Source organism: Nesoenas mayeri, assembly GCF_963082525.1.
Source record: "Nesoenas mayeri genome assembly, chromosome: 1".
In the NCBI taxonomy this organism is placed as follows: Eukaryota; Metazoa; Chordata; class Aves; order Columbiformes; family Columbidae; genus Nesoenas; species Nesoenas mayeri.
In genome coordinates, this window is record NC_137541.1 from 88,266,138 (window position 1) to 88,506,740 (window position 240,603).

The following is a 240,603-nucleotide window of genomic DNA, read 5'->3' on the forward strand; positions in this document are numbered from 1 at the left end:
TCACATGTTGCATAGTCTCCGTGACTGTCAGACGATATTTGCACTGACATAAAAAAACTCAAAAATATACAATGCCGTGAAACAAGTAACCTTTTCAGAATAAAGAGGGAATAATAAAACACTGAGCAGGAAAAATCTTTTCACTTCAGAATGCCTCATCTCTTTTTGCCTTGGGAATAAAAAATCCCTTTACAGTGAGACTCACAGCAGCTCTCTCCAGACAGGCTACAGGGTGCTTATTTGTAACATTAATGTTTGTATAAGGCAGTCTGTTCAGTCAAAGATTTTTTTTTTTGAAAGGCAGCATACACAATCCTTTTTTCACTCACTAAAATCTGTAATTGTTCCCTAAAGTGATGTGTTTCTGTAATTAAGAAGTTTGAGACAAACATTTACAGGCAAATCTGACTGATTTCTTTTTCATGAATTGGGCTAATCCAGGAAAGAATTGTTTTAAGAGACATCCTGATTGTTAAAGAACAATCATTTGAAAGCAATATAACCTGAGAGACCCTCTTTATTGACTTATGGTCTCATTTAGTTCAAAATGAACCACTAAGATCAGCCAGGAAAGTGCATGCACGCACACACACAAAGGAGAATAATTCTGTATAAATGAATCATTTCTAGTAAACCTGGAGAATAAATGCAGATGTCATGTCAGTCTGCAAATGAACTTTTGGTGAATCATTAGATGGTACTAATTTGTTGAAGTCAGAAGTCAATGAAGAGAGTGAAGTCATGAGAGAATTGTGCTCCAATGATTAGGTCACTGATTATCTCATTTTAATGTCTGTGAATCAAAGCTATCAGGTTGTCCCAACATTCATGCAGGACTCTTTACGGAGTATTCAATAGTAAGTGTCAAGGATGCCGCTGGCTTTGAGATCTGTTCTTTGCTTTTACTTGTCACTCGTAATTTCCTACATATTTTTTCGAAACAGTGATAGGAATATAAAGATGAGAGGGGGCTGTTGAACAAGCCAGGAAAAAAAAAATATTGAGCTTCTAATAGACAACAATTACCCTAGCTACGCTTCCATCTTAAAATATCATGTATACAGAGAACAAACGTGCTGATGATGTGGTAAGCCATTTGGCCCAACAGTGGAAATTACATTCAAGTACAAAATATTGAATCACTTGGATGTGGTTTTCATACTGAATTTTTTTTTTTTTTTCCTGCAATTGGCACTGAAGAAAACTACTTTAAAAAAGCCTATCTTTGCCAGTTTTTGTAAACAGCCATAGCAGTTCACCCTCTGAAGGTGAGGAGGGCACTTTGGGATGGGAAGGAGAAGAAGGCATGCACCAGTACGGAGCTACCAATTGCAAGGATGGCCTTCATCCAACTCCATTATGTCAGCCCAGGAGTCCTGATGTTAAGGATTAGTTCTGCTTTGTATGATCTCCTGAGTTTCTAATATCACATCTGACAAAAATCACAAGATGTTACTAGGTTTCTGAACTCTGGTATTGATCTACACAAAAGTTTCTGGTACATGTCAGTTGAGACAGAGTCCCACGCAGAAACCAGTTGTGAACATGAGATATTACCACTTACAGTGAAATATCTACACATCTCAGGAACTGGATGGCTCAGGATTTCCTATAGTTGTTGGAAAACTGCTTACTACAGTGTATTTCAACCTGCAGTTATTCTACAGGAAAAGGTATTACATGCCACAGTCTATGACAATAAGCTATCCATTGCAACACCTCTAAAGTAAGAGAGAGTGCAGGGTTTTATTTCTTTTCAATGACCCCCTGTATTGTCTTTAGCTAGTTCACTTCTCTCTCTTGAAATAATATTCACAGATTTTGTACAAAGTATGCTATTTTATTATGGCAAAAAATTCTTTCAAGCCTGTCAGGTTGTCATATGATAGTACAGCTGTCCCACCTGATCAACAGCTGTTACTTCATGCAAACCAACAGGACAGTGTTAAACCTCTTACAAACTTTCCTGTAAGTGCATGCTACCTATATGTGAAAAAATTACCAAGGCTAGGAGGGGTTGATATGTTATTTGCTTGATTTATAGATTAAAGGAGGAATGTCCAGAATTGCATATTGGCCACTGTTATGTTATTAAATATTTTTTCTGGGCCATTTTGAGCTAATCTTCTGTCATACTGCCAGGAAAACAACAGTGCTACACTGCTATACTGCTCAGGGTTAGGATAACTGATGACATCAGATGGATTTGTAGCAGACTTGAGTTTGAAACTTCGTGGTGCATGAGAGTGATTCTTAGAGAAATTAGCAGTCCTCTCAGATCAATGCAAAAGGCACAAACTAAAAAAATTCTTAGGTCAGCTGATCTGGCAAGGTAGCCTAAAAAATGGCAGGGCAGCTTGACAGGGTAATGGGAGGATGTCCTGTTGGCACCCAGTACTTGCCATTCACATATTTGACTACAAAGTATTTCTTGTGTGGTGTATTCCAGTGGATGTGGTTATCTTCGCCACCACAGGTGAACAGCATTGTCAGCTGGCCAGTACCAAAGGCTGTGTGTGTCCATGAACTCCTGCTTTCCCAAAAGGCCACTTTTTCCATTATTTCCTCAAAGAACCACCAGCAGTCAGTCTTCTGCTCTGTCATGTAGCAAGTGTTGGCAGAGAGTGTTGCAATGAATTACAAACTTAAAATTGCACATGTTGGGAAACAGCTAATTACTTAAAATTGTAAGTGGTCGATCCGACATTGGGAGAATACTGTCTATTGATGGAAAAAAATTTCACTGCTGGTTATGCTACACAGAATAAATAAAAGAGAAATTTCTACAAGCACAAGGGAGGAAGAAAAAAACACTTATCAGAAGTGTCAAAAGTTGTCAATCCTTGCCTAAAACTTGAGGCAAGCTCCTGGTTTTGCTATTACAGTGCTTCATTGATCTTTGTCTACTCACACCTGCTTTGTCCTTTCCAACAATATTCAACTGCCTGACCTGGTAGACTATGAAATCTTTTGTCTATCTCTTACCACCTATAAGAAGTGAGGCTGAAGTTGCATTGACAACATAACCTTGATCCAGTCCTTATGTACCCTTTATTCTGTGCACTGAATAGAGCAAGTAACCTAAAAAAAAAAAAAAAAAAAAAGTAGAATAACAATTAAGTTAACAGAACTGACATCACAACGCACTTCCAAAAAAGGTTGAGTTAAGCTTTGGTGGGCAACCTGAATCCGAGGATTTCTTAACTTTTGAATGTATAACTCCTTAGGCTTTTTATTCCTTTAATATTTTAATGCAATTGGGCATACAGAGGCATAACAAGTATGAACTTCTGTAAAAAAGGAAGCCATATGGCCACTTCTGCCAGCATTAACTAGCTGCGGAAGGGAAGACGTACTCCTTGCCTGCTGCTCCAACCATGGCCAGCATGCTCAGTGGGTAGCCCACTAGAGTGACACATCTACTGAACCTCTGCCCTTCTCAGCCCAGCCTGGACAGAGTCTGCATATAGCTGTCTGAAAAGCTACTTGCTGTCCCAGTAAGAAAACTGTCTACTACACCTCTTGCATTCATTTTCAGGATTATTTTTCAGACAGCCCCATTCAAGTCTAAGTATTTCACTGTACTTACAAGAGAGGCAAGCATAGGCCAGCCTGCCCACCACACATGTGTAAATGCCAGCTAGTACTTGTACTCAGAGCACAAGGCTACAGCCTGTAAGCATCCATCACATCCTGACTCACACCCGGGGCTATAAAATGCACCTTGAAAAAAATAGTAGTTCTGTGCTTTTTGAAGGATAGGCTTTAGTTTAGAGAGACAGACAGAACCCTAGGGGTGCATTCTGGGCATTTCCTGCTGGACTACACAGCTGTAAAGATCAGTCACATTATAAGCCTAACCAACTTGACAGAATCCCTTTAACTAAATCTGCAAATGAAGGCAACCCCTGACAGGAAGGAAGAAAGGGCCACTGTGGCTTAATTAACTGCTAATGAAGAGTCTGGGCTTTTCCCATACTAGTAGAGGACAACTTAAAGTAATACAACCAGCTGGGGATCACTCTTGGAAAAACAGAAAGCTTGCAGCACCCTTCACATAAATGATACTTCTCTGCCTTTTAGTGTTTTTGTGGTGCCCAGCATGCCTCCAAAATATGAGATGTAAGGCACAATTTCAGCCAACCATTGCCAATTACCTTCTTATCGTACCCTGCCTCTCACTGCCCCCATATCAATGTAATAGCCATGCTTACAGAGTATTCTGACCTATAAATTTTAATCTTCTGTAAAACACGTGGCTAAGTGCAGAATTCACCTTAAGTCTATCCTCTGAATCTCTTTTAACATTGTCTTGAGTGATAGCCTCAATTAATTCAGTGAGATAATTCCTGGATACCAAGCAATGGTTAGATCATAGAATCATAGAATCATTTTGGTCGGAAGAGACCCTCAGGATCATTGAGTCCAACCATAACCTAACTCCAGCACTAAACCATGTCCCTAAGAACCTTGTCTAAATGCCTTTTAAACACCTCCAGGGTTGTTGACTTCACCACTTCCTTGGGCAGCCTGTTCCAATGCCTGACAAGCCCTTTTGTGAAGAGGTTTTTCCTAATATCCAATCTAAACCTCCCCTGGTGTAACTTGAGGCTGTTTCCTCTCACCCTATCACTTGTTTCTCGAGAGAAGAGAACAACACCCTCCATGCTACAACCTCCTTTCAGGAAGCTGTAGAGGGCAATAATGTCTCCCCTCAGCCTCCTTTGCCCAGGCTAAACAGCTCAAGCTCCCTCAACCATTCATCATCAGACTTGTGCTCCAGGACCCTCACCAGCTCCGTCGTGCTCCTCTGCACTCTCTCCAGAACCTAAATGTCCTACTTATGATGAGGGGTCCAAAACTGAACACAGTATTCAAGGTGGGGCCTCACCAGTGCTGACTACAGTAGCACAATCACTTCTCTAGTCCTGCTGGTCACACTATTTCTGATATAAGCCAGGATGCTGTTGGCTTTTTTGGACACTCTGGGCACACAGCTGGCTCATATTCAGCTGGCTGTTGATCAACACCCCCAGATCCTTTTCCACCAAGCAGCTTTCCAGTCACTCTTCCCCAAGCCTGCCTGGGGTTGTTGTGACCCACATGCAGGATCTGGCACTTGGCCTTGTTAAACCTCATACAATTGGCCTCAGCCCAGTGATCCAGCCTGTCCAGATCCCTCTGTATGGTCTTCCTACCCACCAGCAGATCAACACTCCCACCCAATTTGGTGTCATCTGCAAACTTACTAAGGGTGCACACAATCACCTCATCCAGATCATTGATAGAGAGATTAAACAGAACCGGCCCCAATACTGAACCCTGGGGAATACCACTCATGACCAGCTGCCAACTGGATTTGACTCCATTCACTACAACTCTTTGGCCCCAGCCATCCAGCCAGTTCCTTACCCAGTGAAGAGTACACCCCATCAGGCCATGAGCTGCCAGCTTCTCCAGGAGAATGCTGTGGGATATGGTGTCAAAGACTTCACTGAAATGTAAACATACAACATCCACAGCCTTTCCCTCAACAATCAGGTAGGTCACCTTGTTGTAGAAGAAGATCAGGTTGATCAAACAGGACCTGCCTTTCATAAACCCACACTGACTGGGCTTGATCGCATGGTTCTCTTGTATGTGCCGTCTGATGTTACTCAGGATGATCTGCTCCATGACCTTCGCCAGCACTGAGGATATGTTGTCAGGTTCTCAATTGCAAAACTTCTATCTGACAATCTCAGGTACTGACCTGCTGAGAGACTGAAGGATCAGTTTTCTGTCTTTCCACAAAAGTCAAGTAATTTGTGGTCACCAACATTCACTGATGTACTGTGACAAACGAGAGGAGGAAGAAGGCAAAAAACCAAGGGGTGACATTAGCTTCCACACTATTGACAAAGGTTCATTACAGGGATCTGAAACATGAACATATCCATGGATATTCAGTCATTGCAGTAATTTTCCCATGAACTAGTTCTTCATTAATATCCTCCAAATCTTGCACTCCTGTCTTTCCAGAAAAATGCTTCCCCCTCCACCCCCCCCCCCCAAAAAAAAGTTAAAAAATGAAAATGAATTTTGAATTATCACTTTTTCTGTTCTAACTTTGTGGTAATTTTCATCCAGAAGATCCAAATTGCCTGTGCTAAGGAAAACAATTACATGCAGATTTCATTTTCATGGAGAGTGGGAGATATAATGGACGACTGGGGAATATATGCACCAGTATGGAAAAGGAACAGAGGGTGGCTGTTTTGTCCAGAGCACTATTGTTATTGAGTGAACTTGTTATTATAGAAACGTACATATACCTGTTTCGCACTAATGCCTACCCTGAGTAAATAGGATCTTGGCTTTTAAGGATTTCTCTTAAAAGACTTTTCACATACAGAACAGAAGGGAATTCATCCTAAGTACCTAAAAAATATTGTGAATAATAATAATCTTTCACTGCAGTTCACACATTTGGCCTTCATGGGCATACATTTCTGTACCAGCATAAACTGTTTTGGCTAGGGGCTTGACTTTATTTTTACCTTTGAATTATTGCCTCAGCTGTGGATGCAGCCACACTTTATGCTTATCCTGGTTCACATTATCTTCCTCTGGTAAAGAACTAAGCTACACCAGTAGAAATAGATGAGGATTCACTCGCCACAGGTGACTGTGTTGTCCTCGGCAGCACCATGTGCAGTCTGCACTCTCCTGGATCACACTGTGCATTAATGCCCATGAAGCTGCACAGCTGCCTTTGCCACCTCCCCTGCCCAACTGTTAGCACCCTTTTGTGAGCCTAATAGCATACACACAAGTGAGGGTCTTGACAAAACTTTAACTAAATGAACAGAACAACTATGTCTAAGTAAGACGGTTGCATAACCAGACCATCGCTTACAAAGGGTATTTTGGATACAAGCAGAAATTGGCTTCCCCAGCATGAAACAATACAACGATTTCATACCATGATCGCAGAATCATAGAATGTCCTGACTTGGAAAGGACCCACAAGGATCATCGTATCCAATTCCTGTCCCTGCATGGGACAACCCCAAAATTCTCACCATGTGTCTGAGGGCATCGTCCAATCAGTTCTTGAATACTGTCAGGCTTGGGGCTGTGACTGCCTCCATTAGGTTCCTTAGATAACCTTTAGCAAAACAATGTTCCCTTGCAGGCTCCTCTGCCCTACCGCTCTCTCTGCCCTTGCTCAGAGATTTTACAGGTAGTTTCTTCCCCTGGCTTGTTCTCTTTGGCTTCACTATTCAGCTGGGGCTCCACACACAAATGCACCTGCCTTGGCATGGGCATTTGCCAACACATTTTTAAAGTTTTGTTCAAATAGGTTTGTACAGGCCTGGGAGAAACAATACAACTTCCTATCACCTATGACCAAACTCCCCAAGAAATTCAGTTCTTGAAGCAGGAGGTGTTTTACATCTGACTTTGATAAATCAGATATGGGCTAATTATTTCCTGTAATTTGGGTTCATGCATATATGGCCCTCAGAACTTACAGACCTTAAGATCAAATTCCAAGTACTGTTCATTTTGGGAACTGGTTGAAGTGTAGAGATGGCTGGTAGCTCACTTCCTAGGCTGATTCAAACTCCATTTTAAGATGAATTCATGGGAACATAAACGTAAATTCACAGAACAGAAATCAGAAAGCAATTAGGCCATTTTGACCAATCTCCTACACAGAACTTTGGACAGTTTCGGGGTATGACCTTGCTACTCTTCTGCAGAGGCTAGAGATTTTGGTTTAACTGAGTCATATTAGCCAAGAAAAGGACTGTTACAGGAGATTATTTATTTGGAAACAAAGGGACCAAAAGGTTTTCTGATATCACAGTAGCATGACATTTGAGTAAAACTGAGATGAGACAATGAGCACAAGCCTTTTCTCCATCTGTAACAGAGTAAGAGACAGAAAATGCTCCAGGATTGGTCAACAAGGTCATTTTCCATAGTTCAGCATTTTCAGCATCATGTAGCACCAGAAGCTGTGCACAGCTCACAACCAGCTACTGACTGCAACATCTACCATCTCTCTTGGACATGAGACAAAATCTGAATATGGAGCAATCTCAGTCCTGCAGACATAAGAAGTAGGGAGTTAGCACTCCTTGATGGCACATCTCAGATAACAGAAAAGAAATATCAAACCTACTAAAATCTCATCTGGTAATCGGGCTGAATAAAACATAAAATCCAGATTCTTGGCCACAAGGCGATCTCTACTCCATGCTGTTTCAGGATTTCTGCAAGTCTTAAAGAGCTATTTAAGTCAAATAAAAATAACTTTTCATAAATAAATAGTTTACTGACCAAAATTGCCAAGGTTGCATCTCCTCAAACCTCAAGGGAAGAATTGGCTGTACTGAATCAGCTACACTGAGAAAGGTTCCTCTCTTCATGCCTTCAACACCTACAAATCTTCCAGGGCCTGCTGGGCTGCCCACAAACTGACAGCATTTCTGCAACTCAAATAAATTGGCCGAGAGTCAATTTTACAAAAGGAAAGTGCAGGATTTCTTTCTGGCTTATAGGGGAGAAAGCTGGGGGAGGGGTTTGGGGAAAGAGGGGGTAGCAGGTACAAAGTAGAAGCAGTGTAGCAGTGGAATGATACTTTGTACTTGCAAAAAGGTGTCCTACCTTGCCCTCGATGCCCAGAATTAGCTGAGCTTTGGCCATGTGAGAAAAATACAAGTCTAACAAGAAAAAGACTTTTTTTGGTCTTTTTTTTTGGCGTTAAACACCTTGTTAATTTTCCAGCGATTAACAGCCGTTTAGCACATGGAGAGTGCGGTGGGCAACTTATGTAGACGAATAAATTAAGGGTAAGAATGCACACTAAGGTGAAAATCAAAGCTGTCTGTTTTATTGGAAAGGCATCTGCAAATGAGAAGGGAGGAAATTGGTATCTCATTAAAAATGGGGAAGGGAGAAACAGCAAGAGAGAGAGGAAACTGAAATCTCGTTAAAATAACTGGAGAGTCTGTTCTAATTATACATTTCCAATTGCTAACAAGAGGCTATTTGTTAGAGGCTCACAGTGCTTTTCCTCTAACCAAAACAAACAGTATTAATGGCATTATTCTGTCTCCTTGGTGCAGTAGCAGTGACAGAATCTTTTTTCAAAATAAACACTTCAGGGCTGGAGATCAGCAAAGTTAACGCAAGCAAAAAAAAAAGGTCAGTTGCTTTTTCTCTTAATGACTAGTTGGAGTGTTGTGGCCTGACCTCTACCCCACCGCATGTAAAGTGGCAGGTGGGGCTTAAAAAGAGGCAGCTCAGCTTAGTAATGAACTAGTCCACAGGGCAGCAGAGGAACCCTTGCCCTGAACAACAAAGTTAACAGCTCCCTTCAGCCTCACCAGGTGCCTGTGCACTGCACTGCAAAACAGGGAGACTCATTACTCACTTCTAAACTCAAAAATAAGGCATCATGTCTAGCAAACAAAATACCTTCCCCTATTATTTCAGGATCTCAATAGAAATGGGACAGAAATACGAAGTTGTACCACACTGCAGAAGGAAGCCTTAGGACCTTCTTTGACTACTGAACAAACTGCAATGTAGCTTGGTTACCGTGCTCCATAATTTGTCCCTCAAATAGCCACAGCCATGTTTGGAAAACCCATTGCAGTTCAGAAGAGGGCTCACAGCTGAAAGGGACCCCATAGTCTTCAGCCTTATCCCTAGCTCCAGCATGCCAGTGATGGTGTCACAAGCTCCAGCCACTAGTTGGACATCTTTAACTGAGACTCAGACTAGTCCCAGCTAAATGCTTACTTAGTAAAAACAGCAGCCTGCTCCAAATAAAAGTAGGAAACACATATTGTACACAGCCTGGAACAAGGAGGCTAAAACACACTAGAAATGGCGAGCTAGTTGTCATAACCTGCCTTTGTCCAGGACCCTTCTAACAGAACCTGAAATCTAACCCAAACCATGAGTTCCCTTTCCTCCTTTGCAACCCAAGAATTATCCAACATGTCATAACGGACATATTTTAGACAAAAAAAATGGTAGAAGGTGCCACCTGAAATAGTGCAAGATTCTCAATCTAGGAGTTATTCACCTGGCCGTTTGTCATCTGCCTCCAGCTGAGGAACATTCAATGAACTCTCTGGTGTACTATCCTGTCCAAACCTCTTCTCCAGGCTATCCAACCTGGTTTGCTAAGCAGCATATCTAGACAAAGCGTCATCCTATAAAGATGCAAAGTTTGGCAATAGGATACAGGAGGTTGCTGGTAGGCAACAACACAGTGTACTGGTCTCCAGACAGTATCTCTGATCGCACGTGTGAATCTAATGAAAGCTGGATACAGCTACACTTTCATTGCCATTCCCTTCCTATACCTTACAAAAACACACTTAGGTGTAGTAGATGATGAATAGAGCTGCAGAGAAAGTCCACCTGTGAGAGTAATCCCAGGTAGAAGTAAAGGTGGAGGATACTAAGTGGACAGAAGAGAATGATTGCTGGGAGAAAACCATAAGGAATTCTCAGCATGAGCAAGGGGATGTTCAGACCTCTGCTCAGTATTTGATCTTCCTCTCCCAAAGAACTTGTGGTCCTTCACATAGGATAGACAAGCTGCTTGTGTCCCAGAGGTGTCTTCAGATCCTCCAGCCCAGCTATCCTGAAGGAGCTAAGAGCCAAACCTTCTAAGAGGGCAAGAGGTGGAATGGTTGTGAGCACTTCCAGGTGTTTTGATCTGAAAGAATGCAGCTGTCAGGTGTTGTGCTGTTTTGATTCCAACTTTGGTTTTCATGTGTAAGACAGCATCAACAGAGACTCAAAATGTGTACTTATTCACTGTCCCATAAGCCAACTGGTAGCAAAGCCAAGTTGTGAATAGATGGACCAGTGGCACAGTCCTGATGTTCTCTGCCTGGAAGAAGCTGCCAGGCTTCTCATGCTGGCTATGCCTGGTGCCACAAACCGCCATGATGCTTGTGCTGATCCAGCTTGATCCAGCTTATTCTAGAGGGTACTGCAGCATGTGTCTGCTCCCAAAAGTATACTCCACCTCTGCTCTGCAGGAGCTCAGGGCCAAAGTACGAAGGGCATACGGCTCTGTGTGGTCAGCAGACAGCTGCAGGTCATAAGTAAAATTCCTTAAATCATAGGCTGGTACTTTAAGCAATGATGACTGACGTCTCCTTGAGACAACAGGGTTCTGGCCTGGCCATGTCTGTCCTAGGTTCCATAAGAATGGATATAATGAACTGAGCTGTTGTAACTGGTATCAGTGGCTATGGGTCTCCAAAATAATTCAAAATAAGTTATACACTTCTTATTACTAATATGATAATGAGAACAACATGGAGGCAGTGTGCAGGGGTGTGAATGTCGTCCACTACTCCTACTGTGATGCTGTGAAATCTTTTTTGGGTAAACGGTCCCATTCAGCAGGTCCTGACCAAGAGCAGTATGGCTGAAGGTCAGCTTCCACCACTTGGCCAGAAGACATGTTTTGTTCTTTTGCACAGAGGAAAAAGCAAACCAAACCAAACCAAAACAACCCACACACCAGAAAACTTCAAAATAACAAAAAAAAAAAAAAAGGAAAACGTAAATGTAGACAAAATCTATTAAGATAAGTCTAGGTGGCACATTGCATGCAACTCACAGGCATTAGAAACAGCAATAGGCAACACTTCACTGAAATCATTATTGTGCTGTAAAAAGCAAGAAATACTAGCTTGGTAGTATCGTGCCTGCTAACTTAATTAAACTGTCCTTCAAGATAGTTTTGAACATGGATTCTCATCTATCTCTTCCAGACTGTGCATTTCACCAGGTAAGCATGTCTTTGGGTCCTACTGCCTTGTCTTAAGGGAAAGAAAACTTACGTGGCAGACTGTGAGATATTCAGACATTATGAGTGCATGAACAGAACCAGGCTCAAGTGAACATCACTTTAAGCTAGCAATCATTTCTGACTTATAAGGAGAAAAATGAATGCAAATCTTGGCTATTTAGTTACTTGGTTTGATAATGTTACTAAAATTGACGTACAAAATAGACATGTCATATTTTACCAGGAGGAGCCAGCAGCAAGCCTGATTCAGTTTATGATCTCTTCATTATAAAAGAAAATCCTCAAATACCTTCCTCACTACTTATTGTTTTTACAAACTACAGCCAAGCTGACATTAAGCTGTATGTAAATCTAACAGAGAAGACTGGCTCTAATTCATGTCTCTATGAATTATCCAGTAGACTTCTGCTATTGTATAAATAATTACAATGATAAGGACAGAAAAGGCCTTAAGTTAATTCACTGTGTTCAGGGAAATTCTGTGCATCTGTTGGGGAAACCATGGGGAGGAGAAGGAATGCAGCGGTCAAAGTGGATGAGACTGCCCATGCAAATGAAGTGTGGGCCTGAATCAGACAACCCTCTTTCCACTTTCCTTTATTCCCTTCTCCACTTTTTTCTTTTTTTTCACAGCCGATTTCTCTGATAATCCTGCATGCTGGTATTACCAGCAGCACACAAGTGTGTCTAAAACCTTGACGACAGTAATTAATGTATTCCATCAGCACCCATGTCTCACAGCCAGCTGTTTTGTTGTGAAATCTGCCAAGCCCTGGAGGTAGAAAACTGTGCCCCCTCCTTTCACTCCATACGATGTCTGGTGTAACTTTCACTTAATGATTAGTGGCTTTATTCAATCCATCAGCACAGGGCAGGGGTTACACTACTCTCAGGGGCATCCAGCAAAACCTGATCTGATAGAAAGCACTCTGCTGAAGGAGAAGTGCCTATCAGAAGAATAGCTGCAGGTGGAGAAATGGGAGAGAAAAGAGGGGAGGCCTTTTAGGGAGAGAAATACCAGTTCTGTTCTGCTTAGTTATCAGAGCACACAGTAGGATGCCTGGGGAAGAAAGATCTTGGCTGTCAAAGTAGGCAGATAAGACAGGAGCTATGCTTGATTATTGCAGTGACCACCAGACTGTGCATCTGGGCTTCTGTCGTATTCTATTCCAAGCAGACTCTGAGAAACCTGTGTTGTACTGTCAAGACCCTGTTATAGGGGCTTTCCTTTTGTGGGAAGCTCCATTGTCAATAGAACTTAAAAGGGAAATGGAGCATTTTATATACTATACATACTTTCCAACCTGTAAGTAGAAAAGGAACTTCTATATAAAGAAAACCATTGTTTATCCAAGATTGAGAGGAGCTAGAAACTGAAAACCACTTTAAGAAATCCTCTTTAAAAATAACTTTTGCCATGCCTAATGAGGTTATGAGTCATTAAGGTTACTGTTGTCCTTCTCTGGTTCATAGCAAGAATGTCCCTACAAATGAATTTTCCATTAATGTTGTCTCTGTAACGCATAGAAAACTCAGACGAAGAGATGGGACTTGAACTTTGCCCTCGAAACAGGTAGTATCTTTCTCAAATACGTAGTATCAAGGCAGTAGTATCAAAGCATTCTCCCCCAGGAACATTAAATTCTAAACATGGCAGATGTGAATGTTTCATAGGCTCCCTGTTTTCTCTGGACCCATTCCCCAGCCAAACTTACATGGAGGCTCTCAATCAGTCTTTGTTGACTGCCTTAGAAATCCTTCAAATGCACCAACTATTCCCTTTCCAAGCTGCGCTGCAAGCAGTTGTCATTCCTGGTTCCTGCACTCCAGGTCCCTTATTTGCACTAGCCCTCTCTAGCTTAACTCAAATTTAACTTACATCTTTTGCCTTCTCTTAGCATGGCAAGTCTACGATGTGCTTTATTTAGACTTTCACGTCTCTGCTCTTAATTCTCTCTCATTCGTGAATCAGGAAGGCTTCTGTGTTACCAACACTGATTACTGGGTGGACAAAGGAGGTGTGCGTCCCTTCATCACAGCTGCCTGTTGCTGCATATACACCTTCACCATCTGAAGCAGTTGCTGCTCAGCCTCCCAACCCAGGCCAGTGCTACCCTGGCAAATGTTGCTGACAGCAAGTGCTTTCTACCCTTATGAGACTAGGCATTTTTCTATGCTGTTGTCTTCTCAGAAATATCTGGGACTGTTCACATGTAGGAGCTTTGTTTCTTATATGTGAGGGTTGTTTTTTATTTATTTATTTATTTTCAGGACTCCTCTCTTTTAGCCAGACTTTGGGTCTTCTCATTCTCTATAAAGTAACAATAGCCAAGCTTAATTACTTTCATAAAGCCATGGAGGAAAAAAAAAGGAAAGCAATAACTCGATAATTTCTAGCAGAAAACTCAGCTTGACACTTCACTCTAAAAGTCAAGGATGCTACCATGTATGTATGTGTGGATGTGTAATTTTCCCATAGACTTTACAAAGTCTGGCAGACCTAAGTCACAAGGCCTGGACCACTTTGACCAGAGAGTGTGCAATCCCACATGACCCACCACTCTTTTGCAGAAAAAACAGAAATCGGCCCTTACTCGTCATTAGTGTGGGTGACAAATACCTTCAGTAAATAGGTGCAGTATTTAAATATAGGTAAAGACTCCCTCCTGTGGAGCTTGTGGACTCTGCAAAACCTTAACAGGTTTTAAAACTGCTGGGCAGGGGAAGTTGTTAGCACTAAACACTTAGAGTTTCTCAGGTATCACCACATGTGTGCAGACCCTGCTCCAGCACAGCCAGCCCGGCTCAGTGCCCATCTCACACCAAAGCCTCCCTCAGGCTCCAGAATCCAGGCACTGCTCCACTCCTCTCCCCTGGTGCTGAGGCTGACAGGTGTCCCCTCAGGTGGAGTCTGTTCCGACCCCACGGTAGGGGCCACCAAGAGCGGGCCCATGGGCCTGGCCAGCATGTGGAAGCTACCATGACTGCTCGCCCTCTGCTTTACCCCATGCTGCAGAGATTCCTGGGGCTCGGGGAGCTGTCACCACTGGACCATCCCCACCCACGAAGCCTTGAAAGCCTGTGCAGTGGCCCCAGGCCTGGACTTTGCCTACTGGGGCTGCCTCTGCTCCTCCTGCCTCAGCCACACTGCTGCCCCTGCCCTGCTGCCATGTTGCCCTGGCAGTCTGAGGGCTGGTGCAGGGCAAAAGGCCACTGTGGTGGCAGCTGGAGGAGAGGGGGACACCATCTTCTTGCTGCTCCTGCCTGGCTCTTTCCCTTTCCAAGGGAAGTTTGCAGTCCCTGAAGCCTGAAAAACCCTTCTAAGGCCACCTGTCTCACTGCCACCAACCCTCCTGCTGCCTCTGCAAAGGGACTGTTGCTGCCACCATGGTGGAAAGCCCAGAGGGAGACCAGGCACAGGGCATCCTGGAGGGACCTTGGGTGAATCTGCTCATGTTTCTTCAAGGCAATGGACAAGGCTACCAGCAAGCAGAGGCCCAAACACATCACCCATTGCTGAGCAGATTTTGCCATCAGTTTCTCTCTCATCTCAGCCCTGATCAGTGTTTGAGAAGAAACATGGGATGACCACAAAGAGCTGAATGTTGGTTGAGGAAAGAAGCCCTTGTAGAAGCCACAGCTCAAAGCAAGGCAGAATGCTATGGTGAGAAGCCCCCAGTGGTGCTCTGTGCAGCAAGGGATGTGTTTTAAGGGAGTTCAAGACCAGTAGCAAGTGCATTTCAGCAGCCCAAAGGAGACAGTCTCCTTAACTACTTCCTGAGCCAAGGGTGGCTATTTAGGCTATCCAGAGGCAAAGGAGGCCTTTGTGCATTTTATTTCTCCCAGAAGATTTGCAGTCAGCTCTACCATACACCTGCCACCCTGCCAAAAATAATGTAAACAAGGTACTTCTGTTTAGTCTGCAGCCAAGAAAATCTCTGTATATTTTGAAAAAATCTAGCCCTGATGATCAGTGTTTTTTGAACACACTTTTTTTTTTCCTTTGCTTGTGTTGCATTTAATGACTTGTAGATGGTGTGTTCTCCTGTATTTATGCACTTATACAGGTCCAGGGTCAAACTCCGAAGCATGGCTTGAAGAGCTACAACACTAACTTTAGAGGCATCCAAGTTTGAAAGCAGAATGTGCTGGATACACTAACAACCTTGCAGCAATGCTGGTGCCTCATGTAGAAGCTCTGTGTAGCTCTGGGAAAAAGGAAGGATGCTTTCACTGCTTCCTTCAGCTGTTTTCTTTATATAGACAGTTATATGCTGCTGGGGAAGTGCACCCAGTTGGTGGTGGTTTAAAACATTATAATTGCTTTTGCTGCAGAGAATTATTTTAGTATTATTTAGGATTAATTTCACATTTCAAAATCCCTTTTTAATTTTTTTTTTTTTAGTATTTCTTGGGCAAAAAGCATCTAAACACATCATAAAATGGGAACTTTTTTCACTTGCATAACTAAGAAACATACGATGGGATTGTGGGCAAACTTTCTAAAAAATTTTACCTCCGGAGCTGAGATGATGCACTGAAATGGGAGATTATAATAAAAGTCCAAACATAACCTTAATGATAGGTTTTGCTGTTTTGAAAGCTATAATATAGAGTAACTACTTGTACCAATCCAGGATATGGAGGACTTCTTTTGTTTCTGACACTCACGAAAGCTTCCTTTGAGCGAGGAAAACATCTTTGGGTTCCTTAACTGAATCACCACAAGAAAAGAAAAAAAAAAAGGAATAAAATTACAAGACAGAAAGACTTATCGATCCCATCTAGTTCAACAAGCTCCCAAAGCAGCAAGAGAACTCTGCCAAACCCCTAATGCCACAAGGTTCACCCATTCCCTGGCTTGATCTTGTGTTTTTCTTTCCACACTGGGATAGAAAATTTCACTTAGCCCCTTCTGGATCTGCACATCTTGTCATATATCATCTGCTCTTTCTGCACTGGGAACACCTATGGTGATAGAATAACAAGAGCAATGAAGAAGACTCAAAGAAAAGGAAGAGAGAAAAGAATCACTATGTGGAAAAGCCAGAAGATAGGAAAAGCTGAGGAGATACACAAACTAAGAAGAAAAATACAGGGAATGAAGAAGGGGGAAGGAAGGTGATGAGAGAAGTGGAGGTGGCCCTCAGAAACAAAAGGAGATTATGAAGAGATATTTTAATTTCCATCCATTAGAAGCAGAGAAAACCATAGAATTGCACTCCTCATTTCATTGTGTACTCAGTGGAATTCTCCCATCTGGTTTGACATACCAGCTGAATCTACAATCCACTCTGTAGCCTCTACAAACATGTCAATCATAATGACCTGCTGTGAAAGCTGTGAGAAGGCACTCTTTTGTGTTATCCTCACATGCATGTTAGACCCATACAGAATCCCTGCTGTATCTTATTTTCAGTCAGGGGATGTTGGAAAGCTCCTGCAGATGTTATTTTTGCCATGCAAGTAAAGGAATATTGTGATGTGACTAAACCATGAAAGATGAGGAAAAGCCATGAAATGGGGTCTGGTGTGTGAGCTAGCAGAAGGGGATCAGTCACACATGTGAGGCTCTGACACAGGACAAGCTCAGCACTCTTTTACGTGACTCATTCTGGAACCATGGAGACAACCAGCTTTGCAAATATTGCTTGAGAGTTGATGATGAAATTGCTACAGTCAAGCCCTTCAAGAAACTCCTGAAGCATCAGTGATGGCCAAAGAAAACTTCCCCATTATACCACAAAGCAATTTAAACAGGTTTCACCATCCAGCTGCAGAAGTTTTCTCAGGGTTCTGATCTTTCTTTTGTGAGTCTCAGATGTTCTTGGACCCACAAAATCGGTTTGGTGACTCAATAACAGGTCTAAATCCCTCACCTCTGAGGAGTACCTTCATTGTATTGCAATGTTTAGATTTAGCTAAATTCTGAGGAAGCTGCCAGGCAGATGCAGCCTGTTGGGTCTGCCATTGCCAAACTGGGCTTTATCCAGATACTCATAGTTATGTATGCCAGTTCTAGAACTATCCCTAATTTGTGTAAGTAGTACTCACAATAAATAAATTATAATTGTTCTGGTTTGCATGTCACTGTTCAAATGATATATATCTGGACTCCCTGTTGGTACTGCAGATACCATGAAACTTTAATCTATACAAAAGTAATTTGAAGCATTTGCCATGTAAAATGTCTTTTTTTTTTTTTTTTTTTTGTAATTTATTTAAGCAAATAATGCAATTAATTCTAACCCCATGCCATAAATTGACCTCAAGTGAGAAATTCTGATTCTGGCATTTCTGTGAAGATGACTGAGTCAGTATTTTCAAACTTCTGGTACACAGTGGCACAAGTGAAATCAGAATTATTTTGTGCACATGCTGAGAGGAAGGATTGTAGTAGGCTATCCATCATCTTGTGGAGCAATGATGATCCATAGACAGAGGGGCAGGGTGGAGACTTACAATTAAGTATAAAACAAATGCATAATAAAGAGGCATTTTTTGCCTGCAAAAGCAGACAAAGTCAGACAAAGTCGGAAGCTTCGTTTTCTTGCAAGTCCTTCATGCTGACTCAGAAAAAGCCTAGGTGCCCAGTAGCCTTACTTCCACCTCCTAGTGCTGAACATCAAATGCTTCCTTTGAAGCCTTTTCATTACTATCGTACTCCTGGTATGAGGTCTTCTGCAAAAACGAGGTGGCATATAGTTCCATTTAGGGCTCTTCTGTGAAGAAAGGCTCATTGTTTCAGAATAACCAGAACCTTGCCACAAGATACTTTAGGAAAAGTTGCTACTATTTCCTTCTGACAGGTAGTCACAACTGAAATAAATGTGTCTGGGTGGAAAACTGATACAGCAGTGAACACTTGTGTATGATCCGTGATAGAGTCCTTGGATGTTTCTCTGATTAATTCATTTCAGCTTTAACCAAGTTGCTTTACTGGCTCTGCTGAAGCTAGTTAAGTTTTCAATTGGCCTGCAATTGGATCTTAATCATTCACCTCAAAGGTATGGGGAGGTGATCTGAGCCAACCTGATGACTCACTGTCATGCTAAGCAGGTCACACTTGTCCAAAAGGGTTGCGTAAGGGGAGGGGGAGGGTTTACCAAGATGAAGCTAAACTGATCTGTGCTGACCTCAGTCAAGCCTCTGTCCAGCAGTAAATCAGATCCTGTGAGACAAGTAATCCAAATAGAAATCTGATGTGCAAGTGTCTTTGTGAGCTGAAGACTGTTCCTTTCTTTAGACAGCAGACTGGTAAAATGATGCCTCACGTAAACTGAGGTGGAAACAGTTTTAGCAAGGCCTACTGTATCAAGCATATTTTCTGTTCATAGTGAGAACACTGAAAGTGCCACAGGAGTTGGGTTTACTGTCACGTTTTGATACAAGGAATGTCAGATCTCTCACACTTGTTCTGAGGAAAGCCAAAGCCTGTGTTTTAGAAGAAATAAAGAAGAAATTAGGAAAGTTGATGGGGGTTTAGTTTGTGCTTTCTGTATTTACATTGGGCTCTTGAACATTGGGTAAATGGGTTTTCAAAATATGAATAAATAAGTAGTCTCTTGACCTCTCCTCCTAGGGGATGTTTCCTTACAGTACCTCCTCCAGGAGCCCTCCTTGCTACCCTGCTTCACAAAATTACACTCTCCATTCCCTATCAGATAACCAAGGTGAAGTTTTAAATAGGGGAAGCGTGGGACCAGCTACATAGCCTCATATGGGAGAGCTGCTCTCCCTTTCCTCTTTTCCTGTCATATGATCACATGCACAGCCACCACATACCAAAAATGCCAGCATCCCACACCATGTGTGGGGCGCACATGCGGTCGCATAATGGGGAATAACATTCAGCCATGTGATCAGCTCACTCCTTGTCACTTGATGGAAGGAAGGGCTGTGAGGACTTCAGAAAATGAGACAGCAAAGAAGAAAATAACAGAAATATTAATTCACCCTGGAACACACTCCCTCTCCAGCCACCTCCAGAAACACTTTCAAGTGACATTTCCTCTTACTGCAGGGCAGCTGGAAGTCTGTCCTAGCAGAGCATGCCTCGGTCATGTCTTTGTCATCGCATGGCTGAACAATTGCCATGTCATAAACTTTAGGAAGAATCCTTTAGCTCGTAAGAAATTCCAACTACGTTCAGAGGGAAACAGGCTGTGATTTCATCCATACAGATTTGTGAGACATGACATCCAATTCCCTTGTGCTCTGTGTATGCACTGTAAAGGTGTACAAAATCGGAATCAGGATATAGGAAATTAGGATTGATATCATCTTTACAATCTGCTTCTCCACAGGATATAGGAAATTAGGATTGATATCGTCTTTACAATCTGCTTCTCCACATACCTGTCACGCTTTTTGATGTAGTCCTCTTTAATATTATCACATAGCAGTATGCTCTTCTAACTTCTAAAAATAAACAAAATTGGCAATAAATATGTTTCTCCCTGTGAAGCAACCTTTTCCCTTCCAGCAGCGGCTTCTTTCACTCCTGTCTCCACTGTTCTGGAATACTTCGTTCACCTGTGCATTCTCTGAGACATTTCTGGTGCTGTCTGTGGCATGCCTCCTTGGATTCCCATCCCTTCTGTGCAAGAAAAGATTATTTTTCATCTACATTTTTTGAGGTAGTTACAGGCCCTGTGTGAACAAGGTACATGAGGCTACATAAGCAATGTGGTATAGCAGATGATAACAATGCACGTCAATAAATATCCACTCCTGAAATGCCTTATCCAGCCTCAGATCATGTGATGGCCTCCAGATTAAAATAACTAGAGCACAGATGGGAAAGTTTATATATTTGACAATTCTCTCAGAATGAATCTTACATAACGAGATATGAGGACCAAGAGAGAAGCCCAAGCACATACGACTTCCAGGTAACAAGTCTTTGCATCAGATAAGACCCTTCCTCTCCCTCCAGCCTCCATCATCTTATCTGGAAGAGGACTATTTTGTGTTCTTTGTAGAACATTTAGCACAGAGACATCTTTGTCCTATCACAGAGACCTCTGAGGTAATAAGTACAATGATGATAGTGACATACTCTGAATGAAATCTGTTGTGCCAATCCCATTGTTTTACATGTCCCTGAACAAGCAATGGGAGAAGCCACTGCTTTAGCAAACGGTGATGCAAGGACAATCATTCCTTTGGGGCCACGTTATCTATAACTTTTGCCACTTCAGTTCAGTAAATTTTTGAATTGCCTTTCCCGATTAGACCATTACTTCTTTGATAAGTGTCTGTCCTGTCAATCAAGTTCCCTGTATTACCTTCTTCTTCATGTCATGTCCCTTCTGACCAAAAAATGATTGTCATGGGTTCAGGTTGGCCACTGCAATCCAGCCACTGGGCTGTACTCAGAGCTGTGATAGAGGGGCATCAGCCAAGCAGCTCCTCAGATGGCATGGGCTATAAAGGGGACAATTCAGTGTAACATGGGTTGATGTTTCACAGAATGAACCGTATTAATTCAACAAACCAACCTCGTCAATGTGAGGGCGTGCATCAAGGTTTTTGCTTGGTGAAGACATCAAATAAATAAGTAAATATTCACCATTTCTGAATCACTTTTTTTGTGTGTGTGATAGGAGGAGTTTTGGTGTTTATATTCTTGTGTTTTGATTTGGGAACAAAAACAAATGTTGAAATATTGGGAACTCCCAGAATGTCATGCAATGTAGATCACTGGTATCTCATACAGAGCCCAGTTACAGTTCCTTTTGATGAGAACTGGTGGCTTGTAACCAACTGATGATCTTTGCTGAATTTTTCTGAAATGAAAGAACAAGCATTATGTCTGTTCCTCGTACCCATCACAATCTGGCTTTGAAGCTTTGGGGCTGGAAAAAACACTCCAAAACTGCAGCAACTAGGCATAGAGGTGCTCCCCCTTCTGCTAAAAAAGGTGGCATCTCCAGAAGAAGACAGAGGCAGAAATGCCAGAGAAAAGCAGTGCCTTCGGCCATCTCAGCAGAGATCTGGTGTACTTCATCAAATGAATCCCTTGTGCTTGCTGTGCTGCTGGACTTGCATTCCAGGAGAGACAGCTGATCCCCTCAGGTGAAGGTTATTGCCAAGACATTTCTGCGGTTGGCCTTTCACTTTACAACACAGATGCCTTAGCCCTCTACTCACCTGGCAGTGTGCGCTTTTTTGTTCCCTGACATCTGGCAGAACTCTGTGATATGACTTTGTGTAATACACGTGTGATTGAACAATAAAAGAAGAATTTGGGTTTGTGTTTATGTGGACATCCCAGTACTTAGCTTTTAATTTCTACACAAACGTTCAGGCTCAGCTGAGGTATGGTGCTTCCAATAGAAAAATAAAATATAACTCAAAAAGTCTAATAGATTCACTGACAAGAAGGGCATCTTGATAATTATAAGTTATCCTGACTCAATGAAGTGTTAATGATAATGAAAATTATAATGATAATTATGTGCATATAAAATGAACTGAATGGAGTTTTTATCAGTGCTGAATCACTTTTCTATGTGGCACCTTGTGAACCGTATTTCTTTTCCTTAGCTGATCATTCTTCTCGATAAGTTTTACTGTGATTTTTTACTAAGAAAGTGGAAAAATCTTGATTTGAAGAATACTCACATCTCAGCTGATCAATCAAGACTACCAAAATAAAAAATGAGATTATATGTTCCAAGAAGTTGCATCATTTGATTCCATTACATTTTTAAATAATCATCTTTTTTAAAGTATTCATGAAAATAAATTTTGGGGAGGAAAAAAAAAGAAAAGAAAACTAAACTAAATTAAAATGGGCTACTTTTAACCCCTAAGTCATTTACTATTAACATTTTCCAACTGGAGATCAGACTTATGAGAGCTAATGTAGAGTCTATTGAGGTATATTCAAGGACAGTAAAACAGAACCACGAAATAAGAATTCTGTCCTACTGGGACACTTAACCACAAACTGATTGAGTCCAAAATGAGCTGATCTTAGAGCTGGGAATGAAACTTCAGGCTTCTGGCTTGAAATCTGACATTTGAACACTATTAAATTAAGGAATACAAATAATGAAGCAAGAAATAGCACTGTTCCTGTGCCAGGCATCCCCAGATGCTACTTGCACTTAGCAAAAAAAAAGGAGACATTCAATTATATGATGATTTTCTGCATTAGAAATTTCAGCCCTAGATAGCATCAGCATCTGAAGACAGCAGCTGTGCAAGCAGCAGAAAAATTCATTCTCTGCCTCGATGTCTGATCAGAGTGAATTCTTGAAACACTGTCTTTTGTGAACTGCATAAGAAGCTGAGATTCCTGAAGAAACAATTATGTGTCCAGCACTTGACAGCCTATGTTCCAGAACATGCGTCCTGGGAACAAAGCAAAGTACATGTAGGTACTGAGATGCAGAGATCCCTGTTGTGGGTGCTTCTCACCAAGCTGGAATGGTAACTGGCATAGTCCAGGTGTCTCCATTTCACATGGACATGCCACCAGCACCTGAACAAAGCAAGTGCCTGAAAAAAAGGGTGTCAATATTCTGAAGAACCCCATAAATGTAAGAAGTCAGCACATGACTGTAGACCTTACTTAATAGCATGAGTATTTAAACCTCTGTTTTTTCTGCAATAAAACTGTTATTATCTGAACTTTCCATCTTGGTTCCAAATATCTGGATTTTATCAAATTCACCTATTTTTAAGAAATTACAAAGTAACAAAATCCCTTTAGAAGGAGACAAGGAATAAAATCCTTCAGGAAAGTAACAGTTCCCTTTAAAAACCTGGAATGAGGCTCTGAGCTGCAGTGCCAGATTGCAACAATGGCAAAGGAAAAAGTCATCAAGGAAAATGCTGACTTCATATCACACCTGATGGTAACAAACCCAGCTGCAATTTTAAGCAGGGGAACAGTACTTCTCCCTCATCACTTTAAAGTCTGCTCTGTTAAAATTTCCTGCTAAATTTGACAGTTTAAAGGGGCAGTTAATGGAATTGTTCCTTGTACCTCATGTTATGCTTTAGCTCTGGAACGAAAATTTGCCAGTTTTGCTGAAGTCATGCCAGGAGCATGGCAATGCGTGCTATGTGCGATCGTCCATTCGGGACAGAAGCGAGATGGTCACTTGCACAGACCTTTTATAGCCATCAGATGATCGAATGACCTGCTGTGGTTCTAATCAGGGCTCAGCCCTCTGAGAACTGCCAAAAGGAAAAGGCCAAAGGAGAGAGAGAATTCAAAGCTCACATCATAACTGCAATCAAGCGAGGCCATAGTTACGGGCAAACCACAGAAATGAGCAGGGTAAAAGAATTATCCAACTATCACAGGCACATTAACGCTGGTCACATTCCAAAGCACTCATTACAGCACTCCAGTGTGGCTCTCTGTACAGCTGGTCAAATAATGCTCATCAAATAAACGATTTGACAAATTTCGCAGAGTTTCAAAAATAAATTATCCAAAAAAGTGTGCTTTCTTAATTATTCCCACAGCTGTAGTCCTGTGAGTCTAGAAATATGTTCAAACTTGCCTCTTTCCCTCAGCTTGCTCACTCTGTACATTTTCTTAATTCATGCTCCCCAGTCGCATTTTCTGAGCAACTCTGTTAAAATAAGTCTCTGGGTGCACATTGCAGCCTTCCTAAGCAACTCAAAATAGCAACGCAGCATACCTTGTCCAGTTCTCCTGTGCACTCCTAAGTTTTAATAATAAATCAGTATGTCAGAACACATGACAAAGCCCAGAACCATGAGGGTTTCTCACAGACAAGTCAAGCATCCAGTTATACTTTATTGTTGCTCCACTGAAGTTAAAGGCACTATGTTGATTTACACTGGGTAAGGATCTGCTCCATCATCACAATGACTCAGGTCAATGCACATTTGAAAAATTGTCTGCTTAGTTGCCTGCCCAAGTTTGCTCCTCTGTTGTCTAGTACACTGGAGATTGTAAACACATACAATTCTCCAAATTTAGAATTTACCCCGATGACCCTGTTTGAAAAAAAAAAAAAGAGAAAATCACAGAGCATATATTTATTGAATTGTTTTTTCTGCCTTTTATTTGTGGAGCCATCAAAACGGCTATTTGTACATATCGGTGTATACCGAGAGCTTCACCTGAATAACTATAAAATAACAGGTCAGAAAACTTCTCCTAGTTATTCTGAGTAACTTTAAATGATAACCATGTTGTACAGCCAAGACTGTGCAGTCATGCCTGACTGCTAGACCTGACTGATTTAGTTCTCCACAGCTCTTGCCTCAAGCCCCTTCAAATGAGAAACATGTTGGTCAAAGTAAGTAATTTTTTTCACCACAGTTAGGAACAGCAATACAATGAAAGGAAGATGGTTTATTCCTTATAAACAAGCAAAATTTCATTTCCTAGTCCTGCTGGACCAAATCCTTCAATACCACTAAGAAGAAGTAGTCAATGTAGAAACCATTAAAAACTATGTAGAGACATTTACTAAATTGTTTTATTTTGATTGCATATTCAAAGCCCTTTTGAAAGAGGTCCCAGATAGCTGGCAGATGAGCTTCTGCTCTTGCTTCTAACCAAAGCTTCCTTCTCTTCAACAGTGAAATTGTCGGTCGATAGAGGGAGGCTTCTGACCACAGGAAGCAGGACCCTGGCCAGGACTGGGGCCGGGCTGCTGAGTTTTGCTGTCTGGTGAAATAAAAGTGAATGTTCAGTCTTACCACTTTAAAAATTAAATGCAAAACCCACCTGTTCAGAAAGGCTTGGGTTGTTTTTTTGTTGTTGTTGTTTTGGTTTGGTTTTTTTTAATAATACTGTTTATGATGCATTCAACCAGAAAATCAAGCCAAACTTGGTGTTTTGTCATAGCAAAAGAAGAGGATAAATGTTTTTTATCACTTATTCACTACAATCATGATAATAAAGGATGTACAAGCATCAGGGTTATTAGCAAAGTTATACTGGAACATCATATTTAGATTCAGAAGGAACCTACCACCCCACTGCTGTCCACTAAAAATGTGTATTCTGCACATGCAAAACACACAGAAATACAAGTCCCTCAACACTTCTTGACTGTTTTTTTTTTTTCAAAATTGATGAAGTGACTGTGGCTAGGGGAGGACAATGAAGAGATGTGCACTATTTCTTTAAATCTGGAGCAGGCGAAGGTCATTTGCAATAGTAAGCCTAGAGAGTAGCTTTGGAGATAGATTTATTTTCCTTAATCTAATAAAGTTGAGGGGCAGGAGGAGGGTGATTGTACTGATCCGTATCATTCTGGTAGTTCAAGCCCCTCACAAATCCTCTATCAAAATGGGTGTTAAGCAATGTTTCAGTCTCAGTGGGAAATTAAGTTCTGGATTGTTCTTACAATTCAGACAGGAAGAGTGATGTGTGCTGATGGAGGTTGTGTTGGTGATTTTAGGCACACAGCCAGTATATATTTGTTAGGATCTGGACAAAGATGTGCCATTTCACTCCATAAAAACTCCTGGGCAGTAGAAGCAATTCAGTAAAGTCACTGGAAAATTAAGTCTAAGGAAAAAAGTGTTCATAAACTGGTCGAAATGAAAATGCGTATCTAAAATGGAATCACGATGTTAAAAGCAGAAGTATAAAACAAAATAAAAAATAGCCTTTTGACCTGTCTGATTATGTATGCATTTCAAGAGTTCTTAAAACACAAAATCTTATGCATTTTACCTTTCTTTCGCTTTCCTCAGTTGTGTATTTTTCACCTTTTAATTTCTTGTTACATGGAAGTGGATTCCAAAAGCACTTTTATTAACCAAGTAGGAGCTTTCAATTCTAACAGAATATTCAGTCTTCAAAATATAGCAGAAGGAGGGTAAAGGAAAAGGATCTAGAGGTGAGAGATGCCAGAAGTCAGCAGACTATTTTTTTCCAGATGCAGAACTACCGTGTATTTTGACTTCTATAGGCCAGTCTTCAAACACAAAGGACATGCTTGCATCAAACAGGATTGCAACTGGGACTGTTAGACTTGTGGATCCAAAGGCTGCAGCCCTTTTGGGGGCCTCTTGCATCTTGTTGTTCATGTAGATGAATCAGTTGGATGTGGGGTCTTGACTCAGGTGTAGCTATCATGCAGTCTCAGGAGTCTTCCTAGAAGCCAAGGGATGAGGAAGCTGGGCCTCATGTGGGGCCTTGACGCAATGTGCAGCAGTGTTTCTGGGGCTTCCCAGCTAAGTGGTAAGGCACTGCAGGTACAACAGTGTCTGCCACGGCTTTATGGGTGAGAAGGGCCATGAAAAGCTTTCCTTCCCTGAGCCACCTACGCAAGTCTTAAGGAAGGCTCAGAGAACAGCGTTGTAGAGACACTTATCTTGGGCAATGAAGGAGTCAACAGGAAAAGAAGGCAGAAAAAAAAACATGTCAAAAGTAAACAAAGTAGTAGGTGTGAGCACAGATGCTAGACAGACTGTTAGGGAAGAAGATCCCAATGAGATCCTAAAAGGGCTAGGAGACAACTGAGGAAGAAATGGAAACATACAGAAAGAAACCTAGAGACAGAACTATAAGAAGGCAGTGCTTCACAGAAAATGTGCTGTCAGAGCAGCTGAGTAGGTGAGTAAAGCAATTGGGCCAGTGCTGAAAGGAATGAAAGCAAAAAGAAATCTACACAAAGATCAAAACATCACTGACACCACCAGTTAAGTCATTCAACATGAGGATTGGGCACCATAAGGTGAGGGAGAAAGAGGTGGACAGACAGAGAAACTGGAAAAGGAACAATAAGGTAGTCTGCCAGCAACAATCAGCTGGTATCTTTAGTGCAGTAGTTGAGTCAGTCTTGTCATCAGGAAAAGACTTGGTCTCAATGACACGGAGCAGGACCAAAGACAGATCACAAGGTCTGAATGAGAGTTTTAACTATCAAACAGGGATTTGAGAGAAAGCAAATGAACGGAAGAGGTAAGAGGCATAAAGCTGGACAGACTACGTTGAGGAGAAGGAGACAGTGTAGGGAGAGCCTGGTATTTAGAACCTGCATATTTCTTCCTTGAAACAATGAGGCAATTTATTTTGGAGAGCTTTATATTTTGTGGCTGTAGATGATCTGTCTCATGGAAGCTACATTTGAGCCATCGGTGTCAGGTGGCACAGGAAGGGTTAAGTCCCACCAAGTGGCTGTACAGCTGGTGAAATGCATCTGTCAACAGAACTATTACTGTCATCCCCAGATCAGCACGATGTCCTTGACCCTGGAGGCCAACTGCGAAGCATTAGCTGTTACACAGACAGAGCCGTCAGGCTCCTGTGGGAACGGGAAAGTTACGAGACCAATTGGATCAGCCCAAGAAGTGAAACCGTCCCTCCTTATCCAGTAGTGGCTTAGAGGTGCAGGTGAAGTGTGGTGTGATGGAGTTATTACAGCACCTTTTTGCTTTGGAAACCTAGATTCAAACATTCTCAATGAAACAGGCAAGGAGAGGGACTTTGGTCCTCGTGCTTCATAGTCCCCATTCATGTGCATCACAAAACTGTTCTGTAGTTTGCTAGGTGCAAAGCCTGCTGTAGACATGGAACAATCTCAAGGCTGGAAGGGGTGGGAAGCAGATTTGGAGAGGGGGACCCCAGGGGTGGCATAGCTGGAGGAAAATAAGCAGTGTGGGACAGAGGTTGTAGGACTGCAGCAGTGAAGAGCTACAGGACTGCTTGTGCTTCTAACCATAAGAAGATGAACATAAGCATTAAAAAGTCCTCCTTTCTGAAGTAACTGGTGGCATTCCCATTAACTTCAGCAATGTTTTTTTATCGTTTTGTTTACAGTGCAGTCAAAGTAACAACTCTGTTATTACAGAGGTAGATGGCTGTAAATGTCACATTTCTCTGAAGGGATGTGAAGTCTTAAAGTTAAGATTTCATTAGTGAGCAATTTCATTAAACATCCTCTGATGATATATATAGACATATAATTCAGTGTTATTCAATTGCCAGGCCTGGCAATTGCATCCCAGCTGATCTGAGATATTATCTAAATTGCAGTTTTAAAGAGGTGATTGACAGTAGAATGGCAGCATTTCCCTCAATACTAGAATATGGCAGCGTGGAAGGAAAATAAGAGAGGTATGGAGAGACAGAGGAAGCAGAAAAGGTGAAAGGGAAGGGAAAAATAATCAGGTTCTCCATTTTTTTTTTAATAAACTGTAAATTGTTAATCTGGCAGCACATTGTTCAGCTTGTAGAAGTGCGTCCCCTCTTGCTCCTCTAATTTTCTGCCCCCCTCAAAGTATTTATTTTTTTCCTTTTGAGGCAACCTGCATTAGCAAGACATTTTTGCATTGCTTAAATAGGAGACAACCTCCCACAGCGTGCCATGCAGGGAGAGGGCTCTACTCTTTTGTTTATCTCCGAGTTCTGTAAATCCTGCAGCGCTCATGAAGTGAGCTCAGTACTCGCAGCAGGTGGAAGCTCCCAGCCCCGCAGCAGCTGTGCACAGCCTTGATCTTCAGGTTTTCACACACAGTCCTCAAACTCCCCTGCCCGAGCCTGGTTTCCCCCTTTTTTTTTCTCCTTTTTTTTTTTTTTTTTTTTTTTAATGTGGAAAGCAGTAACCCTCTGGCCCGGCTAGCCCCCAGCTATCAGATTCCACCAGAGGAATTCTGTGCATGAAACTTCACAGGGCAAACAGGTCTCCCGCCCTCTCTAAATGTCTCCCCCTTCCCCCCTCCCCTTCTGTAGCTGGGAATCCACCCTTATCCACAGCAGCGGGGATGATATTTTTGAATTGTGTTTATTTGTTGGCACCCTGGTGTGAAAGCGCTTCCCATCAACTGCATATTAATCTTGTCAGCAGTTTGTGAGCATTTTCCTCCCACTCCGACCTAACTAATTTATGACTTTTGGGTCTCTTGCTCCCTTCCATCCCCACCTCTCACTGTAATTAAAGAGAAATTAATCTTTCTGATTTTTGTTAAAGTGACTCCAACCATGTCAAAATGGCAAGAAAGGGACTACTTTAGCCCTAGGAAGAGTGAACTTAGGGAAGTTGTGAACTGCCTTTTAGAAAAACATAGGTGGTGATACAGGTATCTCACTGTTACATGTTCACAGGATCTTTGAAAGCCCTGGGTCATTTGTCCTTCTACTTTTTCCATTGATCCACAGCCATTGGTTGGAATCTCTGCTGGGTTTTCCTTACCCTGAAATTCACAGGTCACTGCAAGTACCCCCGACTCTATTCTCCACTATCCTGAAATCTTTGAGACCATTAGTTACATTAATTTATACAGTCTTTTATTCACCATATCCATCAATGCATTAATACTTCTTCTACTTGATTACCAAAAATGACTGGGCATTTTTTGTAATATGAGACTCATGGTCCCTATTTCTTGGGTACGTAGCCCAGTTATTTTTATTTAAGGGTGTTTTGGGAAACTGATTTGAATTTTGTTGCACTGAGCAGTCTTCTTTGGGAAAAGGCACTATTAAAAGCTCCCTGGCTGATGTGGGCAAGTGCAAATGGCGTGATGGTGTTAATGCATGGGGACACTGATTAGCTGGAATTATAGAGGAGGTAACTGAGAATGCCCACCACACAGAGAGTGCACGTCCCCACCACCATCTCCATCAGAGATGAAGGAGGTCCCGCCACCCCCTGGCAGGATGGAACTAGCAGAAACTCTGTTCCTTTCTATACTCATATGATGATTTCTTCTGATGAGCTGCTCCAGCCTTTCAGTTGCTTGGGCGCGGTTTAACCCGAGCTAGCAATGTAATCACAATAGCCACTTGCTCACTCCCCGTCCCCCACTCTCAGGAAGGGGAGAGAATCAGAAGGGAAGGGAGAAGCTTGGATTGAGATAAACACAGTTTAATAGAATAACAAAATACTAATACGCTACTAGTAAATATATATTAAAAATAGAAACAGAGTATAAAAGAAAAGGGACTCAATGCAATTCCTCGCAAACTCCATCCACACTGAGCAGCCAGGCCCAGGAAACAGCACCTGGTCCTGAACAGCCAACCCCAGAGAGAGGAAAAAAAAAAATAAAAAAGGCAGAAAGACCCAGAGGCCTCTGCAAAATAGCAGGATGGCTAAAGGCCAAACTAAAGAAACTCCTGAACAGAACTCCCCTAAAGAGGTGTCTGTCCCGGCTCCAAAAAAATAGAAGAACTTAGCTGGAAGATCCCAACTCCTTAAATATGAAGCATTATTCTAATGGGATGGAATATTCTTATTGATCAGTCTGGATGCCAGTCAAGCTCTGCCCCATCTATGCCCCCCTTACTAGCCACCTCACACCTGTGGGCAGAGCTCAGAACATCCTTGGCTCTCAGACCAGAGCAATTAAAAACATTAACTCTGTCCCAGGGTGTTATCTTCTTGTTCTCAAACTAAGTCCAAACAATGACTGTGCCAGATACAAAAAATGAAGGTTTCTAACTGCATGAAGGAAAATTAACTAGTATTCAGTCAAACAAGCACAGAGCTAGTGAAGATTCATATGTCCACACCAGTGTGGACCCAGATAGGTCCTGGACCCACTACCAGAACACTCAGCTATATCTAGGGTGGATACTGCCAGCTTGAAAGAATCTCTACCTGATTAAAAGTGGAGCTGCTTGCTTATATAGCACCTTAGGCTACATTTACCATTTTATTTTCCCAGGAACTTGGGTAAACAGCACAACCAAAAGCAGAGCTTCAGGCAATACCTTCTAGTTCCTCTATGGTAAAAGCCCCAGTTATCTGGAAAACTCAGCACATGCAGTTTCAGCCTTTCAGTTCTACAAAACAGATGGGCATAATTCACAGAAGCCTCTGAACTATGCCCATCTGTGAGCTAACTAAATGTCTTCTGTAGCTGTTTGGCAGTCACACAATGGTAGTAACTCTCAGCCTTTACCACCTACATCAGGGTGTGACTTTCGCAGGGTCCTATCCACTGCACCATTACAATTCATATTTTCATTACTCCAGAAACAGATCACTGTGATGTGCAAGGGAGGGGGCTACAACTGAAAAAAGATCTGCAGAGATGGGAGTGTGAAGTGAGGACTTGCCTTCTCAAGGAGCATCTTCCTATGACCATGTATCCCCAGGACCCTGGGATTTGTACCACATGCCTGTTAGACTTCACCTTTTTCCCTTCGACCCAAACCAGCCAGGACTAACCTCCATAAAGCATCCCCTCCTTCCTGAATCCTCTCCCCACTGAAGCTAGGGAAGATACTTCGACAAATCCAGACCCAGAATCACCAGATCTTATTTTATCTTTCCTCCATCACAGTGTCCAAAATTTCCTGGATCTGTCAGCCTTTTTGGTACACCATATAAACTTTGTATGATTAGTGTTTCAGGAAAAGGGTCAGTTATCAGATAGAAAGGATAAAAGGATCTGTTATCTAGGTGAAGTGGACAGAGGTTCAGATATATAGTGTTGGGCTGTCTGACTAAGAATACTTTGTGATACTGGCTGACAGATGTTTTGTAAGAATTTGATATTGCTACGTACTTTATCACTGCTGTATTTGCATTTCTATTGTTTTTACCAAGTATTTCACAGTATGCTAACAGACATCATCCCAAACTGAGAGGCCAATGGCTTGGATGAAAAAATAGCAACTTTCTTCTTGGAGACTGAAAGTAAACTCAGATTTTTGTGTTTGTAGGCCAGGTTTTTCTACCACACAGTGGAGCTGTCTGCTTCAGGCAAACTCTGCCTTCCTTGGAGTATCAAGAGAAAGATAATGTTAAGCACTGAAAAGTGCAGCAAGGTAAGTAATCTTCTATCAGTTGAAGACTAGAAAAGCAACAGGCAGAGGACACATGACCCTAGATGCTTTAAATTAAGCTAATTCCATAACTCAGCCCCTTACTACATGGCTTTCATTTGCTTCCTGACTGAATACTCATCTCTTCTCTCTGCTAACAGAACTACATCCTTCCCTTCTGAGCTCTGATAGTGTCCCTGCTACCAAATTTACACCAGTTGCAAGCACACCACTTTGTTATTTATGTCAGCATCATCCTGGCTGGTCTTTGTGTATTACAGGGCTGCAGCTACTTGTCTTGCTTAGGTTAATGAATCCTGCATAAAAGATTTTGGCAAAGTCAAAAAAAGTGTAAAATTGATGACATAATCGTGGGAGAGTCGACAGGAATATTAAGGAGGATTATGACACTATCAACAAATCAGGTTTTAAGTATTGTTCCACTGGGCAAGGAATGTTTTCAATTAATTTGTAATTAAATAAGGGAAGCAATTTAGCAAACCATGAGAGATATTCCAGCAAATGGTTTATCTCATCAGTCTGAACCTCACATTCCTCCAGAACAGGATCATTGTTTAGATCTTGGGCATGTTATATGATACGACCTATAGGAGTAATTTAATAAAACATCAATATTTTCCTTCTATTAACCCTCAGTGTCAGGCTGAATGGAGAGAGCTGCCTCTGCCTCCCTTCACAGCCCCCATTAGATCTGCACCCTCTCTCACTGGTTGGACAGGTGTTATCACTAAGCAGCCTGGGGCTTTCAAACATAGACAAACCAGACACATTCTCCAGCAAATTCACAGGACAGCAGTTATATATGGAGGAATGGAGAGACATATAGGGAGAGCAGAGAACTATAACGGTGAAATGCATTCTGCTTTCACAGTGAAAAACATAGTGTCAGTGTGTTTGATGACACCAAACTGGGAGGAGTAGCTGACATGCCAGAAGGCTGTGCTGCCATCCAGTGAGACCTGGACAGGCTGGAGAGTTGGGTGGGGAAAAATTCAATTAAATATAACATGGGCAAGTGTAGAGTATTGCAGCTGGCTAGGAACAACCCCAGGTTCCAGTATAAGTTGGGAAATGACCTATTAGAGAGCAGTGTAAGGGAAAGGGACCTGGGGGTTCTGGAGGGCAACAGGATGATCATGAGTCAGCACTGTGCCCTTGTGGCCAAGAAGGCCAATGGCATCCTGGGGTGTATTAGAAGGGAGGTGGTTAGTAGGTTGAGAGAGGTTCTCCTCCCCCTCTACTCTGCCCTGGTGAGACCATATCTGGAATATTGTGTCCAGTTCTGGGCCCTTCAGTTCAAGAAGGACAGGGAACTGCTAGAGAGAGTCCAGCGCAGGGCAACAAAGATGATGAAGGGAGTGGAGCATCTCCCATATGAGGAAAGGCTGAGGGATCTGGGGCTCTTTAGCTTAGAGGAGACTGAGGGGTGACCTCATTACTGTTTATAAATATGTAAAGGGTGAGTGTCACGAGGATGGAGCCAGGCTCTTCTTGGCGACGACCAATAGTAGGACAAGGGGCAATGGGTACGAACTGGAACACAGGAGGTTCCATTTAAATATGAGAAGAAACTTCTTCACAGTGAGTGTGCCAGAGCACCGGAACAGGCTGCCCAGGGAGGTTGTGGAGTCTCCTTCTCTGTAGACATTCAGAACCCACCTGGACACATTCCTGTGTAACCTCATCTGGGTGTTCCTGCTCCAGCAGGGGGATTGGACTGGATGATCTTTCGAGGTCCCTTCCAATCCCTAACGTTCTGTGGTTCTGTGATTCTGTGAACGGAAGAGATTTCCAACTAGGATGATGGGATTTGCTCATATTTTCTCAAAATATTGTATATAAAACCCTTTCTTCAATCAGATCCAGAAGTATATGGTAGTTTAAGAGGATCTGAGAAGAGATGAGCAATTCCAGATGGGGTTCTATGCAAGAATATATTCAAGGCAAGCAGAGCAGGGATTTCTTGATTGCTTAAAAGGCTTAGTGCAACAGCTGGGCACATTTTGCATGTGTCCAAAAATAAGAATACAAATGAATGCTGATGCCCAGACATCTGGCCTTACAGCTATTGTTCTTGGCTTTTTAAATTTTTTTCACAGCCAGAGTTATTCCATGGAGCATATTGAGAGGAGAAGAGAATTATGACATGAGGGAAAAGGAGGTGCAAAAAGAATATAAGGAGATAGAGTAGGAGATGAAACAGGTACAGAACTGAAGAATAAAAATGTTGGGGACAAGGAATTAGAGAAGGGACTGAATGAAGTAGGAGGAGACAAGACAAGCAGAGAGGTGAAGAGAGTACCATAGCAACCATATATTGTTTAAAACTTACTACAATCACTGATAAAGAAAGACATAGGCACCTTTGACACAGGTTTCTTTCTTTTCAAGTCTCCACTCACTTCGGCTTTTTCTCTTCCTCTCTGTTCCTAGCCTGCCCAGGTCATTGTCATATTCATGATAAGACACTTTTTTGGCAAAATCAACTTAAAAAAAAGAAAAATAAAATTATGGACTTTTTTTTTTTTTCTTGTATTGAACACGTTTGTTTATTTAAAAGCTGTAGTGGTACTAACGTTCAAAACAAATATGTGGTCCTACCAGAAGCAATGGCTTTTGAGTCAGGAGTGTTCTTTCTCTCCTTGTGAAAACTATCAAAGCTTGGCTAAACTGGAAAGGCCTCATTTTGACATGCACAAGTCAGAGCTGTACAGTGAAGTCACCAAGGATTTTGTGCATGCTCTGCATGCATAAGAAGTTGTGTAATAGATGCTGCTCCTAGAGTAAATAGTGGTAGGACAGATCTCATTAGGATTGCAGTGATCTGCAGCTGGCACTCAGAAAACATGGTGGAGGGGACCCACCAAATGGAAGCAGACGTGCAGGGGAGAAGTAAGGATATGGAGCAGGAAACTGACTGGAGCATAGAAATTGCAAACAGGAGGGTTTGGATTGATGCTCAGGGCAGGGATCTGAGGAAAAGGGAAGAGTACATCCAGAAGAAAAGAGGAGGAGGAATCTGAGGAAGAAAGATTCAGCATTGGAAGAAGGCTGGAGGCACAAGCTATATTGGAAACCTATCAGATGAAGAAGTGTAGCGGGAGAGATCAGTTCTGGTAGTGGTGTGCAGGTGAAGGAGTTTGTCTAGTTAAACACAGAGGCTGGAGAGGGAGTAGAGAGTGTGGAAGGCAGTAAAAAGTATGAACACCAAGGGTGAATGAAGATTCTGAGAAGCTGGAATGGTACAGAGCAACAGAGACTGCAAGAAACGCATGTAGTGAGAAATCAGTGTAAACTCAGAGCAGCAGAGAAACAGATTGATTGGGGAACTAGCCAATGCTGGTGACACAAATCAGAGATGGGAATCAGGGACAAGCTGGGCAAAGAAATTGGGGCAGGTATGTGGAGAAGGGACTGAACAACAATGTGTGTGTAATGATGGATAAAAGACAGAACTGCAACAAGGACCAGGGCACAGAGATGGGGCGCAAAGATCATAGCTTGTTTGGAGCTGGCAGAGGGGATCCCCTTTGATCATAGTCCCCAACAGAACAGAGTCTACATCTCACCACTCCTATGGAGTCTCTTGAAAAGCCAATAGTATGTGGTAGTACAAACTATATGACCTCATCTCTTTCTAATGCTCATTCACCTACCAAATAGCAAATCTCTGCTGTTACCAGTTATTCCAGTTAGCTCAAGTGACAGGGGCTGCTGAAAGTGATCTTACATTATCAGTTGTGGAGTTAAGGATGTCAGTGTGATCCTACATAAGTGTTTTATATTTCCTCAAGTTCACCTTTCCTCTTGGAGGCCTAGGAACATAAACTCAGAAAAATATTTAAAGAGAATACTATTAAACTGTTAAGGTCACAGACTTCTAAGTTGTTTAAAATAAGGTCAGCATTGTAAGGCATGCATCATGTCCAAAGTATGAGGTTATGCTACTGTAAGTATTTAACTCTGTTTTTCTTACAATTTCTCCTGTGATGTTGTATTAGTTTCTGGTTTTTATCTTAAAGTGAACTCAGTGTCCAGTTGGACTTTTAGTATCCTGAGACACAGTGTTCAGCACATCTGGAAATGGTTCCAATAATTGTCTGAGCCCTTCTCCAGCTACACGTCCTGCAGAGAAAATGCCTATGACCAGAAACATCTCAAACAGCTTTTGAGGGTTCTCTCTTTCTCTAGAAACTACTCCTTTTCCACTCCACAGCTGCGGTTCACCCTGTCCCTCTCAAGCTCCTAGAGGTAGGTCCCTTTAAGCTATATAGTGGCCAGGAGACTTGAAGGTTAAATACTGCTTGAAAAATTGGATCATATTTTCCAATTCCCACTTAGTAAAGGCTCCTTATCTGAGTATGTCTCAACCAAGCCCACCTTCTCTGCCTATACACGAAAAAAAACACATGCTGTTACATCCAATTTGCTTCAGAAACATAGGAAGATATTGCTTTCCTTTTGGAGAGACCAGGCAGGACTGGATTACAGAGCAACATGAAACTTTGGCCACATAAGAACTGCCTTGGTTGCAGTGCTGGTGTTTCATATTTATAGGCTGCCACAGACTTGGCTTGTTTATCTTTGTTTTGGTTGCACCAAAACCTATACATGAAACAGAAACCCCAGAGAAGGCTTTCTGAGCTTAACCACTGATGAGCTTTTGCCCAGCTGTACAAACTCTGTCTTTCCCTCAGCTAATTATGGAAGGACCAGAGGCTTGATCCTCAGTCATATATGAATCTTCTACCCTGCAGAAGGGGAAAAAACAGTCCTTAAAAACAGCTAAACAGGGCCAGAGGTTATGTTGTAGGAAACAACAATGCCTGTAGCCCAAATTGTGGATTTAGCAGGATCTGGCTGGCATCATTTGCTTCCATTACAGATGATAAAGCCAGAAGAAGCCATTGTGATCATCTGCTCCAGCTTCCTGCATAACACAAGGTACAGAACTTTCAAAATCAGCTTATATTTGAGCATCTCCTACAGGAGGAAGAAACATCCAATCTTTCCTGGAAGCTTTCCAGACAAGGGTGTTCATCACAACGCTTGCTAAATGACCCCAACCATTAGCTGCATTCCATGTTAAATACGTGGGGCCTTATTTCTAGTTTGAACCAGCCTGTCTTCAGCTTCACGGACTGCATATCATCAGGCATATGCTGTTCATATGCTGAACAGAAGAGGTCCAGTCCTCAATCTGCCTCACCTGTTGTTCTTGAATGATAGGATGACTCCATTGAGTGGAGTCATCTCAGCAGTATAGCTCCATGAAAGACCATGAACTTGAATGCTAGTCATAAACAATGGCCTGTCTCCTTACCAAGGTTTACAGAGCATAGCTGAGAGAGCCCATTTCATTTAAAGCCCACGGGGACTCCTAGTGGGAAAGACACAATGACTTTCAAAACACTGAAAATTGTTTATAATCAAAGTCACAACTTATAAATAGCTCTTGCTCATTGTCATGTGGCCTGCTTAATTAAGTAGCACAGAGCGTGTGCGGTCACTCACCTCAGATAGAAAAATCTGTATTGGGCCTTCATCCTAATGCGAATTTCCTGAACTGACAGATGGGGATTGAGTGTCTGTTTATGCCAAGAGGAGTTTGCTAACATATTTCCTCTAATTACTAATTATACCAGTGAAAGGGGCTTTACGGATGGAGTCCTGGAAATGTGAAACTCGATCATCAGAGATTTGCAGGAAAGATGTAAGATTGATAGGTGACATCAAACAGCTGACAAGGAGGCCAGAGTAACCAGACGGACAGCAGCTGCTCCAAGGGGCGTCAGGGGTGAGGGGGGCAGCTGTTCAGGGGGAGGATGGGGGTCTGTGGGGGAGCAGCATGAAGGGGGTTGAGCCATTTTAACATTTCACGCCCCCCTTCAGTCATTTCAGATATGAATGGGCCTAATCTCCCCAGGCTCAAGGCTGCGTGCGAGAGGGCATCTACCAACAGGTGGTAAGGCAAAGCAGCAGGGATGAAGGCAGCTGCGGCTGCAGAGAGGGCTATGGCAGAGGGCTCTACAGGGTGCTGCAAACACCAAACTGAAGAAGAGGAACTGGAGGGTGTACATCAGCTCCTTTGTGCCTCAGGTTTCTCAGATTCAAGCCTAAACATCAGTGTGTCCGTTCCCTGAGGACCCAAGAAACCTCTCTTCCCATGCAGCTAGGAGTGAGGCCAAGGTCACTGAGAAGAGATCCCTGCAAGGGACGTTCCTTCTCTGAAAGAGGCAGGAGTTGCATATTTTTGTCAAGCTACATCAGTTCCTGTTTAAAAGTCCAAAACCAAATCATCCTGGTGGTCTCCGAGTCAATGGTGGGATCAGCAGTTGCCTGTTTCTCTAGAAGATGTTTGTCTCAGGCTGGGCTGTGTTACCCCTTCTCTGTTAATATCTGACAGGCTGGAGACTGGTGCTGCATTGCAGTGGGCATACAGCCTCACTCTCCAGTGAGCCTGCCATGGTATACTTCACATGGCCTCCAAATCACTGGTTTCCTTGGCATTCCTAGGAACCACAGAGATCAGCTGCCAGAACTTCCCCTACACGCTCCCCTGTTTACACTGCAGTTCTCCTCTCAATTACAAGCCGCTTCGCCAAGTGTGAATGTCCAGACAGAGACTCCCATGCTGACAGGAGGCCTTCTTCTGCTAGAGGAGTTAAACCACCATCTTGAATGACATTCCGTGAGTGAACATAAGAACCCTGGTGCTGGCACAATTACTTTTGTTCCCAGCATTATTACGTGCTGGCTGGTGCCACCCTGAAAAGAATTCATTATCAGGCCATAAGCCCACATCACTATGCCAGCAAACCACAGCCCATATCCTGCCCAAACCCACTGTCATAGAAAGCGAGCAGAGTGGCCACTGGAAATATGTACATTGGGAGTTTGCTGGGGAGGTGAAAGAAAACAGGGTTCCACTGTCCCGGAGCAATAGGCGTCTGCTTGATTTGTATAATGTTATTTAGACCTTTATTCTTGAAGAGGGCCAAGCAAATGGTGTTTGGTTTTGCATTCCACAAATGTGAAAGAAGCATGCAGATAAATAGTGAGCCATTCTTACGAAAATTGCTTTTTGCTGGGTGTAAGAGAGAACACAGTAGCTGTGGCATAGGGATGTGAAGATTTCTGATAACAGGAACTTTTTCACTGGTACAGTGAACTGAATTTCAAACTGGTATAGTAAATAGTGCACGTGTGTATTAATACATACATAACCTCTACTGCCACCTAGCCAATAACTGAGATAGATGCCAGAAGCTCCATCTCGGGTAACAAACCTGTCTTTCACAAGATTTGGCGGAATGTTGTAATAATTACGAGTGTTCTCAAGCGCTCTAGGTTGTGAGTGTAAGTTTGAAAGAACCAAACGATCACATGGAAAATACTGAAGTTTCGTGGTTCAGCATGTACAGTCTCATTCAACTGTTTGTGGTCCAGGTGGGTTGCCTTCATCTGAAATGCATTTGGAAGGATAGCAAAGAAGATAACTCTGCAACACATATATTCTCTTCCATGAAGGAGCCTTATTGTATCTGAGAAAGGCTGTGGTCTCCAACACTGATTTTTGCATTTCTATGCTTGTACTTTTGTTCTCATAGATACAAAGTACTGAGCATTTATTAGCTTGGAGGATAACAGTCTTGCTCTTTCACTGTGTGAAAAAAACTGCTATCAAGAATCTAGCCTGAGTTTCACAGCTCCAGCTCTAGAAATGCATACAGAACCACACTGAAAAGATGGATATTTAACATTACAAATATCTTTCTTCAAATTATGTTTTAAACATACTACTTAGCAGAAGTATTCCATGTTCTTCAGGAAAAAAAAAAAAAAAAGAAAAAAAGGCCTCACAGGATTTTTAAAGCACACATCATCAAATCCTTATAAATATATCATAAATCAGCTGAGAAAGACCTCCCCAGCTTGATCTTTATCAGACTGATAAGCTGTTCTTTTAAAAAGTCTAATGCAAATGGTTTCCAAGGTTTCCTGTCTAGGTCAACAGCCTTTCAAAACTTGATTAAAACATTCTATTTCCCCACTGACTTGAGGAAATAAATGGATGAAGGTTAATTGTTAATTGTGTTTCCCCCTTTCAACAATACTTTAAATTCAAATATGTAAGTGAAGTTCTAGAACCCAGCATGAGAGGATGGGAAAACAAACGGGTTAAGGCAGATCAAGGTATCTCAGCACACATAGCACAGTCCCTAATGGTAATATTACCATGCCCACCAGTATCATGCTCCACCAGCAGTGTATTTGCATGGACAGAAATGGGCTTATTTTCTCCCAGCTTCAAACGCCTGCTTTTCAGTGCTTTCCCACACTTCCAGCTGCATAGACCACTTGTTTGTGTGTAGCAGCAGCCATGCAGTGTGCCTCAGGGTTGTCGTTTTGGGCTTTGTCCTTCCCTTGTTCTCTCCATGCCTTCACATCGCCTCCATAGATAAAATCAGGAACAGGAATTCAGCCATTCTTTTGGAAAAACCACACTGTTCCTGGCTAGTTGATGGAATAATCGAAGATGGCATAAATGCATCCTTGAGGAATGCCTCTCAAAGGCCAAGCTGCATCATCAAGAGTCCTTCCTCACGAACATTCAGGCAAAGAATTTGGTTTATAGCACTCTGAAGCTTTCCATCATTTTGCCATATTTCTGAAAAGCAAAAAGAACAGTGCTTTCTACAGGGAACTTCACTGTGCTTGACAGTAAAGGTCTCGGAGTCTCTGGTTTGAACAGCACCCTAGTATGTATAGTAGATCAATGGACTAATGCTTCCTTAAAATCTATAATATTAGAACCAATGGAAGGGAAGTGCTGCCAAACGTATCTATTCTGTGTTGCTAATCCACTCATTCTGGGCAGAAAAAAAGTGTAAGCCAGCTCAGTCTGCCCTGTATCACCCTGTTAGACAGCCTCTAATTGGATGTGAGTATACCTCCAGTGATCCAGGATGTGTGGCCAAAGGTGTGTGAGCCAGACACATAAGCTCAGATCATTCAAGGTACCTGGGGAGCAAACTGTCTACAGGTCTGGGCCTCAGCCTGTTGTTCAAAGCATTTAGAATTACTCCAACTCTGATGGCAAGCTCTGAATGAGGTAAGTGTTGAGCTTTAGTAGTCAATATTTTCCTTGCTTCAGAACTGAATAGCTTTTCCCATAGCTAGCTTACTGCCGCTAAATAACAGCGATGTATTTGCACCAGCTTGGAATCCCAAGTACTAAGCTCTAAAAAGGCACATAAGGTGCTGATGGAACCTTTTGTGCAAAAGCTAAGTTATGATTTCTGAAATAAAATTCCATCACCTCTGAAATGAAAACTACCCTAAGAGTGATTCGGTTTCAGAGCAGTCTTTTATTACACCTAAACTCTCACACTTCTTGGTGGCATAGGTCTGTCTTTCTAGTGTTGTCTAAACATCATTAGATCAGAAGACGGCCTTTCCATTTCAGTTAATTAATTTTCTGTCCTGGAAAGCAATAGCTGATGTTGCAAAATCCATTCCCCCGAAAAAAGAGCTCAAATAAATCTTGCAAATGTCATACTTCTGTATAAGAGGAAACCAGACACATTGCATTTCATTGATCCACACTGGTAGTAATGGCATTCAAGGTTTACTGACAGGAGTTTGCAGTAAAAATATCTAATTCATCAGTGCTTTCTTTAATTTGTTATTGCTTAGTCATCACAGGATTTTGTGGGATGACGAAAAAAAGCTAAGATATTTCCAGGCAAATGGAATTTGTTCACCAAAAAAAAGCTTTCTGTTGGTATTTAACATACACTTTAAAGAAAGCTAAGAAATTCTACTTTTCTTTCATTTTGCTCACAGTCTTATTTTGTCATACATGATGAGAGAAAGTCACAATGACTTCATGATATTTGTGTACTCAGAATACATCTGCATAGAAGAGAATTAGGGTTTAGACACCACAAATGGTATATTGGCCCTAACTGCTAAGATCACCTGCTTACGTCAAATCTCTCCACATCATTCTCAAGTGCTAACTAGTACCTCTCTTAAAAACCACTAGATACAAAATAAGTATTACAGATGGTATGATCTGAAAACACTGACACAGGCAAGTCAATATATTGGGAGCATGGCCAGTTTTTAGCTAATGAGTGTACCTTTTCCATGGATGGCCTGCAGCATCTTGCAGCCTTGCCACAGTAAGTGTTTTGCTTCATCTGAAGTAATGACATGGAGAGAGATGGAAAAAGGCCTGTTTTTTTCATTCTGACTAATGTTAATGTGAAATAAGGAATCTGGCTGATGAGAACTAGTGCTAATACAGTTTGTTAACCAAGAAAAGTGCTAATTAGAAATCCTTTTAAAGTTGACCAGTGTAATGACATAACATAAATGTTGCATTTTATTTGCTTAAAGCTTACTGAACCCATATGAATGGGTGGTCATAGCAGAACCATAGAATAGTTCAGGTTGGAAAAGACCTTTAAAATCATAGAGTCTGACCATTAACCCTAGCACTGCCAAGCCCATTTCTAAACCATGTCCATAAGAAACTCATCCATGCATCTTTTAAACACCTCCAGGGGTGGTGACTCAATCACTTCCCCAGAACTGTATTGTATTGTTGATAAGGTGTTACCAATTGTTCTTTGCAACTGTTATTTATTATACAACACCTGTCAGAACTGGAGCTTTTACATTAAAGCAGGTGTTGGCATCTGATAGGGGTGAAATATTTTTTATCTTTCTAAAATTATGTTAATTGCTTTTTATAAATATAATTTGTTTTCTGATAATTTTAAATTAAATCTGCTTGCCTTCTAATGGCTAATTTAAGAAAGCCTGACAGAGCCTCATTTTTGCTGTCACTAGCAGAAACAAAGACAGTACGAATTCTTTCAACTTTCCATATTGCTATGACTCACTAAAATCTTGCACAGAGGATACGTATGCAGACTTTAGGGGGCAGGAAACTGCCTTTTTTGTGGTCATTTTGCATAACTGTGCAGAGTCCATCCAAAGAAGTTGAAGAATAATTCCACAAAGGTAAGCTACATTTCATAACAATTTCCATCTCTTGCTTATCTCAGTAGGAGGGTGCAAGATCAGGCCCTGGCAGGCAGAGACTGCTCACAATCCACTCACCCCCATCACCTGGTTTTCACTGTGCTTTTCTTCATAATAGCTGACCCTATAGCACTTGCAGAGGCACTGTATAAGGTCATGCCTAGATCCCAGTGACAAATTATCATCATCAAATTATTTGAGGTTCTATAGGATGACTGGCCAAATTACAGGTTGTGAACTCAACCCATTAACTACTGTAGTATCCAGCCTTCCCATATTCTTTTATTTCATATGTCATCTGGGAAATGGTTGTGTTGAGGTGCCCACTGAAGTGGGGAGAGGAGGCACTCCAGCACAGCTGATGAGGGAGAGGACCACATCTGCATAAATACTTTCCTTGGAGCTCCATGCCAAGAGCTTGCTGGCTGCAGAGCTTGGCAGGTGGATCACAGATCACATGGGACCAGCTGCATCTAGAAGCAGCAACTGGCAGGAGAGAGCTGCTGGTCCTTCAAATGTGAGAGATCTGCTCCTGTCACTGCTGGGAGGTGCTGACTTTGGGGCTTTATGGTGCCACAGTCTGCTGGCACAGGCAGGGTTATGTGTTGGCCAGTGGGAAGTGTTTCAGGGGATTGGGATCCAGCTTGAATTTTGGAGATGCAGAATGAGAAAAGCTTGTGAGGTAGGAATGGTGCATGTGGGAAAGGAAGAATATAAGATGATGTTCTGATCTGAGGTAAGGAGACTATCAGTTAGACCTCAGATTTATGGAAGGGTAAAGGATTTAGTGGATGATAAAGTATGGCATAGCAGTGTTTTGGGATACAATTCTAGGTCTGGGAAGTTTAATTGCCACTGTTCTATAAAGCAGCTTTTAGGCACAAATATGAACGAGAGAAACAGGTGCTGAAACAGGGAAGGAAATAGCCATTACTCCATGTACTTCTTTCCAAAACCTACTAATTGAACTAGATCTACTGAGGAGTCTACATGCTCAGCAAAATAGATTAGAAAGAAAGGAGAGAGTATTAAAGTTGAAGCAACAGTTTCAAAATAGCATGTATTGTTGCAATTTAGTTATTCTGCAATTAGACATTACCTTCAGAAAATACAGTTAAAAGACTTCCAAGTATGAGTTCACATAATTAGGATACCAAGGCCAAAGAATCATGGTTCTAGCCATTTAATTACTCCAATTTCAGTTCAGATTGCATGTATTTTTATGAACAATCTCTTCTCCTTTAAATAATAAACAAATCCACCATGTCTTTCCACCACTTATTTTCAATATTTTCGGTGCAAACTCTGGCATACATCTCAAATCTGTTTGCCCTCCATGGTGTTAATGTTTGTTTTTTAACGGATTAGAAGTATTTTTATTTTTGCATCAGTAACAGTATAATGATTCAAATTCCACTTATTTAGACTTTGCTTTGTTTGGCTGTTGAGAAAGGTTAGCAACTAGTGCTCAGCACTACTGTGTAAGACTCTCTTCCTTGACGGTGGTAGGAGTGAGGAGTGCTGCAGAAGGAGGGGTCCATGCAGGACCCTCTAACCTTAGGGAAACTCTTTTGCCACAGGAAAGCAGGTGATGATACAGGATTTGAAAGTGCAGGAGAATGGGGTGGGTGTGGAGAGTTTGGCTTTCTGCAAGGGTGGAAAGATGTTTTCTTTGGATTTATTCCTTGAGGGAGAATAAAGCCTTGTGATCCGTTTTGGAAAGAGGCAGGAATAAAGCCCAAGATATCTGAAATTTGACTTTTTTCTGACTGGCAGCACTGAACTGCTTCCAAAATTCAGTTACTTAGAGAAAGTAGAACTACAATACCAAATGCAGAGGGAGTCTTTCTTTAAAGAGACTGTTACAGAGCATCCAGCTGGAATTTGGAAGTCATTTTACTGACAGTTGATAATGGATTTCATTTTGAGCTGTGCCAGGAATCCTCATACCATTGGCTAGAGAGAGGAAAAAGCATTCTTCTTGCACATGTATGCACGTGGGAGAGAGCAGACTATGGAAGCACATTTTCTGAAATTAAATGTAGAGCCTTGTAAGTTTGTGGGGTTTTTTTGTTTGGTGGGTTTTGGTTTTGTTAGGTGGTGGTGCTGTTTTGTTTGGTTTTGATGTTTTGTTGTTGTTCTCATATTTTGGTTTTTGGTATTTTTTCCCCCCAGCAAAACAAAGTTAGTGGAGTCTCTAAAATGTAAACTTTTTTGTATGTATAAGGGAAGTTCGATTTGTTCTGAATACTATGCTTGTGATAAACAATAGAGGCTACATACGTTCGTAGCTCAGCTTGATGTGAAATATTAGAGAGAAGAAAGAACCATGACTGGACAGGCCAACACTAAATGTTAGAGCCAGAGGGAGAAGGGAATATGTACAACTTATTTTGATTTAGGCCACTTTATTAGATGGACAGGCTTAAGCAGGTTAGGTCTATCGATTTGTGCATATAGAGGCCAAGCATCAGAAGGCAGACCTTGCCATGTGGTGGATGGACTTGACTGAATTATATTGTCTTCAAAATTTAGCCTTTCTCTCTAACCATCCCTGCATGTTTTCACAGTTCAGCAAGCATCTAGCAACCCTTGCCTTATTAAGAAGACCTGTTAAAATCTGAGGAGGAGAGCTTATTTTATTTTGTTGTTTCATTATGATTAGAACTCACTCAAATTAAAAAATTATTGATCTTTGGTGCTAGAAAAAGTATTAGCGCACCATGCCACATTCAGAAGGGGAATGCATTAATATATTTCCATTCAGCTTAATCTTTGTCCCTTTAAGGGCACATGTTCTTATAATTTATTGATGTAGAAACAAGCTTTCTAAATCCTAAAGCCAGGACAGATATTTGGTCTGCATCCACAAGGCCAATGCAGTCCATATGGGAGCTTTATGCAAATCATATAAACAAATTTAGAGACTGAGAAATAAATTATAAGGAATCATTTGGTGGCCAGAGCAGCAACTGTAGGGAAAGACCTCCTACAACCAGCTTGGTATGTGGAAGTTCAGAAAGGCTGTGGAAACAGAAGCCATAGCTGCCAAATCTGTGTAACTTGTGAGCCGGTTGTGTCCTGGGGGGTTGCAAACATCAAGAAAAAGCTGTTCCCAGCCCAGATGCTGCAGTGCTATGAAACTAAAAAAGAAAGCAAAATTAGTTTTATGTTCTTCCCCTTCTTCCTTTTTGAGGGAAGAAGTATTGAATGGTGCACTAATAATAATAATAATTTTAAAAAGGTTCGTAGTTGGTTTTTTTTTTTTTCTCTTCTTTTAATACTTCTTCTTTTAGAATTATAAGGAATATGAAAACCTGTTTTCCTTAGCAGTGTTGAAGGCCATGTTTGCTGTTCTAGACAACCTTCCGGAAGGTTTTCTAAAATGGAAACAGCTTTCTGAAGCCATAATTCAGGAAGCCTCCCCATTTAAGAAACATTTAAATCTTATGAAAGCAATATAAAGCAATTAAGTGTGTTCTTAAGGACTCAAGCAAAGAGGACTCGTTGCTCATTTCTCAAATGAATGCGAGAAGTTGATGGTTCTTACTGAAAAGATATTTTTTCCAAATATTTGTCAAGCATTTAAAATAAGCACTTAAAAATAAAATAGCAAGCACGATTAAATTAATTGCTCTTTCAGTCAACCAGGCTTTAATTATTCCAAAACCTTTACTATTTCTCTAGTCAACTGTAGTGTTTCAGGAAATATCAGTTAGAGAAGACATGACTTTTACAACTAGTAATGCCTTTCCACTCCCCACACTCTACTGGAGAACAAGAAAGTGCAAATATTCTTCAAGTCGCCCTAAAATAAAAGGCAAGCAAAGTTTCTTCTTCCTGGGGGAGGTAAAGAGTATACCTAATTTTTAAATATTCCTTTTATATTATTATTCTGTGTGCACAGGAACATGTTACTGTGTCTAGCTACTCTGCAGTGTTAAGCATGCATCCAAAGGCAAGCTACCTTCCATTGACAGAGTTTTATGCAGAATTGCAAGTGTATTGCAAATTCACAGCTTTGGTTACTTCACTCTCGTTTGCTCATTTATTCACATGTTATATTTTCTAATAAGCCAGAAAATAAATGAATTTTAGGCGGCCACTCTCCCTGAAAAATCTCACCATAAGTATTCTTGTCATACACAAATTCATCACAGATATTCCCACTAACTCTTGCACTAAGAGTAGACCAAGTTTCACTATATGGAAATTTCAGGCTTACACCTGTGAATAGTGAATACTTTTTTTTTTTTTTTTTTTTTTTTTTTTTTTTTTTTCTCTGAGCAGAGGGTAGCCAAACTGCGTATTGTCTCACTGGGGCCCTAACTTGCCTATTTCTCTCATCTGGGGCTTATCAGTCCAGTTGAATCACACTCAGCTTTGCCAATACAAATTTTAAAATTGCAGCAACTTCATCTTTTAGTTATCAGAAGGAAGCTGAAGCTTTTCATATGGCTCAGAAACAACTGGGCGTTTTGCAGCACAGACCATTTGGAGGAAACAAAGACAGTAGTTTCACAAAATTTTTGATTTGTCTTTTTTGTCTGTTGAAGAATTTAACCAAGAGGGTTTCAGTGATCTGCTTTACAGCTTCGTCTACAAGCATCTTTGGCAGCACAATCAAATGGACAGGGACAAGCAGCCAAACAGGAGACATCTTTAACTGATTTCACTACTGGAGAACCTATTTTAGGACTATACACTAGGGCCTTTTGTAATATGGAATAAATATAATTACTTTCTCTCCTTTGTTCAGGAGTGTGGTGAAAGTAATTTTAAATTAGATGGTACAAGCTCCAATGATCAGCTGTCCTATTTGGGCTTGACTCACTACTTGCTACAGCATCCAACAACAAGTTATCTAGATGCATAACTAAGACAGAAAGTAGCAAAACAAAACAATTTCCTGAAAATAATGCTTATGCATCCAGGCAAACATACGACAGTTATCAACAGGCCAGTTCATGGTTCTTACAGCTATTGTTCATGTTTTCAGAGCTGTTTGTAGGCTGACATCAGTCTTGCTGGTTTTCAACCTTCCCTACGACCCTGAGCATACAGATTCAGGCGTGGGCATAACTAAGCAGCTGTCATTTCCCACAGACATCATAGTAGTGCATATTTCCAGCCATACCATCAGAATCTGGGTACACAACCCTTTCCCATTGGTCCTCCTGAAGCTTACCTCCAACCCTGAAAACTGAGCTATGAAAAATCAGAAGGGTGGTTCACAGAAATGGATACCTGGCAATATCATCTGTGCATTTTGCTCCATATCTCTGTCCTGTTTTGCTGTATCAAACTGCCCTGTTCCTCCTTCCCATACTCTCTCAGTGCTCCTCAGCAGGGACAAGCTTCATATCCAAGGCTTTAATGAAGAACAAGGGTATGGTGGGAATGTCACACTGCCTGTTTCTGAGAACAATGGAAGTCTGATTTTTTATTTTTTTTTCTGGACAACAAAAGAAAACCTCAAAAAGAGAAAAATGGACACCAGCCAAGAAACAGGGTGGGGGAAAATGTTTATGGATGTTGGCAAACCTACTGTGCAGCTTTCCCATGTTAAAAACTACATCACTGTCTGCAAAGCCAGGGAAGGTACACTTCTGCAAACTAAGATGATACTAGACTTCCCCATTATGTCCCCTATGAACCTAAATTCCTATTTCTCCACCAAAAAACAGGTAATTAAAGGTGTTTTATTCAGCACAAACACTAGGTTACTGTCATCCCAGAATGAAGTTCTGACTAAAGCAATAGTGCGCTGCACAGCAGGGCTTTAAGACTCCAACAAAATTAAAATAAAGATTTGGAGACTCTGAGCAACCCTGGTCGGTGTAAGGGGGTGGGGGAAGGGCAGCATGTGGTTTGGGATATTTTCACCAAACGTTAAATCACACAGAATATTTCACTCGTCTCCAGTGTGAGATCACTACATGACTCCTCTGTAATGAATTCTTTATCTTGGCAGCTCTCCTGCTTTCTCCCAACTGTGCCTCCCTCTCCTCTCCTCGTCCCAGCGCTGTAACATATGGTAGTATTTGGAGAGCGATGTCGGCCGGGGGGCCGGCCGGGCTGCCCGCACCTGTGCTCCTCCCCGCCTGGCTGCTCCGCAGGCGGCCGCGCTCCGGTCACGCTCCAGCCCCACGGCCTGAGCTCCTTCCTCGCCGGGCACGCCGAGCGCTGCCGGCGGGCTGGCTTCGGGCAGCCCTTGGGATGCGACGTTTCACTTAGTGGCCCCTCGGGGCGCGAGATTGAACTCGGGCGGCTACGTGACCGTGCACGGCCCGAACACTTCCCACGCAGCTCCAAGGGCAGCGCGCTGGGTGGAGGCGGCCGCAGGTGGTGGCCCGCCCAGGTGGCAAACGACGATGCAAAGCGACCGAAAGTTCCGGCCCACCCACCGGCCGCCCCGCTAGCGCCCTGCGGCAGCGGCTTGGAGAGAAAGCCCAGGGGGGACACGCACAGACGGCCACACCGAGCACAAACGCTCCCTCGGGCGGGCACACACCCCCGGGGCGGCGGGACCCTCGCCCGCGGCACGTACGGCACGGACCGCCCGGCGGCTTGGCGCGGTGAGGGCGCGGCCGGAAGGCGTCGCCCCGCGGGAGCCGGTCGCCATGGCGACGCGTGGAGCCTGCCCGTCGCCCGCACCGCCATGGGCCCGAAGCGGCCCAAGACCGGCGGGGCCGCCGCCCCGGCGGGGGGCCCGGTCAGCAACTGGGAGCCCGCGCTGGTGTCCGCCCACCTCGAGGAGGTGAAGGCAGCCGAGGGGCAGGGCAGGGGGCGCAGCGGGGCGGGCGGGCCTTGAGACTTGTAGGTTGGGGGGACCAGGCCCGAGGCGGCCTTCGCGGCTCCTGTGGCCTGGCTATGGCAGTGTCGCTACCCCTAAGGTCACCCCGGGCGGGGGACGTTAATCGTCCCGACGAGTGGCGGAGCTGTCCCCCACCTTTGGCCGCCGCCACTGAGCACCGACCCAGCGGGTTTCTTGCTTTTCCTCCTTGGTGCTTTTCTTTCTGGAGCTTTGGGTGCCAAGTTTCAGCTCGGGCTGAACTTTTTATAAACTGCTGAACAACGAGGTTTGATGGAGGTGCTGACACAGCATTAACTGTAGCGTTGAAAATGTGAGGCTGTAATTTTTCTGCTTGAGTGTGTGCAGCTAAAAAGCACTTTTTTTTTTTTCTTTTACGGTGTGTGAGGATCTAAAGGTATATTTAGGTTTCCAGGTTCTGTGTAAGCAATGTAATTCTAATAAATCTTGACTTGCAAGAGAGAATTTGCTTTCAAAATAGGGCAGTAGTTTAGCAAACAATAATATTTACCTAATATGTGTTTATCTAACACTGCTTCTGCAAGTGAGACAAATTACTTCCGTGGCTTCCTTGTTTGGTGGCTTCCTGTTGTGCCCTATTAAAAAACCGAGGGTGTTTGTTGCTGCTGTGATTTTGGTGTTTTTTTAACATGCCAGCAGCTCTAGAAAGTATGAGGACTTTTGAATTCAGGAGGAGACCTTTACACTGGCTTATCGGTTTTCCAGAAAACGCCACACATGTCCAAAAACTCGTAAATACTTATTTGCTTTTACTTTAATTTGGTGGGAACCATACAGTACAACTTTGGCCAAATAAATTTGCTTTTTGAAGTAAGCTGCTCAGCTAAGGTGGTTGTTACCCATTTTTTCTCTGGAATGTAGATTTTCAGCAGCGTTCAAAGGCACTTCAGCCCATCTTTGCTTGTGAATCTCACCCCTACTCTAGGTGAACCTTTCTGAAGCACGAGAAGGGGGTGAAGGTTCAATCTTCATCACCTACTCAGTTTTTGACCTTTTTTCCCATGCTTACTAGCAAGGTGCCAATTAGTGATTTATTTTCTTTTATGGTGGTGTTTATTGTGGTTGTGGATATTGTCCAGTGAATTCACTGAACAAAGTGCTTTGTTTACTCTGCTGCTTCTACATGTAATTTATTACATCTCTTAAATACAAACCATTACACTGATGTATTTTAACAGGCAGAAAGTAAAATGCTTAAAATTTAGGAAATGCCAGAATTAGGATTATTCAGGACCACCCATTGAGGCAGATGGAAAGAAATGTTGAATATGTTCACTAAACGGGTCAAGGATTCAGTAGGAAAAAATATGCAGTCATCTAATTAAAGATTAATGTAATGTATGTTCCCACAGGGCTAAATTGAGACACCTTGGTTCCTTAATTCTAGTGTTGTCCAAGCATTTTCATTTTCAGTTAAGCTAATTCCACTTTGTCTGTCTTGCTGATAGCAGACACAGCCTTGGGAACATGGGAAAAACTGTCTCCCTGCTGCAGTCAGCTTGAACTCAGGCTTCCGTGATGATGGGCAGCCACTGAAATTTCTTATTGCAGGAAAATTCTTATTCAGCTCTTAGAGGCAGGAGCATACTCGGTGCAAAACTGTCAAATACCAGCAAATCTCTTCTGAGCATGTGTGAATCAAGATTTGTCAAGTATGGCCAAATGTGGGTATACTTAATGTAAATAAACGTGCTCTGTAAAAGCACATCTTTGACACAAGTATGGCTGCGCTGCCAAATTTTAGTTCCTTCCTCTCGAACACAGAGGGAATTGCATATCTTAATTACTTAATCACATAGAACTTTTTATTAATGGATAAAAATTATTTTTAAAAATCAAACCTCATTCTGCAAATAGTTTAACCACAGTCTCCTTTTTCCGTCTCCGCTCCAGTAATCTTATAACATAGAGGATTTAAACTTGAATATATAAAGGTCAGGAACTGAAAGCAGTCTGTAAAAGGGAGTGTTGAGCAACTTTAAGTGTCAACAGACACACTGCACAAAATTATTTTTTACTCCTCAGTATTGTATATGTTATACCATATGAATCTGAAGTTATTTTTGAAATGACAGGAACTTTTATCAATTAAATAAATTTATCTCCTGGTAATTCATCCATAAAGACTTTTACTTGTATCAATTTGGAGAATATTCTTTTCCTTTATTGGAGCCAAAAGGAATTTACTAGAACTGGCTTTAAATTGTACCAGATAGGCTGAGCAATGAAATTTCACATTTTAATGTGTTTATGACTTAAAGTATTTTATTAGCCTGATCTGTAAAAAGGAGCCATTTTACCAGTGGTGTTAACATTTTATGGGTGGGTATGCTAACTAAAATATGATTTAAATGGTATTTACTAACCAAATAATTGCTTTTACTAAATACACTGTGAAAACTGGCAAACAGACAGCTGAAAAACATGTACAGGGCAAATATGGATTTTACAGAGCTTCACATTATAGTTGATATACATCTTCTTTGTTTCTAATGTGCTACGCAGAAGAACATGAAGCTGCAAGTTGTTTTTGCCTTCAGAGGTTTATCAAGATATTTTGATTGGGTTCACTGCAGAATTAAATTACAAAATAAAAATTAAGATTCTTAGTTTTAAAATTTGCATGTTTTAAGTAGTTAAATGGAAATATTTGTTGAGCAAAGGCTGAATTCTGGGCAAATATAGCCCTTGACAATTGAAATAATCGTTATCCATTATATATTTTTATTAGCTAGTATAAGTAAAGATAGCAACTGGAAGCTACATTCTGCTCTGACTTTGAATCCGATGGTTTCTTTCATTTTTATTGGCATTTAAGGCCTGAACATTGAACTGAAATGAAACACTGTAAAACCCTTAAAACTGTTCTGAATACGATGACTCCACTTCTGATTACTATTCATTCTGCTTCCCCTTCAGAGAGGAATTAACATTTAATTGAGTTTTGATACTCTGTAACCTGCCCAGATTATACAGCAAAAGATCAGGCTCTTAAAACCAGAATCCATTAGTAATATGAGTATGTGTCAATCAGCAGATAATGAAAGTGAACTTGATGATTTCTGAACAGTGGTGCCCTGCACAGTCACAACATTAGGGCTACAAAATTGCTGATGAGCAACCTTTCCCAGGAATGGAAAACAAGCTCCCCCATTGTTGAAAGCAAAGAGTGCTAGAGGTAATATCGCTCTACATGTTCATAAATCAGTGATAGATCTCATTATTTCTGAGGCATTACTTAAAAATCAGGTAATTAAAGAACTCTTGCTGTTTGATGCTCAAGTGTTTGGAGTTCAAGTTTTCAACTGTTTCTTTTCAGCCGCTACAGTTAAATTTGAAATTGTACTGTAATGAAATGAGCTGGTTATGGCCTGAAGATGAAATACACACACACACCAACAAACAAAAATATCCACAAAACCAAATGAACACACAAAAACACCCACACACTAAATACCACAAGAATAAGTGATGGTGCAAAATGACAGACACTTAGATTGCCTGGAAAAGAGGGGAGGGGGGAAATGAAGATGGCTGCTTGATGTCTTTTCTGATCAAAGAGGTCTAGAAACTGATGCTGCACAAATAAAAAATGCATCTGATATGTTAAAATGTCTTCTCAAGAACAGCTGCCCTTTTGTGTCTAGGTAATGAAGCAGAAAAAACAAGATACATTTAAAAAGGAAACAAAATTTTATTACCTATATCTGCTTCTTTTCTTTTTCAATGTGAATTGAAGATAGAGATTTTTTTTTTTTAAATATACATATGCTATTCCAATACTACTGTGACAAATAAGATAAGTAGGCCATGTGTATTGGCTTTTAACAGTTGGGAAAAAAGATCATATTTACAGGAAGACACAATGGAGGCTTCAGAACAAAATAAGGAAATTACGACACTTCTGTGTTTTGTGAAAAGGATTTAGGAAATCTGCTAGCTGCTGACATGGAGCTTTCGGAGTTCGGTGGATCTTGCTAGGACTCTTCACTTGAGGGATATACAAGCTTCCCACATAGATGTTTATTTTTAACATTGAGAGAGACTTCAGTGCTTTTCAACTCTGGACATGGCCAAGAGTTCTAAAACAGGGTGGGGGGCGACAGTGTCACTTGTGACAATGATTATCACTGGATGTTTTCCTGTGAGAGTGGTCTGGCCTGCCCTTAGCTGGAGTTTGTTTCAGATTATTTAAGGAGTATTCAGTTACCAATGCCACATATTCAGCCTCATTTTTTTTTTCATTCATGTTTGAATCAGCATTGTTGATTCTGTGGGCTGTCTACTCCCTGCATGTTGGTCGTCTTTGTTCACAGTATGTAGTGCTTCCATTATACTCTCAATGGCAGCCTTCCTTAGACTGTTTCCACACTTTCCCAGTAGTTATTTTTATAGTTTTCTCTACCCTGTTCTTTAAGCTGGGAACCTCATTTGAGGTAGCCTTAGGGTCACTAATCTATCCTCTTTCAGATCCCTTCTCAGGTCTCACATCTACAATAACATTTGAAAGAATTAAACTAAGTAGAGGAGCAGTTGTATATTGAGGGAGAAAATATTTTTAAAGTAATTGTATACATTTTACTACTTTTACTTCTCATTTTTATGTTGTGATTTTAGGTGGTGAGCTGTAGAACCAAGGTCTGTTTCTTCTCTATCCTTTCAGTGCCTGGAACATTAAGGATACTGTTACAGTATTGATAAATATAAGGGAAATATTGCAAAAATAATATATTTTTAAAGTCAGAAAAGAACATTGTGATTTAAACACCTTAAACTATGTACTAATGCCTCACATTCACTGTCCTTAATGACTTCGGTTGCAGGTCTCAATGTTCAGCCTTTCTGAGAAATTATCTTTGAGGACTTCAAAATTAATCAGTTTAGAAACAAATGACATGCTATTAGTGACTCTGGGAATTCTGGATAATTATTGCCTGTTAAAGTTTGTCTAGCTATTTCTGGTATTTATCTATCTCCAATCCCTAGGTATTACACCTTTTTTACAAAAGGAATGATGTTTCTTCATTTTGCAGTTAGAGAGGTGTGGGCTATCTCTAACACTGCTTAAACTTTTACGCAAAAGACCTTTTATTGAGCTGCATATACTTCTGTAGAAGTAAGTTAGGTGGGGTTACAATTTTCATCATCAGTTATGTTGTAGAAGCTTATTCCACATATTTTGTTTTTAATATATTAGCCGATGATGTGCCACACTGATATCAAGGGCATACCTTTTGCTGAGGGCATACCTTTTTCTGAGAATGCTTATATCTGAATAAAGCCTAACAGTTTTTTTTTAAAATTCACTTTTCACAAGCAGGCTTTAACCTGATGTTTTGCTTTGGTGCTTTGTTACAGGCTGCTATGAAGGTGGGCATCACAGTGGAAGTCAGAAAAATTTGTTCTCCATTGCTTATAGTGACTTTCCAAGGAATGCATAAGTGTCACGAAGGAGAGTCTCATTGCTCAGACATAACTCTGAAAGCGCCTGGGAACTATTAGAGGGGCTAGAGAAGAAGGATTTGGAGAAAGCATCTGAGGATGGTGAAATCTGCAAGTGGGATCAGATAATGAAACTAGGGACTAGCTGGATAAGGAGACTGAGTATGAGAGCTAGGGGAGCCAGTAATGAATGCAAGAAGCATCAGGAGAACTGGTGGAACTCAGATGAGGAACAGAGAATGGAAATAGAAGAAGTGAGCTAGGGACGTTTGTGACCAAGGAATGGAAGGATTGAGAAGAGACGGGACTATAAGGAAGATGGGTTTCACAGAACGTGTTGTTGCAGGTTGATGTTAATCAGTGCCAAGCAGGTGTGATTTGTGGGCACCGAGATACCAGCATGTTTTAAGGAGGTACTAAAAAAGGCATAAGGTGCAGTTTTGAGAACTCTCTGCTGGAGATTTCTTTGCATATCTGAAGAACTGCAGGAAGCACTGGAACAGGCTGCCCAGGGAAGTGGTGGAATCACTATTCCTGGAGGTGTTTAAAATACACATAGATGAGGGTCTTAGGGACATGGTTTAGTACTAGGTTTTGGTTATGGTTGGACTCAATGATCGGAACTGTCTCTTCCAACCAAAATGATTCTATGATTCTAAGTTGTGAGAGCAGGCTCTATATTGCTGCTGGACCATGCTTCCTCTAGCATCTAGAGTAGAACCTAACATTCTTGGATCTTGTTCTCTTGTGCTGTCAGCATCTGTGCGTGAGACTTACTGAGCCTTGCTCCCCTCTTTTGGTGCTCCTCACTGAAGAGGACAGCATAGTGATACCAATTGCTCCTTTAGCTCATGTTGCGGAATGGTCATTCTAAAGGCTCCAGCTCTGCTGACAAGCTCTGGAAACACCAGGATACTGCCACGAGGGCATTTCATCATCCGTTCAGAAAGCCTGGAAAATTATGCATTTGCACACAAGTATGGACATCTAAGTGTTCTCTGTTTAAAGAATGGTAACATTTTTGTGTCCTACTGTTAGCAGCTATGAAATAGCTAGTTTAACTTGAACTCATATTAACTGTAACTCCTGTGCATGTTTTGATGATAATGTTGTAATAATTAGCTCTTTCACCGTGTTGTATGCTGGTGGCTATCTTGGCGCCTTTAAACAGGAAGAGGTTTCATCCTCCATCCTCCCTGGCAACTAGAAAGGGAAAAAGAAATTCAGTGTACTATTTTCTGTATTTGCAGTCCCCACACAAGCCATTGCTGCCACCTCTTTTGCACTGAGTAGTGCCTGCTGCCCGAGGTAAGCTGGACATTCTCCTCGCCTAAATTCCATTATGTCTGTGTGCTCTTAGACCATCAGTGATATTCTTGCACTCTCCTGCATTTTGTAATTTTAAAAACTTAAGGTTTATTTTGTGCTGCTATAAAACATCAAGGAAGTTTATGATGTGTGGAACTGTAGTGGCCCTTTTGGATTAGGTGTCTGCTCTGTAGCTACTGGCAGTTACAGGAAACCATGCTTAGTGACCTAGGTGATCTTTCCATCTTTTTTGTTTCTCTGAAGATTCCATGGTTAAAAAAAATGAGGCATGTATGTCTAATCACCTATTCATGTGATGTTGCGCTTTGTTACCTTAAGACTATGACAAACAATTTCTCTCCATGCAAGCATTTACTAGTTTGAAACTTATGTCAAGTGTTGCTTTCTCCCATCCTGAGGTAATCAGTTGCTCAAATTACAAACATTTAGGGTAGGCTTTTTTTCATGCTAAGAGAAGCAACAAATGAAGAAGGGTACAGCAAATCTGGAAAAAAAGTCTTCTCCTTTTACCATTTACATCTAACTTTTTTTTTTTTTTTAATGGTTCTTTTCCTTACTTTGCCATCAACTCAGGTTTTGTTCCTCTTTTCCACAAGGACTTTGTACATAATATATATGTATGAAAACATTTCTGTCAAAATCATCAAGTTACCACCCTCTCTTAAATTTGTCTTTAAATTCTTTCCCTGGTATAATGCCCACTGGACTGGTATGTGACTGGTCAGCCTCATCCTGATAAGCATGACAGTGCCTGGGGACTACCTTGATTTTACTGAAACTCTTTCCATATTTACCTTTATGCAGCTTTATTGATATCCTTGCAGTTTACACATACAGATGTGCAACAACAACAAATAAATGGTGATTCCTGAAGAGTATATAGCACAACTATTTGAAGTGCTTACGGTTCAGGCACCACTGATGCCAATAAAGAATACTCTGGAGTGAGATGTTCTGGAAATAGCCACTCACTTCATGAAAGGGATTCCAGTAGGTTAAAGCAGAAGAAAAGGAAGAGTAACCAGTAAAAATTGCTTAAATGATGTAATTTTGAAGCTTTTGTGGATGTATATCACTAAATAATGTGTTACGATCTTCTCTTTTTCTCCATTTCTATAATGGTGAAATCAGATTTTTTTTTTTCGTAGAAATGTGTATTTTATTGCAAATTTTTGAAAATTGCTAGTGTTTTTCTTTTGTCAATATTGTAGTGAAATATAACTTGCCATTGATAAATAATTTTTCTTGGTTCAGAATACTTAGTGAAACAGTGTATACACAGAATCACGGTATACAAAAATATGCTCTCATAAAACATCATACAAAGAATTTCACAGTTTTCAGAAAATAGTATCTGGGCATTATCTAATTCCCGGGATGAGTGAGCTGAAATTTGTTTATTTTTTTGTACAGCAAATAACGACAATAATATATATATTAAATGACAGTAATACAGATATTCAAAATTCACTTCTTGTTTGCTTACTGAGCTGTCAAATCTGCAAGTGACATTTAAAAGTTATTTTAATTTTTTTGTGATGCTAATGCAGCGTTTCCCAACGAGGCGGTTTTTAGAGGTTGTTAGTAGGCATTTGTGTTTTCCATAGCGTAATGCTGCCACCTGATGGCAGAAGGAATTGGCACAAGGTAGTATGTGCTTTTTTGGGTTGTATACAGTTTATTTCAGTGTGATTAACACAGTGATGTTGAATGTACTTTAAAGGGATTAACCATCTCTAGAGGTTTACTCCTTGAAACCACAGATGAGCGCTTTTGTTTGCTTGTGTTTTAATACCTTAAATATTTTATTTTGGAAAGTAGGATGACTGGAAGCCTAGCATCGCTTTTGTTGTTGGAACCAAAATTGAGGATGAAATCCACACCAAGGCCCTGTCCCTTGCTGTGCAGGTGCCACAGCGGAAACTCTTCAGTGTGATAACACGTGAAGACATTTTCAGACAGGTACTCTAAGAAAGGAACTTTTAATAACAAGCCAAACTGTAGATGTCACTTCTAGATACTAACTTAATTGATCTGTGGTAACTATAAGTTTCATATTCAATTGAATTACTTTGTGGAAGTTTTAAAAGTTATACTGATTCATAGGAGTTAAAAATGGAAAAACAAAAGCTTACTGTATAAACTGTTCTGCTCCCTGTAAATAGTGAGGTTTTGTTACAGACTGATCTTCAAGTGCCTTCCCTAAGATACAGGGGTACCATAAGATGATTCCTCACTGTTTTGGAGTGTGAGTATAGTGTTTGCAAAAGGGAATAATGAGTAAAATAATTGGTGTAAACTTAAAATCTTCTCATGATAGAATGTATTATTTCCTTGCAGATTAGAGAATCTGGGAATCAAAAAGGAAAAAAGGTTAAGGATACGCCTATGTACTATGAGGTAGGTTAAAGGATGTATTGCACAGTCAGTGCTCTTTTACACTGAAGTAAATACAGCTGTGTAATTGCGTTATGAATATCTGAGTAAATGCAAATCTGTTGGAGGTAGCTGATAAAAACACTCAACAATCTAGATACTTAAACTGCTTCTTTTTCCCCAATACCAACACTATTCTGTTAGACTGCTAAGTAAGTGAGGATCAAGATGTCTTTTTAGGGGTATGAGCTTTATTATATTAAGAATGTGTTATGTGGTCATATTTTGATGGTGGTGTCAGAAATTACAGAAAAAAAGATAGACTCTGCTCTCACAGATGCTCCCAGTAATTTAAAGACTTACACTTTCATTTATGGGAATGCAGTCCTGTAAATGAAACACCATCTCTGTGTGCCAGTATCCATTATAACCTCAGTTTGATGTTAAATTCTAACCTGGTTCCTTTAGTGGGACATGTCAATGAGGTTAGGAATCATGCTTAGTACAAAGAGGACTTCCTTCTCCCTACCTCGTTAATGTTTTACTTACAGCCTGTGAGAGGTTATAAAATCCTGTGATTAATTAGAAGATTGTTTAAAATTTTCTCAGGTAGAGTTTTATGAGCCTACAGACCTGGAGCATAAAGAATTTTGGATTCCTCTAAAAAGATCTTGTTTGCATTTTAGTTCCGCAATGACTAATAAACTTTTTATGTGTCTCAGGTTTTGGTGGGCTTTATAACAGGTCTTTTTAGTTAAAGTCTGTTTTTCAGTAATGCCAGACTACTATCTGAACAAGTCCCTTTGGAATTATTTACCACTGACATGACTGTGAATTTTATGCAATTAACCCTCTTTGTTTAGTCCTAGCCTCCCAGGCAAACTTGCCCTTGTATTACCTGGGATGTAAAACCTCCTTCAGTCCTACTGACAGAGGATTTTGAAGTCTGGCTCTAAGCAGAAGCTTTGTATGATACCTGTATTTAATTACTACGAGCAATTTTCCTTGTGAAGTGGATACTTATTAAATTCCAGCTGTCAGTGCTGTGTCTCATTAGCTACTTACTTCACTCCTCAAAGACATTTTTTTCCTCCTCTCCTTTAACAGAGAATAGAAAATGCCTGTTCTGACCTTTTGGTTGGACTCAGTTTCCGTTCTAGCTGTAGCAAATTGGAAGATTGATAATGTTGCCACAAGCATTAGGATCCTGCCTCTCTGGGCAGAATTTGCTCCTGAGTGTTCTCTTCAAGTCCATGTGCCGTTTGTACATTCAAAGCTTTCAATGCAGTGAGGATAAACAAGTACAAGATTAGCACAGAACACAGGGTTGCAAAATGTCCTTCTGATGGGAGCGTTTCTGTCTTCACTCCATACAGTTGTCTTCTCTGTGGTAGGATTCAATACACTAGCATTTCCACAAGCACATATTCATTTCAAAGGAGGCTGTAAATGAGATTCCTGAAGCTTAATGGCCTTTGAATATATGAAATGTACATGTGTGTTAATTTGGGACTGATGACATGCATAGTAATGTGGTTATTAATGATGTTAGTAGGAACATTATTACCTATGTCATTGGTCTTGCATATTGAGTCTATTGAAATGCAGGGTTTTTAATACATTTCAGTGCAGCAGTCTGCAGAGCCTGCTTTAAGTCAAGAAACTGTAACAAACTGCTCTTGGTGTATTGAAAGCTAATTAGATATCATATTAAAATAATTATTTTTGTCTATTCTAAATTAATTCCCTTCAGTGTTTCTATCATCTTACTGTGTTGTGTTTTCTATTACTCTTATTGTAAAAAGTGAAGCAGTCCAGGGCAGAGTTTATGAATATGTAAATAAAAGATTTCCAAATGTAGGAGAATTAGGTGTCTAACACCTTCTCTGTTTCTTAAGTGACTTGATGGGAATAGGAATCCTGATGTGTAGTTTTGTGCTGATTTCAGTATTTAATTATACTAGGCTCTCTCTCTTATAAAGAGATATGGAAAGGAAAATGGTATGTTTCCTGTAAAATATCAACAGATTTCATAATGAATCAGGTTAATTTATCTTTTACAGTTTTTCCAACAGACAAAACCTAAAACTACAGTACGTTTGAATAAAATATATGCATTTTATAAGCAAGGTATCTGTCATTTGTCGTTTATGTATCTGTTTGTTTTTCATTAGCTTTTTATTAAGGTCAGTAAGATCACGTGTAATTAAGGTGCTTTACCACTACTAAATATGACAGTGTTTTAGTTTCCAAACTTTGAATTTTGAAAATCTATTCAAGCCTATATTTTCCATAGTAGATTTGTTCCTGAAGCAGATTTTTTTTTCCTTGAAAATTCTAGTGAGACTAAGTTCAGGGGCTCTGTGGATGGAAGTTTACAGTAGTAGTTGTTTTAGTAGCAGTTTTACACTTTTGTTGGACTCACTGGGACAGGGTCGGGAAAGTTGATGTTGTTACCTGGGAAATTTTGAGAAGAAATCTTGTCCCATGCTCATAAGGGAACAAGCTAAGGCTGGGGAGTAGTACCATGGTGAGAAGAGATTCTGAAAAGAAGATGAAACCTTATGTGACCCCTTCATGTGAGACAAATGGAAGTAGATAGATGGTGTTGCTGAATATGGACAGTTGAATTAGGGATGTGGCCACAAAAGAGACATGGGAGAGAGATGTGGAACAATTTTGTGATTATCTCAGATAAGCTGAGACATTTGGGATAAAGGGTTGTGCAAGGATGGAAAAGGCACAAGTGGCAGAGACAAGAGCAGTTTTGTTTGGATGTAGATCCCAGAACGCTGCCTTCAGAATGTGTTCCTGTGCTTGTGCCAGCAAAACTCAAGTCTTGTAGCAGCAGCAGTATCCTTCCCCACACTGCTCTGGCTCATTTCCACAACAAGCCATCCTGTGTAACCAAAAAGGCGTAATTGCAGTTTAAAATATTAATCTTTTTTTCACTGGCTGTTAAGAATTAACATAATAATTCTGGTTTCTCACAGCATGGCACCTATTTATAGTTATTAAACTTAAAAATATTATCAATTCACAGAATCACAGAATGTTAGGGATTGGAAGGGACCTCGAAATATCATCTAGTCCAATCCCCCTGCCGGAGCAGGAACAGCTAGATGAGGTTACACAGGGAGGTGTCCAGGCAGCTCTTGAATGCCTCCAGAGAAGGAGACTCCACAACGCCCTTGGGCAGCCTGTTCCAGTGCTCTGGCACCCTCACTGAGAAGAAGTTTAATTCAAGTGCCAAATCCAAATTGTGGCCCATTCTCATCCTGGAATTCTGTGAGATGGGAGCAGAATAAACCAGCTGTAAATAAGTATTTCCCAGCTGTTAATCATTGGATAGATAACCACTGGTGTCTCCTGCATTTTGGGGGTGAAATGCAGAATGAACAGTGTGCACTGCCCTCCAGAAATACTTGCTAGACTTATGATTTCTAGAGGACAGGTATAGGTCAAAACATATTAGAAAAGCTCCTAAAAATAAACAACCTAAGGAGTAAATTCATCTCCTGCTAGGCTCAGTATAGTACACTGTGGAAGAGTGGAAGCATTCTTTAAGTAGAAAAGATGGGAACAACCCAGGGGAGGAGGCCATTACACAAATAGAGGGAAGTCTGTGATAGCAGCAAATTCCATAATTTGCAGGGGGTGAGGGGAGGCATTCATATTGAAAAGGAAAAGGCAAGTGGACTTTCTGGGTTTTGGACCTCAAATGTAGTGAAAGTGTTTGTAGTTGAAAGGAAACTTTCCTGCAAGTGATTTTATTTTCTTTCAAATATGGGAAACCAATGCCACCTAGAAAGAATAAAATATTACCCAGAGTAAAGACATACCACCATGTCTTTGCATCAGCCTTTGCTATTGTCAGAGCATTCAAAGCCACTGCATGATCAGTAGTAGCATGTGTAGTCCTTTGAGTTATCAGATTATATGCCTTCCATTTGGAATGCATTTATTCCATGAGATTGAACTGTTACCATGAACTAATCAGTCCTAGAAATGGTAGTGGTTTGTAATCAATTTCTAAAGTCTCTCTAGTTCAGCATCCCTTTCCAGTGACCCCTCTAAGGACAATATGTCAAGTTAAGAAGTACCAGGATTTCTAAATACTGAAACTGGAGCAAAAATCTTGAGCTACTGCAGGAAACAAGCTCTGTATTCTAATTTTCTGTTTCTTAAAAACTGAAAGGTCAGGTTCTACTATTAACAGGAGACAACTGAGCAAGTTAATCTTTTCTTTCCATTTCAGAATAGTGAATTCTAGGATTCTAAAGGCAATGCTCTTTGCATGTATTAATATTATTATTTTACCACTGTTAGTTGTAATTATTTGGCCTGAGGCCATTCATAAAACTAAAAATCATTGACGAAGTATTTTCTAAGACAGAAACTTGGTACCTTTTGAAATTCATCTATCTATTTATAACTTCCTTTAGAACACTGGTGTGACGTTGGTTTTGCTTACTAGATTACAAGGTTTCCTGCATATATGCAAGCTTGGTATAACATTTCCTGCTTTTTCCATGCAGGTTTTGTTGAAATCTCTGTGTGACTAGAGTGAACAGCAAATATGTCCGTAACGTCATCCTTAAATTGGTAAAGGGACCCTCTGGAGTAGCCAGAGGAAATCCTATTTTCTATTTTGTTGCCTTCAAAAATTTCACATGACTATAAGTGGTTAATTAAGGACAATAGAGCAGGGGTATCAAACTTGTTTCCACCGGGGCCACATCTGCTTTGCAGTTGTCTTCAATGGACTGTATAAATGTAGGAGAAGTTACATTAATACAGTCCTAAAATTACATTCGTCCCTTTGAAGGCAACCGCAAGGCTGATGTGGCCCCTGGTGAAAACTAATTTGACACCCCTGCAATAGAGTGTAAGAATGTAAGACACAAGGCCATTGGGACTTCCTGGCCCATAAGTTCTGAGGCTTCTTAGGAAACTCTGGCAAGATGTAGCTAGATGCATTCTGCCAGCACAAGGGTTGATGGGACAACTTTGCTTCTTAAATCTTTTTGTTCCACCTCTGATTGGCTTCTCTTCCTAGCCAGATGCAACGTTAGAGAAGCATGACCAAATACTTTAGATCTATAATGCTCATTGGGTGGACCCAGTTGGCTGGAATTACTGGAGAAAATTTACTTCTCGGAGCCATAAAATATTCTACTACTACACAATGGAAAGACTTGCTGGGCAGATTCATACCACTGTACTGCAAACATTTCAAGATTGAATCAGAACAATATCTCTCTTCTTCCAAGCACAAAACACAGCAGACTGGCCTACCCTCTCTCCTAAAAAGGTCTGGGTTCTATAGGAGTTCTTCAGAAATCACTTAAATGCTATTTCAACTATCTCCCCTGTAATCAGAGTGTTAAAAGCAAACAGGAATTTGAAAGGTCACATGAGAAAACTTTCTCTATGCATAAAACTCCTCCTTCCTGAAATAGCAATGCTAATGTCTGATCTTTGGCATCACTGCATAATTATATTGTATTTTGTCTTCCCTTAAAGCATCCTGTTCTGGTAGCAGTTAGGTAGTGAGGAGGCCATAGGAGGTACGTCACAGATGGTGAGAGCTCTTGTATAAGCTCTGTAATAAAGACAAGGGGAAAGGTTACCCTAATTATTATGTAATGTATTTTCTTATCTTTACTTAAATTAGCTTGTTCACCTGTTTGTATTTCCCTTAAAACATTATTTAATTACTTGTAACATTAAGGCACATACCCTGTACACGTCTTAGAAAGTTCTCATTCTGCATTGCTGGGATTAAGCCAGCTAAGGTATGCCCTCAGGTTGCACGTTTTCTGTAGAGAGGTTTAAAGAACAGGCCTTCCTACAACATGTATTTCTAACTAGGCTTCTGCTAACCAGATCAAGCTGTGTTGTGATTTGGCAAAGACCAGACTCACTCATATGATTGACAACATATTTTTCTAGGGCACAAACAGCCATTGCTGCTGCTTTGAGAAATGTTCCCACAATAGAAAGGCAGATATTTAGTAGAGGAACAGCACACATATTTGCGTAGTATTGCTCAATACTGAAAGTGTCCTATTCTTATTTTAGTAGGTTTGCTTGAAAGGGACTCTGAGTGGCAGAAGGAATCATCAAATCTACTTTATTTTTAAAAATTCTCTGCGATGCGTGTTGTTAGAGTCTTCGTTGATTAATGAAGGTGATTTATTGGCTTAGCTTAACAGTCTGTCTTGTGGATACGTAAGCTCTATATGGAACTCTGTTCAAATATGCAATTGATTGACCGATTTACATGAGTCCTTAAGCTCAGTTTGAATTGTGAATCATTAATGCCCCAATGAACAATAATGATTAAGCAGTTGATCTTTTGACATCATAGTTGGGAGGAGGTTCTGAGAGGAAAAATGAAATTAAGTTAGTAGTCTGATAGTGGAGACTAAATTGCCTTTCAACACACTGCAGGTGTTATCTGAAAGAAGTTGTTTCAGTCAACTCTACTTTTCGGCTATTCTTTGAGAACAATCCATCATAGTATGTTTTAGTCAATGAAATTACATCAGCAGATTCAGAAGTATTTAGTTGTATGTGTAAAGAAGTCTTCTTTGGACAAATAAATTTATCAGTATGACACATGCAGCTTTCGTTCCATAGTCTGTCTTGAAAGCTTCTTATGAGGGATTCATTATGCTGATGGCAGATTGTAATAAGTGAAGATCACTTTTTTTTTCCACTGCTTTTATTAGCTTGCTTAGGAACATACATTTGAACAGTGAATAATAACTTGTTTGGTATGTGTAGTTCATATAGCCTCTTGATTGATGTCTCTCCTGCCTAAAATTGGCTTGTACTGTATCAGCTATTAAGGGATTTGAATTACTACGAAGTTCTAGGAACCATTATGTTTCTTTTATGAAGTTCTGTATGAGTCTGATGTATATGTGATGCATTTCTTACAGTTCCAAGAACAGGGGAAAAGACAGAGCTTTAGAAAGCTCATCCTGAATACGAGAGAAATAACATAGGAAACAGGCTGACCACTGTTCATAGCAAGTGATGCTACTGCTTCCAAGTATCAATGAAGTTGTGGAAATTGATGATGCAATTTGTCACTTTGAAAGATCTTTTTATTATGATTAGCAGCAGCAGTCGTTCTGTATATTGAAAAGGAGTCATTTCAAAGAAAGATACCATAAAGACTATGGCTTTAAATGTTTCCCTAACTTTTAAGACCCACCTCCTATCTCAGTGACACTGGTGTCTGCCAGTAGTATAGCATCACCTACAAGCGCTCGTGCCGTGTTTGAATGGCTTGAAATACATGCCCTTTGCACCAGGCAGTTAAATCTCTGCATGGTTCATACTGCCACCATATGAGATCAAATACTGCATCACTGAGGCCTTCCTGCACTTCACAAATGTGACCCCTGCTGTGTGAGGAATGCTGTTTCCTCTTCCTTTAAAGGCAAAGAGGCCCTACCTAACTGAGTTTGTCCATCCAAGTTTCCACAGTTTCTCACATAAGAAAGAGGTCATCATTGGTGGGATGTAGTACAGCCAATCTGAAATGAATCCACCTCATAGTATCCCAAAAAATTCTTTCTGTACTCCTACCAAGTCTTTGTCTTCAGCTTTTTCTTTTATTGAGGCTCTGTGGATTCTTAAATGTTTATGCCAGTTGCCCGCATAATTTACAGGGTCACAAATGAAGTGCATATGCATATGTGTAATAAATTTAATTTCTTTTATCTACTGTGCATGGGTTGATCTATGTTATGTCTTTAAAGTGGCAGTGATGAAGGATTGTTTTTTATTTGCTTATGCATAAAGCAGATTTTACATTGCTGTGTGAAAAACTATTTACTTTCTTTGTATTGTCAAATGTAGTGTGCTCATTTTATCTTTCTCTTACTTGTCTGACCTCTCTCCACAGTCATGGAATGTACTCCCGTTAAATAGAGTTTGGTTTATACTTAGCTAACACCTCACATAAGAAAAGTTGTCCTTCCCACCCACTCAGAGCTGTCCAGCTCACTGTAGACCTTGGACAAGTCTCTTCATTTCTGCATTCTCAATCTACAAAATATTTATAAACATGATGCATTTCTTTTGACTGGTAAAATGCTTTGAACTTCTCAGGAAGAATGGGTTGTAAAAGAGTCTTAAGTGTTCCATCCCTCTGCCATGAACAATAAATCAGCAGCTGCCATTGAGCTGGGTTACTATATATACACTTTTCAAGAATCCTTCCAGAATTCCTGTTTCCTGTCTATTGTATTTCAAGAAATGTGCAGTTCATCTAGATTAGGCAACTGGGAAGCATCCCTTTCCATAGGCTGTTAACACTACTTCTAAAATAAATAAATAAATCTATATGAGAATTTTTCTCTCTAAGGGAGATTACTAAAATATTTCTACCAGAGTCTCTTTCTTTCAGAGCACAAATTTTCTGTAGCTGTCTCTGCGTGACTCTTTTTTGTTGGAAAATCTAGTAGTTTCTAGTGTGCCTACAGTCCATGAGATTTTTTAAGTCTGTTCTTAACATATCCTTGATTTTTCTGCCATGACTCTGAAGTCAATGGGAGTCTGTCTAGAAGCCTTCTATGATTGACTTGTTGAGATAGTGACCAATAGGTAGTCTTACTCCCAATACGAAAGATGTAAAGCAGATCTGATCTTAACCATTATGTATTTTCATATGTGTATGTTAAGGTGATCATTAGGTTTATTAGTGTTGGAGGGGCAGGATTGTTTAGGGAGGGTTTATAAATGCAAATATTTTGATTGTTTTATCTCCCTGTTACGCGATTCAGAAAAATCCAATTTTAGGAGATATCTTTTTCTGTACTTTGCTCTCATTTGTATGAAACAATAATTTGGCATATAATAGTCTGGATTTCGTTTTGGTTTTGTTTTATTCAGAGAAGCATTTTTAGTGGCTATGTTTGCTTACCTAGGTTTCACTTGAGAAGTAAAATTTTCTAAGCTGGGCAAGAAACTCTGAAAGCTCAGTGCTAATGGTGGTGTTTGCGTTAGACAAGACACAGTTCAGTGAGATGCAGTGTGCACCTTCATTGTCTGAATGTTAGCAAGCAAAATTGACACCATATGTGCCCAACTATAATTGCTCCAAGAGGGGAAAAGAGAAACATGTCAGAACATTTGAGTAACACCTAATTCAACCCATGGTTATAAATAAAGCTGATGGTTGCTTAAAAACAAAAGTAGGAAAATATTATGGTTATATTATTCCTCAGCAGTGCTTCCTACATAGGTGAACTTTATTACAGAGACAACACAAGTGAAAAGAAACATATAACAACTTTTTATGGTATTTTTATGTTATTTTATTTTTTTCGCAGTAAATAAAGTGGTTATGAGGCTCCAAGGAAAACGGCCCAGATGTTAGTAAGTTGTATGAAATTTAGTGGAAACAAGCTGTAAAAAACATAGTCATAAAACAGCCTGTCAATGCCACACATCTGGACAATGCAGCTGTATGTTCCCGCTGCTGTCATCACCCTAAGAAAACTCAATAGCCTTATTTCACCCCAATTAGGCTGCATACCAACAGAATCAGAATTACACAGGGAGGGGGTGTATTTTCACTAAGACAAACCCTGTCAAATTCCTTTCAAGAAGTTTTTATCTTTTGTTCAGGGCTAGTGCCTCAGACACTAGTCACTTTGTAGACAGTACTCCAAACTATTCCCCTTGATTTGCTATCTGTTAAATGTTTTTTAACTTATTGCTTTATAAAAAGTAATTGCTTAATGTTGCTTCTTTGTTTAAAACCTAAAAAAATGACATTTTACTTTAAGAACTATGTGTCTGTTAACCCTTACATATATCATAGAAATTTTCTCCATTCTGATTTTATCTCATACCATAGCAAATGTAACTTCATTTGAGGTCTTACGAACCAAAGAATAGCTATGCATCTTACTGATACGTTGTTTTTCAGAAAGTGTGGCCATTTTGATCCTCATGTTGTATAATGTGAGCTAGCACTTTGTCATTTCAGAATGCAAAATATGTGCCAAATGCAATATTTAAACTACACAAGTAACAGTTACTTTGGGTTTGTTTTTTTTCTCTGCAGGTGATAGAAGTAGCCAAAGCCATTCTGGATAGGGGTGAAGAAATTCCTGTAACACTAACTGGAAAGCTGTTGAAATTTCAACTGCTTTGTCTCAAACAGAAGGACCTTCAGAGAAGAGAAGCTGAAAAGAAGGTACCAGAGAATGCCTCATGGAGGATGCTTAATTAATTTTATGAAAGCACCTCCATTCTAGTGCTGTTTGCACTAGTGCTTTCTCATACTTAACTTCCTAGATCTGTAATTGGAGAGAAATGTGAATAGAAGTTTATCTTTTGAAGTTAATTAGATTTTGGAGAAGAGGCACCTACTCAAATGCAGTTGACACAGGGAAAGGGAAAAAAAATAAAATAAAAAGAAACATGCAAGAAGTCTTTGCTAGATTAATAAGTAGTAGTGATTTAGCTGAGTCTCATGACCAATCAAAAATAGAGATAGAATCTGGCTTCAGCTGAATATATCTCTGCTGAAGTAAGGACAGGAAAGGTTATTACTTGAAAGGTATCAAAGATAGATGCAGAGCAGCACTATGAAGAAGTTATTATCATGAATCACCTCTCTGGAGGAAATTTGGAGAAGTTATCTGTTCCATCCTCCAGCCTTAGGGCAGGATAAAATACACGTAAACTATTCCTGGCAGATGTTTGTTGAACCAGTTCTTAAAACATTCTACTGCTGTGCTTTCACTTTTCTACAGCAATCAGTATTACTGCTCTACTATTTCTGCAATTTGGAAAATGTTTCTAACCTTATCAAGTCTGTTTTCATTTAAACCCATTACTGCTTCACTTTTCACTGTGTATGGGCACAGTTCTTACCTTCCCTGTTACTCATTTAACTAAAAAAATACAGATATATGTCATGGCTACTAGGTTTTGATTGTCTTTTCCTCTCCTCTGAACTCTCTCCAAATAGTTCACATCTTCAAGTCTGCTTCTCAGAACTGCTTTCTAGCATCTGTAATTAAAACAAAATAAGTTGTCAGTGGTACATTTCAACAGCTTACTGAACAGTTGGCCTTTACTATAGTCCTTTACTAGCGATCATTCGTGCAGCTGAAGACCGCTATCAGAAGGTTTCATAATTGCAGCAATAATTTACCTTGTTAATTGATCAAAAACTATAATGCAAAATGCGACAACATGGAGAGCTAAGCAGTCTATGCATGTAAAAGATGCAAGAATAAAATTATTTCATGGATTTTGTGTAGTTGAAAAGTCTGTAAATTTCTTTATCCATAATTTTATTTGTGGGAATAATTGGTGGATGAAGTATAGCACACAAGTACAAGAACATTAATGCTAAATGATAAATTAAAGTTGTGTCCTGTTCCCAGAGAAGTCAATTGCAAAACTGATTAGCAAATTATAATGTAAGCCACAGTAATATATGAAGAATCTGAGGAAAAAAAAAGTGTTTTTAATCTCATGAGAAATTGAGAGGCTGAAGCTATAAAACATTTTTTTAATCCTGAATGGAGAAAAAAATGGCTTTTCTCTTAGGTATCAGCCAGTTCTGATAAATAAACTGTAAAAAGAAAAAAAAAGCTTATAGATTACACACTTCAATGTTAAAATGGAGCCTTTAGCTTTGATTTAGTGAGATTCTTCTTGTAACTGTAATTTTATTTCCCTGGATAATCTGATTATAGTCGATATTGAAGGCTGAAGAATCTCTGGAACTTAGAATTTCTTTTCTGTTTTAGCCAAGCAATCTGGACAAAGTTGTCACCTCCTCTCGATTATATCTATATCAAAGTATGACAGACATGAGAGCAGCAGTTGTAGGACAGAGTCAGGAATTGTGGAGCACTCTCGGCTATGAGTATGCTCTGCAGTGCAGAAACTGGGTTTTAATTTAGAATTCTAACTCTAAGTTGTCTGCCATAAAGTTTTTAATCCTTTCTAACTAGCTTGTACAGTACAAGTTGCATTGCCAACAACTCGGGGGTTGAAACCAGGACTTTACTAGCAGATCAGTTCTCAGAAAGCCAACATAACTGTCTGTTGTGTTTTAGTTTAGTTAATATGAAGGACTGGCAGGAGGAAAGCATAAAGTGAATAAGCAAAAATAAACCATTATGAAATTTCTGTATTTCATCAGAAGCAGAAGCTTGTCATAAGTTGTCAGGTGTATGCATTTAAATTAATATGCAGAAGAGAGTGTCTCTTAATTAGAAAACTGTTTCAGGTGGTAAGGTTCTGTAATATGAAGTTTAAAATAACAAAATTGCAGAATGTAAAGCTAATGGAAGATTAGAAACTCCACAAAAAGCTGCATCTTGTAGGGAAGGAGAAATACGATGTTGAGAGGAAAAAGAGTCCTAGAAAGGAGAGACTTTTACTTTCTGAGCTATTAAGGTCATCTAGTGTTCTTTGTTGGAATCTTGGCAAGTTCTCAAATGTCTCTGATTATTTGAGACTTAATTAAATAAAATTATGCAGATGCAATAGATAAAGCTAATTGTGAGCTTTGTAGCCTGATGATTGTATCGTCTGTTTTGGTGTGTTCATCAGCTTAGAATTCAAAGTAGTAGTATCAAAATATTTGGTTTGAAATGTCTGAAGTGGCATAAACTTGAAAAAAAATAATAAAAGGATCCACATCTCCCATTTCACAGCACAGATAGGTTGAAGAATCTCTTGAAGGCATTTCTAAATTTTACAGAAAGCAAAAAGCAGGGAAAGATTTTCTGCTTTAGTTTGAACTTGAACTATACACAGCTTCTGCAGCTGGACAGTCTGCTTTTCCAGTTGGATCTAGGGAAAGCAACTGTGTAGACTCAACTACCCTATCTCATTTGCATGGAGAGCTCTTCTCATTGCATTAGTAGCTTTCTAAGTGACACCAGCAGGATGATAACAGTAAGTTAATAATGGTTTATTGTCTTTAATTTAACTTTACAATCCTTAAGTGTCATTCTTGCATAGTTAGTGCATAGCACTGCTGCTGGGTAGAAATAAGGTGAAGGCTTTCTTGCTCTTACAGCACCTCACTTTACCTTAAGATCTTACGTATTATTTTAATTTTAGACTGGCGCTGAGCTTTCTGGATTTATAGTGTGAGGCTTTGGGATACTTACAAAATCTTTTTTCATTCTTTACTCTTAAATTACTGAGCAGAACTCAATGTAGGTGGTTTTGTTTGAAAATAAAGAGAATGGCTGAGTAATATCCTGTGTGAAATGAGCACAGGACTCTTGGTTCTATTTTATACCAGGCAGGTATTTACATCAAAGAAAAATGGTGCTGGTACCATTTTACACCATACTCAAGAGTGATAACACAGATAATAAAGACTTAAGAAAAATAGAGGTTTTGTCTTATTTCTCTTCAGTCCAGGGAAGGTTTCTGGCTGATGCAAGTGCGATAGTAGCATTGACTAAAGCACAATGATTCTTTACTTGTCTTTCTACCAGTATGCATTTCATTAGTTTTGTAGGTAAAATGTCTGCTTACCTCTCACAGTTCCTTTTCAATGTGAAGTCTTAACACTATGATTTAGTAGTAATATAATAAGCTGAATGGTGTGTTTCAGAAGGATAAAGCAGAGTATTCAAGACAACTTTACCACATCAACATTATAGTGGCTGAGAGGGAAAAGTACTCACATAAAAAAATTGAACTACTAAAATTTTACAGCAGTCTGCCCTTTGCTCTGTACAAAGGCTACAATGAGAACTTAGTTTATTCGTCTCATCAGGCAGAAGAAGAGAGACAAAAGGGAAAAGATGGAGGAAAAGAGAAACTTGGCAAGAAGGGTTCTAGTGCCAAGACATCTGAGAAAGAAAAGAAAGGAAAAAAGACAGAAATGGGCTCTCTGATGCCAGTCACTGATAAAAAGGACACCCAACTGAAGCGACGGGGAGAAGTGAAAGAGGAAGCCAAATATATTGGTATGTAAAAAATGCAGATATACTACTGATACACTTGCTAGAAATCTTGCAACTTAGCTTCTGAGTACTTTGTTTTCTTTTATTTTGAAAAGTTAAGATCTATTTGGCAGTATTAAAGCCTTACCACTTTGCATTTGAAGAGGGCACTGTGTTCTGCTCAGTATTAGGATAGATTGTGCAGCCCAAGAAATAAAATACAGATGAGGTATATGTAGCATGTTGACATCAAAATGTTTTAGCATGTGTGAGATTAAAAGGAAGTGGCTAAACAAATCCTACAGAAAGCCTTTCTTTCAGAAAAATTTTGGAATAACTAAGTACATTTGTGTCAGAATCCAAAGGTGGCTTTCTCCTTGTATCATAAACTATAACAGACCTGTCTACCCTTGTCTGGGGATAAAGCCAGTTTCTGTACAAAGGGAATATGATTTCACTTACTGTAAAAACATGTGGATAGAACTGAGACTTGAAGAAATCTACTCCAGAAACAAGCTATGTGAGGTAAAGAATAATATGCTAACTAGTGCTGAGAAAATCTTTATTCTTACATTACAAAAAATATTGGAGAATATGCGTAGCTCTCTTCTTTAGATCACAGTTGTATTTCATTTGGACCATAATATATTTGAGCTACATCAGCATAAACAGGATCACTCCCACTGGAGAAGCACTTGCTGATTTTTTGGATGCATTATGTGTACCAGCTATTACCTAGTTGAACTGCTGCAGGCTTTCATCACTCTTTCATCAGACCTTCATCTGCATCACATCTGAGATCAATGACACTATTCAAACATCTAAAAAGTGGTCCAGTGTTTAGAGCAAGTCTCAATCTCTCGAGGCTGACAAAATTATGCAAGAATAGAACAGTAGCTATCTGCAGATAGCTCCTCCTGTTCGAAGATAAGGTTTGGCTATAACATTCTTGTGATGATTTTAAGGTTTTTCAGGGCCTGAAGGCAGAAGTGTTCGAAAAAACATTCATGCCTTTAAGAATCCAACTTGAAGTGATGTAGAGAACTCATGTCATCTTACTAAAATTGGTACTGAATGTACAGTACAGAGTGGCTTTGGATGGGTATTAATGTGCTTCCATTAGGCCACATAGAAAAAATTTTACCAGCTCCAACATTTCTGCTCCCTTCTGCCTTGAGTAATGGGCAGAAACATCATGTACCTGTGTAAGATATCCATACTTTGCTGCCTTATTAGTCACAGTTAATGAGAAGACAAAGTAAGGAAAATACAAATTGCCTCCAAAAACTCAACAGCCGTGAAAAGTATCTTTGTTTAGTATGCTTAGTGGCCTTATATGATGAACTAGTAGCACTGCTGTTAAACTATGATTTTGTTGACTGGGACTTGTCTCATTAGTCCCAAGGATATTTACAAAATGATGATATTTGTAGATTTCCTCACGTGAGAAGTTGTTGAGGTATTTTGCGCTTGGTCGCTTGTGTTGTATTTAATTTGTACTGAGCTGAAGCCATTTTGAACAATTCACCACATTCATTGTGCATCCGCACAGGTGGGATTAATAATAAGCAAATTGATTCTGAATCATTAAAAAAAAATTGTATTCATTGGATTGATTTCCATTCTGAAGACAGTAAGGAACTACCTAACAATGGAAAAGATAATCTGACCTTGCTGCTTCATGAATGATAGACTAATTTGGTTGGAAAAGATCATTAAGATCATCAAGTCCAACCGTTAACTTAGGACTGCCAAATCCACCTCTAAACCATGTCCTTGAGAACCTCATTCTACCCATCTTTTAAACACCTCCAGGGATGGTGACTCAACCACTTCCCAGGGCATCCTGTTCTAATGCCTGACAACCCTTTCCATGAAGAAATTTTTCCTAATATCAAATTTAAACCTCCCCTGGTACAACTTGAGGCCATTTCCTCTCATGCTATCTCTTGCTACTTGAGAAAAGAGACTGACACCCACCTCACTACAACCTCCTTTCAGGTAATTGTGGAGAGCGATAAGGTCTCCCCTCACGCTCATTTTCTCCAGGCTGAACAGCCCCAGTTCCCTCAGCCACTCCTCATGAGACTTGTGCTCAGGCCCCTTAACCAGCTACATTCTCCTTTTCTAAACTTGCTCCAGCACCTCAATGTCTTTCTTGTATTGAGGGGCCCCAAAACTGGACACAGGTTTCAAGGTGTGACCTCTCCAGCACCGAGTACAGGGGGATGATCACTTCCCTAGTCCTGCTGGCCCCACTGTTTCTGATACAAGCCAGGATGCTGTTGGCCTTCTTGGCCACCTGGGCACACTACTGGCTCATGTTCAGCCACTGTTGATCAACAGCTCCAGGTCCCGGCAGAAGCCTGGCAGCTTTCCAGCCACTCTTCCCCAAACTGGTAACATTGCATGGGGTGTCATGACCCAAGTGCAGGACCTGGCATTTGGTCTTGTTGAACCAACCTCATACAGTTGCCCTCAGCCCATCAATCCTGCCTGAACTGGTATTACCGGCGTTAATTATGAGGGTTTTGACAAGGAGTCCATCTAGGAAACGTGAACCTGTTGAGCAGGGAACAGCCAGCAGTGAGTCAGCTCATACCTGCAGCTAATCCTTCAGAATTATTACAGCTAATGTAATCTCTTGTAATTTACTCTGTATGTGCTCCCTGGCCTGCTTTATGCAGGATGAAATAGGATAGCTTAAACTACCATTAAAGCATGTGAGTGTGCCTTGACATTACACTCCTACTTGAAGAGAAGGAATTACAGAAATGCTGCTACAGTTAGCATTCTGCTTTTAATCAGCTTCTCCAGTTTTTCTTCTGATGCTTCTCTAAACAATTATTACTTCTGACTTCTATTCTTCCTGCTGAGTTCTAGGTGGTTTGCTACAGAAGACTTCAGTCTAGTGCACATAATATTTTTAAACTTATGTCATTATCCCAGTGCGGCTATAAAAGAACTGTTTCTGTGACCTTAATTTGCAGTATCCCTATAGCGTCAAGAAAAAAAATGAATTTTGTTTAGCTGTTGAATGTCTGTGCTCTAAACTGTTTTTGTTGTGTTTTGGACAGATGATGAACCAGATGATGGTGCCCATCATTATTTTATAATTTTGGATTTCCACAACCCTCAGCTGTTGCTTGTGATGTTTCAGCTTGGGATTAACATTTCAAGCATAATTAGAATTTCCTCTGAGAATTATGAGCCCTTGCAGACATACTTGGAAGGAATAAAACTTGAAAAAGAATCTTTACTTTCACCTGAAGGTAATCTGGTCATATCAACAAAATCTGTGTAGAAGGGAGACTATTTTATATTCAAGCAAAGACTGCTCCTCCTGTGTTTTTCTCCTTCTCCGTGCCTTGTGTTTGCACATAGTACCTGTTAGCAGCTGTGTTTGTCAGTGCAAATGGTATTGCCATTGGTTGGTCACAAAACCAAATGGTTTGCCAGTGCAAAAGCTTGCCTGATCTGGAGAGTAGAAAGGAATTGACTATGCAGGCAGTGGTTGCTGCCACAGTTTTCTGCAGCAGCCACCAAAGAACATTTTATCAAATGCATACTTCTATGAATCATTGGCCAGGAAAGTGTGTTGCTAAGCAAACTTGTCTCATTTGGTATTTTCAAGGGAAGTGCACAGCTGACTACTTTGGGACTGTGGCCCCAGCCAGAGAAGAATATGCCACAGAATAACACCCTGTGATTGTACTCAGCTGTCCTCAGGCTGTAACACCTATATTGAACTGGCATCCTAGTGAACAGCAAGCCAGATATGAGTATCGATGAAGGGTAACCATACTGAGCTGTAGTAACATAGCCAGTAAATCAAGGGAAGTGGTTGTTCCCTGTTACTTAGCTCTCATGAGAACAACAGTTCTGGGCTCTAGAGTACAAAAAAGATATTAATAAACCTGGTTGAGTCCAGCAGACAGACACCCTATTAGGAATGGCTGAAGGAGTGGCTTGCTTGATCTGGAGAAGAGAAGGCTTACAGGGCACCTAATAATATCCTTGTAACACCTCTGAGAAGGTTACCAAGAACACAGAGCAAGACTCTTCATTGAGGTACATGGAAGAAGAAAAAGCACTTGTGACCATGAATGGCCTTTGGAAATCCCAGGCCCCAGAAGACATGGGGAGAGGCTGGAGGATGGAAGACATATCCTTGGTGGAAGAAGATCAGGTCAGGGAATACAAGCAAACTTGACATATGTAAGTCCATGCAACCTGGAGGGATGCACTCATGCATATCGAGGGAGCTGGCTGTGATGTTGCTGCAAGCCCACTCTTAATAATTTTTGAACCATCGTGGCAATTGGTAAAGAGGATTGGAGTAAAGTAAGTGCCACTTCTATCTTCAGAAATGGTGGGAAGGAGGACTCAGGGAGCTCAGGGCTGCTCAGACTCACCTCGATCCCTGGGATGATGGAACAGCTAATTCTGGAAGCAATTTCCAAGCACATGAGGAGCAAGAAGTTGATCAGTCAGCATAGATTCACCGAGGGGAAGTCATTCTTAGCCAGCTTGATAACCTTCTATGATAAAATTACTGTCTTGGTAGATGAGACAAGAGCAGTTAATATTGTCTGCCTTGACTTCAGTTAGACCTTTGGTACTGTCTCCTCACAAAGAAGCTATTGAAATATGGGCTGGATAACTAAACACTGAGATGGATTGAATGGCTGGATGGCCTGGCCTAGAGGGTAGTGATCAGTGGTATGAGTCCTGCTCAACATCTTCATTAATGATCAGGATAGTGGGTCAGAGTATACCCTCAGCAAGTATTCTGATGATACAAAACCAGGAGGACTGGTTGAAACACCAGAGGGTCATGCTACTGTTCAGAAGGATCTTGACAGGCTGGAGAAATGGGCAGGCAGGAACCTCAGAAAATTGGACAAGGGCAGAGGCAAAGTGGTGCACCTGGAGAGAAATAACCCCATGCATGAGTTCATGGTGGGGGCTGACTGGCTGGAAAGTAGCTTGGCAGAAAAAGACCTAGGAAGGATGGCATCAAGTTGAACATGAGCCAGCAATGTGCCTTTGTAGCAAGCAAGGCTAATGGTATTCTGGGCTGTGTCAGGTCAAGGGAGTTGATCCTTCCTTTCTGCTCAGTACTGGTGAGGCCACACCTGGAGTTCTGTGTCCAGTTCTGGACTCCCCAGTACAGGAGAGATATGGAGCTACTGGAGAGAGTCGCATCGTACAACAACAATGATTTTTAAGGAACTGGAGCATCTCTTCTATGAAGAGAAGCTGAGACAGGTGGGAATGTTTACCCTGGAGAAGAAAAAGCCCAGAGGGGTCTTATCAATTGGTATAAATGCCTGAAGGTAGAATGCAAAGAAGAGGAAGCTGGCCTCTTTTCAGGGGTGTTCAGCGACAGACCAAGAGGTGATGGTAGAAACTGAAACACAGGATTTTCTGAGTTGGTAGCTATAGTTGTTCCTACATGTGGTTTTTGACTAATAATTGTGGTTCCAGTTACAAATACGCATATTGACTTTCTGCAATGTTCTCTGTGGTATCGGAAAATCCCTTGTGATAAATTCCGACACTGCTGAGATGGCACAAGCAACCCAGTAAATTGGAGGATTGATGTCCTGGGTGTGTTGGGTAGGAGAGAGAGTTATGAGAGTTGGTTATGTTGGAGTGCTAAAGGACATGAGATAGCATAGTGTGACTCACTGTGATTCTGACCACTGATTAATATAAAGTATTTACCTATGAGTGTTGTGAAGGATGAACTATGTTAGTGTGCTATTCCTTCCTTCCCATTTCTGTTGACCAAATGAGATCGCAGAATCACAGAATGGGTGGGGTTGGAAGGGACCTCTGGAGATCATCTAGTCCAATGCCTACTCATTTACAGGTTAGATTGCATGGGCACTAGGGAATCTGTCCCTAAAGGTGCCAAGGTGAGCAATATGAGTTATGTAGGTTTAGCTTTTAAGATGTAGGCAATCACAGCACCAACTGATGGACTCAAAGAAGTCATGTCATGTCCGAATTTGTTTGATGAGCAATCTTACATCTGGGAGAAGAATGAGAGGAAAACATATTTTCCATCTTCTTATAGTTTTGTTAGAACTTGTAAAATTTAAAGGTAATGTCTTACTATAAAATAGTTGAAAGTGCAGAAAGCATGGGCTTGTTTATTTTCATTTTATTACACCACCAGCTCAGGGTATGGGGGCATCAGCAGGTTTCCTCGTATATTTCCGAACTTATAGTTAATTTTATTATATTTTCTTTGTCTTGTATGTATAATAACAAGAAGCTTTTAGTCAACTTAGACAGTTAATAAGTAAAATTTGTAAGGAAACTTGTTAAAGGGGGAAAATATGAATATAGATGATAGTATATTGTGTAGGTAGTATTGTAGGTAGTAATGCAAGGTTTTACTTACTAAGAATTACTTACTAAGAATGGGTAGGTTGCATAGTAAGAAAACAGCTTGGCTAAACCATGCATTCTCTGGGGGCCTTAGATATAAGGAAACATTTAAGAATTAGAAATAGGTCAGGTCACTAGAAATGAGAATATGTGTTTATTATGAACCTATTGGCACAGGATCAGAAATGTCAAGATACAAAATGGGATGCAGGAGAACAACCAAAAAATATGTTTGTCTGCTGCTCAGCAGAGAGGGAGAACTGTCAGGAGGTGATCCTGAGAAGGCTGGCAGTGGTTAATGTTTGAAGGAGGCTTTTGGTACTTCTTGCTGGCATGTGTGTTATGAGGAGTTAATCTATTTTAATCACAAATACCTTTGCAGACAGGTGATAGTTATAACTAACCACAATTAATGCTGCTAGCAGAAAGATTCAGCTTCAAATTGTGGAGGAATAGATAAAATAATTGAGTGCTACTGAGCTAAGGTAGAGAACTTTTCTGATCAGCTAATTCAGATTAATTTAAACTGTGTTCTGTTTAAAGATCTGCCTGCCATTCTCATTTATATTTGAGAATTCTTATAAAGTGAGACAGTGGAAAAAGAGCTGTGAGGAAGAGGGAAAGGAACTCAAATAGCCATGGCACTGTAATCTGGTTAATTTCTGTTTCTGGAAAAATACTGGAACAAAAATGAGGGGATGAGTAACAGTTAGTGTATGCTGTTCAAGACAAATCATGTCAGACAAATTTAACTTCCTTACAAAATGAAGTACAGGCTTTCTGCACAGAGGAGTAGTCTGTGTTGTATATTTGAGTTTTAATAAGGCTGTTTCATTTATATGAAAATAAATATATACTAGGTGCAGTTCCATTCAAAAATCTTGGCCTCTGTAGAGTAAGTAGGTTTACTATCAAATAGAAGCATGCATAGAGTGGACTCAAGGGAATTTGTGCCGGGTCTGGTATTATTTGGTATTGTCATAGGTATTGGAATAGGGGGTGTGATTCAAATGCAAAATATTTTTGACAGAATGGAGAATAATAATCTGGAAAAAAAGACTATTCTGTTTAATGTGGACAGTATAGTATGCTTATACAAGAAGAATTAAATGTACAAATAAAGGCTAGGAAACATATGACTAGATGACAGGTTTGAAAGATAAGCTGTCCTCCTGACTTGACAAATGAGCATAAGTCAGCAATACCACTAAGCCACTAAAAAACAAATACCATTTCCAGATTATAAATGAGAATATGTCTAAAAAACACCTGAAGTAATCTTATCACACAAACTGACAGTGAGGTAAGACCTTGTAAGAAACGTGTGCCAATAAAAAAAAATCCAAATAATGGAAAAGCTCTCTTCCCACACTCCTCAAGCTCTCTTCCCATGCTTCTTGAGTAGAAAATGAACTGCAAGACAGGGACTGGGGGAGCAAAGTCCCTCTGACTGTGAGGATCTGATCTGTGACTACTTACGGAACCGGAACATACATAAGTCCATGAGACCTGACGAGATGGATCCCAGAGTCCTGAGGGAACTGGCTGATGTACTTGCCAAGCCACTCTCCATGATATATGAGAAGTCATGGCAGTCAGGTGAAGTCCCTGGTGACTGGAAAAAGGGAAACATCGCACCTATTTTTAAAAAGGGTAGAAAGGAGGACGCTGGGAACTACTGGCCTATCAGCCTCACATCTGTGCCGAGGTAAATCATGGAACAGATCCTCCTAAAGCTATGCTAAGGCACATGGAGGAGGGTGAGGTGATTTGGGACAGCCAGCAAGGCTTCACCAAGGGCAAGTCCTGCCTGACCAACCTAGTGGCTTTCTATGGTGGAGTAACTACATCAGCGGACAAAGGAAAGGCTATGGATGTCATCTGGACTTCTGTAAAGCCTTTGACATGGTCCCCCACAACATCCTTCTCTCTGAATTGGAGAGATATGGATCCCATGAGCGAACTCTGGTCACACCCAGAGAGTGGTGATCAATGGCACAATGTCTGGATGGACACCAGTGACAAGTGGTGTCCTTAAGGGGTCATTACTGGGACTTGGTGCTGTTTAATATCTTCATCAATGACACAGACATTGGGATCGAGTGCACCTTCAGCAAGTTCACAGACGACACCAAGCTGAGTGGTGCAGTTGACACACCTGAGGGACAGGATGTCATCTAGAGGGACCTGGACAAGCTCAAGAAGTAGACTCCATGAGGTTCAACAGGGCCAAGTGCAAGGTCCTGCACCTGGGTCATGGCAACCCTCAGTATCAATACAGGCTGGGAGATGAAGGGATTGACAGCAGCCTTGCAGAGAAGAAGTTGAGGGTACTGGTGCATGAAGAACTGGACATGAGCTGGCAGCTTGCAGCCCAGAAGGCAAATAATATCTTGGGCTGCATCAAAATGAGCATGGCCAACAGGTCAAGGGAGGAATTCTGCTCTTCTGCTCTGCTCTGGTGAGACCCCACCTGGAGTCTTGCATCCAGCTCTGGAGCCCTCAGCACAGGAAAGACAGGGTGCAGAGGAGGGCCACCAAGATGATCAGAGGGATGGAAACAGGCTGAGAGAGCTGGAGTTGTTTGGCCTGGAGAAGAGAAGGTGGTGGGGAGACCTTATTGCAGCCTTTTAGTACTTAAAAGGAGCCTATAAGAAGGATGGGAACATACTATTTAGAAGGGTGTGTTGTGAAAGGACAATGAGTAATGATTTTAAACTAAAGGAGAGGAGATTCAGGGTAGACATGGGGAAGAAATGTTTTATAATGAGGGTGCTGAAACACTGGCACGTTGCCCAGAGAGGTGGTAGATGCCCCATCCCTGGAGACATTCCAGACCAGGCTGGATGGGTCTCTGAGCAACCTGATCTAGTTGAAGATGTCCCTGCTCATTGCAGGGCATTGGACTAGATGACCTTTGATGGTCAGAGAGAACTTTTGTTTTCCTCTGTAGCTAGAGCACCTTTGAAAAATGATCGTTACTATGCAGTAAAAATGGAAACCATATGACTTCTAGGCTTGCTGTTCATAGTAATACTGTGCCTTAATCTCCTTTTACCCTAATTTCCACACCAATGCAATTGTGATAATTATGCTTGATTACCCTATACCTTAAAGAACAGGTTCACTGAGGTGCATGCTGGCAGCTTTGGAAAAGTGCAACCTGGGTTTTTTACATTTCCTAGTTTTCAAATGTTCACTGCTGTTGTTTAGTTTGGTGGAGTGAGGTAAGGGTGTGGGATTGTATATGTATATATGTGTTTTGTTTTGTTTTTTGTTTTTGTTTTTGTTTTTGGGGGTTTTTTGTGTGTGTGTGTTTGTTTTGTTTTTTTTTCTGGAAGAACTACCATGTTTTACTGAGGATTTATCTTCCTGGAGTCTCTTAATCCCAGTGTTGGGTGTCAGATTTTTGCTGAGACTCTGAGGATGGGAATATTTAGCAGTACTTACCCAAGACTAGTATATGATTTGTGCTTTGTGTAAAAGGGAGACATTGTTCCATGATTTATCTAATACTTATACATTTTAGATGCAGAAGCAGAGAAAAGAAAGGAAGATGAAGCCAACAAAGACCTGGAAACATTTTGGAAATATCTGGAGCCAGTTCTGAATAGTGGAAAGCATGGATCAAGACTCTTTGATGTTGCCAGACTTCATCACCTAGTTAAGGAGAGTGCCTTTCCCCCTGACTGGTCTGACAGTAACATGCTGGTCAGTAGATTCTGCTTTCGCAATGCATGGCATGCTTTGGGGTTTGTAGCATTTAAGACCAGTTTAGAAATGACAGGATTTGTAGCTTAGTCTTCTATGAAACAGAAGCAGAGTAGTTAGTAGATCTGTAAACCTGAGCAAAAAGTTATTTCCTATGTATCCAAAAGTTTATTCAGCATGTATTCACAAGGATGGAGCCAGGCTCTTCTCATTGGCAAACAATGATAGGACAAGGGGTAATGGGATCAAGCTGGAACACAAGAGGTTCCACTTAAATTTGAGAAGAAACTTCTTCTCAGTAAGGGTGACAGAGCACTGGAACAGGCTGCCCAGGGGGGTTGCGGAGTCTCCTTCTCTGGAGACATTCAAGACCCACCTGGACATGTTCCTGTGCGACCTCACCTAGGCGTTCCTCCTCCAGCAGGGGGATTGGACTAGATGATCTTTTGAGGTCCCTTCCAATCCCAAACATACTGTGATACTGTGATACTGTGAATAAAAGTACTTGACTTGGAGTTTCTTAATATTGTATGCCACAGCAGCAGAGTTTTAAAACAGTTTGAAGTATTAAATTTAGTCAGGATCTTTAAATAGACCCAATTTGGATCTCATGAGAGAGTCAGATGTCTGTATGAAATGACACAAAAATTATATTTTTGTCCTCTTGACAGCAGGTCTACTTGATGTGTCTCAGAACAGTCACATGAGAAAAAAATAAAATGAATGCAAGAATGCTTTTTGAAAAAAGTTGTCATTTTAGCATACCCAGTACCACTTGTTTTTGTCCAACCCAAAACATGGCTCTGGCTTATTACTTATTATAGCTTGGTGAGTCAGGACTATTACCAGGCACTGTAAGAGAAAGTGAACCATTAAAATTTTTTTCCAAACTAGGTTCTCAAGTATAGTGAGGTAAAAGGGTCCAGTATTTTTCAATCCACAATGGCAGCAGTAAATATATAAACTGCTAAAGCAAAAGAAAGCAACATGCCATAATTTAACCTACTGTATTTGTGGTCTATGTTATTAAGCTTAAAGGATAGACTGCATCCTCCTAACACTTATTTATAGTATGCTATATCCTGTAAATAACAATCTGGTGAGCTAGGAAGCACCCTTGTGTGCTAGTTTGACTGAAGATGAGTTAATTTCCTTCATGCAATTAGAAACCTTTCTTTGTCATAGCTAGCACGCTCATTATTTGGACTTAGAGAACAAGAGGGTAACGCCTCGGGACAGAGTTAATGTTTTTCATTGCTCTGGCGTGAGAGCCAAGGACGTTTTGTGAGCTCTGTCCACAGGTGTGAGACATCAAGAAAGGGGGGCAGAGCTTGACTGACATAAAGACTGATCAATAAGAGTATTCCATCCCATTAGTATCATGCTTCATATTTAAGGAGAGTCAGGATCTTCCGGGCTGTCGCGCATTCCCTTTTCTTCATGGTTGGGTTTTTGGGGGTTTTTTTTGTTTGTTTTTGGAGCCAGGGGAGTTCTGTTCGGGACTTTCATTAGTTCAGCCTTTTGCCATCCTGCCATTTTGCAGAGGCCTCTGGGCCTTTCTGCCTTTTTCCTCTCTTCAAGATCAGCTGTTGGGACCAGGTGGTATTTCCTGGGACTGGCTGCTCAGTGTGGATGGAGTTTGTGAGGAATTGCGTTGAGTATCTTTTATTTTATATTCTCCAAGTCCTAGCTTGCTGCATCTCTGAAGTCTAAAATATACAGAAGGAAAACTCTTGTGACAAATCGTTAGACATAAATATAAAAATGACAGAGTATTACCTACAGCAAGTTGTCTCCACTTTCAGATTTCAGATCTTTATAAAGGAAAATACTTTCAAAAATATTTTACTTTTTTAAGAGTCACTAATGGTTAGACAAGCATCTGTCTTGTCCTGAGAAGAGGAGAGAGCAAGCAAACTGAATCACAAAATTGTAATTATGCTAAATTTTTCATGTGTCCCATTGCGTACTGGCAGGTTTTGTTACTTCTAACTTTGTAAAAAAATTTTTTTTAAAGATTGCCTATTCAAAACACTCCAATATTTTAAGTAAAATTTTCATGAGCTCTAGTGATCTCTTTTAAGTAATGTATGAATGGAATGTCTGGGAAAACAAAGGTGCAAGACTATTAACTCTGAAAATTCTGTTTTCACAAATAGAAATTCTCTCCCAAATATCTCCTCTAGTCTTTAAATATTATGAAACCTGCAATAAGTATTCCATAACTTATCAGTGGTTTGGAGTGCTTGTTTTGAAGTGCCATGAAAAGGGCCAGAGTTTAAGAAAGCAGATGCTTAATACTTCTTAAGGGTCAGTTAATATATTTAGTACTTAATGAGAGTTATGTTTTTTCACCATGTTTTATTTTAGGAAACTTCAAATTGATGCATCCAGTGTTGATAGCCACCTTAGAGGCAAACTTCTTAAAACAAGAGACTTCCTCTACTTTCACAAAAGTGAAAAAATCACTCATAAATGTGCCGTTGATAGAAATTGTCTAAAAATTACAATAATTTCATCTTTTCCACAATGTCTAGGCTGGACAGGGGAAGAATATGTCCATTAAAACCACTGAAACTTGAATGTGGCATGAGGTCTCAGATAGGATTTTGGTATTGTACAAAAACATTTCACATTTAAAACAGCAGTTGCTATTATTCTTTTTATTCCGTCCAAACTTCAGTGAAAACCACAGTACATCACTTCAAGAACCTTGACTCTTTCCTTGTCAGACTTGTATGACTAGAGCTGTCTCTCTTTGGACATTCGGGCAGTATGCTGACCTTTCTTTGCTTGCACAGCTATGGAATTCAGAGTTCTTCAGGCTTGCTTTGCTTTAAAAGGGCAACAGAAAGGAAGAAAATAATACAAGATGACATTGATTACTTGGTTGGTTTTTTATTTTTTATCCTTCAAGGGCAGGAGAATGGCTGACCTTGCAAATATGTTGCATGTTCATCACCAGTAGAAATATGCACATATTATATGAAACAATTATTTTAAGTTACCTCTCCTATACCTTCCCATCAAAAAATATAACCTAAATTCCAGTTACAAGAGAGAAGACCTTGAACATTTACTGTTAAGACAAGTTAGACTTTCTAGCACCTAAAGCAGTTAGGCAATACTTAGCCATACTCTGTGGTGTGGCAGTGTTTAGGCAGATAAAAGGAGGCCTTGTGGTCTTCGAATAGAAAACATTTTAAATTAGTGGAGAAAAAATTCCATGGAAGGTTTTTAACAGTTGTAGATCTTCTGGTTAGAGAGATAGTGACTGATGTGGCTAAGTTACATGACACATCTGTATGCAAACTTCATCCTTTGTATCTGCTTTTCTGTCATAGCTTGCATTTGGCACCACGCTGTTTGAAAATGTTGCTTGTTTAATGTATGACTGTCTGGACTGGAGAAGACAGCATTGTAACTACTTGGAAAACACAAAGTTTATTAATGTGGCTGCATTATCAGAAAGCGAATCAACACAACCACCTGTAACTGAGGCAAGGCTCCTTCTCTTCTTACACAGAGTAACTAGTTATAGCCTAGAATTGCCTGTCTTTAATTCTGCACTCAAAAATTCACCTTGGACTATCACTCCATCTGTAATCTGTGAATAAAATGGGATTTTTGTCTTCAGCATTTAAAAACTCAAAAATCGGAAAAATAGCTGAACATTGGGGAAAACAGTAAAAAGAAAATTTGAAGGATCATATAGGCATAAATTACCACAGGTTTAAAAATTATTTAAATACCTCCTGATTACACCTTTTTATGTCTGAAGTATCAACATGCCTGCACAGACCTACAATGTCTTGTTGCAGATCTGCGAACTATCAAAAAAATATTATTAGTTCTGTGCAAGATCAGTTCCTTTATTTTGTTAATGGCAGACAAAAACTCAAGTGGGCAGAAGAAAGTGGCTTATTAAGACATGTACTAGTAGCAGGGAAAAAATGGGCTTACTCCATCTGTAGCAGTACTACTGAATGGTCATTTAAAGCGTTCATAAAACTACATTCTTACTATCTTGTTTCATTCAAAGTTAGGTGGGATTTCCCTACCTTAATACCAGCCATTTAAAAGTTTAGCATCTAGTCTAGGGTAAGTAACCAAAGCTAAATTAAATTAATTTCTCCTACCTATTTGTGCAATCCTAATTTTTTCTCCTGTTTCTGAGTTTTTAGCTTTATTTTTGTTCCTTTAGGTACAATCAGCATCACAAATTACACTTCCAATGAAAAAAGGGCAAGCAGATGATTTTCTGCCAACAGTAATTTTGTCACAGGGTATGTCAAAAGGATTAAAGCACTCATATGTAGCTGTCCGCTCTGTCGTACCATTCATTCACCTGACAACACAAATCCTTGAAATTATTTGCACAGTAAGCTGAAGATGTGATTTGGTGTTGTGAGAGTAGTTTCTTGGTGAATGCATTGTGAAAGTCTCTGGAAACTGTGGTGGTGATAATGAAGTTCTTTAGAAAACCACTTTTTCTATCTCTTCCTAGTTACAGCCAGATTTAAGAGCTCTACAGTAGTGGGCTTTGTTAGTCTTTTTTAAGAAAAAGTGTCTGAAGGTTGAACTGGTTGGTAATGTAAATTGGCATTTCTGAAGCAATTTATCTTAATGTTTTATCTCTTATTACAACAGAGGAAGAAGCTTCATTTGTGGCTGCGTCCGTGGACATGAGGTATTACAATGACTTGCTGAGTCAGATTCCTGAGGAATACTTTTCTGTACCCTTAATGCTGCACTGCATGTTGGAACAGGTGAGAATATTCTCTGTAAAATTCCTGTGTCTAATTCAGCTTAGAACTGGTTTAAGAATTGTATAGACAGTGTTACTCCAAAATTATTTTTTCAAGACTATAGATCCGATATCATTAAATGAGGAAAAGGGTGTAATTTCTTAGCTAAGTCAATAACAACTTTTCATGTTCTGTAACAATATACTGAACTTTTACTGTTGTACTCAGTACGAAGGTCTTTGGGCAAGCCTAACATAAAAGTGGTGTGTATCAATGCTAGTGCTAGATAGATCTGACTCTGTTGAGTTCAGGCACAAGCTATGAGTTAGCAGAGACACACAGCATGATCTGGAAATCCTCCTTCTTTTAGAAATAAAATTTCAACACAATCTTTTTTTGGTGTTGTTTACTTTTTGTAATTTAGTCTGAAAATAGGCTAAGGCGAAAATACTGAACAACTGATATACAGTTGGTTTTTAATTATCTGTTTTCATTAACAATTCTTAACATTTCAAGTTGGAAATATTTTTCTTCTCATCCTTCCAAAAGAGAATAATGCAAGAAAACATTTAATTCTGTTTTCCATAGTCTCTGTTTTAGGTGAGAACTAACATGGAAAATCGCATTTTTGCTACTTGTAAAAAAAAAAAAAAAAAAATGTTTTCGTTCCTGACAAAATTTGTGGAAGCTTACAGCAGGACCTTCATGGTAGTTTTGATGAAGTTAAGCAGCAGTCATACTGTAATGAAAGATAACATATATCTTGTCTGACAGGTTATTGCAAGTGAAGAAGACCTTACACCACCTAGTCTGGTGGTACCAGAGGCTAGGGCAGATGGACTACATCATATCATTGCAGAACATATAGCTTCCCTCCTTCCTTCTCTTTCACTTTCTAAGAATGAAAAAAAGGTTTGTGTTGTCTTTTATTAATTTCCTAAAATGACAAATGAGTCTGATTATTGGGGTTTAATACATCTTTCTTTTTTAACAGAATCTGTATGACTACTTTTCTCATATATACAATGAAAAAAAGGCTGTCACCCCCAAGTACCCTCTCTTATTTAACTACCATGATACCCTGGCTCAGCGGTTGCACCTGCTGCAGGTATAGTGCTACCTATCATATATAAACAGTTCTAAAGCCCACAGGCGGTGAATACTCAATGCACTAGAAAGAATGGAGTGGTGTTTTTACAAAGCAGTACAGGCTAGATTTTTACTACTGAGATAGACACACTAAAATGTGTTTAGTCTGCTTAACGAGTGATTAGTTGCTGCTACTGACAGAGGACACATCACAAACATGGAGCGTTATACTGATTTCAGTGATCTGTTTGCATTATTAATATGAATGTTTAGCTTTTGGCATAGATGTGAGATATTACAAAATTCTGATGATTTACTGTAGGCACTGATGGAACTGTGGAAAATGAATTGCTAACTTGGTAACAGTGATTTAGCACATAGGCTACATTAAGTACTAAGATGTAGAGAAGTATAAGAAAAGAGACAGAGGTTGTTAGTGAACACAAGAAGTGTATTCAGGTTGGCTAAATAGTTGGAGCATAGTGTATAAACAAGACATTGCCGAATTCTAACAAAGACAGAAAGGTTCAGAGACTGTAAGGTTTGGGATTACTGCAAAGTAACAGTTCACAGATTTTCTGAACCAAAAAACTACTGTGACTTTCTCAATTTTCTCCAAAGCCAAGGTGTAGTTTTACCATTAACCTTGGAAAATACTCTCGTGGTAATTCAAGTGATAATACAATTCTAGATTTCACAGCTAAAGTGTATCTGCCTGGCTTCATGAATTCCAAATTGCCTGTGGAATACTTTGATGACCATTGATTAAAACAGTATGCAGAAACAGATTGAGCTTGACACATTGGAGGTATTCAAGCAGAAGGCATGACTGAGCAGTCGTCGAGAGAAATGATTATAGCAGGCATGTGCTTGATGTATAAGATATACTTGCTGAAGAGGAAATTCAGGATATGGCACAATGTTTGAGGAGTGGATAGGGGAAAATATTTGGAAGATACAGTCCAAGGCAAATGTACTGTATGTGCATAATACTGAAAAGAGCAAAGCTGAAAGACACCAGCAAATCTCAAAAGATAAATCCTTAAATATATAGAGATGCTGCTGTCACAGACAGATCGATGAGTATTCAGACTTCATTACTATGAGGACTAGCACAGACCAGCTGAAAGATACATGGAAGGTACCTCCTGCCCATCTGAATAGATCAGTACATATTTCTGTGTTCCAGAATTTTTGAATCTAGCTAGTACAGGCAAATATTTTCTAACAAGTAGCTATTATTATGCCATCAGTTATTCTCTTATGTATCTCATTTTTTTCTGCCTAAAATGTCTGACACCATGATCCAAAAACACACTGTGAGCACATGCTCAAGTTTATGTCCAACTGACTTAAGCGCATGCTTATGTCTTTTGCTACAAAAAGTCGTCTTTATTCAAACATGATTTTTAGAAATCCACAGATGTGAAAGTTTACTTTAACTGGTACTTCGTTTTTATTTCCAGGTCCCAGAGAACTTAAATCCAGAAAAGATTGAACATGAAATGATGGATAAACTGCCTCTTAAAGAACTTATTCATTTCACCCTTCCTTCAGCTGAAAACAACACTAAACGCTTGGCCAGAGCTCATGAGCTCAGGCATTATTGTACCAGTGGTAAAGTGATTTTCTTTTTCATTGATATAACTCCCATTGTTTAGTTTTAGTTGATGATCCTATTAAATAGCAGCATCTTTGAGACAAGTTTTTCAGTTGCCCCTTTTCACATTCTTGCTTACATCTTAGCCTGCTATACAAGTTAGGGTTATCTTTAGACCTCAGTTTCATGGTTAATAAAAAAGGCTATATAAATGTTAAATATTGCATGACTAAGATCTGAAATATGTTAGAACTCATTTATTTATTTATTTTCACAAATATGCAAACACATACTAAATCTGAGGGGAAAAAAAATAGTTGTACAAATTGCTGTTTTGATCCTAGGACACAGAATGCATTTTGGAAGACACTGACGTAAACTGTATGTTTATTTACCAACACCCTTTTTGTGGAGGAGCACATGTATCTTAGGTAGAAGATTTCTATTGGACAATAAATGGCTTTCAGAATGTATTCTGTGTAAGCTGTTGGTGTTAATAATGAAATAGCTTCTATAATAGTCTCTTTATCAAACCAAGAATGCATTCACTTCTTGGAGTGTGCATAACACCATGATGTACACTGTGAAACAATTGCAAATATTACATAAATACCCTGAGGTAGTTTCAAAAGTTTACTCTAGACTACTAAGAAATTTAAACATCCAAATCCCTTTGTTTGGTTAGATCTGTACCATCATATAAAGCACAGGATTTGAAGGTACTTTCCCATCTATTCAGTACTGACATCCCTGGTGTTGGATTAATTTACACTTGCTGCATTGCTCCTGGCTGTTGGTATATTCATTTTGGAAACTAAGCTGCTAAGGTATTCTGTATTGCTGTAGCATTCCAGGTGATGGATATCAAATTTTATGGCCTTCACTGGACTATACTATACTGCCCAAATCTCCCAACTGTTGACTTAGCTATTGATGTCTTCACTGTCAATAAAATGATTGATTTGAACAAGAGATGAAATATCCAACATTTTCAAGATATGTGACCTGCTTGGCTGTTTAACTACTTTAAAGAGAAAGCATTTCAAACTGAACATACTCTTTATGTGATTTGTTCACTTAACTACCTGTCTTGAAATTCTGGCCTTCTTGTGGTTATCATTGTTACATGGACACCAATGCATACAACCATAAACAGGATTTAGCATTTGCACCTTGCCTACTTCTGTGTAAATCATTTGTTAAAATTTGTCTTAAGAGAAAAAAACATTTGATACTTGGTTTAAGAAGCTACAGATAATAACACTTATGGTAACAGAAGCCTTTTCATGAACTGAAAATAAGTAGTTGTTAACTGGTTTCGTAAAGTCTACTCAGTATTTTAAAATCAACATCATTTATAGAAAGTTAATGAACCAGGAGGTATGCAGATGTAGGAAGCACTTCATTTAAGATGGATGAATAGCTAGGCATATCATTTTGCAATTTGGAAGCATTCAACTTCAAATGCAATGTAAAATGTAGTTCACATAATTTGACCCAATACTATTAAGGAAATTGTTGTTGGCTCTTGCAGACTTGCCAAGAATAATACATTTACATAGTCTTCTATTTATCTTCTGCTGAGCTGTAAGGACATTTTCAGTTAATTATTGTAATTCTTTTATAGAACTTCTGAGTTGGGCTGAAATAGAAAGAGCCTTCAGAGTGTTTACTTTTGAAAGCCTGAGGCTGACTGGGCTCAGTGACTCTGGTTTCCTGGAGAGCTCTGGAACAACAGTTGGAGGTGATCCTGAAGTGTCTTATATCCCTTGGCATGATCTAGCCAAGTTTGCAGGACAGCTGAGACAACTCCTCCTTATGGAAAAGAAGCTTGGTGGGAGATCTCCAAGAGGCTCTGGTAAAAACCTTTCTGTTTACATTACTCATGGAGAATTTGAAACCACTATTTATTTTACCATATCATTTGCTATTGCAGGGCTGTACTTTTTCTTCCTTTTACAAATCACCAAATTTTCAAGTATTCTATAGCCTGTACATTGAGTATCTTTGTAGGAATACAAGATAAAGACAAAAGCACTCTCTTTTGTGTGACGTTAACAGTTTATTTAACCAACTCTTTAAAATGGTATCTGTACAAAAGTATGTACTAGAAAAGTGGTTTATTGTCTATGATATCCAATATATTTTATAGACATAAAATACTGAAGACATGCTTAACTACTTTTCTGAATACAGGCTTTTGTGAGTTATGATGGCAGCTGAGTCTTTACAAAGTCAGTAGCAACCATAGAGTGAAGTCAAAAGTGATACATGAGATTAATTAAATTACTACTAGTGAATGAGTATTAGGAAATGCAAAGAATATGTAACTTAGACGTGAGGATTTTAGAAGGTGGTACAAAAAGTTGAAAATTACAAAAAGATGTGCTATACATTGTAATTTCACATGCATGCATTCATACCTTTTCCTTTCTTCTAGGCTTCCCTCTTCTTTCACATACAGGTTAATCCAGTGTAGAGTTTTGATATTCAAAATTCTGGGCCAAATTCAGAAGTAACAGGGAAAGAGGAACATATCTATTAGGTATTGAAGAAAGTGAGACCAGCAAAACCAAATCAGAATAAGGCTAACGTGGTAGAACTGGTGTCCTAAGATAGAAGTTTAAACACTCAGTTTTCATAGTCACATGAGACACTCCCTGTATTTGGCCAGAAATATGTGAAAACTCTCAAGTTAAAATAATAAAGAATGTCTGAGCTATATTTCAACTCCATCAACTTCTCTTCATCTCCAGTCTGTGCAATTAGGATATCTGTGTGGCATTTGAGCCATTATAACTATCTTATTCATATTAGACTGGGAACATTTTAGAGACCAGAAACAGAGATCACAGAATCACAGAATGTTCGGGATTGGAAGGGACCTCGAAAGATCATCTTGTCCAGTCCCCCCAATGGAGTAGGAACACCTCAATGAGGTTACACAGGAATGTGTCCAGGTGGGTTTTGAATGTCTCCAGAGACGGAGACTCCACAACCTCCCTGGGCAGCCTGTTCCAGTGCTCTGGCACCCTCACTGAGAAGAAGTTTCTTCTCATATTTAAGTGGAACTTCCTGTGTTCCAGTTTGTACCCATTTCCCCTTGTCCTGTCATTGGTTGTCACTGAGAAGAGCCTGGCTCCATCATCATGACACTCACCCTTTACATATTTATAAACAGTAATGAGGTCACCCCTCAGTCTCCTCCAAGCTAAAGAGACCCAGCTCCCTCAGCCTTTCCTCATAAGGGAGATGCTCCACTCCCTTCATCATCTTTGTGGCTCTGCGCTGGACTCTCTCCAGCAGTTCTCTGTCCTTCTTGAACTGAGGGACCCAGAACTGGACACAATATTCCAGATATGGTCTCACCAGGGCAGAGTAGAGGGGGAGGAGAACCACTCTCGACCTACTAACCACCCCACTTCTAATATATCCTAGGATGCCATTGGCCTTCTTGGCCACAAGGGCACAGTGCTGGCTCGTGGTCATCCTGCTGTCCACCAGGGCCCCCGAGTCCCTTTCCCCTACACTGCTTTCTAACAGGTTGTTCCCCAAATTATACTGGAACCTGGGGTTAATCCTGCCCAGATACAAGACTCTACACTTGCCCTTGTTATATTTCATTGAATTTTTCCCCACCCAACTCTCCAGCCTGTCCAGGTCTCACTGGATGGCAGCACAGCCTTCTGGCGTGTCAGCCACTCCTCCCAGTTTTGTGTCATCATCAAACTTGCTGACAGTGCATGCTATTCCCTCATCCAAGTCGTTAATGAATACATAGAATAGTATTGGTCCCAGTACTGACCCTTGAGGCACTCCACTAGATACAGACCTCCAACTAGACTCTGCCCCATTGACTACAACTCTCTGGCTTCTTTCTTCAGCCAATTCACAGTCCACCTCACTACCTGATTGTCCAGACCACACTTCCTTAGTTTAGCTGCGAGGATGCTGTGGGAGACTGTGTCAAATACTTTACTAAAATCAAGGTAGACCACATCCATTGCTTTTCCATCATCTATCCACCTGGTTATGTCCTCATAAAAGGCTATGAGGTTGGTTAAGCATGACTTGGTGAAGCCATGTTGACTGCCCCTAATGACACTCTTATCCTTGATATGTCTTGAGATGGCACCAAGGATAAGTTGTTCCATCACCTTTCCAGGGATGGAGGTGAGGCTGACCAGTCTGTAGTTACCCAGGTCCTCCTTCTTGCCCTTTTTGAAGACTGGAGTGACATTTGCTTTCCTCCAGTCCTCAGGCACCTCTCCCGTTTCCCACGACTTAGCAAAGGAGATGCAGAGTGGTCCAGCAATGACTTCAGCCAGCTCCCTCAGCACCCACGGATACACCCCATTTGGACCCATGGATTTATGGATATCCAGATTGCTTAATTGCTCCCTAACCCAGTCCTCATCAACCAAGGCAGACTCCTCCACTGTCCTGACTTCCTCTGGGGCCTCAGGGCTACAGGGTTCCTCAGGACAGCCTCTGGCAATATAGACAAAGAAGGCATTCAGTAACTCTGCCTTCTCTGTATCTTCTGTCACCAGGGCACCCACCTCATTCATCAATGGGCCTACATTGCCTCCAGTGTTAGTTTTATCTGCCATGGATTTGAAGAAGCTCTTTCTGTTGTCCTTGACGCCTCTCACCAGGTTTAATTCTAACGAGGCCTTAGCTTTCCTAGTTGCCTCCCTACATCCTCTGACAACAGCCTTATGTTCTTCCCAAGTGGCCAGCCCCTCCTTCCATGATCTGTAAACTCTCCTCTTCTGCTTGAGCATACCCAGCAGTTCCCTGTTTAACCATGCAGGTCTCCTGGCTCCCTTCCTTGACCTCCTGCATGTCGGGATGCTCTATCTTGAGCTTGGAAGAAGCAGTCCTTGAATGCTAACCAACTGTATTGGGCACCTTTACCTTCAAGTACCCTTGCCCGCAGGATTTCCCCTAGCAATTGCTTGAAAAGGCCACAGTTTGCCCTACTGAACTCCAAGGGTTTCGATTCTGCTTGGTATTCTGTTCCTGCCACATGAGATCCTGAACTCCACCATCTCATGGTCACTGCAGCCAAGGCAGCCCTCAACCTTTACTGCTTCAACCAGAACCTCCTTGTCAGTGAGGATGAGATCCAATAGCACTCCTCTTCTAGTTGGCTCACCCACCATTTGCATCAGGAAGTTACCATCGATGCACTGGAGGAACCTCCTGCACTGTGGCTGGCTGGCTGAGTAGTCCTTCCAGCAAACATCAGGCTAGTTAAAATCCCCCACAACAACCAGGGCCTGTAATTGTGAGGCTGCTCTCAGCTGCCTGTAGAAGGTCTTGTCATCTTCCTCATCTTGATCTGGTGGCCTGTAATAGACACTCACAACAGTATAACCCCTGTCAGCCTTCCCCTTAATTCTCACCCACAGACTCTCAACTCACTCCTCATCCGATGGAGAAGACCTCTTGCAGACAATGCAGAGTGAATTTTCTAAAAGTTCTAAATTTTCTCCTGCAGATTCTAACATAATGAGAAGTGCTGGGCCTGATTAAAGGAACAGTATTGGCCAAGAAGCAACATTAAAAACAAGTGATTATTTTTCTAGGATGCAAAAGTAGAAATTATGTCAGTTTAAGTGGCTATACCTTTAGGTTCATGATGCTGCCCATACTTTTCTAATATAGATGTCTAGGCAACCAGCTTAGATGGGATCCTTTCCTTAGAAGATTGGAGCAGACAAAAATGAATCCTGCTTATCAGCCTCTCTTCTGAATTTCGAGAAACTTTTTGGCTGTTACTTTATTTTACTTATATATACTCACAATACTAAATATTTCAGTTACAAACGCAGCTGCCAGCATTTCAACACTTCTATAGCACAAAAGCAAATACCAGGAAGAGGAAACATTTGCGTTCAGATTTCTTTAATCTTCTAAGGGCAGACAGTAAATACATCTAATTTCCTAGAGAAGCAGAGCCTAAAGATACATGTCTGGAAGCTGAGCTGGTTATAAGCCACTAATGAACCAATACTTTCTGGTGCATTTTCTCCCAGGAAGAATATTTTTCTTATGTGTGTGAATTTTGATCATATGTTAGTGGTGTCTGCCGTAACTTGGGGCATGAAGAATGTTATTAAAAGGAAATTATCTTAAAAAATTATGAGAATATAGAAGTCGCCATGTGATCCTGCTCATATCAGGTGCCTGTTGTAAGAATGGAATGACTGGTCAGATCCTCAGCAGAAATAATATTCTGTCAGGAGCTTGTGGAACTCTATAAATCCAATGAATTTACAGATTAAAAATCGAATTTTTCAGAAAGAAGTGCAAATATCAAAACAATTGATTTTGCCTTCTTTTTTTTATGTCATCTGTGCAAAGGAATGCTTGTTTTTGTTTCTCAGACAATATGTAGGGAAGTGATCCTTTGTGTATGAATCTGGAGGATACTTCTTAGAGTATTTTTAATGGTTTTGACCATGCAAGGCATAGGACAGATAAAGAGGATTATTTGAGTGTGTCTTATGAAGTGTTCTTTTTTTTTTTTTATGTAACTGTCTGGCACTTGTTGTCCCTGGATTTTGAAGTGCTTTTTTAGGAAAGAAGTGTAGCAGAGCTGATCATGTATTTCTAGGACCAGTGTCATAAAAGGAAACTTCAACTTGATGCCAATCTCATCAGGGAGGCTAAGGAACTTGTATCACTCCAGCCTTTAGTGTTTAGGTCTGGAATTTCTGGAATACTTCTTAAAATTCTCCTTTTGATTTCCAGGACATACAGAACTGAGTGACAAAGGTGGAAGAGGTGGTCTGGCTGATCCTATTTTGAATAAAGGATTGGATCTTCTTACTTCTGATATGGCAAGTGCAAGGAATGTAATGAACTGTGCTCTGTGGCCTGAGACAAGAAAAGATACTGTTCAGCGCAAGGACATGTTACTGGGGATTCCTTTGCAATGCTGCATGCAAATGTTAATTTTGTGATGTTTGGCAAATAATGCCGTAACTTTTAAGCACTACAAAATCACTTTCTTTGAATTCTAAGGTGATGGGTCCTAGTGAAGCTTCTAATGATAATTCTGTGCTGGTTTCACTGAATACCGGTGGCCAAATACTAGCATGAGAGTTTGAGAGAAATTGCCAAACTGTCACACTAATAAACTGTGTAGTTTGGCATCTTCAGAAACACCTGCCTGCCATACACCCCCGGATAAATATAGCAATTTTAAAATTACTTCACAGGACATATTTAAATATTCATAATTGCTTGCAGAACTCAAAAACACATAACCTAATAATAAAAATATTTAGATTGTGTTTGCCATAAAAAAGCCAAGACTAAAACCCTTTGGGAGTAATTTTGTTTTTTATTAAATAGTGCCATACGGGTCTACACATGTGCAGCATTAGGCAATTAACTGTGATGCAACATGGGATGCTGTTTATTAAGTCAACAAGATTACAGTTAATTTAATACAATTGACACTGAAATGTTGATATTCATTATTTTGTTTTGGTGTATTTTGAGGTGAGTCTGGAAAATTATGGCCTAGGACCAAGCTTAGAAGAAATAAAAAAAACACAGAGGCGTTGTTTGACAGACTGGAGTTTCACTGAGCATTTTCAACCCCATGTTCTTCTTCAGGTATCTGTGAAATGACAGTCTTATACAGAATGCTGTACAAAGAATTAGCAGTAGAGTACAGGGTATTCCCTTGCTAGATGATTGATTGAGTTTTATCCCTTTCCCATTTTTACCAAAACCCATTGTTCTTTAGTTGCTTTTCAATTTCTTGTGTGAAATTTGGGTTGCAATTGTTTTTTATTTCCTGGTTTGGCCAAACTGCAGTTGTCCTTTTTGGCAGTGAGTCCTTTAGCTAAACATGTGATGGAGACAACATGATCTTACCCCTAGGAGTGATCCTCCCTGGCAGTTATGGGACTTGTTAGTGTAGTGTGTGTGAAAGTACACTTTGCAAATACCTATGCAGTGTCTGTTTTATGGACAAATAGAATATTTTGTTGTAATGCATTTCACCCTTTCAGGGCTACAAGCTTCATTTATAGAAATCTTGCAAGCTAAGGACTAAAATTCATCTTTCAGAAAGACAGAACAACAAATGTGAAAGATAAATTCAAGTGTAGATGTCATAAGTTGGTAGGCATTCTCTTGAGAGGAGTGGAGCATTAGTTCCTGTGCTACCTTGAGCTTCATGTGATGCAATTCTCATTTGATCCTGACACATGCTATACATGAGTGAATTAAAGGCTGCTCAGACTTTTTCAGCACCACTTTAGCATCACGACTTTAAGGTCTAATCATACATTTCAGTACATGGGGAATTCCTTCTTATGCAACATAAATAGCTAATGCTAACTGAACTGTCAATAATTAGTGAATCTAGTCAAAAGATACTAATGGAAAATAACTGGAATAGAAAATATCATTTTATTGCAACAGAAAATAACATTTTGTAAGAATATTTCCTTATAGTATATGCCACATCAGAACATAATTTTTACACCAGCTGGTATTCAGGTTTTAATGTTTAAAGAGAATATTTGTTTATATGGAATTATTTCAGTTTTATTTCAGTTGCATAGTTCAGTAAAAATAATAGTTTAAAAGGCTTTCTTCTAGCTGTAAGTATAAAATAAAAATCAGCCTGCAGACAATGTAAACATTTTAAATGATGGGACAGTACAGAACAGAGTGGAATAATTTAGAATAGTGTATATCTCAGAGATGTGTAGGTCATATTTTAGCAAATTGAATACCAAGTAAACTTAACTCAGCTAGGAAAAAGTAGATTTGTTTTCTTTTTAACTGCTGTATGATAGTTCTGCTTTTATTATTTATTTCTTTAAATACTTTATTATTTAAATTTGTATAAGTATGTATTTAATATTTAAATTTATTTGTATATTATTTAGCCAAACTGCCTCTTCTCAAGATGAGTAGGGGTGGAGTTTCAATTTCCACCTACCTGGACACTTCAGACTGCTAGAATCCAAATACTTTGCATACATCTTGTAGGAGAGTGAAGATCTGAAGCACATTTTGCTAAAAGCTGTACTGTGAAGCATCTGTACATATGCTACTCTCTGCGAGAGGACATACCTTTATTTCTTCCCTTTTCAGGTTCTTCATACTGCATCCCAAGAATATAGATGTATTGATTCCTTTTATAATACCCAAGATAACTCTTTGCTAATTGTTTTTCACAATCCTATGAATCAGTATCATTTGTGCCAAGAGACCTGGGATATTGCATTGCATTCTAATGTGGGATTCAGGTAATTGATTTCATCTTTCATGTCTCATTCACAGTTGTTTTTGATTAAAGCTTGCATGGCTATGCTTGGGGCAAAGCTTTGAAATAAAAAGATTCCATGATGTAACACATTTATGAGAAAACAAGTCACACACATTTAAAACGGTGCTGTGTCAAGAGAACAGTGTTGAGACAAAGCTTTTCCAAGTGAGGCACATGCAGTAACTGTGACTCTTTATCACTACTTATAAAAATATAGATAATGCACACATACGTACAAATTCATATTAGGGATATCCACATCAAGAAAATTGTGTTGAGGACACTTCAGATAAGGTTAAAAAGAAAATTCTGTCTAAGAATATAATTATCAGGTTTTTCAACTATGTATGCATAAATTGGGTGTGTCACTGATAAATTTTTTTGAGAAAATCTAGAAGCTCTTTATAAATATTAGAATTTTTTTTTTCACAGAGTACCATATTCTTCGTAATTCCTTGTCACTATCTGCTTACCAGTTAGAGGTATGCAGCTGGTTGATGTGTCCACTATTAGAGGTTTTTTCAGTGGACCTATTCTTTTTGGTATATATTTTTGCACTGAAACAGAGATACAAATGATGATGTTTATCCAACTGCTATTCCAAATAATTGACTGGATATAGAATATGTGCCCATGTACTGATATGTAAAGAAGCTACAATGCCATGGAGAAACAGCAGAGCTGTATTGTACCATGTCACTCTGGTGCTCTGTGGATTAATTAGATTTGATTTACCAAATAGAATTTCAAGCAAATTATCCAATGGACAACCCACCCCCGATCCAATTTGTCCACAGGCATCCCTTTCTAAGTGCAGTGCCTCATTTAACAGAATATGGGACTCTTTTAATAGTAGCTTCTGTTGGTAACTATATATTTGAACAGGTTTGAATGCTAAATAGGCAAAGTGTGCCTTCCTGAAGACATACTTTGTATTGTATTTCATATCTTTGTCCTCAGTCAGGGAACTCTGTGTGAGTCCATCTCGGCTTTCCAGGCACTTGACTGGAATTATTTGCCATGAAAAAAGGCTGTTGTGGTTAGCAGTGACTGGGACCAGAGCCAGAACAGACCAGAAGGAACACAAAGTTTCTAGGAGAAAATTCTGGCTGTTTTGTGGTTGTTGGACAAATCCACTGAATGTCTGGTCAATCAGGTTTTTTGCGTGTATATAACAGCTGAAATCTTCCCCAAAAGACAGTAAAAGATGGTATGCTCAAGTAAACCTGGGTCTTGCATTCAGATAGACCAAGGCAGAGGGTCAGTGGTCTAAAAGTCAGTTACATGAAAGTCTATTGGAGCCCAGAGCTCTTTACTTTGCCAACTATTCTTACTCTTCTTTGGGCACCGGATATTAAGGGCTTGATTGAGGTTGCTAAATGTAAACACCTGATGCCAGTTTAGCTGCGTAGTGTATCTGAGATGTCTGCACAGGGCTAACGTGAGACCCATAGGAGACCCATACTCTTTTGGAACAGACACTGGAGACCAGATCACATACCGTAGTACATCTAACATGTCACTGAGTGGTTACATACACTGAGTAACACTTCATCTCAATGGCATATTGTGTTGTCTGTAGGAGCAGCTAGTGAGGAACCAGACCTCCTCAGAAAGCATTTCTCCTTGAAACAACAGCTCTTCATGTATGGAGTCCTAGAACAATTTGGCTGGTCACCTTGAAAGGGCATGGATAGCTGCAAATCAAATGTTGCTAATTTTTCATCCAAATAATCACAGCATCACAGTATGTTTGGGATTGGAAGGGACCTCAAAAGATCATCTAGTCCAATCCCCCTGCTGGAGCAGGAATGCCTAGGTGAGGTCGCACAGGAACATGTCCAGGTGGGTCTTGAATGTCTCCAGAGTAGGAGACTCCACAACCTCCCTGGGCAGCCTGTTCCAGTGCTCTGTCACCCTTACTGAGAAGAAGTTTTTTCTCAAATTTAAGTGGAACCTCTTGTGTTCCAGCTTGATCCCATTACCCCTTGTCCTATAATTGTTTGCCACCGAGAAGAGCCTGGCTCCATCCTCATGGCACTCACCTTTTATATATTTATAAACATTAATAAGGTCACCCCTCAATCTCCTCCAAGCTAAAGAGACCCAGCTCCCTCAGCCTTTCCTCATAAGGGAGATGCTCCACTCCCTTAATCATCTTCGTTGCCCTACGCTGGACCCTCTCCAGCAGTTCCCTGTCCTTCTGGAACTGAGGGGCCCAGAACTGGACACAATATTCCAGATGTGGTCTCACCAGGGCGGAGTAGAGGGGAAGGAGAACCTCTCTCGATCTACTAACCACCCCCCTTGTAATACACCCCAGGATGCCATTGGCGTTCCTGGCCACAAGGGCACAGTGCTGGCTCATGGTCATCCTGATGTCCACCAGGACCCCCAGGTCCCTTTTCCCTACACTGCTCTCTAATATGTAATTTCCCAACCTATACTGGAACCTGGGGTTGTTCCTGCCCAGATGCAGGACTCTACATTTTCCCTTGTTAAATTTCATTAGGTTATTCCCCGCCCAACTCTCCAGCCTGTCCAGGTCCCACTGGATGGCAGCACAGCCTTCTGGCGTGTCAGCCACTCCTCCCAGCTTAGTGTCATCAGCAAACTTACTGATAGTACACTCTATTCCCTCGTCTAAATTGTTAATGAATATATTGAATAATACTGGCCCCAGTACTGACCCCTGAGGCACTCCACTAGATACTGGCCTCCAACTAGCCTCCGCACCATTGACTACCACTCTCTGGCTTTTCTCCTTAAGCTAATTTGCGTATTCTCTGGTAGGTGCATTACCATTCCCTTGAGAATGGAATAGCTATATGCTTCCTCTGTTTAACTCTTTCATATACACTGAAAACAAAGCTTAGACATTAAATGTAGCTTCTGCTTGGGGCATGCCATCTTTGTTCAGGGCCACTTCACTGGATTCTGTTTCAAAGCAGCAAGGAGTTCCTAAAGAAACTGGAATGAAAGCTAACAAGAAGGTTTGGCTTTGCTCTTGTTTCACAGAAAGATGTCACTGCTACGTAAGCTACTTATATCTTTGAAGAGCTATGGGACTCTTATTTGTTTCTGTTGTATGGCATCTATACCTGTCTTTTTTCTGTAAAATAATCAGCACCTTTTTTGATCCTGTTCAACCTTTTTGCTAAAGATAATTTTGATTTCCAGACAAAGTATCATAAATATTTGCTAGTGTATGTTTCCAAGCAACATAACACTTCTATGGAAGACAGTCTTTAAATACCTTGAGTGCTTGAAGCTGTTGCCTGCATAAGCTTTCAGATCCTGCTGAGTTGCCAGAAACAGGCACAAACCCTACTTATTAATTAAGCAGTAGTATTACTAGTTTTTACCTTTGTATGAAATAACTGGCTCCTGGTGAGTTTAGTAACAATTTCTTGATCTTCCCTTTATTAAAATTACTATCATTCTAATTTTTTTTGTATTTAAGAGCCATACTTTCACCACAGGAGAGTTACAAATACACAACAGACACTGTACTTGTCTGTCTCTCTGTTAGGAGTTCTCTACCTGTGTTTTACTGCTTCCTGCTTTATTGTAACATCTTACAGACCACAGACCCACTTTGTAGGGTTTTTCTATGTTGCTATCTGGAATATACTTCTGATACCTCTTTATCAGTTGGTTCCAGTGGGTCCTGTTACAGCAAATTCTTGTGCAAAGGGGAAATTAACTTTCTTACGTTGCAGCAGTTTTTACTATTGGAAGTCCCAGTTACCATTCCTTCTTCTCTATGGATATCAGGTCCCATAGTTCATGTAGAATATCAAAAAAATCAGGAACTGTGCTGTTCAAAGGGTAGCAGCAGGAAGCTGTGTGTGAAATCCAATGGATGCTACTGGCTAAGGGGATCCAAAGGTATGGGCACATGTGCCTGCAGTAATACATGTGTATAAAACATTTTAACTCTGGTTAGGGTAAGTGGCCATTGTGTCAGGAAGCTACATGAATTCAGACATTATCAAAACTATTCTTTTATGCAAAGTTAATCTTAATGACATTTGTTTACTGTTTCATAGTAAACACATTATACAAGTTACTGGAAAAGAATAATCCTTTCTGAGAAATGATTCTGAGTCAGACATTGGCAGTAGTGACATCAGAATGCATATTAATAGAAAGTGTATTTTTGACTTTGAATGACTGTTTCATTGCCCTAAAATATGTTCCACACAAATAATCTCTTTTTTATTTATAACATATATTCATCTTCAAGCTATTCCAGTACTGGCAAATCTAGGTTCCAACCTAGTTTTGCCTTTTGTTTTCAACACCTTTGTTTTTATAGCTTGTATACTTTTCTTCAGATACAAGCAAAGTCACCTTGTCCCTACTGAGTATATGATCAACAGGTTCTCCATGCAACTACCTATACTAGCTGCAAATTCCGCATCAGTTTGTCATTTGGGGCTTACTTCAGCTGTTAATTGTGAATATTCTTAATTTATATCACGCTACAGTGCACCGATTCTCTAATCTGGATTTGGATGACAATTTCCAAGCATCTTTCTTGTCACACTGATAAAGAAGAGCTAGAAATAAAATAGAATAACACTTCCTAAGTTGCTGAACAAACAAATGAAGTGTACTCTAAAAGACAATATAAATCAAGAGCAACTAATAAAATAAGTTATCCTTGTGGTAAAAGGAGGACAATTAGTCTCAGCCTTCTTAAACTGAATGTCTCTATGTTTTCTGACTTTCTGGATTTTCTTTGAGGGCAGGCATTCCTTGGAATACAAGTTTCTAATATCTGTGCAGAAAGGAGGACTAAAATCCCAAGCGTAAGATATCTTCAGCAAATACCAGCCAGGCAAAAGTACTAGCTCCTCTAAAAACTAAGCTAAACTCTGTCAAATGCAAACCTTCTCTCAAAGGTTATAGAATAATATTTGTATAAGAAACTGAGAAGCCAAGTGATCTTGTTTGAGCTGAAATTATATTAGTGAAAACTGTATTATGGTAAATAGAGGAATGTTATGCTTTTTAGGAACTATCTTGAGCTGGTGGCCAACTCAATTGAAGACTGGGTGAAAGAGGAAGAAGTCAAATACCAAGAAGAGAAGATGGCTAAGGAAACAGAGTCTCTTAAACTGGAAAAGGCCATGGCAGAAGGACCTTCTGAATTGTCTGCATCAGCTGGCAAAAAAAATGGCTCCCCTAAGAAAGCCAGAAGTGTGTTACCTTTTTGTTTTAATCTTGAAAATTCATTTTCCATGTTGAGTTCTGAGACCCAAAGTTGTTCAGAGCAGAATTGCATGTATTTTTTTGTAGGATAACCTTATATTGTGATCTGTATAGACATAAAATTAATTAAATATACATATTTAAATATTCTGCATCATCCTCTGTTCTGAAAACTGAGACCTTTAGTGACAATTTACATTTACAATAGCTGTGTTTATTTAATGGAATTACTTTAAGGATTACATACAAATATTAATCTCTTTTTAGATTATTACATATACAAAAAGATGACCAGTAGTTAAAGCTGGCAACATAGTTCAAAGCAATTCCTTTTTAAATGGGAAGGATAAAAGCTGGAAGTCAGAAGCTGTGGGCTAGAAGCTAAGACTGGAAACTGGAGTTGACTAGACTGCAGAGCAAACTTTAATTACAAGCAACATTTTGGATAATGAAAATTGTAGTTGAACAGTTCATACAGTAGCTGTTAAGCAGGCAGCAAAATCTAAAAATCCCTTTTGACAAAAGAGAACTTTCATCCAAAATGTCTATTTGTGTATTTAAATGTTATGAACAGTGTTTTGTTGATATTTAGCCTTTGCTTTGTTCACCTTCTTTGACAATGCACTTTGAAACCTTATAATACTAGCAATTGGAATTCACAAAAATAGGAATGTTATTCCTCACTAAACCCAACTAACACATCTGATTATAGTATGGAAATGGAAATTATAGTTATGACTTATAAATCATAGTTTGTACCTATATAGCTGTCACAGGAGACAGATTGAGTCTTGCCCATCTGATGCCTCATGGCAGATATGATTCATAGAGAAGTTCACTTACTGAAAGAAGATAAACACTTCTGTCTGGGACATGCAGATGGACAACAGTGTTTTTAGGTTATTTCAATTTCACTGGCACTGCTGTAACCCATAGTGCAATTTTTACTTTTCAATACAAAGTAATTTAACTACAAGTTTCTGATAGTGTACTTTAATTTATCTTTTCTAGCAAGTAAATATCGGGTATCCAAGCATGATATAAAGCCAAAGAGATGATACCCTTTTCATGAATCATAGATGCTATAAAGCCATAATAGTAAACAGGGGATATGGTGTTTCTTTAGTGAAGGTTTGAAGGTGCAGACAGCATTTATACACCTTTTGGACTTGAAAGGCTGTAATATCTGTGATTCTGGTATTTAGCTTGTTCTGGCATTTGTTGAGCTGGTTAAAGCACTGTATCTTAATTCAGCTACAGTGTTAGTAGCAAAAATAATAAATACTGCTTATTGTTTGTTCAGCATTGCTCAGATGTATAAAAACGAACAAACAAACCTGGTTCAGGAGAAAATCCTTCAATAGCAAGAAGCAGAGAGTCAGTCTTTCAATGTGTTGATATATTGTTTAGCATATTTGGTCCCCAGTTATGACTATCAAGTAATAATATTTGTCAGATAAGTTTCTTCTAACCTGAACAGTCTTTGTATTTTATCTCTAAAAATATTTAACATTTTCTTTATTCTACTTTTATACTTTTACTATTTACAAATATATTTTTATTTACTTGCACTTATTTTATTTTTATTTTTCCATTTTTGAGTATTATTACATTTTCTTCTATTCATAAGTTCATTTATCCCCCTTTCATTTCTCAAAGGCAAGATATCAGGACTTGAGAGTGTAATAGAGAATATTGCAGAATCTCAGTCCAACAATGAAAGAAGTCCTTTTATCAGAGAAGATTCTCTAAAGGTGAGGCAAAACTATATATGTTTCTGAAATGGACTAAATAACACTGCTTTACCAGGAAGGTAAGCCTTTATTCTTACACTGACTTGACTCAATTCTCTTGGTTTTTCTGCTCTTGGCTATTTTTTTGTATACTTTATTTCTTGTTTAATTTATTCCTTATTGAAACAGTTATGTTATTTTCTTAAGGAAAGACTGTTTAGAGTTAGACTAGACATTCTAAAGACAAATCATAATTGCAGTATTAGATAATGAGATTTATGGTTAATATCCTAATTCTCATTGAAGTTTTCTGGTTATAAAGCTATGAAAACATAAGATCTAGATTCATGGTAGTAGTTGTTTACCCAGCTCTTACTTTCACTATCTACATCTCTTTGAAATTAAGGAATGCAAATATGGTACCTCAGAGTTCCCTTATGACAGAGAATCCTGTTTATAGAACTAGAGCATGGTTGTGCACTACAGATGAATGGACTTGCCTAGGTTCATACAGTAGGTTTCTGGCTGAGGTAGGAGTTAAGCACACGTAAGACATAAGTCTTAGCATTGGCACTATCTGTTACACTGATACCTCATTCCTCGTTCTGTAAAAGAATATAATCATTTTACCTCATGGTTGCATTTTTGGAATAAACTAATACCAGTGATGCATTCTGATTTGGTGATAAACATTGTGGAAAAGTGCACAACAAAATATTTCTTTCATGACTAAATGCATAACATACAATTAATCATCTGATACATCTCCTGTGGTCAAGAATAATTGATCCTGTGGACTGAATGAGTCAGTAATTTTATGCAAAATATAGTGTGTAATATTGTAAAACTGTAGACGTTTGAAAAACATGAGTGACTTAAAGTAACTTAGAACATTGGTTCCTTTGAGTTTGTTTACTTGTACTGTTTTCAGCATGCACATATGAAATATCTTGTAATACAAAGAGAACAACAGTCATTTGAATTCCTACATTTAATGCAGGCTTGGAAGAAGGAACAGGACCGACTACTAGAGGAAGAACAACTTAAGAGCGAAACAAAAGGCAAAAAAGAAAAATCAGGAGGTACAAAGAAAGGACAGGAAATAGTACATGAAGAAAGTAAAGGTTCCAATGAGAAATCTCCCAAAGAGAAGTTTAAAGATGAGCCAGAAAAAGCCCCTGGACTTAAGGAGGACCCCAGCATCCCAGAAGCACATTCTGAGAAAGTTTATAAGGTAAGGAGTCATATTATTGCACCACTTTTGGAAAGTGCTAACTATCTGTATATTGAGTCAGGATTACAGCAAAGCTATTTTCTATTGCGAAATTGTAGTTTGGAGCAAAATAAGCATAACTAGGTCTTGTTTACCTCCATTGTTTTAACAGCAGATCCCCTCCTAAAAGTTTTGAGAAGCAGCTTAATCAACTTTGGTGGTTTTTAGTGTATATGACATGAACACAAAGATAAATTGATCATGGGTTTGTGCCCACGGAAAACATATTTATGGGATGAATTTTGTCTAAAAATGTGATTTTCATGGGAGAGAATAGAAAAGGGAGACATAAATTCCTGTATTTGGGGACTACTAGGCCTAGTTGAAGTTCTGGCTGTCCTCATTGGAAATCAAGTAAAAGGAGTTCACTGTTTCTTCCATTTCCTATTTCAAAATTCATGTTCTTGGAGTGCTCTAATACAAGGTATTCTGCCTGTTATACTAACAGAGGGATATTTCTAACGAAGAGAACTCTTCACTAGTTGTGTCCGAAGAGTTTTTAGGCAGTTTGCACTGCTTTATATTTTCAGAGTCTAAGCCTTGCTTCCAAAAGTTGTGTAGGTCAATATATTTTAGTCTAAACTTGCAATAGTACAGACTTCAAACTCAAAGAAATGTAACATTTCAGTCTGAACTTATTTGAGTACACTCACATAGTTATTGCCAGTTTGTGGCTCCTTGGCAGGCACAGCAATCTAAGAATCAGATTTAGGGTGTCTGAATTCCAAAATCTACAGGGCGGGAACGTGAATCTTCGTCTGCCCTTTATCCAATTGCATGACACTTTACTTTTTCTCTTTGTACTTGGCCAGTATTTTTATTTTCTTCCCATTGTATGTTAAGCCAACAGTCTACTTGCTATTCTTCAAGTTCCATGGTGGCTCCATGGCACTGGAGGACCAAATTCTGCACTCATGTGTAACAAGTTACTTCAGTTAGTAACTGAGAAAATATTTGGATAGGAGGATAATATTCTGTGTGTTTGCTAAAGTTGTTATTACATTAGTTAAATATGTAAGCAGAAATGTTGACTAGAACAGTAGGATCCTGAGTATTTGTCCTTCAGTTGCCTCTTTTGTGGCTTCTGCCTTTATGATTTATGCATAATCTAAAACTTGTTTTTCCAGTTTCTTGGCTACAATACAGGGGAGGATCTCATTCACGTATCAGGAACCAATCAATATCTTTTCCCATCTGATGGAGGACAGATTCAAGTAGAGAAGATAGATTTTGTAAAAGGTGATTCTTGAATTCTTTGTGCTTTTCTTTGACTCAGTTACTAACTGATGGCGTAGTTTCTAAATCCATAAATGTTTTTCTTGTCTCAGTAGTAGAAATCTAGTTAAAGACATTGTGAGAGTAAACATAATGTGAGAGTATGTAATTCCATGTTAGCCTCTATCATGACTAATGTTTACACTTTCCTGTAGTGTGTTAACAATTGGTAGATAAATAAAGTGCCAGACAATTTAAAATAGATAAATCAGTTCACATTTATCTGTTCAATGGCAACCAATGCATGATATTCCAAGAATGCATGTTCCAATGATTTGTCCAGTCAAATGCAATATATCTAAGCAACAGGTTATTCTGCAGCCTCTCAGATCTAATTGTCAGGAAGTTTTTGACTAATTAGTCTAAACTCGGCTAACCTTAATTTTGTCTTTTTGGTCTACTACTAAGCAATTCAGTCCACTTCTGAGCAATTTGCTTTTTTGCATGCTTTATAGTTGCAGATGCAGGGTTTCCTTCGGTGTGGGGCAGTTCTGAAGCCTGGTAGGAGCAATAATAGTATTCCATTGCTTTGCAGGTCCAACTTTTGTAAAGGTGAAAGTGATAAAAGACAACCACAATTTCTTCATTCATATCACAGACCCCAAGAAAAACTTAAAAGAAATCGAAGTGCAAGAAGTTAATGAAGAACAGCAAATTAGATCAGGTTAGTGGATTGACATCACAGATATAAAGAATTAACAGTTTGACATATTTAGTAATGGAATGCAGAACTTATCAACTAACAGAAAATAAATCCCTACTAATGGCAGAGGGTAAATAAGATCAATTTTCTGTAAACAGAGTAAAAATCCAGCTGGTCAACTTAAGTACCATGTAGAGAGATCTTACCAAGATGTAGAAGCACAGTACATGTCAACAGGTGCAAACCAGTCTCTTTTCCAAAGCAAGGAAATCAATGAAAAGAATCCCCATTCGCTAAGAGTAGCATGTTCTTATTTAGTGGAGGACTCCTTCAGATCTTAATGTGGCCTGGGAAAACCTAAGAAGGTACAAACTGGTCCATTGGGACCAGAATAAATGTCTGCCCTTGAAAGGGAGGATTTCCCCCTTTCAACTAGACCTCCTTTTGTGGATTAGATGACCATAGCATTAGTGCCTCCTCAGGACCTTTGCTGTGGAAACAGATTTTTATGCAGTTCAGCAGCTTCTACTGCTGGCTGACATGTTGCTAACACTCAGAAAGCATTTCATCCAAATCTTTTCTGAACTCAGGTGAGAGTATTTCCAAGAACAAAGCCAGTCCGTAATAATTTATGTATATGTTTGCCAAAAGCACTATATGTGCTTTTGGCACATATAGTTGGACACTATATTGTATATATATTTGCCAAAAGCTCTAACTGAACTGAAGAGTGTTGGAAAAGTGTAACTTTGGTAGGTGTGTTAGCTCTATTAATCTTCATCAGTGTCAGAAAGCATTCTGCTTGTGGTCCTCTCCATGGCTTCAGCTGCCACCAGTGATGTAATTGTAGGTTGTCTGAGTGGATAATGTCATCCCTGTCACAGGTGAGTTGTTTCTTGTCTGCCCTTCTGAAAGTAGTCCTGTATCATTCTGGGGACTGCCAAATGGTACTTTCCGTCACCAGTCTGGTAGGATCTGAGGCAAGCTGTATTCACTTGACACGAGTGAGAGGCTTTCCTCCTGTGTAAACAGGAATAGCTGCCTTTCTAGGCAGAAGAATCGATCCACATTGATACTTGGCAGTGGCTAGGTAGGTTTTTAATGCAGTCAAAATGGCGCAACAGCATCCTTTAGGCAGTAGTCACAAATGAACATTGCAATAACAGACAGTAAATGGGAGCAGACGAGCAGACAAGGTCTCAAAATGTGTGCCTTGATGAAAGAACTGGGAGACAGCTAGGTGTTGGGTGTCTGCCTTAACCTTCTTTTGTAGTCTTCTCTGCTACTCTTCACAGTTTTAAAGAACTGTTCCTCATATTGGAAATCCCAAGAATTTCTTCTTACCAGCAGACAGTTTCTTTAAGGCAGCAGGAGTCGAACTAGAGGCAAAGTAGGATCCAGTGTCACTGTCTTCAGGCTGTTACCTTGCATAGTTCATGTGGTTTTCAAGAATGACTTACTCATCACGTAGCATCTTGTCCTGCAGCTCTAAGTGAGCTTGTCTCCTGATCCACTTTCACAAATGCCAGACATATCTTTGGATCTAATTTCTCAACTTTTTCTCCTTTATTTTAGTTTCTTTTCAAGGTACAGTCCCTGTGACAATACCTCGAGAGACAGTGACTTTTATTACTGCATAGGACACGTGATACAAATGAGCAGTTTAGCATTCTTGTCAGCCAGGTAGGGAAAGAGAACTAGGTTCTTTTGCTGTTCAAATTCACAGACTTTTCACTGGTTGTTACGATTAAACCTATTTTTACACACCTAGGTAATAAGGATACAATTTGTAGACGAAAAACCACAGCTATATTACACAAAACTGACTGTTATTTTCAATACCCTAGGAGCAGAATAAAATTTTCCCCATCCTATATTAATCTATTTTACAGTTTGGGCATCAACACTGAGGTGCTGCTGTTCACACCAGTCATTGGTTTTCAGCTCAGGTGGTTCTGCATGTGTTGCTATCTTTAAAATTAATTCTCATCTTTTTTAAAGGAAAATTGAAAAATCAAAAGAAAGCTGTGAGCAAGTTTGGATCTTTTTCAGCCACCTTAGAAAATGGAATCCAGCTGTCCCTAAGCTATTATGGACCTACAGGGAAGACAGCAGGTAAAGTAAGCAAATAGAAGAGGATATTTGAGAACCATAGGGGTAATTATTTTCTTTTTTTTTTTTTTCTTTTTTTATACACTCCCTAACACAATAATTTGTTGCATGCAATTCTCCCTTTCTCAGCAGCTGTTACTACATGTTGGGGAACTTTCAGCTAGGCTCGAGATGAGATTACATTGCCAAGGATATTCTATAATTCAAATTTCTAAATGGAGGGAGATCTCCATGCTTTTCTACTTACTGCGAAAACAGAGCAGTGCAGGGAGAAACTTGCAAGTAGTGTTATTAAGTATCCTGGCAAAATCAGCTGATTAATTTGAGCCAAAGAAAATGTGATTTGCTGAGGAGTCTTCTTGGTTTTCCAAGAAATAATATTTTTGTAAACTTATGTAGGTGATTATGGAACTTTCATTTTACGTTAGGAGTTGGACTGTAGGTTACAGTTGTGCAGACATAACGAGGGATTTCTCTCAGCCTTCCAATAAACACATTCAGCAACTGGAAGCAATTGCTTCACAAAACCACAGTGAAAATAGCATCTGCTTTTATGAAGAACTTTTTGTTTCCATTATGTTTGAAAGGTCATCAAAACCATCATACAGATAAAAGTGAAACCCTCCTCTGATCAGAAAATACTCCCAGCATTTTTCAGCTCTTAAAATATAAAAACATTTAATTGAATGCTTCTTTGTGTGGAGTGTGAGAAACCATTCAACCCTGTACTCAGTTTCAATTGTTCAAATACATTTTACAAATGAATTACTAAAACAATACCTTTAAAACTTGGGCCAAGAGACCATTCACAATGTAGTGGACTGTGTAAACTTTATTTGGGTATAAAAGGGAGATATGTCAGCTGTGATGCTCAGGTTTTTTTACATGTACCATAAGCATCCTATTCTACATTAGAATAATCCTTGCCATGTTATGCTTTAGTGCAGCACTGTTGACTGGCATTCTTTGCAGTTTTTCTACAATCACTCGCTTATGGCTAATTCCCCTTGTGGGTGTTTATTCTGTCTTGGACTATTCTCATATTTTCTTAGACTATTCTCATATGCCATCCATCCCTTATGTAGAATGGTATCACAGAATCACAGAAAGCTAGGGATTGGAAGGCACCTCGAAAGATCATCTAGTCCCATTTCCCCGCTGGAGTAGGAACAGCCAGATGAGGTCATGTCGTGTAATCCACAGTATCTCTCCACTAATTGGTTAAATTCGGTGCAAATTATTTATTTCCCCTGCATTGCTGAAATAATTTTCTGGAACCTCTCTAATTCTCTTTTTTTCGTATTGTTTTTCTCATTTTATCTCTTCCCCCTTACTTTTAGGGAAGCTAAGATGACTAAAGGCCTCAGGCTGTTGCCAGCTTTATGCATCTTCTTTATTTCTTCATTCAATGTTAGTATGTGTTTAAGTTTTGAGTTATTATTTGTTTTCTCTAGCGTGACTAAAATCTAATTTCAGACCACCTTATAACCAGACTTAGAAGTACACTTCTCATTGCTTTGTGAATCTGGCACTGCTTGAGCAAGCACCTGCAGGGCTTTTGCCTCTGGATGTTATAGAAGCTTTGCACTTGCTCTTTGTGCCTTGTTTAAATCATGAGAGTACAATTCCAAGTCCTAGAGATCTGTATGTGTGTGCAGGAGGAAAGAAACCTTCCTTAATCTGACAGTCCCCTGGAATTTTGCATCTCTCTCAGGACTTCTAAAGAGTCTTTCCCTCAGTCTCAACAATCCAGTCTTTTTTTGTTACCCCCAGACATTGTGTTTTCATTTTTCAGGGAAACCTGAAAAGCCATTGCACGGGGTTGGACTAGATGGCCTTTGATAGTCCTTTCCAACACAAACTATTCTATGATTCTAAAGAGGCAGGTGAAATTTGCTTAGGGGTCAAGAGCCTGTAACAGCGTCTATTCCTAAATTCAGCACACAGAAAGTACTGTCATCTGAAACTGAGCATGCTCCACCTCACACAGTGGGTGGCTGGGAAGGATAGCTCCCCTCACTGTGTACAAGAACTTGCTTATACCCAGTTTGCGGTGTTCACATGGCTATTTATACTCATCTGATAAGATCGATTACATTCACTAATGATTTTATTGGACAGTTGCCTCAGACTCCTTCATTTTTGGCTATCCTACTTGTTTGTGGAGCACTAGCTCTGTCAAAGTTTATTATTAAGCTGTTTCTTCCCACCTTCCACCTGGAGATGGGTACTACTACTTGTTTGTTCCATGGTCGTGCTGTCTAATAAACGTGTATCAGAATGGACCCCATGGAGGATTTTAAGCTCTCCTATTCTATATAATTAGCTGAGAATATCTCTAGCATATTACAAATAGAACAGATTTGTTTGTCTTTCCTCAGATTGCCAATAAGCTACAAAAGCCACACAGCATAAATTTTAGTACATCAAAGCAGAGTCACCTAGCAAAGCATCAGATTCTCATGCATCAGGCATGTATCAGCTAATGAAAATGGGGATTTCAAAAATCTTTGTGGAGATCTAAATTTTCCTTTCAGGCTAAAGGTCATGGATGTATTCAGTCGCTTAAATTGTCTGGAGGGGAAGCAAGGTGCTATTTCATGAGTTGTAGGTTTGGGACTTAGGCTGCCTTCAAGCAAGAAATTATTTTTAAAATCTTTCAAAAAAGTGTGAACGTTGTAGCTGGCTGGGTTGTTCTGCTTAAAGAAAAGTTCATTGAAACAAAAATGTTTTCTAGAAAATCTTAGTTTGTATTAATTTGAGTTTCAAGAAACTGTTTTGGAAGGCAACATGACTACTTCCTGTCAGCATGCTTAGCAGGCTGCCCCTAATGCTTGGCCTTTCAGAATTGGGAGAGTCTTAGCAAGTCTAGATCATCAGAATCTTTTTGAATCATTACAGCAAAATGAGCTATGCAGTGCAAAACTGCTGGAGTCCCTCTGTGCTGGATCAGCCCATGATAAAGCATAACAATAGTGATCATTTCCTTGATACTAGATTCAAAATGTCTGCACCTATCTAAGTATTCTGGAGGTAAAAGATAATTTTTAAAAATGTATTTTCTATTTTTGAGAGGCAAGTGACAACCTATGGGAAACAATAGTTTCAAGATGGTTTTTAGGCTGATGAGTAGTCAGTCTATGGAAAGATTTTCTAAACAATATTCAGTCCTTCTATCCAAAGTAATGAACTCCCACACTGAGGTTATTTCAAAGGTAAAATTTAGCGTACCAAGTCTTGTTAAAAAATGAAATGTGGCCATCCACATTTATGAAACTTAGTTGTATTAAAAATATTACTTTTGCCTTCCTTAGATGATGAAACAGATCCCGTCTTAGCAAGAATCCTGGACGTCCCTTCTGTTCATGTTCCAACCGTAGTTTCTCCTGTTACATCAGCTTCGGGAAAAAAAGATAAGCCCATCAAACAAAAATCAGGAAGAGCTCTGCCATCTGCAAAAGCAAGCCATAGCAAAATAGGTCCTTCACCACCTGATGACCCAGTAAAGCAAGAAGAAAAGGTGAGAGAATAGACATTATCCAATGACACAAAAAAGAAACAAACAAAGAATTCCTATACGTAAAATCTTTGAGCTGTGCCTTAACAAATTCCTAACAATTTATGGTGCTTCTAAGGATATGCTTTACTCTTCCGGTTGTCCTCAGAAGTACATATTGGCAGGTGTTAATGAAGCTACTACACTTTGTGACTCCATGGTGTAGATCAGCATGCCTTCCATGATCCACATTTGTCAATTTTGGCTTTACGATTACATCTGTTACATTATTAATGTCTCAGTGACTAGAATGGCTCTAGAAATTGATTTTTACTTTAAGCAAGTAGGAAAACTTCTCTGTGCTTTCCAAAACCTGTATTGTAAATTCTAACCAACCAATAAATTAGTGGAGACCATTTTGCAAATGCTTGCTCTGCAGTTTGCATTTATTATACCAATGACACATTTCCACAAATGCATGCTGAGGACCACGTGCATCAGAAATACACAGCATTTAATCTTGAATATCCTCCACAGAGCTATATGAGAAGCCTTTTGACATTAAAACACATAAGTGGGGGAGGCCATATCAGTTCGGAAATGGATCACAGTGCCCCTCTGCAAAATGACTAACCTAGATTATTTCAGGTCATAGCTAATTATTGGCAGAATATTTTAGGCAACAACAGGAGGCTGATTTGGTCCAATGATCTCACAGATCAGCCAGAGTATGAGTCACATGAAGAGTTCTCAAAGACACGTGGCAGGATGGTGGAAGAGGATACAGGATTTTTCTTTTTGAGATTATTCAATCTATTTTCTTGTCTGACACTGTTTTCTGCAAACAACAGTGCCCAGAAATGGACACAAAATGCAAAACAATCTATGAGAAGGACAGAAATGAACATTAATTCTATTAAGAACCAATTTAGTTAACACTTCCAGATTAGGAAAGGGCAGTCTTCTGAAGTAGGCATAATCAGAACACAAAACTATGAAGTCCATAAACAGTTTTCATTTAACAATAATGCTCTAAAACATACTGAGATAGCTTTTTAATGATAGTTATGATGTAAAGCTATCCATTTTAACTTGATCAAGTTATACAAAACAGTAGCATATCTAGATAATGTGCTTGTTAAATGTGGTTCTTAATATCTTTCCAGACTAACTGCAAAAATATTCAAAGCATATAGTAGTGTGTTTTAATTTCACCTCTACTTGGTTCCATCTTTAATCAAGTATGGCTGAAATAATACAGAAATAGGATGTCCCAGTTCTCACCCTGAGCCACACTTAAATCCAATCTACTGCATATAATACTTTCCATGACTTTTCATGTTCTTCCATTAATCCAGTCATTCCTCCCTCTTATGTTCTGCTTATTCCATAGGCTGATGGGTGCTATGTAAAGTACATGAGTGGCACCAGATCTACTATCTTTTCCTGCACTGTTTTTTCTTTTGCACTGCTCTTCAGAATTTCTTCATGGAAAATTAACACTAGTTCATCCAATTATGGTGGCTTCCAACTCCAGAGTCGTTTCATGAAACTCTGCTTCAGTTCTTGTTACCATTTTCTAGGGTACTGCCCTGAAAAGCTTCATCACCTTCTGTTGTTTCTTTTTCAGAACTATATCTTGGGAAACTGGTCCTTTGTTGGATCTGGTTACTTTTGTCCACGTCTCTCAAAATCACTCTTGCTCTGCCCTTACCAGAGGAATATGGGTTATCTTGTCGGCTCCCTTGGCAAGGGAGGTTGAATGGACATTTTAATTCTGTTTGCAGAGCTGGCCTGAACTGTTCAGAGGTAGAATGGGCAATATGGAAATGAAGGTTTAAATGCAGTGCAGATTAATCAGAAACTGGAGATAGCTTGCATTACAAAGCAAAAGAGAGGAGAGGGCAATACAAAAGACAAGAATGAACACATATTGAGGGCTGCACAAGTAGCCTTGGAAGACTCTCTAAACATGATGTACCTATGCTGCTTCTGTGGTACTAAGCGGATAAAGTCGTGCTGTGGGTCTTGTTTCAACATGGATTCTGTCCATATGCAGAAAAAGTCCTACTGACCTCAGTTCAAGATGTTTAGCTGGGTACTTAAAGAGCATGGGAAACAGTGTAGGGAGTTGCCTAACAGCATTCAGCATAACATACAGCAATTGTGTGGTACAGATTAACCCTATTCAAACAAATACCCCTACCATTAAAATTCTGTCAGGAGGACATCTAAGTTCCTCTTCTTCTTCCAAAAGGCTTTTTACTATTTGGTTTAGAATGCCTTTGAATAGAGAGTATCCATATTAGTGTATACAACATCCAGCTGTCTGAGTATGCCAGTATTCTGGAGAACAGGATTGGAATACGAAGCAAACTTGACAAATTCACAGGGTCGTCATCTGGAAAATAGGACACAATTCAGTAAGAATAAGTGCTAGGTTCTACAATTACATCTAAGTAATCAACATATACCTACAAGAATGCGTAACAGTTCTGTCAGAAACTGTTCTACAGAGGAAGGTCTGAGAGTTGCAATGGATCACAAGAGATGCATAAGTCAACAATGCCATCTTGCTGTGAGAAGGGCAAAGACCACATTGAGGTGAATAAATATGTAAAGTTATTTTCCATTCAGGGCTAGTAGAACCCAATTTGAAGTATTGTGTCCAGTTACGGGTACTGCACCGCAAAAAGAGGGTTACACTCTTTTGACTTCCAGACATTCCTTCCTGTCCCCTTCTTAAATCAGTGCTGTATTTGTAGCAGACTGGAAGTACTGCTTTATTTATCTTTTGTGCTCTTTTATTTTAAAATAACTGATGTGCAGCTTCAAGAATTATTTCATGCTGTTCTGCCTCACATTATCCATTTAATGTCATCTCATCCTGACACTGTGCACAAGATAAAATAATGACTCAGCAAAATGAATAAAGTTAGGAAGGGTTGTTCTTCAAGGATTAATAAATAGGAATGAAAGAAGGTAGCATGATCAAAGAAAATAAGCCAACATTTCCACTTCAGAATCCATAAACTCTCAAAATGTTAAAAATGAGTGGTAGAAAGCACTTTTTTTAAAATGTTTTATTTACAACTGAAATCTGTGATCTAATTTTTTCTTCATTCTTTTAAAATGTGGAATAAAACTAATTCCTATTTCATTCTGTAGATGGAAACAGAAGAATCAGCTTCCCAAATACAAGTGATGTCAGATGCTCTTGCTTTCCCAAGTTTGAACGTCTCCTGTCCCAACGGACTGGTATTAACTTTCCTTGGTGCAAGTTTTGGAGGTTAGTTTTCTGAGGCACTGCAAATTAAGGAATTTTAAAAGAAGTTAAAACTAAAGAAGAAAACAATTTCTGCCTTGATGGGTTTAGATGTGACAATATGAATTTTTTAATGTCTCAGATTGCTAAGTCTGCCATAATGTCTATTTAATAGTATTTGCAACATAAATAATCTGTTTAAATTCAAATGTAAAATCTAGAACTGCAAGCTGTTGGACATTACACATTGGGGCAGGGAAGCAGCAACCCTAAAAAGCACTTGGGAGTCATGTTGGATAATCAGTTGAAGGTGCGTGTATATTAGAATACGAAAGAAGAATGAGCAAATTCAGTTCATAAATGCATATATTTCAAGGAATCTTGAATAATAACAGGAAGATGGTTACATTACCTATATTTGTATCTCCTTTGGAATTGTATGTACTGTTCTTAAGTGTACAAGACACATTCATATTTTGAAAGATTCAGGGAAGAGTGACAAGAATGATTAAAGCATTGGAAGGTGTATCTTACAGTGAGCTTATGTCACCAGAGATTTAATAACCAAAGAAAAGGTCAAAGGAGTCACTGGTGCCAGTATGGGAGTACAAATGAAACAGAATTTTGGTGAGAGCTTGTAAACACAGTATGCAAAGGTATTACAAATTTCAGGGGCTTCAAACTGAAAAGTAGTGCTTTATATTAAATCTAAGCTATACTCATCTTTTAAGGGTAAGAATAATTAACAAAACTAACCCAGGTTGTAATGGACTCTTTGCTACTGGATATTTTACAGCCAGGTTTTGTTACTTTTCTAGAAGATACTGTCAGTTTTAAACAAGAATTTATTCACAGAAGTCCTTTGGTTTATGCCATTTGGTACACATAGAGAAGATGGTCATAGTAAACCTTATTGTTGAGTTTTCTTTTGAACACCGATAGGGTATATAGATACTTGTATGTCTCTGTGCCTGACAATTATTCCATTTCCCACTGTTTTTGAAAACCAGCACAAAGTTCATCTTTATATACTCTAAACTGTAGTATATCTTGGGGTTTTGTAGTCATACCACTAGGTTTTGAACCAGACAAATGTGAATTTTGCTGTTGCCATCTGGTCAATTTTAAAAACAGCCACTCACAGATGTCATTTAATGCCTATGTACAATACATCTGTCCAGCCCGGGAGCTGTTGAGTATGTGAAAACAGATCAACACAATTGCAGAAGTGCTCATATCCAGGAATAAGCCACATTAATCAGACACAGAAAGTACATGCTAGCAGTAATTCCAACACATCTTATGCCTGAGCTGTTGCATAAAAAACAGCAGAATCATTTGTCTTCCTGGCAACTGATGAGACAAATACCTCTTAGAAACCAGCGAAGTGGTAAGTCCAATGTATATGAATTAATAACAGTTAAGAAATTTATATTAAATAGTATTAACAAATGTAGTATGGTAAACAAGGATCCAGCACAAATTTATAATCGTGTGAGATCTGAATGTATTGCTTTTTGGGGGGAAGAAGCCACATCGATCTGAATTGATCTTTTTTCATCTCAGACATCTCTTTCCTTTTCATATTAAAATCATAGGATCATTGAACAGCCTAGGTTGGAAGGAAGATCATCTGGTCCAGCCCTTTGTGAAAAAGGGATTATCTAGCACTGTGTCCAATCACATATTGAAAACCTTCAGCAATGGTGTCTCTACCATGCCCTTGGAGAGATTGTTCCAGTGAATGATTGTTTTCACTGTAAAAAATTTCTTTCTTATATCAAGATGAAACCTCTCCTGGTGCACCTTATACCCATTGCCCTTTGTCTTCTCCATGTGGCTCCTTGTGAACACAGAACCTCTGTCCTCTTTGTGAGTGCCCTTTAAGTGCTGTAGTACTGTGATGAGGTCCCTCCTGAGCCTTTTGCAGGAAGAAAAGACCCAACTCCTACAGCCTTTCCTCATAGGACAGGTTCTCCAGCCCTTTGATCATCTCTGTGGCCCTCCTTTGGACCTTCTCCAATCTGTCTGCATCTTTACTGAACTGTGGAGACCAGAACTGGATACAGTACTCCAAGTGCAGCCTGACAAGTGCTGGGTAGAGTGGCAAGATTACATCTCTGCTAGTGGTGCCCCTGTGGATGCATCCAGCTTGGCAGATTTTGCCAGTTTAGGGTAAATATTCTGTGATTGATCTGATATGAAGTAAAGAAGATGCAGAGAGTTTTCAAACATAAATAGTTGGGTGAGGAGTGTAAGTTGAAAAGCTGAATAGTTGGAGTGAACAGAGCTATTACAAACACATATTCTCTTGACTCAACTACCATAATTATTATCTCACTGAACACACTGCTATAATTTAATCTAAATCCCTTATTTGTTCACATCGACAAAATATGTAACTTTAGTTTTTATACAAACTCAAACTTTGTGAAACTCAGTAACTTTTTTCACCTTTATGGGCAGTTAGGAAATTCCTCTCACCTAGTGCCAGTTTTCCAAAAGTTCAGAATCTGTAATAAATCAGTCTTCAATTTTTCTTATTTTCCTTTGGAAAGACAGACACCTCCGCAGAAGGATGCAGAGTTTCTGAGTAGATGACTGCTCTGAAAAACAGCCTTGTCCCTTACTCTATGGATTACAGAGGAAGCCAAGTCTTACCTAAACTTTCACACCTTCTGTAGACACCAAGTTGCTGGATGTTTAGCACTGTTTGAATGTGTACTACACAGTATTAAGTAATTCAGAATTTGTTTTCAGATTTGAAAGGTGAAGCCACTACAGCAGAAGCTGAGGAAGAGGTGGTAAAGAAAAATGAGGTCAAAGCAAATGAAGCCAAAGAAGAAGAGATTGAGAACAGTGAGGCCAAAGCAAATGAAGCAAAGGAAGAAGACTTTATGGAAAATAGAGAGAGCGAACATGAGGTTACAGAAGGTGAAATAAAGCTTGAAGACACTAAAAGAAAACAGATCAAGCAGCCTACTCTAGAAATTCTGGTTAGGCAAAGTTATCCTCAAAAGGTAAAGAACTCTCATCTATATTTACCTGTGGCAAGGCAAGCAGAACAAGAGGTGTCAAGAGTCATCACCAGTCAAGGAACTGTCATAAAGTATATGATGGATGGATCTACCCAGGTATGTTTAGTAAAATTCATTGAAATAAATCTCTGTTCAAACCTTGAACTTGTGTTTGTCAACTGAGATAGAGAAGTGTCCAGTTCGTAGTTGAAGGAGTTAAGTAACCGCTGAGTTATGCAGCCATGTCAAAACTAAAATGCTCTTGGCTTTTTTCAGAATTGGAACTAAAGGCTCATAGGGAGCTTTAATGATGAAAATTTTAGGTATGTGAAGATTTTAGGCAACTAGGAGGTTAAGAAATAGCTGAATATGGTTTTAAGAACTACATTTCTAGACTTAAACATCTGAAGTTGATTAGTTGGGCTTTGGGTGTTTTTGACAACACAAAAGTATCAATATCTTTTTTTCAGTCATCTGAACAATCATATAGGATCCAGAAAAGAGCTGAACTATTATTCTTCAGTCCTGCAGACACCTTTAGGTATTCTAAATTTTCATCAAAAAGACTTTCTAAGTACCTTCTTTGTTTACATGTATTTAGGTTGCCTGGAATTCTGGTACCTTTAAGGTGCCATAAGCTAGATACCATCTTTGCAGATATTGTAATAAATCTACAAGCAACTGTCTTTCTTATAGTATAAGACTCTATGTGTAGTTAGCAAACAGAAGAAAAGATGAGTCATAAGTTTTTACTCAGAAACTGTCAACATTCCTTATTTCCTCAAGTTTTTTTTTTTCCTAAGTAGACCACAACTCCCAGTACATATTCTTTACATTCATGCATTACCTTAGATCTTAAACCATTTCGCCACAATTTCTGAGAAACATATCCATTTCAGAAGTATGCAAAGAAGCTAGCTGCTATATGTCTATGTATTCTCAACATACTGTCTCCTGACAGAAGAGTGTAAGTCTTATGTGCCTAGCATGGTTGTACCATAGTCTTTATGTAAGCAGATTATGAGTACATCCTTCTTTACATTAACTTAATGTTTGTGATGCATCAAGAATGCACTGCATACAGATAAGCATTTGAAAAAGAAGGGTGAATTACCTTACAGTGACTGTAACTCTTGAGATGTTTTTCTATGTTGTCCGTTTGTTTTCCACATTGTCTTCTCCCTAGAACACCTGTACTGTATTTGTAAATTAATTCAGGGACAGTTAGTCCCTGACACACAGGGAACATGCATATCAAGAGTTGAGTGTAATGGATAATAGATCTCAGAAACCATCTATAATAAGATGAATAACCCTTACTTCTTTTTGTTAGTTATCTTGATGGCTAAAAAAAGTAACAGCAGTCCAAGAATACAGATCAATACAGTGATGCAGATTTATTACCACTGCTACAAAAAAAAAAAAAAAAAGTCATCAGCCTTTGACCACTTAAATAGCCAAAGAATAATCTTGAATCTTTACTTTTATAATGCCTATTTGTTATTAATAGAGTTGCCATTAATTATATAGGTGAACTGCAGCAATCAGCAGCCCTTTCTTTTTGAGGTAGCTTCTTTATTTCTCATAATCATTCTGAGAGTTTGTACTTCTTCCCCCTCCATCACCCAAAATATTCTAGTGATCATTGCATTTGCAACATTCTTTTGAGACTTTCTATTGGTGTTTCAAGTTATTTAACCTCTAGTATGTGCTTGATTTCTGTAGATTCTGTTTGCTGATGGCACAGTAAGTAGGAGTCCTGATTCTGGCCCTGTCCTACCACCATGTACAATTCCAGATAATGTGCAACCATTACCAGAACCGGAGCCTGTACCTGAGACCAGCACTAAGAAAGGTAACATCTCCAGTGTTATGGACAGATTTAAAATTAGCTGGGCTAATGGTACTTAATAACGAGCATTTTTCTTTAGTCTGAAAATTCTACCAGTGTGAAAATGGAATTTTATTTGTATTCAGCTGTTGCACACTGCTTATTTGTTACCTTCATAGCAAATAATTTCTCTCCTAATCCAGCTTTCTTTTTCTTATACGTGCAAGGATTATAATAAGTAAAAGGCTGTGTAAAAACTATAATACATCAGTAGCAGGGTGATTCAACACAGTTTTTTAAAAGAAATCCTTGTAACTACACTAGTGTCAAATGCTTACTTATGTGTTACAGAGTTTTAGTCATGGTATTGAGAAATGCTTCTCTCAAAGAGGACTTGCCGTATTTTTCTTTCTTGTATGTATTCCAAGGCATCTACTATTGGTCATTATAATTTTTTTTTTATGGGCTTGTGGTCCATGCCACTATAACCATTCTTACCTTATTTTGTTTGACTCAGAAAGAACCAAATAAAAGTTTACCTCTTAGCTCAGGGTGTAGTCCAAGATCACTGTCAGTGCTACTTTGTGCAAAGAATAATTATCGCCTGTCATAATAGTAATTTATAATTTATTGGAAGTATGTGAATAAAAATTGCTACCAAAGAGAAAAGTTTATCAAAAAGAGACTTTCTGACTCATCAAGTCCAGTCCTTGTTCTTAGGGTATTCCTTAGAATAACTAGAAGGATGTTTGAGAACTTCTCTGAAAAACCCTCTTCTTGTTTTCAGTCTCAGTACCTATGGCCTGTGTATATCCTTAATTCCTTGTCCTTTATTTGTGATCACTTTTTTTCCCTTACTTTTCTTCTCCACTGCTTAGTCTTGACAAACTTATAGTGAAGAGTTGTTTTCTTTTTCTTTTTCTTTTTTTTTTCTTTTCTCATGTGTATATGCTGTAGGCCTTTCGATTCCTCTCTGGACCATGCATACACTTAGTCTAAGTTCCTTTTTTTGAATATAGGAAACCAGAGTTCTCTATCACATTCTTAAAAGATCTCTCCATTAACTTGCACAGTAGAATCTCCATCCCTTTTCTTCTGATGCATCATAGGATTGTGTTTGCCTTTTTTGTCATCATATTTTCATGCTGATAACTTGTAGTCATTCTGTATGGATACCTCCAGGTCTTTCTTTTATTCTATGGCTGCAAACTTGTATGAAGTACAGGTTATTTTTATTTCTTTTCACATTAAATTTCATTCCAATAAGCTGTATCAAATTCCTATTACTTTAATCTCCAAGTTCAGGGGACAGTTTTGGATGTTTTTTTCTTCTGTAATCCATTCAGATTTTCTTTTATATTGATGGTACCTTCCGAAGCCATGTTATAATCGGATGTCATTAGCATGCTGTTTACTTTTTTTTTTTTTTTAATGAACACATTAAATAAGATTAGTTCAAGGGCACACCTTTGAGTAACAGCATTTGTAGTTTCCCTCCAGCCTGATAAATCTTCTTTCAATTCTGTCAAAAACAATACTCACAGAAACTCCTCACTTTATTGATTTTGTCTTTTGCCTTAGAGAATACGAAGTCTGATAGAGAATTTTTTGTTTCTGTAGGAAAAGTCAGTAATAGAAACAGTATATCACACCAAAACAAGGACGAGTTGTTAGAAAACACTGTTGAGGATCTGGATGGTTTTGAGCAACCTAAGGAGAACCAGGTGGGAACCTGGATAACAACAACTCCATCAGGCATTCGAGTGGGCACTAAGGGAGCAAAGCAAATGGATCTGGAGCCACTCTTAATCTATCATGCAACTGACCCAGCTGATGGAACGGTATTAATATTTTTGTGTTATTATAGCACTGTGTAATATGCTAAGTGAGAGGGCTGCCATCATATAGATTGTAGGATTTGTTCTTTCAATACATATCCTACAGGTTGTATTATTACACTTTTACTAATAAAAAAGCTTTAGATTTTGAAGAAAATGCAAGTCCTCGGTCTCTGAAGTAGATAAAGTTGCAGTTGTCTAGCTTCATTGGAGTTTTGGTATGTAATGCCTAGTTTTACTGTTGTTGCTCTTAAAAGTGTCAGAGAGCTAATATAAATGAGCATTCCTTCATTTTTTCAGGTTATGACTGTACGAGATGATGAAGTGATAATTGTTGAGAAGCTGGATGGCAGCAGAGTATGTGATCATGCTGATGGTACTAGGATCACGACTTTTTATCAAAACCATGAAGAGCTTTTTATACGAGAAGATAGTGAAGAAACAGGTAAAATCAAAAGGAGAGCACTTATCCTGGCTGTGTCTTACGAAGCACATAATTGTCAAAATATACTAAAGATAGGTCATACCAATAGCCTAGATAACAAATCCACTAGAGCAGTATAGGCTTAGTTTGTCTGCTTTATCTTTCTTTCATCAGTATTCGGTGCAAAAATTACATTGTAGCAAACAAGCAAATTCCCTTCTTTCCATGTATATACTTACATGACCCATCTTCACCATGAGACCATAGTGTCCAAGTTCTAGTATTCATTGCCTGCTCTCCACCTATCTTGGTAAAACAAGAAAGCTGATTTGAGTCTTAACTGAACAGGTGTATAAGGACCAGGGCATCCTCATATTCTCCAGAGAAGCCATGGACTCACCAGCCTTGTAGGTATTCAAAATTTGAATGTGGAAAGTGCCACACCTAGTAGAAGTGAAACTACATTCACCTGAAACAAGTGGGGCTAATGGTCATCTGTGTTTCCTCTGGCTGGTAGTATATTCTGTATACTTAGTTCAGTTGCTGAATAAGATCTGTAATTAACACAAAGTGTATATTTACTGCGTGAGTGTCAGTTGTTGTGTTCAAACACAGTAGAAAGTTCTCGTTGTGGATGACCTCCCTGTGGAATTTTAAAAATCAAAACAACGGCCTTGAACTGGGGTGTCTATTCCGTGAGAAGGCAATGGCCAGATTAACATACCAGTTTCATTTGTGTTCCCCAAATTCTGCTGCTGAAAAGGAATATCTTCCCATCTTGGGACTTGTATCACAGGTATCAAAAATTTCTATGGTCCCGGTCGTATGTTACAAATATATAGATCATTACAGTTAGTACTATCCTTCATAAGTTAGAGAGTACTCTCCTGACCACACCAGCCAGAGATGGTTATAGACATTTTTTGCTCTTGAATTTTCATATATTCAGTGCACACTCCAAAAATTTGAAGTTTGTGTATTGTTTACCTAACATAAAATTATGTGATAAAGGAGGGTATGAAGCCTGAAGGTCTTTTACTGAGAAGTCAAAGGTCCAGCTTTATGAGAGTAAAAGCAAATTCTAAGATTTTTCTGTGGTTCATGTGCTCCTGTCTAGTTGTTCTGTATTAACTCTTAGATGAACCCTCAGAAGCCATCACAAGGAAGGTGAAATGTATTCAAGTAGAGAATCCAGAGTTTGCTACTGTTATAACAAATTGCGAGGACGGTACCTGTTGTACCATCTTTGGAGATGGGACATCTATTATAGCAAAGCCACAGGGAACATATCAGGTGGGAATTATTTTTCGTTTTGACAGTGAAATGTATCTTTGTGCTCCGAGTTCCCTGCCATCAGTGTCTTCACCTTGGCTATTTTAACTCTGTTCTCTATAGCCTTCACAAATCCTATGATTCCATCTCTTTTATACTCTGCCAATATTCAGATATTATTGGTCCTAGTCAACTGGAAGCTGACAAATGTCCCAGTTTGCAAGAATGGTAAGAAGGAAGACCCTGGTAATTATAGGACTGTCAGTCTCTCTTCAGTGCCTGGTAAAATTGTAGAGAAGATTATTCTAGGAGTTACTGAGAAGTATTTGAGAGATAATAGAGTCATTGATCATCCCCAGCATAGGTTCATAAGGGGAAAGTCCTGCTTAACTAACTTAATTTCCTTTTATGACAATGTCACCCCTCTTAGTTGACCAAGGGAAGACAGTAGATGTGGAGATTTTTTTCTTTTAGCAAAGCTTTTGAGACTGTCTCAAAAGTATTCTTCTGGACGTAATGCACACAGCTAGACAAGTCTGTAATACCTCGGAGGAGCAACTGCCTGACAGGTCAGGCTCAAAGAGTTACTATATGTGGTGCTACATTAGACTGGCAGCCAGTCACCAGTGGAGTTGTCCAGGGCTCAATTTTAGATCCAGCGCTCTTTAATGATTTACAAATTATCTGGACACAGGAATTTAATGTAGATTATGTAAATTTGACAATAATACTAAACTAGGAGGAGCTGTGGACTCCCTCAAGGGTAGAGGGGCCTTACAGAGAGGTCTGGATAGACTAGAGAGCTGGGCAGTCACCAACTGTCTGAAGTTTAACAAGAGCAAGTGCCACATTTTCCAACTGGGATGCGGTAATCCTGGTTATACATACAAATTGGGGGGATGAAAGGCTGGAGAGCAGCCCTGCAGAAAGACATCTGAGGGGCTGGGTTAAGGGCAGGCTGAACATGAGCCAACAGAGTGCCCTGACAGCCAAGAAGGCCACCCATGTCCTGGGGTGCATCAAGCACAGCATTGCCAGCCAGGCGAGGGAGGTGATGGTGCACTGCTTTGCACTGGTGTGGCCTCACCTGGAGCACTGTGTGCAGTTTTGGTCCCCTCAGTGTAAGAAGGACATGAAACTTTTAGAGTATGTACAGAAGAATGTGACCAAGAAGATGAAAAGTCTTGAGGGAAAGACTTAGGAGGAGCAGCTGAGGTGACTTGGTTTGTTCAGCTTGGAGAAGAGAAGACTGGCTGGGGACCACATCACAGCCTATAACTTCCTGAAGTGGGGCAGCAGGGGGGAAGTGCTGATCTGCTCTCCATCATGACCAGCAACAGGACATGAGGAAATTGAATGAAGCTGTGTCGGGGGAAGTTCACATTAAGAAAAGGTTCTTCACTGAGAAGGTGGTTAGTGTCTAGAACAGGCTCCCCAGGGAAGTGGTCATGGCACCAAACTTGTCAGAGTTCAAGGAGCACCTTAGTGGTGTGACTTAGTTTTACATAGTCCTTTGGGGAGCAGGGAGTTGAACTCACTGATCCTTATGTATCCCTTCCAACTTGAGATATTCTGTCAGACTTCCTCACAAATGTGTAGTTTATTTAAATTGTAAGCTTAAATTTCCTGAAGTTAAAGAAAGTATTACAGAGACCAACATCAGCCTGACTCCTGGAACTCATCTTCCTTTTTACTCTCCCTCTAGTCCCTCAAAACTGGATGATTCAGTAGTAAAGGTCTGAGAGCTCTCCTCCTGATTTGCATCTGTTCTTCATTTTCATGCTACCTCTAAACTGAAGATTACACCTTCAGATCTGAACCTCTTCCCTTCTTACTGTGATAGGTTTTACCCATGAAGACAGGCTCTCTTTTCATTGATGAAGATTGCTCAGTGGTTTATACCCATGAAGCTTATAATTTCATCAGCAAGAAAGAAGAGAAACAAGGAGGGAGATACATTATGAAACACACTTCCAGCACCATTTGTGAGATGATGGATCCTGAAGGAAATCTTTTCAAGGTAAAATACATGGAAGGAAACCAGTTTCTGCATTTTAAGTAATTTTATCTTAAAAACATATCTCAGAAACAGCTTGCAGCCTTATAGTACTTACTCTTAAAGCAGCCTAGCTAGCCAGAAGAAACAGCTCCTGAATCAGGTCTCTGCAATGTTCTTGAGGAAGGGTTTCCCTTTTTTGGTATTTCCCCCTTTTTAGAGAGATTGAAATAAAGCACATGGTCTACAATTTATCTCACCTGTAAAGTTACCTTAACTAGAGTGACTTGTCTTATAGCAAAAAATCACCTCTGCAAATGAGGATTAAAAATGAGAGAGGATATTGGCTTTTCAGAAGGTCCATAGAAACACTCTAATCTACTTAGTAAGGCAAATATTGTTGTAAAAGGAATGATTCAGTCTTTAAAGTCATACTGATTGTGCTGTGATCCTTTCGCACCAAAGAGGAGTTTCTGAGCTAGTTTAGTACTTAGTTTTGAGTTATGGAAACATCATCTAAGTGTCTGTGACCTACATACTGTTTTCTAATTAAAGGTTCTAATTAAAGATTCTAAATGTGACATCCTTAGAGTATCCTTTCTATTGTTGCAATTGTAGTCATTACCATTTTTCTAGATTCCTGTGAAACAGCACTGAGGTTCCCCTGGACATGTGCATTATGATACAGCTTTTAACTTGGCTGAAGAAATAATGCTTGTGCATGTCTGTGCTATCTGTCATTCTCTCCCTAACAAATTTTGAGCTAATCAACCTGAGGGACAGAAATTTCAAAGATATCAAGTTTCTAAAAAATCAAGGCAATTCAACGCAGTACAGAAGTTGCTTGGCATTGGTGTGAGCACATCCTGCTTTTTCTCAATTGATATTTGGGTAACAAAGGAAGGAGCTTGAGGCTGTGGAGCAGTATTGTAGGAGCAGTGATCTCAGAGGATATGTATTGTAGTAAGGCAGTTGAGATTAATGGAGTATGAGAGGACACAGAATGAAGAATAACTGTAGGGAAAACATGTTTCATTGGTTTTACCATTAATGTCATATGGTTTATTTACAGCATCTCACACAATTTTACTCTCAGGACCTCATTTTCATTGCATAAGTGCTTATGTGATAGAGCAGGTATCCATGTGAATACAAGTACCAGCAACAACTCATGGATTTAAACTTCTTGTTGTGAGGAATCCAACTTTTAGGTCCTGTCGGCTGTTACAATTCACTTTTGTCCAGTTCCTCAAGTCCAATTCTCACCTGCATGGTTGATAGGGATGGCAGCCAGGTGCAACTGTAATAGGATTGTTTTTACCTCTGTCCTAATCACACCAGAGACTACAGGGAAAAGGGCATGGACTGGGTGTGTCAGATTCAGTTCATGGACCATCCTTTGAATCACTCTGGTTTAAACTATCTTCCAAAGGCAACTGACTGCACTAAGAATTACAGGCATTATTATTCCTTGTTAACTTATTATTCATTGTTAGTTACCTTGTGTGTATATGTTAATGGCATGTTAGTTAATAATCACATAGTATTTTCAAGAAGGAAAACACCGTAGATATTCCCTCAGTGTTATCATAAGATTATCTGAGATCATATTTTTAAAGGGAATGGATGCTTGAAAAGGGCCCCCTCTAGAAATATATACTTATATATAGCTATAGGCAGATAGATATAAGTATATGATCTGCATCTATATCATCTATATCTCTTCATATATCAACATGTATATAGATGTGTGTATATATTTATTCACATTTATCTATATATTTATATATATACACCTGTACATATGTATATACACACCTGTACATATGTATATGCACATTTCTATTTGTATATACACCTATATAGGAGCACACATGTATATACTCTGTGATTATTATCTAACATATTAGCATATAGACATACGTATATTTTTGTGTGTATCTATTTCTCTGTGTGTCAGTGTATATACTTAGGTACATATATACCTCACAGAGGTACATCAATGGCTGTTTGCTTATACAGTTACCTGGCTTGAAGACCAAGTGAGTATTTTTGTATGAAGTTGCCTGTTGATGCCTGCAGATATATATGTTGAAGGTGGAATGTAAGCATGGGTGGCCCTGTTTGATAACTAACAGTCCTTGAGCTTTTATTAAATATCAGCATGTGATATTAGTATTTATGATATGGCATGTCTTCCTGTAAATGTTTGGTTTGCTTTTTTCACTGTCTTTTCAGTTTTCATCTTAGTTACTTCTTCCTGTGAATTTCAGGTTATTCAACATGAAATATGTTTTTTCTGTCCCTTCCACTGGGCTAGGTCATATTACCGTTCAGCCGCAAGTTACTGTTTTAAAAGCATCGTTTAACTGAAGTAATTTTATATCATTTCTATTATAGGTCATGGCTGATGGCAGCACAAATGTGTGTGTTCCTGGCATTGACACTGATGACAAGGAGCACAGCAATTCAGCATCAGTATTCCCAGAAATTAACAAACCTGTCACTTATGAAGAGCATGCGCCCAGGTAAACTGCACTGGGTTCATAGGTTTACACTTTCTTCACTACACTGTGTTTATACAGAGTTTGTAGATTTGTCCTTTCTTCATTCAGTACTCCATATTTGAACCTTAATGTCATCATGTTGGAGTTCCCTTTTCTTGATACAGTCCAATGTGTGTGCTGGCCCTGTAGGTTCTTCATCGTCTATGCAGATGGTTCTGGATCCGAGCTCCTGCGGAGCAGGGACATAGACAAGTATCTGGCTGAAGCCTGTAGTGATCCTGCTACTGCTGTCTTGCAGGATCCTGTACAAGAATGTCCAGGTAGGAAACTTTTCTCTTCGGACAAACAAATATTTGCAAAGGTGGAGTCAGTTTCAAAAGTCTTACTTGGACAGGAAATTTGAAAATGTTTTCCCCATGTAGACAAGTGCCCACACTTCTGGCAGTGAAGCATGGGGAAGAAGGAGCTTGTGGAAGAACTCAGGGAAGCAGAGAATTAACTGAATGACACTCTGAAAGGATAAGCGAAAAAACAACTTTATCCACTCTCAGACATGCAAACGAGCAATTACAAAATGCATAGATTCTCTGTGTATTTACTATGAAAAAACATGGAATGTATCGCAGTCTTCATTAATCATATAGCAGTATTTATCAATGAAGAATGTTGACCCTTAGCCTGGCTGTTGGAAAGGATAAATATAATTTATAAGGAAGCTGGAAAAATATTACTAAAATAGGGGATGCCAATAGTACATGGCACCAAACACCTTCTAGTAGCAGTGCAGGAAGTCACATCTTGAAATGTTTGGTTATCATTCTGAAGTTAGCTGGACATACTATGTTCCTATAAAATACTCTGCATAACAAATAAATACTAAGAAAATAAATGTGTATTTTAAAAGATGAGAACATATGGTTCCCCTGAATATGGGGAGAAGATAAGGGTAGTTTGCTTTACATACCCAGTGAAAATCTCAGTCAAGAAAACCTCACAAGCAGTAGTGATTTGTAATAGCAGCACGTCTGCTTTTCCAGACTTCATACTCCACCTTTCTCAATACTAGCTCTATTTGCCCTGACAAAAAGGGCTCACAATTTTGTATGATTGGAACAAAGTAGCTCAGTAGCAATATCAATTTTGAAAACCACCTATGTGGTAAATAATAGTAGATTACATAGATTTGGGGGTTGGGTTGGAAAAAAAAAATCAATAACATTAAAATTAATCAGAACATTTAAAATATATAATGGATGGATTCCATTAGACATGATTTATTGATCAGATTGTGAAGTATAAAATAGAATGAAGAAGTATGCTTGTTCTGAATATGATGTACCTCTTCTGAGATTAGCGTTCAGTAAAGATGGGTCAGTGGTCTGCTCTTCCTTGTTTGCGATACTCCAGACACTGTAAAACTGAGCTGTTACCCACGACTCAAAACAAGTAGCATAAGCAGTCTGTTGTTAAACATGGTCTGAGTAATCAGAACTTGTCCAACTATTCTATAGCCACGCCAGTGGTCCAATATTATCTGTAGCCACAAGTATCGCATTTTCACATGGAGTTTTACTACTTGATAATAAGGGGTTTTTATTCCTAGGTAAGTATATTTTTCTGGAGGTTTGAGACACTTGTCCATTATTTTTGGATTTGAACTGATTCTTCACAAAATGTGTCGTTGAACCAGGTGTTTTAAGTATTACTATCCTCCGCCCTTTGGCTGAAACCTCCCCCTGGGTAATGAACAAAGAACCAGAGAGTATTGTTCCTCCAAATCTTCAATCAAGGACCCGGGACACACTTTCTTCTCTTGAGGTATAATTGTTTCAAAACTGTCTTTTGCTGCTTAAGCAATAGTTGTTTGTCACAGGGGGGAAATGGAGCTCTAAGCAATGTGACATTGTTAAGTCTGGTTTAGTAAGCAGTCTAAGCCAGGGACAGACTGCATCAGGAAAATATGGTCACCTTGGGTTGCTTCTGTTCTCAGTAAGGTGATGCCAGATGAATTTTGCCAGATGAATTTTTAGAATGGATAAATTGTGCCCAAGAAACTACTGACTTTATTGTCTAGATCTATGATGCTATAAGGAGAGCCTGTGCTTTTCAGCTGAGATACATGTTGCTGATATCTGCATTTAGTCAGCAATATGAGTAACTTCTTGCTCTTTTTGCTTCTTCTTGTCTGTGTTCAGAGGATAATCACAGATCCCTCAGTCAGAACATGTAGTTGGAGGGGTCTCTGCATTGGACCCAGTGAGCCGACAAACTTGCCAGTGCCTGTGAGAAAATGTCCTAATAAACTGCAAATACGTCAGTTATTCCAGTATAAGCCACTCAGTGACGAACTAAGAGAAAAGCTGCAGCATTCCCTTAAGGTAGTACAATCACATTTATTCATTCTTCCAGTAAGCAACAGAGAACGGACAGATTAGGTGACATGAATCTGCAGTATATGGCTGAGACAAAAATTCTGCTACTTTTGAAAAACAATCAGTATTTCATATGTAGACAGGTGCTCTAAGAATAGTGTATTTCTGAAGCAGCTCACCTGTTTCTTGTGGAACCTACTTTTCTGTGCAAATATGTGGGATCCAGTCCAGTACACATCACATATAGTACACTAACAGTTTCCCTTCTGTCAATATTGATATCTGTTACTTTGCTTTTACTTTGCTTAGGGTTTATTTTCCTTCACAAAGCCTTAAAAACTTAAATCTGTGAAACTGTACAAGAATTGCTAACCCACCGTAGTTCTGCAGTTAACTTGGTCATCAGGTCACTGAGATTTACTCTAGTTTTGGTTTTGTATTTGTTTACATTAATCAGTACAGGACATTTTGACGTTCAAGTCTGAGTTCTGTCACTCTATCCATGTCTAGCAAATACTCATGTAGCCTTCTGACAAAGTGTGTGTCTGTCCCGCATGAGTGATTGGTTCATAACAAGGTGCAAGCTCGTACCTCATGTGCAGGTATTCTGAGATGGAATCTGAAAGTTCTGCAGTTGATCCTTGTCAGCAGCTTCGTAGTTCTCAGTTTTGGTATAAAACATTGATTTATTTAATTCGCATTGTGAGGACGCTCTTGGAAGATATTTTAGAGTTAAAAATTCATAATTACTTGCCAGTTAGAGAATGCCAAAATACATGTGTTCTATAATTTATTCATTTAACATATTTCAATGATGGCATTGCAGACTGAATTTGAAAGTTAACAGCATGAGAAATTTGAGAAGGCAGTAGCATGTTGTAGCCACTTGGATTTTTTGTTTCCTCACATTACATTTCAAAGAAGGCATGCTAGTAATAGAAAAACATGGACAGCTGTTCAGCCCTGGCATGTTTGGGTCATGCCAGTCTACCAGAATTAAATGTTACCCTTTTACAGTCTATGAATTTATAAAAAATATTCTTTAATTTACATACTGAGCTTTCAAAGGCAATGCTATAAAAATAATATTCCACACCAAAATCCCAAGGTAAGTCTTTCCATTGACCAAATTTGTTGTTCGCTTTTAGAGAAAGAACACCATTTGTTACATTGGGAAAGAAGAATTGCAATTATTGGCACTGGGAAAACATTTGGAATAATTGTGTTAATATGCAATGGAAACATCCTCATTGCTCATATATCAATATTTAATTAATGGATTTTTCCAGAAAGAGATATCTTAAATCTTTAGCCAAATACTCACTTTGTCAGAACTGAATTAAAATCTAGAGAAAAAGGTATTCTTCCTTTCTCCATCTCCTTTATGATTTAAGAGGTATAAAGGAATGAAAAAGAACTCAAACTGGAAACAGATTGCTTCTGCAAACCTTGTCTATTCATAAAGCTCAATAATGCATGTAGCTTTCTAGCAGAGTGGTGTGTTAGGACAACATTCTGTAAGGACCCTTTTTTCCATCCAACTGATCTTCTAAAGCATAAGGAAGTCTGGGAAAATAAAAGTGTTCTTTTCTGTAGCACTTAGTGGGATTCTGGCAAAGTAAGCATATTTCTAAAAACAGCTTCAGATTTTTTTCTGAACCTAATTTTTCCATTATGATGTTGTAAATTTCCCTTTCCCCGATAGGATATCGAACAGGAGGGAGGTACAAATCACAAACAGTGTTTGTTAGAACACCTTTTATTAGTTAAGCTGATCTTAATAATATAATTGATTATTATTACTGTCAGCTGTTTACTCAACACATTCCTTTATTCACCCACATTGTTTACTCAAACACTTGCACACTCGCTTGTTCTTGCCTGGCTGGTGCAACAATTGTGAGACCAAACCTACCTGCCTGCTCAGAAGCAGGGGTTAACACAGATGCACCAGGGGCATCTAGATAGCTGCTGCATGTGGTTCGTGTCACACAGCTCATTGTGGATGCTAACGTGTGTTCATGGCCCAGCAGAGATTCAGCAGACTCTTGATGTCCTTAGTGTATTAGTTCTTGCAGATTCAATTGGGTTGGGCTACGTGATCTCCAGAGGTCCCTTCCATCCCTAACCGTTCTATGATTCTGTGAATAGTCTTGCTGGTCTTCAGAGATGGTTATTCCTTGGTGAGCTTTCACCTGCTAGCTTCTCAGCATGTACTCCTCTCTTTGACCTGTTGGGCTTTTCAAAAACTCTTTCTCCATGCAGACCTTTAGATATCTGTGTAACCCATTCACAAAAATTCATAGAAGAGGCCTTTATGACACTGAGAAGCAGTGTATGTCCATTACTTCTACAAGGTCTTTTCTGTATACGTGTGCACCTTAAGTCTATGTCTGCAAAGAAAACACCTGCCTCTTGTTCTTTTTCATTGTTCCACCAGGAATATATAGACCACTTTTTAAAGCAGGAAAATGAACTGGAAGAGATAAATGTAAAAGAACCAAGAACAGAAGAAGAAAAGGAGAATGCTGCAAGTCTCCTTGAACTGGTTACAGTAAGAAAAATACAACTTTTAACTACTTTTTTTGCAACAAAACCACCGTATTGCATTGGAAGTGTCAACCTTAAAATACATCATTATCTGTTAATAAAATAGCAAATGTTAGGACAGCACAGTGCCAGCTCTGCTGTAGTTTAATGGTAAAGCAGAACCACACTCCGCATTCATTTGGGCTACTGAATGGCGCTATGGCCATTTTGGTGAAGCAATACTGAAAACAGATTCAGAGTTTGGCTCTTTGCAGTGATCCATTCCCAAACACACAGGCCAAAGTTACGGAAATGTGTATATCCCCCAACATTAGGATGAGAATGTTTCCAGTCTGTTGTCATTGCAGCTGGGAGAATTTTATTTCAACCACAGCCACCTCCATAATGAAACTTTAAACTCTGCTTTTGGGATAATCCAAAACCAGTCTGGAGCAATATTGTTATTACTGCTGAACAGCATGTATATTTTTGGAAAATGTGTTCTGCTGATTTGCAGAGCTAAATAGAGCATGAAAATAAAGGAGAGGGGAATAAGGAAAGGGAAAGGTGGGAAAATAGGGAAAGAGGGACTTAGGTTAGAGTCAGGAAACAGTGAGGTTAGTGAGAGATGAGTGGCAAAAAATCAGAGAAGTTCAAGCAGCAAAAGTGGGTGGGATGAATGAGAAAAACACTACTTGCATCTTGTATAAAAGGTGATTGATCAGTTTGCTCTATTTCAGGTATTTAAATAACTTGTTTCCTATGGCTTCCTTTAATTTGGTATCTTGCATGATGTGAATTCACACATTAGATGTTTTTCATACATACTCAGTTAAAAAATCTGGTGTTTGAAAAATGAGATCTAGACATGTTAGTTTAAATATTCACTAACAGATGATCTATCCACCTTTTGAAAGTGAGTGTATTCTAGCAAACAAACATCATCTTAGCCTTAGTGTCTGCCTTTTAAACCTTTTCTCAACATGCAAAAATGTTAGGTGTGAGGTCTTTCCAGTTTTAAATACTGTTAATTTCCTTTTCCTAGTTTTCTGGATAGATCTATAACTTTACTATTCTTTTTCTTTATAAGCTTAAAAAAAACATGTAATGCTAGAATTTGTCTCTGAACTTTTTAGCCAAGTTAGTATTTTCATTTGCTGAAACAAAAGCCTTTTTTATGTATTATAAGATTTTGTATATATTTTTGCTGTGTACCTTCAAGTGACATACAATTTTTAAAAAGGGTGGAGAAAAAAATATCCAGAAAAAAACCCCAAACAAATAAAAACGATAACCAAAAAAACCACAAACCAACCAAACAAAAGCAATAACGAATTAACAACCTTTCTGGAAAGAGGAACACAGAGAAGTGATCTGTCAGCAGCTCCATCTGCCTGTATACGAGGGTGATGGAGCACTAGAACAGGCTCCCCAGGGAGGTGTCACAGCCCCAAGCCTGACAGTGTTCAAGAAGACACTGGACAACGCCCTCAGACACATGGTGTGAACTGTGGGGTTGTCCTGTGCAGAGACAGGAGTTGGACTCAATGGTCCTTGTGGGTCCCTTGCAACTCAGGACATGCTATGATTCTATGACATTTATTTGCTTTGATGAGATTGAGGTGCTGAATCTCAAATGCTGCTCAGTTCCAATGGACTTTGCCAGTGACTACTGTTAGTTTTCCCAGCTACCCTGAGCACATTTCCAGGTACAGATTTCACAATGGATGACTATTTTCTGAGCAGTAGAGTCTCACTCTGGAGCTACTGTGACCCAGGAATGGGTGTCAAAAGTCTCCACTGTTCCCTAGCTCTGTTACAACTTAGGTTGCCTGGTCACAGGAACTCTGGTTTCCAATTAACTGCTTCATGTTCAGCATTAGAATAAAAGAAACAGCTTAGTTTAGAATCTGTTATCTCTCCAATACTTTACTGTAAACCAGCCACAAGAGAGCTCCTCAGTAATGAAGCCTACAAAATCCTAAACACATTTCCCATTTGATTTCTTTTTGTGGCTATGAGTTTAGATCTGGTTCAAATCCTTTGTAGAAGGATTTGAGTTTGATTATGAGCTGGTTTTAGTTGATTTAATAAACAGCAACCATATAACATACAAAGCCACCTGTGAAGCAGGTCATCAAGAAGAAAAAAAATACTTGTTTAGTCCAGGGAAATTGTACAGGCTCTTTCAAAAAGATGGACCCAATTTGAAATCACTATATCTCTGCAACCATGAACCGCTCATGAATGAAACTCTTACCACCGGTAATGGTGGTGCATAGAGTTCCAAATGATTACCACTAGATAACTAATTAAACAGTTTGTAAGTTTTAGAATAATTGTAACATATTGCCATCATGAAATATACTGCTTTGGAACAGGGTCCATCTTGTTGTAACACCCTGTGCTTCATTTCATTTTCTCCTAGCTCATATTTTTAAACACACTGAAATACCTCCATTCTAGTAGTCATATTCTCAGATAACACTTGTTTAGGAAAATCCTTTGATCGGGATGCTGATGTTGTAAGGTCTGTTTCTCATGTGGTCACAGTTATTCCTTCTTCATTGCAGTCCATCCCTAACTGGGAGAAGTCATCTGAAGACCTCAGTGCTAGCGGTAACAAAAATTCAATATCTATCTTTTAAAATTGTAAAATAACACAGTGAATTATAAAGTACTGTAGTATTATTTTTGAAGAAGGAACATAAAGGGGATTTCATCTATGTGCAATGTACATACTTTTGTCTCTTCTATTCTGAGTATGATTCTCACAGGTAACTAGAACTAAAAACTACTGCCTGTGTTTAGGCATGTGTATTTCTCATTTTGACCCACATCTCCAAACATATGAAGTTTTTCCAGGTATAACAACTATGATACCAGTTAGTCAGTTTTGGACTCATATCAACATTTCAGCCGAGTATTCAAAGCAACTGGATAAGTCCTGGGTGTTTATTATATTTGAAAATCTGATCTCAAATGATAGTGTGTTCTGGTTCCATTGGTTGCATCAACCTTGCCTGAGGGAAAAGTTGGAACACTGTATTAGTTTTCCCTTGTGAATTTCCCTTGTGAATTCCCTAACCCTAACCCAAACACATAACCCTAAATGCTAACCCTAAACCCTAACACATAACCCTAAACCCTAACCCTAACCCTAAACCCTAACCTTAATTGCCTCTCTACCAGTTAGTCAGTTTTGGACAAGTATCAACATTTCAGCCGAGTTTTCAAAGCAACTGGATAAGTCCTGGGTGTTTATTATATTTGAAAATCTGATCTCAAATGATCGTGTGTTTTGGTTGCATCAACCTTGCCTGGGGGAAAAGATGGAACACTGTATTAGTTTTCCCTTGTGAATTTCCCTTGTGAATTCCCTAACCCTAACAATAACCCTAACCCTAAGCCTAGCCCATAACCGTAACCTGAACCCTAAACCCTAACCCTAACCCTATCCATAAACCATAACCCTAACCCCAACCCATAATCCCAACCTGTAACCCTAACCCTAACCCTAAACCCTAACTCTAAACCCTACCCCTAACCCTAAATCCTAACTCCTAACCCTAAACCCTAACCCCTAATCCTAACCCTAAACTCTACTCCTAACCCCTAAACCCTAACCTGAAACCCTTGCCTGAGGGAAAAGATGGAACAGTGTATTAGTTTTCCCTTGTGAATTTCCCTTGTGAATTCCCTAACCCTAACCCTAGCCCTAAACCCTAACCCTAACCCTAAAACCTAACCCTAAACCCTAGCCCCAAACCCTAACCCTAACACATAACCCTAACCCTAAACCCTAAGCCCTAACCCAAACTCCTAACACTAACCCTAACCCCTAACCCTAAACCCTAACCCTAACCCTAATTGCCTCTCTACCAGTTAGTCAGTTTTGGACAAGTATCAACATTTCAGCCGAGTTTTCAAAGCAACTGGATAAGTCCTGGGTGTTTATTATATTTGAAAATCTGATCTCAAATGATCGTGTGTTTTGGTTCCATCAGTCTTGCCTGGGGGAAAAGATGGAACACTGTATTAGTTTTCCCTTGTGAATTTCTGTTAAAGTTTTTATTAGATATTTGTTAACATTTATTAATATTTTCAATAGGTAGAAATAAAATGAACATTTTAATTTCTTTTAAAATTCCATCAGCCTTTCCCATAGAAAAAGCCACAGAATTCAGTCCCATATTTTTCTGCCCTTCCCACTGTGTGAAGTTTATTTCCACTTGTTAAAAAAAGCACAATACCAAATGTACATTGAAACTGCTGTGACAAATGCTTGCTACACAGTTCCTAATTAAAAAAAAAAAAATTAAAATGAAGGTGTACTTGTAAGATACCATTGCTAATTAAAAAGTGAGAAAGATAAGCTCTTTAAGAGAAGCAAAAAAAGAAAGAATGGGAAAATAGAAATACATTTTATGTTGAAAAAACTGTCACAGAAATACCCCTAGTTTGCAATACATAATTCTTGAAACACTGAAAGATGTCATAATCAAATAAGATCATATCTCAAACCTCTCTCCTGTCTCCCAAGTTTTGCAACAGAAATTTTTTTTCAACCAAGAAAATTTCATTGTACTCACAGTTGAGGTGTAAGCAACACATTTTACAGAAGATGTCAGAGGACAGTGAAAGTCTTTAGTCAAGCCCCAAAGCTGGTCACCTATGGAAAGACCAGCTTTTCTCCATTATACATGTTAAACTAGTAGGTCCTTCCATGAGAATGTTGATTATGGCTCCTTCACAGCCCTGATTAAGCACAACCTAAGTAAGTTAAAAGTATTATAATAAAGGTCCCTGAAAGCCCATATTATTTTGTATAGCTGGAGATAGAGACACAGAATGTTGCTCCCCAGTCAGAAAGTGGCTGAATACCAGGAACTTTTTATATTCATGGGAATTTGATTTGTATCTTGAAATCACATAAAAATATTTCAGAAAACACAGGGCGGGGGTATAAATGTAATCTGCTTCTGGTTCTTTCTTACCTTGAATAGAATTAATTTCCTACCTGTTAGTGTTCTGAACTTGATTTTGGAATGAACTTCTGTCTTTCCTTTTCCTTTACACTATTAAAGAATCCATAGGTTTTCATCAAGTGACACAAAGATGCATTAAAAATATATCTTTGTTTATTATTCATTACACTTAGCAGAACATGCACATTTAATAATACTTCTTATCTTACAGCTCACATAACTGAGCTCTATGAACAAGCAGTGGTGTCTCCTCGCCTGTATCACACAGAAAAGTCAATCATTAACCAAGGAGAGAACCAACAGCAGAGTTTCAGGTAGGATGGACCAATGAGAACTGATGCCGATGTAAATAACAGGCATGGAAACGTACTTTACTGACTGTCATTATGGACTGGGACCCAGATCTCTAGATCCATAGCACAATGTTTTACCAGCTTTTACTATGATTATTTTGCCCTTCTGTACCTCTTTTTCCCTAGCTCAAAGGTAGTTTAAAGTTCATTTGAAAAGGATTTTTAAGGTTTCTTTCATTTAATTATATAATAAAAATGCAGATATGAGCAAGCAATTTTGTGCAAACCATGCAAGTCCAAGTCAGGAGTCAGCTGAGATGTTAACATACTGTCATAAAAAGCATTTTCTTTCCAGGGTTATCTTGTAAATATTTTTATGCTTAGAGACCATCATGCTATTTTTATCATTTTCACTACTTTTTTTTTTTCTTTCCCAATTGTTCAGCCCAGAAGGAGTAGCACCAGCATCCAGGTGGCAGAGCAGACAAGAAGAGCACAGGTAATAGTATTAGTAGGACAGAAAGTTATTTATTTTATGAGGCAATTGAAGCTTGCTTTTGGAAAGACTGTTACTGATTTCACCAAGTCTTGGGTAATGGTTTCAATGGGGTGTTCTCTGCAACAGAAATGCTGGATGGATGGTTTAACTGTCATTTTTTTCAAAATCTAGTAGTGTTGCTGTTAACTTCTGCTATTCAAAACAAGGCTAAAGTCAGAAGTGTTCTGTTTCCTGGTTCTGTCACCAGCATGGAAAATATTAATATTTTCAAATGCTGATGCTTTAGATTAAAATTCAGGTATTCCACAAATCCCAGGTAATTTTTCAAATAGAACCCCAGACCCATGTCTATCACATGGTGGTGCTTCAAAGCTTCTCCAGGCAAAACAGTCCCACCTCCCTTAGTCTCTTCTTATATGAAAGATCCTCCAAGCCCTTAATCATCTTTGGGTCCCTTCTCTGGACTCACTTCTTTAAGTCTATGTCTTTCAATGTATCAGTGAACCCAGAATCTGACACAGCACTCCACATGTGGTGTCAGTAGTGCCAAGTGGAGGTGGTTCACCTCCCTGCCTCCTTGGGCCTGCTGACAACACTCCTCATGCAGCCCAGGATTCTGCTGGTCTTTGCCAGAAGGGTGCACTGTTGTTTCATGTTCAATTTAGTGTCTACCAAGACTCCTAAATCCTTCTCTGTAGAGCTACTTTCCAGCAGTGGACAGGGTGACATAAGTCCCCCATGAGGGGTGGATATCATGAACGTGAAGCTTCTTCCAGTTGTCTCAAGAAAGCCACTTCTTCTTCCTGTCTATAGCAGACACCCACAGCAATGTCATCCATATTAGTGTGCCCACTAATGCTAACCTATAAGCTCTCAGGGGGCTCATCACCCATCTCCAGGGTGCTTTCCAGCTGTTCTCTTACAAACAGGTCAGCTTCCTCTCCTCTTGTTCTTGGCTTGCCCTTTGTAAAGTGCTTGTATCCATCCACACAGCACTCCATTCGTGTGAGCTATCCTTCTACACTTCTCCTATAAGTGCACATGGACTTCTAATTCCTCCAGTTTGTTACCTGTGCTGCCTGCAGTAGTGTACAGGCATTTCAGAGAGGCACCCAGCTGTGCCAATTGCCCATAAAGGGTCTGAAAGCATCCTACAGGCATGTATTTATTTACATGCACATGCTTGGTGTGACCCCACTTCAGCCCTGTTTCATTGATTGTGATGTCCCTTATGTTCACATCACCCCAGGCCATTTGTTTGCCTACCATGTCCACGCTCCCTCACTTGATTGTTGAGGCTTCTCTCCCTTCCCATTTCATTGTGGAGTGCTCTATAAAAGGCAGGATACACTCGTGGTTTACACCCTGGAAAGGCATAAGCATTTCTGAAGACATTTTAGAAGCTAAAACATGTAGACAGTGAGTAAACTCATTATCTTTAAGAAGACCATTAAGATTAGGGTCATCTTAAAAAATCAATGCCTTAATAAAGCACACCCCATTTTGTCACATTTGAACATCCTACTTTGGGAATTACCCATATCTCAGTTTCCTGTTTGTAAAGTATTTCTCATGGGAGTTCTGAGGCAGGTGCTACAATCTTCAGATTAGAATTGCTTTTACAGGAGGAAATGTGTGTTCATGTGTGTATGTGTATAAACATAAAAAAATTTTTATAAGACTGAAAGTTGTATTTAAGGCTGACCCTCAATTTTAATTCTAATCTCCCTTTACTTCACTTGCTTTAAAGTTTTTAAAAAATTTCCCTTTATCTCCCACTGGTGAGTTGTGATGCTGTTTGATGAATTCAAGAGAAAAATCTATAGAGTTGCTCTGAAACAGCATATATTGCTAAAAATGTACATTTCACAATGAGACAGATGAAGTTTCAGGAGAATTTCTGCCCAGATGTAAATCAAAAGTCACTGGATTTCAATCTGTAGATATGGTAATTCACAAAAGCATTTTAAAAAATATGAGTAATCTCAAAGCCACTATTAATTGAGGGAAAAATATGGGTTTTAGAAAGTAAATTTACAGAATATTATTCTATAGTGATACATAATTATATTGCTGCATTATATAATTCTCTAGTACCACACAAAAACTTCTTATTAAAGCATTGTACACTAAAACCATTATCATTTGCAGTTCTAGAAGAAAGGGCTTTAAGAATCTGAGTGAATGACAAATTCCTCAGTGTAATTCAAGCATGACTGTTTAAATTTGAAGAATTAAAAATATGCATTTAATTTATGTTGAAATAGAAAACTTGATATGTGAACTAGAATCAACATAGAGAAAGCTATCAGTTACATACATTCATTCACAACAAACTTAAAATAATTATATTGACAGCTCTTTAGGTCATTCACTATTTCTTAGACTAAACAGTAACTTGAAATGGTGATGAACTACTACTATGATCAGAAACTTGCTTTTTCTTTCTTTTTTTTTGTGAAAGGTTAAATAGCAAAGAAAACCAAGTTCTTTTCCATACTACTTCTTAAAATTACTTTCCAACTGACTTGCAAGATAAAAACAACTTTCATAATTTCAGATTTATACAGCATTTTACACTAGTTTGCATACTATTTAAAGAATTTCTTCTTATATATATCTCTGAGTAGCCAGCACCCAAGAACATAACGTGCAATTCTAGCTTTAAAGTCAGTGTCAAAACTCTCAATATGATTAATACTGATAATTTCATAGATTATATTAGACCCTGCAAGCCAGTGAAACTATAGTAGTATAAATCTGGGTTAATTCAAGCTGAAAAGATAACTGGTTTTTGCTCTGGTGAATCTTAACTTCTGAAGTTTTAACAGCTTTTTCTGCGCATCCACAAAGCCATCAAGGTTTTCTGTGATAAAAGAAGGAAATTAGATTAATTTTGTATTATGAATTTTAGCACTGCATCTGAAATACTTATTCTTACATTTAAATGTTTGTTGGAAGGCTGGAAAGACATTATTGGCAGTCTTAGACATGTTCCACAAGATTTAGAGAACTAGACCATGATTTGAGGAGGAGCTCTTCATAGCAGCCAACCCACTGCTCCTATGTCAGCCCCTCCATATATTATCATATCATATCATATCAATCATAATCTATCATATCATATCCTCTATATCGGAGGAGGACATTGTCTGTGCATGCCAGACCAGCCTGTTCTTGATCTATCACTGAGAAAATCGGCCATGACAAGCCTTATCATTCAATGTGATTAAACAGAAAAAAAAGTGCCACTTGCCTTTATCACTTCCTCAATGTTTTAAACATAACACTGGAAAACAGGGTGAACTCAGTTATAATGTTCTTTTCTTTCTTTTCCCTACCAACAATGTTAAAACCTAGGAAAGAACTTGATGAAGGAAAGAAGTGCTTAATGGCAATAAGAAACAAGATAATTCCTCCATATTTTGAATCGGAATTCGTCAGGGAGTGTTTTCCAGAAAAGGTAATGTAGCTGAAAACTGGACAAATTTCTGTTAGGCCATGTAGTTTCTGCCATACTCCCACAAAGACAGTTGCAGGTTTACATCTCAGCCTCAATTTATCTCAAGAAACCACTACAGAGGACAGTCATGGCAGAAATGATAATGGGAATTGTATGCCCTTGTCAAAAGTAACATATCTTGGAGAGGGTATATGTTTATTGAGCACAAACTCTGTAGATTCTTTACATAAACTCTGGAGAGAGCCTGATTCAGAGCAGATGCTGAACCTTGGATTTTTTTACTTACCCCTCAAAAACATCTCTCTGCTAACTAAAGAGGGAATCAGAAAGACTAACCTTCCTGGGTTAAAGGTGGCCTTAGGAAATTTTCCTGTTGTAATTTCACCTGATAAATGCTGTAAGTGCCTAAAGCATACTCAAAACTGTACTTCAGAATCTGATGTATAATTATATATATATATATATATATATATATATATATATATATTTAGTTAACACTTTGGTTCTGCTTCTTTGTTTCCTTTGCACCTCTTTTCTTTTCCTTTTCTCTTCCCTTCCCTTTCCCGTTTTTTCTTCACAGAGGGGAGGGAGTGGTGTCTACTTTTTTTTTTCCAAGTGTTTAGCTGGGACACCTAAGCCATCTTTTTTACTTTTCTCTAGTGTCCTGATGTGGAAGCACTGTCTATGAAACTTCCTCCAGTTCAAAAAAAAGAAAGTGGGAATTTCCCTCTAGAGATGGTAAAAAAAAGCAGTACAGGTAATTTGAGCTCTTCTGTCTGGTAACATTTTAGTATCTTCTTCGTTGTTTTATCCACTTGTCTCATTTTATATTGCAGTTAAATTTAAGATTGTATTATCTGACTCCATGTATTCCCAGTCATTTTGGCTCCTAAACTACTTGGACCACAGTGGCTGTATCTATTCTGATATATAGAACATGCCCAGCAGCGTTGGACATTGAGGCCCACCAATATGGAGTAGGCTGTGTAAATTCAGTCTCCCAAAACAAGATGGCCTTTTACCAGGCCAAAACTTGTATACCTGAGAGTGGCTTTGGAGAGACTTCTGGGTGGCACAGTCAACATCATGCCAGTGTTCTAACAATTTAACATTGTAGATTATCATGTTTCAGCATCTGGGAATGTTCCTGTTTAATCCACTAATATAAATGTGGTCTATGAAACTTCTATGCTTAGTGTGTTAAAGGAGCCTTTGCAGACATCACTGCATGTGGAAGCACCATAGGCTATGAATGAGGGGTGGCTGGACACAAAATGGTTGAGAAAAACTTAAATAAACAGTAATTAGAGGTGGATGAGTAAGAACCAAGAAGGCCAAGTTTGGAAAAGGACTAGTATGACTGTAGGAGAAAAACTAGGAATTCTGAAACTCAATGGTAAGGAAGGCAGCTTGGGGACTGGGGCAAAAGCAATGTGGAATGGGAAACAAGCAGGTTAAGGATAGTTTGGAGGATGCAGGAGGAAAGCAGCAAATAGATTATGGGAAGCAGTGAAAGTGAACCATCATCTTATTTTTGAGCTTTATAGCACTGAGAGGAATACTTCAGTTGTGTTTGAAAAGCAGCCCTGACTACTAAAATCACATAGCAAGATTAAGTCATACACAGGAAAGAATCGTGTCAGGAAAAGAGTCCTCCATGTGGCTTTATCAGGCCCCCACTAATTCTCATATTTCCTCATCATATTGCAATCACCAAAAGACCTGTGTTGGATTGTCTATTAGCCCTTCATGGCTTGTTGCTCCCTTATCCAGAGAACAAGAAATGACTAGTCACAAGGTTGGCATTTTTGATCCCTGTTGCCCAGCAGAGCAAAATGTCACATGCAGAATTAACCTAACCTCTCATGGCTATGGAGACAGCTTTCAAAGGCTGTCTAAATTAAAGTGCCAAAGACTTTGTGATTTTTTTTTTCATGTGTTTATTAAAATTATTATGATCATGAAAAACACTTATCACAGTATTCCATTATTTTCCCTTCAGATGAATGTCTCAATACCATGGGTGATCCCCCACCTTCACCTGGCCTTCTGCTGCAGGCACATTCAAAACAAAATGAAGGTTCTAGCAGCACAACAGGTAAAGTTGCCTTCCAGAATGTAGTTTGGAGCAGGTTATTATCTATCTTCGTATAACTTTTGACAAAATATTTACAAGAGAAATTTAAGTCCATCTATCTCTGTTCAGCATTCTGAATAAATCTGAATGCAAGGCTGGCAGAAAGGGAGAGAGGTATAAAACTAATGTCAGAGATTCCCTCCTTTGCCCTAGGAAGCTGCTGTAACAACACTGGGATGATGGGGAAGGTAGAACTGCAGCCTAAGCCAAGAAGTAATTCCTCTACTAAAAAAATTTGCGCAAGAATTTTTCCTGTTCATTAAGGCCTGTGACAGAAGACTCTAGAATAGAGTTTGCTGTGGTTAAACGGTCTTTGCCATTTAAACATGCACGTTCAGTTTTGCTTTCCCTTGCTGTGTATACTGTTGTTCACTCTGTTCATGCATCTTCTTGTGGTGACAGCTTTGGGTAATCACCACTGGAGAGCCACCAGTCTGCTTTAATTAGCCCCAACATTTGGCTGTCACATAATGCTGCACCAGCTGAGCTTTGGCAGTGCATGCTTGCAGAATCCATCCTTGCATTCCATAGAGCTTCCATTCTCCTTTCCTTTCCACACATACTGGTACTGTTTCTTAGTAGCTGGGCTCTGCAAGAGCTGTTGCCTTCAAACTTGCTGAATTTCCTCTGTTATATATGCATAATCCACAGACCTCAGGGCAGATGTACTAATCTGTACTTCCAGAGCCACACGGTAGGTGACAAAAGGAACGGCAGCTTGGTAGGGGGAAGGGTGAGTGAAGCGATGCCAAAAGTACATCAACTTCTAATGCCAAAGCATTCATTTTGCTTACCTTTGGGCAAAACAAGAAATGCTACTGGTTCTTCCATAATGTGCATGCTTAGCTTCTTTTTCTTTTTAATAAGCTCTGGGCCATTCGCTGTGTACGTGGGAAGCCCCTCTCTACCACCTGCATTTCTGTTGTCTAGAAACAAGAGGGGGAATCTAGAGGAGATACTCTTCTCAAATAGCATTTCTGCCTCCTCACAATGATTAACTGACCAGACTCAGTGTTCCAGCTGGACGGTGCCTGCAGTCCAAACTCAGAAAAAACTAATTCTCTTCAGTACAAAATATTGATCTAGATGTTGACCTCTAGTGAGAAGACAGCCACAATTGTCTTGTGTTTTCCCTTCAGAAGTTATCAGACTTTACAGTAAGCTAATGTGTCTTAGATCTAAATACAGCTTCTTTTGCTTGACAGGCTAAGTTGCTCTGGCCATCCCTGTGTTCAGTCTATCTACATTATACAGTGGAGCACATTTGAAAGATGACAAGGTAGCTAAGGCCATCTTAAGCCCAAAATCAGCAGCATATAGGTCATCCATATGAATGAATTGTTGCATTCAAGAGAATAAATCCTGCTTAGAGACAGGTTCCCAGTCAGTTGTGCTGGCAGAGCAGTACTGCTTTGGTGTCTGGACCAGAATTTGTTGTTAAATTAACATACAGATTTGACTTGACCAGCCTGGGTGTTTCTGCAGAACTGATCATTGTGCAGTGCAGGCGTGCCTTTGCAATGGCAATGTCCTCAATTTTTATTTTAGTGCTTGGAGTTTTGTACCTCCTCTTCTGTTTTTAATCACTTTCATAGGTCTTTATATCTTCGTTGTGAGTTCCCACCAAGGTGCTTCCAACTAGTTTTAATACTTACAGTACTGCTTTATTTACTAATTACATTTTAATTACTCACTACTATTAGGGGGTTTCTTAATGCCTTTCTTGACATCTTAAATAAAAATGATACCAATTCTTCTGTTCTTGTGCTAATCAAATGCTTTCATGGAACATAAAAGTCTTGCCTGAACAAGAACTTCAGGATTAGGCTGAATATAATGCTTCATTTTTCATTATTTTGAAAAATCTTTCCTTCCCAGACCTAAACAAGGCTGCAAGATCACAGGAAACACCCTTACAACCTAAAGTTCAGAGTCTGCTGGTGAATGCTGCAGGACAGCCAAGAAAAGAGAAAGTGAAATTACCATCATCCCTTCAGGGGAGAAAACCAAACTCCATACCAAACAAAAGGGTAAAACAACATCTTTTTTGTTGATATTAGTATCCTCTCTTTCGTAGGAAATATGCCTTCTAGAGCAATACCGTAAGGTATTTTGGATCTGTTTACTGAAACAATAGCAGTTGCAATTTATGTATAACTTTACTGGCAATTGTAAAAGTACCTTTCCTCTCAACTGCTAGGACAAACTCATCTGCCAAAAGCATAGTTCTGTACCAGGCACCCACATGAAAGCTCTGATTTCCAGAAGAGCAGAACTTCCCGCATGCCCCCTGAGGCATCCCAATGGCTTAACATGTCTGAAAACTCAAACCAGTATAAATAGTTGAAGTGCTTCTTCAGTTTTTACTCAAATTAGGATGTCTTTTTGTAGTTTTTCAGAATTAGTAGACAGAGGACAACTGTAGGTTAAGTAGCTCTGAATGTAACTCGATGGCCACCAACTCTCTCTGTTGTCTAATATTTTAATTCTGTTTGCAAAGACAGAGGATCCTGTGGCAGGAAAGGTCAACACATCTTCTCTTGCAACAACAAAACAGCGTCTTAGTGGCTTCCACCTCATTCCACTCAGAGTGGATTTTGGAGTACTAAAGGAAGGCTGCACCTATGCGGTGACTGTGATCCTGAAGAATGTTGGTGTGGACTTCTTAAGGTTAGTTTGAATTCTTAGTACCTTGGTTAACTGTCCAAATGTGCATTTCTTGTTAATTGTCAAGCTGATCTGATTAATATGAGGTAACAAATAGTTTTTTTATATTTGGAATCTTTTGATAATGACTGACTGGATATAGGAGAGAATATTAGAAATACTTTAGAATTATTTGCATATTAGTATTATTAGGAAGATAGAAAGCAGTAAAGAACAGCAGGTCCTGTATGCAGAGTCCTGGCCCATCACAGATTATCTACTGGTTCCTACTGAACTTCTCAGGTTCAGGGACCAAGGTCTTTCATGGTAACCAGTATTACATTTGGCTTTGGGAAATAGGCACAGCCGTATTCAGGCAGCCACGTCTTTAGCTGCACTGAAAAACAGCTTCAGTGGTGACACTGGGAACAAGCAGAGGATGAGGATAAAATAAAGCATTTATTTATGCCCACATTTCCCTTACTGAGTGTCACCCCTGTCAGCGTGTGGGACAGGATAGCACCACACTGTGTTCCAGTGTGGTGAGCATGAGTAAGTCCATTTCAAGGGCTACAGTCCAGCAGATCGGCTCTTGCACTGCATGACAAATCATGAGAAATTATCAGATTCACCCATCTGCAGTTTAGAGGATATACAAATACAAAAAGAAAATGCTTGTGACTGCTCTTCTGTGCTAGAATTCCCCTTTTGAGTCACATATGTTCACTCAGTCACTCCTGCACCAGCACAGTTCCAGTGGTTTGACTTTAGCAGTATTCAGGCAGATGTGCTTATGACGCCTGTTCTCTCAGGTGCCATACATGTGACAGAAAAGAAGGCAAAGGATATTCCTCCCACTCAGCTTGCTCAGCTGCATTTGCTGTGCTATATGTACCTTGCTTTTTAGCTTAAAGAAGAACCTGCAATAACGGTCTCTTTGTCCTTAAAACTTCTGGGCTTACATCTAAGGTTTGACACTTCAAAATAGCTTCATTTGAATGGTTATAACCCACCAGATGGTTTCAAGAATTGCAGTACTTGGTGGGAGGCTTTCATTTCAAATGGCTCAAAAGCCCCAAAGCCAAACCCAAGCTTTTCAAAACCCTGTGTTCTAAGATAGCTATTCCCACCAAAGTTTTCCATTGTCAGCTTCTCAGTCCCACCTATCCTCAATTAATACCTGCAGCTGGAGATGCTGAGTTTATTTAGCAATTAACTGAAAGCTGCTATTTAGCCAGTCTCATCCATTTGTGACCCAGGCTTGAACCACTGCTGTTAAATGGGCCTTTTTTGTGCTAGACCCACAAATCCCAGGAGAGGGAGGCTAACTGAAAACATGGAAATAAACATCCTACTGTCATGTTGGTCTAGGTCATTCAAAAGCTGGTTCCTCTTCTTAGCACTGGTGATAAATAGTGTTTGTCTTTTCCTCCAACATTAGCACTGGTTAAGGAAAACAGTAAGGAGGGCATTATCCATTCTTGGGCTTGAGTGTGCAAGTCTCAGGGCTATGATGTGCTGCAGCTTCTGGCTGCTGTTTCTTCACACTTCACGTGAGCAAGCACCTGCCAAACCTCCCTTTTCTGGCTGCAGGTGACCTAGACTGATGTCCTCTTAAAAAGAGAGTTGAGAGAGGCGTCGCAGTGACACTACCTTGGCAGTCACAGCATCTCTTTACTCTGGTACAACAGTGCTGGAATGAAATAAACATTTATGTCTGACATTTGTTGTTGTTCCTCCTGGGTAGCTAATTTTCATCAAAAAAGAAGCTCACAGGAGAGTCAAGTTGGCTGGGATGATCATGATCTCTTGCCAGTACTCAGACAACTAGACACCTTAGAAATCTGTTCAAGACCAGTTGAGAGACTGCTGTACAGGTCCTTCCATCAGGGTGGATGGCAGAGATTATTTTTTTAATCGGCCTAGTTAGATATGGCCTCAAAGAGACTTTTTTTTTCATTTAATGCACATTTAAGCATCATGGTACATGCCATGATAAATCAGCAGATCACATACCAACATCCTAGAGCTCCAGCTGTGCACCTAACTTTTTTTTTTTTTTCCCCCTCATGCCAGGGCACTGTATGTAAGGAAAATACCACCAGGATTCTGATAAATCCAGATTATCTTTTAAGCCCTTTACTGGATGCTTTGAGAGGAGACCTAAGTGACTAGCTGCTGAATGACAGGAGAACATGCTGAGGGCAGGTTTAGCCCCAACAGTGGGCAATTCTGAGATGTGTCTGGTATGTGTCTTCCAAACCGTCCACACCATAGCCTGAACTTCTTGGAACGTCTTGACAAAGATTGAATCCAGTTTCTCATGACAGACAGCACTCCAGAGAAAGCAGAGTTTTCTGGCAGCCAGTTTGTAATTCTACCAGAGCTTTCCATAAGATGGAGCCATATACCAGGAGTGTGTCTTCTACTGCTTGTATTTTAACAGCTTGTGGTGCAAGTACCTGCTGGTAACTGTTCTTCAGGTGGAAATGAAAATCACAGGATTAAGTCCAAAGCCATGCAAAAGTTGAAGTCATAGCTGCTCTCATGATCTTTAGAGATCTTAACAGTGTGCACAAAAGGACTGCACAGATGTGAAATGATCAGTGAGAAATGAAGAAGTGAAACTACTATTAGTGGATACTGTCAAATTAAAGATTATTTACTCAAAATTTATACCAGTATCATGCCTTCTGCAATAGAATAATATCAAAGGACATAAAATAAAAATTGTGAAGGACTTCTGGGTCTGCAACCCACAAGTGTTTGCCAGGAAGATGTAATTTGTACTTCAGTTCCTTTTCTGTATGCAGGCTTAGAATGCTGATGTTTCACAGTATATTGTAAGGACCAGGCAGTGTAACAAGCTGTTCGGAGACTTACTTTGGTCTATTAATCTGCTATTTGGGGTTTTTTTGCTAGAAACTGGAGCCTTGTCTAGAACCCCAGGAATACCGCTGTAGCCCAGGTTGTACATTGTGACAGGAAGGATGAGCTACAATATTCTGCTATTGTTTGCACAAGCAGAGGAAGAGCGGGGAGCCTGCTTCCCAGCAAGGCCTTCTGCCTGCCTGAAACAGTTTCTGCTAAACTGATTCTCTTCTCTTTCCGACAGGTTTCGGGTGAAGCAACCACCTCCGCACACGGGACTGAGAGTGATGTACGCACCAGGACCTGTAGGTTACGCAGATGATCTTTCAGGGTTTTTTTTTTTTTGCTAGATGCAGCTGGCCCTCAGGCCATCTAGGGGCCCTTTCACACCAGCTGTCTGGGAATAGAGCTGGCAGGGTACATGATTTGTTTAAAATTATTTGAAGAGATACTGCCTTCTGCCAAGCACTCCGTGCACTCTGAGTCTCAGAGCCTGTGCCAGAATGCAAAGGGATAAATGTTCAGTGGAAAGCAGCAGGTCAAGCACTGAGGTTAAAGATAGTTTGTTTGAAGCAAACTCTGTTACTGAGTGTTCCCATTGTTAAGGATAGTTGTTATATCTGCTCTGTCTTACACCTAGAATTTTTCTTCTGTCCTGACATCTTCGAGAGTTGAAGCTTCAGCTATTTCTTCTCCTGCTTGCAATATTCTCCACCTTAAGTCTTTTATCTAGAAGAGTACCATAGCACATGAAATTGTCCCATTAAGTAGGAAGCTTTTGTGTTTTCTGCTGTTGTTCAGTCTCTCTTCACCTGCATGTACTATCTGAATAAATATTGTGCTGGCCAGTATCCCCACAGCATCCAGGTAATACCAGGCAATATCCTTGCCAATGCTTTTACAGGCACAAAATCCAGAAGCAATAACTTGTGCAAGGAGGCAGTGCCAGGATGCAAGTTAAACATCCTAGTCCAGAGCCCCAGCCACAACTCAGTACTTAAAACAGCTGGAATAATTTCCATTTTCTTTCCCTCTCCACACATCCATGCCTTTTGTATCTCCCTTTTCTCGCTGCCTCTATGTTCTTTTTAGAATAAGATAGAGGTTTTCAGTTGGAAGAGACCTACAACAATCATCTAGTCAAACTGCTTGACAGCTTCAGGGTTGACCAAAAGTGAAAGCATGTTATTGAAGGCATTGTCCAAATGCCTCTTAAACACTGACACATGGGGCATTGTTTTCATTTCTCTTCCAGCTGCCCAATTCCCCTTTTCCCTCTGGAACCTAAAAGGAAATTTAAGGGGCAAAAATGCAAACACCCGGCAGTTTTCTTTCAAACCACAACGTGAAGAGACTGTTTTGTACAGGTCCCTCTAGTGAAACAGATACTGGGTAACTGGCAAGCACAATCATGCCTTTAATTTAATCAGACAATGCAGAACAAGAACCAGCTGCAAGCACTGCTAGAGGGGACTGTGTCTGAAACATGCACCTTACCTTTGAGCAATACTCTGTCTCTCCTAGGTGGCAGCAGGCTTGCAGGTGGAACTGGAGATACAGATTTTTGCCATGGTAATTGAAAGAGAGGATACCGGTGGCCTTGAAGAAATTTCCCATGATATTGAAATATTAACAGAAACAGAGACTCTTCTCCTGCCTGTGAGAGCAAATATCCTTTGTTGTCTTACTTCCCACACACACCTTCTAGTACCAGCCCTGGGGACTGTCCACCAGTCATGAGCTTCATTTCCAGTGCAGGCTGCTGAGGTAGCAAGCTTTACTGTCCTTTTCAGAAACACACAAATGATGTTTTCAAAAGCATGACAAATTTAGGATTCTGACCGCAAAAGCCATTTACATGAGAGTAACGAGGTTTTGAAAAGCGGGGAAAGACAAAGTGGTAAAGTCAGAAAGATAAAGCTTTTAAAAAACAAATTAAAATAATAGGCACTCTTTCCCAGCATTCCCAATGGAAATCCTTTATAACATTTTTGAACCTATAGTAGCATCTGATGGTACAGCCTCATAGACAACAAAAGCATGTATCATCCTGGATACTAAACGGACAAATGAGACACATCCTGTGTCAGCAGAGACACAAGCACAAATGCCATCAGAAATCAGCCCAGTGTGGGTTCAGTGGGCTTTTCAGTTGTTTAATTGAGGACAGAGGTAGAGTAAAAGAAAATGGCAAAGTCAAGAACTATTATTTCTATTTCCCTTGTGCTCCAGAAACCACAATTATTTTTTAGATAAAATTACAAGCTAATTTTTAAGGGCGAGTTCACAAGAAAGGGTGAAGTTCTGTTTGACTTTTAATCAAATTTACACTTAAAAGTCTGGGAGGTCTTCTGGAAACCTATAAAAGAAATAGCAAGACAAGATACATCCAAACATGCCAGAAGCTCCACTCCTGGTAAGGGCCACCCTTACCAAATACAGGGGAACCTCAGGGTCCTCTGAGACTGACCAGAGTACTAGCTAACAGCAACTCCACTGAGGCTTTATATACTCTGGAAGTAACATTGAAACTCCCCAAATTTATTTCATGGTGACCCAAAGAAGACTTTCATGCCCGTTGTTGTGGAGCTGAGCTAGACAGGACTGGTGGCATAGCAGCACAAACCAGCTCCTGCTCTGTTCCCACTCACCCAGTCCTCAGACACACACTTGCAGACCAGTCTCCAAAACATGTGCCCTTCCCCAATATTTTACCTGGTCTTTGATCTTTGAGCTGTGGGCAGCAGTGCAGATTCAAGTTTGTTTCACAGCCTTATTTCCAGAATTCATTCCAGCCCCTACACATCTTTAGTTACATAAATGCACAGAAATGTTCAGATTCTTAACACAATATTCCACCTGTGTTAACCAATGACATCTATGAGTGCCGGCCACAAGGATACCCCCAGGGTGGGGTGGCAGCAACAGTCCGGGCAGTTCCTACAAGCACCAAGACACAGTTCCGGATTACATTACCCCGAAAGCTTTCTAGTTAATGTAAGTACCGGATGCAGTGATACCAGCTAAATTAAAGTACAGTTGTTTTACCTCCTCTTGGCTTCTTATCCACACCATCAAACCTCATGTAACTGACAGCAAAGCTGTCATGCACATGTCACCCAGACATGACAACCTGAGACAAGAAAAGGGAAGCACTGGATTACATTAACCAAAGGACTCACTGCAAAAGATTTACAGATTACTACAACCACTCAGCTCAGTGGAGGCACCCACAGCAGAGCTTCCCCAGTCCTGTACCAAATCCTTCACTTAACTGTCTCCACATTAAACAAGTCATTGAGCCTCCAGGCAGTAGGAGGCTGGATTTATTGCAGTTAAGCCCTAATAAATCAGCCTCTCTTTAACACTCTTCACTTTCTAAAACCAAGTCTTACTGCTGACCCTTTGACACTGACAGTAAGTTTAATAAGGGACAGGAGCCTTACAGATGGAGCAACCATAACATGACAAGTTCAAGCACACACAACCCTGTGCATGCGTTATTTCATGCAGCACATTTCTCTACCCTTACAGAATCAGACTCTATATGGCGAGTGGATATGTGTTCCCTGCCAACAAAAAAGCCTTATTGGGAATTTCTCCTCAAACCACTAGCCAACATGTTTGACATCTGGCTGCTGTTTCATCTCACCCACATCAACTCAGATGCTCTACAGTACAATCAATGGTGATAGTTCATAAACAGGAACCCTATGGATGTTTCTTCTCAGCTCAAGAGTCCCCATTTGCCTCATATGTGTAACACTGACATAATCTTTTTCTTTCAACTTCAACATCTGTAAGTCTGTCATGTTATCTAACAAGTCAGTAAAGAAATCCCAGCTGTATCTCATTTCCTCTCCTGTGGAGAAAAAGTGACCACATCAGTCAGTTCTCAAAAGAAGCACAGCAAAGACATGTACCTCTGACTGCTGCATCTGCTCTAGGATTGTCCAGAGTACTTCAAACATAGCTGGTTTTCCTGTTTAAACATCTTCTTACCTTTTCCACTGTGGAATTTTACCCTCAGAGTAACAGCCAATTATAGTCTAGAAGAACAGAGAATTTAATGCCTTCCAGCTTAGGGGCTTACAGCCCGGAGCTCATCAGTGAAGACAAATTAGGCAAACTTCTCCCACCTTCTGTTGAGCTGAAAAAGAAGTACTCACACAGTTCACGTTTCAGTGAGACACCACACTGCCCCAACTCAGTCCACTACAGTCCCTGAACTACGATGTGGCTATTGGATCATCTCTGTACACTGGGTATACACCAGTCTGGTGTGGTGGTGGTGTTGTTTTTCCTGGCAAGTCTTAAGTCCTGGAAATTCTTATCAGTGACATCTATTAAAAGCTCTGGGTGGAGAGACATTAACCACATGGCATTCTACTCCTAGGAGACTAATCCAGCTAATCATGGGCACTGCTTTCCTAGTTGCCATGGCCATCATCACACCTCCCTTCTGTTCTGACAGTGTCTTTCTGTGAATTGATAATTGCTACCAAAGCTGGCTATAGCCACCCCAGGCTACCCAAGCAACTGTACCAAATGCTTCTTCAAACATTCCTCCCCACAAAATCTCCTGGACTCAAAACCATGTCCATCACAATTACATGAAGGAACTCCGGACTAGTTGGTCTAAAAATCACTAAACATTAAACGCTGACTCCTAAGTTAAATCCTCCACATGGTTAAATAGTCTTGTTCAGCCATCCAAAACAGAAATAGTTAAGTCTTTGCAGAAGCATGGGACAACCTTCCCAGGTGATTATCACCAGAGCAAATATGATTCTCTGGAGTGAGACCTAGAAATGTCCCTGCAATATTAAATTGATCACAAATTTGCCATACCTCCCAGTAAAGACCAACAAGCAAAAATCACTGATGAAGCATCACCTGACCCAATTTAGTCATATCTCATTTACATTTTCTTAGTTATTTCTCATTTATATATAAAACATTTCACAAAGATTCTCTTAATACTGTATAGAGAGCTGCCAATGAAAAGCCTTCAGTATTCCTAAATTGACTGCCCATCCTGAACTCATGGTCATTTTTATTCCACTCAATTTGCAAAATAAAAACAAACTCCTTTTCTAATTGAAGCCCATGTGAGAACCTTTTCTCACATTGTTCCCTTCCAACAGCAAGAGTAGAGGCCAGTTCTACAGAAGCCAGTCTGTGGCAATCACTGTGCTCACACAACACTTGCAAAGAATCTGGACAGAATTACTGGGTTTGTTTCAACAACTGTACAAAGGTAGAGCTGGGGTTTGATTTTTTCCTTTGCTTTCATGTTAATTTTCTCTCTTGCACTACAGGTCAGAGCCCTAAAAGAATAAGATGAAGATCAGCAATCCTGAAATACCTGACTTTTAGTCCAATGTTATGGAAACATCCGAATGTAGACTTTTTCATTTATCTAATCAGATTAACATGAATAAATATTTTTTCTGTCCCCTATTAATGGAAAGGGTGGTCCAAAAGTTGCACAGCCTTCTGACATGGCTGTCTGAAATGCAAACAGTGGAAAGGTTACTGTATTTCAACCCTGCTGTCTGATACTCTGCACTTCAGGAGAGTGCTGAATGGTTCCCAGGAGATCTGTTCTGGTCTTTTAATTCCTACATTTGTGTTTACTTTCACAGTCATAGGCTTAACTTCCGGTGTGTTCATCTACCTGTAAATAGCTGTAGGCACCAGATGGGGATTATGAGTACACAAAGTGACACTTGAAAGAGAGAGATTGACAGAGAGGGATTCTGCTTATATCCTCTTGCTCACTATTAGACATTATCATCTTCAAATGCTTATCTGCACATCTCTCTTCAAAGTGGAAGACTGAGCCACTCAGAGATAGGGTTTCTGCCCGCCTCTGTTCCTATCTACACAGTAGTGACTAAAAGAAATATCTGAGTCCCTTTTTGAGACACCATATTTGTATATTCAAGTGCAGTTCTGCTTTCTTTCTATGAATTAATTTCCAATGAGTTGCTTTCCTGTCCTTCCTCCTTTTTCCAGCATGTGACATCCTGAGAGATGGGAAATTTTCCTTGATACATGCAGATGACTGGTTCTCTCAACACTTTACAGTGACTGAGAATCCTATGATCTGGGGTTAAATAATAGTTTTCACCAGTGTGAAATATGAATGCCAGTTTTAGAGTCTCCCATCCAGACTGTTAAGTGAGATGCACATTCTAATGATGCACAGTTTAAGTTGGTCCTGTATTTGCAGGTGCTTTCCTGCTCAGGTTTATAAATCCAGGGAATTTCACCCAAGGGCAAGGTGGCATACCTAAGCGTATCAGAATTCTGGTATATCAGGGGATTGTTGGCAGAGGACAGACCTATTTGAAGAATATGCTGAGATCCTTCAGTAGCCATCCAAGCACTGCAGTGGTGTTTTTGTCTGCCCCACCAGGCACAAGTATTTCTCCATCAGCTCTTTGAGTCAGATTTGACCTGTTAACCAAGGCTGAACGGCAGCTCAGGCATTGTTTAAGACCTACACACAGATGAGAAAACACCACAAGCAGCAGTGCCAAACTTGATCCAGGATTCTCCAACACCAATGATTTTTCTACTGACTCTGCTAATTTCTGCCCTGATGCTTTTCAGTTTCCTGCAGACACAGCCAACGGTCCTACATCAGCTTCCTTGGTAGCACATTCTGAGCTCTAAGGCAAGCCATTGTTGCCAGTATAGACCAGTAACATGTGATATAATTCAGAGAACCAGAGGGAAAGTTCAGTGGTAAAGCCTGTGTCAGGACCAAGGAGAGACAACAACCACTTTCCACCACCTCAAAGACCTTTTATTCCAAGGATTCTTCCCAAATCCCAGTGACATCAGAGACAAAGGTGAATGAATTCCACCTCCTCCAACTTAGATCAAAGGAGACACCTGCCATCATCATGAGATGACTCTGCATCCCGATATACTTTTCTATACCACCATCTACATCCCAGTCATCAGTCCCCAAGTTCATGCACACCTGTGGCCATGGTTTTTCTCCCAGGCCTCCCAGAGGATCATCAACCAGCAGTTCATTACATAGGCTGCATAAAATTTATCTCCACAGCATTACGGTAAGCAGAGCACATCACACATTCTCCTTTTGGTACCTGGTTTTGGTATCTCCTCAGTCACCAGTGCTGAAGGTGCACTGTGGTATCATGAGCCACCCCTCCATTTTTAACACTTTTATTCCTTTGTTTTCCCAGTGGGTTAGCCCATTTCAGCAGCAGCTGACATGGATACAAGATGACAACTAAGGTTACCAACATAATTCATCATCCTGCAGTGACTCCTCTCCCTCCCACTGCAGTAATCCCTCTTGTGATGGTCTCCTTTGAGAGGAGTAAAGGAATAGGTTAGATTAAGATGGAATAGGATAGAGACACGTTTGAGGGGAGCTGTCTGATCACAAGTTTCATTCATATCTGGACAAATATCAAATTATAGATGCACCCAGAAACAACTGGTAGAGCAGCATAAGGATTGCTATTTCCATAAAGAGTCTGAGACCCATGTCCTGGAATCGGAGCATGAAGTGCTGCTGTAAATTACCATGATTCTAAAGAAATAAATGAACCATCAGCCCCCAACAACAGTTTTTCTAACAGCAGTAAGAGATGTAGTTATTACACCTGAGGTGCTGCCAGAAGACTGATCAACTGAACTGTTTTCATTGTGTGTAATTGTTGAGAACCCAGGACAGTAGTCCATCACAGCTTGGATGCAATTAAAAGTCCATATGAAGCTCAAGTTAGAAATAAGTCTGGCTTTAAGTATCCAAGTCAGACCTGTAAGTCAAACTGTCAGCAAACTACCCAGAATCAGCCCCCACCATATACACCAAACCTGTGATTATTGCTAAAAAAAGAAAGAGTATACTACAAACTAATAACTTGCCAACAGCAGCAGAGACTTGTTCGCTTTATCCTGCCTTGTTGCCCGCACTGTGAAAATACATAATTTTGTCTGATACAGGACACTACAACATTGCAACAATTCAGTGCAATTTCTAAAAACTAGAGCAAGTACATTTGAAACAACCCAGGCTTCTCATGCTCAGTCTGCCAACTCTATGGAATAGCACAGTCCCAGATGCCAGCCCTTTAATTTGCTCCCACAGATTTTATTCTCTGGAAAAAAACCATATCCTTTGAGAACTGACACACAGGGCAAGGCAGTTGAGACTTTACTAGAAAAACATGAGGACAAAACTCCATGAACAAAGTTGTCTTATAAAGCATATATAAATATGCCTTTAATAGAGTGTAGCCATGTTTTTCCCCATCCCACTAAAAAGCAAGTGGCTGTAGACCAAGTTCTCATGCTTTGGCAGAAGTCACATAGCTTTGCCCAGAGGCTCTAAGCACAGCCACAAACCACCAGCAGGTATCAAAACAGCATAACATCTCACCAGCTGCCCTCCCTGGATAGGGCATGGTCCCATAGGCAGTCCATGTGCTGGATTCAGTCCATCCAGCTAAAACACTGCCAGAATGAGCAGACCTCTTCCGTAGGAGAAATCTATTCCATTTCAAACAGGCATTCCACTGGATGAAAAGCATGGGCCTTTGACAGACAACTCAGAAACAGTTCAAATGCATATATGTGCAGCAGGCTGCAGAGTGTTCATCTCAGAGACAAGCATTCTGGGTCGGGGTTATATGCTGCATTGTGCCACATGGGGAGGGCACAGACTTTGTCCCAGTCACCAAACATCATCACAGATGTTCAGCCACAAGAACACTCCCATGGCCAGCACTGAGGTTACATGACCCCATCCAGGTGCTCTGGGTCTTGGGCAGTAAATGCTAGAGCACTGCAAGAATCATCTTCTCTTTCTTCTTCCTCTTCCTCTCTTCAAAACGGTCAGTAGCATCAGCAAAAAATGTCACCTCATCCTTGGCCTCGATTTCCCTCTTCAGGTACTGGAGCCCTGCCATGTTGAATCCCAGGACATCCTGTAGAGATAGACCAGCACCACACTGTTGGGCACATCTCAAGCCTGAGGGTCCTCTCAAGCAGAGGGTCCTGCACTGGCTGCCCTCTACTGAGACACGATGAAAGCAAGACAATCCACAGATATAAATAAAGCAGCATTATTTAAATGTCAGCTTCATCTGAGTAGGAGGACAATCAGTCCTGCACTATATTCTCCACAGTTCTCTCTTCAGAGCAGCTATAATCCATTGTATTTTCTGAAAGACAACTTGCTGGCAGATACCTGAAGTTGCCTCTGAGAAGATACCAGCATAGTCTGCATTATTTGAGGGAGTATTAGCCCACTGAAATGCCCAAGAAAACTAAAGGGTTTATTTACCCCCTACATGTTCAGAAACTAGCAAGCCAAAGCCCAAAAACAGGGTGTTTCCAAAAGTTGGACCCAATTTAAGGTCCTGTTCAGTTAAAATTTGGTCCATCTTTTTAAAACACCTTGTATATACATCAAAGAAAACCAAGAATAAATGAGGAAGCACGAGTGCAGGATCATCACTGGCTAGTCTCACATCAGGAAGAACATAAGGAAAATGCAAACCTCTTTGTACAGGAGGAAGGTGAAACAGGCTCAGACCCCTAACCAACTTTCCTACTGGACACCACAGACAACATGTGCTTCCAGATATTGGTCCATCCTGTTATTGCAGATTCTGGCAAAGGGGAGACTGGAACACTCACCCGGGCCTCACTGACTCTGGAGATGGTGGTTTTCTTCAGATTTTCTATCACTGTCACCAGCATATGGTTGCTTGTGATCTGCCCAAAATGTATCCTGGGAAGAAAGCAGACAACGTATTGCAACATGATTCTTAGAAACATCAGACAGCCCTTCTCCTGAGCCTCTGTATATCCTAGACACAGGACTTTTTTTAAGTCAGGCCTCCCCAGACCAGACAGAAATAAGTAGATTTATCCAGAAAAGCTATTATCTGAAGTTTCTCTTTAACATACAGTGGTTCAAGGGGAAGGTCTATCTGAGGTACCCTCTGAGGGAACAGGCTTCAGAATGACTATGCCAGTGAATGGTGCCATTTCAGCCTTGATGCAGGATCTTTCATACCAATGAGACTTGGGGAAACAGGACCAGCAACTCCATCTGGTCACATCAGCACTCTGCACCTGATCAGTCCATTCCCACACACCATTTGCTGCAGGCTGCAGTGACTCCACATCTCCTGCAGAGACCACATCTTTATTCCCAAGAGCTTCAGACTCAGAGATGTATGAGGAAGTCCAAAGTTTCCCCACACTCATATGCTACATGCATTCACCGCAAACAACATCATCTTTGCAGCACAGTAAACAGGATTTTTCCCCAGCTCTATGCTGTCCGAAAGCACGGTCTCACAGTGCAGGAGCAAGGAACACCTCTCTGTTCACGTTAACAGCATAAAGTGAGTCCACAAAGTGGTCCACAACATGCACCAGCACGAGGGGCCCAGAGGAACCAGCATGTCCACCACTGACCAGAGAGACCTGTCAGGGCTTCTTTGCATCCGGGTTCTGAACAGCAACAGCAAATGAACTAAGACTGGTAGATCAGTCTGGGCAGATGAAAGACTCACTTGAGCAGGAAGAGGAGAGCTCGGCACAGGAGTTCAATATCTGAACCCAGGTGAATATATTCATTGAAGAGTTTGAGCAGGTCAGGGACGTAGGAGAAGGGCAGCACCAGGAGAGACTCTTCCAGCTCACTAAGGAGAAGGCAAAGGGACAGAACCATTAATCTCAGCCACTGCACTGCTATAGATGAGTAGGAAAAACTTCCGTATAGGAAGGCCCTGGTACAAAAGCTGTGCTAAGCGTTCAGCACTGCTGGTCTGTGACTGCCCACAAAGAACAGTGCAGCTGCATGGACCAGAGCCCCTGCCAGCAGACATCTTCTGGCACAGGGAGCAGGCACACAGTCTTGCTTACTCAGCATCCCCAAGCTGCTCTTCACATAGATGGGCATCTCCAAGCAGCTAACTCACATACACAAGCTTCATCCAGCACTCCCCATGAAAGGAACAACTTCCATTCCCCAGCTCCATGCATGCTCTAAAAGAGGCTGCCAAGGACAGTAACCCCAGACTCTCAAGCTTTGCCCATACCCAGCCAAAAAGACCATCCAGGACCCCTGCCAGTCCTGGGTCAGAAATCCAATATTTGGTCACAAACCTGTTCAGCAATAAGGCTCTTGGGACTCACCTCGACTTGACCTTCTTGAACACTTCTAGCACATATGCAGAAGGCTGTAAGAGAGGAAAGACACCAGCTCTGCATATCAAAACACATTCCGGGATAAATATGTGCCTTAAGATCCACTTCACCCCGTTAAAAACACAACCTAATCTTCTGAGATGGAAGAGGAAACCCCTTCAGCTTCAATCAGCTGCCAGTCTGGGAAGTTCTCTCTTCACTAAACATAAACCCAGCCTTCTCAGGATAATCTAAATTGGTGAAGAATATTGGGGAAAATCCAATTTATATTCAACTAGTTAAATTATCTCATATTCAGTTCAATGAAGCCTGTACATACTGGATAAAAAACTTGGGGAAACAGACAAATTATACATATAAAACCTTACACAAACTCATTTCCCAAAGACTTAATTCCTGCAACTCCTGTTTGTCTGTTGAAAATGCTTGGTAGATGCAGACCAGAGCTAGGAATTGCCAAAGAAAAGTGCCTAACTACTAAGTCATAGGATTTCAGCCACTTCTGTTCAGTCCATCCAACTTATAATTACATATACCTACAATGATGGAGGAAGGGACAGAAGGGCTCTTCTTGTATAGTGATTGCAGGTGGTCAGAAGGAAGACAAAGGGCTGTATCATTTGGCATTGACATACTCCTCAGAAAAAAAGGAGAATGAAAAAACAAGGGGAATTAAAAATGCAGTCTAGGAGTGTATATTGGAACAAACCAGGAACACCAAAATTAATCTGCTCAGAGTGGTGGACTTTTATTTATTAATTAAATCCATGCATCCATATGTGTGTATTTTGTATGGTCAAAAATTCTCAAAGTTTAGTGAAAATGGTTGTGTACTAACATGACATAAGCAGATAAAGGCACTAGCTCTGGCTTGCAATACCTGGACATTTAACAACCATACAGAACCTTCCAAATGTAAATTCTTTTTGAATAGAAACTGAATCAGTTAAGTGCTGTACTAATGCCATAAAAATAAACCCTGGTAGCTACAACACAGCCCTGCCTCACTCAGAGCTGCCCTGCTGTGGTTACAGCTGCACAGGCAGAGATTTAGGGTGAGGAAACCTTCATGTGCTTCTAGGTCCTGCTTCTGGAGTCAAGACAACACTGCAGGTACATTGGGACAAGGGTTCTACAAGCAGAGCCAGCCCCTCCCAAGAAATAGAATAAGAGACTGTCAGTACATGAAGCATTTTTGTTCATGGTCTGACATACTGAATGGTCATCGTGGTCAGTTCACCACATAACAAGACATGTCGTAACTTGCAAATATGTTTTTACCCAAAGGCCTATCTATCACTTGGACATTCTTCCAGGACTTTGGAAACAGGTTGAAATTCCCTTCTCCGTACAGTGGGATTCAATCAAAAGTCACTCACCTCCAAATAAATTGCTAGCTACTGAGCCATAGGATTGTCATTTGCCCCTGTTCAATCTATTTACTTGCAATTAAATATGCATGTATTCACAGAGGAAGAGAAGTGCTCTGCAAGTGCTTGCTAATGTCGCATGGTGGGGGGCACAGCGACGTGGGTTCTTAATTACACACTCCAGTGGATGCTCAGATATTTTGTGTAAGATGGCACAGCTCCTCTGGAATATGCTATAGCCTGCCAACTGCACCCTCCTGGCAGCAGGAAGATGTGCCCTTAGGCACAGGAAAAGTTTGAACTAGCTTTCCCTTATCTCAGAGAATACTGTAAACTGCTGGCTCATGGTAAGGTACATGATAAGGTCATGCCTACCACATGGGTTATGCTTAACCCTCATGGGGTTAAACTTTTGTAACACACATGCAAGACACTGAAAAATAAATACAAAAACCCTGTATTCACTCTGCACAAGCAGAAGTGCTGGGTTTTAATTTCAAGTTGAACCACATAGCTCTCCCTCCCCACAGCAACCCAGTGTTTTGGCTCAGCCAGCAAACCAAACAGTCCTGCTCCAGCTGAGAATGTCCCACAGCCTGTGGCCTGGGCATTCACTTACTGTAATGTTTCCATAGGCACGGAGGATGGGATTGACAGGATAGGGAACCTGAAGACACAGAATGGGTTAGAACAAGGCAGGAATGTGTGTACAAATACATATTCCCAGAGAAAACTTTAACCCACAGTAGAAGAGAGCTTTTATCAAGCATCTTCCTGCAATTCCTTCACTTCCACCCTCCCCAGAACATCACTGAAGGCTTCATTTGCAGCCACCAGGCAACCTCATTCTCAGACACATATGACTAACTCAGACATATATAAATTTTCTTCCACTTCTTGTCACTTTTCCCACTTATATCACAGCCCCTTGTTTAGCAAGGAGTGTCGAGCTGAAGGCAAAGAATAGGCTTTGGTATGAATTTGCAGCAGCATGCTCTCCCAGGGACAAAACTTACATACCACTGTGACTTGAAGCATAAAGAAAGAACATACCACTAACCATGCCCCAGGGCACAGTGCAATCTTGTTCTCCAAAAGATTTCATCAAATCTTTGCTGTGTCCAGCTGCCCTGATTTTATCTGCATGCTGAGCCTTTCCACCCAGATGACAGAGCTAGAAGGACACACTCGCACACTTGGGACTAGTCAATTCCTCAGTCTTTTACCTCTTTTCCTGCAGCTTTGCATATGGCCTTGTGTTCCTTCAGTTTTGCCATCTCTTCTCTATACAGCTCGATAGCTTCCATGATCTGCTCAGCCTGTGCAGCATAGGAACAGCACATCAGTGACACCAGACAAGTTAAAGGAAAGCTCAAGTCTAACAGGACAAATGGGGGGAGAAGCAGGTGGGCTGGCACACAGCATCACAGAACATCTCGCACATAAAGACAAACTCTACTCTAGACTGCACCACCACCTTGAGCACATCAATCATGACCTGAAGATGTCACACACCACCCACATTCCCCACTGCCCTGCATGCCCTGTGCTGCAGCTTCAGTTGTTGACATTGAACTCCAACCCCAGCAAGCAGAGCCCCTTTGAGGCACAAGTCAGGGTTGGGCCATTCTGGCTATCCAGATGAAAGATTTACTCTGTATTTACAAGAGCACTGGACTGTTGAAATCTGCAGCCATGACATTACCAAACCCCACACCTTCCTGGGAAATCTCCTGCCTTACAGGCACTGCAATACATCTCCATCTTCCACAGATGCCAAGGGGACTGGGCAACGCTTAGGGGAGAGGCCTGATGCCTAGAGAACATACCAGCTGCCTTGTGCTCCTTTGGGCTGCAAACCCCAAAGGGCAAGAGCAGCCCCGTTTGTCCCACACATGACAGGCAGAGCAAGCTGCATAGAGGAACCTCACATCTCATTCTCTGGATCTTGAGAGGAGGTAATTGTTGGTCCGTGACTCTCCAGAGTCAGACCCCTCCCTGTTGGCCACGGAGCAGGACAGACTGTCTTGAAGGCAGAGGCTACCTGCCCTTACGTGACAGCACATGTTACTCCTCTTCAAACTAATGCTCCAACCCTGTGACCAGCCCCCCTCCTTCAGAGACTGAGGAGGCACAAAGCAATGCTGTCAGGCCCACACAATCTTACCGCTTTGATGGTTTCAATAGTCTTCTTTCCTGCCAGCCCTGTCTCTCCTTGCGTCTCTCCAGCCACCTACAAAATACAAAGTTTGCAGCTCCCTCCTTCTGCAGCTGATACACAGGCACCCCATGCACACTGCCACAGTCCATACTAAAAAAAAGAACATCAGCTCTGTTCCCTATACTCATCATTTATGTGGGGGAATAGAGGATTTCCCAAGTGCACTGCTCTTCCTCAGGATCAGAGGCACTGTGCTAACACTGAGCTCTGGGAGGCAGATAAACAGCTCTAATTCTGCCCACAGAGGCCCAGTGATCTGACCAGCATCAAAACAATCAGCAACACAACCCAAGCATCTGAGCAAGAGGGATCAGGCTTCCCCACCCATCCTGCACTACATGGACATGGAAGCAGCTGTCAGAAGGCAGCCCAGCCTTGGTACAGAGCTGGTGTGGACATGAACTAGGGAAAGAGGAAGGGCAACAGCACAGCAAAGTTTCAGTGTCCACAGCTACTGTGTAAGCAGTCTGGCCAGCTCCACACCATCTCCTGAAGTTGTCTGTAGGAAGGAGCAGAGTCAATTGCATCATGGAGGAACCACAGCTTCAGCAGCAGCTTCCCCCATGGACCTCCTCAAAGTAGGAAAATTATCAGTCTTCTCTGACACCTCCTCTGTCTCTCTTACAGAAATAGTTATTCCAGACTTTGTACAGTCAGACCAACACACACTCAGATGGTGCAACTCACCACAGGCTGCTCTTCCTTTGCCACGCTGTCTTCATATTCTGCTTCTCTTTGCTGCAGTGCATAGAAACACAACAAATTAGCACAGGTGAGCTGGCAGCTAGCAAGGATACAAGTCCCTTCCAGACTGCTTGAGCAAGGGACCAGCAGCTCATGCAGCGCGTAACAGGATAGATCAGCAAAGATCAACAATGCCAGTGTAAAATGCACACTTGTCCCAACCCCACAGAGAACTCCAGAATCTCCCATACAGAAATCAAGGTATCTGCTCTGTATGCAGGAACAACCCTTAGCCCACAAAGCTGAGAGAGAGCTGCAAGTCAGCACCAGACCTTCCACCTGGTAGCACAGAAGAAACAAGACTAGAAAAATCCCAGGTTGGTCCCAGCCTGCAGGAGGAAAGAGCCTCCTGTCTAGTGTCTCTCACATGAATAGGGCCCCATCAGCGTGTAATTCACTACTGGTGCATTCTGCCCACCTTGTTACTCAAACTTGACCCACAACACACTTTTCTGGCATCTGGAAAAGGAGCTGTCTCTGTACTTTTACCACCATCATTCATAACACCCCAACCACTGGGCATCAAGATATTGGCTGTGGCTCACCCCTGCTCTCTGAAAACACGCTGGGATGAAAAAAGACATTACTGCAGGTTTCCCAATCACTTATTCTTCTGCATGTTTCTATACCCTTCCCTCATTGTGCTTTGAGAACTACTTTAAAAAGCGGAGACAGAGCTAGAGTCCTCTGAGGGACATGGTAAAAAAACAAGAGTTACAAATTGTTCCAAGGGCATTTTCAATTGGATACGTGAAACAAATGCTTCCCCCCAACCCCAAGGGTGCTTCAAGCACTGGAACAGGTGCTCACACAGCCTGGAAAATCCCCCTCCTTGGCAATGTTAATTAATCAAAGCAACTCTCTGAGCAGCGTGATACAGCTTCAGGGTTATCTGGCAGTGAGCAAGGGGTTGGACTAGATATCCCCAGAGTTTCTTTCCCATCCAAGCTCTCCTGTGAGTCTATGATTCCTCACAATATGTGCTCAAATGGAGTAGATGGGGCTTCTTCCAGCATCCCTGAGCTCTGGGGCCTGCTATCAAGGCAGGATTGACCTCTCACGGTTAGAAAAGAGGAAATCAAGACAAACTGCATTTAATAGGAGGAAAGCTCTCCATCACTCCACAACAGCCACCTGCTGAACTGGCTCCAAAGCATGTTTGAGTTGAAAAGAGCACAAAAGCTTAAGAGAAGCTCGAAGGATGTAGCCAGCAGACCTATAGAAAAGCACAGCTATAGAAGAAAGTCTGGGAAGCAGAAGAGAAGCGAAGCAGAGTCAGACAGACATCTGCAACACAGTACAGACAGAAGAGGACGAGCAACATCTGTGGTGCCATCCCCAGGCAGCTCACAGCAACAGTCTCATCGTGCAAAAGACAGCAGTCAACCCTGGGCACCTCAACACCAGCCTGTGGAGGTAGTTAACAAGCAAGTCTACCAAACATGGAGCCAGACTCCTCTGCAGTGAAAAATGAGAAATCTGCCTGCTAGGGAGAAAACAAGTCTGGAAGTTGTCTTTGGCATGAAGGATGCAACTCTCACCATCTCCCTCTCCTCTTCCAAAATAAGTGGCTCCCTTGTCCTTTCCCACAGGCGCAGGGACTTGTCATGGGATGCTGACACTACGTAGTCTCCATTGGGACTCAGTGCCAAACACCACACTTCCTGGTGATGCCCCTGCATGGTGGACAGAAGTAAGACATGAACACCACCCAGCTTCCAGCCCCTGAGTAAAGTACTGCTCATGCAGGCATAATGCTTCCTGTCAACACTCTCTAAAACTTCCTACCTCCAGTGTCTGGATGTGCTCAAATTTATCTGCATCCCACTGCTTAATCTTGCTGTCCTTCCCAGCTGTGAAGAACAGATGGGATTTCGCCACAAACTGCAGATACATCACACTGGAAGGGAAAAAGGCTCAATCAAATTCATTCACTTGGGAAACACTGCAGACTTCCCCCCATTGTATGCCAGACAAAATGGTCCTTGCTGGATCACAAAACCTTGGAGGTAAGATATCTCACAGCCCAGAGATGCTGTAGGATTTGACTGACCTGTCATCATGGGCAAAGAGAGAGCGATGACAATCCCCAAAATCCAAGCCCCAAATCTTCACATTCCTGTCAGCAGAGCCGGTTGCAATTAGAGTCCCATCCTACAGAGCAACAAAGAGAGAGGAGGGAGTGGGTAGCTGCCTGGCAGCCCCATGAGGAATTACTGTTGAACCAGTGCTAAAGTAGACACATGCCTAGCTCCTGAAACTTGCCTTCTTGATCCTTCCACCTCCTCTCACCAGTTGGCTCATGCTTGTGGTACTGACAGCACCCTTGGTCTTTTCTGAACCTCTGCAGGCATTTAAGACCTTAGGTATATCTTGACATTTTTGGCTTCCAATGAGCCTCATTCCAAGGACACCCCAGAGCAAGATGCAGCCCAAGAATTAACAAGCACAAAGAGGCTGCTCCACTTCAACACCTGCTTCCTGCTCCCACTGACAAAGAGTTCCTCTCACACAGTTCAGAGTTTCACAAGAGCAGGCTGTACATTTTCAGATAAGCATATGGAACCCCCACAGCATTTTGATCTCCACTCACTCACAAAATGCCGTGATCAGTTCTGTTTTGACCACTACTCCATGACCCCTCCCAGTGAGCACAGGACTGTGGGATAAGGAGGGGCTTACTATGTCACATCAAGAAACGGCTAAGTCAGGAGCAAGGAGGTGACAAGCAAGCATTATCCTAGAAGCCTTGCTGCCAGCAGAGTTCTTAGAGTCATCCATATCACCATAGTCCCACCTCACATAAAGCCTCAATGATACTTACATAGGAGATGTCCATACACAGCACTGGCAGCTTGTGTCCATACAGAGAGAGGAAAAACTGAAGCAGAAGCAAGGTACAACAGTTAGACATGCTGGATAGAGGTGTGCAAAATTCTCAAGTTCCAGGCTACTTCTGCTCTGCCTCAGGGGCTCTGTCTTTCTAGCACTGCCCCACTTTCATTCTTAGCCCAAACACAGCAGCAGGGCCATGATGCCAGAGCCGAGATGAGGGTGGAAGTACTCAAGCAAGGTGAGTTAACTCTGGTGTTGATCAGCACTGCCTGTGGCATTTATCTCTGTTTCTCTTCGTGTGTCTGTCAATGCTGCTCTGTCCCTGTGTCATTCCCTAACATTCATGTGCTAATATACAACTCATAAAACCACCACATACTGCCCTCAGGAAGATTTTCCTCCCTCAGGCTTTGACTTTGCTATGTCCTATTTAATGACATGTGTGACACATCCATCCCCACCCTCGCAGTGCCTCGCAGCTCTGAGTACCACCATGCCCATGGGATTTAGAGTGAACCTTGTCACCCAGCAGTTTCACAACACTTTCCAGATGAAAAATGGATCTCCTCCCCAGTGTGGGCCAGACATGGCTCTGTCAGGTTTGCTAGTAAACAGGCACATGACCTGGGATGCATGGTCTCTCTTTGATTCTCACTAATGTCCTACAATAAATATATAACAATTCCTGACAGGCTACAATTACATCATTCTTGCACAGCCTCACAACCCATTTGGTCATGTACCTTGAGTGTGTCAACATAGAAAATCTTCACAGTGCAATCCAGTAAAGAGACAGCCAGAAGTTTCTGGTTGGGGCTGTATCGCACACAGAGAACATCTTCATCCAGCTGCAAAACACGCACATGTTTCATGGAAAGCCTGGCAACAAGAAGAGGAAAAAAACAATTGTTATCCCAAACAAACAAGTTGGGAAGAGGCATAAATACAACTCCCACATTGTACACTGGAAAAACAAGTTAACTCTATTATAACATGCAGAATCGCATTTCTCATTAGGACTTGAACAAGAATAAGCACAGCACTGTAGGCTGATAAAATTCACCACTAAATTTACTGCTTAATGATCTGGATGCCCATCCTGATTAGAGGCTAAACTCACAAGTAAGGGACCAGAATGTGGCAAGTGCCCTTCCCCAGCTAAGCTCAGATATTCACAGAACAACACTGAAGTCACACTCTTCTTCCTGTGTTCCACAGACATGTCATAGGCACTTTTTACAGTGCACAGCAAAGGCCAAAGCATCCATCACTGACAATGGAAACTGCAGCTGAATGTAGTCTAGAAAGGTTTATTTTCTTACCTTTTCTGAATACTGCTCTCATCCTTCACAAGCTCAAACTCCCAGAACTTGACACATTTATCAGCACCTCCTGTCACAACACCACGCTGCAGGGGAAAACAAAAATTTATCGTGAAACTGGTTTTGCTATAGCCCAAAGAAATTCTACAGCAAGAAACTGTCAATGCACAAGGAGGTTTTTGAAATGTCCCACATTGTTACAGTATTAATGATTACATGGACACCACCAGGAGCACTTGCTCTGGCTGAAGCATGCATTAGCTATTGGCTGAGTAACAACCATTTCAAAAGCTCAAGGAGGTCTCAGACAAAGACTCCCAATGTAAATCAAGACATGGACTTAAACTTTGGGACTGAAAGTAGTCGTCTCAGCTCTAGGTAATGATGTGCTTGCATTTTGTGGGCAAGTTGACACTCTCACTGTTACTGGATCACACAACACCTTACCAACACCCAACAAGCACAGCCTTCTAAAGGAAGAACAGTTCAACATTATCCCTTTTACATTAAGAATACGGGTAAAATCTATCCCATGTGTTTTAATCCATAGGGTGAACAAATCTGAGGCAGGTTATTACTTGCTATGGTTTTGATTCCACTAAAAACCACTCCAGCTTCTAGTGCAACATAACCATGTAAGAAGAATAACAAAGGCATACAAAATAAACAGAAGAAAGTGGAAAGTGACAGAAACCAGTATATACCTGAACTGTGGTAATGGAGCAAAACTGATACAAAGACACAAACAGATTACTACAGCCTAGGTGGTTAGGCCAAATAGCGTGTGTGCATGTAAAATGGGAACATTAAAAAAAATAAGTCTTTTCAGTAGTTCTGACCCATTTCTAGAGGGAAGCATGAGACTACTAAATAGCAATGCTCAGTGAACATTCCTTATCTGTTGTGCCCAGGAAAAAGCCATGTACCATAATTACATGACAAGACAGTGATGAAAAACTGTTCCAAAAAACTCACAAGTCTGTCAAAAAGCAGCTGCCTATGTCACGCATTTATAAATCAGTGGTTGAGATCCCCTGAATCCAACAGCAAAGCAGAATGAGGTACTCTCTAAACTCTCAATGCCCGTTCTCAGCAACTTTGAAAATACTAAGGGAGATCCAGGAAGAAACTAATGTAACACTGGAATTTAGAGTAAATGGGCAGGCCTGTAATAAATAACAGGTAACTGGAGTTTCCATCAAACAAAGTGAACTGAATATGGAGAAACAAGCTCCCGGAAAATTAATTTGACTTGGTATTATCCTTTTCCTTAAGATTAAAGACGTAGTTGATAATAGTAACAAGTGTTGCTCATGCAAGGCATGCCTCTTGGTCTTGTGTTACACTTTCAATTACAAAACCAGGATAATATAGTTCAATAGAGCACATACTCCATGGATTAAAGACTAGCCAAGAGGTTTCAAAGCTTAATTTTAAATGAGAGATACCTAATAACTTGACACTATGCTGCTTATAGATTTTGCGGATTATCAGAAAAATAACCAATTAAATGTATCTATATAATGTCAGAGCTATTCAATCTATCTGAAAAAGACCAAAACATTGATTTATCCATTAGGAAGCAAGGATCTAAGCCCCACAGAGATCCCTTCTGCAAAGCAGTGCCCCAAAATGGGCTTTGAGGGACATAGCAGATTATTATCTGACTACATGTTCTCACTGCAGAGCTATCACCAAAAGAGCTAAGTCAGTCCTTGGACGGATTCAAAAGGCCCTGGTATATTCCCTATCACAGAGCATACCCAGATCCTGGGGTCACCAGCAAAAAAACCACTACAGTAACTTAAAAAGTACCATGAGAAGAATTTAGAGCCTTGAAAACACATCCTGCACTGACAGAAGTTCAGCTTCATAATCATCAGATAGATGGGGAAGGTGATTTGGTCATTCCACAAGAGTGCAACACAAAGAAAAAACATCACTATGTTATGAGACCTTTAATCCAGCAGACAAAGGAGCAGAAAACTTAACAAGGATAAACAGCCACTGCAGCAGGTTACAAGGGGCTGAAGCTCTCCACAGTTGGGACACATCCACAAGGTATGTATTGCTGCAAACATGGACTCCACCAGGGAAGTCATTGCATGTTTGCAATCATGCAGCAGCCAGATGAGGTGATGAGGATCGCCCCACCCAACCCAAAGACTCATTGCCACGTGCCACACAACTTGACAGATATTTCATCAAGCTGTGCATGTATCCACAGCTAAAGTCCTTAGATGGTATCAGCTGCATCCTCTGCATTCCCAGATGAGAGGTTCCCATGTTCCTGTAAGTACTGCAAACACGGCACTATAGGAAGGAGCTACGTGAAAAGACGCACAACAGGTGATACTTAGAAAGGTGGCTGAGTTACCTGGTCTGGTGAAAGAGCAATGGACCACACCGCCCCATCGTGAGCATTAAATGTCTCCATCAGACTCCCAGAAGCCAGGTCATACAGCTGCAGCTTTCCTGTCTGGGAAGAAAGACACACTAGAGGACAAATCAGCCTCCTCGCCTTCAAAACACACTTCAGGAACACCTTATGGAGTGTTAATCACATCTGCAAACAGACCTGAGCCCCAGAGGCTAGGAAGGTGTCTCAGGAATGGCAAAGAGAAAAACAGCTCAAAGCAGACAAGAGGTAAAATGTCTGAGCTACCAGAGGTGAAATTCCAGCAGTGACCAGGCCGTGCTGACAGGCAAGGAGAGCCCTTGCTCCATTTGTGGGCTCTGGGCTGGACACTCATTTCTAAAGAGCACCAGCTGAACCCTGCCAGGCCTTGACAGCTCTGAGCAGAAGAGCACTCCTGACACCCATCTCCAAAACAGCCAGTTTCATTAGATGGCTGTTATACACAGATGCCAAAGTCATGGTCTCCATCAGGGACTTCCCAAAGCTCTCCCCAGCTGTCCATGTAAAGCCACAGAAGCTACACGGAGTTTGGGAACAGAGCAGAACCTCTCTCTGACAGAGATGTTTTTACACCTGAAACAGAGTGATGCAATGCATTTTCTGTAAGACCACCTTATCTGGAGTGCAGAAGGACACTATTTACCTTGGTGCCAACGATGACCTGCCGATCTCCTGGGACAAAGAGTGAGCAGAGTGCATACTCACAATCCATTGTCCGGATACACTGCAAGGTTGATCTGTGAACAAAGGCAGAGCCCAAAACCTCTTATCATACACAAAATCTGGCCCACCAAATGAGACATAGTCCAGAGTGGCCTCTGCCCACAGCTGTCTTTTCAGCTTGGGCCAGAAGATATACCGCCACTGTGCTATGACCCAAATGCTATCTAGCATTACCACTAAGAACATTTTCCACAAAAAAATAGGTCATTACATAGTCCGCCATCCCAACTTATTGCTGTTTTAAGCAAGGACATAGCTCCTGTTCTCCAACAGCAATTCCTGACGTTCAGGAGAGGAGGGAGAAGTAGAAGACAGCACACTCAAAGGAAATAGAGCAAGAAATCAACAGCACGCAGGACACACTGGAACAACACCCTAGATCAAAACAGTAGCCTACTTAGTCTTATACTATATCCTTCAGATAAGACGCCAAGAAACCCACATGTTCCTTAAGGAACAGGCAGTAGCTAGTTTAGGGTAACAGTTAGTAGCTCTGTTAGTTAGAAAAAAAAAAAAATACAGTCTATACTGGACTGCTTCATATGACCTTTACGTTAGAGATTTGTTTTTCCATACCTGCAACTAAATTTAGCCTCAGTGCTGCTTTACAGCATCAAACTCAATGAGTTAATTGTGCAGTTTTACCTCTATAGCTTCTCAGTTTGCCTAATAAGAAGTGAAAGAGTCTTGTATTTACTTCCTTTACTTCATTCACTATTCTATATTTCCCCATTGGCCTTTCTTCCTTATCACAGCCTCTCTGAACACAGCATCTCTAAGTTCTGGGAGACTGACACACACAGGGTGAGGGGACTGACACAGCTGGACTGCATACCTGTTCCAAATCTTTATGGACTCTGCAGCTGCTGAGAGAATGGCAATGTTGTCAGAGCTAAAAGCCAACGTCCTGACATCACTGCGGTGGCCTCCAATGGTTATCTTGGATGCACGGACAGCCTGTGGGACTTGTGCTGACAGGTTCAGGTGGTACGACTCAACGATGTTGTTCTGGAGCAGCAGTACAATCTTCAGCTCTCCTTTTGGAGAGAGAATCAAGTCAAATGACCTGTTTGATCAGACAAAATCAGAGCTGTACACAGGGGTAATAAGACAAAATGTAGGCATGATCAAATATCAAGAACAAGTGATAAAGAGGAACATAAGACAGAGTGAGGCCACAAATAAGTGCACAGTAAGCCACAGAAGAGTGCAACAAATGAAGCACTTGTGGAAGATGAGTGAATGGACTAGAGATCATGGTAGGCCTCTCCCCAGCTTCAAGCTGAACAGGTGTTGAGGGGAAAACTTTTTCTACCTCTCCCTATACTGAGCTGTGCAGAGCTCTCCTCAAGTAGCTGCATAACCACAACTCAGCCTCAACAACAGGCTTTCCACTCACTTGATTTTAGAAGAAGCTCTGATGTTAGTGACCCGCTGAATCTCCTCCTGCAGGCTCAGCTCCACAGTCCCTTCAGGCTCCTCTTCAGAGTTCTGTCTGGAAACATCAGATAATGGAGGAGAGTCAAATAACCCAGCACAGACAACTCAAACTAACACAGAGATGGAGAATAACAAAAGAAAATCACTTAGCCTGCTGAAAACAGATGCCTTTTTATCCTGTGGTGCTAACTACATTGAAGAAGAGGGTGACACAGTGAAGTTCATGGTGGCATGCAGACTAATAAAGAGACAAACTTTCCTAAAAAGGGCAGCCTTCTCTGGAGCCAAAGCACTCGAGAGAAACGTATTTTAGAAAGATCAATACAAAACAGAAAGCTGTGTTTGAGAGGGAGATCAGCTTCTGCTCATCTCCTACCACTCACTCAAAGTCCTCAACCGCGGTCAAAGTGGATCTCCAGATTTAGAGGCTCTATGCTTCAGTGTCCTACCCTGGAGCCAGACCTCTCCCATAAGGGCTGTGTGAGTCATCTGTTAAATGCCAGGATACTGAGAGAGACACTTAACAGGAAGTAAACATTAAGAAAGCTCTCACCTGTACCTCTACCTGCTGTAAAACAGGAGATGAGGTATCAGAGTCACTAACTTCTCAGACAAAACTCTCATTCCTGCACGTCCTGTCAAGGTCTTTATTTTATGTACGAAGCAGTGTAAATATGAATGTGAGGTATAAGTGAGTAGCTCTGAAAAACCCATTTTATATCCATTCTTTTGCACACGCTAGAATTTTTTTTTTTTTTTGCAGGGGGAAGACTCAAAAAGAAAGGTCTCTGAAAGTAGTGTTGCTCAGACAAGCACCAAGGATGCACAGGAACAGTGACTCCAAAATACAACAGCTAACACAGCATGACCAGTAGCTTGGAGTTCAACCACTATGCCATGCTGCTGAATGGATTTTCTAACAGCTCTCTGGACACAGACAGCATCCAAACACATCCAAATGAATGCTTACTTGGCTTTTTTCTTTGCTTTCTTCATTTTCTTTTCCAATTTCTTTTGGACTTCCTCTTCAGAAAGGACAGAGAACACTTCCAAAACAGCATCAGTTCCCTAGAGACAGGGCAAACAAAGTCAAAGGCACACAAAGCCCTGGCTGGCTCTCATAGAAACTATCCAAGGTCTCTGACAGCCTCCTCTACAGCTCAATAGCAGAGCCCCCCATTACTTACATGGCAGGCCAAAACCTTGCCCGTTCGGTCTGTGCCAAGAGTAACCACTCGGTCTCTCCCTTCCCGCATGATAGATCCAACTTTGCTGCACTTTATGAGGCGCTATAAGGAAAGAAGGAGCAGAACTTTGGTATGAAAGGTCAAGAAATCTTCTCAAGCAAACTCAGAAACCTACTGGCAAGGGAATTCAGGAGGAGAAGAGGGGGAAACGAACCTACAGGGACCTGACAGAACAGCTAGCAAGGATAATCTCGGGATGAAACAAGTATTTGCATGAGCTACAGGCTCACCCCTCCTATACTTTGTTGCATTTTAGCTGAAAATAATCAACAGCCTCACTGGAAGAATAACTTTATTGGAAAACCATAGCCATTTATGAGACAGAGCTGAATTTTTATGCTACAAAAGCAGAAGAGCTCAGTTCCTCTGTCAGAAGAGGCAGAGAAGGTGAGAATGGAAACTCTTAAACAGGTGGTTGAAGGGAGAGACATCCTCTGGAGAGGAAGTTGGAAAAGTATTTAACAAGGTCAGGTATCTACCATAACTACAAGCAGTCTGAAATTGGAACAGAACCCCAGAAAGTTCCACTGGAAAAGCAGATTCAGTAAAGTCTCCACCAGCAACACAAGTGGGAATGGCTTTCCACAATCAAATCTCACGCCATATTTCATTGTGGTTACTCTGACCTCTCAGTTTGCGCTACTGACCTGCAAAGCTGAGCAATAGCATTGAACTCAGCCACTGCCAACCAGCTAGTAATTATTTTATTTCTTTGTTGTTCAATGAAAGAACTCTGGTAGCACTGCCCAACTTCAAACACTTGCTAGTCCCCCAAAACCAAAGGCAAAGAAAAAGCTTTCAGTGGGGAATTATGTGTATGTGTCTTGGCACACACAGTTCTGCTGATGTTCTCCAGGTAGATGGGACAGCAAGACAAGAATTACCACATATTCCCTAACAGGCTAAATATGACACTCAGGGTATAAACCAAATACAGAGAAGCAATGTGTTGAGTGACTCAAACTCCTCCTGGCTCTGCAAGCAGCATCATGCAAAGGGGGTTAGCTACACCATCCCAAAGACAGCATGGAAAACTGAGCTTACTTCCTCAGGATGCTCATCCAGCTCTAGGGTCTCATCCTCTTCAGCGTTTTCTTCTGCTCCAGGTGAAGACGCTTTGCTTTTCTTGGATTCTGGCTCATCAGGGTCTTTTACCTGCTCACAGATTAAAAACCCAAAGGAGTACCTTAAACCAGTACAGTGTTCTGGTTTGTATCACACCTCATTCCCCTAACAAGTGGTTAGTGTACACAGCAATAACGGAGTGGCCTACAGCACACCTGCAGGCCCCAACCACTCCATGTCCGAACCCTGTTTATCATCCACCCACAAGCCTGTCTTCTCTAGCCAGAAGGTAGGAAGATCTGACACACTCTGGAAATCTTGTTCTGGGAACACTCGCAGCTTCACTTGAAAGCTCAAAACACAAAACCAGCACAGTCTATCCCAAGAGCAGATTCTGGACCCCTCAGGCAGGAAAGACACTGCTTTGGCTCTGTTTCCCAAAACATTAATCAGATTTAGCATGTTCCAGTCCCATTTTAGTCCAAAGACAAGCAGCTGGGCAAGACTGTGAGGAGTTACAGAGGGAATATCTTACCTCCTGGATGTACGTGATATCCCATACTCTCAGCTCACTGTCAGCACTCCCAGTGATCAGACGCTTCTCTTCAGATATCAAAGCCATCCCCCAAACCTGTCCAGAGGCACAATGTGAGCAATTGGTTTATGGTTCCTTCTTTAATTTATTTATTTAAATGGCAATCAAGAAGGTATTCGATCTAGTCAATACTTCCTCCGGGGACATCTGTATTGGAACTATCACCCACTGCATGTTGATGACAACTCCTGGAAAGTTTGGAAGTTTCTCCTTTGCCTATCCCTAAAGCCTAATGACAAGCAAAACATATCACAGTGACAGCTTACAACTCCTGAGAGCAGAGAAAGCACAAAGTGAGCCATGACATGTAATCCAAATCCCCTCCACTCCAACAGCTCCCCACACATCCTCTTTACCTCGGTACGGTGTCCAACCAGAGTCTTGAAGCAATGCTGAGTATCCAGATCCCACCATTTCACCAATGTGTCTTTGCCGCTGAAAAAGAAAAGCTCAAGGCATGAAGAAAGATTGCCAGAGCTCACATGCTTAGCAAAGTGGCAGAAATACAAAAAATCTAAAACATGCCACAACATCACAGAGCAGCTGCTTAGATACTGAATTTCGCAAGCTCTGCAAGGACAAAATATAGGAATACAAAGGTGCTGCAAAAAAGTATCTAGCAAGTCACTGAAAACTGCTTCCTCCTCTGGATTCAGCCGCAAACCCCAGCATCACACAGCCTCCTTTCTTGCCTATTTAGGGTGAGAACAACACTCTTTACTTAGGAGGACAGCAATGAGTGCAAATTGCCGATCAGTCCTAAAGCTGTCCCCTCGAACTCCCCTCCACGCTCTCAACCTGTGCCATGCCCAAGCATGGACCAGGCTGCAAGAAAAGCAGGTGCCTTCACTTTGAGCAGTGATTCGGAGCTGCTTCTCCTAACAGAGAATTACAGCTGCTTCAGTCCTTCACAGCCCTCACAGGATTAGATCTCCCTGAAAACACAATTCTGGCTCTATTATGCAACTCCAATACTATAAGAGCACCCAAGAAAAGTACTTCGAGCACTTATACAGATTCTTTCAGTACATCCTACAACAATTAATACTTTTTTTTTTATTTTGGGGTAACTTTGTTGGAGACTATATTCCTCAATAAATTTCAATTAAATCAAAATACAAATTAAAATATAAAACTTGTTCCATTAGTAAGCTCCCTCAGGAGAGAAAAATTTTGCTTACAAGTGATATTTATTGTTAATCCATCTCTTTTGTTACATAGCATCCAAGGGTATTTGTAAACTGGACATAAGAAAATTTCACAAAAAAATCTGTACACAAAGGACTGCCATTGACTGCTCAGGGAAAAAAAGAATTAAAAATCTAAACGAAGCAAAACTTTCCCTCTCCAAAAAAACAGGATAACATCTCTACCCTGTTTTTCTTAAAAAGAGAGGAATTCTTATCTCAATTTAACTACTGAGAGAATTAAAAATCATTTCTAAAGTTGACCTGCAAAGACCTGAAATTGCATTAAGAAACAGGCACCATCTACCAAAACAACAAAACACTACTTTTTCCATTTGAAACAACAAAATACACAATAATTTTTTTCAAATTTTACACTGAACTGATTGCATGCACTTTTCTATTACATTATTAGATGACACATTAACAAATAAAAAATTATTAACTGATATTTCAGCAATAGTATCTTCTGTTAACCATTTATTATTAAAGGGATACAGTCAACTAGCAGTTCACGTTGAATAACTAAAAACCAATTAAAAAAATCTAGCATCTTTCAATAATTTACTACAATCACAGGTTACTAGGAAGCAAATTTTCTGTCACTTTGCTGTGTGAATTACACATACAGAAGGTACATATGCTTAATTTTTCAAGATAAACAGCAAAAGCGGTCACAACCATAATGAATATATTATCACTATTCCTTGTTACAAGAATTCTAAGCTGCTGTATTTAACAGTAAGCTAAACCCTTTTCCAAACTCTGCTTTTCAGGATAATCATTTGGGTTTCACTTACTACATTTGGATCCACACACCAGACTTAAGTATGTGGATGTGACAAAATCATACTTGAAGATGCTGCTGATTCTGAGATATCATGAGTTAAGGAAAACACAAATGGCTGCAGCACCTAAGATGTCTAAAAGGCAAGTAAAACCAAGGCTGCTTTCCTGATTGACCACTACACTTAATCTGGCTCACCTGGTGACCAACAGGTTCTTCTCCTTCAAGAAAAGGACTTGAGTAACAGCATCCTTGTGCCCTCTCAGCCGGTAGAGACCACTCTCATTGATGACATCCCACACAATGACATCTGTGTCCTGGAAAAGACACAGCAAATGCCAAGGGACTGACATTTGTCTCTGCAGAACCTCTACCTCTGTTATGAGACTGAGAAGACTACCCCAGAGCACATTTTCTCATTCTGAATTTGAACGCCAGGGAAGATTAAGGCAAATTAGATTCCTTCCCCAAAGGTACACTCAGATGAATCAAAGCACTTCTGCCCTGGCTTGAGTGACTTTTGCTACTTCTGACCTCACAAGCTTCTTCACCTTTAACAGCTCTACTAATACCCTACTCCTGCCCTGCAGCCCCTGCTGCTTTCCCCGCCCTGGACTCCCCAACTTCATTGCTGTCTTGCAGCCCTAATACTTCCCACTGTCATCCTCTGGCTACAGGCACTTAAAATACCAAACACTTCAGTGCACAGCAGCCTTCTCATGGAACATCTCTAAGAAAGGGCTTGTCTGCCAGACCTGGAACCTGTTGCAATAGGACAAGGGGTAATGGTTTTAAACTAAAGGAAGGGAGATTCAGGCTAGACATGAGGAAGAAATTGTTTACAGTGAGGGTGGTGAAACACTGGCACAGGTTGCCCAGAGAGGTGGTAGATGCCCCAGCCCTGGAAACATTCAAGGCCAGGCTGGATGGGGCTCTGAACAACCTGATCTAGTTGAAGATGTCCCTGCTCATTGCAGTGGTTTGGACTAGATGAGCTTTGAAGGTACCTTCCAGCCCAAACTATTCTATGATTGTAACACTCACCTTTGAGCCAGATACCAGTCGTCCACCCAGATGGTCATACTGCAGGGCTGTAACTGCAGCTTTGTGTCCATTGAAAGTGATATTTGCTTCTCCACTTAGGAGGCTGAAGACACGAATTGATCCATCTTCATACCCAACAGCCAAGTGCAACCCATCCGGAGAGGGGCAGAGGTAACTGACCTCCTGCTTGAGACCCTTAAGGATAAGAACCTGTATTTTTTAGGAGACAAAACACATATAAAGTGGATAAATGGCATGTCAGAACCAGATACCTACAGAGCAGAAAGAATACACTCAGTTTTTCAACTGACTTCCAACTAAACACTTCTGTCTCTTTAGAAGTTCATTTTTTCAGCTTTATGTGCTGAATACAGTGTCATTAGCCCCATTTTACAAAGCTGACAGCAGCTAGAATTTCTCATAAACAAACAGGAAACCAGTGCAGAATGAAACTTAGAAGCCCAAGTTTCTGCCCCTGCATTTTAAGTGCCATAGAGCAAGGAACATTGTTTGAGTGTGAAGTATGAAAGCTTCTTCCTGACCCATCCTCTCTTGCTTTTTCAGGTATAGGGCACAGCTGCTTTTCCACTGACTGCATAAGAAGTTGAGAATGATAAAACACCTCCAAACAACATGCCAGCAGTCACCACTGTAAGGGCTGTAAAGCAAATTCTGAATTCAGTTTGCGGTGGACAGTACTACTTACAATGACTTCAGCATCTGACAGAAAGAAACATGCGACAAAGAAGTCCTTAAGTTACGGCTCACAAATCTGCTATGGGATACAACTTCCACATTGGAAGCCCAGTCACAGAGGCAAAATACAAACTCCGCATGGCTGTTTCACCCTAGAACTCTCTCACAGCACTACTGTGGTCGCCAGGTAAACAGTGAACAACTTTGCAGTCGCTGTGGCAGTAACTACTCCTCCCCAGTTAGGGAACCAAAGGTGAACCTCACCAGATGGGCAGTGAGATTCAGCCAAAGGCGAACCTCACCAGATGGGCAGCGAGATTCAGCCAAAGGCGAACCTCACCGGATGGGCAGTGAGATTCAGCCAAAGGCGAACCCAGAGCTGCAGAGTCGCACCACAAGCAAACCCCAGGCTGTGCCCAGACCACAGAAAAGGGGGGAAGCTGGAGGGCGACAAGTCCCTTAAAACGCGACCCACTACCACAGACAGCTTTGCTCCAGGCGGTCCAAAATACTCCACCACACACACACATACATACACACACACACATACATACATACATACATACACACACACACACACATACATACACACACATACATACACACACATACATACACACACATACATACACACACATACATACACACACACACACCCCTCGTCTCCTCATCGGCCCGCCCCGGCAGGGTCCCAGTCTCACCTTCTCTCCTTTCCGCGTGTCCCAGACGAAGACGTGCTCGCAGGCGGGCACGGCCACGTAACGGCCCCGCTCGCCGCGTAGCGCCACGAAAACCGCGTTTCCCCTGGCGCTGGCCACCAGCCCGAAGAGCGCGGCCGGCCCGTACCGCAGGTACTGCCGGGTGAGCCCCATGGCGGCGCGGCGGGACGTGCTGAGAGCGGCGGCGTCCGCCCCACGTGCCGAGCGCCCGCACCCTCCGCCGCGGCCGGAAGTGTGTCGGAGCGGGCGGGGAGAGCTCTTGGCGGAAGTGAGGTGCTGAAGCCGGCAGCTGGGCGGCCCGGGGCCGGGCAGCAGGAGGGCGGGATGGGGGCGGGGCTACTCCCGGAAACGGAAGTGCCCGGCGGCCGCCCCCCTTTTCTGGGTGATGTCGCTAAAGCGGCGCCGGCTGAGACCCGTGGGCCGGGCGGGGCTGGCGGCGGCGCCGCGGCCTGCCCGTGAGTTGCTCCGGGTGGCGGCAGTTCCGCGCTGGGAGGTGTCTGGTGGGCGGGGGCGAGTCCGCGGCGGTGCGGGCTGCCGGCAGCACGGGTGCGGGTGGTGGGTTGTGAGAGGCGGAGACAGCGGCCTCCTTCTGGGCAGGGGCAGGACACCCCCTCCGGGGCGGTCTGAACGCCTGGAGTCCCGTTGACAGCGCTCCGTTCCGAGACCCGCATCCCCGAGGGGCCGCCGCTGCCGCAGGTCGGGCGGGGTGTCCAGAGCAGCTTGTGTGCACCCCTGTTCTCCTGCCACTTGACCTCCTTCTTGGACCCCTGTTTTTGGCTGTTCACCACAGGGAACACACTGCTTTAGATGAGGTTTTGGCTGACGCCGGTCTAACTGCTCTTACTTTGTCATTCATGGCCTTTCTTCTAGCCCTTCGTGGCAAAATTCTTATTTAGTTGCTCTTATGGCCATCTTTGACCTAGTGTTGGCCTTCATTACCCCTTAGTTCAAGTTTATTTGGTGGTGGTGGTTTTTTTTCTGGTAGTAAATGAATATATTTATTCATGTTTCCAAATTATCACTTGCAGATATTATCTTTTCAAAACTTATAGATTATTAACCTGTGAGAAAAGCCAAATAGTAGGCATGTATGTGACTAACTGAAGCTACCCATGTGAGTGCACTTGTGCTGGCTTAATTCACTAGTGTGGTTTCGCAGTTAAAGTGAAAATGCAGTAGGTGAAGTGTTACCTGCTGGCAATTGAAACGTACATTTTGGGGAGTCTGAGTCTGTCTCTAGCAATCAGTATTATCTCAGCCTTAAAAAAAAAAAAAAAATAAGAGTCCAATGACAGAGTTTAGTCTGCAAGTTCAATGGGCAGCGTTCAAATTTACATCTTTGATCTTTCTTGCAAAACCTTTTTGAGTGAAGGAGTTTCATGCCTGCGTGCACGGCTGTAAGAATTAAGCAATGTAAGTCGTATTTGCAGTGCTTCAAAATTTGCTGAACTGCAAGGGTTGTACAGTGTGGGGGGAGGGAGCATGTTTTCATTGGTTTGTTTGTAAGGGGTATTTTTCTGCTTAGGGTTTTAGCTGTTGTGATTTGGAGGGGAGGGTATTTTCTTCTTGTTGTTGTTTGGTTTGGTTTGTGGTTTTGTTTTCAAGTATGAGCCAGCACTAGACCGAAATCTCTGAAGGAATAAATTATACTTACCCAGCTACAAATTTGCTTTTTCTTTTGATAAATAATAGTTTTCAAAACAACCAAACTCTTTTTTATACTTGGGAATTTGTGTTCAGCATTTTCAAAATGCAAGATCACAAGCCAGTTGGACCAATTTAATAGAGAAGTTATTTTCGTCTTGCACTATTGGAAAAGGTTTGTCTTACTGCAAGTATTTACATTCCTTTTTTGCATACAGATAGAAAAACAGAGTGTTTGAGTTGTGAATTTTTTTTTTCTGTTTTCTGCTCGCTGTAATTGTGTTGCAGCCTTGTGAAAGGTTTGGCTCTGTGACAACTACTCTTAGTGAGCAGCTGGTGACCTGATTTGATTTTTTCCCTTTAAAGCACCTGGAAAACTCCAGTGAGAATTGGAGTGTGACAAGTTAACAGAGGAGAGGAGTCGTTGTTTCCATTCCATGGATCCCTTGGGTGCTCCTTCCCAGTTTGTGGATGTTGACAGTCTTCCAAGCTGGACTGATGCCTATGAGGCTAAGCAGCTGGACTCTCACCAAAATCCTGTTCAAAAAGCTCAAGTTGACATTAGATCACCTTTTCCATACAGGAAAGACATCAATGCGAAAATAATCTTATGGTAAGTTCCATATGACTCTAGTGTGTTTGTCATCACCTCTCCATTTACTGTGGGATCTGACTGCCTTCTGTGGAAATCACTGCTATAGAATAAACCTTTCAGGCCTTCTCTTCTTGAATCGAATATACACATCTGGGAAGAAAATAATGTTTTGTTCATTGTAAATCTGCGGGTCTGAGATTTGCTCCACTATAGGTTGTAAATTGCATGCTTGTAGTCATTCCTTGATGCAGCAGACTGCTGCTCTACTTCCTACTGTCATGTACGCTTAAGATCAAAACCTAATCAGGCATTTTGATACAATTCTTTAATTTTTTAAAAAATATACTTCCTGTCTACTAGCTTTGTTCTTTCTTTACTGTCTTTGTTCTGCTTTCAATTTTCTGTTTTAGATCAGTATTTTTCTTTCATGTGGTTCTTGTGGCTTGCTTTGGTGGTTTTTTTTTTTTTTTTCCCTTTTCTCCTTTCATTCTGTGTTCTACCTTGATGGTTTTCTACCGAAATCTATTGATAAAGTGCAATGTGCTGTGAGGTGAACTTACTTAATCAGTTTTTCTCTCCTGTAAGTCAGACACTCAAACCTGCTCTCTAGATAAGAAACTCTTTGTTAATCAGTATGAAGAGAGAAAGTTTTCTCGGGAACGCAGATTCAGGGATCAGCCTGAACCTACTTTTGGTTCATACATGCAGGAAATAGGACTGTTAATGGATTTGCTGAACCTGATTAAGTAAAGAAAGAGAGAAGTAAAATGTTAAAAATCTCTTGTGACTTAAACTTAGGTGTAATAAATGGGTGCAATTTCAACTGTTATTTGGATCTCTCCCAGTGTGTGGGAATCTTTATTTCCCTTCCTATGCTCTTGGATCCCAAAATCTCTAATGGCTGCTGCTGTGACAAAAAGCAGGTCAGAGTTCTGCTGCTCACTCTGTTGTCTCTTGTGCATCTCTGCTTTGTTTATCTTCTGCATGTCTGATCCTCGAACAGCAGAATGAATGTGGTTGAATTACTGGTTCACAATTTCAGAACAAAAGCAATGAAAACTTGTCTAGCTGCAGAGTCACTCTAGATCCTCAGTGGTCTGAGGAAGAGCAGCAGTAGCAGTAAGATGCCCTGGATAGTGTGTATGCAGACCAAAGAAAGTACATTGAAAAAATTGTTAAAGTTCTAAAAGTAAAATACTGCAAGGACTGTCCTCTTATCTCCAAAGGAGAATCAATTTTTTTAATACATTACACTCCATCAGTTAAGCGCACTGTGTCACATGTTCTGCTACTTAAACTGCTGTACGTAAAACTACAACACTGTCTTTTCTGCATACATCGCTAAGTTACTGTTGAGGCTGGCAGTTTTTAAGGAAATTGTGTGGTGTTTGCCTCTAACTGATAAGGACAGATTGCAAAGGATGATTCTGCATGGTGAGCATGTCAGGGTATGCTACACTATGTGAGCACTGGAGTACTATTAGTGCTTTTCCTTTAACTTGGCATTTCTTTGCTTGTCAGCCCTTATTTGAGAATATCCTGCTTAATTTTACATTTAGCCTGCAATAAGCTCTTTCCTTATTTCCTTAGGAAAGGAGATGTAGCATTATTGAACTGCACAGCCATAGTAAATACCAGTAATGAGTCTCTCACTGATAAGAATCCTGTGTCTGAAAGTATATTCATGCATGCTGGGCCTGACCTGAGGGATGAACTCCAGAAGCTCAAAGGTAAGTGACGGGAAACGTTTTTTATCTTGTTGAAAACTGCTGTCCTTGTGTAGTACAAACCACTAGGATTTGGTCATAGGCTCAACTCAAGGTATAGCTTTTCCACTCCCCACTGCCCCTATCTGATATTAATGCAAAATAAATGAGGAAAATACTATTTGAGTTACATATAACTGAAAATCTGTGGCAGATATTCGAATTGCTGAGCCCTTGTTTTGTGATACGATAATTCCTATTGTTATCTGAAGCCACTTAGAGTAGTTAGCTTATCAGAGCTTTTACTTGAGGGACCAGTCTTGTACTTCTTCAGAGTTTACTCTTATCCTGTTCAGTGTGTACATACTGTGGAAGAGGGGCACTGAAGTTCACCATTGCAGTAATTAAGTGGGTTCCAACATACACTTTTTGTGTCCTCTTTCACGCTATTAATAGACATAGGCAGTCTTTCAGGTAACTATGGCAGTGATAGATGGAGTGATAAAACACTGCATGTCTCAAAGTCTTAGTGTCTTCTTCAGTTGTTTGGTTCATTTGCCACTTCTGCACACCACATTGCTTTATTAGAACGTTACAGGACCATCCCTAATGGAAGGCTAGTCTGGAAATGGATGAGGTTTCTTTTACCTTAGCAGAGTTTATGGCTGATAATGACATTCACACATGCTCAGCATTGTTCCCATGCCTGTTGAATGCCCAGTGCTATGAAAAGAAGAGTTTTCTCATTTTGTGTGTGAGGAACAAAGAGTTTATAGTTATCAGACTTCTGCATGACCTTGGATATAATTTGCAGTTAAGAATTCACATTTCTAATAACTTTCATACTGAGCTGAATTTTGAGATTCAACTCATCCCTGAGTAGTACTGTTCCCTCTTGGGTAACAGATCCATCTTATTGTGTAGTAACAAACAGAAGCGCCATAGTATTTCTAATATATACACTCAGTAGCTTAAATTACAATTGAATGGACATCTCCTGTTTTTACAAAATCATCTTTTCCTGATTCAGCTTGCTTTCTGTGAATAACTTCAAAGTAAAACAACAGAAAGAGTAACTATTTCATAGGAGAAGAAAAGTCAGCGTGTGCCCTTTGAGTGAAAGCAACTGTTAAAATACAGCAGATATTACAGAATAATGAGGACCCTGCTATGTATACCAGAACTCTTTGAAAATAAACTTGAGTTTCTTGTGTACAATGCAAAGTGTGAAGAAAGGGATGACCTTTCAAGGAGTCCTTAAAATTTGAGAACTGTCAGTTCTGTATGGAGTTATTTGTGAAATCTGGGCTTAGCTTCATAAATTCCATTTTACCATGCTGAGTTTTATGTAGTTTTGCATCCTGTACCACGTGATGATGCTGATGTCTTCTCTCAGTAATGTGTTCTGCAGGCTCATGAGCACCATACATGACATTTTCCTTTTGATCTTGTGACAAGAGGTTTTCAGAAATCAGTTCTGTGATATTCTACTGGCATGTTGCATTGGCAAGGAAAGAGGCTGGGTTACAGCTTTGGGGTTTGTGCGCCCTTAATGTGTTTGTCACGGTAGCAGAAATGAAAGGGAGCTTAGTTAAGAAATTAAGTTTATGATGCTATTTTCACCTGCCTCCTTTTTGTGTTCTTTCCCATCTAACCTTCAACTTTTTTGTAGGATAATGGTCTTGGGGGAAAAAGTGAAAATGTACGGTCTTTGCTCTAAAGCTGTAAAATGGGTGCAGTAGTGATTTTCAGTTAGTTCTCTCCTGTTTTAGTTCTACTGCTCAATATATATTTATACTTCATAGACTCAAAGAAAAATCATGGTCTTAAAGCATGTGATGTGCTGACCTTTCAAAGGCTTGTACTTTCACTAAGGTTCAGTTAACTTGTCTGTTCCTGGGAACAGTGCGTAGTTTTGATTAACACAGAAATACTACAGCCCAGGGTCCAGGCTTCCATCTGAAGTGTCTTATCAACACATACTTGTTGCAGTCTAATAAAGACCTTCTGTAACAGCCACACATAGCAGTCTTCATCTCCAGTGAGACTTTTTCTGTGCTACACACAGTATATGGAGGATTCAGACTTTCAATTTTAAACCTGGAGGGAAGCTGTTCTAATGTTTGAAATCTCATCGGTTAAAAAATAAAAGATCTTGACTTTGTTCCCAGCTTTGCCACAGACCTTGATCTTGTGCATCTCACTCTACTAGCTCACCTCACCCTGTATCCTCAAATAAGAATAATACTTGCTGTTTGGTTCAGTTTTAGAAGTTTTGTAGAGATCTCCAGGCAGAAGGCATTGGGAAGTACTAAGTGTAGTTAGAGATTATTGATGTCACATCTGGTTGTCTGAATTTATGAGTGTCCCTAATGAATTTACAGCTATACCTCAGTCAAACGTACTTCATATACAAGCCTTTATTTGTTCCTTTTAAGTTGTGTGACTTGGATGGACCATGGAGAAAGAATAGTAACTTGATATCTGATATATTAAGTGTTTCAGTTTTATCTTCTACTCTTTTGATATTGTCTTTATTTAGTTACCATCTTGAGCTGATGTGTCTTAGAGGGTGGTATACAGTAATTCAGAAGAGTGTGCTTAGTTTTAGTATGCTGTTATATTCCTTCTGATTTACCCAGAAGAAACAAGGTGGAGGTCCATGGAAACTAACGATGATTTATAGGATCAAAAAGTTTGTGAGATGTTGGCTTAAAGGCAACAGGTTGCTGCCATTAAAAAGATACGATTAAAGTTTTGAGGAAGAATGATTCTCAATGTAGAATGTCTCTTGCCATAAAATATGCTTTCATGTGTGCTGATATGCTTTCATATGCTCAAGTCTGCCTGAGCACCACAAGAACAGAGTGGAGTGGGAGAGGTGAATGCTTCTATTCAGTGGGCAGCTTCCTGATTGACTTAAGCCAAGCTGCTGCAGTGCTGCTGCCGGAACGGTGGTCGCAGCCTCTTGTTCATGTCTCATTCCTTTTGGTGGGAACTAGCAACCTATACAATCAGGTTGAAAGTTAATCCAGTGAAATTATTAGTTTTCAGACTGATCAGAAAGCTGAAGTTCAGGTGTACAAGCAGAAGAAAGGAGGTGGAAAATGCTTGTCTTTGAGGGCGGTGAAAGCAAAAGATTAGAAGTGCTTCTTCAGCTGTCCAGAACTGGAGTGGTCTAGGTTTGGATGAAGAAGAGAAGAGTTAGCAGACTTTTCTTCCAGATGCCTTTACAGATTTTGGAAAAAAAAAAGACAGACTTCAAACACAGTAGCTCTTTCATTATCAGAAATGTACTGACAAACTGAAGGGAATAGTGGAGTCTATGAATGTCATCAAGCCTTTTGACAAATTGATTTCCCTTGCAAAACGTTAGAGAAATTAAGTATGATTAACTTGCAGGGGATAGCCAAAGAGTAGTCAAAACCAAAAGGAGGTAAAGAGATGTATGCTAGCATGCTGTAAATGATCCTGGAGTATATAACTGGAGAGTGCTGAGAATGGAACAATTAAATGTGTTGTTTGAACTTCCTTGCCTTCAGACAAGGCGCCTATTCTGTCAAGTAAGTATGATCTCCAAGAGAATCATACTCTCGCCTCGCGGGCATGGGGAAACTTGCAAAACAGAGCAAGCTACCTTGTTCTGGGAGCAGAGATGGAACAAGTGCTTGACCTATTCATTTTTAACAGCTTTGCCAACAGCTGGTGGGTTTAAGGAGACTTGTAGTCCTTTATCAAAAAAGCCATGCCCCCAAGGTAAGTTGTTAAATTCAGAAGGACTTTTTGTTGCTGGTTGTGTAGCAAATCTGTGCATTGGTTCTCTGCATGCTGTTAAATCATTTCTCCCTTTTGCTCTGTATGTAGCCTAGTAAGCATGACAACAAAGACAGCATTTCTAGCAACTTCTGGTTTGTCCTTGTATGTGTAGTTTTTAAATAGAGTGGAATGAGCACAGCTCTCACCTCCACAATCTGAGTAGGTGATACTAAGCAGCTGTTATGACATAAAATATTAAGGATAGCATTCTATGTCTAAACCACTGATTTCTATATATGAAGTGGAATTGTCTGACTCCAGAGGAAGTCGAGGGATTGAACACTTTTAACTTACTTATCATGACATTGGCATTTATTCTTATGTTAATTTTTTTCAGGGTGCAGGACAGGCGAGGCTAAACTCACCAAAGGATTTAATTTGGCTGCACGTTTCATCATTCACACAGTGGGACCCAAATACAAGAGCCGGTATCGCACAGCTGCAGAGAGTTCTCTATACAGCTGTTACCGCAATGTTCTGCAGCTTGCAAAGTAAGCACACAGCAGCTTATGTGAGGGTTTGCCATCCATGGCACCTCTGTTCTTAAATAGTTGGGTCTGCAGAGAGGTCAAATGACTGTGAATATCTTCTCACACATACTGGATTTGGTTAAGTACAAGAATGTTAGTGGTTCCATGGTGTACTTCTTGCCTGTTGTTATCTGTGTTGTGGTGCAGATAAAATGTGCAGAGAGATCTGAGCGGGTTCAAGACCTGCAAAATTGTAGCTAGAGCTGTGCTGCATTCAGTTACTCTGAGGAGAAGCAGCATTGACAATTGAATTGGGCTCCATGCTGTGAAATACTTCAAATGACGTTGCTCAAGCAGCAACTTTGTGCATCTGCAGCCACATGGACCACTCCGCAGGCAGATCTGGCTGCTCTGTTGCTTCATACATTTGGCTTCTCTGCTTTCGTACAACAGCTGTCTAAAATTCTGAGTCAGGGTGGAAGGTTATTTCTCAATCCACAGTTGCTGCAGATGGGTTTGTACTTTTTCTTGTGACATCTGTGGTATTTTCTACTTCCCCTTAGCTAACAGGTTTTTTTTATCTTTATGCTTTCTATTTTTCACTGTTCTTTCCTGTGTTCTGTTCTTCTCATGTGATGGCTATTGTAATGGTAGCAGTCACAAAAAATACCTGAACAAGAGCAATGTCAAAATATACTTAAAAATTCTTCCAAGTCTGGACTGTGCATTACAGTTCAATAGTGACTGTTTCATAATCAAGATTACAACTAAGGTTTCTAGTATGTGCCAGTTCTGTTCTGCCTTGGAAGTTAACAAGCAAAGTGAGATCTGGATTGAAACATTTGAAAAACAATTTAAAAATTCTAATAATTCTGCTTACTGAATTTCAAGTGCCTTTTAATCAGGCTGTTCTCTAGAGTAATTTTTGATGCTTGTCAGATTGTCTACTAACTCTCTGCTTGCTCACATCTGACGACTGTTGGCAACACTTTTGCTTTATTCTTCCAAAAAGGTGGCGCTCTGCCTGAAGCATCTTACTGATCTTGAAGTATGTATCACTCCGTGCCAATGATTGTCTCATCATAGGCTAGGACTAAGTAAGCCACCTTGGTCTGTGTCCAACCTCTAACAAGTGTCTAGCAGGTCGAGGGAGGTGATTCTGCCCCTCTGCTCTGGTGAGACCACCACTTGGAGTCCTGTGTCCAGCTCTGGGGTCTCCAACAGGAGATGGATCTGTTGTAGCAGGTCCAGAGGAGGGCCAGGAAGATGATCGAAGAGCTGGAACACCTCTTATGAAGGCTGGCTGAGATAGTTGGGGCTGTTTAGGCTGGAGAAGAGAAGGCTTCGGGGAAATCTTATCATGGCCTTTCGGGGGCTTATAAGAAAGATGGAGACCAAATTTTTAGCAGGACCTGTAATGAGAGGTAATGGTTTTAAACTAAAAGAGGGAAGATTTAGACTACATAGAAGGAAGACATTTAGACTACATAGAAGGAAGACATTTTTGACAATGAGGGTGGTGAAACACTGGCACAGGTTGCCCAGAGTGGTGGTAGATCCCCATCCCTGGAGACATTCGAGGCCAGGCTGGACAGGGCTCTGAGCAACCTGATCTAGTTGAAGATGTCCCTGCTCATTGCAGGGAGCTGGACTAGATGACCTTTTGAAGGTCCCTTCCAACCCAAACTATTCTATGATAACTGATAGGTCAGGTGGAGGAACTGGAGAATGTTTGCAATAGAGAGCACCTTCTTTTCCTCTCCTTCTCCTCACTTGACAGTCTTATACATGAAGGAAAGTATTTTGGAAAGGATTGCAGGGAACTTGAGGGAAGAACTTCATTCAGGATATGAGAAGTTGCAGGAACAATGTAGCTCAGGTAGAAGGAGAAATCTGAGAACAACCATGAGAGGAAATGGTATGGAATCATTCTTATTTGCTTAGTGGTGGTATGTAAGCCTCTTGCCAGGAAAGAATCCTTCTGCAAAAACTCAGAAGAGGGTTGCTGCTGCGTAGAGGCAGGAAAAAGAGAACTGGTGTTATCTACTGTACTGACAGACATTTCTTCTCATCTGACAGTCTATTCATTTGTCTTTCTCTTTCTGGATTTCAGGGAACAGGCAATGTGCTCCATAGGATTTTGTGTCATTAACTCTCTGAAAAGATGCTACCCCTTGGAAGATGCAACCCACATAGCACTGCGTAAGTTTATTGGAAAGTGATGTAAACTGGATGGCCGTATTCTGCCATGTCCCTTACCTCTGACAGACTGTTGTTGATATGGGGAAACTTTTTTTTTTTTAGGGGGCTATAGTTTATCAGAGGCTGTAAAAAGGCAAGACTTTCCATGATTGATCAGGAAATGGAGGATAAAAACAAATGATGCTTTCTCTGTTGAAAGGTAATCAGTAAGATCCATGGGAAACTGAGCTGGAACTTGCAGTTTTCAATATATTCACTAATAACCTGGAAAAGATGTTGCTGGTAGTAGAAAATTATTCAGACTAGCAAAGATGAGACCTTACTGTAAATAGTTGTAAATGGACCTCAAACAACCGAGTGAATTTAATCTGCTATTTTAATGTCATCAGCATATCAAAATATGAAGTGATATTCTTCCCCCACTGACCCACCCCTATGTGCTTCTGCCTTCACATGCAAAATGATGGGCTAATCCTAGGGAGAAAAATCTTGATATTATAATATTACAGTTCCATGAAAACAGCTCACTGGAATTCAAAACAGCAAGCTAAGTAAGACACAACAAAATGAAGAATGCTATGCCTTGTCATCAACACCTTAAAGCTGCGCATTCTAAAAGGATATAATAATACAATAACAGAATAGTTTGGGTTGGAAGGGGCCTTTAAAGGTCATCTAGTCCAACTTCCCTGCAAGCTGAGGAAGTCAACAAGAATAGGGAAAGACAAGAAATAGCTAAGTAAGCTAAAATATTCTTCAAACTGGAATACACTGAACTTGAAGGGAGTGTGATAAATGTCTGTAAACTCATGAGTGGCATGAAAATGGTGATTAGGAATCAGCTATTCACTGTCTTCCAAAGAAAGAACCTTCAAACAATGCTACTATGAACCAGCTTCAGAACAAACAAGGGGAAATGGTTTTTATGCATGCACAATTCATTATCTGGAACTTCTTAACAAAAAGCATTGTAGATGCTAAAAGTTTGCAAACTCATTTGAGTTCAAGAGGAAACTATATTAAAGGAAAAGATGAAGGTTACTAAAAACAAATCAGAAAAGTTCCTAGGCTGAAAATATTTAAACAAGAGAAAAGTTCTCAGAGAATGTTCTATACCTGCCTGGTTCTTACTTTTCCCTTTTCTCTTTTGACTTTTTCACTTCTATTTGCCTGCTCCTGTCTGCTTTCCACCACCAGCACCCAGTCCCTGGATCTTCCTGCATGGCACTGCTGCACAATAGGAAAGTTGTTGCAAATGGAAAGAGTGGGTTTTCGTCTTGCTGTGCAAGCTGACAGGAGAAGTCTTTCTTACCCTCCGCTTAGCAGAGGTGCTGGCAACAGATGAAGAGATTCTTCTGTTGTTTTCTCTGCTATCTGCCTGTTCAATGAAACAACTGAAAACATCTGCTTACGTAGGTTCAGGAAACTGCTTTGGAACTGTAAACCTGTATTTGTCCCGTAAAGCAGTGTTGCTGGTCAACCCAACTACACAAATTTCTGTACAGAAGTATTTGAAAATATTAGTAGCTCTTGTTTTTTTTTGTCCTCTGAACTGCTGTTTCTTGAGGAGCTAACACTAATGTAGTCTTTGTAGAGTAGACTTCCTTCCTTTGTTATCTCTTCTTGTCTCTGTAGGTCTAGGTGCTGCTTGATGAATACTGCTAGACCAATCTTTATTTGTTTGGACACTCTATCTTTACAGTCTGACAGGAAAGCACTTGAAAATCCTGCTGTGTCATGATTATTGCGTCTGTACCAGGACATGTCTGACTGGAAGCTTGGTTGCAAAACATTTTTTTCTTCTCAGCTAGGAACTTGTATGTGTTCCTGGATTATGCTGAAGCTTTGGAGGAGTGAAAAAAATGTAATAGAGAAATTATCTCATCATTTTCCAAATATCATTTTTATATGCTGCTTTGGCATAGCTGATCCCTGAGGTTTTGTGCAGCTGACTCTGCCTTGTACCAGTCTCTGCTATGGCTTGCTTATCATCTTGCTTCCCTGATAACTGAGGGCACCATTGCTTGTTCTAGGAACATCTGGTTTCGGCAGTTGGCACAGAGCTGTGATAGAAGGATTTGGCTTGATTTTTTGCAGGTCCTTAGGATCATATTCCACAAACTGGTATTAAGCTAAAATCACAGAGGCTTTTTCCCATTTTTTATGCGTCTCTAGAGTAAGAAGCAGGAGAGAATGGAGATGGAACTTCCAATATGTACAACCCATTTGGTGCATTAAACTACCACTTAATCACAGTTGTGTACAACCTGTGGAGCAATTTTGTATGAGGAGAGAGAGATTTCTTTCTGTTCTGTACTCCATTGATTTCCTCACTTGTAGTCATGTGTAAATTTCTCCTCCTCTTTTGCTAACTACATTTAATCTTCTTCCTTGCAGGCACAGTTAGAAGGTTCCTGGAGATTCATGGAGAGACTCTGGAGAAGGTGGTGTTTGCAGTCTCTGAGCTTGAAGAGGTATCTCCCTGATGTTCATTCCACCAAAATTCATGGACATGCATGGTCCTCTCTGGAGCAGTGTTAACTCCCACATTGTGGAATTGGATTTAGATTTCCCCTTCAGATCATCCTGGTTTGCACAGACTTTTTGTTCCACAGTGTCTGTCTCCGACCACGCATAGCATCTTTCCCAGAACTGTTTATGCTCTTAGCAGTCACTATGGGCATGTTCAGAATCTTTCCACTTCTGACTTCCATGTTCCTGAGCCACAAACAGGAGCTGATACAGACCTTGTAGCATGGAGTTGTGCTAGATGGTATCTGCCAGCCAGAAGGCAAATTCCTCATATGATATTTCCTCCTTACACAATGCTGCTTCCCTTGTTTTTTAAAAAGGCCAGTCTAGCATGCCCACAGGTCACCGCTGAACATCTTAAAGATTGCTTGCTGGCTTGACATTTAATGATCTTTGTTCAGACAGACGGTAGCAGTTTGAATATTGACTTTGCTTGTGTATTGGACTTGCTAATGGCAGTTCCTGTGTGGAACACCCACACTGTGATCAGGTTCTGTGGCATCCGGATAAGAAAAATAACAATTTGTTGATGGTTTTAAAATAGTTAATCAGTTGGAGAGAACACATGAAGTATTACAATGTGCAGCAGAGATTTTTCACTATTTTCCTCCAGGTGGGGAGGATTTCTCTTGGTTGTTGCTTTCTCTTTTTTCCCGAGTCAGATCACTAAAGATGATCTGTGCAGTGGTGCATTTTAATGTAAGCAGCCTTCACTGAACTCTGTCATCTATGTATATTGTAACTTCATTACAAAGCTAAAGTATCTGCAATCTGCCTGAGCTCATGCAGGTTAAAGCAGGATCCTCTCAAGGTCATTTGCCAGTATGACAAAAAAAGTTAACCTTGGTCAAGGTTATCTGCCTTTGTTGCCAGGTAGCAGCCCAAAATAAGCTATTGAGGGAAGTGATACTTTGCCTCCAAACCTCTGAGAAGGTCCCTGCTATAAAGGCAGGTGTTACTTAACTGAAGAGCAAGGATGCATGATAGATCTTCACGCATTTTTCTTATTTGTAGGCCACTTACCAGAAGTTGATGCCTCTGTATTTTCCGAGATCGTTGGAAGAAGAGATACAATCCTTGCCTTACCTCCCTGCAGATATTGGCAATGCAGAAGGGGAGCCTGTAGTACCAGAGCGGCAGATCAGGATTACTGAAAAGCCGGGTGTTCCAGATGGTGAGTTTTTTAACTGAACCTTGGAATAAATATCTCTGTGGGAAAGTCAACGGGAAAACAGAAAAGGCACACGAGAAGCAGAGATGTCTTCTCACCTCACCCAAGGCAGGCTCTGATGAAGAGAGTTATCAAGCTGCCTCATTAGCTTCACGTGTTCCATAGCAGTAACTTCTGCTTTCTGCCTTATTGTGTGGAGTGCTGTGGTTAGAGGATGTGGTAGAGCTGTTATTCTGCCTCTTTCATTCTTTATGGGGAGAGGTGGGATAGTTCATACCCTTTGCAAAGTTTCTTCCAAGGTGGTTAGGAACTTTGCAGGTTTTTTGCAGAATCTTGTGCAGCCCTGTAACTGAAAAAGACCATCATTGTTAATGGTCCAGCTTACATATTAGCCAAATGTTGCTTATATATTAGTAAATGTCTCCAATTATAAAATTCTGTTGATACAGTACGTGTGTTAAACTAGTAGATGCTCAATGAAAACTAGCAGAAACTATTTAAAAGACAGAGGAACTAGATCAACACAGAGACCAGTGTTTGCAAAATGGCTGTTAATGCTCAGTGGAAGAAGTCTGTTTGTAAAGAGGTTGCTTAGATATCAGGGTTGAGGAGGTGAGATATGTATTGCAAAACAATTTCCTATATAAATGGACATATAGCTGGCATGTTCTGCCATATTTTTTGAGCAGTGCTATGGATTTCACAAGTGTTCTGCATTTGCATGGCCAGTTGGGATAAGGCTACATGTGCACAGAGGATACAGACAACTTAATTTTCCTGCAAATCCAAACTGCTAGTTAGAGTGGTATTTGCAGCTGTGGCCGATTAGTGTGAATACTATAAAAATATCTAAACCTAGTTTACCGCCAGGTCTACAGCATCTGTTCAAGCAGCGCCAATGATATAAAATGAAGTGAGCCTGTTCAACAGTACAGCTTCTAAACTGGATAAAGCTGCAGCATCTATACTTCTGCATATTTATTTCCCCTCCATGACAAGCAGGACAACTGTAAAGCCCAAGTCTCTTTCTCCAGACCTTATCCTCTGAGGGAGTGAACCATTATCCCTTTGTTACAAGCTGATGACTAGGACTTGCCCAGTTAGTTTCCAAGCAGACCAGTATTTCAAGGGAGTCCATAGTTATCAATCACATGCTATAATCTGTCACTGCTGCTGGTGAGATCTCAGAGCCACATCATGGTACATGGTGTTTTTTTGTGTTAGTTTGTAGTAAGAAACTGGGTCAGCTTGCTGAGATATATAGCAGTTAATCATCAGCATTGCTGTCTTGTACACAGCTTGAACGTTTTACACACCTTTGCTTCTATTGCAGATGCTTCAGATGAAGAGGGTCTGGAGGCAGATTTGTCTTTCATTGGTTCCCATGCTTTTGCCCGCATGGAGGGAGATGTTGACAAACAGAGACGCCTCATCCTTCAAGGACAGTTGTCAGAGGCAGCGCTGCAAAAACAGCATCAGAGGAAGTGAGAATTTCCTTTTCTGTGTGAATGTTTCAGGTTAGCTAGCTGTTTAGAGGACTGGCCCTGATGATGATTTTGTTACCTGTAAAACCTAATATTCTGGCAAGGAAATACAGCTAAAAACTGATGTCACCGTGGATGGCTGTGGTAGCCTCTTTGGCCTGAAGGGAGGGGGCAGTAGGAGGAAAAAAAGCGAAGCCAGTGATGGAACCCACTAGCATGCCCAGTGCATCTGACCAGCCGGCTTATTTCTTTGCCACAAGATGTCACTGTTCTGTCACCACTTTTTGTAGTCGGGTTGTCTGCTTTCAAAACTTCTCACTTGCTCCTGAGGCTCTGGGCAGACAGCAAAACATTTTTCCTCCATCTTTCAAAACAAAATGATAAGCAAATGAAAGCTGGGATATTTTGGTTTTCTTTTTTTTCCACCCTCTGTTAACCCTAATGTGCATGATCACTTTCTTAGAAGCCTGTTCCATGCTGGAGTCCTCTTGAGGCATGATGCTTGGCTTGTTTTGTCAGATGAGGCACTGAGTTGTTCACCATTCACAGGAGAAATAAAAAAAGCCATATGTGACACTGGTTGCTGCATATCTGTGTTTGACTTCTAGACTTTGTGAAGGAGGTCTCTTTTTTCCTCTATTTTTTTTAAACATTGCCACTGAGGTATTTATTATAAATGAGAAAAAAATAAGATGTTTTTAGCCTAAATGCAATACCACTATAGTTACCAGTTGGCGTGTGTTCATTGCCCTAGTGAAAATCACTAGATATGTAACTAAGGCACTGAATATCTTTTTTTGATTCACTTGATAGTTACTCCGTAGGTCAGAAAACCACAACATTAGAGAGAGGGCTTAGTCAGGAAGATCTTGTTTTGTCTTTCCCTTCCCATATACCTCTTTGGGCTTCTAATGCTAATCCAAACAAGGGAATCAGATCTGACCAGATGTTTTTAACTTTCTAGTTATAATCGCTGGTTGTGTCAGGCAAGAGCTGAAGACCTCTCTGATATTGCTTCTCTTAAAGCCTTGTACCAGACAGGTAAGTTCAGCATACTGGTGACTGATGTGCATTGTCTTAAAGTAAAAATATAAAATAAAGGTCTAATATTTTCTTTGGACTTGAGTATATAATACATCATGTTATTAAGCTAGAAGCCTGGCCAAGAACTAGGCAGCACCTCTGCAGTAAAGCAGGAATTTTCTCTTGATTGACTTGAAAGACCACATAGTAAATTCCAAAACTGCTCTGCTTTAAAAGTCTGAGGATACATGCATATCCTGAATTATCTGTAACTTTAGATGTAAATAAATAGTGTTAGATAAAGGTGCTCTCTATGAGGTAATTCAGACCAAAAGAAGAACTATCTCCACCTTTTTGTTACAAATAAATGAATGTTGCTTTCAGATGATCAGTGCAGAAAATAAGCAGTTACCAAAGCAACAGTTAATGCAGCTTTCCTGAACCAACTGACTTGCTTTGTTTCCCTCAGGTTAGGTACGTGTTGCTCTCGTCTCTGACTCCTAGTGCTAATGGCCAAGTACCATGGGCAGCAGATCTTGCAGCATTGAGTTCAGTAGGTGGGGAGATTAAGGACAGAACCAACAACCCGATGGAGACTTCTGTGGAAGATAATAGGTTCTTGCAGCCTGAGAAGTAGAGATGGGGAACCTGTCATCTTCAATTGACTTTTACTCTTTAGGTAGCATCATACTCAGACATCAAAATTTGCCATAGTCCCAGTGGCTTATTGCTGCTTTGCACCATGGCAGGAAGAAATAGGCAAGTAGTCAGGCCCTCAAAAGCATCACTGTGTTTCTGCAGAGAATGTCTGTTCAGCACTTTGGCTGCTATCTTTGGCCACCTGAAAGTCCAGATACTTTCCTTGATCTCTGTGCAAATATCAAGGCTGTGTGATACCTTCTACTCAGTAGCTGCAACTTTAAATTCTTGTGTTTGCCTTAAACAAGGCTCCGTGGGCTGCACATCATCCATAAGCTGTGCTCCGGCAGTCTGTCCATTAGATTTCAGAACTAGATTTCTAGGAAGAAGTTTGCTTTGGTGATAGAAATGAAGCTTTTTTTTTTTTTTAAATAAAAAACATGTTATTGCTTGAGATTTAGGTAAATGTGAACTACATGGGAAATGTAAAAATGCTGCCCTTAAGACTTAAGTTTAGAATGTGATGCGCCCTTCTCTTTTAGTTCAGAATAGCTATTGGTATAGTGAGAGTAGTAACTCTAAGCATATTTCCTCTGTTATTAAGATGGGAACCACATACATTGTAAAAATTCTGAGCTGTGGCTGGATCTACCTTGTTTGAAAGGGACCAACTCCAAAACCTGGCTTGACAGAGAGAAGTTTAGAGGCATATTTTTTTTTCTTTCTTTTGTAGGTGTGGATAACTATGGCCGCACAGTGATGGTGGTGGTTGGAAGGAATATCCCCGTAACATTGATAGACATGGAAAAGGTAAGTCTTTGTAAAACTAGAGTTGTGTGGGTTGAATATGAATGTTTCAGGGTGTGATAGTCTGATTAGAAAGGGTAATTTAGTGTCAATACTAGAAACATTATCTCTGGAAGACTTAGAAACTGTTTTTGTAGGCAGATAAAAATGTACTCCCTTATAATACTGTGCATGTGTTGGGGTGGCTTTTTCAAGGAGGAACTGGACTTTTTGTAGAAAAATTGACCTAATGTGGACTCGTCTGTCTTCTCAAGAAGAAAGAGACTTAACTAGCGTCTATAGCTGCCAAGACGTGGGTGAGATGTAACAAGTCAAATTAGTTTGTTTTGGAAACGGCAAGAATTTTTCTCCACCTGTGACTTCAGCTAGACCAAAAAAACAACCAACCAGCCAGAAAAAAAACAACCAAAAAAAAAACCCAAACAAAAAACCCACCTAAATTATTATAGTCAAGTTGAAGACTTGGAATGTTCACCTGGCTTTTTTTGCTCAAACATGCCACCCAGCCTCATGATTCCTGATTTGTGAATGAATTAGAGGAAGCATATTAAGATGTAATGCTACTGTTAAAGAGTTATTTACAGATATAAATCTAATTTCTTTCTGTCTCAGGCTCTTCTGTATTTTATCCATGTCATGGATCACATTGCAGTGAAGGAATACGTCCTGGTGTACTTTCATACACTCACAAATGATTACAATCAACTAGACTCTAATTTCTTGAAGAAACTCTATGATGTTGTTGATGTCAAGTGAGTGTCAATAGGAAAAGAACCCCTTCTGGTCATCCTCTGTGCTGTGCAAATGTTTGTCATTCCTTGTATCTGCTTTCCAATTTATTTGTGAGAGCTGGAACAAAGACCTAAATAAATAACAAAGGCAAGAGGAAGGAAGATATGTTTTATTTCCTTCTCAGAACCATCTATCAAAACTGGAAGTTTTCTCCTCTGCAATCTCCTTTCTGGAGCTGTTAGAGGGACATACTGTGTGTGTTGTTTGTATATATCTGGAAATGGAGCTTTTGGAGCCTGGCATTGTTGAAAGGATGTTGGTAGTTGTGAGGGAAGACGTGTGGGTAATGTTGGCAGTAATAATTTGTCTGTAATTTTCACTGCCGACAGAAAAGACTGCAGGCTATTATGTCTTTACCTGAAAAATAATAATTCTGCTTTTTTTTTCTTTACATTTACTTTTCTGATATCTGCCCTTGTATTAGATCCAACTTTGTAAAATTACATCACAGGCACTTAAGCAAAATGATCTATGTTTTTGACAGCTGAATTGTGTAGGTCAGCTTAATTAGAAGTAACTTCTAAAGAATTTTTTCTTTTTCTAAACCAGGTACAAGAGGAACTTAAAGGCACTGTATTTTGTCCACCCAACATTTCGCTCAAAGGTGAGATAAATAGTATCAAAGAAAAGTATATTTTGGGTGTTGGTGGAGTAGTATGTAAGACTGTAGTATGAAGAACATGGAGGCATACAAAAGACTTCCAAAATTAGGTAGTATCTTCTGGATCCAGAGTCAGAACTTGAAATTCATTCCCATCTTTGATATACCTGTAGTCTTCCAACCTCAGTGATAAGCTGAACCCCACTGCAGTGCAGTTGTCTGTGTCTTGTTCTGTGTGTGCTCTTAACAGAGAGGGGTGGAAGCTTTGTATCTTGTTTCTTTACAAGAGAAGGGTTTTGTCCTTTTTCCTGCTGCCTGGTTGGCAGGGTGACAAACCACGACCAAAATCTCCTGAAATTATTTTTTGTGAAGTTCATTTCCTGGATGTTTCACCTTTTTCCTCTCCCCCCAAAAGGTATTGTGTGCGTGCTGCAGAGCACATGAGAGCTGGTCCAGTAAGGACAGAGGGCACTGTGTCGAGCAGCAATTAGGTTAATCAGGATTATAGAGTGTAGTAGCAAAGAAAGATGGGAAGAATGCCTTTGTGCCATGGTGTGCAGAAAAATCCTGTTAAGCTTTTAGGAGACGAAAAACTGAACTCATCAAGCAGTAAGATATTATCCTTGGGTATGATCCATGTGTGGTAACAGAAGATGGAGCTCGTTCACTTCTGTACTTGGATGCTACTCGTGCTGCAGCAGTACGAGTACTCCAGATGAACTAAGTGGCAGCAGCAGCCCTTCCTAAAATTTTTGTTTGTCCTGTTGAAACAGAACTGTGATCCTCCACATTCACATCAGATTAACCTCTGTGTTTATTCTGCTTTTTGCTGACATTGATCAAATTTGAGAAAATTATATGCCTGGAAAAACATCTGTTTGCACACGTTCAGCAGGAATTTCTTTGCTAAATTTCCAGAGAGTCCTTTCTTTGCATGTGCACAGCTGGGACACCATGAGACTTAGAGCTTCCTTGTTTTTATGTAGATGAGGCTGAGGCTTCCCAACAGTGTACCTCCCAGTTTCTGCCTGGATATTAATTATTCCTTCAGGGTACAGATCTGAGATCTGAGTGCTAAAATTTAGATCTTCCAGCTCTGATGCTCCTGAAAATGTAGAAGCTGATGTAGAACATGACTAAGGCCACTAAGCTGAGTGGAAAAGCTCAAGCTAGGAAGCACTAGTGCTTTAGGTTCACAGCAGCACTTTATTCCCCTCCTCTCTTGCCATGCCTTTCTATTTGCTTGAGAAGTGGGGTGTTTTTTTGCAGTTGGAAGATGAGAATTCATGTTCACCTGTCCATTGCCATGTTCTCTGTCCCTTTGAGAACTGCAGTGGAACTTGACAGATCTATGGAGCAAGCACATAGTTGAAAGGAAGCAGAGAGGGTGAGAGACATGGAGTCCTCTAACTGGATGGAAATCTAATTGGTTTGTATCCTATTGTAGCCGCACAGCTGGAGGCAATATCTTAAAAAAACCTTAGGCACATTAATCTTCCTACTTGGAGCACTGACTTTCTTCCATAGAAATAGTGGAAAATACCCCATGTCCCAAATGTGGAAGGAAGGCTTCTGTATTCATGCAGCTTCCCCAACTCATCACCCTTATACATATATCTAATTCTTAAATCTCTGTTATAGATGGTCCATTTTACCGCAGTATTGAATCCTGGCACAGTGAACATTTGCCATGTGATAGTCATCTTGCTTATTTCTGGGCCAAAAGGGATCAAGAGGCTTTTTGGCGTGTCTTTTGGATACACAGTGCATCCCTAGAAAACAAGCATAGTTCTGAAGGTGCTTCATTGTGCCAATGATGGTTCTTTGTTTGGTTTCTAGATGTGGAACTTTTAAATTCTGTGTATTCTGAAGATAATTGCCTGTCTACAACACTTTATTTTCAGAATGCAGGGAGGAGGGTTCAGCAGTTATCCTAGAACACAGAGTAACTGAAGCAGGGTGTGCCATTGCACAATCTGTTTTTGTACGCTAACCTTGCTTTTATTCATGCTTCGGTGCGAGCATTCTTGTTACCTGTGAAGAACTTGGTTCTCCTGTTATGCTGCTGAAATGTAGCTTATGAAATTGCATCATAGGCATATAGCAATTATTTAGGCTGGCAGCAACTCTTGCAGTGTGAACTCTTTGCCACCAGGACTTGGATTAAGATCCCCTTGAAGTGCTATCACAAATTCCTTTGTACACCTTCATGTAAGTATTTCTGCTGCTGGTATATAAATAAAGGGCTTTGGGGGAATTTTTGTGTGTATCCTCTTTGCTTTCCTCTCCTGAGAGTTCTCTGAACAAAGCATCATAGAGCTTGGTGTGTTCTGAGTGAATTGTCAGTGGCTGGGTCTGAAACAATGCACCCAGAGAAATTGTGTTCTGATAAATTTAGTAACTTAGTTGTAAATCAAGAATGTTTCAAAACTGAAATATATCTGAATACTCAGATTAGATGTTCATAATCATCATAATCTTTATCATGAACAGTTTGTCTTGTTTTTCTGTAGCAGTCATAAAAGCGGTTTCTGAAGATCACATGCCAATATAAAGGTTTTTGCAGATCACTTATGGCTTTTTCTACACAATATCCTTCAAACTGCGATAAAATTTCCCAGATTTTAGTAAGTTTCTCTTTGGGGTATGACCCAATTAGAGATTGGTGACACTTTATCTGTGTTGTGCTGTTTTTTTGAGGGAAAGACATCTGAGACTTTAACCCTGTGGTTTTCTGACTTGGCAGCATGATTCCAATAGCCCTTTATTCAGATTCAGTACTGCAGGACAAGAAAAAAATGAAAACTTCAACAGATGACTAGACTTTCAACCTTTTTTGGACTGCTGTAGCATAACTTAATCTGCTTTCAGTGCATTAACAGGGATTTGGTTTCATTTAATGTTTTGGATCCTCTTACTGATAAGGAAATGGTTGTTCTTGTCTTGCTGTTTCTATAACCTGTGATTATTGAAAATTGAGGTAATAGAAAAATTCTAGAAACATTTCTGTCCCACTCTCGTTTTTTTTCTGCATTACTGGGTAAGATGCGACAAACTGCAATGGCTTGCACACTGAGAGAGGGCAGAAAAATTTAAAAAATCACTTTTCACGATGGCTGCAAAAATATTCCCTATTAGGCTTATATACATTAAACATCATAGCAATTATGTTTAATGATCATAATTCATAATACACCTTGGAATGCATGCTACTTTGGTACAGGATTGAGAGGGTAATTTTCACTCATTAAACTGTTGTCCAGTGTCGCTCATAAGAGGTCTTGTTAGCAAAATATAGTAAATAATGAATGCCTGTAATAGTCTCCCTGCTTTCTGCTAACATAAATCTCTAATTCTGCCTTTAAACTAATAAGCCAATCTTAAATGTTCTGTCCTGTTCTTTACCTCCTTTTGTCTTTTCCGTTGTTCCCTTCTCGTGGCAATGTGCTGTTTTGAGGAGACAGCATAGTTAATCCAGGACAGTTCTTAGGCATCTACTTTTTCTTTAAATGTTGAATCGAGGCAGATCGATTTTATTGACCTAAAGTTTTAGTTTCTTTGAAAGTTCTGCTTTCCTCAAGGCTTTTCTTCTGGTGTTTCTTGTTTTTTGTTAACTTACTGTGGTCAAAATGCAACTATCAAATAGAATCAAAGAATGGTCAAGGTTGGAAGGGATCTCTGAAGGTCATCTGGTCCAGCCCCTTTGCTCAAGCAGGGTCAGCAAGGGCTGGTTGCCCAGGACCATGTGAGTGGTCCCTAATATGAGCATTTGTTGACCTGTACAACATTGTTTTTGTTTCTTTCCATTCAGTCTGCCAGGAAAAGGCTAGATAAGAAATAAACAAAAAGTAATATAGTGCTTAATTTTGGACAAGGTGAGTTGAAAAGTAAAGGCTTGTGCAGTCAACCTAAACAGGAATATTTAATAAATTGTAGATATATGCATGGTGTCTTACTGGCCTTTGCAAAACAAAAATTAATTGTCCCATTTACATCTAAAAGAGGCAGAAGTGTGAATACTTAAAGTAAAATCTTGTAGAATACATTGATAAGGCTTTGATAAGAAATGTGGCAAAACAGAAAGATACACTCAGCCAGCCCATAGCAGAGAGGAGATTTCAATAGGACCTTTGAACAGCTGAAAGTCTTTCTCTCCCTTGAGCTGCCTTTTCTGTGAAAACTTGAAGGCAAAGGATTAAAAATGCTTCTGTCAGATATAGTCAAATAGGTCATACTCTGAGCTGGCTAAACAGGAAGCGAAAACATGCCACTATACTGATGGTTTTTGGAATACAAATAGCAGAGTAGCTGTCACTCTTGTACAGAAGAAAGGGAACTTAAACTGGAAGCTGGGGAGGAGTGAGAATTGAGTTGGAAAACACAAGCTCAAAACCTCTCAAGACAGTGCCTGCCGGCAGTCAGTGGTGTGTTGTTCCTGACATTGTTGTATTATTGCCATGATATTAGTGTTTCAAGTTTAACTCAAACCTGTTTAAGGATGGAGTATAATGTTGAACTTGAAGGTTTTGAAATGGCACCATCTTAATAGCTTGTTGGGGTTTATTTTCAGGTCTCAACATGGTTTTTCACAACCTTTACAGTCTCAGGGCTAAAGGACAAAATCCACTATGTGGAAAGCCTTCAGCAGTTGTTCACAGCCATACCCCCAGAACAGATTGATCTCCCCCCTTTCGTCCTTGAGTATGATGCCAGGGTAAGTGATTGAATGTGGCGTCAGTCTTTGCTCGTAGGTGTAGTTTTTGTGCTTCTCCCATTCTGCTCTATAAGAGCTTTAAAGGAGCTGACTTCCACATCTTAAGAATGGGGAGAAGAAAGGGAGGGTTCCTCGAGAGTCTAGTTGTTCTTCTGTGAGTAACAATTGTCTGAAAAATGTTTGCTTGGGTTTTTTTTCTGCGTCAGTCCAAGTAGAGGGCTTGGCTAAGAAACATACTCCTTTCCCAATGCAGCCTGTGCATGAAAGGCAGACTACACTTTTCAGCCAGGAACTGTAACAAAACACACTAAGAGCTTGTGGACAAGTTAAATTCATGTTGTACACCTGCTATATACCTTACACTGACTGCAAAAAGAAATACTGTGTTTTATCTTCCCTGTCCCATGTATCAACAAACACACAAGAAGCGGGGGCAGGAGGCCGGGGGCAGGGGAATAAAAGAAAGTAGTGGGGAAAAAATGGAACTGTAGAAGGGCACTTTGCCTTTGTGTTGGTCTATGTTCCTCTTCCCTTCTCCATCCCAGGTTGCTAATCAAATGGTGGATTGAGTATGCCTTGCTCTGGCCAAATCATTCCAATAGGATGTTCGATAACTATGAAGTAGTAGCCAGTGCTGTGTGTCTGCATAAGCAACTTTGTCTTGAGTGACTGGCTATGCTGCCATTTCTGTCTTCCTTGCATCACAGCTTTGGCTTAATGGCAAGACTTTAACCTGCACTTTTTGTTTAAAACAGAGGCAAAAACAAGGCCTATTTTTTTGCCTGATGGCAAGCACAATCCTCTCCTGGGTGAATTGTGGCAATCACTGTACTTGTGGAAGATGAAGCCAGGAGTACCGGTTAATTTCTGCCTCTGTCATTATCCATTGCACCCAGATGTATTGGAGAGCACTTTTGTTTAACTGCTGATTCTGTTCTCATTGCAGGAAAATGGGCCTTACTACTCTTCTTATCCTCCATCCCCTGACTTGTGATCTGAAGTCCTGCGATGCTGCTGGTTTCCCATGGATCCAATGACCTGACGCCTGCCAAAACCTGTGCATTTGCCCATGTACAGAATTCAGAGAGAGGGTTTTCCTCCCCCAGCTCTGGTATTTTTTTACTGATGAGATATTTTCAAGCACTCAAGCAATCAGAGAACTTTGTGCCACTGTGAACTGTACAACTATTTCAAATATATTTATCCACTTGAAAAGTTGATTTAAAGATCACTAGGTGCATTTTATTTGGGGTGTTATTGTTTTGGGGGTTGTGTTTTGGTTTTTTTTGAAGTTGTTACAGACTTTCTCTTTTCTGGGACATCCATCAAAAGCACTTGATCATGCTTTTAACTATTACCATTTTCCAGCTCCATCTGTAATACCCATTTCTGACTGGTCTGCACATATATTGTGCAGTAGCAGCCTGACACATTGCTCATCATGTGCTCTCTGTATTTCACATCTGATTACTTTCCTTTTCTGTTAGTGCTCATTGCTTTGGTCTTGACCCAGCAAAAATATCTGGAATTGGGAATGCCGTGTCTGCAGGCTGGACAAAGCACTACAGCCAAACCAAGATTACTGCAAGACTTAGTACCGTAAATGCTAGGTGAGCTAGGAGCCTTGATAAAGTCCTTGTCAGTTTTAATTGGATGATGTGACATGTCAGGATGCCACTACCGTCCCAGTAAGAATAAAATTGAAAAGCATTTGTGGTTTCTTTTCTCCAACTATAGTTGTTTATGTTCTCCGTTGACATGGCCAGGTGTGTTTGTATGATAATGAATGCCATCTGCCTGAAGTATGTGTGAAGGAGAAGGGGAAATGGTGACTCCAACCTCAACCTCTGGTGGCAGAGATTGTTTCTTAGAGATATCAGGGTCCCTTTTATTTGCTGTTACACTGACGCTCACTGATTTTTGACAGACACACCACATATGAGAGAGCTCAGCCACAGGGTACTTACGAAACTGGAAATGAGAAGTTTTTCGGCTTGCCAATGGAAAGCTAAAAGAGGAGGGAGAAGGCTCCTTTGTAAAACATAATCAGGGAAGCCAGTCCCAAATACAGAAGGATGGAATCCATGGGAGGAAGAATGTTGCAACAGTACTGAATATGGAAATGATGATATGATTTTCATGTTTTCATTCTAGCTGTTTTCCTGCCCTGAGTTGTGTCTGCTGCTCTCTCTTTACCAAACTTCAGTTTTCCTTGTTCTGCTATTTCTCCAATAACTACATTTTTTAAGCATAAGCAAAAGTCATCATGAGATATCTTAGGTGGTTATTCATGCCCATTGAGTTGATTTGAAATAGATATCTCTATCCTGTTTAAAGATCCTCTAAGTTGTTGGGATAAACAGGACAAAAATTTCTCCCTTGGTCTTGGTTTTCTTAATTGCATGTCACAGTTTGTGCTTGCAGTCTGAGAGAATGGGCTTTTGTAAGTGCAGTGAAAGATGGGCCATACTGAGTTTCCTTTCCTGCCATGGCCAAGCCTGGCTTAATGTTGTGTTTATACTCCATGTATCATCAGCATGTTGGTATGTCAGTTACAGATTAAGATAATCACTTGGCTGGGATTTAATAGTCATACATGTACAACATCTAAAAAGCAAGTGGGTTTGCTTGTTAAGTGTCCCCCAGTGTCCTTATGTGATTCCATTATTTGATCCAAGGTGCTGCTGAAGCTGGAAACTGTAGCACAATGGAAAACTGCCATGGTCTTAATACTTGGAAGTGTTGTACCTTATCATCAGTTCACATGTGATTCTTTCAGCACTTTTCTGGTGGTTTTTAAGAAGGAAATAGCAGCAGTCCATACAGAGCAGCTACCACATGTCCCTACCTCCTCTTTTCACCTAGCTGTTTACAGCTGCCCTTGTCAAGTGACTTTCATAGCCAGCAATGAATTTTCCATGCTTCTCTAAAATTTGTATAGCTTTCCACCCCCAGTAACCATCTGCTGTTTTTCACACCCGTGGCATTTTCAGTGGGGCTGTTGTAGAATAGCAGTGTCCACTAAATAGGCAGATTAAGGGTGATTCAGAGCATATTGTGAAAACTGAACTCTCAGCTTCAGTTTTTTAGCTGGTTTCTGTCTCTTTAGCTCACAGATGGCTCGGAGTCATGAAACCTAAACAATTCTTAGGACGCAGTCTGCACGTTTTTCAAACCCTGGTCCAGTCATTTTAAGAAATGACTTGGCTCAGTGAAGTGCGAATCTGCCTCCAGAGCATTTGCAAAGCAAAAAAGAGATCTTGGCATTGTGCATCTTATTGTGTATATTTTTCCCTTGAAAGACTGCTTAAAAAAGCTTTTTTACCCAAGTCTTGCAAATCTGAGCAGCAAGACAGACCTGCATTGTGCTGCAGAGATCCTGCATTTTCCCCTGAGTCTGGAGTTGGGACAACTTACCAATTTCATTTTAATGGAGACCTTTAAAAGTAATGTGCCCATGGAAAAATAATCTAATCATTTAAGTGTTTGGGATATTCATTGCTATTAAAATGTTAAAATGTTTAATTCTAATATGCAAATATGTGCATTAAACCAGCTGAACTGCATTTGGTTTAGGCTGAGATGAAACACTGGTATGCCCTAGTTAAGAGTGGATACAATGCTCTCCTCTTGAAGAGGCCAGCGAGGCAGTCTGTGTATATCCTAACTGTGTGCATTTTAACACCTCTACCCAGTGCAGTCACTTGCATAATTAAAATCCACACTTTTATTGCCACACTTAAGGCTATTTCACACTATCTGCAGGCTCAAAAGGGGAGTCTCCATAGGGAAGTGTGTTAGCATAATTGTGAGTGTCATTATTACGCCTGTAACTCTCTGTGTGATGCTCACAGTAGAGTGACATTGTTGTCAGTACAACTCAGATGCGGTGCATGGGCACTCATTAGCCACACCTCTTCCGAAAGCATCCTGTGTTCCCTTGCTGGCACTGCCAATAGATATCATAGGAGGTGGAGTCTGTCAAGCTGATGTCTGTCCGTGCTCAAAGTATCTTGGATTACCTGTTGTCATTTGGCCAAGACAAAGTTTGAAGCAACTGCCATGGCAATGAAAGGTAAATATCTGGTGGCTGCTTCTCCCTTTGTGTTTTCTGCTTTTTCCTTAATTGGATACTGATGGGAGTAGGAAGTGGCAAAAAGTTGTGGGTGAAGTCAGAATGTCAGTTTTCTACAGGTCATGGAGCCAGCGTGAGCCTGCCACATACACTTGAAGCTGAGCTGCTCTTTTCCTGTGTTCTCCTGCTTACAAGATCCTAGAAAGAAAACAGAACTGCTGATTTTCTCTGTTATCTTCTCTTCCCCAGCAGTGGCCTAAAACCTTGTGTTTTTCTATCATATGTGCCTCTGTTGCCTCAGCTTTGTGCTGAATTAGGCCTTCTCGCTGGTCTGTCCCTCAGTGCTTATGTGGTTGTAGTTCTGCAAAGGATTAGCATCCCACTGCTGAGCCCAGACACTCCATGTGAAATTAATTTAGATGGTTCTGCTATTCAACAAGCTGATATCAGCCTTTTTCCTCTGTCAAACTGAAAAACAAGAGCAAAAGGAATTATCCCCTTTCCTTGGCCTCTCTTGGTTGAATCTCCTGTTACATCTGTGACCAAGCAACCCAATGAATAGTCCCAATCTGAAACTTGTTTGCAACTCTAAGTGTATTACATAAATTCCTGACTATGTTGATTCTGGCTATATAGGAACTGATCCCATTGACTTCTGTTAGCAAGTGCGGTCTTGAGAGAGAGTAAGGGAATGTTTGAGCTGCATTTGGGGAAGAAGGTAAAAAGAAGCCTACCTGGAACAACTCAATTTGTGGTCCTTCATTGCCAAGGAGGATGAACATGAGTACTTAACCTGTATTCCTAAGGCAGCTGGCCCACTGGATTTTCTTCAGTCTCCCATGGGAAAGGATTTAGCCCCAAATTAAAGGGATAAATGACTGAGTGCATAGACCAGCAACATTCAGTTTCTGCACTAGAATAAGATGAGGATGTGGATGATCTAAAGCAGCCCTGAACTGCACTGGAGCAGTGAGAGGTGAGCAAAACTGCTGCTGCAAGGTGCTGTTTCCTTCCCAAGTTGAATGAAAGATGTTTTATGTTGGGATGCAGAGCCCTCTTAGCTCATATGCTTAGAAGTAAAGCAAAGCCTGTGGGGTGGTGGGGAGGGTGTCACTTGTCTGGTCCCAGAGTAGCTGGAGCTCTTTCCTCCAGGAGAAGGGAGGAAGGTGCTGTGTAAAGGTCAAGGAGTGCAGAGATTAAAATGCTACAGCCCCAGGTCCTGTGCAGCGTGGGCTCTGCCTCCTTTGAATACCAGGTGGATTTCTGATGAGAACTCAACTACTTGACTCTACAATCCCTCTAAAATACTTTAAATGGCAAAATCATTCACAACATGTATAATTGAAAAAATGCCAAGATTCCTAATGCACTTTAGACATAGCTATGGGGGAGGTAGCTTTGCTTGGAAGGACATTGTGTACAAAAATGAGGGGAAGGGGATTGTACCAGATGATCCACAGCATCTTTGTCTGCCAGCGTAGCATCTGTTTTTAATTGGCTAATCAGATCCTGTTTGAAGCCTTTCTCAGCTGTTCTTCCCTTGAAAACCAGATTCCTCATCCAGATGAGGCAGGGCTGCTTGCTATTACAGTGCGGTTAGCACAAAAGCAGCAAAACTCAATGTATTGCATGCTCAACACTTTCAGAAAAATGTTACAAGAATCCCTTACTCCAGGAAAAGTGTGGGCAGCAGAGCCTCTTCTTCATTCCTTCCATCTACTGGAGGAGTTTATTCTCCTGTTTTTTTGGAGGTAGGTAGGAAGGTTGTTAAATGTGGAAGGAGGACTGCTTGAGGCATCGAGCAGCAGTTCAGTGTTCACCTCTAATATTGATGCTTCTGAGCAGAACTGGTTTTGGGTATGAGATCTGGCTTTGTAGCCAGGGAGCCAGTAATGGCATAAGCAGCCTGAGCCAGGTCCTGGAGAGATGGTCTGGCGAGACTGTACCTGGACTAGAGACCCAAGCCAGCATACACACCAAATCTGCATTGTGTTTACGTAAGTCACTGTGGTCCTGACTCATCTCTGCCTGGTGCCTGCATTTGAATTGCTATCTGCATATGTGGTTTCCAGGACACCCATCAAGGAAGCTGTGAGAAAATGTGACGAGTTCTTAATCTTAGTCCTTTGAGAAGATCCTGTAACTTAGTGGGAACCAACATGAATAGCAAATGCTCAGAAGAAAGGCTCAGCATGATCCTTTTGCTGGCTTGTGGGTTTGTTGTTTGTTTGTTTGTTTTTTCAGAAAGGGAAAGCAAAATCAGTTTTTAAGTAGTTGATAAGGAGAATGACTGACTGTTTTGACCTTTTAATGAAGCTCTGGAGTGACGCGATCAGCATCTCTGCTGGGCCCATCTGTGTGGTGTGCTACAGACCAGTGTATGTCCTCTGCCGGGCATCTTTTCCCATAAAAACCTGTGTGCCTGGTACACAGGAAGGGTGGTTCCTGGGCATGACTGGAGAATGATTTGGGTGAGAGGGTCTTTGTGGTTACAATAAAGCTGAGCTGCTGCCCAGCCTTCAGTTCTTACCTGGCACAGGGATACACCATCTCTGGTGTAGTCTGTGCAGCTGGGCTGTAACCTGGACTTCTGCTTTACAAAATGGGTGAAGGTGAAGTTTCAGATGTGTCTGTACTGCTAAGTGGAGCTACTTTGTCAACAGGATCATTCACAGTCACGTAATCAGCCAGATGTATCTGCACGCAAGTGTCCTACGCTGGGGTTAGGTGCGTGTCCCGCAGAACGTACCCAGTGTTGTCCGTGCCGTTTACTGTGCTTATTTCCTAGAAAGAGCTGCTTGCTTCCTCGTTCTCACCAGAGTGTTTGCACAATGAGGAGCTCCTAACTTGCGTGGTTTAAAAGCCTAATAACAGCAGCTGGCTGGTGTAACAACTTGGACACACTTAGGCATTGCTAATGGTTTGGCAGGAAAAGCCGTATTTACATCATTTGAACAGGTTTGCTTATGTGCAAGTAAGATGTTACCCTGTATGTCCATAAAGGGCATTTGCATGTCAAAGACTAACACCACAGAACATCATCACAAGGACAGGAAAGGTGCAACATGGCCCCTTGCCTGAATTAGTAGTGAGAAAAGGAAAATCCTGGCTGGTGTTTGTTAGCTCTGCTGGCTCTGGCTCACTGACCCATCAGTGTCCTCTTGGTGCATTGGGTTTCTACCCAAGCAGTGAGCTGCTCTGACCAGTGGCCGTCATGTGCCTGATGGATCAAATGTGAGGGAAATGGCAAAAGCACACAAGAGAAAGTGTGCAGTTTGGGGCAGGTGGTTCCACAGTAAAGGAACCTCGTCTTCTTGGTAGCAGCCAGGAGCAATAACAGGCTAAGTGTAACCCAACTCTGCCCCTGGAGTTGCATGCATCATGTGGATTCGGGAGATCATAAAAGTCCCTGGGCCACATCCTCAGTAACCTGCAAGGACCCAGAGATAGGCCAGCAACAGGAGATCCCAAAAGAGGGTCAGTGAACCAGCCTGGCGAGAGGTCACCTAAAGACTGGAGAAAGAAACCTCAGACCTTGGGGTCACTTGAATCTGCCACCACCAATAAGTAAAGCCTAATCAGACCAGCCCATCAAACACTTTGAGTCTGCAAGAAGAGGGGAAAACTGATAGAAAACTGCTGGGCACAGCTGAAACTCTCCTTGAAAGTGCTCTGCATTGCAGGCCAGGGGCAATCCCCCTTTCCTGGTCCCAGTGGACTTCAGAGACCTCTTCCAAGGGTGACTGGACAGTGCGACATTTCAGGAACATGAATCTGATTTATTACAAAAATGCATCCAGAAACTCATATACAGTCAGTATGAAACATGAACTTGGTAAGATAGTACCAAGCAGAGACCAGCTGATGGTCAACAGCATGGTCAGAACAATAACATTAAGCAAGAATTTCTTTAAGTCCAGAGCCATAAGAGCTGCTCTATTATGAAAAATTCAAACCTATTTTATGGTAACTCTAGGATAGTTTCTTCTGGTAGATCCCAATTAAGTAGTTACATTAAAGGCAAATGCTCCATGTCCTATTTCGGTAACTTTATTTGCTCTTGAGCATCTCTTTGAACTTAACTCTGTTACAGCCATATAACAAAGTATTTTTGAGGATCTGATTCAGGAACTTTTTTAAAAAAATAATAAAATTTTAAACCCCAATAGCTGAAGCCCCTAAAGCACAATACGTAGACGTGTTCTGCAGCCTGGCTGGTGCAGTAGCAGCCATCAGTGTTGCTGATGTGCTAGCTCAGGACAGCAGAGCCCAGAGGCATGGGATGAGTACTCAGTACAACACAGCATACTGAGACCCAAAGAAGATGGTGGAGTTTGTGCAGAGAGAGTGGCTGTGGGCAAGATGCCCTCTTAGACATTTTTGGAGGGATTGATGCAGTTAGGCAAATTCTCCTCTGCTGCATCACACTTAAATGTTTCACTCTATGTGCTGCAATCATCACTGTTACCATTAGTGAGCAAAACTACTTAAATAGTCATTACAGAAGCAACAGTGCAGAAATTTTTCACAATTAGCAATAAGCCTTTAAAGTGAGTCACTAAAAACAAACTTTGGGGCTTCCCCAGTGCAAAACCCATTATTCCCTCCTGACCCATCCTCTGTTGCCAGTTTCCAAGAGACATAAAGTGCAACACCTTTCCAACACCTGGGCTGGAAAAACATCTCAGTGTCTGCTGTTGGATGCAGGTTATTTTATTGCTTCAGATGGGCAGCAAGCAGCAGAAATAAAACAGTCTTTACACCTGTGAAAAATACATCGCAGAGTCAGCAGCAAGGGTTTCTGATGGAGGACTCCTTCATTTAGCGTGGTCTTGCAGGCACCCCCTGCCCAAGGTAATGCTCATCAGTTGGCCCAATGAAATACACTGCAACCCTGGAGCAACCAGCGAGGACGACAGGGGCAGCAAACACTTGCAGTGGCGCCCCAGCCCATAGCACGGCTTGGTACATTTTTAAACTATCACCATTAAATTAAGCATGTTGACTCCAGACACTTCTGGAGGTTTTGAGGTTTTGGCTTGGGGGTTTTTGGGTGGGGAGAAACAAAGCTGTTTAGGAGCTCCCTAGACTCTTCAGTTGTTCTTTGATGCATCACAGGGTCCACGAATGGAGTGTGCGCCCACACCTGGGCACTGTGGGAGAGATGGGTGCTGTGCCCACAGCAGCGCTGCACACCTGGAAGCTCATGCTGCTCCCAGCCCTCCACCTCCAGCTGCCAGCACCCTGTGCAGGCTAACAGCAAGGGGTTTACTGTGTATGGCAAATCCCAGGAGAAGAGCAGCTGTCACAGCTCCAGGACAGCACAGAGGGACATGCACATGAATCCAGAGAGAAATATTATTTTCTCTTGGCACTATAGCAAACCCTAATGAGAAGCAGCCCACCCGAGCTTTTGAAGAATGAACTCACCAGGCAACTCCTCTGCTCTGATCAGTCTCCAACCCTCTCATCCGCTTAGGAGAAATAACAAACTGGGACACATGAGTTATTTTCATACGCACAGTTGAGTAACCTCGCACAGGGAGGACAGGCAGAGAGGATGGAGGTGATGTTGGGGCTGCTCCCCCAGGACCAAGCAATGCAACAGGGAGCCCACAGGGCCCACAAAAAGTCTCTTGGTCCCTTTGGGAAGATGTGGGAGGGGGCAGGAACAGGGAGGTGAGGTGCTCTCTTTCTCAGGGCCTGAAAGGCTTTTTTTAACCTGGGCTCAGTCTTGGCTCATGCAGACTGTTGTGTTCTGACATGCCATTGTGTCCCAGGACAGACAGCTGCCTGATCCCCAGGTGAACTGGCACAGTGCTGGTGATGCCACTACAGCCCCACCAGCCAGGGCCCGGGCAGCTTCTTGGGACTGCCCAGAAAACCAGCCAGAAAGCACAGGGTCTTCTTCAACCGAAGAATAAACTCTGAGAATGTTGTCTGGTGGCCCAAACTGTGATACTGATGGGATTTTTTTTTTCTTGAATTTTAACTATTTTACTTTTTTAAACCTTAAAGCATTTGCTTTCCTGATCACAGACACTGTTTTGAAAGGTCACATCCCCTCAACTTCCTCCCTGCCTATTCTTACCACTTTCAAAGCCATGTAAGGCAGATTTGACTTTCTATTCTTAAAAAAAAAAAAATCACAAAGCCAGCACAGTGAATAGGGAACCATGGTCCTGAACTTGGTCCCTCAACCCTGCCCTTGGCACTAAGCTGGCTGAGCATGGGGAGCCGTGGTACCAGCTGAGGATGAGATTTGGTGGGGCTGGGCCCAGGGGCCATCATCCCCAGGGCTGAGGCAGAGGGAAGACAGGCAGCTGTGGCCACAGGGCTGCTTGAGGGGGCAGCGCTGATAGGGGTGACCCTGAACCCAGACGGGTCCGCTCACCGGGGCATCTCTATTTGCGCTGCAGCGAGGGACCGAGCTGTGGGTGGTAGTGGGAATGGGCCCCACAGCCCACACAGCTGCCAGGCACTTTGTAGATTTCTGCTCAAGTTGTTCAGTTCATGGCATGCAAATGCAACTACCTCTTTTTTTCCAAGACCATTTGGGCAGCAATACAGCTCTTTCCCCATCTCACCGCCCCCAAGTTTTAGCAGCAAAAGCTCCATTAGCATTTTGCAAAAGGTCCCCAGACAGGTAAAGCCAGCAGTCAAAGAGGCAGAAGGTTTTTCGAAGCAAGTTTCAATCTCTCCCAGGATACAAACCATATCACTTAAGCCAAAATGTCCTCCCTGGGCAGAAAAAGGTTTCCTGCTGTGGAGGAGTCAGCCCTAATCAACGTCACTGCCAGAGGCAAAGACACAGCGACAACAGTCACTTATGGTCTTCAAAAGGTCACAGGCAATTTGTGGCTCTGTGATAGTTTAATTTGTTGTAGGACTTTTGTTTTCTGGTCTATAAAAAACTCAAGGTAGTCAAGAAGGGGTTTGGGTTTTATTTTTTTTTAGACATTGCTACGTTTTTTAATCCTGAATTGGGTTCTCTTTGCATGACTTGCTCTTGCCTAGCATGTCCTGTGTCCTTCCTGGCTCCTGCAGGAAGACAGTTAGATACGGATAATCAGACATGGAAACCTTCTCCATTGCTAGCTGAAGCAGTGACTGCTCTTGGAGTTTTCATACAAAACACTTCTGACCACTTGCCAGACATCTGGAGACAAATGGCTGCTAAAAGGAACCAACATTAAACATGTATGTTATTAATCGTTTGATTAGCTGAAGTATTTTTGCCTTGTGGTTGCTCTTGTTTTTTCCCCCCTTGCTTGGATTGTGTCAAATCCACCTTCTACACCACTGGTAATGGGCACCGGGCAAAGTCTTCCAAGAAAAAGAAAGAAATCAAGACCTAATTTCCTAAATTAAAAAAAAAAAAAAAAAAAAAAGACACAAAGAGAAGAAACCCAACTCTGCCAATATTGCAGATATTTGCATCTGCTTCTAAAGAAACAAAGAGCTAAAAACCATCCCCCAAACAAAAGGAACTATCTTGCCTCTGCCCCCTCGCAAGACAGGGTAGAAAGCCAAGTCTCCTTTCTGTTTTAATGCTGCTTTTCAATGAAAAAGGAAGTTTTTCAAGTTGGAGACAGTATGAAATGGGCTAATTTATGCCAGCATTTTGCATTGATACTTCCAAAAAGGAGTAGCCCACCATTTTAGAGAAGTGCAGACTGATAGGGCTTGTACCCCTACCTGGAAAATCACTGGAGGCCATAAATAAAGAAGAAGAAAAGAGACATTTAGAAAAATCATAAACCCTCAGACTGTAGCCAGGGGATGCCTGCTGCAAAGCAAATGTCGTCATCTCATGAACTCAACAGGATGTTCAACTGTGTCAGCCAAAAAGTGGCTAAAAGGGAATGAACTGAAATTTTTTCGGACTTTCAAAGATCTTTAATAATAATGTCCTTTCTAAATTAATCTGCAGGCATAGTATATGGATATAGGGTTGCAGGGTTTTGTTCTTTCTAGACATTCTGCCTCACGGTGTTTAACTTAAAGGTTATGAAAAAAAGATATTAAACCTTCCTTACTTGTATAAGGACATATGGACTTTACCTGTTGGTTCCTGACTTGTATATTTAAGGAAAAGCAAAGCCTGGTGCGTCGTGCCTCCTGTGCAACACGGAGAGGAACACTGCCGTGGCTCAACACCAGATGAAGGGGTAGAAGCATGGGCAGGAATATTTGGTCAGGCTTCCAAGGCAGTGATTAAGATTAGCAAACCTAAAGAAAGAGTTAATTTGTGTTCAGCCGGGTAATGAACAGTTTCAAGCATGGCATCCACAGACCTGTCATGGAGGCACCACGTGCAGTTTCTCTTTGAGACCCCAGCATCCCCCATGCTTCCACAATTGTACCAACCTCTTCCAGCCTGGGAGCAGCACACAGCAACTCAGGAGACCCCTTTTTAAAATTATATTTGTCCCACTTTAACTGGAGGTCCTGATTGCCTAGTCCAGCATCACCTGCCCCAGCAAAACCCACCTGTCAGGCTCTGCCACAGTAGCAATGCTGGCAGCATGTTTGATGTCCAGCAGCTGCCCAGCTTGTGACATAGCCCCAGCAGTGCTGGTACAACCCAGGATGCCAGCACTCAGGAGAGGGTTTGATATGGTTGCTGCATCCCCAGGGACGCAGGTTCTGCAGCATCCCAAAATGTGACGTGTGACTGGAGGTATGGCACAAGCTCAGTACTCATTTTACCTCCCTTTTCCAGGTCACACAAGCCTGGGAATGCACGCCAGGGCAGTGAGTGTTGCCAGAGGCTGTGTGGACCCACGAAGGGTCTCTTCAAAAAGGCTGCAGTGGGAGGAGGGGCCTCATCCTGGCACAGAGAGTCACCTCACTGCCTCCTCGAGGTCTTTTCGGGATCTTTTTCCTCCAGGACAAAACATCAACAACCTTGTGCACAGCTGATATTTATTCTGACCTCGCTGCTGTGCCTGCAGCCTGCTGCTGCCTCACAGCATCACTGGCTCCCAGGCATTTTGCACCACGGAGCTCGCAGGTGGTGACTGAGCTGTGAGGTTACAGAACCTTAGCACTAGTGCTGGCTCCCCTGCAAAGCTGAGAGGCAGCTCCCTGGGCTCCATATGCTGTGCAGGATGCAAACGCCAGAGGACTGGCACCCGACGTGGAGCAGAGCAGGGAAAAGGCTGAGCCAGCACTCTGAATGCTATCAGATGCACCACGGCTGCCATCCACAGTTTCCAAACTCCCTGAAAAACTCTGACTTCTCCTCAAAGAGTCCCTTCCTGTTGCAAAACAGAGGGGTCAGCCAAGTGAGCATGGTACTTGTTCCACCTGCTGCACTGTACTGCTCAGACATGGGGACATAAACCCTCCAGGCATCACAGAGACCTTTAGGGAGGACCACAAGTTGGGCTGCTCTGCATTCCCAAAGGAGCAAGTGCCTCCGGGGACCAGATGCATGGATATTTCACACCAGTTACTGGGATGGACTATGAACAGCCCACAAACTTCCTGAGCTGGTAACTCATCCACCTACACTCATACATCACTCCTCCAAGGTGGGTGGAGATGTCTCCACCCAGCCACACCCCGGCCCCTGGGTGGGATGAGGATGAGCACCACCAAAGCAGGGTGTGGACAGCACTGGGTGCACAGAGGACAGGATTCAGGTTTGGGAAGCAGCACAGCCAGCCCATTGAAGCACGAAGCAGGTGCTGCATGAGACACAAAGCCCATTGCAGGACACAGCTCTGGCAGTGGGCACCCAGCTGGGATGGTGGCTCAGTCCATCACCAGACTGAACTGGGGATACAGCAGAACGTGTGGGATTTTGCTGATGTGTGGCTTTTCACTTTCCAGTTGACCACTGGAGAGCTGAAGGGTTTGAAGGCATTGTACCTCTTCTTAGAGACCCTCACCCAATTCAGCCAGCTGCCTGAGTGCAGGTCTCCACCTGCCTGCGTCAAAGCCTGTGGCTTCAGGCAACCACACTGATGGTGACTGATGAAGACAGAGCAGAGCTCCACTGTGACTGGCTTTCTGCTGACCATGGCCCACATCTACCCACAGGTGCTCAGGTCAGAGCACAAAACCAGGGTCAGGAGTCATTTTATGGGGTGCAGGAGCACAGGAAAGCAGTGGGGCACATTCCTTATGTCAGGGGCACAGAGGAGGCTCCGCTCTCCATGCCATCTGAAGGCATGAGGGGCGAGGAGGAGGAAGATGGGGAGCAAAGCACCCTGCAGAAAGGTGGTAGCTGCAGGGACACCCTGCACTCTTGTACCCCAGGAAACACCTGGTTTAGGCTTCAGTTGGGAGCCTGAGACACTGTGGGTGCGCAGGAGGACATGGCTGGTTTCTCTCTCCTTTTCTCCCTCCCCTACTGAGTATGTTATCGACACCTGGGACACTACAAAGGTTTTCATGCAGGCGGCACCTGGACCTCCGTCTTCGTCCCATTTTAGCTGCTGTGTCCTCCTACAGAACTGCTGCTCTGAGTCGGAAAATGGCACAGCGAGGGTGGCTGTTTCCAGCCGAAAGCCATGCTGTACCACTGCTCGGCCTCAAAAGCAAACAGCCCTTCTGAAGAGGAGGTCAGGCAAGGGGTGTGCTTCACAGGACACTGACAACTCTCAAGTGTCCCGGCTTCAGTGTAACCAGGAGGTCCCTGTTTCTGAAAGTTTTCCATTTTGTCTCCAGCTCTCCAGGAAACCTGGCCTCTCCTCCAAGGCTACAGCACAGCTAAGATGGCCATGGTACATGCCGGCCCGCACCACTGTAGCGCTAATGGGAAAGCCAAGAATTGCAACACCTCCAACAGAGACGTTCTTCCTCTGAGGTTGCTGAGGTTCTGTTGGTTCTTGCTTGATCACAAGTCAGTTCTTGCCTAGATTCAGACGTAAAAGAACTCTAAGCCTGGCTCTAGGTTCAGAGGTTCCATTTTCTCAGGCCATGTCTGACACACAGTTACCTCATTCCAAGCTGTGCCCAAGGCTACAGAGAGCTACAGGTGGCTCTCCCCACGTAGGCTGCCTGGCATGGCTGGGGAACACGAGCTTGTCTCTTACAGCAACTCCCTGCAGGCTCAAAGGGGCAGCAATTTACTGGTTGCAATGAAGAGCACAGTCCCTCTTAGCACTGCTTGGCACCCAGCAAGCCAAGCCATGCCAGGGAAGGGATGCCGGGCAGCTGCAGCCCACCCCACACCATAATGCCTTCCAGGGGCTGACAGAAAGACTGGAGCCACTTTGGCCAACGGCATGCTTCACCAAGCCAATCTTTCCACCATCTGAAAGCTGTAACCAGACCCATCAGAGAGGCCAAGCTGAGCTGAATCTGACCAGTAGCTGTGTTGCAAGCAACATTACTGATCCACCTTGCTGAAGAAGCAATGGGCTGGAAGAAACTCAAATGTCAGTATTATAAGACCTCCAGATGCCTAGCTTCTTGTTCTGGAGATGAGGGGGAACTTCCAGGCTCCAGAGCTTTATTTCAATTCACCTCACCTTTCTCAGGTAGTGAAACATCCTGGGATATGGAGAGCTGTCTGCCCTGCTGGAGCTTCAGCTGTGCTGAAGGGTTATGCAGAAGAGGGGTGCAGCCACTCAGCTCTTGGTCCAGGAGCAAGCCACAAGGCTGCTCTGAACTGCCAACTGGGACCACGCTCGGCTGTTTTGGTAGCAGCACTGGAGCTAGCAATGGAGATGGAGAGGAGGTGGGGGGGTGGCTGCAGTGACTCTGCTGGAGGTGAGGGACTTGCATGGCACTAGGATGTGCACCATGCCGGTGATGGTAAGACTCCTGTCCTGCATAGCAACAAGGCTACCTGTGACAGGCTGTTTCACTGCCTGTAGCCTAAATTGGGCCCTACGGCCAGCACTAGCTTCACTGCTGAGAAGCCACGGTGAGGGCAAGTGAAAGCCACAGGGATTGTGACACCTGTTCTGCCTCGCTGTTTTGCTTCTCTCTTTCTCAGGAAACCTTGAGTTGCTATATTTGAGCACTGATTATGTCTTGGCTGTGTTCTTATCCTTGTTTGTGAAGTTTGACTGAGTTCACACACTTGTGTACACAGCGTGCCACCTTTTGGCTGCCAAGGAGTGCTCACAGCTGGCCAGGATCCTCCCACACCACAGGGACGCAGGCTCTCGGGGAGGATGCCAATGCTGTCCTGTCCCCGGGCTTTCTGCACCACTGACGTGCCAGCACATGTGGGAACTGGAGAAGAGCTGCTGACGGTGCAGGCATGCAATTCAATACCTCCATGCTGCATGGCAAGAAGTGCCCAGAGGTGGAGGATATTGGTCCTTGTCCTACAGAGCAGAGCACCCCTCTGCAATTAAAGAAGAGGAGTACAGGGTTAAATTCAGCCCAGCTGTAGAGCAGTCCTGCAAAGGGGTGTGAAGGGAAGGATAAGGGGCATGGGGGGTGCACACACACGGAGCAAGCAGAGGCTGTAGGGGTTGGGACCTGTGGGAGAGGAAGGAGAAGAAAGGAACACCACTAATTCCCGGGCCACCCTGGGTGACTAGGCTCCTGAATTCCTCATTGTCCCCCATCAGTAGCACCTTCTTTCTACTGAGGGTGATAACAATGATTTTTCCACTCTAGGAAACCTGCCAGCCTGGGGAGGGCTGTTCCACAGCATGACCCCTCTTCTAATCCCATGCCAGGGCAGTGTTTTCTTTCCATCTGTTTTTCTACCATTGAAAGAACCTTTAATTCTCTTAGATTTCAAAGATCACTCAAATCCACTCAGGTTTTCAAGCCAACCCTCAAGTCCCCTCACCCTTTTTCTCCCTGGTGAGAGGGGGCACACTGGAGGGAGGCAGCTGAGGTGGGTGGTTGAGTCCTCTTGGGCTGGGTGCACCAGCACAGTAAGGCACAGACCCCAGGCAGAGCTTTAGCAGGCAGGCCAAAAAAAGGTCATCTGTGTGTCCAGCTCCTTCCTCCTCTTGGCATTTCCATTGTCAGGCTGGTCTAGTCCTGACATCTCTATCCATAATTACATATTCTCCCTTCTGATATTTTCTGTCTTTTAAACACTGGTATTACACTTTTGCATACAAAGGTCTACACAAGAACCCATGCAGCATGGCCTACCCATTATTTCTCTGCCACATCTCATGGGGATTAGAAGTTACATGTTAAAGTATTGCCCAAACACTGCTGCAAGCTAATATGTGGTCTCTGGCCCCAGAAAGCAAGCAGACTGAAACAGGGCAGGGAGCTCACACTGTAACACCAGAAGAGAAGAGGGAATGTGCTATCCAAAACTGACAGCCAGGTAAGCATTGCCTTTTAAATGTTCTCAGCTGGCTGCAAACAAGTCTCTAGTGTTTTTTGGCAAACGTACACTGAGTGGGAGCCGAGATGGGGAAGCTTTTCTTCTCATATTTCTTCTGTTAATCCCTAGTCCTGAGTTACTTTTTCTGTGCAGCTGCCTACTAAATAGAATTTGCCTTGAAACTTTGCTTGTCTGTGCTTTTTCAGGAAGAAACAAGCCCATGCTGCAGGGAAGAGTTTTTCATGATAAATGCAGAGCTGAGCTGAAGGGACACAAAACAGCAAGGTCCTGAAGAAGGGACCTCACTGTGTCACTACTTCAGTTTTTTTTTCTCTTTCCTTCTCTTTTCGGGTCTCCACAAATAAAACTGAAATTAAAATACTTTCTTCTCTCATGCCAAAGGGCAAATGATCCTTACGAGACTCTCACAGTGAGAGGATCTACATGAAATGGTATTAACCATTCGTGACCGAGGAACTGGCATACATGTGCCACAGCTGTGAGTAGGTGGATGCACAGTATTTGTGTAGGTGATAAGTGCTAGACAAGCCCTGAGAAGGTTGGAAATGAGTTTTTGTCTTCCCTTTATACTTCTAATCACAGGAGAATGTAAGGATGACTTGCAAGCTCAGGAGAAGTTTCGTTACAGACAGGCTTTCTAAGGAAAGTCTCCAAATTCAGTCTTTCCATTAGCTGTAGGCTGGTACTTGCTCAGCAAACAAAGATACAGGCTCAGTCACATGCTGCCTGATCAATGCCTTCCCTGGGCTCAGGAAGGAGACTGTCTTCAGAAAGGCTGGTGGGGAGAGGTCTTGGAGAATAAACACTCACTCCAGAGCCTTCCATTCAGACCAGGATTGCAGGGAACATGGTAGCTCAGCTTGCTGAACTCCCCACCTTCTTGCTGACCATCTAACCAGCATCTCTGCCTCATTTTTTTTGAGGTTTCTCCATCAAGAGAGGAAGCTCGTAAGACAGTTTATTAACTCAAGGATGTGCACAACATCCAAACTTTGCTCTCCCCTCCCTTTCAGACCCCTCCCATCTGACAACACTAGTGTTGGTGGGGTCCTCCGCAGTCTGCAGGGGCAGCAGGTCCCCCACTCCCCCATTCCATTTGGAGAGCAGTATAGGGGAGACAGACCTGGGAGACCTGGTGGACAGCAAGATGACCATGAGTCAGCACTGTGCCCTTGTGGCCAGGAAGGCCAGTGGCATCCTGGATGTGATCAGTAGGTTGAGAGAGGTTCTCCTCCCCCTCTACTCTACCCTGATGAGACCTCATCTGGAATATTGTGTCCAGTTCTGGGTCCCTCAGTTCAAGAAGGACAGGGAACTGCTTAAGAGAGTCCAGCACAGAGCCATGAAGATGATTAAGGGAGTAGAGCACCTCCCGTATGAGGAAAGGCTGGGGGAGATGGGTCTCTTTAGCTTGGAGAAGAGGAGCCTGAGGGGTGACCTCATTCATGTTTATAAATATGTAAAGGGTGGATGTCATAAGGATGGAGTCAGGCTCTTCTTGGTGACAAGAGGCAATGGGTGCAAACTGAAACAAAGGAGGTTCCACTTAAATTTGAGAAGAAACTTCTTCTCAGTGAGGGTGCCAGAACAACGGAACAGGCTGCCCAGGGAGGTTGTGGAGTCTCCTTCTCTGGAGACATTCAAAACCTGCCTGGACACATTCCTGTGTAGTCTCATCTGGGTGTTCCTTCTCCGGCAGGGGGATTGGACTAAATGATCCTTCGAGGTCCCTTCCAATCCCGAACATTCTGTGATTCTGTGATTCCCTGCCTAGAGCCGAGGGGGCGCCGGGCGGGCCGGGCCCGGGAGCTGCCGCCTCCCCCGGCAGGGCGGCGGCCGCCGGCGGGGGCGGCCCGGGCGCTGTCCGCGGTGCTGAGCGCGCCACCGCCGCTCCCCGGGGCTTCCCGCGGCGCGGGGGCTGAAGCCGGGTGACGCGGGATGGGGGGGTGGAGTGAGGGGGCAAAACAACACCAACAAAACCAAAACAAAACACCAAAACGTGAATTAAACACTGGACAACGAGTTTATGGCATGACTTTCTCCAACCCCGTGCCAGATCAGGGGTATTGTCATCTCCCAACCCTAAAAGTAAAAAGTAACTATGACCCAGTCCTCTGTGTACTTCACAACATACTCAGCCCATATTCCAAACGAAATTCCCTGGCCATTGAAAGAGAGGGCGCCTTACTGAACTCCACAGCAGCCTAACTAGCAGTGAGGTGGGAGGTGTAGAGGTTGAGGAGTTTCAGAAAGCCGCCTCTGTAAGGATACATAGTTAACTGCCCTCACAGCTTTCAACAAGCATCTTTACAGACATTTACAGTTAGAGTCTCTCCAGGCCTCTCTCTGATCTGGAATTAATATTATTCATAATATTATTAAAATTATATCTATTACATATACTATTATATCTAATATCTATTATATATAGGATAGGATAGGATAGGATAGGATAGGACAGGACAGGATAGGATAGATATTAAAACTAATAAAATTCATTAAATGAGAATCAAAGCAGGGGTAGACCATTTATTGCTGGCCCAAACAGGCACATGCAGCTGCTGAACAGGTGTGTGATATGTATAAAAGGTGGCAGTGAGTAATAGAAAATGACTTGAGGATTCACCCAAAGACCACAGTAGAAATGCACAAGTCACTGCTCATTCATTGAGGCAACTAATCTGAGACAAAACAGAGAGGGGAATAACTTATCTGAGACTTTAAAAGGGCATTTTAATACCTGCCTCTCTTCTCTCTCTTACCTGTAGAGCCCATGTTTCTCCAAAGTGAGAAATTAAAACCAAAACTTTTCCTTGTTAGCAATATGTATTTAAGGTGAGGTGAACTGGGTTTGGAGACAGCAGGAACTGTTTTAGAAATAGGGGATAAAGTTTATTGGCTAAGTTGCGCAGAAGTTAAAGCACAGGACACACATTCCCACTTTTACAGGCAGGATCATGGGTCTTACACTCAGCAGAGCCACCATGTATCTCGTGACGATTCCTGGAACTGGTGAGGCTGGTCTGCAATGGGATGCACTCTAATTGCCTCTACTAAATGGGACAGAAGTAAATGGGAGAGGACTACTGTGATGGAACTCCTATAGCTAAGCAAGGGCTGTCAGAGCTGACATCAGGCTTCCCATTGTCAGTCACATGGAGTATGTGATCTCCATTTTGCATGGGTTTACTAGACTGTTCCTGAGTGCTAACTAGGGCAGGATGGGGGCTTACACATTTGCTATCCAAGACTGGAAATGGCCAGTCATAGCTACTGAACCCCTTATACTGGTGCCCCAAGAAGAAGTGGCATACCTTGTATCATCCTCCTCAACTCAGTTCTAGATCTTCTGTGGCTGTATCAAATGGGGACTGCTCTGCTGCATTGTGGGAAGTTCAATGGCCTGCAGCCAAAACATCACCTTCAAGAAGCTCATGGCAAAAAAAAGAAGGGGAATCTTTCCCATTCTTATCTTTTAAAGCCAGAATGAAGCTTCCCCTTGGACCTCACTTAATATTATATTTAAAGGCTTATGGGGAAAAGTCTTCTGTTCACCTCATGTGCCAGAACCACTCCTTCACATGTACAAGGCATTTCTTCCTCTAACCTGTAAAACTGGAGTCCAGAGATAAGGATTTATGTGGTTCTCCCTAGATTTCCTCCTATAATATTGGAATAGAGGCCATATGTTTTAATTCCACTCAAATTTACCCAGTATTACAAGACTTAACATTAATATCAGCAGACCAGAATGCTCTCTAGCCAACTCATCTCAAAAGTTGCTTTTCTAATAATTTTCTATTGCTAAGGGGCTCAAGAGTAGTTTGACATCTAAGCAGAGCACTCTCCCTTCCAAACATTCAACAGAAAAAATTATACCATCTTTTGAATCTTTATTAACAGACTTCCAAACACCAAAAAGATGTCTGCCTTTAGCACAGTAAGTTTTGTTCCAAAAATGAAACATTTTCCCATTGTCTTTCAGGTAAATGTATCTAGCTGGTTTTCAGCATCCCTCCCCATAGTTTTTTTGTACATCAGAAGTTTCACTTACATCAAAAGCCACCTATTAGTGCCTTTTTAGTCATATCTAATATCATGCATATCTGCTTCTACTTACTGCCTTCATTGTAGTTCAGTACAATGGCTTTTAGCTAAACCTATCATCTCTCTCAAATGTGGAAATATAACTCTTTGGCGATCTAATATATTCTTCCTAAATAATTTTCCCCATTTGAAAACAATTTTTCCCTTCACAAGGTTTTACTCCCATCTATTTTACTCTCTAAAAGCCTAATATCCCAAGAGGAAAGCAAACTTTCCTCCTCTTGGGATATTAGGCTTTTAGAGACATGCCACAACGATCCAAATCACTGGCAGGAACACCCTTTTTCACATCCTAAAGGCCTTTGCTTGGATAGTCCAAGACCAGCTTTCAGACCCCTGAACCCTTTCTGTCTGAACCAATCTTATCTATATGGTCACCAGTCACTTCTCAGCTCTGACTGCTTTTCTCCTGCTGGGTCCTGAATGTTTTGGAGTCGTTTTGGAGTCATTTTCACTTGGAAGCAAGGCATTCTTTAAGTCTGCAGGACTGACAATGATTTCACCCAAGTGTGGATTAAAGATGATTGGAGAAAAATGGTGAAAACCATGGGGTAAACATGCACGAAAGATGTGAATTTTTCTCCAGTAAAGCTCTGGCCTCCAAGTCAGACTTTTCTCCTGAACCCTCTGCTCTTGCCATTGCAGAAGGCCTTCCTGGCACGTGCATAGATGTGGAAAAAACAAAAGCCAAGATCAGCGGGTCACTCATTGTTAGGGGAGAGTAGAAGACAGACAGTGCAAAGACTTCTGTTCCCTGAAGGAGATGTCTCCAACTTGCTACCTGCAGACCTTTGGCTGGGAGAGTTGCTAACATCCGACTTGACACACAGTGGAGAAGAAGACTCAAGCAACCTGCAAGGATGTACCCACGTTGTCATCACAGAAACAGAGTCACAGGAAAGGAAGAATTTACTCCAGTGAGCTTGGAAGAAAATTCCTGGTATTGTTGTCTGATTTCTGAGTGTTTGGGATAAGACTCTACTTGACCTTTTTTAGTTGTCTGTGTTGTAGGTATCTGGGCCAGTTGCTCCAGGATTTCTTCATAGCTGCTGTAGAGACATGAATGTTTTTAGAGCCCAGTGATCCCATACTACAGTACAGCCTGTCAGAAGAGAGGACAGGGTTGAACAAAGGTTTCCAAAATACACTCCCAAAAACCAGCATATGCGCAGAAACCATTCCATTCTCACAGCTTGTCCTGTTACACCTGATATGTCAAACAGCTTTTCCCTGAACCTCAAACTCCCAATCAATCCAGAACTTGGATGGGATTTGCTACTCCAGCTAAATCCCTACAAGTCAAGGGGGCCTGATGAGATTCATCCAAGGGTGATTAAAGAGCTGGCTGACATCATAGTGAGACCTTTGATTTTTCAACGCTCTTAGGAATCTGGAGAAGTCCCAGAAGACCAGAAGCTGGCAAATGTCCCAACCTACAAGAAGGGCAACAGGGACGACCCCAGTAATTACAGGCCTGTCAGCCTCACTTTTGTTCTTGGCAAAATCATGGAGAAGATTGTTCTGGGAGTTATTGAAAAACATTTGAACAACAACATAGTCATTGGTCCTAGCCAGCACAGATTCATGAGGGGAAAGTCTTGCTTGACAAACTTAATTTCATTCTACGACAAGGTTACCCACCTAGCTGACCAAGGGAAGCCTGTCGATGCGATCTTTTTGGATTTCAGTAAAGCCTTTGATACTGTCTCTCACAGTATCCTCCTGGACAAGATGTCCAGCATACAGCTGGGTAAACACACAATGCAGCAGGTAAGCAATTGACTGATGGGTCAGGCTCAAAGGGTTCTAGTAAGTGGGGTTACATTGGGCTGGTGACCAGTCACTAGCAGGGTTCCACAGAGATCCATCTTAAGGCTGTCACTCTTCAATGATTTAATACATTACTTAGACTCATGACTTGAGGGATTACTTAGTAAGTTTGCTGATGACACAAAATTGGGAGGAGCTGTCAACACTCTTGAGGGCAGAGAAGCCCTGCAGAGGGATCTGGACAAATTAGAGAACTGGGCAATCACCAGTCGCATGAAGTTCAACAAGAGCAAGTGCTGGATTTTGCACCTGGGACACGGCAGCCTTGGCTGTACCTACAGACTCAGGAACAGGATGCTGGAAAGCAGCTCCATGGAGAGGGATCTGGGGGTTCTGGTCGATGGCAAGTTGAACATGAGCCAACAGTGGGTCCTGGCAGCCAAGAGGGCCAACCATGTCCTGGGTGCATCAAGCACAGCATTGCCAGCTGGACCAGGGAGGTGATTGTCCTGCTCTGTTCTGCACTGGTGCGGCCTAACCTAGAGCACTGTGTGCAGTTCTGGGTGCTACAGTATAGAAAAGATAAAAAGCTACTGCAGAGTGTCCAAAAGAGGGCTACGAAGTTGATGAAGGTATGAGGAGCGGCTAAAGTAACTTGGTTTGTTCAGCCTGGAGAAGAGGAGACTAATAGGAGACCTCATCGCGGTCTACAGCTTCCTTACAAAGGGAGGAGAGGCAAATGCCAAACTCTTCTGTTTAGTGACCAATGACAGAACCCGAAGGAACGGCAGGAAGATGTGCCAGGGGAAGTTTAGGTTGGGCATTAGGAAAAGGTTCTTCTCCCAGAGGGTGGTGGAGCACTGGAACAGGCTCCCCAGGGAGGTGTCACAGCCCCAAGCCTGACAGTGTTCAAGAAGAAACTGAACAACGCCCTCAGACACATGGTGTGAACTGTGGGGTTGTCCTGTGAAGGGACAGGAGCTGGATTCGATGACCCTTGTGGGTCTCTTCCAACTCAGGATATTCATGAAAGGTCATACCCTCCATGCTGCATTGACCTCAGCCAATGCCTGGTCCACCAGCCCCTTGTAGAAGCACTGCTGTAAAGATTGACTGGAGGCTGAGTTTAGACCCCAGATAACCTGAAGCTGAAGCATCAATGAGAAAAAAAAAGCTCCAGACAGGTTTTGCAGCCAGGCACCAGCATCACAGGCTGCCTCATCTCATAACAATCCTTGGGTGCAAGACAGAACACTGTGTGGAGTGCTATCAGAAACTTATTTTAGGTGGCTGTATGTCAGGAACCCTCAGCCAAAATAAACCACTAGGCTTGATCCAATGAATTTTTTTTAAAGAAAAGAATTTCTATAAATGATCTTTCATGAAAGAAAAATATTGTTGTAAGCCTGTGCAATATTTCACCATAATTTTCTAAAGGAAAAAAGGTCTTCACAGTGGAACATCAGAAGCAAAACATCAGCCTGAATAACAGTCACACCTTGATTTTGCTGTCCTCATCACTGATGACCAGAATCTCCAGGTGATACCTAGAAGTCAGGGTACAACTGGCACCCACTCAAAGAAAAATTAAAATTATGACTACGTAAAAAAAGTAAGATGCTAGTTCTTTAAAATTATTTTACATAATAGGAGTCCTTTGAGCTTTAAAAAAAGTTTTTTTAAATGTTTGTTTACAGCATTTATACACTATTTACACCTTATTTTCTCAGTGCTTCAGTTCTCTGCTAACTCTATACTGTGAGAATGAAGATTTGGTTAAAGTCTAGGTAGGTAATGTGCCAGCACTCCAGCATGTCTGGATTCTCAAGAATCCATTGCTACGGAAATAAAAAGGAAATTAAACCACTGGAAGAAAAATAAAAAGAGATGTGAGATTGCTATGGAGCCCGATTAAATTTGGAGGTAAGGTTTAACTTGCTGCTTAATTCACATCATTTGGAGGTAAGATCTAACTTGTCACTTAATTCACATAATTATGCAGTGAATACAGCAGGTGAATGAAGGCCCCATGCTGCTGCTCAGTGCTCACCAGTGCCCCGAGGTCCTCTCTGAAATGGCCCATGCACAGAAATCCTCTCCTCAAGATGCAGAGCAGGCACCGACAGCTGCCAGACAGCTCTGCCCCCCTGAACCGTCAATGTCTTAATGTAGGTTTCCCAGTCCTCTGATGTCATTTGTAAAAGTAGTGTCACTTCAACGGGTTAAAAATTCAGCCATTTAGGTCAGACTGTTTCAAACAGTTTCATAAGCCAGTGCTACTATACTGCAGCCTATTTGTGATACATTACAATGTAATACATACAGCAATGAACAGCCTCCTCTGAGATGGTCCCTTTTACAAATTAAGCATTGTTTGTAATCTATCAAGCATGCCTGAAACAGCCTCAAAAACAGTCATCATAAAGAAACCAGGTTTATAATTTTTTTCTGCAGTTTTTCTCTTATTCAAGTACAGTATAATGCATTATAGCAGTACTACTATTGCTTTCCCATGAAGTCTGTGATCCAGAGGTCTTGTCAGCAATGGACATAGAAAATGAGCTGGTGTTATGATACTGCAAGTCAATCAAAGGATGCCCGAGGTGAATCACAGAATCACAGAATGGTTGGGGTTGGAAGGGACCTCTGGAGATCATCTCGTCCAACTCACCTGCTAAAGCAGGTTCACCCAGAGCAGATCACACAGGAATGTGTCCAGGTAGGTTTTGAATGTCTCCAGAGAAGGAGACTCCACAACCTCTCTGGGCAGCCTGTGCCAGTGCTCTGTCACCCTCAAAGTAAAGAAGTTTCTCCTCATATTCAGATGGAACCTCCTGGGCTTCAGTCTGTGCCCGTTGCCCCTCATCCTATTGCTGGGCACCACAGAAAGGAGTCTGGTCCCATCCTCTTGACACCCACCCTTGAGATATTTATAAACATTGATGAGATCCCCTCTCAGCCTTCTCTTTTCCAGGCTGAACAGACCCACCTCTCTCAGTCTCTCCTCATAGGGAAGGTGCTCTAGGTCCCTAATCATCTTTGTAGCCGGCCACTGGACTCCCTCCAGTAATTTCTTATCCTTCTGAACTGTAGCCCTTTTTGATACTCATCTATTCTTTATTAGCAATAAACAAAATCAGTAATCAGATAGTAAGTGCCTTTGAAGTAAAAGCTACTGTTCTGGAATTAAAAGTCATAACTTCAGAAGCAGTTCTACAGTTAAATGTAAGAGCACTTCTGTCAAATATCACATTGCTAGTTAATGAACACATATTCATGATAGACATTTCCTTTTTTAAACTAAATCCAAGTTTTCTACTGACACTTCAATTAAAACAAGAATTCAAGTTCTGGTCAACTGAAACTCCTGACCATAGTTGCAATTATACCCATACAGCAATCTTCTGTTTCTAACCACACAACTGAAAATCTGACTGAGAATACCAAAGGCCAGAGTTCATACCACAACTGCTGAGGAGAGCCATGTGTGTAACACACAGTAACAGAACAGCACATTTACTCCCATGATTTTATATTGCGATTGAGTATTGCAAGAAGTTACAAACTACATGGATAGAGTATCCTAAACATGAGCATAACACAGCCCCTCTGCAAGTTTTGCTGCAGTTTTAAATCAGACATCCCTGTGAGATGATGGTATACCTCTACTTAAAATCTGCACTTCCCCGGTTCATCTATGTGGTTTTCTAAACACCCGCATCCTCCTACTGAATTTCTGAAATGTCCCAGTACTGCTCACCCACCTTTCTCTTCCCATCCCATCAATAGGCAGGACTTCCAAAATATCTGCTCCTAGCCCTGCCAGCAAGTCTGTGTTGCCTAAGTGTGCTGCTTCCCCTCTTCAGGGCTCATTTTTTGGTCTGGGAAATGGTAGTAAATAGGAATCCTCCTTCTATCAGAGAAGTGCAGCACAGAAGGAAGCTAACAACCATTGAAGCATGCACATGCTTCACTGGAATATTACTTCATATTCAAAGTTTCCTCTGCTCCAAAACAGATGCCGCTGTTTTTTTGTTTTTTTGTTTTTTACGAGCAGCATTTCTCTGGAGTAACTCCATGAATTTGCTGCCAGAGGCTGAGCCCCATCCACACATGTTGCTCCCACCGATCAAACAGGGCTGTGGACACTTACTCCAGCACAGCTGGACAGCTGTAATGCAGGAGCTGTAGCCACTCGGGTCTGCCAGGCTGTCAGCAAATCCCTCGTAGCATTTGACAAACTCGCACCGGTGTCCCAGGGAATTTGGGTGGTGGGATTGATGGCAGGCTCACTTCCCAAGAATAACTTGCCTTCCGCCAGTCTTTAGAAAAGCTGCCTAGGAGGAGAAAGTGGAAGAGAGCTTATGGGGTCTAGAGAGCTACATCAGTCCTGGCAATTAGTCAGGACTACATAACATTTGGGGAGCCCCACACGAGCAGTAAAACAGAGAGGCAGATGACTGTGATGACTAACAGATGTGATGGCAAGAGCAGAAATATGGAGCTCTCTGCTTCACTCACACTGCAGACTCGTGCCCCAGGGATACTTGTCACCACAGTGTTTTAGATGTGGGGGTGCAGAAGAAAGGACTGAGGAACTGCTGTTAAACTTCCCTTTACTGTTTCTACCCTGTGTTTGCAGAGAAAAAAGAATACTCCCAAAATAGTCTATGTCCAGTACCTTCACAGATGTTGTGTTGCTGCTGGTTTTAAACCACCTGCAGGTTTCAAAGTGCCCACAACAACCTTGTGCACCCTTCAGTACTCAAGAACAATGCAAAACTGTGAGCACTTCCATCATCTCCAGGCACTACACAGTTACTCCACCCATCAACAATGTGACTAATTACCTGTAGGATTCAGACAAAATGTTTTTCTAATACCATCAAATGCAAAATATTACATCTGGAAGCCAGGAGCACAGATGTTGTCAATACCAGATGGGAGAAGCTGCCTAGAGAAGCAGCAGATGGACTTGGAAATCACTGTGAATAACTGACTTGGCACAAGCACTCAGCATGCCATAATGCCATGGCAAAACCACCAGGTATAGTTCGTGGACAGAAATATAGTGCTAGGATTTCTTCTCAGCGTCTTGATTTTTTATCCATGATACATAGACCCTTGGGCTAGCAACTGGTGCTGGGTCATGAGACACACAGGATGAACAAAGTTCCAGAAGAAAAGGTTTCCAGCTTCTGAATCCAAAATATACAACATAAAGCTTCAAGTGCTCATTTTCTGTAGTTCATCCAAGAATTGAAGGCATTAGTGGATAGCACAAGACAGTCTGGTACTTTTCAGCCTGGTTGATAAGGATGGTTTGAGGACCAGTGTGGAAATGCAAATTTCTCAGTAATGACTACAATCAAGTATTAGAAAAGATTCTCCAAGTACAAGATGAATTGTCACTACTGACCACCTTTAGGGCAAGATTGAATAACTTTCAGGGAGGCACACGGAGATACAGCTTTCAGAAGTTATTCAGATAAGCAACAGAGAGGGTGTGAAGAAGGGAATTGTTGCAGGTGGACAGTCAATTCCAAAGAGAGATTGGCATCCACAAAGGGACCAGACTGTGGGTGTAATTCATGTGCCACAAATCTGATGTGCTTAGAAGACTTGCCTTCCTGCAGCGAGATAGTGACTGAATAAGAAGTCTCACACTTCAACCATTCTCTTGCAAGGGAGACAATTTTCCCTTTGCCTGAGGTGCAATCAGTATAACCCCTACGTAACACAAATTTCACAGTTTTCTCAAGCAGATTAGCTACATGAACATGTAGCATAAAGTTAACATATGTTTCAGTTGTATAAGAGCACATAAACTACCTGGCTATATCATTCACATGCTGAAACAGAACCACAATAGACCACATAAGATCAGAAGATAAATTTTCCAACTTTTGGTAGCGAGACCACCAGCATCAAATTGTCACTTGCCTGCTGGGAATGCACAGGGACAGATCTTTTCCCCAAAGCAGTTCAAGCCTTGGACATTTGTTGGGAGTGTCCTGAAATATACAGGCGAGCTACAGGAGTTTATCAGTGACAAGAAGGTTATTGCTACAGATGAGATTAGACTGGCCAGCTTCCTTACGCTCTGTCTTGGCCAGACCACTCCATGAGTTTGCACTTCTCTGGTCTCCAAAGAGTGAAGTGGCATGGACTGTCCCCTGTGCTACTTATCAGTGATGAAGACTCTACTGTATTTTGTGGAACCAGCCAGCCTAGGCAACTAGTTCCTCCTGGTTTACTAAGCCACCCAGCTGAGAGTCAATGTGGTAACAACAAAGTAGGTAGTATAGCTTTCCTTAATGTCCATGTGAACTACCAGTTTAGGATCAAACAGCTGCTTTTCACACAGTTCTCGGCAAGACTCTCTTTTCTCCAACAAAATGACTCAACTCTTTCCTACTAGGAAGATTAGTAAGATTTAGCAGGTTAACTACTCTCTTTGCCCAGCAGTCTTGCCTATAGAACACAGAGCTCATCTTTTTCTTGTTGAGATGAAGCAAAAGAGATTACAGCACCACTACTGCAGCAAAACACAAGCACTATATCTAACACACACAAGTAATAGGTTACACCCTTTATGTATCTCTCTTGTAAGTTGCTGGATAAACACAAACTATTTTATTGCTGAAAACACCAACTTCATATATTTAGGGTATTAGTGCACAAAATATGTAGTAAGCAATATTCTAAATAAGCAGTTATGCAAAGAAAAATTGTCATTTCTATCACATCTATTCTGTCCCTGCAAGATCACATTGAATACTCTGATTTCAAAAATATTAAATATTCCATATTCCATCATGGAAGGAGGGAAATAAGTGGATCTGCCAGAACAACAGCAACAATTTAAAGCACCGTTTGTCTAATGCCTCTCACTCCCCCATCACAAGACAGAGCTCATCTCGCACAGCATGGATAAGGCTGGGTTCTAGTGGTACAACAGAACAGGACACTTACAATTGTATTTTCACTAACACCACCACAGCAATAGAGCAATAACATTTTCAGTTTCTCTCAATCGTTACTATTACGCAAGTTCCTTACGGAACTGAAAGAGTATATACTGCTGTTGCTTTGGCATAGCTGTTTTGCTGTTTCAGTTTCCAAACCTGCAAATCTAAGTTTGGCATTCTAGAAATGCGAGGATGTTACCCAAAGTAACTCTGATGCTTTTATGAGGAGACAAGCTGAGGAGTAAGGGAGTTTTGGGTGACAAGCAGAGGGTTCATTTTGCTCCACTGCATTATCAGTTCTTTAGAGGGAAGCAATTACATCTTGAAAAGAACTACAGAAGCTTCAGTTTCTTTCCTGGGATCACACTGCCTCTGTTGAGCTCCACAGAAGTTTCCACTGCAGGTGTTACAAGATC

The 240,603-nt window shown here is 41.1% G+C and overlaps 3 protein-coding genes across 7 annotated transcripts; 2 read left to right on the forward strand and 1 right to left on the reverse strand.

Moving 5' to 3' along the window:
* Positions 1-49,683: 49,683 nt before the first annotated feature.
* On the forward strand, positions 49,684-161,426 carry SPAG17 (sperm associated antigen 17; the record flags this gene model as incomplete). Its single annotated transcript, XM_080349735.1, has 47 exons — positions 49,684-50,409; positions 59,077-59,217; positions 59,596-59,655; positions 69,725-69,856; positions 73,430-73,616; positions 76,670-76,864; positions 83,524-83,705; positions 87,050-87,196; positions 87,910-87,991; positions 88,356-88,474; positions 89,228-89,365; positions 89,448-89,561; positions 91,009-91,159; positions 92,770-93,000; positions 97,905-97,993; positions 98,661-98,777; positions 100,275-100,429; positions 105,473-105,657; positions 107,272-107,423; positions 108,403-108,636; positions 109,803-109,914; positions 110,486-110,614; positions 112,595-112,708; positions 116,020-116,225; positions 119,370-119,490; positions 122,227-122,600; positions 124,209-124,338; positions 125,935-126,155; positions 126,453-126,597; positions 127,715-127,869; positions 129,692-129,868; positions 132,245-132,372; positions 132,541-132,671; positions 134,042-134,169; positions 134,547-134,729; positions 137,164-137,277; positions 139,826-139,871; positions 142,452-142,554; positions 142,979-143,032; positions 146,393-146,495; positions 147,156-147,252; positions 148,498-148,593; positions 150,511-150,662; positions 151,133-151,302; positions 154,394-154,454; positions 155,674-155,808; positions 161,376-161,426. 47 exons carry the CDS (start codon positions 49,684-49,686, stop codon positions 161,424-161,426), a joined length of 7,173 nt encoding a protein of 2,390 aa, XP_080205861.1.
* A 968-nt stretch (positions 161,427-162,394) lies between these two features.
* On the reverse strand, positions 162,395-185,997 carry WDR3 (WD repeat domain 3). Of its 2 annotated transcripts, XM_080363713.1 has the most exons (26): positions 185,763-185,997; positions 184,366-184,575; positions 183,520-183,638; positions 181,704-181,782; positions 181,288-181,383; positions 180,732-180,842; positions 179,628-179,729; positions 179,411-179,508; positions 178,400-178,495; positions 177,836-178,066; positions 176,921-177,014; positions 176,236-176,337; positions 173,859-173,944; positions 173,280-173,415; positions 172,526-172,582; positions 171,755-171,855; positions 171,490-171,601; positions 171,243-171,377; positions 169,645-169,695; positions 168,904-168,969; positions 167,963-168,055; positions 167,356-167,403; positions 165,355-165,398; positions 164,730-164,858; positions 163,843-163,936; positions 162,395-163,127 (listed from the first exon to the last, which is right to left on the reverse strand). In XM_080363713.1, the coding sequence occupies exons 1-26, from the start codon at positions 185,931-185,933 to the stop codon at positions 162,978-162,980; spliced, it is 2,811 nt and encodes a 936-aa protein (XP_080219839.1). In that variant the 5' UTR covers positions 185,934-185,997; the 3' UTR covers positions 162,395-162,977. The 2 variants fall into 2 exon arrangements, with proteins under 2 accessions (XP_080219839.1, XP_080219840.1); XM_080363714.1 differs by lacking the exon at positions 167,356-167,403.
* A 172-nt stretch (positions 185,998-186,169) lies between these two features.
* Positions 186,170-211,648, forward strand: GDAP2 (ganglioside induced differentiation associated protein 2). Of its 4 annotated transcripts, none has more exons than XM_080363869.1 (15): positions 186,170-186,235; positions 187,153-187,193; positions 187,791-188,037; positions 189,610-189,749; positions 193,879-194,032; positions 196,125-196,213; positions 198,611-198,687; positions 199,760-199,919; positions 201,250-201,400; positions 202,365-202,441; positions 203,796-203,872; positions 204,482-204,621; positions 205,211-205,265; positions 209,833-209,976; positions 210,923-211,648. In XM_080363869.1, exons 3-15 carry the CDS (start codon positions 187,862-187,864, stop codon positions 210,968-210,970), a joined length of 1,488 nt encoding a protein of 495 aa, XP_080219995.1. In that variant the 5' UTR covers positions 186,170-186,235; positions 187,153-187,193; positions 187,791-187,861; the 3' UTR covers positions 210,971-211,648. The 4 variants fall into 4 exon arrangements, with proteins under 4 accessions (XP_080219995.1, XP_080219994.1, XP_080219993.1 ...); XM_080363868.1 differs by having other exon boundaries at positions 186,173-186,476; XM_080363867.1 differs by having other exon boundaries at positions 186,173-187,193.
* The last annotated feature ends 28,955 nt before the right edge of the window (positions 211,649-240,603 follow it).

Excerpts from the sequence above, each read along its gene's own strand:
- WDR3 (XM_080363713.1), bottom strand. The coding sequence starts at position 185,933 with ATGGGGCTCACCCGGCAGTACCTGCGGTACGGGCCGGCCGCGCTCTTC. Across the intron at positions 176,338-176,920 it reads AGGTCATCGTTGGCACCAAG|ACAGGAAAGCTGCAGCTGTA; the intron begins GTAAATAGTGTC and ends CTTTCTTCCCAG. Across the intron at positions 172,583-173,279 it reads TCTATGTTGACACACTCAAG|TTTTTCCTCTCTCTGTATGG; the intron begins GTACATGACCAA and ends CTTCTGCTTCAG.
- GDAP2 (XM_080363869.1), top strand. The coding sequence starts at position 187,862 with ATGGATCCCTTGGGTGCTCCTTCCCAGTTTGTGGATGTTGACAGTCTT. Across the intron at positions 196,214-198,610 it reads TGCAACCCACATAGCACTGC|GCACAGTTAGAAGGTTCCTG; the intron begins GTAAGTTTATTG and ends TCTTCCTTGCAG. Across the intron at positions 203,873-204,481 it reads CATTGATAGACATGGAAAAG|GCTCTTCTGTATTTTATCCA; the intron begins GTAAGTCTTTGT and ends TTTCTGTCTCAG.